The sequence below is a fragment of the Beta vulgaris genome, chromosome 4 (assembly GCF_026745355.1).
Source record: "Beta vulgaris subsp. vulgaris cultivar EL10 chromosome 4, EL10.2, whole genome shotgun sequence".
In the NCBI taxonomy this organism is placed as follows: Eukaryota; Viridiplantae; Streptophyta; class Magnoliopsida; order Caryophyllales; family Amaranthaceae; genus Beta; species Beta vulgaris.
Window position 1 is genome coordinate 1,663,049 of NC_079205.1, and position 241,021 is coordinate 1,904,069.

Below are 241,021 nucleotides of genomic sequence, written 5' to 3' on the forward strand. Positions count from 1 at the left end.
GCATTTATATTACATTCTCTTTTTGAATTTAAAATATAAAACATAAATACACTAATTAAAATAAAAATAACTATTGAATTTATTGAAAAACTATAAATCAGTCGCTGCTATAAATGATCAATTAATGCATATTTTTTCCATTTTGAGCTTTTTATATGCAGGCATGCAGCGCTAAAGGTTGTATATAGCTTTTTTCTAAATATAATGTTTTATATGAGTAGAAATTAGGTATTCAGTTTTTTTTTGTTGAAACAATTATGAGAAGCTTTTCTTACCTGCCACTGCCAAGCTTTTAATGAGTCCTCGTCTAAACCAAATTGAGATCCCAGAGGTCCAGGATTGTTCAAGTTGTTGCATCGGGTTTCACTCATCGTAGCAACAGCATCCGCTACTTTTTGCACAATATTGTCAGCGTGTGAATTTAAGATATTACCACACACGAGTTTGATAAAATGGCCAAACCGACCATTGTATTTTGCCGAATACGAGAAGAGATTAGTTAAATAATCTTTTAGTTCTTGGACCGACAACAATGGTCTGCAATGTTCAAAAATATATAATGTTATTTGATGTTTTTAAGGATATAATAAATAATGATAAAATTATATTTCATTCATTCTAAAATAAATAAAATGCTTCTCTCTTTTATGTGAGAGTTTTTTAGAGAAGCGTTTCATATATTTCAAAATAAAGGAAGTATTATATATTAATGTCTTATGAAAACATACACGCATGTATTAAATATGCGGCTAAGGTTCCTTAAACCGTGCAATTGCGAACCAATATCATCGTAAATCGGCCATGATTGATCAATAATGTCAAAGCATTTTTGGTCATAATCCTAAATCAAATAAAATCATGAATAATTAGAATTTATATATATATGATTGATTGATCAAATATTAACTTCTTTAGATTTGGTAAGTTTAATAATTTTACCTTGAAATCTTGGCTTACTACCGAGCAATACTGATCCTTAGGAGGGACATCGCCGAAATCCAGCATTGGGGCTGAAGATGCCAACGCTCCTATTGCTATGTGCGGATACCGAATACGAAACCAAACTGCCAACACTAGAAGATTCCAACCCAAACAAAAATTTAAAAATAGCCATCAATTAAATTTCTAGTAATGAACAAGCAAAACCTTCTAATACTGATTTTTTCTTTCTTTCTTTTGGTGAAATGGTTCAATTGAAGTCTTTTACTACTTATTACATAGAATGGAATTATGGAGCATGTATATTCATGAGTAATTGAAAATCATGATTGGAAATCTTCCATTTGGAAATTTTGATTGCTCGGATTATATTCTTTTTTCATTTGATCTTTCTGCTTGTGAGATTTCAGGGTTCGGACCTTGATGATCGATATGGGATAAAATCAAGGAGCAAAAAAAAATATTTTTGAGTGCACCATTTTCATAATACACCTGGATATATGATAAAATATGTAGCAATTATACCATCTAAATTGATACTCAATTAATATTTGTACATAAAATAAAAGGTAAAATATCATAAACTTTGCAGATTGCATAAGCTAAAGTTCTAGCAGGTCAGTAAGTTGACTATTCATTTTTTCTATCTCCTAAAAAGGAGTTGGTCTAACCTAATATTTACCGAAAATTAAAAAAGTTATACGTACTCATCATGTTCATAAAAGTAAATAAATTTACATATTTATTCATAAAATTAACTTACTTCCTCCATATGAGCCACCCATTACGATAACCGGAGAGTCATGTGATGAGAGATTTTCTTTAACACTTAAGATAATCTCAGCAAAATCAGCTAAACTTTGTTCGATAGTGAAACTCCCTCTCACTTCTTTGTCAGCCATGGCCAAGTCAATAGACCCATAAGGCACCGACTTACCATAGCCACGATGCTATAAACAAACGAAAAACAAATAATTATTGCTCCATATCATCATCATTGGTTAGTACATACTATTATATTAGATAATGACCAAATGAATTTATCACAACGTAGTATAGATTCTAATTAAGAGGTTATTTCTTACTATGTTGTATACTATACCACGAAATAAAAATGATAAAAAGCTTTTAAATGGTGATGATTAAATGGTGATGATTTCAATTTTATTTTTCATGATCAAAATTATCGTTACATATACTTTTATAGGCTATTATCTAGAAACCAAAAAAGATATAAAATATTTTAACACATCATTGTAAACATAGATCCTTTTTGTTTGATAATATGACTATAAAGCCTATTGTACTTATTCTATTTGTATGATATTTACCTTTAGAGCCCTTAAAATTTTGTAACTGTTCCTTTGACATCTACAACTATACAGCATACTATTATAATCTAACATTTGATCTAAATCTTTGTAAAGGATAGAAGTATATACTTCATCTTACCTTAGGGCTTAGGCCTACTTAGTGAATTTTTTGGAAAACTGTTATTAGTATAAATTAAGAACCATAAATTCAAAAAGAATACTTAGATATGTATATAAATTCACTAATACTCCAATAATGTGTGTACGATACCTCGATATATACAATCGCAGCTCCAAGCTCTTTAGCAGCAATATTGACAATCCCCGATATGTTTACCCATAGTGTAACAGATGATTCTCCTCCTAAGAAGACCAAAATTGGGCCCTTAGCTTGTGCCCCAGACCAGTGCGTGGTATCCACATAATATCTTTGAGAAAATCGCATTTGATGCAATGACCCAAAGGTAAAGTGGTCCACCACTTGGGAGTACACATACGCACGAGCCGGACCAAGATCAGAAGCTGCAATATAATTACTAGGTAGTTACTATATCATGCAATTTATAATTGTAACAGTATAATAATTTTTACGTTTTTAGTAACTAAAAATGTTATTCTAAACCTAACCCTCATAGATGAAGATTGGTGTCACGACTAAATTAAAAGTTCACAATATAATGAATAACTAGTGAGTGTCCCGGACGATGCTCTGGATTGTTTCTTTTCGTAATTTTTTGTCTTGTGAGGAAAAAATTGACGTCATAATTTGAAGAATACAAGAAATTGGAGTAAAACTTTATGTCTACAATGTCTACTATCATTACCATTAATGTGTTAGGTATCCAACTAGTTGTGTAGTCTTTTAATGAGATATAATTACAAGATATTATTATTATATTTTATTTTGAAATATTAAACAATGCTATTATGTTGGATCAATGGTTAAACTTTCACTTTCTATTTCAAAGGTCACGTGTTTGATACCTTCTAACCACACGACATATTTTTTTAAGTTGAGGGGTTTGACATGAAAACAGAGTATTTGCATTAGAACCTTAGAGGAGAGTGTCACATGACATATAAACATTCTTATGAATGCCTTTTAATATATTAGTATAGATAGATTAATAAATACAAATGAAAGAGCAACCCTTCTCATTAATGAAATTAGTTCGTTCTAGTAATGATAAATTGGCTAGTGCTAGTTGTAATTTTTGCAAGGTTACATCGTATGAATGGAGTTTTATTACACGAGTTAAATTGTAGAGTTGCCTTTTCTAGTAACCATGTCGATCACTTGGAGGAAAAAAAAGTAGGGTTGATGATATTTTTTAGGGAATAGATAAGGCTATTTTGAATTATCAAGTACTGCTTAATTTTTATAATATTGCTCATCAATTGTAATCAAGTCAAAAATTAAACGTAATTGTTTTATTACATGTATATTCATGCTTCTACAAACATTAAACCTAATTGTAATCAAGTCAAGCAATTTGTGTCAAGTTGAGGTGTAAGTATTACTAATATGGTGCTTATTGAAAAACAAATCACACTTGAGTTTATTAAGCAGTTTACAGCAAATCAAAATTGTTTTTTCGATTCGGATATTAATTTTGATCTCATTTCACCAATTATTTCAGACTAGGATAATGAAGTACTTATTCAAAATGTTTCGGGTGAGGAAATTAAATATGCAGTTTTTTATCTAGCCCCGGATAAAACCCATGGGCCAGATGGTTATCCTCCATTATATTCTTTTTTCAGAAATATTGGGCTTTAGTTGGTGGGTCTGTTGGTAGAGTTGTTAAAGCCCTTCTCCATTCTAGTCGAATGTTAAATGAGATTTAATCATATTTTTAGCACTTTAATTCCAAAAATTGATCATCCCGAATCAATTAATCATTCTCGTCCTATAAGCTTATGTTCAACTATTTATAAAATTATCTCCAAACTTATGACTATTTGTCTTTATTCCTTTCTTAGAAAATTTATCCACTTCCTCTAAGGTGCTTTTATTCCAGATACATTGATTCAGTATAATATTCTTAGCTTACTCATGAAGTTTTTCACTCTTTTAAGAATAAAGGTCGCAATGAAGATTGGATTGCTATTAAATTATATATGGAAAAGGCTTACGATCGTATTGATTGATAGTATGTTAATACAACCCTAGAGAAACTTGTTTTCCATCATAAGTGGATTAATTGGATTAGGGCTTGTATTACTTTTATTTCCTTCTCTGTTCTAGTTAATAGAGTTATATATCAGCAGTTTTGGGGATTCCCAACTATTTGTTGCCATCGAAGGAGTCCTTCGTATCTTGGGGGAGGGGCATGTTCTAAATTAACCAATGTAGTTAGGGCATTTTGTTGTACAACTTGGTGACTTCATACTATAGTTCATAGAGTCATAGTTAGGAGATTACTTGATCCCGTGAAGAAGAAGTGCAATGGAAGAGGAAAAGCAGCACAGATGCAGCTATAGCAAGTCTGGTGTCCATATTGAAGCTCACTACAACATAAATGACTATCAGTAACACATTTAGGTAACACTTTTTAAATTGTAGATTTTCTAAATAAATAACACTTTTGTAACACTTTAAACATTGTAATAATTAAGATAACACTTTTATAAAATGCAACATTTTATAGTAACACTTCTAAAATACTAACACGATAAAGTTTATAATAGGTAACACTAGAAACTTTGAAATAGGTAACACTTCTAAAATAATAACACTAAGAACTTGGAAATCGATAACACATCTAAAATAATAACAACAGGAACTATAATTAATTAGTTTTAGAACATTTGTTGTAGGTCATCAAAATTTCAAAAAAAAATACTAATCCCAAATATCAGCAATGTTCGCTGCAATTCTTCACCTCCATGAAAAATTAAAAAGAACTGGCCCCATTCCCTTCCCTCTCCAATTTCAATTTCTTTGATTTCCATTAATGTCGTAGAAGCTAGAAGACATCGACCACCCTATGTTTCCAATTTCATCCACCCTAACTCAACTATGTTATAATTTAATGTTTTTTGCGGTTGTATATCTATTTCTTGGGCTTCACTTTAGAAGAAATAAGAGAAAGCTAGAAGAAATTAATTAGTAACAATGACAGCTTATTAAGTTGTTATTTCTATCTAAAACAAGATAACGGGTTTAATTTTGGTTTACTAGTCTTGTATGCACGATATGCGTGCGAAAATAAACAAAAGGTCAATTGCGTAATAATATATACGAAAAATTGTTCACAAAATTCATTGTATATTTTTTCTGTTTTTTAAAAATCAATAAATCAAGGATGATGTAAATATTTTGTTAATTAAGGGTATAATGGTAAAAAATGGTGAATTTGTATTTTATTACTTACGATTAATTGATAAGAATAATCCCACCTTTACCCGATCTTGTTAAAATGGTCCCAACTTTTCATAATCTGAAAATAAGTCCAACTTTGGAGTATATCGGCTCAAGATAGGTCATTACCATGGCTGTGAGAAGCAGAGGAGAATCGAAGGGAAGCAGAATCAATGGAATGGGGGAGTAGAATCAATGGAATGGTGCAAAGTGGGGGTGGTCCACAGTGAAGAAGAGCAACAGTGCTCAAGGAAGTTCCAGAAAATGGTGATTAAGGAATTTTGCTTCTTTTTTAGTTGGTATTGCGAATGTTGTTAGCATATATATATATATATATATATATATATATATATATATATATATATATATATATATATATTTTTCCTCTTCTTTTTTGTAAAGCTGAATTTTGATATTAGATGCAACAGTGCAATGTTATGTAATGGTGTAAAGTTTTGGAGACCTCCTTTTCTTTGGGTGTGATTATTCACTATGAAAGTTTCTTCCTACTGAGGAGGAATACCCAGTTTTAAGTTGAGGTTTTCATTTCTGGTTTTGCTATGAGATTAATAAAAATTATGATTGATCAAAAAAAAAAAATTACAAATGCAAGTTTAATATTCTAATCATATAATGAAAAACTAATTTGTTTATTTAATACCCCAATTATGTAATTGAACTAGGCCTGTTCATTGGGCCGGATCAGGGCCAGGCCAGATCAATGTGTTAACGGGTCGGATCGGGCCAAGGGTGTTGATCTGCCGGGCCGGGTCAGACCCATTACAACCCGGCCCGTATAACTACTTGATCAAAGAAGAACATTTAAGTATAATAATGATAATATTGTAACTCTACCTCTCAAGAATTATGATGACAAACGTTATGATACAAGGTACATGAAAAAGCTACAGAAGACACCAACAAAGTCGGTATAGTGGAAATCAATTGTCATGCTCTTTAATCTCAAGGTGAGAAAAGAGCAGCCAAAGGCCGTTAAAATGCAATAACAAGAACAAAATAATGCATGAATGACTTAACATTCTCTCTGATGTACTGCCACCTTGGGATTCCTAGAAAATTGCTACAAGGTAAACAAAGGACCACAAACAAAAGTAGTATTAAAGATCCTCGGATATAGAAATTGGAGATTGATAGAATATAGCAGCTTTGAGCTTTGAAAATTGTAATATAGCAAGCTTAGTTTTTTTTTTTAAAAAAAAACTTTTAAAAACTCTTTAAGAGTCCGTCCCAACTCATTTCAACCCTCTTATTTCTTGACCCTTTAAGGACCCGTCCCATTTATACTAAGGGTCGGGTCATGTGTGTTTTAAAAGGGCTCATTAAGGCTTTTTATTGGCCCCTGCCCCAATGAACATGCCTAAATTGAACACAGGGGTGGATCCAGGATTTCGAGCCAGGGGTAGCGTAATTTTATGATACTATCGTATACCAAAATAAATAATTATAACAATTAAATTTAAAATGTTACAAAATCTAAATACAATCTCAAAGCATTTTAATAAAAGAAAATTACAATCGTTCACCACCTATTCTCAAATTTTTAGAACCAATTTACAATAGCATTATTTTTTATATCGAAAAACAAATAGTTCTCAAGATAGTAACTAAACTATAATTCAACCATTCTTCTCATAATTTTCAATTTGTTTAAGTTGGAGGAAGGGTTGGATTTGGATAAAATTATTTTCTTTACGTGTTCCTTTTGAAAAGAAAGCTTGAGATATTTATTTCTTTCTTTTCTTGTGTAATTCTAAAATACATTATGCATATATTAAAAGAATTTATTAATCAATTCAACTAGTATCTTTCTTACTCCTATGGGGATTATAAAATTTCTTATTCAACACTCTAACACTAAAATAAGAACCTCAACGAGTTACTTTCACAATTCACTAACAATTCACACCTTATAATATACTTGTTCAAAGTTCACAAAATAATTCAGTGATATATATGAAAGTAATAGCAATTTAGGTGGGCAAACAATTTAGGCCATAATCACCTAAAACTAAAAATAAATACAACAAATTTAGACATTAGGTAAATAGAAAACAACAATAAATAAAGTCTGCTAAACCAGAAAATACTCCTAATTTGAGATTGTTTGCATAAAGCAATTCTCATATAATAAGTTTTACTTCCATAAAACAGTTATCAATTTTTATGGCACAATTGCTTACTTAATTAATAACATTCAACCTAAGGAAATTTTGACAACCAATAAACCCCACAAATCTTGGTCTACACTCATCCCCTACACACACCCGATTCAACCCCACAAAATTTGCTAAAGCACCAAGAAAACTCATCAAAGAACTCAATATTTCACCATAAAAAATGAGATAAAAGAAAGTCTAACCAAAATGTAGATAAAAAAGATCCTTCACCACAAAAAATTGGGGGTTTCACTGTAAAATCTGCAAAATCCAACAAAGTGATGATCTCTGTAGTCAAATTGAGTGAAAATGCTTGTTATTTTGAGATCAAAATGGTTAGTTTACTGTTTAGGAATTGAAACAATGGGAAGACTTGCAAGCTAAGCTTTGGTGCGTCTATTTTTATAGCTAGGTCGAGTAGAAATTTTTAGTGGTGGTGTGGAATTTTAATTAGGTTGAGTGATTATCAAAAATTGCTACTGTTTTGAGTAGATTGGCTAAAAGTCGGATTATTAAAATCAATTTCCTTCTTAATTCGCTTAATTGCCCTATTGTTGCTCTAATATTATTGTGAAACAATAATATGTGAAGTTGTTGAACTTTAGAGATTTGTAGATATTATGATCTTACAGCTTACAATGAGCTAAACTTCAGCTTTTATACTAGTAAACATAAGAACCTTCTAAAGTTCTAACTACATGTAAGAACTTTAACCACGTAGCTATTACAGTAGTAAAATATAATTTAACTTTAACTTGTAAAATAAATAATAGTATAAGCAGCTATAGGTATATCCTTAACGTACACTTTGATGCAGCCATATAACCATGCATGTGGAAATCCTAACATAAAAAGGTCAATGTTTTCTATTATTAGATTTACAGTCTTTTGAAAAGTTTCTTCAATATCTTTGGATATTCTTGACAAACGTACGTAGGGAACACAAAAAAAAGGATTGCATGAACATTAGGTTAAGAGGTAAAAGCAAAAGCAGACCGTTTCTAACAAAGTGGAACCCCAAATTAAGGAAAATTTGTCAGAAACCACCTTTTATAATCACTTTTTTGTGAGAAACCACCTTTTAAATTTTTTTGGTTAATTAGCCACCTTTTTGGTTCTTTTTTTTGTTGGAAGCCACCACTTGCCGGAATCCGGCATCGACCTCGATTTTCCGGCGTTGACCATCAGATTTTCGCCATTCTCCCCCCTTTATCTTTCTCCCCCCCCTCCCCCCTCGCATCTCCGGCAATCCACCCTCCCCCCTCGCATCCCCGGCAACCCCCCTTCCTTCTCGCATCCCCCGGCAACCCCCTCCTCCCTCGCAACCCGCCGGCAAACACCCCCCACGACCATCCCCGGCCCACCCTCCCAACCCTAGGCCCATCTCCTCCCTCGCATCCTCTAACATCTCAGGTGGAAGAAATGGCGAAAATCTGGAAAAAAAATGGCGAAAATCTGATGGTCAACACCGGAAAATCAAGGTCAACGCCGGATTCTGGCAAGTGGTGACTTCCAACAAAAAAAAGAACAAAAAAGGTGGCTATTTAACCAAATTTTTTTAAAAGGTGGTTTCTCACAAAAAAGTGATTATAAAAGGTGGTTTCCGACAAATTTTCCCCAAATTAATAATATTTTTATCTTCCTTTTTACATTAAAAAAAGAAAATTTTAAAACTTTGTTGATGGTAAATTTTGGAACCCCAAATTACAACACTTTCAAAAAGTGACAAGTGACACGTTAAAATTTCACATCTTATTATCTATGTTATGCACTCTCTAGAAAAAAATATTGTATTATTCATTAGTAAAAAAATTATAACAGGACGGTATTTTAAATATATATATTAAAACAAATCTAGCAAAAGAAAAGGCTAAAAGAGTACTACTATCATTGAACAATAATGTACAACTTCAGCTCATGAAATGTTTCCCATCTCTATTATATAAGTCAAAAGGGGAATTGTGGTGTCCCCCTCTAAAAATACTTTTTAACCCTTCATTTAATAAAAAAAGATTACCTATTAATATTTTGATATTTTTCTCAATCATAGTCTTCCTAATTTAAAATATGTATATTAAAAGAAGTTCAAAGTAACTAAAATAACCTTTCATAAATATATGTGTATAGAAAGAAAAAAATTAATGATTGAAGAACAAATTAACATAACTACAAAATCAAAGACATAAAATTTTAATTTTACCTAAACTTTGAAATGCAATAATAATATACCAACATCCATTAAGTAATAAAAATACCAAGAAAACAACTTCATCAAGTACTCCCTCTGTTTTTTTTTTTATCTTTCTCACTTTCCATTTACACATCTTCAAATGCACATCTTTGAACTTAAATATCTTTCATCATATATTAGTAAAAGATATAACGATTGAATATTAATAATGTACTAATTGAGACGAATCAAACAAGATCCCACATGACTATATTTTTTCTTATAAATTGAAAAAAATTGAGAAGATTCTCTCTAAGTATGAATAGTGTCAAGATTCTAAGTGAGAACGATAAAAAAAACAGAGGGAGTATTTTTTTATATTTTGTATTTACACCACGTGATATTTAACTATAGAACTAATGATGATTGTAAATTACATCCTCCAAAATTACATTTAGATGAAATTTAATAATAATCGCTAAAATAATTCATGCACGCACCGCATGCAAAAAAAGGTTTGTTAGTTTACTAGTAAAAGATACCATAAAAAGACAACACGGGCAGATCTATTTAGGGTCCTGGGTGGCCCAGTCCCCACCAAAAAAAATTAGTTTTCTGCTTGTTTTGACGTCAGGTAGATTTATAGTTAAATAAATAAGTTCCCGCTCTTTGAATTTATAGAATCTAACTTGCTTTGGTGATAAAAGCTCTACAAACGTAACTGTTTTATGATGCATGTATATTTTCCTCCAAGTATATTTTTTTATAGCTAAAACTGTTTTGGTCAGAAAGTAAAAGGATGTAGATTGCTTATGATGCATGTATACAATCATGCGTGTCTTAGTACTCCGTAACATGAACTTTAAAAACTACTATAAATACATTACAAGCTTTTGTAAAGTATCTCCTATATCTTTGGATAACTTTGCTTTTGATGCATGTATACAATAATGCATGCACTTCATTTATTTCTTAAAAAATATTGGCATATGAGATTCTTTTAGAATGAATCACTCTACAAAAAGAGTCTTAAATCGATCTATTTTTCTATTAATTCTTCATAAAGCAAATCTCTTACCCAACTCATGTCATTTTCATTGTTAATATTTAGTCTTGGATATGAAACAAAATATATAAAAAATACTCATATCCACATAAATATTTCACCATTGTCATAACCATTCTTAAACAGAAATTTCAAATGAAAATAAATTTAATAAAGATTGCATCGATCAGTATGTACTTCATATCCTAACATTATGTAGATCATTCAACAACAAATGGATGCTAGTTAATTAGTTATCAACAATTTATGAAGAAAATGAGAATGCCATATAAAAACGTTACCTGGAAGTTTTCAAGGAGCAAAGATCAAGCTGGAAGAAGAAAAAGCAAGAAAGGAAAGAGATTAGTAAAACTAGCAGTGGAGTTTTCTTGCCAATTGGGCAATCAATTTCAAAATTTATACACTGCTAATTTGTGAAAACATATACCATCAAAATTCTTTCATATAGATCATGCTTTGTTTTTCAAGACAAGCAAGTAAACAACCCATAAAATACAATATTTTACTTGACTATGTTTGTACGTGTTCTTTTATAATCAATATGTGGTTCATTGTTGTATTATATCATGTTCTTTTATAATCAGTATGTTGTTCTTTATTTTAGAACTTTATGTTCTTTTTATATTTTTATTCCTTGTTATGATTATTTTCAATAATCTCCAACTATAAAAGAACATGAAACCTAAAAAAGAAAACAAAATTAAGACTTGTATAATTTTCATTCACAAAAAAGTAGGTAATCATATTTTTTTTAAAGAACATACTTTCTAGGTAAAAAGAATATACTTTCTTGGTAAAAAGAACATATAGTATAACAGTAAAGAACATACATTCTAGGTAAAAAAAAAAAAAAAACAGGTGTTTCAAAAATTAGTGGACATATCTTTTTCTCTATTCATAAAAGAACATTTGTGAGTAGTTGTGACATTAGAAAGATTTATAGTAAAAATATTTACCCATTTAAATAAAAAAACACATATTTTCTAGATAATAAAATTAATAAATATTTAATAATTGGAGTATTCTGGACATGATGATGTGATTTAGCTTAGGAATTTCTTTTATTAAATTAATAATTGAACATCCCTCCACCTAATGTGCGTGGCAGATTATAAGAAGATACCTTTCAAAAAATTTAAACCAATGTATCTACTGCTAGCGCAAATTAAGAAAAAGTTGTTTAGTTTTGCAGCAGTACCATCGTTTTATTCTTCATTAGCTGCGTTTGGAGTAAGTATTATTAATTGGTAAAGGAAACGAATTAATCTACAATTATATTAAATGATATAGATATAAATTTGCACCAAAAAGATATTGGATAATGTAAGAGATTGGCTCACAACTATATATGTTCACAACTCTCCTTCAACAGGAGAGTGTCTTAGGACAATTTTACGGTGGTGCGTGGCTCACAATTGTGATTGATGATGATGATTCTTGATGATATTTGAGGATGATGATGATGATATATTACTTGGTGATGATAATGATGATGAATCTTGATGATGATGATGATGATTCTTGATGATGATGATGAGATGGTGTTTGGACAGTGTGAATTAATATGAGTATTTAGAGAGAGGAGAGAGAAAAGTAAGAGAGGGAAAGATTAATTATTAACAGAATGAGAAATCAGTTTGTGTTCTATCAATGAGAAAGAAACTCACAAGTGAAGTGAGTACTTATAGTAGCCCAGTTACTAGAGTTTGTTACAGAGGTTTTTATTCTTGCTACATAGAAAAAGTGGGGGGTTTTTAAGAAAGGTAGAGAGAGAAAGTAGGGACCACCACTTTTTGAATCAAAAAACATTTGTTAAGGAAAAAGTATGAGTATTTTAAAAGAGAAGGTGGGGGACCACCAACTTTTTAATAGTATTTTAAGATTTTTATGGTGAAAAGGAATCCATTTATGGTATGTAGCATCTATTATGACATTTCCATTTAAGGGAAATGTAGCATTTATAAAAAAAAGAGGAAGTATATTCTTAACGTACACTTTATTTGATGCATGCAGCCATGACATGCATGTGGAAATCCTAACATAAAAAGGTCAATGTTTTCTATTATTAGATTTACAGTCTTTTGAAAAGTTTCTCCAATATCTTTGGATATTCTTGACAAACGTACGTAGGGAACACAAAAAAAAAAAAAGGATTGCATGAACATTAGGTTAAGAGGTAAAAGCAAAAGCAGACCGTTTCCAACAAACGGAAGGCGCTAAAGCAAGTACTAAAGGAAGCAGGCTAATAAAAGAATAACTTAGCAGGAACCCCTCTAATCTTTTAGAGCTCTTTCGGAACAGTATAACAGGACGATAAGTAGCGGACGATTGCCAATTCAAGTAGCGCCCTTCCTTACTCTCTTGAGTAAGCAACTGAGTGGTGGATCCAAGAATTGAGCCACGTGGGTTCGGAGTTATTCGAATATACTTTCTAAATTACATATTACTATTTAGAGTTACATTTTTAACAATTATACTTAGTGGAGCTCTCATTCTTGATTACATTACAAAAAAATAACTATATAGATATGATATGAATATGAAAAAAGAATTGGCAACTAGCACAAATGTGAAATATAAAATGACTAATTCAGAACGAAACAACACAACAACAATAAGATCTTTGCATTTTCGGTGATATTTTTGAGTTTTGCCAAGAATCTTGTTTAGAAGTGATGTATCAAAATTCGTCCATGTGAAAAATTAATATTTACATCTTTAGTTTATAAAATGCACATATTTTCTAAATTACATATTACTATTTAGAGTTACATTTTTAACATTTATACTTAGCGGAGCTTTTATTCTTTATTGCATTACAAAAAAAATAACAATATAGATGTGATATGAAACATGAAAAAAAAAATTAGCAACTAGCACAAATGTGAAATATAAAATGACTAATTCACAACGAAACAACACAATAACAATAATAAGATCTTTTCATTTTGGGTGATATTATTGAGTTTTGCCAAGACTCTTGTTTAGAAGTGATGTATCAAAATTCTTCCATGTAAAAAATTAATATTTACATCTTTAGTTTATAAAATACACATATAAAATTTGTAAAAATATATAACATTAATTAGTCCTTTATATTTTACCACACTTCCAATTGCATATCATATAAATATAACATAAGATAAAGGGAGGAAAAAAATAACATTGGATGCAAGTAATATTCTTCATCAGGTGTGGAGTAATATGAACTATAATCACTACTCCCTCCGTTTCACAATATAAGGCACGCACGATATTTGAGGTCGAACTTTGACCGTTAATTACTCCTAATTTACGTTGATAAAAAAATTTTAAAAACAACATTATTATAGTATTTTTCAAGACGAATTTAACGGTATAATTTTTATAATTTTTATTTAACGTATTTGAGAGATATTTACGGTCAAAGCAAATTTTCGTAAAATGCAAATGACTTATATTTTGAAACAGAGGGAGTATAAGTGCTCATCACTTCAGTTTAGAATTATTTGAATTTCACCTGATCTCTCTCAGTGGCCAATTGATATTGATGAGATTATGATGTAGCTGCTGCTGCTCTCAATGACACCTTGCATGTTTTGTCTCCTAAGAACTTTTGAGGCTTTAATGTTATTACTTTGCAATGTTTCCCTTCCTTAAGATTTATAGTAGTTGCTTTTATCTTCAAAAATTTTAGGTATCATTTTAACGCTTTACTATGTGCCTAAGTTGTTACATGTGTGGGTTCTTTTTAATCTTTTGTTTCCTATTTTTAATTAATACCTGTATAAGGAAGGGTGCAGAATTATTATATCAATTAAATTTATCTGCATGCCTTTAATTTTGATTTACGTCTATTATTTTCAATTTCATTCATGTTTATGCAATTTTTTGTTGTACGTATTTTTTAAACAGGAAAGTATTACAAAGACTTACACTTACACGTCATATTTGGCCCTGCTATCAACAAAGGTGTGTCCTCAAAAATTACAATACAATCTATTTTTGGTTCTCGTTCGAAATGTTAATATTGTTATAGTTCATCTTACTTTGTATGTTCACTTATTCTTCTATTTAGATTATAGCTAATCTTACTTCGCATGCTTATATATTATTGTGTTTAATAGTATATGTAAGTTATCGTACACAATATAAAGCATTACAATTAACTTAACACATGGAAGAGAAAGCTCCTAAAAAAAATATAAGCCACGTCCATATGCCTTATGGCCTGAGGAAAATAAAGAAAAACTTAGAAAAAAATGGAGAGATGCGTATCACATGAAAAAAAATTAATAAACAAGTCGACACTTCTATGCACTCAATTTCACATAAAGAAAACATAAGTTCCACACATGAATCATCACAATTGTCTGAATCACAAAATAATCCTTCACGAAAGAGAAGTTGGTATGCAATGTTACTAGAAAAAAAAAAGGAGCAAATTCGGAAAAAAAAAAACGACAATTGTATGCAACCCATAAAAAAAAACACAAAGAGCTCTAACTATCAACGATGGAGAATTAAAAAATTCCAATATTATTTACATGACAAAAAATCAAGCTCCATCACTTCCTTTGCATAAAGGAAAAGCTACAACAACCCATTATACATCTTTTGAAAAAGGTACTAGTACTACAATATATTGTGAAGTATTAAGTTGTTATATATGTTAATGTACATGAATTATTTGATAGGTATATATATATATATATATATATATATATATATTCAAACTTCTGTATGTTCGTCTACACATAACTCTACTTCCAAACATTTTCTATTTTCAGATACTTACAACATTATATTCACAAATAACACCACCCATAACAACCCCGTGCAGTATGCACTGGCATAACCCACTAGTGATGTTATGAAAAGGGCAAGCTCAAGCCGGGAAGCTTCTTACATACTTATTTAGCTAGGCTTCCTCTTATACTGCTAATAGGCTGACTACTTCGAGTGACTATACTATCAAAAAGTGACAAGTGATACGTTAAAATTTCATATTTTATTATCTATGTTATGCACTCTCTAGAAGAAAATTATTGTATTACGGAGTATACATTAGTAAAAAAAATTATAACAAGCTGATATCTCAAAAATATATGTTAAAACAAATCTAGCAAAATCTTATTTAATTATGATTATTTTTACGTATCAATAAAATTTACTATCAATGTTTAGAAACTTTAACCCTAATAGAGCAATGAATTAAGAAAAGGCTAAAAAAGTACTATTATCATTGAACAATAATGTACAACTTCAGCTCATGAAATGTTTCCTATTCATGTATTAAAATAAAAAAGTAAACTTAACTAGTAAAAGACACCATAGAAGACAATATGTAAATCAAATTGCGAGAATAAATGCAATTTTTTATTTAATCTATACAAATATATTAAAAGGCGTGCGAAAACAAGAAACTGTGTCACGTGGCGCTCTTCCTAGGGAGTTTTAGTTCATGTAATCCATGTATACTAAAAAAAATTAAGAAATTGCATAGTATAGGGTTTGATCCCGAGACCTCAAGTACATATACTAAAGTTCTAACCACTAGGCTAAGTTATATTTAGTGTTATTATTGTAAAGTATTATATTAATAAATAAATTTTTTTCTTACCCGGAACATAGTCCCGGCCTAATGACTAGTTCGATAATTAAACATTGAAATGTGTAAATTTATATTTGTGGTTTTCTTTTCTGCAATTTCTTGCTAATTTACCACTAAATGAGTTGTATAAAGACTAGTAACTCAGAAATGTATTAAACCCTAGCACCCTCTGATGTGGTAATTAGTTTTTGTTAATGGTGGTAAGTAGAAATCATTATCGTCTGTGAATTTGGTTGTCTATACAGGCATCAGCCTATCATATAATGCTTTATCTTTTGAACAACATTACATACACTAAGATGTTTCCATAGTTATGCTTTATTTTCATGATGCACAAACTTATATATATAACTGGGTTTCTCACAATACTAGAAAAAGGGGGTTTTGAATTATTATATGTAAAATATATATAAGGATATTTTTTCCTTTTGGCTTACTTAGCACTTAAGTATAATTTATTTTGATTAAACTTTTTGCCATTTTAATTTTTTTAAAGAAAAAAAAAAAAAGCAATCATTGTATAACATACATCTTCTTTAATTTTATGGGTCTTGGTGAACCTTACAAGTTATTACATGCATCATATAACATTTTAGACACAAAAGCTATGAAACATTTTATGAGCTTAATCAAGGGTAACATATTAATTATGTGTTGCATATTAGCTTAACACTGAATCATATAACTACACCTCTTTTATTTAATTCAATAATTAAACATTGAAAAATGCAAATTATATTCGTGGTTTTCTTTCCTGCAATTTCTTGCTAGCTAATTTGCCACAAAGAATGACCTGAATGAGTTGTACTCCCTCCGTCCCAAAATGTAGTTCTCATTTTCCTTTTTTCACGGTAATTTATGCAAGTAGAATCTAAGAGGGATATTAAAGATTTTTTATTTATTTAAATAAATGTTGTATGGGAAAAGATGATTTTAAGAGAGAGAATGGAGAATAATTGGTGAAAGAGTATTATTAATTGTAACATTTTGGTTGAATAAACAAAGGAAAAAACAAAATTCAAGAAGCAAATAAATGATGGGACACGATTTTTCTAGACAAATTACGGAAAAATGTAGAACTAAAAATGGAAACGGGAACTATATTTTTGGGACACCCAAAATGAAAATGGGAACTATATTTTGGAACGGAGGAAGTATAAGACTAGTACTCCCTCTGTTTTTTTTTATCTTTCTCACTTAGAATCTTGACACTATTCATGCATAGAGAGAATCTTCTCAAATGTTCTCAATTTATAAGAAAAAACATAGTCATGTGGGGTCTTGTTTGATTCGTCTCAATTAGTACTTTATTAAAATTCAATCGTTATAATTTTTACTAATATATAATGAAAGATATTTAAGTTTTAAAACGTGCATTGGCAAACGTGCAAAGTCAAAGTAGGAATGATAAAAAAAAACAGAGGGAGTATCTCATAAATGTAATAACCCTAGCACCCTCTAATGTATTTAAGGTAATATACATAGAGTGACTTTCATTTTTATAGAAGTACCTTATTTATTTAGGGTAATGCTAAATGCAGCCCTTAGGGCTGCATATAAGCATTAAATACCTTTTCTAAACTAGTATAAAGTTGGTTATTTATGACAAAAAGCATGCATTTATCAAGGTCATTAATGCTTATTTTACAAAATAATTTCCATTTATAGGTTCTTATATGCAGCCCTAAAGGCTGCATTTAGCTTTTCCCATTTATTTAAGGTAAAAGTTACCATTTATTTAATTTAAAATTAGCCCTTTTATTTTAACTAAAAATTAATCTATTTTCACCTCAAAAAAAAAAAGTGATCCATTTTCTGTTAAAAGTAAAATGGTCTCATAATAAAATTATTGTGTACTTTCATGCACTCAGTGCACACAACTACACAACATAATTGTAACCTAAAAAATATCATTTTTTTTTAATAAAAAAAAAGCCTCCCCGACATTTTTGGATAACTGACTTTAGTCTACATATGCTTGCCACTAGAATTGAAATCTTATCGAGTATTCGATATGCATAAAGTTAATTAATAGTACTCGTTACCCAATTCAATAAGATCATATTTTCATTAGATCCAATGATAAAATTAAGTAAATTTTAGTTATAACATTATCAATAATAGTTACCAATAACAAAGACTTACTATTTCTTCTTTACTTAAGTTCAGATCAGATCAAATATGTTCAGATTAGAAAATTTCAAGTGAACTAAACATAGCCATAATATATGGTCATATATTCACGTTTAGGTCACTATCAATAAAAGGATTTGCATGTTGCTAATTAGTCCACAATTCCTGTAAACTTTATAAGATTTCCTAACGACTGTACTCTTCCCCTTTGTGGCTTTGTGGTTACATGGAAATTGGGATATGAAAAGATTGTCTGCCAAACAGTGGAAAATGATTAGTTAAAGGTGGACATCATAAATTGTTACAAAGTAGGTCAAGATTTTTTTTTTTTTTTTTTTTTTATGGAACCTTGGAGTATATACTATTATACATTGCACTTCTTAATTATTGGAACGATGTCATATTTGTCCTATCAATGTTTCAAATATAATTTCGATTCAGGATCATTTCTGAAATTCATTAATTCAAGGACATAATTTACTTCTTTAATAAAAAATTTACGTATATAATAAAGGAAAGTCATCTATTCAACCATGATTCACAAATCACAAAGCAATGGACGATCTAAGCAAACTTTTAAAGCATAATCATTATCAATATGTATCGATGACTTTGGAATATAGGGGATAGGCTAATCTAAGGTGCAAATTTAACACTATCAAAAGCTTCAAACATCAATTAGAGTCTACTAATCGAGCGATAGAATTTTCTTCAGCAATTTATGCGCATTATACTCGTACTTTATGGAGGTTTGGTCGGACTTTTTTTTGCCTCCACTCTAGAATACATGAATCGATCGACTTGACGTTTACGTTTTACTTTTTTTTTGGAAATTAAGAAAGAATGTTGACATTTTACTTAAATGTGTTTATTTAAAGGCACAATCCGACTTGCGTGGACCCGGTTCACACTAAAAATAGTGTGGACCAGGTCCAGACACGTGACCCGTTATATCACTTCAACATACACTATATCATTTTAACATAAACTATATCATTATAACATACACTATATCACTTTAACACACCCTATATTACTTTAACATACACTATATCACTTTTAACATACACTATATCATTTTAACACACACTATATCACTTTAACACACCCTATATCACTTTAACACACACTATATCATTGTAACATACACTATATCATTGTAACATACACTATATCACTTTAACATACACTATATCATTTTAACATAGACTATTATTATAACATACTAGTCACTTTAACATACACTATATCACTGTAACATACACTATATCATTTTAATATACACTATATCATTTTAACATACACTATATCACTGTAATATACACTACATCATTTTAATATACACTATATCATTTTAATATACACTATCATAAACTCACGTGATATGGATCGGGTGCACACTAATTAGTGTGCACCGGGTTCATATTAGTTTTTTTATTAAAGGCATTGCTTAATTATATTTTAAGAATAATGTTATTGAATCATTGTCATATGAGCTCATATTGAGAGTTAAAGATCTCTGCATTCTCTTTTTACACCCTTTTTTCCCCCTTTTTGTTTCTCCTTTGGGGCTAAGAATAAATGGGGTTGTCTAATTTGAGAAGCTGAGTGCATGAATTTCATTGCTTTAGCAACTTTTGTTTGCAATGGTTCTTTATTCAGGTTGTGATGAAGATTGGAGTAACAACTTCACACAGAGAGAGGCATGCACTCTCAAGAAAAGCAAGACAAGTTCAGTATCAATCACATTATTATATTGCTTTTGAACCACTCTGCCCTTTTGAAATCATACATGTTGGTAAAGAAATATGTAAGAATTGAAGCTACATAAACAAATTAAACTGAGCAAGCACTCTACATTGATCTTAAGCAAAAGTATTAAAGCACAAAGTGGACATATGCGACTATGCCTGTATATAGGCTAAATACCACTAAAAGAATCCCTAAGACTAGGACTAAGCAAACACCCAAAAACAACAAATTGGTTAAGATTATGGAAACATAATCCCACGACTCAAAGCACTACTCCAAGTCTCCAACTGTCCTATGAATTCACATACTACATAGCACTAGTTTATTAACTTTGGAGACTTTGTGCTTTTGAGTCGTGGGATTATGTTTCCATAATCTTAACCAATTTACCAAGGATGTTTTGGCCTAGTGATTAAGATTGAGATACTGTGAATAATAGGTCACAGGTTCGAATCCCCCTCCCCTTCTTTGTAATTTGTACCGCCTTCATGGCTCATATGGATAAAAAAATAATAATAATCTTAACCAATTTGTTGTTTTTGGGTGTTTGCTTAGTCCTAGTCTTAGGGATTCTTTTAGTGGTATTTAGCCTATATACAGGCATAGTCGCACATGTCCACTTTGTGCTTTAATACTTTTGCTTAAGATCAATGTAGAGTGCTTGCTTAGTTTAATTTGTTTATGCAGCTTCAATTCTTACATATTTCTTTACCAACATGTATGATTTCTTTCTTGCTACTGTCACATAAATTACTAAGATGCAAAATTAACACTATCAAATGCTTCAAACATCAATTAGAGTCTATTAATCGAGCAATAGAATTTTCGTCAGCAGTTTATGTCGGTAATACACGTACTTTACGGAGGCTTAGTCGAACTTTTTTTTTTTTGCCTCCATTCTTGAATATGTGAATAGATCGACTTGACGTTTACGTTACTTCTTTTTTTGAAAGAAAGAACGTTGACGTTTTACTTAATTGTGTTTATTTAAAGGCATTGCTTAATTATATTTTAAGAATAATGTTATACTTAATTATATCGAAAGGAGTACTAATCAACGTAGGAATGCCAATTTTTTTTTTTTTTGAAAGAAAAGGGATTTCATTAATATTTCGCCAAACGGCACTTACAAGTCATTTCTGAAAAACATAAAATTCTAATAGAAATACATATCACCCTAGAAATGTAAACATCGCAGATTTGACTTAATTTTGCCTTAATAAAAATCTTCATCTGAAGCAATGCAATCTGTGAGTTCGCCTTGGTTCGGCATACGATCTGCAGATGCGGAAATTTTGGGATGAACGTACTCCAATAGTCTTCCATAATTTTACAGAAATTGTGAAACCCTAATTCTTCATTTTGAATCTCGAACTTCAACCAATGAGAATAATTTCTCATACCTAAAAACCAAAGAACCAAACTCACAACTCCCATAGGAGAGAAGGAGATTTCCAAAACAGAAACTAAAAACCCCATAAAAGGGTTTGAGAAAATCTCATAAAGAGATACTAATTTATTGAACAAAACAAAAAAATGAACTAAAAACTGAAAATAAAAGGGAAAAAGGGGGTTACCATGGATGAAAACATCCATGGCAGCCCCCTAATTGATGAAGAAGAGGTAAGGGAGGCTATGGTTTTAGAGAGAGAAAAGAAGAGGGGAGGCTAATGATATTTTCTTCTTAATTACGCAATTTCTAATGCCAATTAATGTTAAGCATACACAGGAGTATATGGAATTCAAGACACTTGTCTTCATATAAAAATTCTTTATTTTGTCAATTAAAATAGTATGATATGTATGAAAACTATACAAAATCTATTTTTTTTCCGCTTTGGACACAAATTCAGTGGAATTTTGACTTGATTACATTAGACATCATAAACTTCTTGTACAATTAGTTTAGAAATACAATCCCGAATAATGATCTCTTCTTTGAATCTCAATAATTGCGTTATATAACTAATTGAAGTTGTATAAAAGACAAATCTGTTTCTTTTTCATTGTTATATTTCTATTTTAGAAAATCAAACTATCAATTTTAACCAACTATTTTGAATTTTGTATGAGAAAAAATATAGTCATATGTGATATCTGATACATCTCGATGTGTAGATTCATAATATCAATTTAAAAAAAATCCTCACAAAAAAGATATTAAAAATTAGAGAACGTCTTTGAAAATCGAATCCAAATAATATTACTATTACAAAGAAATACAACGATTATATGATTAGATGAAAAAAAAAGCAATATTGTGACCTACGTTTTCTTAATCCTTAAACTTTCTAACAATTTATGATGTCAACTTTCTTCTTTTTTCCCTAATACTTTTCCACTCTTTTGCAGACATCCCAAATTTCATGTAAGCACAAAGGGGAAAGAGTAGTCATTAGGGAATGATTTGTTTGGACCCCCACAAATCTTATAAGTTTACAGTAGTTATGGACTAATTAACAACTTACAAATCCTTTCTACTGATAGTGACCAAAACGTGAATGTATGACCATGTATTATTATATAATTAGGCCCCATGCCAACTCCCCAAGTAATGGCAAAAGTAACCACACAAAATGGATCTTCTAACTTCATTCCACAGTATATATTATATTTATTTTCTTTTTGAGGGAACATCTTTTTACAATTTTAGAGTTCTATTCTATATGTTGAGCTAATTCCCACCGACCTAACCGACCAAGACATTTCCCTTTACCAAATTATTTATTTATTTCCTCTTTCGAGAACTCGTGGTAAGAGTAAGAATATCAGTAGTCTGGAGCATCGAGTTTCAGCAGACTTTGGTGAGTCTGCCTCCAGACTGCCGATATTCTTACGAAATGTAAAGCTGAGTCTGGGAATGAGTTTTGGTTTCCCAAACTCAATCTCAGACTTGATTATGGGCCCCCACAAGTTATTTTTCTTTTTTTTTGTTTTCCTTGAATGCAAACATAAAATAAATGTTATATAAAATAATATATTCAACTTTTGGTAGAGAGTCTGGAGTGAGTATGAGGGATAAAGTGTAAAATTGGAATGAGTCTGAAGAATAAAAAGTAGGTAAAAATTAGTGGGAAGCTGATGTGGCACAGTCTGAAGGTTGGGTTTGGGTCTGAAGAATAAGCTCGCCTTAAGATGAACTTTCTCCAAACTACCCTTGCACAGGACCATTTACCCAAAGACCAAAATAATAGATAAGAGTTAACGGTGCAAGATAAGGTCCAGTATTTGGGTTAAAGTGAGGAATAATACAATACATAAAAGGAAAGATTACAACAAAAAATAACCAAAATAAATTTCTTAATTTCAAAAGAAGGAACAAATAAGGACGAAGGGATTTTAGAAAATGTAATGTTAATATATCTCTTATGATCCTATTCAAACAATCATATATATTGGAGTGTATAGTACATATATATTATACACATAAGAATATAAATTACTCATTTATTTATTTGAAGCTTTATTATTTTGCTAATTATTTGTACATATAGAGTTTTACCATTCTGCATATATGTTAAAATAAGTCATTTAAATCAATTAGATAAACAAACGAAACAAATAGGCAAAACAATATATATTATATCATAAACAAGAAACACCTTAATCAAATATATATTGTGTTGAACAAGACACTTTAGTTTTCCCATAAAGAAAGTTTTAATATTTTTTCTTATCAATTGTAACATTATGAAATCTACCCCTCTATCAACTACAATCTTTATCATATACTCAAGTACGACGTGAGCATGGTACAAATGAAGACAATTTTCTTGCTCATTCTCATTTAGAATAAATACAAATAATGAATAATAATTAAATAATGTTGAAAGCTTCAAATGAGCAAATGAGAAAAAAAAAAAAAGTAGTGTTGGGGTGTATCATTCACATAGTACATGTGGATGTGCCAAATGAAGATCCCTTGCAAGTGGGAGGGGATTTGGAAATTACACTTTGTAATCGACAATAGTCTAATCATGTTAAAGGTTTAGGTTGATCTGTTTGTATAAACATGTCGGCACCCCAAATTTGAATCTGACTCGTTTACCTAAATATGTCAGAAACAAATTCCAACACAAACTTAACCCATTTTATAAAGTGTTGACCTTAATCTGACCTGTTTATTTTTTCAAAGCTTATTTATGGTTCCAAAAACGGGTTAACCCATACTCGACCCGAATTAATATCAGTAGAACATAAATTTTAGAATTTTACTATCCAAACATTGTATTCTTATATAACATAACATTTAATACAAAAATTCATAATCAAATGAAACTTCAGCATTATAATTTCATTACACATTAATACTCTATTGTACACCATTTCATTTGGGCTTGGTCCAAAATTATAAACAAAGCTAACCTAACCCCATTTAGTTTTCACATCGGGTTCAAGTTGACTCATTTACTTAAACAAGTCATCGTAACATAAACCCGCTCAATTCAGATCAAGTTATGGTCGGATTATTCAGTTGGGTCACTTTTTTGCCATCCTTGGAAAGAGGGTATCCAACCAAATATGTCAACCTTGATTCTTGGATGTACTATTACTACTATATATATATACACGTAATGTACCATATCCATAATAAACTCGAGTATATGATGACTTCATTGTGTCTTGACTTGACTCAATTAGTTAGGATTCCACTTTATGACCTCAAGGTTTGGGGTGCGAATTCCACCAAGTGAGAGGTACACTTGGAGTAAGATTTCTCCTACTTTTTCCCTCTTTCTTTTTAAGTGTGTAGGCCTCTAAGTCTTGTATTAAGACAATTTAAAGATTATTCTTCTACTGTCGTGCATAGAACAATATAACAATTAAATAAAAACGGAGGGATGAATGTATTAACTAAAAATGCCAAAAATGGCATAAAAAACCAAGAAAGGCGATGACTACAAGAGAAATTTTGGAAATTTGGTAAAACAGTATTCAATTCAGTACTGGCAAATTCTGGCATCACCAAAGTAATAAAAGACAAATCAACTTTGATGACTTGGATCGGTGTCCATCCTTATGTGTCCTCAAAATATGGAGAGAGAAAACTTGCTGTAAATTTATTTGCAGAAAGAAAAAGCCAGATTTCCAAAAAGCGAAATCCAAATCAAACTTCTTTTTTTAATAATCATTTTGTATACCCAGAAAAAAAGTACCTCAAAAATCAAAAACCCATTAAAATTCTCAGCCGACCAACAAAAACCACAAAAACAATTTTTTATTCCATTATTTCTTTCTTTTTCTGGGTTTTTTTAGATTACATTTCTTTATTTTTTTGTGTATACCTTTGCTCTTTGCCTACGCAATCTTCTTACAATTATTTCTTAAAGAAGAAAACCCAGTTTCATAATCTAGAGAAAAAGAGTCAAACTTTAAAACCCAACAAGATTTTTGCTGGGAATCAAATCTGCAAGAATACAGATTGTGTTTATATTGGTATGTTCATTCTAATTCTAATTTTTTTAGTTAAAAATGGGTTCTTTTCTTTTTGGGTTTTTGTGATTTAGTATTGAATCAATGAAACAGTGCAAATTTTCTTATTTTGGGGACCATTTTACTGAAATACTATTTCTGTAAGATTAATTTATTGTAACAATTTTCCCATTTCTCAATTTTTTCCAATAATTAATCCCTTGTTATAATTTTTCTATGTAGGAAATAATTACTGTTATTGAGATTGTTGTTGCTGTTTTGGTGAGATTTCAATCTGTTTCCCCATCAATTTGACTGATTGGGGAAGAAAGAAAGGATTGTAAAAATGTCTGGTTATGCTGGTGTTGTTGTTTCTGACCCTTTACTTCATGGTCAGTTTACTCAGGTTGAACTTCGAAGCCTGAAATCCAAAGTAAATTCCTTTAAACCCTATTTTTTTTTTAGGATTTTGTTGGAGTTATTGGGATCTTTATGATTTTTGGTTATGTTCTTGATTTGAGTGTTCTTTGTTTGATTTTAATCTGTGTTTGTTAGTATACTTCGGTGAAGAATCATAGTGGTAAAGTCACCATTGGAGATTTGCCTTCAGTGATGGCAAAGTTGAAAGCTTTTAGTCAGTCATTTAAAGAGGATGATATTAAGGGGATTTTGACTGAGTCTGCTTCTGATATGGATCAAGAGATCGATTTCGAGGACTTTTTGAAGGTAAACCGCGTAATTTGTGATTTTCGATTTCTTAATTTATCCACATTGTATGATTGTGTATTAATCTTGACTCATGTAGCCGAATTTAACTGATAGGGATTTAGGCGTTGGCATCGCTGTTGTTGGTGCTGTTGTATGATTATGAGTTAATGCATTAAGAATTTTGTAGTTGGAAATGATAAAGTTTAATTATTAGAAATCGTGAGAGTTACAGTCGTGGAGAGGTTACATTTTGATTATTTATGAAGTTGGAGGTTGAAATGTAGTAGAATATATAAGCATGAGTAACATGTAGATTAATTTATTGGCATTGGCAGGTTCATCTAAGCTTTCAAGCTAGAGCGTCAGCTCAGCTCGGTGGTTCAAAGGATTCGTCGGCCTTTCTCAAGGCTTCAACTACTACCCTTCTTCATACAATTAGTCAATCTGAGAAGGGATGTTATGTTCATCACATTAATACATATCTTGGAGATGACCCTTTCCTGATGCAGTTTCTTCCTATTGATCCTAATAGTGATGATCTTTTCAATCTTGCAAAAGATGGAGTTCTTCTCTGGTAATTCCTTCAATGAGGTTAATTCAAAAGATCGTTTTTCTTTTCATTGCAGCTGTCTCGTGTTTGTATGAGATGATGATGTATCTTGTATGGTTAATGCAGTAAGCTTATAAATGTTGCTGTTCCTGGCACAATAGATGAAAGAGCAATAAACACCAAAAGGGTACTTAATCCATGGGAGAGAAATGAGAATCATACTCTGTGTCTTAACTCTGCAAAAGCCATTGGATGCACTGTGGTTAACATCGGACCCCATGACTTGGTTGAAGGCAGGGTAAGTAGAACTTAACCAGGTAGAAATTATTTTTAAAGTAACGAAAGCGTATCTCTAATGATGAAGATTTTTCTTCCCTTTGCAGCCACATTTGGTGCTTGGCTTAATATCTCAAATCATCAAGGTACATGTTTTTCCATCATACCTAGGATTGAAGGTGATATTTGTACTTGGTACTAACATAATTTACCTCCATACTGGTTCAGATTCAACTCTTAGCAGATCTCAACCTTAGGAAGACACCGCAACTAGTGGAATTGGCTGATGATGCTGATGTAAAGTACCCCTTTATCCATGTTATCTACTCAATACTACTGTTTGAGACCAGGAGAGGATAACACTAGTGATATGTTTTTATGCTGGCAGGACATTGAAGAACTCATGGGTTTATCCCCTGAAAAAGTCTTGTTGAAATGGATGAATTTCCATCTCCAGAGAGCCGGTTACGAGAAAACTATTACAAACTTTTCATCAGATTTAAAGGTATTTGTGGAATTAATGAACTTCTTTCCAAAGAATATCGATAAAATTTATTAATTCCCTCCCCTAGGGCCCCAATACAAAGTACTACAAGTAGCCCCACCGGCCAACCCCCCTCTGATACGGCTTGATGTATGGCGTAAGCCATGGGAAATGAGATAACTTCCAATTGAGATACCTCTCAACCTTATAGAAGTATTCAGTGATAGAAGAGTTGGTTGTTACGTTAGCCACATATTTCTGTTGAGCAGCTACTACTTGTCATGACCATAATAAATGTTGCAATTGTAGATGCCAATAATAGTAGGAAAATTTTATGGGTTAAAAGCATAGCATTGCTATTCTGGGAAATAGTAAAATAGGTTTTGTCCTTGTTTTATATCTACTCAATGTCAGTTGCAGGCTTGCAGCATTGTTAAAAACGTCAAAGTTGAGCTATATCTGCCTTAAGCTTTGCTTTTGCAGTTTTTTTTTTATCTTGATTCAATTCACAGTCTAGTAGCTAATCTTCTCTTCATGTCTGTGATCATGATAGCAATTAAAGAGGTTCTCATATTTTTCAGTGTTATGCAATTAAAGAGGTTTGTCAAATTTTTCAGTGTAATGCTAATCCACCAAGTGTCTGCGGACGGATCCCTAATCTTCGTTCATTCAACTCTTCCCTTCACAATATATTAGTTGGATTGTATGATTTATATCTGTAGTATTTTATTTCAGTGATTGAATAGTTTGTGTTCTTTTTGTCTTTGTAGGATGCGAAGGCATATACTTACCTGCTCAATGTTCTTGCACCAGAACATTGTGATCCAGCCACCTTAGATACAAAGGATCCTACTGAGAGGGCGAATTTGGTACTTGACCATGCAGAAAGAATGGGCTGCAAGAGATACTTAGATTCTAAGGACGTTGTTGAAGGCTCGTCAAATCTAAATCTCGCATTTATAGCTCAAGTGTTCAAGATGAGGTGAGAGAGATGCATTAGAAATATGTATAAATCATATAAATTGTTGGAAAACCAACTTGTGAAAAGTTATTCATCTCTCGTTCTTTCCGTTCTAGTTTCTGGAGAGGATATATATTTCTATCTTTCTCCTTCTCATTTGTGTAAATGATGCTGATTATGGATTGATCTTCTTCTCGTTATGCTTTAGTTTGACTCATTGAAGAATTTGAATTCTCTTTGCAGGAATGGCTTGTCCCTAGATGGCAAGAAGGTCTCGTTTGCAGAGATGATGACAGATGATATACAGACATCTAGGGAAGGAAGGTGCTTCAGATTTTGGATGAATAGTCTTGGTATTGCCACCTATGTTAACAATGTGTTCGAGGATGTTAGAAATGGGTGAGCACATTCTGCCTTTAATTTCTTCTTTTCCCTTAACGGAGTGTGGATCTTGGGAGATATGACAGTTGTAAATCAGTAAACTTGTCAATACGCATATGCGAAGTGGTGCACTGATTTTTATTGATATCTTTTGTCAAAGAGGGAATACCTGATTGATTGTTTCTTGGTGTAGAATCTGTAGATTTTAATTGATCTTTCCAAACAATGTTTAGGATTTCTGTTAAATTATTAATCACTTCTCCATTGATAAATAGGTGCAATCCTTTCATTTTTGGTGGCCAAACTTTTTTAATTTTTTTGACCATCTATAAATTAAAACAGTACTATGTGTGGATGTTATCGGATTTGTTTCAACGTGAATTTTCAAAGTATCAGCTTTTCATAATATTTACTAGAATGAAAAATGGTCAAAGTTGGGTATTGAAGACCATGAAAACTCAAGTTTCGCACTTATTTGTTAAGATAGGAAGTAGAACTAGATCTTTAATAATCCTCCATTTTGCACTTAATCTTTCTGCAAGGAACATTGTTTCTTGCATGGGTTTTACCGGTTGTGAGAGTACATTTTGTTACAATCTTATTTTGTGTCTTGCAGATGGGTACTCCTCGAAGTTTTGGACAAGATATCTCCAGGATCAGTCAACTGGAAGCAGGCAACAAAGCCTCCTATTAAAATGCCTTTCAGAAAAGTGGAGAATTGCAATCAAGTGGTTAAAGTTGGGAAGCAATTGAAGTTTTCCCTTGTGAATGTGGCTGGAAATGATATTGTTCAAGGAAACAAAAAGCTTATACTCGGTATACATACACTGAAAACTTTGTTATGAGGTTCAGACTTTAAAAAACTGCACATCGATTATTCAGACATCTGATAACTTCTTTTTCTGTTCAGCGCTCCTATGGCAGCTAATGAGGTGCAACATGCTTCAATTATTGAAGAACCTGAGATCTTTCTCCCATGGGAAGGAAATCTCTGATGCAGACATCCTTAGTTGGGCAAATTATAAGGTGAAAAGTTCCGGCAGAAAGTCTCGAATTCAAAGTTTCAAGGTCAGTGGGTTATTGAAGTATTCCTTCATTTTTCTTTTTTATGTTTGTTTTTGCCGGAGATTTGGAATTTTTGATTGGACTATATGAATATATACACTCAGGACAAGAGCCTGTGCAATGGTTTATTCTTTCTTGAACTTCTAAGCGCGGTGGAGCCTAGGGTTGTCAATTGGAATCTCGTCACCAAGGGTGAAAATGGTAGGGACCTTTAAGTATTACTTTTAATCGAAGATCTAATTATACATGACTGCCTTCTGAAATCATTTTTCCTTTTGCGAGCGTTGTAGATGACGAGAAAAGGTTGAATGCTATCTACATTATCAGTGTTGCAAGAAAGCTTGGATGCTCGGTCTTTTTATTGCCCGAGGACATTATGGAGGTATTTCTTGAAATTTTATAATATTTATCTTCTCGCTTGCCACGCACAATACCTCATGTATTGACATCCGTACCCTTGCTAAATCCAAGTTGGATTAAATACACGGGAAATATTGCCAATACACAGGGTACGTGAGGGGAAGTGTCAGCCATCTATCCTTTTTCATATAGCATTTCATAATTCATATATCTTCAGTCAGAAAGATGAAGAAGGTTCTTCTGTTGGATTATTAACAATTTCGTCGAGATTACATGGGGCAGAACTCCATGAACATAACGTCTAAACTCTATAAGTTTCTCTTCTCAGAAGTTGATGTTTGCTTCGCTTTTGTTCATACAGGTAAACCACAAGATGATCCTAACCCTGATGGCTAGCATCATGTACTGGTGCTTACAGCAGGAAGATCTAGAATCTTCCCCATCCCACTCAGAATCCGCCACCGTCACAGACATATCCTCAGCTGCTCCTTCAGTTCAAAGCGAGGACGAGAGCTCCATCTGCGGAGAAATCTCCTCATTAAACATCGATGATGCAGCATCGGACTCAACTGTTTCTTCAGTGATCGACAACATTGAAGACGATGATCAATGAAGGTAGGGTTGTTTTTTTGAAGGGTACTCTAGAGCTGCACTTCTTGTGCAGGAGTGAAAAGAGAAAAATTTCTACGAATATAAGAGTTATTGTACAGAGAGCAAATGTTTATATAGAAAGTTATGGAAAGTGTTATTTTGTATTTCCATGGCACTCTTTTTGGTTTATGTCTTGACTAATGGAAAGATGTTTATTTGTACAACAACTTTTTTTTTTTTGGTGATGATGTGCTAAAGTTTTCTGCTTTGTAATGCTGGGTTTGCTGGGTCTATAACTTTTTATCTCCCAGAATCCAAACGTGGTGAAAGAGACTGATCAACAATATAGAATTCATGCACTGAGAGACTGAGCCCTTCAAAATTATACGTGCACTGAGGTTCTAAATTTAAAACTAATTAAATGTAGCAATGAGGAAAAAAAAGGTGAACTTATTTGCAGAATAATTTAAGATATGTTTTCTTTTACCACTTTTCTTTTAGTTTTGTATTACTAATAAAAATTGTTGAAAAGTTATGAGATGTATTTAACAGGATAATTTGGTGTAATTATATATTTATATTAGTTTGATGCTTGTGCTACACACGGATTTATTCTTAAAATAATAAATAACTATTTTTTTTTGGTAAATAGAGAGATTTTGTTACCAAAAAGGCAAGAAGAGCAAACTTCGTACAACCTAAGCTAGAATCAATGAGGTTCAAGCAACACCAAAATTATCCAAACAGAGTCCAAACAGGCCTCTCAAAAAAGAACTTAGGGGGCGTTTGGTTTGCGCAGGGGTAAGGGAAAGGAATCCAGAAAGGGTTACAAGGAGAAAGGAAAGGAATGACCCTGATTTTGTCTGTCTGTTTGGTTCCAACCCTGAAAGGGAATGGTATACTCCCTGATTCCCTTTGTGACTGTTTGGTTTTTTTAAGAAAGAGAATCAACAGTTTATTAGATTATAATTGTTTTGACCTATGATTGTACTCATTCAACCTGTTTTAAGAAAGAGAATCAATGACGGTTTGTTATCGTTAACAGACTAAGGGAGGGGGATTCAGACTTGTAACCTATCGTTCACAGCATTCGAGTCTTAATCACTAGGCCAAGACATTATTGGTATCATTTATAATCTATGATATATCATATATGATAATTTGGTTACATTAAATCGGGCTTGGTTGGTCCATTATTGTATTGGCCACATCGAATATGTAAGTGCAACTCAACTCAATCTGACCCATTTCAAAAAAAAAAAAAAAAAAGAAAAAGCAAGGGACTTGAATATTTGAGTAGCATAAAATATACTTCTATTTGTTCTTTTGCTCGTAATGTTTTTCATTTTTAGCAATTTTCTTTTCTTGTAGCTTTTTTATTTTGATAATATATTCTCTTTTTCTCTTCTACTAATAAATGGAAGTATATCTTTTTATTTCTTTTCTTTCCTTAATCCTCGTATATAGCAAAATTCTACGAGTAATAAAAAATAGAGAAAGTATAAAGACATAGGGGACTTAATTATTTGCCATGGTAAATATCTAACCGGACGAGATTTTTCATGCATCTAACAACCAAGTGTCAGCACACAAGTGGCTCCAATGGAACTCTTCACTTTCCACATGTCATGATATTATTTGTCCAAAAACATTTTACTTTTGTAATTTTTAAACTTGTATATCTCAAAAACTATGTTTTAAGAAAAAAAAATAAAAAATACCAATATTCACATATTTTTATTCTCTACAAATAGACATTTTGATATAATTTCATCATATTTTATTTTACCCTTCTTTAACTATTATAATACAAACACCACATGTTATTTGTGCACACAAGCAATATATGTTATTTGTGTATCGACATATGTTGTTTTTGTATAAACAATTAGTGTTTTTTTTTTATTAGGAAATTAAATCAGTCCAAGGGCTAACCCCTACAAGGCTACTAGCATAGTGTTTGTATTATTTTTTCTACAAATCTAAATAATAGTGAAAGAGTAGAGTAAAACAAAAATATGATGAAATTATATCAAAATGGATGTCTATTTATAGAGAATAAAAATATATGAATATTGATATATATATATTAAAAAAAAATATTTTTTGAGTAAATTTTTTTTGGACAAACAATATTATAACATGTAGGTTGATTATATAGTGCCAACTGCCACATGGCTGTTAGAGGAATGTTAAATGTCTTACCAGTTAGACATTTATAACACCCTGACTTTTTTGTGTTGCTCTGCTCTAGCCTCTACACTCCTACACTGTTCTCTCTTTGCGGACGATCACTCCAGGATTTCTCAAGGTTAACTTCTTTACTTTTCTTCATTAATTCTCCAACTTTTTCTTTTTCATCTTATGTTCTAATTTCTTAGATATTTTATGTTCCAATTTTCCTTTAAACAGTTCTCAAATTATATAAGATTATCAGAAAGATTTTTATTTTATTTTTGCATGAAGAAAAGCTCTTTATGATGATTTGATGATATTATTTGATTGGAGAATTGTTCAAAGGAAAATTGGCAGGAATATTTATAAGATTAAGCTATAGAAAATAAAGTTAGAAATCATACCAAATTTTGCTGTATTAGAGTTGAAGTTTTTGTTGGACATGCATGATGCATTGCACAAAACCCTAGAAGAAACTCTAAGATTATTTTAAGTGATGGATTAGTGACGAAAAATTTACCCATGTCTATCAAAAATGGGAATTTTTTGTTATATTGTTCAAACTTGGGATCATTTTTGTCAAATTTTTCTTTGATAGTGTAAAGTTTGAATCTTTAATATACTTGTTCCGTGTTAGCTCCTATGTAGCATGGGTATGGATGCAGGTGGGGCGGGTCAAACAGAGACCTGCCCCATCCAGTTTGGTGGGTGGTGGGGCGGGGGTGGGGATAAATACCATACCCGCCTTGGGGATGGGGATAAAAACCATACCGGCCTTGGGTGATGGGGATGGATTTTAAGTTATATCCACCCCATCCCCACACCGCCAATACCCGCCCCACCTGCCCCATCTTTTTAAAATAAGTTTGAGTCAAACATATCAAAAAGCCAATGGCCCTTTACATTATGGCAAAAGAGTAAAGGATTTTGGGCTATTTCATCATTTATGTATTTTTGGGTCGTTTCATTATTTATGTATTTTTAGGCCTTTTATATTTATCAATGTAAAAAATATTATACATGTTTCTTTCCTTTCAAGGTGGGTCTAAGGTGGGGTTTGGTTGGTGGTGGGGGGGAGGAAATGGGATTAGGCGGGTATGGATACCCAAGCAGGTGGTGGGGCGGGGATGGTTTTATGTTCATACACGCCGGGGCGGGGATGGGGATAGCCTTTGTACCTGCCAGGCCGCCATGGGGATAGCCTTTGTACCCGTCATGGGGATGGGGATTATATTAATAGGTGGTGATGGGGATGGGGATGGGAAGAACAATATTCGCCCTGCCCTGCCCATCCCGCCCCGCCCTAGTTGCATCCCTAAGCATGGGTACTCGAGTACTTCTTCTAGGTTGCGTACCCGATACGATATCTATTCTTGTATGGATACGCGTACTCATCCCTAAAATTTTGAAATCTTACGTTTTCGGTCCCCGTACCCATTCCGTCTCTATGCAACCTAGGTTAGCTCTACCCTTTCTACTTTGCATGCTTGTCAAGTTAGTGTTAATATATTTAATTGTGTACAAGTAAAAATTATAAATAGTTGAGAATTTGAAAAAACATATATATCCAGACGTATCTAATAAGATTCCGTGTGTTTATGTGTCAAAAAGTGGAGTATGTGAATGGTGTAAAAAGTAAGATGGTAGAACCTAAAAAATTGGAGGAAGTATCATTAAAAGTTACCTATTTGTTGTGTATTATGTCTAATTCCCTGACAGTACTTTCATCTATTGTAATGAATTAAGTTGTTTTCTTATATGTTGACACAATTATGTATCGTATCTTCTTTATGTAGTCTAACAAAAAAATTATGAGTTTATGGACAGAATTCAATGGCATTGCTTGTGAGAAACCAGGACGATTATGTGATTCATAATCTTGAGGAGGATGGTTCGAGTGACGAGGAATTAGGTCATGGTGATGAGGTTGAGGAAACATTTGATCCGGTGTGTTCCCTTTGCGATAATGGTGGAGTGCTTTTATGGTACGTAACTACGCTTATGCTTTTCTATCAAGGTATTCTCAATTTGTAATAGGTATGAACAACATTGCAATCTTGTTTGTAGATGCTTTTCGAAAATCAATCTCTCACAAGCAGACATTGTGTCAAATGTGCATTTTATCCCAATCTTAAATGGAACTGCTTCTTATCATGATGATTGTCCCATTCTTTTTTAGTGTTGTACTTGAGGGTAATAATGATCCTAGATGGCTTTTAAGCTTGGGGGTGCTCAGGTTGATCAGAATGTGAGCTTGGCTCTAGATTTTGGTTAGCCGAGGTGAGCAGAGCTAAGACAGGTCATCAGGCGCGAATACATAAATTATACTTCATAAAATGAGTTATGGAGTAACTTATGTGTATTAATATAGCTTTTACAAAAGGCTAATGACAAATTCAAGGTATTAGTGAAAAGTTCTAATATGAACGTAATAATTTGAAAGAGTATTTGCTTAGTCGGACCTTGTTACTCAGGCTCGCATTACCTCAGCTCGAGTCGAGTTACAAACCGAGCCCAAAATCTATCAGCTTTAGTGCTTCACAAGCTGAATCTCTGAGCTATATATGCTCCACTTAAGTTCTGTTTATGAGAAGTATTTTTATTCTGGCAACTGTTACCCTTGTATAAGCTTGCAGTTCATTCCAATTTATAACTTTCCAATATCGGTTTTCTGTAATTTATTTGCTTTAATGCAGTTGTGAAGGACGTTGCATGAGATCCTTTCATAGTGGTGAAGAAGGAGAGGCGGACTCTGATTGTGTCACTCTTGGCTTGACAAGAGATGAGATTCAGGTATTGCTCATTTGGTTTTTTTCATATTTCTGGTAAATTCCCTTTGATCTGAACATATGGTTCAAAATTTCCCCTGTTTCGTATATAAAATCTGATGTGTTTGTTATCCTGCAGGCTATGCGTTCCTTTAAATGTCCAAATTGTGAGTATAAGATACATCAATGTTTCTCCTGTGGCGAGTTAGGATCTTCTGATGAGCAGTTAGGAGCTCAGGTACAAGCTTAGCTTGCTAAATTTTTATTTTTGAAGAATCAAGAGTCATTATTATATCTTCTGTTAATAGCTTTTTAGTCCTTGTCACTTATAACATCATCTCCTGAGCAATTAGCAAACTGCCTGCTTTTTTGTTACTAGAAAGTAGGATAGGATTTTATGGCATAAGCATAAGCTGTTTAATCCAATTCTTTGATATGGTTGTTTCAATACATGCTTAAAATCTCATTGACTTTTCCAATGGGTGATTATCTAACTATGTAAACTATCAATTAACTTGGTATAGTTTCAACGTCAATACTCAAGACTCTATCTCAAAAGCAATTGCATATGAGTTGTAACCTTTACATTATGTAAAAAACAATCATTTTTTTTTAATAGGAAGACTCCGTTTTCTTCCATTTCAGCCATCACCCCCGGCCTTCTTTTGTTCAACAAGTTATAAGTTATTAGTCTATTGGAACTGTTTGGGAAGACATTCGCAAGTTGAGACTGTACGTAGTTAATCAACAGCTGGACTATTCAAAGAAAAAGGGCATTGTTGGGATGAAATCTTCCTTTTATGACATCCTTGTAGCTTTTATTTCCTTGATTTCTCTGAAATGTGTCCTTTAAAATGTTTTTTTCCCTTTACATCTAGGTTTTTCAATGTGATAAAGCAACGTGCGGGTACTTTTATCATCCTAATTGTGTTGCACGACGACTTCATCGCCATAATGAAGATGCTGCTACAGAGCTTAAGGAGAGGATTCGAGCAGGAGAATCATTTGACTGCCCTCTTCATGTCTGCTATGTTTGTAGACAACCTGAAGATGTGGCTGATCCTAATTTGCAAATGGCTGTCTGTAGACGCTGTCCAAAAGCTTACCACAGAAGATGTTTACCTAGGTTGTTTATTTTAACAATTATTTAAGTTCTTTTTCCATATATATATAAAGGTCCGTCTTGTCTTAAGCGTTTCACCTTGTTAATAGGAGGATTGCTTTTGGAGACAATGGAGTTGAAGGCCGCGTCCAAAGAGCTTGGGAAGGTCTCTATGTGAATCGGATTTTGATTTATTGCATGTAAGTGGAATTCCAAATTTTCTGTCGCTAATAACTTTTTGTTAAAGATGTAGAATAGTTACTACATTTGTTTTTTCATGGCACAACATTTGTTAGAGTAGTTCTAAATAATAAAATTTACAAAAGAAATTGGTATTTCAAGAATATATGATTTCAAAGAGAATATGGTTGAATTTTGTGAACTTTGGTCTTTGATGCAAATGTTGTAACTAATTAAAATAGAGGAAGTAGATACTCGGATTGTACCCTTGATACATTTTCATAGATAACCAAGTCTGACGACTGATACTTGAACATGTACCGAGTCTGAATACACTTCTTATTATAAATGTCGATAAATAATAATGTTTCAATCTTGTTGACCAGGCGGCATGAGATTGACGAATTCTTAGGCACTCCTCTTAGAGACCACATAAAATTTCCTGGGGATGGTTATGGGTCCGATAGTGCCATTGTCGTAGACATATCCTCAGGTGCACCCGAATGCAGCATGGATGAAAGTTCCATTAGCCGAGATATGTCATCCTTGAACATGGAAGTTGCACCTCCTAAAACTATGCTTGCTGAGAAGCTGGAGGATGATAAGTGAAATTTGAAAGAAAGGAGGAGCAAAATCAGTTGTAGGAGACAACAAATCGCATGGAAGTAATTATCTAAGATTTTTTTGCATGTTTTGCAAGAGTAACATACAAGTGGTGGAAGAGTTTATCTAAGCTTAAAATTGCATATTGTTGCTCTTTCCATACTAGGGAAAATATGTATTTCTGTACAATGACTTTCTTCTGAAACGTGCTAGGTTTTAAATGTGCTGAAGTTTCATGGTTTTGTATTATATGCATGCCTCTTTCTTAAGATCTTGTGGGAAGTCTTGGCATGAGATTTTAATTGGTTTAACGCTAAAAATGAGTATTTTTCCACAATTCTTGAAAGAGGTACATAGGGTTATATACATCTAAGATAGCTTGCCTCCAAAATAATGATGAGTATGATAAGGTAGAGAGGATCAATTGAGAAAGACATTGATATAAATACTAACTATATCATCTCTATACAAATATATTAAAAGGTGTTCATGTCAAAGGAACGGTGTCATGTGATACTCTGCTCAAGCTTCTAATACATATGTTTATAATTTTATTTAAAAATATTAACAATATGTAGTTACTATGATTTGAGCACATAACTTTGAAATAAATGTGAGAGTTTAATCACTAATCCACTACAATTTCAATGTTGTATGTTTCAGAGTAAAACACAATAAAGTCTTATAATTATATATAACTTTAAAGATATAAGTAGGTTTTTTGATCTCTAACACTTTTATTAAGTAATGACATTTTTCTACCTTAATGCTACTGAAATTGCTAATTTCTATCTCCAATTGAAGTTTTTTTTTTTAAAAAAAATAATTTATCATGTGGCCGGTAACGTCCATTTTTTTTATTTTACACCAGATAAAATATTAACAAAACTAATCAAATCAAGTATGAAATTTATGAATAATAATATATTCGATAATTTTAACTGACCAAGGGACAAGGGTATCACTCGGGTCAAAATACTAGTTTTTAAGTTAAATCTCATTATATGAAAAACTAGTTGGTTTTGCAAGTCTTATATTTTTCATAGTAAAGTCTAGTTTTTGGTTATATCTCTATTCTGGCTGCGCGCCACGCAGGCTTCGTGCGCTCGACGCCCAACCTACGTGGCACGCTTTTTCCCCTTCTTTCTTGCGTTTGTGTATGTTCCGTAATAAATCGCTACTCTGAGTAGCGGTTTATATGATACCTTATTTTAGGGACACAATATAATCGTTATTTGAAGTAGCGGTCAACTTCACATTAGTGGTATTAATCGTTATTTGGATTAGCAGTTTTGTTAAAAAACCAAAATTCTGGCATACTATACTACATGGACGATATTCATGAAATTGATTTGAAGTTCAGCACATAGGAGGAATTAATACTCCATTGAAAAAAGTTCCTAAAGCTAGTATACTACATTGAAACTAAGTTTAAAAAATCGTAAAAAAAGATTAAAAAAGGAACCGTGGGGTATTTTATTTTGAACTTATATTCATCACCCTAAAATTACTTAAAATCGCCCCAACTACTATGTAAATGTACCATTATATCCTTGGATGTTTTTACAACTCTCTCCCACCACCGCCTAAAATCACTAACTACCAATCGCTACCTCCAATCCACTGACGATGCCGATGACAACAATGTCTTCCAACGACGTAATTTTCCCCGGCAAGGTATTTTTTTTTAACGAATTTCATGGGTTAACGTATGGCCTGGACATTGTGTCCATAGACACAACGTTTGTCCATGGATGCAACGTCCAGGGCAGAGGTTGTGTACATGGACACAACGTTCAGGCCACATGTTAACCCATGAAATTCGTTAAAACTTTTTTTACCTTATCAGAATTTTGTGCTGGTCGGAATCTTGTGTTCGTCGGTGATGCTCGTTGGTGTTGATCGTCAGTGGTGATAGCGAAAATGAGAGAGAATATGGATTAGAGGAGGAGTTAAGTTAGAGTAAAAAATGAAAAAAAATATCGTAAAGATATAACGGTACTTTTAGAAAGGAGTTACAGCGATTTTAAGTAATTTGGGCGCGATGTTTAACTGCTTTTATAAAATCTTAACGAAAAGTCGGTGATTAAAGCTTTACATTCACACTCCATCACGTTAACATCATCATTAGTCATTAGTACAGTAAAATCACCCGCCCTCGCCCTCTCTTTCTTCATCCTCAAACTTTCGTGGTGACGTCACACTGTTATTCTCTCTCTTCTTCTTCTTCCCGACGACGTTATTCTCTGCGCGCCACAAATTTCTAGGTTTTTTCTTCTTTCTTTTTCTTAAATTAATTTTAACATCTATCTTTTCTTTTTTTTTTTTGTTTTGTTGGGAAGATCTATCGTGATTTTTTTTTTTTTATCATAATTCGATGATTATGTGACTAAATTTGTTGAATTTGGAATATATTAGGTTAATTTCTGATTTTATTCGGGGAATTTGGGGGTTAGGGTTTTCCATTTCGCGTTTCTTGGTGCAGTGAATTTAATTTTTTTGTTATTTCTTTTGAGCTAGAAGTTTCTCAGAGATTGAATTGGATTGAATTTTCTGTCATGGTTTTGTCAGAAATTTGATTACATAAAAAAAGGTTGAATATTTGGTTCACTGTAACATATTTTCCTAATCTCTCCACGAATTGTGATATGAAAAAAGCGAATTATGGTCGGTTTTCGCCTATTTTTGGCCCATTGTGGCGAACCGCGAACTGAAAAGCGAATTGAATAGTGAATTATTCATGGATTATGGGAAGTTATGATGCGTGATTCTTCTTTTCCGTTTTTCGTGCAATTGTGAATTTGCTGAAATTTTTGGAGACATTTGATACTATTTGGTAACAGTTTTGCAATCAGTGTTACTTAACCTACTCTGGTTTTGGTGAGTCACAAGAAGTTAATTCTTAGGTATAGAAGTTGTGGTAGTTAAGTAGTTATATCGTCGTCTTAGTTTGGATTTTATTTATTTATCGAGCTCGTCAATGGTTATATGGAAACCTCAATCTTTTAGCTGGGGAATGTGAAGTTCTGTCTTTATCTCTATATAGGTAAGGATGACTTCGATCAATTGTTTTTGTTAATACATTACACTGGCTTACAATATGACAGCAACTTGCATTTTCTCTACAATATTATGTTTATGATAGATCAGTAAGTTCAGGAATAATGCAATGGTTCAGACATCAGATGACTTATTATTGTGTCTGTGTGCTACTTGAACTTTTGTTGTTGGTTGGAGTTTTCTGCTAAACTCACATATTCCTTCCGCTTTGATGTTTAATGGGAAATATTTTTTTTAGTGTCATCAAAGACACAAATATGGCAAGTTCTGATGACGAGATGGAGGAGTTGCCGGAGTCTGTTACAAACTATTACTTTGTTGATGATGCTGAGGAACCCATTTCATTCTCTGTTCTGCCTATAAGCTGGAATACAAGTGAGACAATCCAGGGCTCAGAAAAGCAGATATACGTGCGTGGCAATGCTGATGGCGGGCTGGACAAAATTTATAAGCCTGTGAGAGCTTGGAAGTTTGATATTTCCGGGGTAAAATCAGAGATATCAGTTCTTTCCAAGGACAACTGGATCAAACTTCAAAAGCCAAGGCAAGCCTATGAGGAATTTATTAGGACAGTGTTAATAACTGTGAATTTCCTTCACGTGGTGCAAAAAAAGCCAGAGCTGTCTGGGAAGCGTATTTGGGAGAAGCTGTCAAAAATTTTCGGGTAATTATTGATATATCTGATACTCCTTTTCTGTATGTTTGTAGACATATAGTTCTCACCCTTTCCTTGGATTTGTAGCTTGTATGATGTCATCCCTTCTCCAAAAGACCTTGTGAGTCACAGGTCATTGATTGAGCAAGCTGCAAAGCAGAATGAGTCATTAAAGAAATCAAAGGTATATCAGTCTTACTCTTTGATTATTTTCTGCTGTAGCAATCTAATTAGTCCAGTAACAGACTTTATTATGTGTATTCTTGATGAAGGTATGTATCATTTGATTTTAAGCTTAAATAAATTTCATTTCTGTTATTGGAAAGTATTGAGGTATCAGAATCTTTACTTAGTTTTTCTTTTTTTTTAACATTCTTTGCTATTAGTTTGTGATCATTGTCTCTTAACCAGGTGATGTTGCACTTTCAAGTTGTTTTTCTTTTATTATGTCTATTGGTTATATATATACTTTATCTAATTTTTTTTTTTTCAGTTTAAAGTATGCAATTCAGAGGAGATGTATTGATTATGAAATTTGTCTATTTGATTGATGCAAAATCATCACTAATGTTGCCAAAAAAAAAAAAATCATCACTAATGATATTAAAAGTGTTAGTCTTTAATCTTAGTTGCTAGTCATTGCATAGTGATTTACCATGCACTGGAAGCACACTACCTTTGTTTTGGTATTTATTTAAGTCTTTGTGAAATCAATAATATAATTTGCTTGTAAATTGCTCCTCAGAGCTGATTTTAAATTGTTTCTAATTAATCTGTGCCATTAAAGTGTTAAGAGGTCCACGACTCCACGTGGTAGAATATCAAGCTTTTTAGGACACCCTAAATATGGGACAACAACAAATTAATAATTCAACATATGTATTGATGGAGCCTGCAAGGAAATCATAAAAATTTTAGGGGTCATTCGTTTCAAGTGAACAAGAGGAAGATATTTAGAAAGGGAAAGAAAAGAAAATACGTCAAAACCTGAATTTTTGTTTTTGTTTGGTTCAGTAGGGGAAAGTGTGTGTATTTCGTTTTACTATGTTTGGTTGGCTCCTTATAAAATTGAAAACACCTTAGCTTTTCACTTTACTTAGCCATCTCACTGCTCCTCCCACAAACAAGAGCACCGTAGTACAACCTTCCTTTTCTCATGCTCTCTACAGCCAAGGAGCACCCAAGTGAGCCATGCGAAATACTTTTACTCTTAGACTTCCAACACTCCTTCCTCAGGCTTTCCGTAAAGCATATCAATGGAATTTGTAAACTCGACCTTCAAGAAAAAGGCCTAGGACTCAGTTTCTGGTGCTCGGGCTGGATGCCTGAAAAAAAATCAAGACCATCAAAATCCTAGATCTAGGTCAGTCGAATTGTAGCAGAAATTTATATCGAATGGGCCAACTTGTGTTTATATATTTTTGTTAAGATCTTTTACCAGTTTCTGGGCTCGTTAGGAGCTTGGTGGTGGCAGTGAGGCTGTTATTGTGGCAGATTCGAGTAACCATAGTTTGTCCATCTTCTACTGCTTGCCAAGATTCTTGATTAAGTATTGATTTTTTATTTATTTTTGCTACTCTTCCAGTTCTATGTTCATATCACCATCGGTTTCACGGTCTTCTTATTGTTTCCTATTTATCATCTACAAATGCTTTTCTCTTAATTCCTCCCTCTATATTTAACTAACTAGTCATATTTCCAACTAATGTAATTAGCTACTTGGGCCTTCTATAATATGACTTGTGAAAATTTTACTTTAATTTTTCGTTGTTACCCTGTTTGTTTGGAGTTTGTGTGATCTGTTGCCTATACTTTTATCACTCAAGTCTCGATATATGTCATAATTTTCTTCGTCCTAGTTTATGTCTTATGGTACACATTGTAGATCATATTTTTGCTGTAGCCTAACAACCCAAATTGGCTCTTGACAGTACTTAATAACAGTTCTTGAGAGAAAGTCACAAAAGAAGCATGAAGCTGATGAGGTCTGTCAAACCTTCCTGTAGTATTTTTCCTGCATTTCTCTTATCTTGTGCAGTAGCATGTCATGTTGATATGGGCCATTGTTGGTTACACAGGATGGTTTAGCTCAAGAAAAAAGTGAGTTTGTGGTTAGTGACAGTGGTTATTCATCAGATGATATTGAGAATGATTCCGGCGATGAGCAAGATGGTTCTGATGGTGAGCAAGAGGGCTCTGCTGATGAGGAAGATGGCGAAGATGAGCCTTTTGATTCAGTTTGTTCCATTTGTGATGAAGGAGGTCCCCTTTTGTGGTATGTATATGCTTTTCTTATTCATAGGTCTGGGACATATCTACAATTGGTGAAAGGCTTTTGCAGACTTATTCTGTCTGAATAACTAATATAGCTAATACATTTAATGAATGCTAGACCGAAGCTGTGTATAATAGGCTGCAGTCAATAACAATAGTGTCACCTTTCAGGACGACTTCGTCATTAACTCATTATTGCTGTCATCCTTGATTGATATTGCACTTTGCAATATTCTATTATGCTCATATTCTGTTATTACCCCAGTCTATGATCTCAACATGAAGTTATGAACTGGTTGGTGGGTGGCTATTCTTGAATAAACAAATTAATTGAAAAACCCTTCTTGATACCTCCTTGCACAATTTGGAGAATCATAAATTTTGTAGATAATTTGGAAATAAGGACCCTTAATATTGGACGGAACTAGGGATTACGTCTGGAAACCTAGATTTAATAATGAGGCAATAGTTCTTGAGAAAATTTTGACTAAACTGAAAGTTAGGGCTTAGTTGCTGGAGAGGAGCAACCCTTGTTTTTTCAATTGTTGGCTTATAACATGCGGGGACAGGGAGAGACATGTGTGGTATCTACATGCTTCCTGCTGCAGGATGCAATGATGTAAAAGAAAGGTTTGCTGGTTGGAGTGTGAGGGAGTGACTGGTTAAAAGGGGTAACTTTTTACGTTTTACTCAATTTTTTTTTTTCTTTCACTTCTTTACAAATTACACTTACCGCCTTTCTCTGAATAAGAAGTAATCAAGGTTTTTTTTTTGGAAAAAATGAAATCAATTACTCCCTCCGATTTTTAATGTTATGTGCAATTTCCTCATATGGACGATTTTAATGTTCTATGCATTGTGCTTTATTCTATTTTGGGACACTCTCTCTTCAATCTATTTTTGCATTTTGACCCCACTTTCCCTTACTTTTCCCATCTTTCCTTACTTTTTCCCTTTTTACACACTCTCTCTCCAATCTATTTTTGCTTTTTGACCCCACTTACATTATGATAAATTATTCCTAGTTTTTCCCCTAGATAGTAAATGCACAAAACATTAAAAATCGGAGGGAGTACTAGGAAAGCGAATAGAATTATTTTTCACATGGAAATTAGAATAAATGAATTTTCAGTGTCTGCATATCCAGATCCTAAATTTGGATGCTTTTAGTCCCATCTCTAAATTAGAGATGATGTGACATTTTTGGTTCCATGGAATTGTCTGATCCATATTTGGACTCAATGCAAGCATCATAGTAAAAGTTTTATGACTAAGTAATTGTTATTGTGAATTCGTGATAGATAAACAAATTGCTGCGAGGTCGCATGTCCTTCCTGCTTATTCACTTGTTAATTATCTTGAGGCGCTTTCAGCTAAAATAAAGCCACAAATTTTTATCAGGCACTTAATTTATGGATTGTAATGTCTGCCTATTTATCCTTTTTTACTGTCATGTTACACCAACAATTGTTTTTTGAGTATTTAGCTTGAGGTGTAGTGATTTTTTTTGTTGGATAAACTTTTGGATTCTTGTAGGTCAATGAGAAGTTTATTCAGCTCGGGATTTTGGGTTGACATGGAATTGTGTTAGTTGGACCCCTTGTTCTGCAATAGTGCTTTTTTTTCTGATGCCTAAATTTAATTTGATTTTAGTGCAAATGAGCATTTTTGTATTTGCCTGTGTTCATGTGTGGAGTCTAACAACTATTAGCAGAATTTAATGTCTCCAGAATGAATAGCTTCCTGGATGTTTAAATTTGTCTATTTGTGCTTAGTTAGCAATTGACCATCCTGTCCAAGTGACTGACGTGATACTACAAGAAGCAAGCAACAAATGCTGTGTGCTCATTGTTTATTTTATCACGTCAATGGATAGGTAAAATTCAAAAGTCCACTATGGATATAGTGCACTGGAAGGTCTTGCACCCGGCCTTCACTTTATTATCTTCATATACTTTTTCCTTTTTTTGTTTATGTTCTTTGCGGAAAGGATTATATACAAGAGTAACTGTAGGATTTGCATTAGACTGATTTTAGTTTATATGTCCTCGCAAGATTGTCCTTTTCGTAGTCGTCTTGAGTCACTGCTTACAAGTTGGAAAAGATCTTTGTGAAACAGTCTAAGACTACTTTTGATGTGTCTTTAATGATTTTGTTTGCTCAATGCAGTTGTGAAGGAAGTTGCATGAGATCCTTTCATGCTACACCTAGATCCGGTAAACCATCTAAATGCTCTTCTCTTGGTTTTACTGAGAAGGAAGTGCAGGTGTGCTGCTTTTTACTGTTCTCTTGCTTTATAATGTACTAGAAGTTCTTTTCCATGCTTCTTTTTATTCCTGGTTCGTGATTGCAGTATTACTTTTGCAGGCTATGCCTTACTTCAAATGCCAAAATTGTAAGTATAAGCTACATCAGTGTTTCTCGTGTGGGCAGTTAGGCTCTTCAGATAAAGAGAAAGGTGTTGAGGTATAAACTCAGTATATATACATTTTTTTTTTTTTGAATAGTAACAGTATATATACATTTGCTTATTTGTCAGTAAGTACAAAGATAAAGTTATACATACCCGTGCTTCTCTTGTAGGCAGCTCGGCTTTCTTGAGAAACACTGGTGTGTATGTAGTTGTGTGTATATTCCATCTATCTTTGTGTGTCTCTCTGCGTGTGTGTGTGCACATGCGTGTATTTATACATGTTTACAGTTATGTAGTATATATATAAGTATATATTCTGTCACTTCTTGCTGACCTGCGTGACTGTGTTTACATGTCGTAATATTTCCCCAATCTCTTGATGTGCATGGATTGTCATAGCTGTGTTAATTTTAGACTTTTGCTGACATATCTAGTGATCAACTGAGTCGCAACAAGTACAACACTTAAAGCCTTAAAGGATGTGGTTAACTGTATGAAAAAGAGTATATCTCCGGTGATTGTCCACAAATATCCTCTTCATCATTTGTTTATAATCTAGTGCTATATGCTCTTGGAAACCTATCTTGTTCATATCTTTTTCAACTACCTCCATTAAAAGTCATCTTTGGTCTCTTCAACTTCTTTTAGAATCCCCATGATCCCAAGTTCCCTACTCTACACTTTTCTTACCAATTCATGAGGTGGTCTGTGATGCTTGGCTCGTCACTTTGCGCTGCCATACCTGTATCGACACGACCCAACCTGGGTGCGGACCCGGAATATGGATGAAAATGGACACGGCCGACGTATGATCAATAGCAGTGCTAGAAGATACTTGAAAAAATAAGCATATCTAGGACCAGATGTGCACCGGTTACCTTCACCAGCGAGCTGCATGTTTCTTTCTTCTCTCTCTTTTTTTCTTAAATGTCGCGTCTTTCTCTTTACCTCTCTTTCTGTATTTCTCTATCCTACTAACTAAATGTGGGTGGTAAAATAAAGTCACGTGGAGGGTTTCGAGAAAGATAAAGTCACGGAGTATTATGTTCTTGACTTCTCATTTTTCGATTCTTATCTTTCTTACAAGTACCTCTGCAACTTTTGTTCACTTTTTTCTAGGGAAAACTTTTTCTTATAGTCACAAAAATAGCTTTAACATATTTTTTAAATATGTAAAAGAAGTTATTTTTTCTCTAAGTTACTGGGTTGTTCAGTGCAAATGCAAAATTTGGATCCTTCTCAAACGTTTGCCCGAGTCCTTGATTATGAGAATTCCCGGGTCCAAGATCTGACACTTGGATCCGTACCTTGTCGGACATTCGTACACCAGTCCGAGCATCATAAAATGTGGTTGATGTCGCACATGCCTACAAAATGACAAAATGTAGTTGCTTTTCAATTTCGATGAGAAGCTATTCTAATCATAATTGGTAGAAAAAGCAAGAAAGGTTTTGAGCAGTCTGACCCCATAACCGATCTGCTTTTCATGCATGTTTCTTATGCCAATGTGGCCAAACAGATGTGAAATTAGATTCTCCTGGCTCGAAAAGCTTTTCTTTCTAGGGTGTGTTTACTCGGTCTGCTTTTATTTCCTTAATTTTTTGTCTATGAAAGTCTGGTCTGAATGCAATGAGCACCCTGGAATAAAGATGAAAGTTGATTCTCTGTATACCATTTAACTCTGATACTCTTATCTTACATATCTCAAAAATCCCGTTGAAAAGTCGTTGCTTTGTAAGAGATTAAGCCATATGGAAGAACTAATTCCAACACATTGATAAATTTATCTACTATATCTGGAATTGAGATAGACGGTGCTGCATCTTCTCACTTCTCATGTTCCCAACTTGAATTTATATTGGTTTTAATATAAACTATGTGTGTGCAAAGTGTCTTTACCTTGGAACTTTAAATTGTGTCCTATAACGTTTTTTCTTTGTAAAGGTATTTCAATGTGTTAATGCAACCTGTGGGTACTTTTATCATCCCCATTGTGTTGCTAAACGATTGCATGGGAGTAATGAAGATGCTGCAAAAGAACTCATGGAGAAAATTCGTGCTGGAGAGTCGTTTACTTGCCCCCTTCATATCTGCATTGCTTGTAAACACACAGAGGATAAGACTGACCCTAAACTGCAGATGGCAGTTTGTAGACGTTGTCCTAGAGCATATCACAGAAAATGTTTACCCAGGTAACTTCTTTTTTTAAAAATTAAGGTTTTGCTTTTTAGAGATTGGTTTTCTAGGTTGTCACTTGTTTCTTGTGCTACCAGGAAGATTGCTTTAGAAGAAGATGCAGATGAAGACTCAGGCATTCTACAAAGGGCATGGGAAGGTTTATTGGTAGACCGCATTTTGATGTATTGCTTGTGAGTGAGCCAAGCCTGTATATTTTGGATTTCTATTTTTTGTCGCATTGTCAAGTAATCCTTCATATGGCTGCTAAGGTTTTTTGTTTTTCCCCCCCTTTTACAATGAAATTATTGCACAGGAAGCATGAGATCAATGATGATTTAGGGACTCCTGCAAGAGACCATATCAAGTTTCGTCCTGATGTTAAGAAGGTGAAGGAATCTTCAGCTGGAGATTTAAAGGAAGACAAAGTTGCACCAAAGAAGAAAGTGCTGTCTTCGAGGGCTTCTCAGCCACCACCTTCTTTGGAGTCTAGGAAAAGGACTTTTGAAGACAGCATTACGAAGACTGACAGAAAGGTTCCTAAACTTGAAAAAAGTAACTCATCCAGGAATTTGCCATCTGATAAGAAGTCTGTTTTGACAAAAATTGATGGAGCTTCTGGAGTAGAAGAGCACAAGTACTCTCAGCAGTTTGATGTGGTCAGGCCTTTTAAGGCTGAGAAACTTGAAATTGAATCAACCAAAACAAGTAAAAGTGCAGTGGAACAGATTATGCAACAATTAGATTCTGATTCAGAAAGGAGGTAAAGATCATTTCTGGTGTGGAATCTCGGTATCTCGCTATATAAACTAAAATCAGGTTGTGAAATTTGGTGTTCTATTGCAGGATTCTTGATTTAATGAATGAAGCTTCATCTGTAATCACTATGGATGATATCATCGCGAAACATGAAAAATTAATTACTTGCCGTTCATATAAGCAGAGAATGGATCCCTGTAGGAGTATTACGCTAGGGAAAGTGGATAAATACTGTGAGGTATTTTTGTTGACCTATTTTGAAGAGCTCAATTTGCAGTAGAATGTTTTGTTTTTCTCCACTAGCTATTACTAATAGTTGATCTTAACATAATATTATTGCATCGTACATCCATAGAAATTTGTTTTATGGTCCTTGGATCTGAGTCTTTGACTACGCATGCCTAATGTTGGTCATGACACTGGGGAAGTATTAGCGGAAACTGATCATGCATCCATGTCTAGGGATGATGGGTATGGCAGTATGGGTACTATTTGATGGGTAATGACTAATGAGGCATGTATGGGGAGAAGTCGTAGTGTCATAGTGTCATGAATAGTGGAGCTAGTTTGTGTTGGTTGATGAAATATGTCATCTGTTTCAACATTGTAATTTTTTTTTGTGTGACATGTAGGCTGTTCTTGCAGCTCTTAAGAAAATTGATGGAGGATATAAAGAAGATGCAAAGAATATCTGCGAGCCGTCGGTTTTGAATCAGTTGGTTAAGTGGAAGGTAGTTTCATATGTTGCTGTATTTAGCACTATTCTTTAACTCTGCCCATTGATTTTCTAGTTGGTGAGGTTCTTAAGACCATTAGGAAGTAGGAACTTTGCAATGTCATCCAACCAAGTCACAGGTTGGTGCTTTCACTTAGGTTATTTGAAGTGAAAGTAGTTTGGTTGGTGAAATGTTTGATGTATGTAACCCACTAGTTGGTCTGGACCAGTCCTGAGAGTTCTGGTAAGGACAACAGAAAATATATTGCTTGCACACTTGGTCCTTGCAGCCTATAATAATTGGGAAAGTAACCTCTATTATATAAGGCAACAACACATGGGGGACACCAAAAAATAGAAAAAGGAAGAAAAAGAAAAAGGAGGTTACCTACCTGCTTTAATTAAACAAATAAAAACAAAAAAATCATATGTCTATCTCTATTATATATGAAGAGTTTTATATGCTTGCGCACGCATCGTTTGCATATAAGACTAGTATACAAAAATAAATTAGGACATTAACATGTTTTCAACCCTATAGAAAAAGGTGGGAATAAAAATACATATATTGTCAAGCCCTCGAAATTTTACAATCCTCCCGGACCAATTATGTGACGAAATGACAAGTGCTCAGTCTATCTCTATTCTAAAAGGGAACACCTCACGACTTTGCATCCCCCAAAATGCCTGACATACCCCAATGTAAATAATATTTAAATTATTTTATATAAATGTCATGGTTGTGGTGATGATATAAACATTCAAAGCTATGTTTTCTACCAATTATGTATTTTGTACATCAATGCATGTATTGCATGCATATAGGACTAGTAGAACCATGATAGAACTAATCTGCAAATTCAAGGACAGTTAAATGATTATGCTGAAGCGCTTAAGTCCTAACTCTAGCTGTACAAGATTCTGCAAAATCATTAAAATGCTTGGGGTGGCAAGGTTTTTCCCTCAAAATTGTTTTGTTTCTTCTCCGTTCTTGCAATCCAAATAGTCAATGAAGCTAGCTTTTACTTATCTGGTATCCTTCAAGCTCCATTTCCAAGCTATATGTATACCTCTCACTTTACCAGGCTGGACCAAACTAGTTGTTGATAAAGAAAAACTCCAGTGCCACAAATAAAGGCACTGAAGGACAAAGTAGAAGTAGGTGGTTGATTGACATCTGAGCTACATGAATTATGACGTGGCATAAGTTTCTATTGAGGGCTATATCCTCGGATAACATGTAAGCCTAAGTAGTTGATATCTATTCTATTATCTTACTATTTTTTTGTTCATTTTACTCCCTTCATTCCACTAAATATGTCCACCTAGCAATTTGTGACTCACAACATCTTGAGCCATGAATTCCTAGGTGGCTATTTTCTGTGGGATGGAGGGGGCGTTACAATTCTTTTGAACATCTACCTCTTTCAATGCTTTGCTTGTCATTGTTATTGAGCTGTATTCTATTAGGTATGTGGAAGAAGATTTGAAACTGGTTTTCTTTGGCATAAGAAGGTAAGGTGGAGGAAAAGTTGCCTCTACTTCAACCATTTTCACCTTAGCCATTTATGAACTCCCGCTTCTCTTCGTTTAGTTTGTTTCTCCTTTTTTTTGTTCTCTAGTCGGGTGTCATCTATATCCTTTTAATAGGTAATGAAACTTGGTTAGGGCATCAGCTATGTAGGGTTTCTGATAACCCTTTTGACTTTTGGAGAGGATCTCACAGTAGGTAAACAAATTTTCATTTTGGGTAGTAACAGCTGTAATTTTGAAGTGCTAGTTTAATTAGTCTAGAAATTTAGGATTACATACTACTGTAACTATACCGAAGACGATATTTTAGTTGACTCTCATTTGATATTCATATACCTCGATTTCAGGTTGTGATATAAGTATGCACTTCTTGTGTCTTATGTTCATGTGAGGTAATTCTTGTTTTAATATTCGAACTCCAGCTGTCTTCGACATCTGTCTTTTGTAAGATGTGACAACTTTCAAATCAAAATTTTTTTTGGTCCAATAGAAGTTGTTATAGGAACATTGGGTCGGCGACCTTTTGAAGTTTGAGACCTAACACAAAGCCGCCATTTCTGACATGGTCTTCCTAGTCAAGTTTCAGTCACAAAGGCTTTACACAAGGGCGGTAGTAGGGCCGATGAATAAACCAGCATGGGCCAGTGGGCATCCTAGTAAGATGTATCATGCTTCATGGTGTGGAGGTTATATATACCATGTATTAGAGCAAGGGTCCATTTTGTATGCTCATTAGGTTTATCTGCAATTGTGGGTGTCTCTTGTGTGGATCAATAAGAGTTGTGCGCTATTATATTTTCGTCGACACTCATTAACCTCATTGCCCCTTCCTTCCAGAGTCACGACTCGGTACATTAATACCACCTACCTTGCCATGTACTCTCTTCGTGAGATAAGTCAAATAATTTGTTCATTAGTTGATATATTGAGACTATTTTCAGCTAACCATCGTGGTCTATCTTGTAAACTACTTGTTGCGAGATGTTTCATAGTTAAGTTGATTTTATCAATCAATTGAATACAGTAACTAATAATCTAAGGTGTGGTACTTAGATAATTGTAGGGATTATATAATCCACTACTGAGGTTGTTGTTCGCGATTTCATTCTTCGGACACGTATCAAGTGTTCGACTGCTATACTATGAAACTTGATTTGATTTTGGCCGAATTGAAGTATCAGAGTCTCCATACCCATAGTCGCAGTATCAAGGATGTGACACGGTCAGATGATATGATGAGTTAATATAGGCTGTTGAAATGGTCTTTAGTTAACGATCTAAATGACCAACATAACATTGTTGAGCTGTGAACATTGTGAGAGTTTTTTAGGACCTGAGCTTCTGACCCAAAATACTGGTTGCCAAATAATCAGGTTTATTCTTTGGCAATGCTGCTAACCCCTTTGGAAAAGTTATTATTAGCTATAAAAAATTGTAACCTGAACCTCAGTGTACAGATGAGGTTGTCTCTTCTCCTTGGTGTATCAGCTGTGTCCTATATTTGCTATATGTATGTAGCTTTAGCCCTGTAAAATTGGGTGGCTTATTCCAAGATACATTTTGGGGATTACAATGATCTTCCTAATGAAATATCAAAAAGATGATTATGCTTTCTTTGAAAGCTACATATAGTGGACATAATCACATAGTAATATATTTGAATGTGGATCTATTCTTCTAATTTTCAATGAATAGTGTATATTGAACCTATTATGATTTTATGAAGGTGAAATTTGATCACATGTTAAATGTCTGGGTATTAGATGTATCCAGAAAAGCAAATTTCTTCCTAAAGATGAGTGTACCTTAATGAAGTTTGATATGTTCGGTGATTAGGACAGCATAATGATTATTCTCAATTTACTGGTAGATATGTTGGCTAAATTTTTCTAGTTGCTCTGCTTAATTTTGACATTGGCTCTATGTTGCAACTTCTTTGCAGAGTAAGCTCAGAGTTTACCTTGCTCCTTTCATATATGGTATGCGCTATACATCGTTTGGTCGTCATTTCACCACAGTTGAGAAGCTTAAAGAGGTAACTTGTTTTGATTGGAGTTAGACATTTATTGCTTGATTAGGTATAGTATTATTTTCATAATTCAATGTTATTTTTGATCATAATGGTGGAGAAATTAGCTTTTGCTAATGCACTACCAAAAAAGTTGGCTCAACCATAACATACTATATTGACCATATGGATAAATTAGCTTTGCTCACACTAAATTGCAGATGTGTATCGTCATTCATGTCAATATGTTTCAGGGTATTATTAGTTCACTCTTCTTCGCTCAATATACTTTTTTCTTTTAGGAATTTCGCTCAATGTACTTTTGTTCAAGTGGGCAGGAAGTTAGTTTGATAAAGTTTTTGGGCCTAAAACTAGGGTTCACTATTTTTACTCTTCAAATCTTAATCCTTGGCTGCACTGTTTTATAGAAACGTTGGCCTTCGTATTGCTCAGGCTTTTAAGTCTCTTGCTCTTGCTCTTGCTGGCAAGGTATCCATGTGTCATTGAGATATTGTCCTTGCTGATAATGTTGTGTCCGTTGGTCTTGCTAGGAAGGTACCGATTTGTCTTGTTTAAAAGGCAAAATGAGGTCATGAGAAGGATGTGTAATGTGAAAGTTTTTTCTCGGATAGCTTATGTAACGTTTGGTAATTGGATACTGTTGGTGCAGTTTTACTTTCAGTTATCTTTAGCGAACTCTTAAATTATTCTCTGAAGGCATCTGTTATCTTTGCAGATTGTCGATATAATGCATTGGTACGTCAACGATGATGACACGGTATGAGTTTATGATGTCCTCAGTTCCTTCACTATGGTTGATGTATGCTTAGATTTCAATATTTCATTCAGTAGTAGCTATGCTTTTGGGCGCAGCTACTAATTGGTAAATAAGTTTAGCATTTGCTGTGCTAGATTGTTGAATTTAATTGTCCCTTTGGAAGGTATGCATAATATCAAGGTGATGGAGGGATGTTCTTTCTATATGATGACAGTCCAAGCAGTAGTCGCATTTGTGTTTTCTCATTATCTAGCAAAAAAAATTCTACTCTTATTAATGCAACTCTTCGGCTTGGGTATATCTTTCTCACGTTTCAGTAGAATCTGCGACACTGGTTTATTCAATTCCAATATTTTCTTGTTCATAATGGGATCTCATGTAAAAGGTGGTGCTGTTTGCAATGGATGATCTCATCTAGTCAATACATCTAGCTAATCAAAGAAATAGCCATATGGATAACAAGATGCTTTTTGCAGCCTACTAAAATTGATGTATTTTATTAAATATAGTTGTGATCAAGGAAAGTTTATGTATTTGCAATGAACAAAAACTAATAAATGTGTCTTGGGCTGGACCGGAGGGAATTTTTAGATATAAAAAACACGTCCATGTGCTAGGTGACATTAGGCGCAAGCAAAACTGCTCTTGGAAACCTGTGTGTAGTGACCTAAAATGGTTGTGTGTAGGCGTGCGCCTCAGGCCACTTATAGTGAGGCGCTAGGCGAGCCTCTTGAGCCGCTCTTAGGTTAGATGTATGAGAGAGAAAGTAGATCTGAGCTAAATCAAAAAAGACCATATTTAGAGCTTACCAATATTTAAGACTTAAATTCAAGCTAAAGCTTTCAATTATTTCCATGAAGGTGCTTCATGTTCTTTCCCAAATTGAAACCCTAATCTAAAAGAAAACCTTAAGTAGCGGGATCTCATTAACAAATGTGGATATTTCTGGCCTTCGACTTGTCAGTTGTGGTGATCAGTGTTTAAGTGATTCCGTATGTTTACTTTTCCCTCTCTCTTACGAGTTGTCTCTTACCCCCGCCTCTTCGATTTGATCTTACTTTCTGCTTCGTCTCCTTTTCCGCTCTTTTCCTCTTTTTTCGCTTCATCTGCTCTATGGAAGTTTTAGGCCCTGCTCTTTCCTTTCCCACCTTTTTTTGACTTGTACAAGTTGTTTTACAACTACTGATCTTCAAGTTCTTCTTCTCCCTTTTGTTTATATTGTGAGCGAGGCTCAATCCCTCTTGAGTCCTTGAGACCCTAACTAGTGACTGATGTAGTCACACGTCCCCGGTCCCCTTCTTGGTTTCTGTTAAAGGCTTACCACCTTTTCTTTAGTAGTATAAATTATTCTCACTTCAGTCTTTTGGAAATCTATCATAAACTTGTGGCTCGCCTACATAAATGCGCGTTCCTCCGCCTTCTAGGCTCCATATACCCTTTGGGTCTCAATGCGCTCCACGCCCTTTAACACAAAGGAGTAAGGAGGGAATGGTGTGTATTAAATGTTCCTTGACTTTTGACTTAGTTTTGTATATGAGCTTAACTGAAAATATTTCTATGGATTATGGTCTATAAATAGTTTCTTGGATCATATGAATCTACAATGGTGTCAAAAACTATAAAGTATGTAGTCGTTTTTATCTTCATTACATCTTGATTCTTGGGTTGATCCCTATATGGTTGATGGAGTCCCTTGGATGTTACTTGCATGATCTTTTTCTGGACAGTTACATTTTCTGGATTGCTGCATTGGAGGAAGGAGGACTTCTTCCAAAATGCACTCCTTATGCTATATTTCTTTCTCTACTTTGGTGCTTTTTTAAAGGAATTTGAGGGGTGACATGTTGAACGAGTTATTGTGGGACCATTCTTCAGGAAGAAAAAGCTGTCCTGGGATGTCGGGACTGCTATTGATTGAGATCCACCATAATTGTGTGTGTGGCGTACTAAAGCTAACTTGTAAGATTTGTTTGTTTATATGGAGGCTGAAAAGACATTAATTCTTTTAGGACTTCTTTCTATATTGTATCATTGTATGTGTTATTAAAGCTTGGAGACTGCAGTTACAAAAAGAATTATGAAAGTAGGGAAAAGGTGGTATTGGAGCTTGGCCGCATCAGAGAATCAAACATATTGTAAAGATTTTTGAGCTTAGTGCGGCCTGATACTAAGCTGCTATACTCCCAAACCATCTGCATCACATGCAAAAGTGGTTCACGACCGTCACTGCAATCGCGAATCCACCCCAGGTTTGAGATGATGTAGATCCTTGCGATGAGTTAGTGATTTTCATGTAGTGGATAAGTTGGTGTAGATGGTTCTCCCTTATTAAGGTTTTATTTAGTTGAGAAACCATTGGTCTTGGTGCCCTAAGATAGTAAATAAGCTGATCTGAGCTTCAAATTGGGATGTCCATTTTAGGAGACAATGAGATCGCTTATCTTGTTGGTACTTACAGAAGATAGGTGGTAATAGGATTTTAAGATGTGTAGTCATCTCCTCAAATCTAAAGCAGTTTCTGGTGAAGTGTCAGGTGTCTTAACAGGCAGACAGTCAGATGACAGATCTATACAATATATTTAAATGCTGTTGTCTATCACGAAATACAGCCACGTGAATTCTTTAATGTGGGCAATGACATTTTGCCGATATGGCATCACATCGTGACTTGACAATTTCCTTAACATGTTTGTAGCTTTCAGGCCGGAGACCTCTCTGAATTTCTGTGAAGTGTTTTAACCACTAGTCAATTGGTGAAAATGATTATATCATATGTAAATGAATATCAATAAATACACTACAAACTAAGAAGGAAAAAGAATAGTGAATCTTCGCATCATTGCCCCTATAATTAACCCGCCACCTATTTTTAAACCTTTTGCTCTTTCAATATTTTATTTATTATAAGTTTTAATTATGTATAAAAAGCCTGTGATGTCTTTTCTTATTTCTTTCACTTCTTGACATGACTAACATTTTTTGCATTGAACGAACTCAATATCTATTTATTTTCTGATTTCCTGCGCCATATTTGTCATTTGTAGTCTACTATCAGGTTTATTATGGCTTTTGGATACTATTCAAATTTCATTGTATAGTTTATCCCCTAGTCACTGATTATTTGATTAATCATAAATTCTGTGAACAGATAGTTGATTTTTGCTGTGGAGCTAATGATTTCAGCTGGATTATGAAACAAAAGCTTGAAAGCAGAGGCAAAAAATGCAATTACAAGAACTATGATCTTTTCCGACCAAAGGTATAACATATTTCAAGTGTGTTCTTACTTCCCTTGTATCTAGAAATGTACCATTCAGATGTCAGTGGGGTCTGCTATCGGTTATTTATGTGTCTTATCTATCAGTACTATAGACATTGTTTGAGGTCATCTTTAAGCTAAAGTAAATGATGTCAACCGGAATCACTGCCATTTGGTCATCTAGTTGTATGTAAACAGGCTGGCGTTTGGGGTTATGTACGCAAACCGATTATGCTGTTGGGTTGGTTCTCTTGTAAATTTCAGCCTGCAACCAGCCTTCTCCTGTCAATCCTCCTTGATGTGCATCCATTGCCTTCAGAGAAACTTTTTTTTTTATGTATTTCCATTCACTTGTTCTTTATCTGATGGTCAGCTTAATGAATAGAGTAACATTTTTCAAAATTTCCATCAGAATTGTCTTTAAGTTTGTCCTGTTTTCTGCATCCTTTATGTTAACAGTCGATTGTGGATATATGTGCAGAACGATTTCTGCTTCGAGAAAAGGGATTGGATGGGTGTTCAACCTAGTGAATTGCCGACTGGGACGAAGTTGGTAAGTATTGTCATACATATATACATTGGTTTTTATTTTGGGCATTATATTAATATCGGACACTCCTCTCTGCATTATGTCAATGCAGATCATGGGGCTAAATCCTCCTTTTGGGGTTAAAGCATGCCTCGCGAACCAGTTTATTAACAAGGCCCTTTCTTTTAAGCCAAAGCTCCTTATTCTTATTGCCCCCCCTGAAACAGAAAGGTATGTTTAGATTTTTTTTCTTTTTCTCGGGGGAGGAGGGGGGGGGGGATTGGGGATGTTATTGCTCTTAAAGAATTTTTCTCTTTTTAAAAAAAATATGGAATCATATGAGCAAGGTAGAAACTCTAGGAAAGGAAGACCAGTGATTCATATAGATCACTTATTGTTACATCTACACTCTCCTGCTTGACATCATCACCTTGTGCGCTGAGCTATCTATATTTTTTTTAGGCTGGATAAAAAACATACTGCGTATGACTTGGTGTGGGAGAATAAACATCAACTAGCGGGGAAGGTAAACTGAAACTGCTATGTAATGTTCAATTTATTTACTTGCTGCTGATTGCACATCTTCTTGATATCCTTTCTCCTTCGCAGGCATTTTATCTTCCTGGATCTATTGATATAAATGACAAACAAATGGAAGATTGGAATATTGTGGCACCATTTCTTTATCTTTGGAGCCGCCCTGACTGGACTAATAAACATAAGGAAATAGCAAAGAAGTATGATCACCTGCTCGGAGAATACAAACAGTGAGTTGCACAAGTTCCTTCTAAGATTAATTTCCTTATATACTATTTGCTACTTGGATTTGTATGATATGGTCTTGAGATAATTTGGGATGATTGATAATTAGACTAATTTTTGTCCGAGCTGGAGATCAAATATTTTGAAGGAGCTTTTGGATTTGTTCTTATGCCATTCTATGTGCATAGCTCTGTTTCAGTAGGTTCGTTCTCTGTGTCAGCTACTCAAATTGTATAGAAGTACAATTAAGATGTTAAGGCTACTTAATTTCTCATTCTATCAACAAAATTCCATTCCACTTCTGTGCTGTTCTCCCGTTGCAGAAAAGCAACTAAAGTTGCTTCTTAATAATTTAAATTAGAAACATTAAATATCATAAGTTGGTCAACGGACTAATACTTCAATAGAACGCAAGAAAGAAAGATCTTTAAGACTGTTTTGTAGACACCATATATTTGGTGTTGTGCAGGATGGGTAGGTATATAACGAGATGGAGAGAATGCTAGAGAGAAACTAACACCATGGCTTGGTCAAGTCATTTTACCAATTTGGTGTTGAGGAGAGAGAGTGAGAGAGAAGGGGATACTGGGACTTTTTCAAGAAAAAAAATCTAAATGATAAAGTAGAACAATGATAGTTTTTGTAGAATAATTTGGAAATAACAATAATAGTAAATTACACTAATTACTGTATATCTTTTGTGCTATAAGCTCTGTTACCCGGACTCGGCAAATTTTGCCAAATACCGGTGTCGGTACGACACGAAATCCGTGTCGGATCCGGTATGTATCACTCAGACAAGGCTAACCCTAGATGCTCAAACCCTAGAGAACGCGTAGACGAGAAGAGAACTCTTGAAAAACATCATGTTTAGGGTTTCTCAGATCTAGGGTTTGTAACTTTGCATCTGAAAATTGAAGCACTAAATGTAGATGGAAGAGGATGAATACTTAGGGCTTTAAGTCGACATTGACAGACGAGTGGATTCATGGTGTTGCGAGAAGCTTCCGGTGGCTTCATGGTGGCTGCATGGTGGCTACCCGTCTTCTTTGTCTTTTCTTTTGTTGTGGGCTTTTGGAAATTCTTATTCTTATTCTTACATTTCATATTGTTGGCTTGGTAATTCTGTTTCAAATTTGTAGCTATGCTTCTATGGCTTCCATACGATCTTTCTAGGGGATCAAAGCTTTTCCTTTGGAAAGCTTGCATCCGTCAGTTTCTTTCTCAACCTGCAAATAAATTTTTTTTATGGGGGCAGCCATTCAAACACGCAGCCTGTTTATTTAAGAATTGTCATCAGAAATAGGGGGATTTGTAAGTAGTGCATTGTAATTCATAAATAAACAATCGTATGGAATTGTAGCAACATTTTTTTGTCTGTGTTAAATACTTCCTCCGTGTTTTTATTGTTGCTACATAGAGAAAGTGGGGGGTTTTTAAGAAAGGTAGAGAGAGAAAGTAGGGGACCACCACTTTTTGAATAAAAAACAATTTGTTAAGGAAAAAGTATGAGTATTTTAAAAGAGAAGGTGGGGGACCACCAACTTTTTAATAGTATTTTAAGAATTTTATGATGAAAAGGAATCCATTTATGGTATGTAGCATCTATTATGACATTTCCATTTAAGGGAAATGTAGCATCTATAAAAAAACGGAGGAAGTATGTGTCTAGGACTCTAGGCTCAATTTTTATTTTGCTGAAGAGGTCTCGACAAAAAGCTTTGGTGTGTAATTTGTGAAATTTGATGTCATGGGTGCTTATGTCGAAGCCTTTTAATACTTTCAGCAGAGCTATCAAACTTGGAATTCCAAGGAATTAAAATTTTGATTTATTTATAAAATTTATGAAATACTTCCTACCAATAGAATGTAAACTATCTGAATTTTGAATGGACAATCGAAGTAGATGTTTATGGCAAGCCTTGTTGGACGGAGAATGTTTTGTCCGGTTCATTCATACTCAGTCATACTTGTTTTTGTTATCTGATAGGAACAACTCTGCAAGCAGGCTGGGTCGTGATTTGTCATTCAAGAATCATGGTCAGAGCTCTACACCGATGAATATTGACCATGCTTCTCCCCAAACTAATCCACCTGAAAGCCTTAAGGAGAAAACAGTGGGTGGGAATGAAGATCCTAAGGAGCGATTTGCGAGCAAGGACCATCCTGTAGGCAGGCAAGTAAATGCTACCCCGGGGAATAATAGAAGTAGGAAGAATGCAAAGAAAAAGAGGCGTAATGCGACAATGCATGTAGCAGGAGGGAGTTCTGTATATTCTCAGGACCAGAAACGACGGCGCTCTTCTCAAGATATACCTTATGAAGTCCATCATCACTCCCCTCATGGTACTAGAGATGGAAGGGAACCCCATAATTTCAGGCATCATCTGGGATCTCCACCTAACTTTGAGCCTGCCCATCGTGGTGAGAGCCGATTCTCTGTGGAGAACAAACACTCTTCCAGGTATCTCAACGCCCCCTCAAATGTGCAGATTGGAGATCCGGTTCCTAATCACGATCACCCCGCCACCCCAAATTACGGAACAAGGACTTATGAGGATCCTTATCATGGTGACACGACATCAAACCACCTTCCTCAAGATGATCAGTATCCAAGTAGGAGAGAGAGATGGTCAGAGGATGCAAGTCCTCTTCCTGTTTATCCTCATCCTCATCCAGTAGGCTCGACCTTAGCATACATGAGACCAGATCACAGCTATGGGATCAACCAGTCTTACAGTGAAGGTGTTGAACAACGCTTTACAGCACCGTCATATTTGACAGAATCATCTGCTCACAACGATAGAGTGAATCCTATGTCAGCCATGGATAAATATAACATTAGACTGGATGAACCGAGCCATCCGAGGATGGGTCATGGTGGTTATGGTCATGGTCCTCCAGACCTGGGCCCTAGGTCCGTTGGTGCTAGTTTCTACCATCATCCTCAACCCCTTAGACAGGGTTATCCTGGCATTCCCATGGACTTTGCCCCAGGTCCCGCCAATCCTTTCCTTCCTCATGGTTCGTCAGGTGGTTGGATATATGATTAGATTATGGCAGCATTACTTGCTCTTTCCAAGCGAAGATTATTTCACTGCTGGTTTGTGGCCCTCGTTTCTTGTAAGTTATGGTCAGGAGATATTTGTAGCAAACTCTGGTATCTTTCTAGTATGCCATATAGAGGGGCTACTGGCGGCAATACTCGTCTTGTCCCTAATCATACATTTGACAGGTCTGTCTTTTAACGGTTGTTATTCTGACATAACTTTGGATGTTAATATCTGATTTTGTTAATGTTAGTGTTTCTTTATCTTGTAGTACTTCATATAGGTGATAGTTTGTTATATAAATCTCTTCTCATCGTTGGTTTCGGCATTTGTATTACCGACTTACTATGACAGTATAATGGAAAATTTCATCTTCAACGAACAAAGAGGATGATGAATTAGTGTGGGTTTACCAAATGAATTGACCATAACCTTATCACTTGTTTGTTGGATGTGTTCTTCAAATAGCTACTCTATGAGATGTCTTGGATTCCAAATGTTCAGTTCGCTTGTGCTCTTAAGTTTTAGAATACTTCCTCCGTTTCAAAATAGATGGTACATTGTTGACTAAAACGCTTGTCGAGGCACTACTTTGACTACTAATATCTTTAATTATGTATTAGAGTAAAGTATAAAATTTTGATTTTCTGAAAATATACATTAAGACAAATCCAACAACATATTACATTATAACATTTGATTTTACCTAATAGTAAATAATGCATGGTCAAACCTCATTCATGAATAGTGAAAAAGTCAACAATGTAGCATCTATTTTGAAACGGAGGAAGTATAAGGTTTCCACTAAGATTTGTGTAAAGTTGATTTTTACACAAATTTAAGAATATTGCATATATGCTTCTATGTATTCTGAGTTGAGAAATTACTCCATTGAAAAAAAAAAGAGTATCGTGTATTCATGTGAAGTAGAGCTGAGCATGGGCCGGACCAGAGTCCCCATTGTGCCGGGCCTAGCCCGGATAAAAAGTTGCATGTGTTGGGCTAATATTTTAATTGATAGATGGGGTTGTTCACTGCTTGGCCCATGAGCCATACTGCTCAATTCTTGTAATATACAAGATATATATCTGAGTTTCTGTAATTCGTTATTCATGATCTTTGTCCACCTTTTATCTACTTGTGATATCCGCATTCCAGCCATAATAAAAACAGTTATAGATAAAGGGAAAAATAGGAGTGCAGATACAAAAGCAAGGTTTGCGGATATCAATTGCCATCTATATCCAATCACTACAATATTGATTAACAGTTTACGATTTTGATAAAAGATTGTTGCTATGAAAATGGAAATTTTAAGTGTGTTTAGAAAAGACATTATAATGGAGTTTTCTTGCTATGAAAAGAGTAAATTAATAAAACTGAACTCCGGTTTTTGTATGACTAACTCCATTAAAATAAAATAGATAAAAGTGTTTTTTTACCTTATATTCGGTAGGTATATTACAAGAGGGAGTCTTATAAATATAATCAGGGGACAGATGAGGGTGTATAAGGAGCCTAACAATACAGGTTTCCAAATTTATAAGGGCCCATAAGATGTATTGTTCTAAGAAGATGTACTTCATATTTGAGGAAATCACCCTTGTTTTTCACCTTTAATAAATTTCTTACTGATCAATCTTTGAACAATCAATTTTTCATCTTTAATATTACAACCTTCCATCTTTATTTTCTTATAAGTTAGGGGGTTTAATTTTCATGTTAGAAGTTAGAACAGGACCCTAAAATCTTCAAGACGGTCCAAAATATAATCTCCTGACATTAGATTGTCACAAACTTCACCGAGCCATATATTCCAACATCCACCCTAAAACTCAAATCTTTACACCATATTTCAATTTTCATACTTCCTCCGTTTCAAAATAGATGCTACATTGTTGACTTTTCCACTATTCATGAATGAGGTTTGACCATGCATTATTTATTATTAGGTAAAATCAAATGTTATAATGTAATATGTTGTTGAATTTGTCTTAATGTATATTTTTAGAAAATCAAAATTTTATACTTTACTCTAATACATAATTAAAGATATTAGTAGTCAAAGTAGTGCCTCGACAAGCGTTTTAGTCAACAATGTACCATCTATTTTGAAACGGAGGAAGTAAAAGATTGTTGCTATGAAAATGGGAATGTTAGAAGACATTTTAATGAAGTTTTGTTGCTAAGAAAGCAGTAAATTAATGGTACTACAAGTTTTAACAAATCAGAATGTTACTTTAAGGTACACTAAATTAAAAGCTTTCTTTCAAAACTTAATTTTTTTGGTGCAATCAATCTTGTTTTTAAATGATTAGTCTGCAAGACTGCAACAGATCCATGAGTAGCTGATATTGAACAAGCCAAGTGTGTCAACTGCCACTTGAGCTAGGTTGGCAACAATTCACAAAGTTTTCTCCATTATCTTTGTACATCTTGCAACCTGATAAGTATGCAGTAATTCTGATACCATTGGGAAAGAGAGCTACTTCCTCCGTTCTAAATAAATGAAACACTTTTCTCTTTTATGTGAGCAAAGCGTTTCACTTAAAACGAAGAAAGTATATTCTTAGAAAAAATTCACACAAGCAATACCGTACCTTTAGAGGTTAGGAGCTGACAATCCAGTATCAGATACATTCATCCCTGTTATACATTAAACAAAATGCATTACTTTAACCCACAAATAGAAAAACACAATCATAATTCAGTACAAAACTACCAACTAGCTTGAACCCTAAATTCATATGAACCCTAAGAAAATATGAATGCCAAAAAAAGTGTTCATGTGTGCGTAATACTTCCTTACACTTTGAAAATCGAACTATTCACCAGCTACATTTATGTTACTATGATATCGTTGGATTCATTTCAATGTATACTTTCATAATATTAACTTCTTATACTTTTTACTAATAAACAATTAGAGTAACTTAAATGGTCGAAGTACTGTATGTACAAGCGTAAAAGTCAAAATTTAGCATCTATTTTGTTACGGAGGAAGTATATAACTGACTGCTGAAATCGAAGGCGATCATTGCTTCGTCGACAACAACGTGGTCTTGTTTCATCAACACAAGATCAACATCATGACTAGGAGCTGCCAATCCAGTATCAGATACCTTCATCTCTGTTATATATTAAACAAAATCCCATTACTCTAAACCCTAACTACATTCATATGTCGAACCCTAAGAAAAGAAAATATATATCAAGTAATAATACTGACTGCTGAAATCCAATGCAAGCATTGGTTCGCTGACTACGTGATCTTGTTCCAACATGTTGATGTCACTTTGTATTTCTCGTAATTGTTTGGTATAATAAAGGTAAGCCAAGTAATCCTTTAAAACCTTCATCTTGTATTCATTGTCCCTTGCTTTGACTCTCCCAAGATACATGGGACTCTTAGTCGGCTTCCTAAAATTTCGTTTTGGATTCCTGCGGAAAAACTTCAACGGATTATTCCTAAGGTTCATCTCATATGCGCCATTGATTTTTTATTTTATCTTTTAGGGTTTTTCTTCTTTCTTTTCTCTTGAAGCCAACTTCGTTTCTATAACTAGTACTAATCCATATCTAATATTTCTATTATATAAGGGACGGGAGAGTTATGGTATCTCGAAAGACAAAACTATTTTACTTTATTTCTTTTCTAAATTATAAATTCACTCACAGATTAAAGGGGTTTTAAACAAAATATTGGAAATAAAATTATAACAATTACTCACAAGTCAACTAAAATCATAGAATTGCATGATTGACATTATAGAAATCACTCAAATGAGGAAACTTTATAAAAACCAAAAAGTTAACTTACAAACTATAACCAATACACTACCATGTCAATACATACTCACAAGATTTGACTTGAAATCAGAGTGTCACTTTATCTCTATTATATAAGCCAAGGGAGGAGGTGTGGTGTCCTCTTTTGAAGTGACTAAAATACCCTTAATGATCTAATTAATGGAATGAAAAAAATTACAAAAGCAAATCATTTAAAAATCTCATTCCAACTTGCCATTTAAAACAAGTTTAAAATGGTATATGCATCAAATACTTCAATCAAAAATTAAATGGACAAAATATTTATACCTTATAAAAAAGATGGCATACATAACATGCACATGAAAAGTCTGAACATCCACTACCTTTAATACTCTTTAATCCAGTTAAACCAACTCATTATTTTTGTTCTTTCTGTTCAATATTCATTCACAAAAAACTAATGTTAACAATCACTCACAACCTTTTTATTTTTTTACATTAGCAAATTAATATATCTAAATTCATCTAACTGTTGAATTTTTCACATTTAAGTTTAATCATAAATAAAGTATGAATGGAGTATCTAATAGGATAACAAAATTTGAAATTAACGCACGCATCGCGTGCATATGAAGGCTAGTTCACAATATATGAAGTAGTGTACTTAATTCAAAAATCAACTAAAAAATTATAATATTAGAAATCATAATAAATTCGATAAAATTTCTATTTTGTTCATAGAATTTAACATTGAAAAGTAAAAAAAAAAAGACCGGTGAGATACTTAAGTGACAGAGACTAAACCAATTAAATTTTGTAACTAAAAACAATTATACTTCATATATGTCTAATGTTCAAATTTTGACTTTTACTTACGTAAAAAAAAAAAATCAAGTTTCTGTCTTGAAAAAAAATCCAAGCACGCATCGCGTGCAAAAAACGATAGTATAACAATATGGAAAGACCAAATTGTTAGAATAGGCCGTTAAATTTCAACACAAATTGAGTGTGAGAGAAAGCTCTTTTGGTTAGAGCTCCTCTCCCGGTTTCATGAGATTATGGGATCGATTCTATCCCCACCCTTGTGGCTCTCTAAAAAAAAATTTGCTTCTTCTTTTCAGTGTTCTTGATTTATTTTAGTTTTCTTGGTTAATTAGGATGCCTAAATTATAACCCTAGTATAAATATCTTTGTAGTCGCTATTGTTCATGTTATGTCAAAATATAAGAGAGATAAATATTCTTCATTCTAGAGAGACTAGAGAACTTAGAGAGAGGTCAGAGAGTCTAAAGAGATTAAAGATTTATCCTTGTATCATAATCTAATATTTAAAGTCTTAGTGCAGTGATCGTGGTTTTCTCCCTATTCAAAGGGTTTCCACGCTACATCTTCGTGTGTTGTGTAATGCTTTATTTCTTATTTTCTTCGGATATTATACTTTATTGTTCGATTTGTCATTGCATACAATACATATTCCTAACAATTTGGTGAAAAAACCGATGATTTTATGTATTTTAAGTTGAGAAGTTTCTCTATTGAAAAGAAAGGAGTATTAATTTTTTTTTAAAAAAAAAGGAGTATTAATTTTTATTTTTAAAGGAGTATTATTTTATTATTTATTCATGTGAAGTAGAGTTAAGCTGGTAAGACCAGTGTGCCACAGTCCAAATCGCGTTGGGCCTAGCCCAGCTGGCAAAATTTTAAATATGTTGGACTAATATTAATTGATAGATGGGCTTGTTCAGTCCTTGGCCCCTGAGCAGCATGTTCAATTCTTGTAAAATACAAGATCATATTTCTCATGATCTTCTTCCACTTACAACTGTGTATTCAGCAAGTAAACATGATCTTTATTATTTCAAGTTTTGCGCTTCACTATCTCATTGATCATCATTCACTCACAACTAGTACTTCAAACTATCGTGTTCATATATGTTTCTTCTGTTTCGTTTTAAATGCAACAAATAAATATTTAATATTTCACAAAAAAGACCCCTTTGTTGCATTTAAAATATAACGGAGGAAGTAATTAAACATTAAATGGTAAACCTATCAATAGTCCTAGGAAAATAGTCATAATTTTCGAAATCGATACACTATACACTAAGGACATGTATAAATATTGCCATGCTTAGCCCTTAGGGCTATATGTGTAGGGAAAACCTTCTATTTTAACAAAATTCAAGTAAATAAAACGCGCTGAATTCCTAAACAAACTCTTATTATCTCTAAACGAACAAGAATGAAATTAAACTTATGATTACACTTTGATGAAACATATATATCTTTGTAAATTAAACACAATTCAAGAGTTTATTTACTCTCATCACAACATCTTTCAAATACTTGCCAAAACTCATAATATCTTCAGTTGCTTTAATATCCACTTGATTTCTCCATATTTGAGGAAAGAACAACCAAAAGCCCGTAACCATCACAAACCCAACTGTTAATGGGCCTGAAACAGCCCAATGTAGCTTCCATTTCTGGCCCAAACATCTCTTCACAATCATCTCCAAAACCACACATACACCATGTAATACAAAAAACCATGTAACCTCCCACGTGGGAGTAGCACGTGTCACGTAAAAAAAGATGAGCTCATGCATTAATCCAGACACAACAAAAGCAGACATCACACCCATCACTGGGGCCCATGAGGCCCATTTAAGGCCCAAGACATTTTCAAATGTTGACTTTATGGGTTTATATACTGTGTGACGCAGTATATCTGATATCATGCGGTTCCATCTTCTCCCCCAAAAATCTTGCAATGATGTTGATAAGTAAGGTTCATCAGACGGTGATGATTCAAGCTCTAACCCTAGAGTGGACCCCACAAGAAGATCACATACACCAAAAATAATGTCAATGAATAAATACATCAAACAACAAAGCAAAATCATATGTTTTTTGTAAGTGTATATTACATCTAAAATCACAAAAACAACACATTTTGACCAAAAATTTAAGGGTACTAAAACCTTCTTATGTGAAATTCCAAAACTACCCTTTTGCTTCTTTTCTTTGATTTTGATAGGAAAAGCTGCAAAAAATATGAATCTAATTAGGGATTTTTGTGTGTGATTAGTTGATAAAGGACCAAGATTAAAGGAGTAAAGTAAGAGTTTAAAGTTGGCTAACCAAGTAATAAAACCTCCTAATATTGCACTTGGAATTGGTCTAGAGAGAGAAAGTGGGAGTAAAATGAAGAGAGAGAAAATTGGTAGGAGAGAGAAAAATCTAAAAATACCCTTTGGGATTTTTGAGGCTAAGAAATAGGAGTAACATAAAGATGCAAGAACTATCAACCATGCTTTGAAGAAATTCTTTGCTTCTTCTTCCATTTTTCTTTTTTTTTTGGTTGGTGAGATTTTAGAGATTCTTTTGTATTTGTTAGCTTTTCTTTTTGTTGTTCAATCTTTATATATATATATAGAATATGTGGAGAACATAATTATTGTGGTAGTAAAATATTGATGATGAAATGGTTGAAGATGTATTGATTGGCTGGTACAAGCTGTAAAATAAAGGGATGATATATCTGTGAAAGTTCCTTGTGGTCGGAATTTGGAATTACTATATGTTTCTTTTTGAAGCATTTTATGTGTTTTATATGCATGGATCTAGGTTATAGGATTAAACTTTGAGCATACTTGATTATTGGTTAAGATTTTTTTTTTGTAATGTGGTTATTTTTGGTGCAACTTAATTTAGTTTAATAAAGTTTTTGAACTGTAGGTTTAATTTAAACTTCGTTACGACTAGTTTGGTAGGTAATACTGAATGATGATAACAAAAATAAAAACGGACATATATAGTTTGCAAGGCAAATCTCAAACTCACTAGTCACTATCATGGTAATGAAATTTCATTTCAAATATGTGTTTCTTCTACAACTTTTCATTTTCACTCAATACCCCGTCCACGTTTAAAGTGGTGGACCAAATACCGAATGTAAAGTAACGAAAGAAACACATGTTGGTAATGAATTCTCATTAGTGTAGATATCGACATAAATGTTAATAGCTAATAAACATAACATGAGAATCGAATAAAAGGGTGATAGACAGACTCTCACAAAAGAAAAGAGTATTATCGAAACATAATTATAAGACTAAAACGCCAATGAAATAAAAACATACATACATTAATACAAAGAAAAACTAGGTTTTCATGAGCTTTGCAAACTAATAATTCATGATAACCCTAATTATATTAACTTTCATCAACACTTCTTTCAAATACTTGGCAACACCCATAATATCCTCAGCTGCTCTAACATCTACTTGATTCCTCAACAATTGAGGGAAGAACAACCAATGACTTGTAACCATCACAAACCCAATTGTTAATGGGCCTGAAATAGCCCAATGTAACCTCCATTTCTGGCCCAAACCTTTCTTCACAACCATCTCTAAAATCACACACACTCCATGTAACACAAAGAACAACGTCACCTCCCACGTAGGACTGACACGTGTCACGTAATAATAAACGAGTTCATGCATCAAACCAGATACAACAAAAGCAGCCAACACACCTGGCATGGGGGCCCATGTATGGCCCACAAAATATACTACCATTGACTTAACGGGTTTATATACTGTGTGACGCAGTATATCTGATATCATACGATTCCATCTATTTCCCCAAAAATTTTGTAGTGATGATGATAAATAAGGTTCATCAGACGGTGATTCTAGCTCTAAACCAAGTGTGGCCCCCACCAAACGATCACATACACCAAAAGCAATGTCATTAAACAAGTACATTAAGCAACATAGAACCATCATGTTCTTTGTGTTACGATATGTGACATCCATAATAACGAAAAGAACACATTTTGACCAAAAATTTAAGGGTAATACCTTCTTGTGTGAATTTACAAAACTACCCTTTTGGTTATTATTGTGCAAGTTTTGATCTTTTGATGTTTTTACTTGCTTTTTTTCTTTGATTTTGATTGGAAAAGAAGCAAGAAAAAGAAACCTAAGGAGGGATTTTTGTGGGTGATTGTTATTATTATTATTAGTTGATAAAGGGCCAAGATTGAAGGAGTATAGTAAGAGTTTGAAGTTTGTGAGCCATGTGATGAAACTACCTAAGAGGATATTTGGGATTGGTCTAGAGAGAGAAAGTGGGAGAAGTGTTAAGAGAGAGAAAATGGGTAAGAGAGAGATAAACCTAAGCATGCCTTTAGGGATCTTAGAGGCTAAGAAATAAGAGTAACATAAAGATGTAAGGATTGCAATGCATGCCTTGAAGAAATTCTTGGTTTCTCCTTCCATTTTTTTTTTTTTGTCTTTGATATGTGTTTAGTGTTAAGATTTGAAGTTGCTAATTGGTAGTTATCTCTATTTAAGACATTCTTGTGGTTTGATTTGATATGGTGACATATAATTTTAAAAATGTAGGAGTTTGTTTGCTTTACATCACCAACCATAAGGTCTTATGTGACATATTGTGATGTGTGAGATAACTTTATATAAATTTGAATGAGTATTATTCCCTCCGTTTCATAATATAGTGTTTATTTTATTTTTAGTGGGTCAAACTTTAAAATCTTTGATCGAATATTTTCATTTGTGTATATAAAAAAACATATTGATGCGGGATCTTGTTAGATTCGTTTCAATGTGTAGTTTCATAATATCAAGTTTTTATATTTTTATTAATACGAAATTGAAGATATTAAAGGTCAAAGTTACGTCTTGGAGACCGTGTAAAAAAGAAAAACGAACACTATATTATGGGACGGAGGGAGTGAGTAATGAACATATGCTCCCTCTGTTTTTTTTTTTTTGTTCCAATTTGAAATCGAGAGTGAAACTAATGTGACTTTAATAATAGACAAGTTTTCACTAATTTAAATAAATAATATTAATAAAAATAAAGATTCCAACTAGTTTTTTGAGTTAATTTTTGTTTTGTAAACAATGAGAAAAAAAAATGAGTGGCTAAAAGAGTAAAACATGTAACTAATAAGTAGTGTTAACACATTTATTGCAGTTTAAAAACCAATGGAGAATTTAAGCCACAAACTTACACTATGTCTGAAAATATTCCAAAAAGAAGCAACCTATTGAAATTTCCAAATAGGAAATACAGAAATTACAAAAGAAAACGAAGGGAATAATTATACATATAATAATTGAGAAAGTGACACAAATATCGTTGATATCGAACTACATATAAGGAGTTCGATTTACAAAGTAGAGATAATCTAGTTTTTTTATTGCTTATTATTTCTCTAACAGCTAGGTGTTCTAGATTTTGTTTATGTTTCATGATTTGTCTAAGATGTGATAATTTTTTTTTTTTATTTTGACATTGTAGGCTTAACTTAGCTTCATGGTTAAGCTTTTCTATTTCATTGGTCTAAGTAATCTAAGGACGTGCAAATGAACGAATCAAAAAAAAATTGAGTAAAGAAGTCTAGTTACATGATCATGTTCATGGTCTTAAGGTCGATTAATTAGAATATGAATTAAGCTTAATTATGGCCTAAACTTCTTGTTTTGAATGGTTTAGGTTACAAATTAAAGTAGTATTAAAAAGTCAAAACAAATCAAATAAAAAAATTAATTAAATTTATTCATTTTCTTTGGTTGTAAAGGGCATAATTAATTAACAAAATAAGAGGTTATATTTGTTGGTTAACACATATTCAACTTTATAAAATAAGTTTTAGATTCAATACGCTATCAGATTTGATCAGTTGTAACACAACACTTAACAACATGTTCAAATAAAAATCATTCAAATATAGTTCGATTTAGATAAGTTCATATTTTCCAGATGAATTAAATACACTCTTATAATTTTAACTCAAGTCTAATAAATTCACTTCAGATAATACCAAATGTCTGAATTCAACTCTTCCATGCATGGAATAAGCTGTGTATAGCTACAATTCGTTTTCTATGGCCCACCGGAGAAGTAACAAAATTCCTGCAAATTTTCTTCATCGTACTTATTCATCTTGAGATTTGTTTGTTACTTTGATAGCTCTGTCATCCTTTAGATAACATTTAAAAATCGATGGGAAACGTAATCATTTTGGTAAACTAGTTTTTTTTATCCATCTTCAGGAATTAAGAAAATGATTCAATTTGAAGAAATATTTTATATGCTAAAATGATTTTCTTTTGATTTGATATTGTACTTATAATTAATTGAAATATTCTCCTCAAATTTATTTTTTCCCATTATTGTTTAATTTGCTACAAAAGAAAATGAGAGATTTTTTTTGTTCCTTAGCTTATAGGTAAGGGACTATTGTTACATTAGTAGCTTTTTTGGCTTTTTCATTAATGATAGAGCCTTCAATTTTCTACCTTATACTGATACAATTAAATTTACAAGTTAATGTACTGCAGTAGTCAATAGTTATTTTGAGTTAATGAAGAGGTGCCATTTGCCAACTATATACATATGTACGTACAGCCTAAGTTATCGTTCGAATTATTGTAGGATTTCTAACGTAATCATAATGCGGTATCATTCAAAGCAATGATGTCTTGATCTAGTGGTTAAGATTGATGTGCTATGAACGATAGGTCATAGGTTTGAATCTCTTCCCTCCTTTGTACTTTGTACTGTCTTCTTGACTCAAATGGATAAAAAAAATAATGTGGAATCATTCGCGTTAAATTAAACAAAACCAAAATCTGTGTTAAAGTAAGATAATTACATTTTGATGTAGGTAAAATCGATCTCAACACCCTAAATTGTAGCACGGGTGTACCAAACAGCCCCAACTACGATTTATAGTCAGAAAACCCCAAAGTACGGAATTGAGTGTAGTTCGTACTATAAATGACGTAGGTGTCCATAATTTTCTCCCCTTTCTTATTTTTTTTCTTTTTTAACCCTAATTTTTTACTTTAACAAAAAAAAGGTGTGTGCCTTCGTTTTCTCCTTACTCAATTGAACAAAAAGACTTTGTTCCCCATATTCCCTCCTACTTCTCAAATGAACCCTAAATTTTGAAAGACTGAACTTCGCATAACAACAATGAGCTCAACTTCATCTTCAAGTTTCAAGAAGAATTCCAATACCAGTTTATGTAATGTTAGGGTTTACTATCGACATCGATTGCCTGCAGTAGTCCAAACAAGTTGGAAGCTCAACCACGATCAAGGGAAACGCTTCTATGACTGCCCAATATCTAGAGCTCGACTTATAGCCAATGAGAATTACGATCACTGGCCTCATTTATGGTACGCCCTGCATCCAGGTCCGCGTTCCGGCTTTAAGTCGTAGTTGGTTCTGTTTGATGCACCCGCTCTATAGTTGGGGGTGTTGAGGCCAACTTTGCCTTTGATGCATAAATTCATAAACCTAAAAATGCTGCTAAATCAAGAATTCAGACAATTTAGGCTTTCTCTCAACTTTCATAATTGAAATCATATTCAATATCAAACGTGTAAGCAAATATTGTAGTTCACCACGTGTTGTCTCTTTTTTTATTCCTGATATAGTACATGCCATCATATCACGTATATATGTCCACCACAAGTCACTTATTTTTCATGCAAAAACTCATAACTTACACTTAATAAATCAAATTTTATTATAAAAGGATTTAAACCCACGAGTCCACGACCTTACATAGAATATATGCATATTGTAATTCCTACCACTAACCTAACATATCAAAAATACTCATTGACTCCTAGAAGAAACCTATTAATTCATCAATACAAGTTTTTTGCATTACAAAAAAGAAAGAGAATAGCTTAACTTTTATAATTTATAAGTTACTAGTTTATAAACAAATTGTATTTATAAACCAGAAATCTGAATTGTTACAAGTTACTACTACACCTACATCTTTACACAGTACGTACTCCAGGGAAAATAAAAAGGTATAATAAGAAACTTTATTTTTGATTGTTACACCAGAAAGAATTTCGGTAGAATTAATGGTGTACGTATACATCATGTTTTGATATAAGAAAAATGAATGATTTATCAGACAAGGGCACTAATGCACAACTGCAAAAGGCAATCAAACAAAAATTATTTTACTCTTTCTAATGTTTGTTTTTGTTTTGGAAACAAATCAACATAAAAACGGTTGTAGTACATTATATAGCAGGGCTTCCTGAGTAGTCTTTGTCATATTAATTCCTCTTTTATCTTCTCACAACAACCAATTCAGTACCATGTGAATTATCACGAGAAAACTTCAAAACCTCTGCATAAATTTGTTACAAGCTCTAGGGGTGATTCTTGGTCCATGCAATCACGGCAATAGAATAGGACTCCATAATATATTTACTTTAATTGTTTTAAGATTAGACAAAAGAAAACATTTGGATCAATAATAAAAGTGTAAGAGAAAAGGAACAATGATAACATGAAATTCATCAAAGTTTTGTTGTTTAAACTTTTGAAGATATAGTCGCTATTACCCAGCTGTAAATACTAATTTTATACTTCTATCTTTTTTGAACTACAAATGAAAGGCCTTATTAAGAAAATTGTATAGGGTTCCCATTATTTTTGCCCATATTAGCCCCGCCTTGGGCTACGGGCGTAATGTTAGAAGCTATGCTTCTGTTAATTTTTCCGTCCATCGAGGTTAAAACGATAAACTAGCCTAAAAAATATAAATATTAATCTAATTGTATATGTTTTAGCAATTGTTTCAAGCAAGCATATGGGATTTTTTCCTAAGGAAAAAATTGATTTTTTGTAAATAATATCAAGATCACAACAACTTTTTTCATTTTAACAAGAAAAAAAAACCAAAAATAACTTCTCAAAGTCAATACGCCAACCATGCATACTTTAGATTCTTGTACGCATTCTACGTTTGGTAGTATAGAATTCCACCATCTCTCTGTTAGTAATTTTTGACAATATCACACATAAGTTCAAGATTATTATATTTGAACTCCATACCATTACAAAAAGATAGAATTATTATTTAAAAAAACTTAGAGCATATTAGCTAAGAAATTCATGAGAAATTCACCCATCAATTTGACATCATAAACATTCAGTTATTACATAATAATTTCATTTTTCACTATCAACAAAGATCGCAGTCTGTAAATACCATTTTCCTTAATAAATGTAATAGCGAAATATGTATCGAAAACGATAAAGAGGCAAATTTAAATTGTAGACTATGAATACATTCATATAGTACTACAGTCTACAGAGGAGTAGGTAAAACATTTCAATGCATGATGATCAACTTAAGTGCAAGAGACAAGAGTCAAGACTAGAGGTCCCCTACTATTATAACTTAACCACTTTGCCACACTATAAAACTCAAAGACACCACAATACCAAAACATGTTATTGTTACACATATATCACTATATATGCATGCGTGCTAAGTTTTTGCACACCAAAAAAAAACATGATAGAAGAAGAAACACAAAAGTTTTCCAAGGCATGTTTAGTAGTTTTAGCATGTCTTTGTTACTCTTTCTTTATACCTTCTAAACTTCCCAAAGGCAAAATTAGGTTATTTTCTCTCCTCCCGATTTTCTCTCTCTTCACAATACTCCCACTTTCTCTCTCTAGACCAATTCCTATTACTATAATAAGTTGGTTTATAACATGGTTAGCAAACTCTAAACTTCTTCTTTACTCCTTTAATCTTGGACCATTATCAACCCAAAAATCCTTAATTAATTTCATATTAATTGCTGCATTACCTATTAAAATAAAGAGAAAAGATCCTCTACATTGCACCCCACAAAACACTAGAATACTACCCCCAAATAATTGGGTAAGATCTTTCTTTTTTATTCTTTTTGTAGTAATTTATGACTTTACAAAAAGTTGGATTATGTTTGGTTTTGCATTATTTCTTTTTATTGATTTATGTTTTGCAATTTGTGCATTTCTTGTGGGACCCTTTGGTTTGGAGCTAGAAGAGCCGTCTGATGAACCTTATGCTTCATCATCACTACAAGATTTTTGGGGTAAGAGGTGGAATCGTATGGTATCTGATACACTGCGTCACACAGTATACAAACCCATTAGGTTAACTTTTGTTAAATTTGTGGGCTTAAAATGGGCCCAAGTGATGGCTACTATGGCAACTTTTTTTGTATCTGGGCTTGTACATGAGCTTATGTACTATAATGTGTCACGTGTTAGGCCCACATGGGAAGTCACGTGCTATTTTTTACTGCATGGGGTATGTGTGGTAATTGAGATGGCATTGAAGAGGGAATTGGGCTTGAAGTTGAATTTACATTGGGCTATTTCAGGCCCATTAACTGTTGGGTTTGTGATGACTACAGGTTATTGGTTGTTTTTCCCACCACTTTGGAGGAATCATATTGATGCTGAGTCAATTGAGGATATTAAAACATTTGGCAAGAATTTGAAGATGGTATTTTAGATGATTTTAGAGATAATTATGGTTGATGCAACTTTGTGGTTGTATTAGATCTATATTTCCTCTTTTAATGAAGGGAAGAATATGCATAAATATATATAGGCATTTATGGAATACTAGAATAGTTCTTTAGTTTGTTTTTTTAGTTCTCATTTTAAATTGTTATATTTCTTTTTGGGTTTGTTTCCCTTTCTCATTATAAAGAGAAAAAATAGTCTTAATAGATGCATTAATATATTGAATGATATTGACACGTCATAATTTTGTGACGATGAAATAGTTTTGCCATATTCTTTTCAGATTCAGAAAAATATATAGTCTAGTGTGATTTTGTTAGATTATTCTTGTTGTGTACTCTTATAATATACTTTCTCTATTTTTTTTTATCATTTTCACTTTGCTGTGCACGTCTCTCAATATCCATTTTCGAACTTAAATATCTTGTGTTATATATTAATAAAAATTATAACGATTGCATATCAATAAAGTATTAATTGAGACAAATCAGACAATCTCCCTCATGATTATATTTTTTTCTTATAAATTAAAAAAAAAAATTGAAAAAATTCTCGCTAACTATAAATAATGTCAAAAATACGAGTGAGAATGATAAAAAACACACATATTGATCTAATTCAACTCTTCACTATACCCACAAGCTACATGCAATAATCTCACCAAATAAACAACATGATACACTTGCTTTTAATTCTCCATGTATACCAACGTGAGGCATTGATTGGATCAACATTTACAACTGGACACACTAATATTCACAACATTAATTTGACCAAGTAATAAATAAATTATTTCTACTAATATAACAAATAATAAAAGTACAAATCTATAGGTTTAAATTCTCATAGTTTCCATCAACATTAGAAATCTTTCCCACACCATCCAAAAAAAAAAACTCAAATCTAACCCTAAAATGGAAGAACAAGAAGAAGGGATAATTAAGGCTTTGATTAAGGTATGGTTAAAAGTCTTAATCTCTTTAATTTATACTTATTTCATTGTATCCAAATTTCCCAAAGGAAAATTAAGAATTTTCTCTCTCTTACCAATTTTCTCTCTCTTCACATTTCTCCCAAATTCTCTCTCTACCCCAACAACAGCAGGACTTACTGGTTTTTTCTTCACTTGGCTTGCTAATTTCAAGCTTCTTCTTTTTTGTTTTAATCTTGGTCCTTTATCAAATGATAATTTACCCAAAAATTCATTCCTTAATTTCATACTAATTGCTTCATTTCCCATCAAAATTAAGCAAAATGAAAATTACCCATTTACCCAAAATCAAAAATTACCACTAAATTTGTGGTCAAAATGTTTGATTTACTCCATTATTGTTATTTGTGGATTTTTAAGTAATTACAACAAAAATGTGCACCCAAATATTTTAATGGGTATATATTGTTGTGTAGTTTATTTGAATTTAGAGGTTATTATGGGAATTTGTAACAAAATTGTGGGGTCCATTCTTAGGATGGAGTTATCTCCACCGTTTGATGAACCTTATTTATCAACATCATTGCAAGATTTTTGGGGGAGAAGGTGGAATCTCATGGTATCAGATGTACTGCGTCACACAGTATATTTTCCCATAAGGGCATTTTGGGAAATTCGTATTGGAAAGAGGTGGGCCCAACTTGTAGCTACAATGGTTGCTTTTGTGGTGTCTGGTTTGATGCATGAGTTGTTGTTTTTCTACATCACACGTGTGAGTCCCACGTGGGAAGTCACGTGCTTTTTCTTGTTGCATGGAGTGTGTTTGGTTGTTGAAATTGGGCTGAAAAGGGTATTGGGCTTGGGAGAGTTACATTGGGCTTTAGCTGGCCCATTAACTGTTGGGTTTGTGATGGGTACTGGGGTTTGGTTGTTTCTTCCACAACTTGTTAGGAACCAAGTTGATGTTAGATCTCTTGAGGAAGTCAAAGCTGTGAGTAGGTTTGTTAAGGGAATATTAGCAAAAAATTAGCATTGGTTTTTTAGGTTTGTTCCTGAGGGGAAATTGGGGATCCCTCCTTGCAAGGAGTAAGACTCGATCTCAAGATATATGGGATTGGAGGTGATATCAACTCTATTAGGATATCACTGCTGCTCGATTTAAGATTTGTATATCTCCATACTATTTGTTCAATTATATTCTATGATACTTCTGATTAATTTTAATGAGAATCTTTTTACTCTTTGAGTATGACTAAAGGAAGAGGTATCCTTGTTCTTGCTGAAGTTTGTCTTGTAAGAGACCGCCTACTTTTAAAATTAAATTAGGCAACGGTAAGCCTAATATTAAAAAGAAAATAAGTCCAATAATAACTAGGTTAATTTCTTTCGATAACTAGTTTAATCCATTTAGTGAATATGTCTACTTTTATATTAAAATTAGACTATTTCTTTTAATAATTTTTGTTCTTGCTGTCATTCTTTCATTTTTTTTGTAGAGTGTAAAATACTATCAATATCATCCATATACAATTCATGTTACAAGTTAAACTAACCCAATTACTAATAACTAGTGGCAGGTTGTTGTTCTTTTTTATTGTTAGTACACTCAATATCATGCAACAAACTTTATATAATTATACATGTGATATATATATGCATTAAAATAGTACTTTTCCTTGCCAATAAGATTATCTTATCCAAACATCTAGTTTACATGACCGAATAAAAAGAATAACCACCCTTTTTGAACTTCATTTGTTACTAACACAAAGTTTCACTGATTTAACTCTTTACTACATTAGATATTCCAATATAGAGTTTAGTATTTGAATTTGTAAAGAAGAATTTTTGTATTAAATGGAAGGTGAAGCCAAGACCCTCCTTAGGGTATGCACAATATTATTGACATCTCTATACTATTGTTACTTCATAGCTTCAAAAATCCCCAAAGGAAAAATAAGGCTATTGTTTTTCCTCCCAACTTTCATTATATTCACCTTCCTCCCCATATTTGTCACCTCAGGTATTTCTGCCGGTCTCATCTCATTCTTCGTTACATACCTAGGGAATTTCAAGCTACTCCTTTTCTCTTACAATCTCGGCCCTCTATCAAATATACATAATCTTAACCCTAATCACAAAAAATACAAACATAAACAACATGTAAATATTCCTTTTCTAAGATTTATAATTCTTGCTATTTTTCCAATCAAAATCAAAGACCCGTCTGCTAAATATCAAAAGTCCGTGAAAAACTGGCGGCCCTTTAACTTATGGTCTAAGTCCTTATGTTTCTCAATACTTGAAACAATATGTTATACCTACAAAAAACATCTACACTCAAGTGTTATGTGGGTTATATATTGTTGTATGTTGTATCTATTCCTTGATGTCATCATAGGCATATGTAACAAATTAGCAGGGACCATCATGGGTGTGGAGCTACTTCCGCCGTCTGATGAACCATACTTATCAACCTCCCTACAAGATTTTTGGGGTAGAAGGTGGAACCTCATGGTAGCAGATGTACTGCGTCACACAATATATTTACCCATGAAGGTATTTTTGTCCAAATATTTAGGTCAACAAAGGGTTGTAGTTCCTTCTGTAATGATAGTGTTTCTAGTTTCTGGTCTTATGCATGAGCTAATTTTTTACTACTTAACATGTGTTAATCCCACGTGGGATGTCACGTGCTTTTTTGTGGTAAATGGGCTTTGTGTGGTTTTTGAGGGCTATTTTAAAAAATATTTGGGCCCAAGGATAAGGATACATTGGGCTTTAGCTAGTCCATTGACAATTGGTTTTGTTATGGGTACAGGATATTTGTGGTTCTTTCAACCAATTTTGAGAAATCAAGTTGATATAGGGGTTGCTGAAGAGGTCAAGACATGGTATGAGTCTATTAGGGATTTTTTTTAAATAACATCCATTATGTTATTTTAATTTGAAACATTATTAGCTTAGTGTTTTTTTTTTTAATTTGTTCAGTTTATTGTGATACTTTAGGTGATGTTTATACAAGGTCCCATACATAAACTTTTCTCTAATGACATGTAAGTATACTTTTAAAAAAATTACATGTAAATATACAAGAATTTGATTAGTATTAATAGTTGAATCTTGATATTAGAAAAACTTTTTGCAAGTAAATTCCATGTCAATTCGACTTTTAAGAAAGACGATTCCAATATATGCTTGCGTTATGTCAATTCTTGTATTCTGAATTTATTTTTCGGCTCGTGCAATGCAAAAACATTGTTTTTAATAATTTTAGAAATTGGTTCATCGAAAAATATGTAATTTTGTGACTTCTTTTTACATTTTTTTATTATATTAAGAGAAAATTTCGGAAATTGAACTCGGATCTAGTCATAACCAGTCCCTGAAATTTGAAACCAAAATTGGGATTGGTTGGACTTGGACCATATCCTCATTTTCTGGAATTGGCCTTGGAACCAGTTGGGACCAGTTCCAACACCAGATACCCGCTTTTCTGAAGTGTGATATAATATCGATTTTGATTGGAGGTGATTTTCTAGAATTGGTCTTGGAATCGTTAGCAACCGATTTTAGTATTGGGTTCTGGAATCCAATGGCATTCAAAAGCTAAATTGTTTCATTGTTCAACTTAATAAAGACTAAATTAAAATAAGAACCATAGCATATATGTAGTAGTATCCATTGAAATAATTTCGGCCAAAATTATATATTGACGAGCTAATAAATTTTGGGACTAAATTATTCATCATACATAAAACATTCCACTAGTTACTTAGTCCAAGACCTGATTTCGTCAAATATCTATATTTACCGGGGCACCTAGTGGGTATCGGGTCCAAAATTTTACCGCCCTGAATTGGAAACACTTGCAACTGGGTCCTCAGATTTGGACCCATACCCGATCCAAGCAGGATTGGTTCCAGTTCTTGACCCACCGGGTTCAACCAACTTTTTGTTTGGAATCGAATACCCGGTATTTCTACTCACCCTTAGTCAAAACATACCCCTTAGAAAATCCTTTTTTTTTATAAGGAGAAACTTTAATAAGTTGGGGAGAGTAAAAAAGATCCCAACTTACTAAGGAATTCCCTATCAAAAGGAAAACTATGTTTCCTTAGACTGTGGGAGCTTAAATTTGTACATTGCCAAAAAAAAAAATCAATCAAGTAATCAAATAATAATTACAAGCAAGATTAGTGTAGATGATTTCAAGATGTGTAATTTTAAAAAATTAGGGGTGTTATTTGCTGACTTTTTAGTAGAATATCTTGACTCGATTTTAGTTGCTCAATAACCTATGGCATAAGAACCATTTCTTTCAAATCAAACATACCTCAAAAGTGGAGGAAACGGTAAGAAATTGGATTAGATTTTTACATACTCTATATCCAGCTCAATTTTATTCGAATCGAAGTCAAATTTATTTATCAGATCAAATCGGATTATATTATATTGGGATCAGATCAGATTAATTTGGATTTAAACTATTTTATCACTTAAAAATCACAAAAATGAATCTTAGAAACAAAATATAATATATATATACTATATGTACGGGGGCTGACTAAGTTTCATACCGGTCCTGATGGATCGATAAGAATCGTCATGATCAGTGTATTCGCCTAAGAACCGTTGACGGCGTCATACCGATTTTATCAGGACACCTTTCGTCTTTACGGTACTCCTGCCCTGGGGTATTCTCGTGTAGGCCTGGGCCAGTTGTTATTTAATGCGCCTATGGGCCTAAAGATAAGAGTTTTTTTCTGCAACGTAATTGAAGAATAGAGTTTTTTTTTTTACAATTTAAAAAACATAAATAGAGTAAAGAACGAAAATGAAAAAAAAAAAAGGAACAAGCAAATTACAATACAAGAGAGAAATGAGAATATGATTGAAAAAATTAACAAAGCCTAGATCTAAACAAAAATCAACCAAAAATTAAAATTGAACGAAAAATCAAGAAAAAAAATCGGTAAGTAGTAAGAAAAAAAAAAAACTCAATTAAATCGAGATCTTGAATTATCATAGTTTCCTTCTTCGTATCTTCATCTTCGTTGCTTCACCTTCTTCGTCTCTTCATATTCATAGTCCGGACCGTTTCACCTCTGGCCTCTGGGCATGTCGGAACCGCATGAGTTCACCGGGGTGGAGCACAGTCCCCGAAAATCGCCTCTGACCTTCTTTTTCGAACGAAAAATCGTTTGTGATGAGGATGACTCAAAGACGAAGTTCGAGAGAGAGAAAATTAGTGAAATCGTTTGTGAGAGAGAGAATGAAAATGAGTGAAATCGTTTGTGAGAGAATGAAACTGGGAATGAGAGAGAGAATGAAACTGCAGCATTTGTGAGAGAGAGAAAATGAGTGAAGGAAGAGGGCGTGAGAAATGAGAATGAGGGCGTGAGAATGAAAACCCTAGTAGCCCGCTTATTATTTTACAAGCCCAATGCCACTTCTTTTCAAATTAAAAAAAAAAACCCATGAAGGGCTGCGCTTGTCTAAAAAACGCAGCCCTTCTTTAGAAGGGCTGCGTTTTTTAGACAAGCGCAGCCCTTCATACTGTGAGAAGGGCTGCGCTTTTTTTAAAAGCGCAGCCCTATTACGTGAAGGGCTGCGCTTTTAGAAAAAGCGCAGCCCTTCCTGCGCAGCCCTTCCTTTTTTTTCCCCTAGTGAAAGAATAGAATTGTAGCCAACCAATAGGAGCAGAGTCTCATTCTATCAAGGACTACTCCTGTCGGCTCCTATAAATACCTCGTTGATATGAGTCATAAGGTACGTCCACAATCATTATCATACTCCACTGGAGAGATTTCGATTTACCCATTACTGACTCAGGCATCGGAGGGGCGTTCCTCTGATCAACCGGCTTATACGCATTAAGGATACCGGTTCACACCCTACCACTTATTCCATACCAGAACACTATACTTGATTGTCAATAATACAAACATGATTATCCTATTGTAATTCTAATGTATCATTTTATGACAGTAATAATTGAATTCATATCATATTGGTAGAAAATTACATAAACTCGACCTACAATAAAATTCGAATAAGATATTTATATTTTTGGATTTGGATCATATTAGAGGACATACAAAGTCAAATTATAACTTCATGCCTGGAAAGGTTAGTAATCAACCAATAATTCACCTGAGAACAAGTAGGGTGAAAGTAGAAGAGAGAGACGTATGCTAACCATACAAAGGGGTGGGGGAGGGGGATTGCGGACTGGGGTGGGGGAAGGGGGTTGTTGCGGTGGTGGGGATCGGAAGGGGGTTGTGGGGGTGGGGGAAGGGGTTGGGTCATTGTTGGGGAGGGTGGGGAGGGGTGGTCCCATCACTCCCTTTAATCCCCCACCCTTACTTTGCTTAATCTTCAATTAAAATTTTGCTTAGGTAACCATGTTTTTCAAAAGTGTAACATGTAAAAAAAACGAATTGAAAGAAGTATAATAGTTTTCACCCATGACGATACGGGTAGGAAGAAGTCTAGTACAAATAGTAAACTTGAAGTTCTGGCTATCGAGGTGGGCTTTTGAGCCAAAGTCGAGTGGGGTATGCAAGCCAGAACATCTTTTATTTTCTCTACCTTATATACAAGTTTCGTATGCTACTTTTCAACTTATCAATTATAATACCCTTCAATTGAAAACGCGAAGTTATAATCAATAGTTGTTATTCTTTTGTTTTTTTGGTTATTCATGACAATTCTTTACAATTATAAAAACAAATTATACTCGTATTCCAATATTTTGGAAAAGTAAATCTTTTTCTCAATAAAAAAGAGGGTGCTTCAAATTTAAACGGTGGGATGATCTATTTGTTCTCATGCTTGAAGTATAATTTCTCATGAAATTCCCAAAATCAATGAGCATTATTATAAATTTTTTAGGTTTCTTTATAAAAAAATTGTTTTTTCTTGGTAACTATATTGAAATTAAACTAATAAACCTTTATTAACAAATTAATCAAGTGATTTTTATACATTTAACATATTGTATCATGATTTTTTTACCAAGTCATGAAGACTATAAAAATAGCTAATAAACAATTGAATATAAGACATATTATATCATGGTTCTTTTTCTTCCCTCCCACTAGTTTTGGGTTTTTTTTTTCTTTGTACATTGTACACTTTTCCTCTCACAACTATTGTACTTCTAAATCCCATGTGATTCTAATAATCCGTCATTAACGCTTATTGGAAAGAAGAAAAAAAATATAGAAATAGTAGCATAAAAGGCACTCACATGTGTAATTGTACCCAATAGTTCATCCTTTTTGAATGATCTATAGTTACTCCTACTTTTCAGGAGTTAGTTTCCAATTTCTTAGGGTAGAAATACTTGGAGCAAACCTCAAAATTGAGGCATTCAAGGAAAACCAGATGGAAGGAGAAGCTAAGGCAATTCTCAAAGTATGGTTCATAGTTTTAGCCTCATTTTGTTATTGCTACTTCATAGTTTCCAAAATTCCAAAAGGAAAATTTAGAATTTTCTCTCTCCTCCCAGTTTTCACCCTTTTTACCCTTTTACCCTTCTCTCTCTCCTTAGTTATACCTGCAGGAATCACAGGTTTTTTCATCACATGGCTTGGTAACTTTAAACTTTTATTATATTGCTTTAATCTCGGCCCTTTATCAGATAACCAATTTATCAAATTATCTCTCCCTAAATTTATCCTAATTGGTGCATTTCCTATCAAAATAAAAAACCCATCTACCCAAAATAAAATATACACTAAAGTTTTGCCCTTAAATATATGGTCTGAAACCTTATTTTTCTCCATTTTAGTGGGTATTTGTGACATTTATAAAGAAAGATTACATCAAAATTTAATATTTGTGATATACTATTGTATGTTGTATTTATTCCTTGATGTAATCATGGGAATTAGCAATAAATTTGTGGGGTCCATCATAGACGTGGAGCTATATCCACCGTCTGATGAACCTTACTTGTCCACTTCTTTACAAGATTTTTGGGGTAGGAGATGGAACCTCATGATAACAGATATTTTGCGTCACACAGTATATAAACCCACGAGGACATTTTTGTCCAATTACATGGGCCTAAAATGGGCCACAATTCCTGCTGTAATGGCAGCCTTTTTAGTATCTGGGCTTATGCATGAGCTGATTTTTTACTATCTGACACGTGTTACTCCTTCGTGGGAAGTTATGTTTTTTTTTGTGTTACATGGGCTTTGTGTTATGTTGGAGGTTTATTTGAAGGATTCTTTGGGCCGAAAGGTGGGCTTGTACGGGATCATAACTGGGCCGCTAACCATTGGGTTTGTTATGGGTTCGGGCTATTGGTGGTTCCTTCCACCACTTGTGAGAAACCATGTTGATATTAGGGCTATTGAGGAGTTTAAGATAGTGTATGAGTTTACAAAAGGAATTTTTAAATAATGATGTTATTTTTTTTGTTTTTTCGTGTATTTATGACAATTGTAATTGCATATTGTATGTATTTAAATGATATTAGAGTAACCCTTAACTTTTTATTCTTGATAATCTTTATCTTACATTAATTAGTAGTAAAACAACTTTTGTTGTTAAAGAATATGTTTATATATGGTGTACTCCTTGTGTTTTTTTTATCTTTTTCATTGTGCACATCTCTCAATGCACGTCTTTGAATTTATATATCTTTCATTATATTTTAGTAAAAATTATAACGATTGAATATTAATAATGTACTAATTGAGACGAATCAAACATGATCCCATATGACTATTTTTTCTAATAAATTAAAAAAATTGAGAAGATTCTAAGTATGAATAGTGTCAAAATTCTAAATGAGAACGATAAAAAACAGAGAAAGTACAAATCAGAAGAATTGGAGCTCAGTTTGTAAGTGGGTAAATGCAAATATGCAATAACTTTGGATCATAGTTATTAGAAAGTACGTGAAACTAATTGGGATGTAAGTTTCATAAAGAAAGAAGAATTTGTATTATATTAAAAAATTTAGTTGATACAAGATTTTGCCAATTGACATTTTTCGCAAAGTAACAATTGCTGGTTGTATTTAGATAAAAATCTACATGTAAGTTGTATTATGTGGAAGAAAAAGGGTGGATATAAGCTTGATAAATACTTCGTGTGCTTGTATATTGTCATTGATTAAAATTCTCTTTAGATTTTGCATGAATTGATGCATGTTTTTTGTGAATGTACAAGTGATATAGAGATTTTTCCTCCCGTTTTGATAATTAACTACAATAAGAATTATCGATAAATAAAGTTTTTCGTGAATAATTAACTAGGCCTGAATCATAGTGATATAGAGATTCTTCCTCCTATTCTGATAATTAACTACAACAAGAATTATCCATAAACAAAGTTTCTCGTGAATAATTAACTAAAAATTAGACCCTAATCGATAATATAGTTTGAGTACTAAATGGACCAAATATAATATTCCTTGAATTGCGCTTGTGAACTTAAGATAAGTATTCCTTCACACTTTTCATTCTTTAATGAGATTTTGCCATATATATCCTTTATCCTAAGCATGCTTCTCACAAAGCAAAAGGTAATTTTTAGTACATAATTGCCCAAGTCCAAATACTAATATAAAGCCTATGTTTGAACATTTTTTATCTCGACAAGTTGGAGCCCGGATTTGGTAGAATTAAGGTAGATAAACTAAGGCTATAATGAAGCTCGGTCAACTCGACTGGCCATGTGGCCAGTCCTAACTCCAACGACAAATTGCGGTTTGTTTGATAGTTGGTTATAAATGATGGTAATGAGAATGAATTTGTGTGTAAATTTGTAAAAGATATCATTGTCCATTCTCATAGTAATGCTAATTTATCCTAAAGTGTCCACTTTTCTTCTTGAATTTTCATTCACACCCAATACCACAGGTATTGAGTGATAATGAAATTGCTTTCCCTTGAAGACAAAAACACAAGTTTAGAGGTGAGTTTGATTGCCCACGAAAAAAATACTTTCCTAGAAAGATTTTAAGGATATTTACCTAATAAAATTACACTTAAAACCATTCCCATTAACGCAATTTATTAACGACTATTGAACGATCCGTAAACTTCAACCCATCCCCACCTCCTTCCCCATGAAATGAAAGTCGAAAGTCCTTTCTTGGAGACTTTGCCTTAGTTGACTAAATTAGAAAGCTTATGCTTTTTCTTAAATTGTGTACCTTTGTTCTTATTGTTTTTATTTGTTCGTTTTGTTTTCAGTTCTTGCATTTTCACATTTTAATAAAAAACAATCTATTTCGATTGCCTGGACTCTCAATGACATTCGCTCCATTGGACATCAACTTAAATGGTGTCGAATTCTAAAAGTTCATCGTCAACAAGTCCAGAGGACGCATGACCTGGCCAATCATGTTCGACTAGGACATATTCCCATGGATACTATGTAGTTGATTAGGTTGTTTTATTTTCTTGTAAATTTTACCGATATCCAGAAAAAAAAAAAAAAAAACAAAAGACTTGTACAATTAATTGATAATATCAATTTCTAATCACTATTCTTTCTCTCTTGCTGTAATTTTGTTATACCACCCTTCCCACAGAACACCACAAACACTGCTAACCCCATTGATTAATCATTCAGTAATGTACAATCATCATATCCATCCTACCTCCTCCAGCACATGTACATTCTAGTATAATATATATCCTTCCAAATTTGCGAAAATTGGCGACAGAAAAAGAGAATTATTAAAGCTATTTTTGGGTTTAAGCCATGGCACATGATTTTAACTCTTGTGCTAATTTAATGTTCCATTTTTTTTAAAGTGCAACTATTTTATCTATTTTACTACGAGGAGTTTCTCGCCGCTTTTGACGAGTGGACTAATACTTTGTAGGAGCTTGTATGGGTACCTCAAAGGTATAGATGACCAATAATGTGGGCCAATCCAACCCATTCAGCTCGGCCAACCTCGTGAAATTGGTGGGTGGACCGTGGGCCATATAGTCCAAGTAAATAGTGAACCAAATTGGATATATTTTAATCAAATTGCATATAGTATGATTCAATTAAATTTAAAAATAATGAAATTATTCATTAATATTAATAATTGTATATATTTTAAAGATTTTATGTAACAATAATAAATGATTTTAATGATTAAATAATTTTGAGAAAAAAATTCTCATGTCGGCCCGCCAGCCCACTAGACCCATGAACCGTTTCACAAACCGTGAAAACAATATCAGATCGGTGTGGGCTAAGATTATTCAGTCCGCAAACCAGTCTGCCCAACCCATGATTTTCACGATCCGGTCATGGACCGTGAAATCTCAACTCAGCCCGCTACGTACCATGGCCCGACCCGTCCAGCACGCATCAGTAGCCATCACTACTCAAAGGGCAGCATCCCTACTGGGATTTTTTCCATACTACATAAGGACTGAACCCGAAACTTTGGTTAAGAAGCGAGATGCCCTTAACCACTCATACCAACCCCAATTGATATCTACTTTATCTATTAAAGCATAGGTGTTGGATGCTTCACATCGAAGTCATGCTTCTAAAATTGTTTGCATATCACTAGCCCGCCAATCATCATAATTATCTCCATGTAAACGGGTTGGGGTAGTAAATTTGTCCAAAAGATCGAGAACCAAGAAAAAAGGTAGAGTTCGATTCGATTTTTAAAGGCGGGGTACGTGGCGTGGACGATGAGGCGTCACTGATCATGTTTTCCGTGTAGGTTTAGAGTTTAATTTAATTTTTTTATTATGTAGCTGTGATACCATGTAAAATTCAATCGAATAAAAATGCATAAAACCGTGGTAAATAAAAAAACACTCCTTAATACAATATAATACAGTACAATACAATACTCTCTTAAATATAATTATCCTAAATATTATCTCCACAAAGTCATACAACTTTCACCTTTATGATCTTCAATGTGTCAAATCCAATTTTTTTTATAGAAAAAAAAACATGCTTTATAAATGAATACTTGTTTATTTTCAATAAAAATAATAAGATTAGCACTTCTATTTTCTCCTTCAAACAAACAAAATATTATTTCAAGTAGGTTAAAGAGGGTTGATAAAGATAGTATTGTCATCCCCATGACATGATATTTCATACAAAGGCAAGGAGACAAATTGTAGAAAGATTGGACTGACCATTTATCCAATTTATCCACAAAAATATAATTTTCTCAACCCTATTTTTGTATTTAAATACAAGTGTATTTTAAAACTACTACAAAAAGTTCCTGAATTAATTTTTCATTAACACACCTTGTTGTAAAATAAAAATACAAGAAAAATCAAAGGATCTCCCTTTTCTCTCTCCTACCTCTTCCTTCTCTTTCTGTACTTTGTCTCTATAAGCAACCTAACCTAAAACTGTGAAGACGCCATAATTTTTTTTGTTTGTTAATTTACTACTAAAAAGAAAGATTCTTTTTTGTTTAATTTTTCTTTTTCAATTTTCCCCACCAAAAAAATTCCTAAAATCATCTTTTATAACATTCAGATTTACAATTAAACCAAGCAAGATTTTTCTCCAACCAGTCAATCTACCAATTTATTCTTCTCGAAACTAAGGTACCCATCTTTTCTTTCTCTCTCTATGTCTGGATTTTTGTACCTAGGGTTCCTATTTGGTGTATAAATGAAATGAAATTATGCAAATTTTTGGTGTTAGGGATACAATTGGGGTAATGGGTATGTGACAAAATTCAATTTTAATTTGTGGGTGTTCATTAATTTGTTGATTTTTCTTAGATATTGAGTTATTTTGAATTGGGTTTGTTTTGTATGAGTGTTTTTTTAGCTGTTTTTGTTGGAAATTTGTGAGCTTTAGGGTTTGTGGGGAAGATGAGAAGTTAGTGGATAATTTGGATTTTGTGGTGTAATACCTTTTTTTTGTTGCATTTTCTTTGGGATTTGTTTGCTGTTGTTATGTGTTAAGGACGTTTATTCAATGCCCAAATTGATGTGACTGTACATGTTGGTTTCTCCACATAGCTGAAAATGGCAGTTCAGGCTTGTATGAACCCAAAACACATTGCAGAGGATACTGATGATGATGAGCCCTTAGTTTTTACTAGAAGAAAACCTAATCAAATAAATTCAGAATTAAAGAATTCTTCATCATCAGTGAAACCTGATAGACAGCCAGGGAAGTCGGGTTCTGATGTTCGAACCCTGAATGATCGTAGTTCTAGTGTCTTGAAGGGGAAAACGATTTCATCTCCGAAGCCATCATCTTCAAAGCCTGCTCTTGGAACAATAAAATCTCCACCTCCACCCTCCAGGCCTCAAAAGTCTCCACCTCCGCTCTCCGGGACCCAAAAATCTCCACCGGCACCCTCCAGGCCCCAAAAATCACCACCTTCATCAAATAGACCTTCTCCATCTCCACCACAATCCAGAGCACCGCCTGTTAAGTCGCCTTCCTTAAATGGGGCCTCTTCGGCAAATCACCAGCCAAAGAGGGATATTCCAGTTAAAGAAGAGAAGCGTGCTCCCATTGCAGTTAAAGAGGAAAAGCCTGTTAAAGTTGAAAATGACGAGTCTGATGATTCTGATGATAATAAGCCACTTAGTGCTAGATGTTCAGTTGGGTCACAGAAGGGGAATTGCAATGTGGCTGATGTGGAAGTCAAGCCTTCCAATAGGGATCTCGTGGATTCTGATGATGAGAAGCCGCTGAGTGCTAGGATGGATAAGGGGAGGGATACTGCTGGAGCATCTCAGACTCAAAAATTAAAGGGCGTGAATGTGAAATCAGCCAAAGATTCAGATGATGAAAAGCCTTTGTCATCTAAATATCAGATGAAAAGTACCAGTGGGACATCTTCTAGCAAATATGATGATTTTGATGAAGATAAGCCCTTGGCTCGTAAGATAGTACAACAAAATGGATCTATTAAGAGGGACACTCAAATCGGGAAGCTGCCTCTCAGCTCAGGAAAAAGGCCTTCAGCAGAGGCCTCTGCTGGTCAATCTTCTACTAAAAAGGCAAAGCTTTCGGATGTATCCACCTCAGATAAAGCTAAGCAAATGCCTGTTAAAGCAAGGGCCAAAGATGATGATGATCACGTTCCTATAGGCCAACGGATCAACAAAGCTGCGTCAGCAAGTAAATCCACGCCAATGAAGAAGGTCATTAGAGTTGACTCTTCCAAATTGAAGAAAGTCAATAAGAAATCAAAGAAAATAATGAAGAAATCGAAATTCTCAAAGTCTTCTAAAGAGCTGCCTAATTCAGGTGATGGGCAGAAATGGACCACTCTAGTTCATAGTGGTGTTATTTTTCCTCCTCCATACCAGCCTCATAGGGTTAAGATGCTGTATAATGGCAAACCAGTTGACCTCACACCTGAGCAGGAGGAGGTGCGTTTTATCTTTCCCATTTGCTTCTGGTTTTCTGATTTTGGGATGTGTTTCTGTGAATCATCTATTAGCTTGTCACCATCTTTTTACTTTACACCGAGTTATGTACGTGCTCAATGCTTCAGCTAACCTATTTCTGCTCACAGGTTGCAACTATGTATGCTGTTATGCTTGAGACAGATTATGCAAAGAAGGAAAAATTCAATGAGAACTTTTTTAGTGATTGGAAGAAACTTCTCGGGAAGAACCATGTGATACAGGATCTTAACAAGTGTGATTTTAGGCCAATACATGAATGGCATTTAAGTGAGAAAGAGAAAAAGAAACAGATGAGCTCCGAAGTAAGTATCTGACATTCTAACTGCAGTATAGGGGCTTCATCTTGATTCTAGAATATTATTGAATTTTGAAGTCATTCAAATATGCTGGTTTCAGATAGCATCACTTTTCGTATGAACTTGCTTGTTTTCTATCTTTAGTTATGCGTTTATGACAAGTTCTGCATAAGTTGTTGGTGCAATTGTGCCTGCTGAGATGTTAGCTATTAGCTATGTTAATGAACAGCACATAATTATATAATGAAAATTGTTACTGCTGCTCAAGCTGGAGTTGGTTGTCATATAATCTTACATGTTAAGTTTGTTTAGGAGTCAAACCTGGCTGCTGTTGGCCTTGGCTTGATGGGCGTGTTTGTGTGGATTGTCATAGTTGGTAGCTAATTATTCTTGTTGTCCCAACATAATCTTTCTGTTAACCTTTTTGGGGACGTTCCAAAAGGATCTTCCTATCCTTAACATGGAAATAGATAAACTCCCCTTCTAATGTGCACTCGGGGCTCACTTTCTTTTATACTAGTTCTTTCTCCATTTTGTCAACTCTTTTTTTCCCCTGAATTCGAATGTTTTCTTGCCCTTTCTTCTGTTTCAAATTTTTCTCTTCACATTTAGCTACTTTTCTTAATCCTGTGCCATTGGCTAACATGATGATTATTTTGGGATGGAGGGAGTATAAAACTTTGGGTCAAGGATTCAGACAACTGATTAATTATATAGAGTTTCTTTGGTGTCATTGATTTGTTTATCTGCAGTGTTTCTTCCATGAGTAGTTTATCATTTTGGATATGGTCATTGATTATTTTTCTGTAAGTTCATACATCAGGTGGACTGGTCTCATTGTCTGTTGGTCTGCGTAGTTAGCTAGGTTTTCATGACTTCAGAGCATGCGTTGTTTATGAAGGTTAACAAGAGTCACCATTCTTGCAGGAAAAGAATGCAATAAAAGAAGAGAAATTGAAACTAGAAGAGAAATATATGTGGGCTATTGTGGATGGTGTCAAAGAAAAGGTTTGGCTTCCCTATTTTAACCAACAGTTATTGTGATTTTGTGCATTGTAGTTCTATTTGGATCTCCATGTACTTCAAAAGCCGCAGCTTTACTTTTTCTGTTGTTGTGGGGCTTTTTTATTCTGTAAATAGATTCATGTAGTGACTAGTGAGAGTATTCGATACTTAAAGTTGAAGCAACTCGACGTCAGTTTTATAGTGCAGGAACGCGGTCATATTTGTTGAAAGGGGTTTTTGCATCTGAAGCTGATCCATTCATGCTTGTAGCTTTAGGAAGGATTTTCTTCTGAGGCAGCATAATATCATTATGTTTGTTTCACTTTACATTTGCAATCTTTGCACTTCACGTTTACGTTTGCAAGTTGGTGATGGAGGTGCATTTGTCGAGCTTTAGTTAGTGGGTGTCTTTTGTTGTTGGTCCCATAGGACATTGACATGCGGCCGGTTTTCGATGACTTGGTTATGGATGTTACTCATGCTGTGTGTTCCCGTAGTACGTCATGTGAAGATAGTCACATGGTCTTTGTGGAATGAATTTTGGAAAGGAGTTCCACTCCTCACCACTTGTATATTTCCATTGTCTTTTCTCCTAGTATTGATTACGTCTTAAAATTGGGCTTCTCACTAGTTTGGCTAGGTAATGAGCATTTTTTGGGCAGAAAGAAGGCTAGGCCCAGTGAGTGTACATAGATTGCCATATATCTTATCTTAGGCCAGCGAATAGGATAAAGGAAGAAGACTCCGCTGTTTTTATCACCATTTCTAGCTGACGTATTTGATTTAGTTTTTCGCATGCTTCTTTTGTGTAATTCACACAATTGCTTCACTGGCACGTCGTTTCTCTCTCTCGACGAAGGATGCACTATGTGTCAAATATAAACATAGGCAACCTTCTGAGAGTGTCTTACATTCAGTTCAGTTCCCTGTCCCTTTCCAACAATGTTACATACTTACATGTCATGTTGGTGTGTTGTAGTCTATTGCGCTGAATCTGAAAAATCTGTGCAACTTTTACAGGTGGGCAACTTTAGAGTTGAGCCTCCTGGGCTGTTTAGGGGCCGTGGCGAGCATCCCAAGGTTGTCATGTTTTTCATTTTGTATCTTGACTTAATGGTCTAAGTTAATTAATGTCTTAAGACATATTTTAATTGTCATGGTGCAGATGGGGAAACTTAAAAAGCGTATCTATCCAAGTGACATTGTTATAAATATAGGAAAAGATGCTCCGATTCCAGAATGTCCTTCCCCTGGTCAGAGGTGCTGGTTTAAACATTTTAACTATGTGTCTGAATATAATATAATGCTTCCCGTTTATTCCCATTTTCATTAATTTATAGAATATGCATTCAAGAATTTTCATCTTTGTTGCCAGCTGGAAAGAAGTAAGGCATGACAACACAGTTACATGGTTAGCTTATTGGAATGATCCCATAAACCCGAAAGAGTTCAAGTATGTATTCTTGGCAGCTAGCAGTACCATGAAGGGGCAGAGTGACAAGGAGAAATATGAGAAAGCAAGGAAGTTGAAGGTAGCAGCTGTGTAGGGATTTCACCTCCATGTTTGTAGTTGTGTTGAGCTGTGTATGGTTTTCAAATTGCTTGCTTTTTGTTCAACGCAGGACTACATTGAAGGTATTAGATCGGCATATACAAAGTCTTTTACAAGCAAAGATATGGCCAGGCGACAGATAGCTGTTGCTACCTATCTCATTGATAGACTTGCTCTAAGGGCGGGTAATGAGAAGGTTGGTTTCACATCACTTAAATTTAAGATTAATTTGTACTTTTAGTGCTTTGTTAATAAAGCTTAGCTTCAGTGGAGTGTTCTTCATGGTTTAAATCTTTTCATAGGTTCACTTGAAGTTCTGCTTCTGCAATGGGTTTGTACCTTTGTACATAAAGGCTATTTTGGGGGGTGGATTTGAAGGGCCCATACTTCGTAGGAAGGATATCTTCTGTTTATCTTAAGTTTATCATATTGTGAATATGCTGTGAGTGAAACACTTGTAGTAATAAACAAATATGGTATAAAACCTAGAACTGTTTGAAGTAGGTCGATAAAGCTGCGAATTGAGTTATTTTTTACTTTCCTGATACTGTACTGCAGACAGTGGTCTGATTTATAAATTACAGTTCACTATATATTCTTATACAGTTTCTTGCCTGTAAACATTCTAGTGATACTTCCTTTGCTTCGTTTCAGGACGACGATGAAGCAGATACTGTTGGTTGTTGTACATTGAAAGTGGAAAATGTAACACCAAAACCACCAAATATATTGGAGGTAGGATGGTTTTCCTTCTTTCTGGCTAGATTCAACAGTTAATTGCTGTCGTCTGATGGCAATTGACATGTATAAATGCAGTTGAATTATTGGAATATTCAAATAAACTGGCGTACGTTCTTTTTGTTGCTGTTGTGTTTTTTATTGGGGTTCCTCATTCCAAAGGCTAGGGGGTAGGGGTTGGTTGAGGGTATTTGGAGAACCTAGTATCGTAACTTTTTCAGCGTTCTCAATCAATGATGTATTGACTTTTTTTTTTCTGTCCAGTTTGATTTCCTTGGTAAAGATTCAATCAAGTACTACAAGCAATTTGAAGCGGACCCTCTTGTCTACAAAGCTATTGAGCAGTTCAGAGAAGGTATGAATAAACAAATGTTCATGTGCTGAGTTGTGTAATTTTGTTTTTTGATTGACAATATTGATTCCTTTAATTAGGGAAGCGGGATGGTGATGATCTCTTTGACAAGTTGGACACCAGCAAGCTGAATGCTCATCTAAAAGAACTAATGCCCGGTCTCACTGCAAAAGTATTCCGTACATTTAATGCATCTGTCACTTTGGATAAAATGGTAAGAAATCAATGACTATCTCTCCTGTCTCTTGCTTAGCATGAAGTGAAAGGTTATTGCTTTTCTCTCACGTGATTACATAATCCGTGCTCCTTAGGACAAAACAGGGAAATGTTGTATATGTAAACTACCAAATGTTTTTCAAGTTAATCATCCTCAAGCAATAGAAGTTTCTGCTATCTGATGTTACATGAATGACAAGAAAATTAGGGTCAGGATTAGAATTGCAATACCATGTTTATCATGTAAGAGAACCAGTGTTTCAGTGCTGATTTAAGGCATTTCCATGGCCGTTCGATACTGTGAAACTTAAATTGGAGATATACAAGAGCAGAATCCTCTATTGCTTTCCCCCAATAGAAGACAACCCTTGTCCGATCCAACAACCAGACCTGAATCTAACTAAAAAATAGTGGGTTAAGGTTGAGATTTTTAACCCATTTATTTACATGGCTGATCCGAATAGCCTGTTCAATTAAATGGATTAGGACTCCTGCAATAAGTTCAGTTATATGCTGTATCACCTGATGATTCTTTCATGTTATTCTGCTAAAAGTATGCTTCAAATCTTCTACTCTTATATTCTAAAATTTCTTTCATATGATAGCTTGCTGAAGGGGCTGGAAGTGGAGAGGTGCCGGAAAAAATTGCCATTTATCAGCATGCTAACAAAGAGGTATGTGGAGTCTTCTGCAATTCTTAAAAGCTTTGTAGGAGTCGATCACTCTGGGTTTTGTGTTTTAGGCTTTATGCAATGTTATTGCTTCTGTTCTTACAGGTTGCGATCATTTGTAACCATCAACGTACCGTATCAAAGTCTCATTCTACACAGATGGAAAGACTTGAAACAAGAATAAATGAAGCCAAGGTATGTTTTTCTGTTTCACTAGGAGTGTGAAGCTTTTGCTACGGTTGTATTTCAGTAATATATACCATGACATCTAGTAAGGGAAGGGATGCAGTCCTTTTCATGTAGGGTGACTATTATGCTTTGGAGCATAAATATTCTCTCTTTCATCTATATGTCCACGAGTATGTATTATAGGGCGAACGCTATAGCCTATATCGACCTAGTCGGTAATTTTAGCCATTAGAGATGATTTTATAATATATTCTGCTGGTGAGTTTGGATATTGGATTCGACTAAGTATTTTTATCTCTAGTGGGTAATTGATTTACTGGGTAGATCAACTTTTTCTCATATTAATCTGCTTCATGGTCTTGAATTAAAATATGAACATGTACAGGCTGAATTGAAAGAGCTAGAGACAGATTTGGCTCGGGCGAAAAAAGGAAAACCACCATTGAAGGACAGTAGTGGAAAGCAAAAGAGAAACTTGAACCCAGAGGCGTAATTATTCTGTGCCTTTGATTAGCTTATGTGAAATTTTCTAGTGCACTGTTGTCTTTTAGATTCTCTTAGCTGATGGATGATAATTGTTGTGTAGGATTGAGAAGAAGATACTGTCCACAAAGACAAAAATAGAAAAGCATGAGCGTGATATGCAAATTAAAGAGGAACTCAAAGAAGTAGCTCTGGGGACGTCAAAGATTAACTATCTTGATCCACGGATTACAGTTGCATGGTGCAAAAGAAATGAAGTACCCATTGAGAAAGTAAATATGTTGTTCTTATACAACTTTCTCATTTTATTTGTTTGACTTAATTATAAATGCTATACAATATCTATAATATCTAATCACTTGTGGTCCTAAATAAATTTTAATCTTGTAAACCTAAGTTGTAATGCTTCTTCATCTATGTCCATTTCACTGATTGCTCGCAGATCTTTAACAAGTCTTTGCTGGCTAAGTTCTCGTGGGCTATGGACTGCGATCCAAGTTTCAGATTTTGACAGCCTTTCAACTTTCTCGCTTCTTCGCCATTGCCCATCATCAATATTGGCTGGTAACGATTTCCTTTTGGACAAATTTCATTTCACTTATACCTAGCTCCTCTGGATTCTCGTGCTGGCTGTTTTGTCCATGAAAACTGGGTTTGCAGCTTTACCTCTCCGAGCGGCCTTTTCTTTCATTTCTCTCTGTTGTTCTAAGACGACGAGAAACTGAGACAATCTTCTGCTGAGTAGAGATTTTTAGTGTTGTAAGTTACATTAATCATAGAATGTTTCAATCCATAATTCAATATTTCAAGCAAATGTGGCTCTATTTGCACTAGTGAAGCTGATAAAGCAAGTTTAGCAGATATGAAGCACTGCTCCCCTTTTCCCTTTTCCCTTTCCTGAGGTCTGATCTACAATATTGTGTTCTTTGTGCTTTAGATAACTAATGTATAGACCCTTTCAGAACTTAATGTACAAGTGTAGGTAAGTTGATTGCAATTAAATTCAAGGTATTAATAGAGGGGTTAAAGCTTTGTATATTTGGCCCTTCTCCGTTCCTAAGAAGTTTCGGTTAACTATAGTAAGTGATCGTTTGGTTGAACATAGGAAGCGACACTTCTTTGAAATTGCAATTTCAAGGAAATTGAATTCCTTGAGAGATGTTTGAGTTCACTGTAAGATGCAACACTTTCCACATAAAGTTTTATTTACCTCAGTAAATATTTAAGATACTTCATTTGTGGGTAGTAGATCCACTATCAACCAAGAGAAAACATATCACCCCTTTCTCACAATGTTGGTTAAAATTATGAAAAACAAAAAAGAAGAAAATGTGAACATATAGCAGCGGAAGAAACTAAAACAAACTGATGCATTCTTATTCTTTTGGGTAGTAGTTAGCTTGCCTATTATATAGGCTACCAAAAGTTCAACTCAACGGAACACTTCCTAGAAACTATACAATTCGCAAACATTTGTATATACCAATCACCATCATATTCAAATCTCAAGTGAAGATCCATTCCAGATTTTAAGGCACTATCAATTATTATAAGTCCCTCGTAGACACCTCAACATACATCTCTTGTTAACACCTAGAACTCTAGTTGTTAACAAATAAGGGTGCACCACACGTTCCTGTTTTCAAACTAGTTTTTAGTATCGCGCAATGCCTCGAGCTATTAACATGTTCATGTTAAAAAATAATACTTAATATTGCATGACTTATTGGTTAGAAAATTTAGTATATTAATTTGAGGTTACGTGGTCAAATCTTATATAGAGTATGTTTGTGTTTTTTAAATGTGCATAATGATGACATGAAATGAAACAACTAAAGAGAGAGTATCCGTAAAGCGTAAACTTACTCAAGAACACTTTTTAATACATTAGTATAAGCAGATTTTGACATGCCTAAATCACTGTCTTTTATAACCCCTAACAAAAAGAAAATATACAATATTCTTGAAATAAATTTGAAATCAATACACACAATTTCAAAATAAATTTTGGCAAAAATTAATCTACTTAATAATGTGACACCCCAACAAAAATCAGTAATGTGATGTGACATTCATGCATGTAATGAAATCTTTTCAAAAATAATGTTACATATAGAATAATACTCCTATTTAAATTCAAAGATGTGCAGTGGGAGATGCGCACAGAGAAGTGACAACGATAAAAAAAAACAGGGGAGTACTACCCTAAATTACAAAACATTCCTTGGATTAGTGCCCCAAAAAAGTAGAAGAAGCAAGGTTGTAGTTCCTCAAAGATATTCAGCTGGTCTCCAAATACCATTTTGATCACATGGAAAGAAGGAGAGACAGGGGCAATGAATCATCTCCAAGTAATTAACATTAGGAAATGAGTTCTTAAATTGCCTCCAATTCATATGTAACTTAGTCAAGTACTTAAGTTGCATTGTCTCAACCACTTTCCACTGAATTCTTCCTTGATCAGTCAGATCAAATAACTCTCCCCCTATAATGTACAATTTCTTCAAGCTTTCTAATCTTTCATTATTGCGCAAAATCAAATTATTTACTGCCTTCTGAGGAATACCTTGGACTTCCAATTTCTCCAGTTGCTTGGGTAATCCTCTGGGAATTTCTTCTTGGTGTTCCCCACGAAATGTCATGGCTAAGTTCCTTACCAATGCTCGCGAATGCAAGCGATCTTTAGTCTTCAATGTGGCTTCCTTTTCATCAGAATCACATACTTTAATCCATACAACTTTTAGTTTCAAAAGCTTCACAAATTTAGCCAAGGCCTTTAAATCATCCTCAACAGGAAATGTTACCTTCCGTGTTCTGATACTAAGCTTTCGCAAGGTTGTCCCCAAATGATTCGCTAAGTCCTTAAACTTGCACGAAGAAGTAGTATCGACATCACTTATCACGAACCCCTCAAGCACTTGGAGCTTAGTTAACGAGATGATTCCGAGGGGAAAACGATCAAGCAAGTAACATTCGGAGACATCCAAGTGTGTCAAATTCTTAAGCTTCCCTATTCCCTTAGGAAGTACTTCTAAATTTGGACATGATTTGAGATCCAAAACTCGAAGATTATGTCCAAGACTACATATTTCATTACCAAGATCCATAATCCTTGACATCCCTTTAAAACATATGAATCTTACTTGCTTGAGATACTTTAAGCCTTGAAGAAATTCAACGTTTTCAACCTCGAAATATTGCTCAAGATCATTCGACCACCTACCCAAATGAAGTACCTTAAGGTTCCTCATTTTCCGCAACCAATCACTTGGGATGTTTAGGATTGATACATCATAGTTAAACAATGTTTCGATCATTGCTTGTGATTGCTCGTCAAACGTTTCTTGTTTCTTTAACACACCCACATTTTGTTGGTGCTGATTAGAGAAACTCTTCCTCATCAACTTATACTGACTGCACCTCTTTTTCCATCCTCTGCTAATCACTTGCTCGATTGCATTCGCTTCGATGAGCTGATTGAGCATCACATTGGCGGCCTTTTCGACATCATTGTCATCATGGATGTCGATTAATCCTTGTCCAACCCACCAGTAAATTAGTTGTCTTTTCTTGATCGTCGCAGTTTCTTCCCCCAACAGGAAGAAACACAGCAGAGCTTGCAGCAGCTCAGAGTTAAGCTCTTTTACGGGTGTTGAGCTTGACTCACGAGGGTGTGAGATCGAGCAGCTTTCGAAGATATTTATCATTTCGGTTACCATTTTCAACCACGACTCATTCCTATTTTTAATCTCAAAATTATTGCAATTATGCGGATCCTCTGAATGCAAGCGTTTTAATTCCTTGAATTTGTCGACCATCTTAATGCGATTACGTGCTTCGATATTGCAATTGGGATCAGCCAGACACTGCTGCAGGGTGTTCATGGCATCCAACAAATCTTGGTTGGCGGATCTAAAAGTAGGGACAAACATTATATTGGTATGATCAACAAAATGGGTGATAGAAGTTAGGAAATTGGGGATGTGCAGGTAGAGATTGGACAGTAGCTTGCAAAAATGTTTGAGGACTATTATATGTTGTTTCAAGAAGGGATATGTTATCTAAATTTGACATGAACTAAATGTAAAATATATATGAGATTGCTTGATCACAGACTAATACTTCATCCGCTTCATATTATTCACTACATTTCTTAATTCACGAACTCCTACACAATTTTTGGAGAAGAGATAGAGAGTAAAAAAAAAAGGAATCAATGTGAAAGGAGAGAGATAGAGAGAGTTTATTGCCAAAAAAAAAAGTATAACAATTAATGTGAAACTTCTCACAATGAAAAATATAGTGAGTATATGAAACGGAGGAAGTAAGTAAAGTTACAAAACTGACCCACATACTCGTGTTCGGTGTTTCTAATTAACAATAAAATATGTATGAATTATGATCATTGTTTAGATGCGCAAGATATCACTCGTCGATTCAATCGACGCCATATTATATTATTATTGGTACAAAAACTACTCCCTCCGTCTCATATTATAGTGCCTGATTCTGTTTTTTCACGTTTATTAAGGTAAATAGAATCTAAGAGAAATGTAAAGAGTTTTTGTGTATTGAAAATAAATGTTATGGGGAAAAGCTGATTTTAGGAGAGAGAATGACCATAAGTGGTGAAAGAGAATTAAATGCATGACTCATTCAACCTTTGAGTTGATAAACCAAAGCAAAAAACTATTTCCAAGAAGAAAATAAATAATGGTGGCACAATTTTTCTAGAAAAATCATGGAAATGTGTGGAATAAAAAATGGAAACAAGAATTATATTTTGGGACGCCTTATAAGGAAAGAAGCACTATAATATGAGACGGAGGGAGTAGTACACAACAGGTGTATCATAGTAAACAAGAATTAGTCAAACGGATATTAAAAAAAAGCATCCTTTCTAGTTTCTACAAAGTTAAGACTTTTATGTGATATAGAGGCAATTACCAATCGAACTTTTTGTATACTCTATACCCGATTTATTATTATCCATGGTTAATTTATCACCACAGTTTATTCTGTACTTTTTTTTTTGTGAGTCCAATCAAGGAAGTTGAACAATTTCATTATTTACTGTCTTTGGTGTGCGCAAGACATTGCACGCGATAGAATCTGAAATCTAATGTATGAATTCAAAGAAAAGAAGTAGAAAGAACGAGAGAGGAAAGAGGGAGCAATCCAATTGATTGTAATTCTCATTAATAATCTAATGAATAACTTTACACTTTATGAGAGAGGAAAGAGGGAGCAATCCAATTGATTGTAATTCTCATTAATAATCTAATGAATAACTTTACACTTTATATACAAGATGACAAGAGGTAGATAGAGGAAACTAACCATTACATCTGTAGAACTTTTAGAAGAGAAAAAAAGAAATTTGAAGAGAACTAAAAAGACTACATTTTATGTTTTTCATACATAAATAACTAAACAAAATAATCTTTAAATAGGCATACAAAACACTACTAATAACATGCCCACTACGTAACCCACTACTTGCTACCCCACTAATAGACCATTATGTAGACCACTACTTGTTAGTCCACTAACTCATTATTAACAACTAGTCCTAACTATTAGAAAAACTATTTAACTAGTTTTGGAGCATAATTCAACAAGTTGAAAGCTAACTAACTGTTGCAAAAAATAAAAAAGAAAAAAAAGAAAGCTAACTAACTAAATACTGAATACAAAATATCTATATTGATGATATGCAATATTAAGAGGCTCCAATAGCATGCACTAATGATGAAGTGATATTATAAGTAACCTTAACCTTAGTAGTAAACGTTACCAACGGTCGCATATATCAATAATGTTGATCCATTTGCTAATGAGTAGTCTACGTGCACCATATCAAAATTAAGGGTGGGGACTGTTAGTAATTCCTGCCTAATGTTGTCACCATGGAGATGGTAACATATATGTAAGACTCTGTAAATTTATAAAATATACTATGAAATAATCTAATGCTATAATTATCATATTAGACTGTAATGTATGCCTTGATGTTTCGTGGCCAAGGAGAAAGGAGAGGAAGAACTTTGAAGCTTCGCACAACACAACCCGGATCACCAAAGTACGAGCCTGGCCTCGGGGTACAACCCGGGTGGGCGGTACGGTGCATCAGCCCGGGCAAGCCAGTCATGCCTCGAAAAGCCTGCACCGGGCGGGCGGCTATGGAGCCCGAGCGCCCGGACGAGCAGCTTGTCCAGTTTCGCGTTTTTCGAGATTTAATCCGGATTTTTCGGATTTCTTTGTTTTGGGTTTTAGGCGATTTTGTAAACTTTAGGAGGTCATATATAGGGCATCCTAAAGTCATTTAGAAACCTAAGATTCAAATTAGCCACAAAATATAACACACTCTCTCTCCTCTCTCTCTCTCTCTTTCTCCATTGCAATTACTCCATTAGAGAGGCTAAAGAAAACTCCAAGGTTCTTGCTTGTGGATGTAGGTCAAGATTGACTGAACCACGTTAAATCTTTGTCTCTCTTTATTGCTTATTTTTTTCATTTAAAGTTTACAACTTTGCATTTATTGTTGAACTTAAACTTAGGCTATGTTCAGTTCACCTTATTTTTGCTTATTTTAGATCTAATCAGATCAGATCAGATCAGATCAAAAAAATAAGTTCAGATCTGATCAGTTCAGATCATATTAGATCATGCTTATATTTAAAAATCATTATTATTATTATTATTAAATATCTTTCATTATATATTAGTAAAAATTATAATAATTGAATATTAATAAAGTACTCATTGAGACGAATCAAACAAGACCCCACGTGACTATATTTTTTCTTATATATTGAGAAAAATCTAAAAGATAAGATCTTGTAAATCAGATCAGATCAGAAAAAATAAGTTTAGATCAGATCAGGTCAGATCAGATAAGTTCAGATCAGAAAATTTCAGGTGAAATAAACATAGTCTTAACTAGCAAATCCTAAGGCTATGTTTAGTTCACCTGAAATTTTCTGATCTGAACTTATCTGATCTGATTTGATCTGATCTGAACTTATTTTTTTTGATCTGATCTGATCTGAACTTATTTTTTCTGATCTGATCTGATCTGATCTGATCTGATTTACAAGATCTTATCTTTTATAAAATATATTATTACTATTATATTATTACTTTGTAAATTATCATTATTATGCAATACATTATAAGATCTTCTTTATAGTATTACTATTATTATCATTTTATTTCTACTACAACTTTTACACAACTTTTATTATTAATAATAATAATTATTGTTATCATTATTATAAGAGCAACAATAATAATTATAATCATAATTATTATTATTAATACTAAAATAATTATATAACTCAAGTCATCAATTTATAAGAGCACTTATACAATGTTTTACACTTTCCCTTAAAAAAAAATGTTTCACACTTGAGAAGTCGGCAAACTCAACTCTTTTTTTCCATATAAAATAAAATAAGATATGCAAACAATTATGACTTGAGCAAAAAAGAAATAAAAATCGTGCAACTTCAAATAGCTAGAGAGATTTGGAATTCGGTAGGAAGAGGTATACCGAATCTAAATTTATAATTTGTATCTCACACTTAGCTTATTTTGAAATGTAATCCGAACTTAGTAGTTTCGTTGTCATGAATTTGAGATATCATATTTTATATTTTCTTATTCTTGCGCCAATCTTATGTTCTTAACACGTGGCTTTTAATTTTCTATTATTTAATAACAACAAAATAACTTAATATAATGATAACAATGACATTTATAATGGTAACACCAGGATTAACAATAATTACCAATATTAACAATTAATAAATACAACAACAACAACAATAATAATAATACTTTTGAACAAATGTACTAGTAAATAATAATACTCCCTTTGTATTTTTTTTATCTTTCTCACTTAGAATCTTGACACTAGTCACAATTAGAGAGATCTTTTAGATTTTTCTCAATATATAGAAAAAATATAGTCATGTGGGGTCTTGTTTGATTCGTCTCAATAAGTACTTTATTAATATTCAATTATTATAATTTTTACTAATATGTAATGAAAGATATTTAATAATAATGAGTTTTTAAATATAAGCATGATCTGATCTGAACTTATTTTTCTGATCTGAACTTATTTTTTCTGATCTGATCTGATTAGATCTGAAATAAGCAAAAATAAGGTGAACTGAACATAGCCTAAGTTCTAAAGATTGCATTTATTGCTAACATAGACTTTAGAGCATATTCGTGATCAGAAAAGATCTCGATATCGTGTTTAGCTTATAATAAAATAAGGGAGGTGGGTTGGAGTATTATCTTTAATGCCCAATTCGTTGTGCACATGGCCAGCACTTAAGGCATGTCTTTCCCCATCTTTCTTAATGTTTTATAGTACAGCTAATCTTTTTCTTTTAATAAAAAACATACTAATTATTGAAGAAATACCTTTTAGAACATTGAATATGGGGTGGGATTCCATGTAGCTGCAACGTGAAGTCAAAACAAAATGTTTCAATTAGATAGATAGATAGCTCCAATCAATTTTCCGGTAATTGAGAGAACTTGTTAAAAAAATGAAGAAAGGTACGTCAAAGTTGCACAAAATCTACTCTTTGTGCAACTTTTGAATATTTTTATTGTGAGATTTATATGTTATCGTATTGTAAAATTCTTCATAATGACTAATAATTTTGTTATTAATGTATAGGATTATTCCAAAGTAAGAAGAAAGAAAGTGAGCAAAAAAGAGTATACAGTTTTGGTAGTTGTCTAGGAAGGCTGAAGCAAAAGGATCTACATCTACTGGAAGATGAGTCAAAAAAGACGCATAAACATGAGCAGCAGATCATTGATCAAGCTCAAGTTCGAGTCGAGCAATCAAAGTTCGCCATTGATACACCACCGGTACTGATTCAAGCCTCGTCTTTGGCGACTGCTGAACAAGAAAACCCAGGTACACTTATCCTTGTTATGAGCTTGTACTATTTGTGTGAGATCATTTTTACAAGAGATAATTTGCATTTTCTAATCAATAGTTGTTGGAAATTAGTAAAGATCTAGAAAATCTTGTAATAATCTATGTTAATTCATGTGACGATTATCTTAGTTCAAAACTTAGAAGAATCTGGTAGAGAATATATATGTAAATATTCTCTAGTTTTCGTAAAGATTGTATTATTGCGTAATTATGTTAAGCTAAATTATGTAAATACTTATATAGTGTTGAAATAAGAAGGATAAAAACTCTAGCAGCAGAAGGAAGCTTAAAACAATAGAAAACTACTTATTGGGTACTTTTTCATTGAATAAAAATGACAACAAACTTGCCTATTATATAGGCTACATACTAAGCAATGCAACACTAATTAATTCTTAAAAATAAGCAACTATGTAACTAAGATATTAGTGATAGTAGTTCACTACTTGCTTAACACCACCCACTACTAATCAACAAACTAGAAGAAAATTATCAACTAATCCTAACTTCTAGGAATCCATAAACAATACTAACAGAAAATTAACTTTGAAAGAATAGCTCAACACACGCCCTTCTTTCAATGTTTGGAAGTTCAACACTTGGCCTTTTCATCTTGCCAAAAACTCTAATACTGCCAACAATACTTAAGAAGCACAACAATGTTAACACTTAGACGTTAACCATGGAAGAGTTTGCTTACTTCCACAAAGACATTTGCCAATATTTGGCACAAATGCTACACACACACTGCCACGCCCACTATATTAACATGAACATAGTTTAGAAGAGCTTGCTCTCTTCTTCTTCAACCTTTTGAGCAAAGTTTCTTTTTGTTCACCTTGCTCATCTCTTTGTTTATCCCAGCACTTAGCTTCAACATGTCCATACCTATTGCAATAGTAGCATTCAATGCTACTCTTTGACTGACGTTGATCTACACCTCGACCACCTTGTCCTCTTGCATAACCACGACCACGGAAACCGCCTATACCATGACTACGATCTCCACCATTTTCATCAGATTTCACTTCAAGAACTTTTCTTGCACATGAAAAGCCTTTTCTACTCTTTATTCATAAGATCTTGAAATTCTATCTTCATGCGCTAAAAGGGATCTATCCCATTAACTCATCAAACCCATAAGAGGACATATCTTTGGACTCCTCTATTGCAGCAACCACATGAGTAAATTTATTAGTTAGACTCCTTAACACTTTAAGCACAAAGGTGGAGTCACTAATAACTTCACCAAACGACCTCATTTAATTCACTATGCTAGACACCCTTGACAAATACTCTTGCACCGATTCTTTCTTTTCCATAGAAAGAGAGTCAAAATTATCACGTAAAGTTTGCAACTTAACAGAAATTACCTTATTGTCACTCTTATACTCCTTCTTCAATATGTCCTATGCTTGTTTGGATGACAACACAGCCGAAATTCGAGGAAAAATGTCATCATCCAATGCGGATTGGATGAGGAACAAAGCTTTTGCATCCAGTTTTCGATTCTCACGTAACTTTTTATCGAGTGCCTCTGGTGGCTCCTGTGGTTTGTCATACCTGCCCTCAACAATATCCCATAACTCTTGGGATCTAAACAAATTTTGACTTTTGATGCTCCAAATATGGTATTTTTCCCCTTTGAAAATTGGAACAGTAGGTCGTTGAGATGAATAATTCACACTAGTATTCGCCATAATGTCCCTTACTGTGTTTACACCCAAGGTTCTTTCTCATACATACGCTACTAAAAAAAACACTTAAGAGCTTTTTTTTCTAGAACAAGAATGGATCAAAACCCGAAACTCTTGATATCATGTTAAAATAAGGAGGATAAAAACTATAGCAGCAGAAGGAAGCTTAAAACAATAGAAAACTACTCATTGGATACTTTTTCATTGAATAAAAATGACAGCAAACTTGCCTATTATATAGGCTACATCCTAAGCAATGTAACATTAATTAATTCCTAAAAATAAGCAACTAAGTAACTAGGATAGTGGTGATAGTGGTCCACTACTTACTTAAAACCACCCACCACTAATCAACAAACTAGATTATAATTATCAACTAATCCTAACTTCTAGGAAACCCATAAACAATACTAACGGAAATTTAACTTTGAAAGAATATCTCAACATATAGATTGATTTAAGGAAAAAATGCATCAAATAAGTTAATCTTTGGATGGTATTTCTAAAATAAGTCAAACGTTTGATTATTTGAGCAAGCTAAGTTATCTTTTTAATTAGCATGATCAACTGTTAGGAAAATTTATCAGATTCCACCTTTTATAACCACTTTTTTGTGATAAACCACCTTTTAAAAATATTTGGGCACACTGCCACCTTTATGGTTCTTTTTTTGGTTGGAAGCCACCACTTGCCGAAATTGAAGCATTAACCCCATTATCAACATCATTCCTTTCTCCATCTCTTCTTCCTCATTTCTTTGTCACTTCATTTTGGCGTCCCAACACCTACAATGCCCACCCCTTACCGTCATTGCACACCACCACCGACCACCCATCCACAATTCATCAACCATATGCATCACATAACAAGTGCCAGCGCCCACTTCCACTCAGTCTTCACTATTGCATTCCCCCCTCTCTCCTCATTTCTCCATTAATGGTGCGTGCACATTCGATCATTTAACCTTCACCATCGTTACTCCACCGAATTGCAAAAATCCCTCCACCTACTGCGTTCTCATCTCTCTCCTCTCCTCTTCTTCTTTTTCCAGGAAACTCCTCTACTCTTTTGTCACTACATTTTTGTTGTTAATAGCGAAAAATTTCGTTCAACATCTGAAGTGTAAGAAAAACGAAGGACCAAGAGAAGGAGAGAAAAAGGACGATAATGGCAGGTAGCCAAAGAGAGGATGGAGGAGCAGGGGCATGTTACGGTGGCAGTGGTGGTGTGGAGGGGTAAGAATTAATGGATGAAGAAGAGAGGAAGAAGTGAGAAGAACTGAAGAAGGAAGAAATGGGGGTTTGCTGACCTCACGTGCAACATACGTGTTGGTCAATGCCGAAAATTTGAGGTCAACCAACAGATTCTGGCAAGTGGTGGCTTCAAACAAAAAAAGGAAGAAAAAAGGTGGTTGCATGCTCACTTTTTTTAAAAGGTGGTTTCTCACAAAAAAGTGGTTATAAAAGGTGGTTTGTGAAAAAATTTCCTAACTTTTATTAAGTTAGATGACTGTTTACTGGTTTGACCGGTAATTGAATCTTTTAGCTGCATGTATGACCTTACCCAAGCCGACTTTTAACCCCACTCTCTCTCCCTCCCTCCTGCCATTAACTCAAACATTAAAATCTTGCTCCCTCATCCTTTGCTTTCGATCCACTTTCTCTCCCTCTTCCACTACCATTACATTATCTCGTTCCCCCGGTCCAAACTCCAAAGCATAAGGAGTAGTGACGGAATCCACGGTTTCATCAAAGTAAATCCCATCACAAATCCTTTGCAAATGCTGAAAATCAAGCTCAACAACCAACACACGAAACCTCATTAGAACCGCATTACAACTAGCCATAACCATATTAACCCTAGAAACCCTAATACTTAAAGGGTCCGATGACTCGAAAAAGGGTGTCTCCCTAAAATGAGTTGGATCTCAATAGTGAAAGGAATAGCAGGAGAAGATGGGTCGAATAAAAAGCGTTTGAGATAAATAAATTGACCCAATTGAATTCAGTTGGAGATGATGAGATTGATGTCACGATCAGAGAGAAACGTAGGTGGAAAAATGTTAGAGAGAGAAAATACGGAGGGAAAGAGAGAGTAACTCCTCAAATAATAAATGTGCCACCACAAATCACCCTCACGACCCCCAAAGCTCTAGCCATTGCGACCCCACCCCACCAACATCCACCCATGTTCAACCCCTACCGCTAGCCCCTCCCCCCCATTACCCCTGTTCATCCTATGCCCTTACTTTGACAAAGTGCTAGTTCTACCACTCAAAAAGACCTAGCAGCCATCTCTGGCTACATCCCCTCGTCCGACCACCCTTTATCCTTAGCAGTATCCCCCCACCTATCCTTGGGTCCCACTACCTTCGTGCCTATACCCAAAGACTTATATGAGCACTTAAGTGAACCATGGTAGCTCGCTGTAATTTGTAAAACTATAAGGAAGTCCTTCTCAAAGAAATTCCTAAAAAGTCAGATAAGCAAGTTGTGGGCTATAAATCCAACGGAAGATCTCATAGCGATAGGGAAAGGCTTTTATGCTCTAAAGTGCTCCTCACAAGAAAGATAAAAAATTCTTGCGGATGGGCCATGGTTTATCCAAGGTACTCATCTTTGGGTGCAACGGTGTGTGCCAGGCTTCAAGCCGTCCCAGGCGAAATTCAACACCGAAGTTGTATGGGTCAGCCTACCTCAACTTCCATTATAATTCTATAGGAAAGAAATCTTAACAAGTATTGTTAATGATATCGGTGAAACTATTACGATTGGCATCCATACCTTACAGGGAGATAAAAGACGTTTTACAAAGCTTGGGATTCTGGTAAAGGAAAACACAAGCCCTCCCTTTGGAGTGTGGTTAGGAAAATGTTTCCAAAACTTGGAATATCTAGAGGGTTTGTTGTGTTGCGGAAAATGTAAAAAATTTGGCCACTCAGGGTAAAAGTGCTCGAAAAGGGTGACCAATGGACCAGATAAAGATTCGTCCAAACCGAAAGGAAACGACTCAGAAGCATGGAGTCATGTACGTTATTGCCGGAAAGTAACTGAGGAAGAGAATTATGAAGGGGAACTGTCCTTGAAAAAAAGTCAAAAAAGGGTTAACATTTCACAAAAAAGACCTAAAAGTAGATGGATCCTAGAGAAGATGTTGGTAAAAGAAAGTGGCGAAGTTAGCGGCGAAGTTACTGTGCAATCAAAAAATCCTCCAAACCTGTCCAATCCTAGGTTACCCCCTCCAATCTCACCTCAGAATAAATACCGTTTAATGTGTCAAATGATGGCCAAATTGCTTCCAAAGAAGATTGTGCAAAAGTTTTTCCCTCTCCCAAGCCGTAGTGTGGCACAATGGAGCTCTCCATCCAAAGAACTCAAAAACTCCTCCCCAAAACACCAACAAGAACCCTAGTTCAGATAAACATTCTTGCTCGCCTCATTAAAAAAACATTCCCCCCCCCCCAAAACTCAAACACAACCCAAGAAAACCTGGTTCGCTCCCCCGAAATGGAGGAAGCCTCAAAAGTGATCCCACCCTAACCTCCACTACTATCGCCCTAATCATCCCCGTCCCCATCTCCTCCGAGGATAATTTTGATGACACCTCTAGACCCATTATCACTTCTTCGACCTACCCTCCTGCTAAAACCCGAGACGTCACCTTTGATTGTTGATTATCTAATAAGAGAGAGCAAAGAGATCAACACGATTTCCTTAACCAAGGTGAACCAATTGATCCTATATCTAGAAAAGAAGGAAGGATATTATAAAGAAGTTGGAAATGTATGTCTCGGGGGAAGCGAATTTTATCCTGCTCACCTCCCCCAATTCAATAACGTGGTACTGCTCTCCACTAGTACCCAAACTACTGCTAGAGGGGATCCTCCACCGAGGGGAAGAAGCATACTCAAACGATAGACAACTCTTACACCTATTCGGGCCGTGGCTGGATCCCACCCCACTGCTATCTCATTGGAGACCTCAACTAAAAGTCCGATTCAATCGGGTCACGACCAAGACTCTAAGTTCCTCCAATGCTCTGGCTGTAGCAACCATTCTACCAATGATGAAATAACTGACCATCTCGGCAGAATGGGAAGAGGACAAATGATGAAATGGACCAAGGGGGCGTAATCGAACTCAATCCAATAAGAGATCTGTGGATTTGACCGGAAACTCGAGAACGAGTGTTACCCTGGAAATCCAAAGATTCGGAGGTGTTTCGCAACCTAAAGCGCAAGCGCCACTTTCCCTTTGATATGTCAGTCATTCTCTGGAATACTAGAGGCATTGGAAGGGTGAGTTTTAAACCAAACCTTCGCCTCTTGGTCATTAATTATCACCCGGACATTGTTATTTTCATTGAAACTTGGGTTAGTTAGAGAAACACTAAGATTGTTCAGAAAGACCTCCCATTTGACTCGTCCTATTTTGTGGAACCGGTGGGTTTCGCTAGAGGAATATTGCTCCTCTGGAATGCTCAACGAGTGAACATGAACATCTAGGGGAACATAGGCAGGGGCTGCATGCGCTAGTGAAGGTAATATCCTGTAAAACCCCCTTTGTTCTTTCTTCAATATATGCAAGCCCAAAATTCCAAATTAGGAAAAACTATGGGAGGATTTGAAAATTTTTCGAAAAATTTGAACCTCCCATGGCTCGTCCTAGGAGACTTTAATGAGGTGACAACCGAAATCGAAAAGTTTGGGGGTCGCTGTATTAATCAAAGAAGAGTGAACTTGTTTATAAACACTATGAATAATTTTTCGAGCCCATGTGGATGAAGGACCCGAGTTTTAATAATATATGGTAAATAATGCTTGGAATATGCATGGTATGTGCGGTGGAGATCAGATTGCGAAATGCTGAAAACCACCTTAGCGAGTGAAACTCTCATACCTTGATTGTTGTTGGTGGAATTTGAGAGGAGAGAGAATTTGATAAAGTGGGAAGCAAGACTTCTAATGACCGGAAGAAGAGTAGGGCGATGTTCCCCAGTGGGTTTGATGTTTGTGTTCATAAATTGGAGGAGTTTTATTAGGAGGATTTATGGGTTTAAGGACGCCATTGTTGAGTGTTTGAAGGTAAAAGAGTTTTTCGAGGAGGAAGAAGAAAATAGAGGCTTTTCGAGATCCGGGGTTAATTGTTTTTTTTGGAGGTAACCATAGTGAAAGTGAAATAGTCAATGTGATATCAATAATTAACCTGTTTTTTTTATGGAAAAATCAACAATTAACTTGTTATTACCTATTGTTGTAGGTAAGATATGCATATAGCTTAATAAAAGTTAATATAGATACAATGATGATTTATTCAGAAATAATCCAAAAGATGACTTAATTTAAAAATACCATGCAAACGTTAACTTATTTGAGATAATTTTTCCTCGATGTAATGAAAACATCCCAGTAAGGGACAATTATGTTGTGGGTCCAGCCTAGAGCTGTCAAAAAATGACCTGATCTGATAACCCGACCTGAACCTGTAATGACCTGTAACTGACTTGCACCTGAAATTTTGGCAAAACAGGTCACCTGAAACCTGACCTGTACCCGACCTGATAATAACTGATACCTGCTCTTGACCCGATACTCTTTTACCTGAACCTGAACCGATACCTGCCCAAAAAAGACCGATAACTGAAATGACCCGACCTGACAATGATATGAACCCGATTCGACACCTGACCCGATTAGAACCTGAAACTGATTATAACTCGACATAACTTGTCATTAACCCGACCTGTTGCGACCCGTTACCTGATTTGACTAGACCTGTTGTGAACCGGTACATTATTTTACGTGACTTGGTTCTAATGTTACCCGATTTTACCCGACTTGTTGATTGTTGATAACTCGACTTGTCTTTGATTTCACGACATAGTAACATAAATCATAAACTAACACTACTATAAAAAGGCATATAACTAGATGAACTATTCAAGCATTGATTTTCAATGAAATCTTAAATAATGATACAAATTAAGCAACGCCAGACAAAAGTCATGACCTGATCCATACTCGAAGCGACCCGAAAGTGACTGAAACCAAGTATGGTATACCCGATAACTACCAACCTGAACCCGACTCGAACTGACCCAAACCGCTATTGTCCTCACCTGATAAGTATCCGACCCATGCATGACTGAACCTGAAAGCACCTGCTACAAACCTGCTATAAACCCGACCCGACACCACATAATCACGAAAGATGACCTGTCCCGAAATTGACCGCGCCGAACCTGACCGAACCCGAAAGAAGAAATGAACCGAGACAGACCTGACCGAATTATGACCGTTCTCGACCTGCACCCGACCTGTTTGATTTAATGACCTGACACGGCGACCTGACCGAACATGACCTGAAACCTGAGATGACCCGACCTGAACCCGATTCGAGTAACTGAATTGACAGCTCTAGTCCAGCCCACTTGTTGCACAAATAAGTCCTTCATCTTGTGTTTTAAGTGAATATCCAAATTTTCACTTATTGGATTTGGCCCAAATGTTATGGATTATGTTTGTAGTTTTTCATGATTTATCTCTCATATTTCACTTAAAAATATTGATGGTAAAAGATGTACATTAAAGATCCGGAAACATTTTTGGTAGAATGAGCTTACTGTTACTCTGTTCGATATATTAGAAAAAACACAAACGAGTTGACTCTTAGCTATTGAATGACAAATAGCGCCATGTTTTGGGTAAAAGAGCTAAAAGCTAATGAGAAAAGTTAATGGGAATTAGGATTGATCTTTTCATAATTTCATTATGACTGAGAAGTAGTAATATTCGAAAATAACAACCATCATTGGTACAATTAATAATTTCTATGTTGATCCATACTTACTTTTTTTTTTTTGAGGGGTGATCCATGCTCACATTGATTTAATCATACAGTGCTCTCCTTAATTGCTAGTTTATTTGAATCTGTTTTTTTTTTTTGTTTAAAAGAGATTATTTTTCGCTCACAGATGAAGCAAAGTCTAGGAGAGAATTGATAGAAGAAATTGTTGCACACTTGGAGATGGAGGACGTTTACAAAGTTGTTCTTCACGGGAAACATGGTGTCGGGAAAACATGGATAGCAAAAGAAGTGATGAAACATGCCGTCTTTAAGAACATTGTTGATGTCACAATCTTGATTAATCTCAATAGAGAACACCCAGATTATCATAATACTAATGCATTGTATAAAAATATAGTAATTCAACTATCAACACAGCAGGATCTTGCTAGTACTGAATACCATCTCCATGGTGACAACATGGAGAAAAATATCCTTGATATCTTGAAGCAAAAGCTAAAAGGAAGAAGATATCTACTAGTATTGAGCTTAGATGATCCAAAGATAAGTGAAAGATTAGTTATGTTTATGCTGAAAGAAATGCTTAAGTTTGGAGAGCGGAATATATCCAAGATTTTAGTGACGAAGCTTGCAGTTGATGATATGATGACAATTAACAATGACTTAATTGGAGATAACAGCTACGGTAGACGCAGTGTTGCTGTAGAGATAAATTCTTTGACATTGTGGGAATCAAAGGATTTGTTTCAGAGGAGTTGGAACAATAATCACATTGTAAGCAATAATGATCTTGAAGAGATTGTTAAAAGATGCAACTATTTGCCTGCTGCAGTCGTGTTCACACGTAATGTGCTATCGTATGCTCTAGAGAATGCGGCAGATGATCTTATAAAGAAACTAGCCATCATAGAGGCAAAGAAACAGGTTGATGATTATTGGATGCTTGGCTGTTGGAGTGGTTTTAATAAGTTCACCAATAACATTTCACTCCGTAGATGCTTTTGGCTTAGTTGGGTGTATTTGAAGAAGGCTGCAAGTATCAATTATAATCTTCTGATAATGTATTGGATATTAGAAGGGTACTTGGATGATAGTACAACTACCCTCGAAAAAGCTTATATAGAGGGTCATGTTATCTTGACGGACCTTCTTGATGCCGGTTTGCTAGGGGAGCGAGAGGTTGGTGATGTTGTTTTGGAAAGAGCAGGATTTAACTTTGCAAATTACATTTTTCCTGATTTATGTGAAGAACCTCGGTTTAGATATCCCTGTATCTTCGAGAAGTTAGATGGCGGGGGCAATGTGAAGCGTATGAATGGTGGCATAGCAACAATAAGTAAAAAAGATTGGGGAGATAAGGACTCTATCATCATGAAAACACTTATCCTCCAAGGAAATGAGATCTTTAAAGAAGATAAAAGAAAAGAAAATGATACAATTTTTAAGAGTATTATAACAGGCTATGATTACAAACCACATATCGTGTCTCTTTCACATATGGAGCTCGAAGATTTAATGTGGATGGATCATCTACTCAAAGTTCTGATTCTAAAGGATTGTTGCTTGAAGAACTTACACAGTATTGGATCTCTTTGGGCATTAACTCATCTTGAGATATCTGGAACTAGCTTAAACGAGCATATTCCTAAGGATCTTTTTGCCAAATTCAACAGTCTTCAAATCCTTAATATGTCCGGTACTCCAATTAAATCTTTTCCAAGGCCATCATCTCGCACCGAACTAAGAAAACTAGAGTATCTATTTATGAGAAAGTGCACTCAGTTGGAGACTTTCCCAGACGTTAATGGTCTAGAGAAACTTAAGGTGCTTGATCTTTATGGTTCCAAGTTCAAGTCATTGGATAAGAACATTGGTTATTTTGAAGATGTTCCGAAATTGGAGATGTTAGATCTTTCGGAGACAAACATTGAGGAATTATCTGGCCTCATGAAACTCCAGAATCTAACTCATCTCTTGGTAAAAAACTGCCTACAGTTAAAAAAAATTGGGTCACTTACCACATTAACAAAACTTGAAGTCATCGATGCCTCAGGTTGTAATGCGCTAGATGATGTTGGGGAGGTAAACTACCTCCCAACCGGTGATTCATTAAGAAAACTCGATCTTTCGAGCACTATGATTCGTACAATTCCTCCTTTGAGAAATACTAGCAAGCTCATATATCTTTGTTTGAAGGGTTGTCAGCTTACAGAGTTACCACCCATAGAAGGCGCGAAAAACCTTCGCGTGTTGGATGTTTCAGATGTCGTTCAGTTGGAGAAAATCAATGCTTCTTTTCAAGACATGGAATCCCTGCAAGAGATATTCCTTTCTAACACCAAAATTAAAATACTGCCACCACTTTCTGGTTTGGAGAGCTTACGAAAGCTTATCTTGAAAGGGTGTGAATTACTGCAGTCATTGCCTGAAATGGATAGACTGATCAATCTTCTACTTATTGATCTGCGGGGCTGTAATGCTCTGGAAACGTTGTTGGATAATGGAAAGTTTGATGATGTTACAATCTTGAGAAGTTAAGCCAATTTCAGTATAATAATATTACTTCAATGTATTTTGTTTCTGATCAATTACATTTCCTGATTAAATACTTCTATAATAGGGTTTTTAACCAATTTGGTTTCACTTAATGCATTCATTCCTGTAAAATATATAGTACATTTATTCCCGTGATATACTCATATAGAGTAATGTGCATTCTTGTAAAACATAATAATTTTAGCATCATCTTGTGCTATTTTTTAAGAGATACTTCATCCTTGCTTTAACAGGATGCAACATTTACATTTTACATAGTAACCACTATTCATCCACTAACTTTATTCCATATTTTGTCACAAATGTACGATGTGTCGTATATTTATATAGGTTTTAGTTGCATTTAGGTTGGATTCTAGGAGCATTTAGGTACATTGTAGTTTATAATTGCATGCTATTACTTAATCTGCAATATATTTCTCCTCTTGTGCGTTTTTCGTATTCTTTGATGAATTTCAGGTATCGAGAACATAATTGGAGTATTATTGGACAAGCTTGAGTACTTAGGAGCAATTGGAAGTAAGCTACATTGATCGATAAGGATCATTTTTGGATGTATTTGAGTGCAAATTGGAGCTACATTGGAGTTGGAATTCATTGATAGAATTGCGAAAATCGAGTCATTTTCACTCTCTTATCCATAACTTCTGACTCAATGTTGATATTGGGTTGATTCCAGCAGCATTGGAAGTAGGCTTGAAGATCTTTTTAACGATAGGTCGTACGACCCAAGGTGAGTTGTATTACGAGAGATATGGGCTTTAAAAGTTGGCCCAGTCTGCCACAAACTTCTTACTCGCTATTTATTCATATGAATTAGTCATAACACCACAATCCACCAGACCTGAAGGAAGCAAACAAAGCCGGCTTACCCTAAACTCCTCTCCTGCGCCTATTGCGATTGAGAGCACGCACACGGTTTTGATAATTTTGGCCATTTAATGATTTATTTTGCTGGCTTATCTTGTAATTTGGTTCCTTACTAGTATTAGGAGTTAGAAGTATATATTAGAGGTTTTCTAATTAGAGTAGTAGGACAACATTTACTCACTTTTCAATATCACGCTATATTTTTCCTTTCTAGTTTTCTCTCTAGTTTATGCCCTAGTTTGTTTTCTATTGCTACTTTGGAGATTCAAGCTTTCATATTTATCTTCAATTCAATCAAGTTTTATTCTCTCATCTTCTCTTTATTATTATTTTAATTATGTTTTCTCTTATGTTTATTGCTCTTTTTGCTCTGATTAGTGAGTAGTCTTTTTTTATCTAGGATTGAGTTGATCCATAGTATGGATTGATCATATAAGATCTTCTCTAATTCTCATGTTATTGAATTATATGTTTAAGGTTCGATAAGATTGATGTTATTGTCAATTGTGCATCTTGATTTAGCCTTATTTTTATATTACCAACAAGAGTTGGAGTTGAAATTAGGAATATTTGTTCGATGGTAAATTGTTATTTTATTTATTGAGCTCATCAACGAAAGTTGAGTGTTAATTTAGATAATCTTGTTATTGATTTGAATTCTCCCATGAAAATAGGTGAGAACTAGAATTGATAATTATTTGATATTGGTTCTTAATGCTTCTAATCATGTGTGTAAACCATGAAAATAGGAGACATGCATGCTAGTTAGGCCTTTTGCTATCATGAAAGTGAGTTCTAGGTATTGAGGAATGACCGAGTATCTAGTTTCGGTTCGCAACTGTGCTTTATTACTGAGTCATAAGGGAATGTCAATCTCGCCTTAGCTATAATTGAATAACTAGGATGTGAGTTATATTTTGATCAATTCATATTAGTGATGATCGATACTTAATCTCAGTGCTTCAATTATCATATTCATATAGTCTGCCATATTTTGTCATTAGTTAAGCCTTTAGTTTATAGATTATTCTTCATTTTTGGATCATGTAACTATTTTGTGATCTAAAATCAAGTAGTGATTAATCTTGCACCTCCCTGAGTATGACCCGTATGTGCTACAACACCGTACACTTGCGGTATTAAAATAAAATCCTAACAATGTATAAGAGAAAATATAGCGAAGTGAGATATTATTTGATCCGTATTAATATACACTTTTGTAATATCAACTTTTTATAATTATCTATACAAAATTGAAGATATTAAGGATTAAAATAATGTATTAGATAGCGTGTAATATGCAAATGTTGCAAATTTTAAAGAACGGAGGAAGTAATAAAATTAACAAAAATGATATCTTCAATTCAATGAATGGTACGTTTTTACCACCAAAACTCCAAAAGATAGTTTTCCAGAACTCTTTATCAGAAGGTAATGTTTTGGACAAAAAATTATGTTATTTAAAAGTTGTTTCTCACAAATTTGCTGTTTTAGAACACAAAGAAGTCTACTGAGACGCGAATTTTCTATTAGCTACCCACCTTTTATAAATTGGTAACACAAAATCATGTTTAATCTAAAATAGTACATATTACATGAGATCAGATCAGATCAGAAAAAAATAAGTTCAGATCATATCAGTTCAGGTCATGCTTATATTTAAAAATCATTATATCTTTCATTACATATTAGTAAAAATTATAATAATTGAATATTAATAAAGTACTCATTGAGACGAATCAAACAAGACCCCACATGACTATATTTTTCTTATATATTGAGAAAAATCTAAAAGATAAGATCTTGTAATCAGAAAAAATAAGTTCAGATCAGATCAGATCAGAAAAAATAAGTTCAGATCAGATCAGATAAGTTCAGATTAGAAAATTTCAGGTGAACTAAACATAGCCTACATATATATTAATTCATGGGACAAAATTTAGAATAACCTGATCATTTTCTAACAATAAGTTTTGCCCACCCAGTTCCCTTATTAATACGAAATTGCTCCCCTAACCCAAGATGAGCCATCAATAACCAAACCAATGTTATAACTTCTCCACCCTCCCGCAGTTGTGCAAGATGAGCAGTAGGTTTGCTGCGGCTAGCAGCATAGCACAACAGCTCTACCCATACCTTAAATGTCACCTCCCATTGTTTCTCCTCGCCGCGCTTCTTTCCTATCTCAATCAATTCCTTTGCCAACCTACACGCATCAAACAGAACTGATTTGCTCCTGTCACCTTTCACTTCTACCGGTTTCCATTCCGTGTTCACGTCAAGTATTTTCCTACAAAGTTGTGGAAGCCTACTATCGACGAGCTTTGAATCCTTCTTCTTTTTAGCCTCAGGAGTTCTCTCCCTACAACTATTGCAATTGTTCATCAAATCTTTTATCATACCATAAGGCCAAAATAAACACTTGATGAAAAATCGCTCCACTTTAGCCCACTTCCCAATTTCTTCCTGTGGTAATTTCCTATGTATAAATTTTTTGGCTTCCTCACATGTGTCCTGAAGTCGAACTTGTGCAATTCCTGCTACCGAAGAAGTCATAGAAGGCTTCATGATTAAGAGATACATCATATAATTTCCAAGCATCCTGCTGTACTTCTGGAACTTGCAGCATAACTCTGACTGTTTTCTTTCACAATCATCTTTTCTAGGATTATTCAAAATGCACAAATTTGTTGCAATATGCCATATGAGAAGACTCTCATCATAGTCAATATCTAACGTCCAAGGGCGTAAGATGTTTGAGTAATCAGCAAATTCGTCAGGCGAAAAAACAAGATCTCCTCTAGCTTCACAAGCTTTCTTTGCATCCTCTGTTGTTTCAGCTGCTGTAGCTTTGATCTTTAGCTCCATATAAAGAAGGTTTCCTATATCATTGTCGAAATTAATTCTCGAAATGTATAAGAAGTCTTCTGCCACATCTTTGACGCGCTTTAGAAGCAGGATATTCACAATTGTAGAATGGTCATTTAGGCAATGGTAGAGCAAATCATACTGTGATATCTCCTCAGACCATCTTCGAGGACGGTGCCTTAACCAAAACTCTAGTAAAGTAACAGAGAGAGGGGCCTTGCACCATCTCTTAGCACTTTCTATTGCAGCAACAACAGCCCAATCACAGAAAGAGAGCATAATAACAGCTATTACTTCCATGAAAAGAGCACCTCCTAACAACACATAAGTGATGTATACATCTAGCTTACGGTAGTTGTGTGTACTCATGAAGTAGAACAGCAAGCATGAAGCAGTGACAGAAACAGAGGAAAAGACACGAGTGATTCCACGCGCTCTTTGTAATGTATTTACCTTAGTATAAAACACGTCAAACAAGAAATTGAGCTCGATTTGGATGATTTTAAATGCTTGATTGCCATTTTTAATTTTGCCTAGGAAGAACTCACGGCTTTCAATACGTTCTTTAAAGGTGAACATTGTATCTGCTATAAGGCCTCTAAATTTTAGATACAGTTCATGTGCTTGTTGAACCAACTCCATCTCCTTAGTCCGAGCACAATGATCTACAGATCCCGTCTCACAATCACCCACCACATTAGCATTAGTACTGCTAATGTGAGCAACCGTTTCTAAGTTAGATTTGATGTCTACTGGGATATTAGCAGCTTTCCTAGAAGCATATTCTTCCATAAGGGCTGCGTAATTTGGACCAGCATCAGGTTTCCCTAGCAGGGATTCCCGGTATGTGTCCATGCTAGCCAAGTACAGAGAGGTAGTTCTTTCAAGGTACTTGACACATCCATTGACATACATAATAATTGCAGCAATCAACAGATGATCATCCCCAGAGTTTGTCCGAAATGCTTTGTAGAAAAGGTAAATGGTGCCTGCTGATTGAGTTGCAAGCTGGAGGAGATGTCGGAGCCAAAGCTCGTTATCTTCGAGAGCAAGAGCGGTGATTGTATCGGGTCCTCCAAGATGGACTAGTAAGAAAGGTGACCAAAAAATAAAGATATCATCTGTGCTTGAGGTGGCAGAGCTATTAGAGATCGAACCAATGGTGTAAAGTGCAACTGTATCCGCTAACAAGTATAGTATCCAAATGGGAAAGCTCATCTTTCTGTGGCGTTTCCTCAAAGGTGCAAGAAAAGTTAAGCAAATTTGAATGAAGAAGCTTAAAAGTATGCAAACACGGATGTTCCAAATTTCCCATAGTTTCTCTGCCTCTTCAACAATGGCAGGCGCCATTTCTAAATTACTCCCTCCGGTCTTTATTAGTTTACCCGTATTCCTTTTTGGGATATCCTTTATTAGTTTACCCCTTTCTTTTGTTTCTATTTTTGGAATGTGGCTACTAACTTTTCATCACACATATATTCGACTTTAATATAAAATAATAGTTTTTCTTTCTTTCTATGACCCACAATATTATTTCTCCTAAAACCCTGTGTAAAAGAAAGGGGTAAACTAATAATAACCGGAGGGAGTATATTCTGATGAGCTAGATCTCTTTAAGGATGCAGCTTCAATTTTTCATCTGCTATATGAACATAAGCAGTTAGTAATTAGCTAAGTGACATTCACTCAAATGACAAGAATTTAATATCCAACAAATTAATCAGACTTGTATACATGAAGATTTTTCGGGTGTAAATGAGCTCATAAGCGTAATGATTTATACAAGATCCGATTTCTATTATGAACTTAACTCATAAAATCAATTCTCTTATGAATAAAATCCTAAATTAATGTTGGATGTGAAATATTGACATTGAAGTATCAAGGCAAAAGTTATTGATTTTCTGCATATTAGTAATCTACATTTTACAACACTACAACAGTATCCTGCTCTAAATTAAAGTCAACCGCAAATTTTAGTAAAAACTTAGTACCTGAATGCTCTGCTTCATATACGGAAGGATTCCTCTTCGTTTAGCAAAAGTTCAGATCTACTTATTTCCTCCACTTGTTGGCTTGACTTCTTCATAACTTTTACCACACACCAAGTAAAAAATATTTAAGAGAACACAAAACTATTAGTCAATTCACGGTGAAACAAATATGAATGGAGTTCTGAGAAGGAACATGCATGAGCATCAATAATTATTAGTTGCTAATAAGGCTTTCCTCCAGAACTCCAGCTGTATCAATTGATTATATAATGAATATGATTATTATATTAATAGATAAGGTAGAAAGTAGCCTTGATATGTTCTGACTTCTGAGCATTAATTATAGAAAAAAAATGGCATAGACCCTCAAATAAAGGAAGGGAAAGTCCTAACATAAAAAGCTTATTGGAGAGTCATATATCATTGTACATGTTTTAATAAAAATTAGTATTTGGGCTCGGGCGTTGTTCCGGATTGATATTGTGTTTTCGAACTTAATATGCATTTTTTTCCATTCCCATTAAAATATATTAAGGAAAACTCAACATTTGAAAAGTACAAATATAATAATGTGGACACTTAAAGCATGATTAAAAGTTGGTTGAGATGGTAATTGTGTCATGTATAATAGCAAGAGATCATGGATTCAAATCTTGTTGCAAGCTTATTTTACTTTTGTTAATTGACATGACTTATGTACACATTGGACAGTTCTAGTGGAGTAAGAGAGGTGCTACGTGAAATGATCGTAAATGCATCCACATATTCGTTCCAAGCCACATGACTCTTTTCCAATGATTTCCGCATGTCCCTAGGAGGCATCTCCTAGCGTTCGAAGCTCGGGCCCCAGGAAAGTCTGAAAGCGTGTATTCTAACCTTCAATTTTGGTTGTTTTTGCAACATTTTTGGACTTCTTTGGGTCTGCTCTTATTTTCTCCCAAAACATTCCTATAAATACCGACGTGACTTGTAACGTTGGACGGGTGCTTGGCACCATTTGCATTGCCTCAAAAAGCTTCTGAACATCCCGTTTATTCATTTCTCGTAAAATTCAAAATTGCCTCGAAATGAACGTAAAGACATCCGCACATATTCGTTCCAAGCCACATTTCACTTTTCCAATGACTTCCCATGTCCTTAGGAGGCATCCCGTGGCGTTCAGAGATCGGGCTCCGGGAAAGTCCGAAAGCGTGTGTTATAACCTTCAATTTTGGCTGTTTTTGGGACATTTTTGGAATTTTTCGGGCATGTTCATATTTTCTCCCGAAACGTTCCTAGGAAAGGCGGCGTGACTTGTAACATTGCACAGGTACTTGGCACCATTTGCCTTGTCTCGAAAAGCCTCTGAACACCGCATTTGTTCATTTCTCGTGAAATCCAAAATTGCCTCAAAATGAATGTAAACGTTCATAGGAAAGGAGGTATCCCGTGGCGTTCGGAGCTCGGATCCCGGGAAAGTCCGAAAGCGTATATTACAACCTTCAATTTTGGTTGTTTTTTGGGACATTTTCGGACCTCTCCGGACCTGGCCATATTTTTGCCCGAAACGTTCCTAGGAAAGCGAAGTGACTTGTAACATCGCGCGGGTGGTTGACACCATTAGTGTTGACTCGAAAAGCCTTTAAACACCCATTTGTTCATTTCTCGTGAAACCTAAAACTGCTTCGAAATGAACGTGAAGGCATGACTCCTTTCCAATGACCTCCCAATCCCCTAGGATTCATCACGTGGCGTTTGAAACTCGGGACCTGGAAAAGTACGAAACCGTATATTCCAAATCTATACTTATATGTAGAAATTTTTATAATTAAATTGCACTAATCTTTTTTGTTTTTGCTTTTAAAGGATAAAGATACTTTTCAATAATTAAAGCGCAATACTAACCTAGCTAAAACAATGGCAAATAAATCGGAAAGCTTATATTACGCATATTTTGTAATGATTTTATCTTATGCTATACTTTGCATATTATTTATTCAAATTGGTAATATATTGCAAACTGCTAAATCTTTGCACAATATATACTCATGATAGATAATCAATCTTCATATATATTTTATTTAATTTAGTTCCCCCCCCCCCAACCCCCAACACGACTCTTTCATATCTACTAGCAAAAATTATAATATGATGATATTTTGAACATATATACATTGGAATGAAATCTTTAATGATTTTTTAACAAGAATAATACAAATTTTTGGCCATTCTCTATCAATAGTATAAACTTTTGATTATTTTTAAAAAATATAAACTTTATATCAAAACTCCTCCAGTAGGTCAAGTTGACCGTTAATCTGTAAAACACGTAATTTTTTTTTTAAAAAACTCCAAATTTTTTTCCTCTTCCCCTCTACCCAACCAACTGAAAATCTGAAACCCCACCCCCTCCCTCCACCCCACCCCCACGGATGAAACCACCCTCACCACCCCCTCCCCCACCAACTGAAAGCACCCATGCTTTGTCCCACCTCCAATCCCACCCCTTCCCCACTAGGAAGCCACCCTCCCAGCCTTGAACCTCCCCTCCGAACCGAACCAAAGTCGCTGCCACCACCCAACCAGCATTCTTCCACCATCCCACCATCAAAAAATCTCCACATAACCCCACCCCACAACCACAAACTGCTCTAACCCAACTCGCAGCCACCGCAAACCCATACCATAACTACCCTCTCACCACCACCAGCCAAGATCCAAAACCCCACCATAACCAACCAAAATCCATTCCACCCAACTTACAGCCACTGCAAACCCACCCCGTAAGGACCGCAAACCAGTAAAGTCATACCCCTCTCTCTCTCCTCGATTGTAAAAGTGTAAACCCCTCTTTCTCCCTTTCTTTCCTGTAAACCAGTGAAGTCACATCCCATTTCCAATTTCCACGCCAATTTCAACAACCACCTCTACAACAACATAAGTCTGATTTTCGCATTGGAACAATAACGCAAACGTCAAGAAATTCGAGTGAAATTGCCGAACTCAACAACAAATTGAAGACGACCTCCATCGTGTTCTTCGCTTCGAATCTGCCTTAAATTGAGTAATTCCACTCACCCGCCATTTCGGAGGATTGCGAAACGCGCGAAATTACCCGGGAAAAATAAAATGGGTGTTGGGTGGAGAAACGGATATTAGGGTTGGAGAAAACGGGGTGACGTATGTGGTGTCAAAGGCTCCATTTCGAGATGGGGGAGGTGGTGGGGGGAGGGGATTATGTGGTGGTGCTAAGGGGACGAAGAGAGAAGGCTAGCCAGGGTTAGGGGTGGGCTGGGGTGGGTGAAAGAGAAAGAAAAAAAAGTTTTTCTCTTGTTTTTCAAATCTAAAAAATCAACCATTAAGCAAGCAGCACATGTCCTAGGGATTGTCACGTATGCATTTTACCTCCACCAATAAGTTAGGAACCGGTCATGATCTACTGGAGGAATTTTGGCCTTAAGTTTGTATTTTTAAAAAATAATCAAAAATTTGTATTATTGCGAGAGAACGGGCCAAAGTTTGTATTATTCCGGTTAAAAAATGCAATCTTTAATGACTCGTCACATGATTTTTTATCTTATATAATAATTAATATGTACGGTTAAATTAAAGTCAACAAAATTTAATCAAAATATTCACTCTCTCTAAATAATGAGGGATGTGATATGCTCTAGCATCTCCTAGATCAGGCTCAACTAGATTTAAGAAATATACTGCTTATGATACCAACTTGAGGAGAATAAGAATCTCTTTTACCTTCATGAAAATGCATCTCACAAGTTAAAACAATTTTTATGAAAACTTATAAATCCAATTTAATTGCGATAAAAACAATCTTTTTGTCACATGTAAAACCTAACCTTTAAGAGATTAGTAAAACCATGTAACTTGACTAATAATAACTACTACTTTCCTAAATATAAACCTTACGTCCCTTGTAATTTGGGCTCATACATTCTTTAACATATTAAACTCTCTAGACACTCTTGAGTCTTGATATTTATGTCGTGATGGAAGGAAGATATAAAATCAACATGCAATATATTTAGTCTCAAACTAAATACTAAAGAACAAATCACATGAAACCATATAGTACTTAGTTTTAACAGCGTTTTGGTGCATGTACGCAGATGTGACCAGTGGAATGCCAAGTTTCGCCCCCATCGTCATGTAGATGATTGTTAAGCTTGTGCTTGTGACGGGTAAAGAATTCGTTCCACACTTGACTAAAGCCGTGACTTGAGAAATCAGACCAAACAGCAGTTGAATTCTCATACCTAGTATGTGTTATGCGCCTATAATCCTCCACATCCTCATTCGCATATATGTCATCTTCGTCTATATCAAGAATGAAAAGGTCTCCATATGGCCTTACAGAATGAATGAAGAGAGGCATTGAGATGGGATCACAGGAAACAGCAGCAAGATCGGCAACCACGGAAAGGCTCCTTCCATCAGGGCTAAAGAATGGATGGTTGACATGCCCTGCAAATTATAGTTCACATGATATAGGGTTATTTGCTTAAATTAAAATATTATAATATATATAAAATACTCCCTCTGGTCCATAATATAGTGCCTAGCTACTTCATTTTTGGTGGGTCAAACTTTAAAATCTTGGACCAAATAACTCATGTGTAAGGATGACAATCTAGTCCGAATTCGACCCTAGTCCGCTCCGATCCGAAGGAAAAAAAATCTGAGCCAACATCGAAAAAAAATAATCCGAATCCAACTCCGAGTTGGAGGAGGGTCATAATCAGACTCCGACTTTAAGTCAATTAATTTTTTTTTCTTATTTATGATAATGTATTATTTATGTATGATCTGATTTCGACTTTTAGCCAATTGTGTTATATAAGATTTTCCCATTGAAGAAATGATTGTTAAATATAATAGTAATATCTAGATTATTTTTTCAATATAAGATTCCCATATGATAATTAGAAAAAAATTATAATGATTAGATTATTGTATTATAGAAGACTTTTCTATTATAAAAATGGGCGTAAAATAAGTCGGATCAGGTTTGGAGTCCAATGTTCGAATTTTAAGTCGGATGTTCGGATTTTAAGTCGAATTTTCGGAGTCGGAGTCGGAGTCGGACACGAATTTAAAATCCGACTACAATGTACGGTCAGAGTCGGATTATGCATAATCCGGTCCAAGTCTGACTCGTTGCCATCCCTGTGATTAGGGGTGTTCAATGTCGGAAATCGAATCCGATCTGATCCGAAAATTTCGGATCGGAGGAATTGCGATCTGAATCCGATCCGAAATTTTCGGATATCCGAACTTTTCGGATCGGATCACCGGGTTTTCGGATCGGATCACCGGATTTTTGACGAATACCTTCAATATCTACTGGAAGAGCAACAACTAAGGCTATAAATTCAAATAAATAAAAATTGGGGTATCTAGATAATCGGTCATCCATAGGATATTTTTATCCCTACCTGCAAGATCACCACTTCTACTTCCTATGACTTTCACCCACACATCTGGATCGTCCGCCTTCACTAGATAGACTGCAAAGTAGCCTGTGTCAAGACCATGGTCCGAATCGTCTGTAGTCCTATGGCGGTTGGATGCGAATACTATCCACTCTCCATTTGGAGACCATTCACAGTGTGTGTCAACCCAAGGACCATTCGTTAGCCTTGTTATTTCACCTTCTCCGTCTTCCATTGAGTCTAAATCTTCAATTATGTATAGATTTTTGTAATGATTCTCCCCTCCATCTCTCGTTGATCGAAAGACTAGTTTTGTTCCTGTTATAGTTTACAACCCCTTTGTCAATATGGTAAATCAAAATGAAATTTCAGCTTACAGAAAAGGAATGAAAATACAATTCAATAAAGAGATGAACCTTGGTATACACCAAAGTATTATACTGATAAGGATGAAAGTCTAACTGTAACAACTAAAATAGTAAAGTAGATGAAATATTGTTTTTTTTTTTTGAAATACTCTAGAAATCAAAAAAGTAATTTTTGTAATAACAATGAACCATATATGTATCGTACTTTATCAGTTAAAAATATACAAATTGGTAAGAATAGGTTATATTTCTTAGGATCCATTTGGTATTATTGGCTGTTTATTATTCTTAGCTTCAAGATTTTAAAGTCATATTATATTATATAGATAACATAAGAAAAAAAAATTGAAAATTACTGCTCACGGTTTTCATATATTTTTGTTTTTAATTTTATTTAGAAAAAAACTTAAAAAAGAACCTCTATATTAAATCTATCTACACAAATATATTAAAAGGTGTTATTCAACAAGGAATTGTGCCACGTAACGCTATCTCTTAATGTGTTGACTTCGGGTACTCTACATATAATAAAAAAATAGAAGATGCATGATTATATAAGATTTGATTTCTTGACTTCAAGCTTGCATACTAAAGTTTTAACCACTAAACCAAGTAATACTTAGTCTTATAATATTAATGAAAAATATTAATAAATAAAAACTATAATTATATTGGATATAGTCCGAGATAAAAAACTAGCTAACTCTCAAAAGTTGATGAAGTTTCATCTTACAAAATAAATGGAGGAGTTTTCTATACATTAAATTAGGTAAACCTACCAACATTTGAATATCTATGCTCATTTTAAACAAATTAATTTGGATAAAACAAATATATAGTGGGGTCGGCAATCAAGAATAATAGTGGGATGATAGTGACGATACCGTCTGGATTGGTACATGGGAACGCATTATTAGAACCGTTTGTTAGACGCTTAACTTGATGTTCACCACCACTGCATGCATCAAGGATGGCACATATCTCAACTGTTGCGTCGGGCTTGAAAGCAGGTCCTTCGCATACATAAAGCGTATCCTTGTCTGATTCCTGGCTCCAAACTGGAGAGAACACGCTGTTCTGCTTTTCTGCCTACAGAATATATAAATATCCATATTACATATACTGATATACATGTTGCACAAATATAAAGTTGACTTCAATTATAGCGCTTCATAACCTTTTTTTTTTTTTGGATGAAATTCAAAACTTTATATTGTATTATTACATCTCGTGCGCATAGGAGACTGCGCAAAAGAGAGTATACCTGATAAACAATGTGCGACCCTTGGCTATCAATGACATACACTGTCTTGAACTCATTATCAACAAATGCCAGTTTGCTGTGATCTTTCGAAAAGGATGGAAAAGCTCCTGACATCCTAAATAAATCTACTCCAGGTTCTGGAGATTGGACTTCTTCGAGCTTATCAAGGAGATCGGTACCATCCTATTACAAAGTAAGATGTTAATTTAGATCTACAAACAAAAATGATTATGATTGAAAGTAATAATTCTTTTTTTCTTTCCATTTTATGATGAACAAGGAGATACTAAGCTTGAATAGATCCGTCATTAAGTCCTACACAATTCGAAAATTAATTAATTAGTCGTTGGTCCAGGTGATGCCCCAGTCATTGCATATAATTTGATGTTATTAAGGCCCGTGGACTTTGTTTTATTTTGGGCCTCTCTTTGGGTCCTTTGCTAGGGTCCTGTCCTACAAATTTCAGAAACTAAAAGTTGTTTTAATTTAATTTTATTTTTTTAGCTGTCTCTTTTCCCTAGGAAGATTTTGGTGTGCTGTCTTTTGTTGATCAGTAGCTTTACTATGTGAGCTGTGATTTGTGCAAGCCGCCACTACTTAAGTCTATTTTCTGTAATTGCTGATTCAAGACGATGGAATGATAGGAGAAATCTGGTAGGTGAATATTTTGAGTTTGCTGTTGTGAGCACCTAAGACAGACATTCATTCATAAAAGCTTCATGGTATCAGAGTCAGATTCGGTAAAATCAAACCTTAGCTCATCTTTAAATTTGTAAATTTTTTGTTCATTATCCTGGAAAATATTTCCTGTGTTTAGTATATTATTTTTTTAAGACAGAATCTTAGTGAAAGTTTCTTCCTTTACCATTATATCCTAAAAAAATAGGGAAATCTAACTCTAAGAAAATGACTACCACCACTATAGATTCAAGTAGCCCACTGTATCTGCATTCTTCGGATGAAAATCAGTTCATGAATGTAGAAAAGTTACAGGGGTCAAATAACTATATATCATGGAGAAGATCTATGAAAATAATTTAGCATCAAAAAGAAAGTTGGGGTTTGTTACTGGGTTTCTAACTCGAGATCAGAAGGATGAGGTGAAAGAGGAACACTAGGAAACTTGCAATAGTATGGTGATTTCTTGGATTTTGTCAACTGTGAGTGAACCAATTAAGAGATCCATAATGTTTTTGAACAACTCATCACAAATCTAAAAGCAGTTAGAGCAAATATTTATCTCTTACAAATTGGTCTAGAAAGTATAAACTGAACAAAGACTTGTTTGAATGTAAACAACAAGTGAAGTCTGTGAGTTAATACTATACTCTGATGAGAGGGCTATGGGAAGAGTTGGAGTCTCTCAGTGGTTTTCCTTCTATAACAGCAATGACACCAGAAGTAAATGAGTTCATAAAAGCTTTGAATCAACAGAAAGAATAGCTCAAATTTTTCCAGTTTCTCAATGGTCTGAATGAAGACTATAGACCTTTGAGAAGTCAGCTCTTGATGATGACACTCTTGCCAACAGTAGAGAGGGTTTGTAGCTCATTGCAACAAGAAGAATCTCATAGAGAAGTCCAGGTTGAAGTGAAATATGAGAAGGAGAGTCTAGTAATGTTCAACAGGGGAAATGAAAATGGATGTATTGCTTGTGGCAAGGTTGGACACACCAGCGAGAAGTGTTTGGAGTATAATAGGTCCACCTTGGAAGAACAAAGGAAAGGAGGAATCTTCCTATGAAGGGAAAGGAAAGGTGTATACTGGAAACTCTCAGAAATGGGACAAAAGAAGAGGAACTGGAGGATACACAAAAGCTGCAATGTACAGGGAAGTAGTGAAGCTGAGTCAAATGAAGGAGTTGCAACTTTTATAGCACCTCAACAAATAGAACAATTGTTGAGGTTGTCGCCTATGCCATCCAAAGGTGGAGGGTCAGACACAGCAGAAGAAGTAGATATGGGATATACTGGAATGGTATCCTGTAACCTTGTTGAATGTGTGTCAAAAGAATGGATTATTGACTCGGGGGCTTCAGACCACATTACAGAAACTTACAATGTGCTTGTGAATCTAGTTGAGAGCGAAAACAACCCTCAAATCAACCTTCCTGCTAGGCAGACATCCACTATAACAAACTGTGGTGATGTAAACCTGGAAAACAAGTTAAAACTTGAAAAAGTTCTCTATGTGCCAACGTTCAGGCACAACTCAAGACACAAACTCGAGAGTGAAGTTTTGACTCGATACTGCATAAGCCAAGACAACAACACATAGGAAGTTAAAGGAGGTGGGAAGGTCCACAATAATGGTCTTTATTACCTAATAAATGAGCCATTGGGAAAAGTTATAAAGCATCTCAAGGAGAAAGGTTACATTTCAGCAATGGTAGTGAAGAAAAATGGTGAGAAGGGTGTGATGAGAGCATGTAGTGAAGTAATTACTACTTTGAAGGATGTACCAGTGCTTAGCAATGCAAAACTGTGGCATCATAGGCTAGGACATGCACCCATGGTCAAGATTAGATGAATTGAAGGGTTGAAGGGAGTGAATGCAGAACAAAGTGAGGTTTGTATAACTTGCCCCCTTGCAAAATTTACCAAACTTCCCTACAACAAGAGTGTGTCAAATGCTTTACAACCTTTTGAGCTAATTCACATGATGTGTGAGGGCCCTGCTACAAGGTGAGCTACAAGGGAAAGTATAGATATTTCCTGACTATGGTAGATGGTAACACAAGAGTGACTTGGATTCATTTGTTGAAAGAGAAATCTGCTTCTTTTTAGACCATTGAGGCTTTTCTGAAAATGGCTGAAACTCAATATGAGAAGAAGGAGAAAGTTTTGAGGTTAGATAATGCACTAGAGTTTCAAGATAAGCAGTGTAAGCCTTTTTTAAAAAAAAAAATTAGGCATCATTCATTAGACTTCGTATGCAGGAAGACCTCATCAGAATGGAAGGGTGGAGAGGAAGCATAGAAACATACTTGAAATGGCTCGAGCATTAAGGTTTCAAGCAGATTTCCCTCTCCAATTCTGGGGAGATTGTGTGCAAGCAACAATTCTCATCACAAATAGACTACCCATACCTATCCTAAACCACAAAACACCCTTTGAAGCCTTACACCACAAAAAGCCAGCCTACAATCACCTAAAAGCCTTTGGTTGTCTTGTGGCGAGAAACCCAGCCATCACAAAGGATAAATTCACTATCAGGGGTGTCCCTTGTATTTTCATAGGGTATCCACGAACCCAAAAAGGCTATAAGCTATACAACCTTCTAACACACTCCCACTTTGTATCCATGGATGTAAAATCCTATGTGAATATTTACCCCTACCATGAGTTTCACTCAGTATCCTCACAAAAAATCAAAAGCATCCAGCCACATAACTAGTGGGTAGATGATGTTCCAACTGAGGCATCATCACCTATAGCCAACCCTGATGAAGTACAAACTGATGGCAACAGTACTAATGTTGCAGGGGAACCTAGACAAACCCAATTGGCACTCATATTATCATGTGTCAAACTTGACCTAAGTTCAACAACATGCTATAGCTATACAACAAGTCACTCAAACTATTGTGTCCCCTTAATACACATGTTTCCTTGCACAAGTGTTGAAAGCACCTGGTCGTGTGCATTTTAAAGAAGCAGCTAAGCATTCTCATTGGAGGAAGGCTATGAATGAGGAGTTGAAGGCTTTAGAGTCTAATGGGACTTGGGAACTCATAAGCTTGCCTCATGGAAAACAAGTCATAGGGTGTAAGTGGGTATACAAAACTAAGTACACACCTGATGGAGAAGTTGAAAGGTACAAATCAAGGTTGGTGGTGCTTGGGAACAAACATAAGCATATGATAGAATATGAGGAAACTTTTGCAACAGTTGCAAAGTTAGCTACCATAAGGTCTCTATTGGCTGTAGGAGCTACGAAGAGTTGGTACATGCATCAAATGGTTTGCCAAGTTGAGCTCTGCCTTGAAAGAAAATGAGTTCATTCAATACAAAAATGATTAGTCTTTGTTTCTCAAAGAGCAAAAGAAAAACTTTGTGGCCATTCTTATATATGTTGATGATTTTATCAAAGCTTGAGATGATCTAGATGAAATTCAATCCACTATAGCCTTCTTTTCTTCTTACTTTCAAATGAAAGACATGGGTGAAATCAGGTACTTCTTGGGAATAGAGGTGGATAGATCTGTACATGGTCTTTCTCACTCAAAGAAAATATATCTCAGACCTGTTGAGTGAGTATGGTATGAATTCTTGCAAACCACTCAAGCTCCCTATGGATAGTACTGTGAAACTAACTTCAACAAGTGGAGATCCACTTCATAATCATAAAGCCTATCAAAAGTTAGTTTGGAAACTTACTGAACTTTGTCTTATTGTTGGGCCTCTCTTTATTTGGGTCCTTTGCTAGGGTCCTGTCCTACAAAGTTCAGTAACTAAAAGTTGTTTTAGTTTTAATTTCTTTTATAGCTATCTCTTTTTTCTAGTAAGATTTTGGTGTGTTGTCTTTTGTCCTTTAGTAGCTTTGCTAGGGTAAGAAAATCAAGGTGAGTCGTGATCTGTGCAAGCCACCACTATTTATGTCTATTTTTTGTAATTGCTGATTCAAGATGGAATGAAAGGAGAAATCTGGTATGTGAATATTTTGAGTTTGCTGTTGTGAGCATCTAAGACAGACATTCATTCATAAAATCTTCAGATGCAGATGTCTTCATAAACGAATTAAAACATAAAATTAAGACGAGTACATACCTCATCTAAAGATTCTGTATTACAACGATGATAGCCAATGCGCATCTCACCATTAAAGTCTGTTAGCACAAAAGGGTTATAGTGATCCGCCATAGGTTTGGTGTTCTTAGTGATTTTTATGACGTTTTCCTCTCCACTACTATCATAAATTTCAATGTGTCGATATTGATCAACATCACGTTTGGCATGGCTGAAATCTGATGACTTACGAATAGTTGCAACTACAACCTTGGTGTCGTCGATGGCTGCTGGTGTTATAGCATCAATGTCATCAGGGGTGACACGAGTGATGTCCGATGTCAAACCGCCTTCACTGATATCAGCTCGAAACACACCCCAATGAGCTCCGTCTTTCTTGTGGAAAAATAGGACATCTTCACTCCCCCATGTCGGCCAACTACCATCTTCGACAACCATCTCACGATTATATGGCTCCTCTACATTCATCACAAATATGTTAGTGTTTAGGTATTCAATCTCACCATCCCAACCACCCGGCTTTCCTTCAAAGGATGCCATTGCTATCTTTGTTCCGCAAGGTGACACTGCAGGGCTTAAATCAGCTTCTCCTGTTCATTACAAAAAGTTCAATGTGAATAATCATGGCATTTTATATATGTATATACCAGTTTTTGGCCTCGACTTAGCTTGGTATAAAGAATACATAAGAATTGTTTTTTAAAAAAAAACAAATTATTTTGAATATTTTGATTTAGATCTTCATAATTATTTCAATATTTTAGCAAAATCAGTTTATCAACTACTAGTATAAGAATAATATTATCTAAAGTTTTCCAAGAAAAAATGATAATTTTAATTCCCAAAAAATCTTACAAATCATTTCGCGGATTTTTTTAAGGAGATAAAGATCATTTATACATGTCATATAGATAAAATATTTCTCTAGATGGATTAGATCTTGTTAATTCCTTTTTGACATATGTGAACATATTTAGCGGGTGGTCTTATTAGAGCTGTTTTAAGATAATTTAATACCTAATGTATGTTCATAGGTGTGAATCGCGGACAGTGACAAAATAAAGTGAAACAAAATGATAAACAACAGAGAAAGTATACACTTTTTTTGGTGGGAAGGAGTGAACAAGGATCACAAAACAAACTCCGGAGAAACTATACATGTTCTTTAGTGTTTAGGAATTATGTCATTTTACTTTCTAGGTTGATGTGATCACTTGGTGAGAATTTTAAATTTAATAATAAATTACTTCATTTGTTTAGAAATAGTTAGTTTCACCATTTGTAAAGTGTTTACTAGCTTCTATGCACGCGATGTGTGCGTGAATTATTTTAGCGATTATTCTTAAATTCATCTAAATGTAATAATGATCGTAGCAGTAATTAATATTATGTTGTATAAATAACAAAATATAAAATTATTTGATGAAGAATTTTTCTTGGTTTTTTTTTATTTAGTTTTGTTATTGCATTTAAAAGTTTAGGTAGAATTAAAATTTTATATCTTTGGTTCTGTAATTGATATGAAAACTGTTTTAGTTATGTTAATTTATTCTTCAATTATATAAATTTTTTCTTTCACTACACATAATTTTATGACAAATTATTTTAGCTAGTAGAAACTTACTTTAATATGTAGATTTTTAAATTAGGAAGGGATATAATTGAGTAAAATATTAATAGGTAATAATTTTTTTTCGAATTAAGGTTTATAAAGTCTTTTCATAGGAGGACACCATAACTCCCCCTTGACTTATATAATAGAGATTATTGACATCTTACACTTTGATTGTCTTTTGAGATTTATATTTTAGGAAAAAACATATACTTTCTCTGTTTCCTTTTACTTGCAACAGTTTGACTTTCACGATTGCCAATGCATAATTTCAACCATCAATAAGTTTAATTATCGATAAATAAAAATTATAAAAATTATATATTCAAAAAATATACATTCAGACGAATCTAACAAGATCCCACATGAATATGTTTTACCTTAACTATAAATCACCAAACATAAACTAAGTAGAGTTGGTGAGTAGTGTAAAAGTCAAACCGTTGCAAGTATAAAGAAACGGAGGAAGTATGTGATTTTGTTAGTTTTGTCTGAATGTATATTTTTTAGTATAAACTTTTTAAATTTTCTTACTTATGAATATTTACAGATATTAATTTTGTAATCATACATCGACAAGCGTGAAAACCTGAAATGTTGCAACTATTTGTAAACGGGGAAAATATAATAGTAAGTTTCAAAATTATTAATTAAAAAAAATTTACATGTACGTTGAAAACAAAGGGTACGGTAGAAGATAAATTGGAGAGAACAAAACCTTCTGGTGTAAGACGGGTAGTTTCTCCGGTAATAAGATGGGTCTTATAGACGGCAGTCCAAGGTTGGCGACGCTCCAAGGCGGGGTCCTTCGTGGTGACATAGATAAGATAATCGCCGGCAATGCACCCACTATCTTCCATGCGCACGCCATCGAAAGTGTCGTAAACATGAGAAATAGGGAAGACTTCGAAAACCGGTGGCTCATCATCAAGTCGAAGCGACAAGTGAAGTGTTTCGAGGCCGTTCTCTCTTTCGGATACAAAAATCAGGCCGGTGAGATGGCCTGAATCGACATCTTCTTCGTCAACTGATTCAGAAGCTATTTTGGGATGTTGGAGAATTATTTTTAGAGCTTCAGGCTCAATGAAGTGCCCATTGCTATTGTAGGACAATTCATCAGTCATGCATATCTCATCATCTATAGACGTTGGTGAGATTGGACATGAGTAGATGTCTAATTTCACAGTTGGACGGTAGGTTGTGAAGAAGGAAAGGCTTCCTCTATTTTCTTCCATTTTTCTTGCTCTCGGCTAAATTTCTTTTGAAAGATTGAAGATAATGTTAGTCCACTCCCATTTTTGACGTGTATAAATAGGGGTGGGCGTGAGTACTAAAAAGAGAAAAAAGAGAAAAAAGAGAAATATGGAGAAATTAAAAAGAACATTTACATGTATTTTTCACACATAAATGAATAAATAAATAAACGAAGCAACTTTTAATAAATAGGCATATAAAACATTATTAATAACATAACTACTACGTCACCCCCTGGCCCCTACTTATTATTCCACTAGTAATAGACCATTATGTAGATCACTACTTGTTAGCCCACTAACTAATTATTAGCAACTAGTCCTAATTATTAGGAAAACTATTTGACTAGTTTTGAAGCATAATCTAACAAATAGTAAATAGTGAATACCAAGCTAAGTCAAATTTTTCGAAATTGATTTTGGACCCGCTAAGAAACAATTCCATTAAATTTGAACCAAATTTAGTTCCAGTCCAACCATGTCAATAAACGGGTCGCAAACCCGGAGGGAACCTTTTTATGGTACCTATTAGTCAAATAGCCCATTGTGGGTTAATTTTCTTTTCTAATTCTCATTTATATAGCTTTATATTTATACAAATGTATTAAAAGGCGTGTCTAGAGAAACTTATGTGCCACGTGGCTCTCTACTCAATTTTCTAATGCAAATTCTTTATGTTCATGTGTACTCCTCATATTAAAAAAAATATTGTGTAACTGCAAGATATCCAACATGTGACCTTTGAAATAAAAAGTAAGAGTTCACCCATCTGTTACGTAGTATGAAACTAGTAAACTAATACAACAACTCCCAACTTCGGATTCTTAATTTGGAGACTTGTGCAACAATGATTGGCTCGGATACCGGTACAAACTTCTGACCAGCAACCTGCAAAAAGGGACCCACCCTGGAGGTTTGGGTGGTATTTCCCCCTCCGATGCTTAAGTCAGATATCAGGGGTATGAAGGAACTTTTAGAGAGAGAAAGTAGAGAGAGAGAATTTATGGCAGAATAACAGTACTATGCTCTGAAAAACGTACCTTTCCCCTGATTTCAAGGACTATTCATACTGTTTGAAATGACTGCTGTACCTTGTTGTCACCCTAATTTGGGAGCATCTAATTGGCTAAGCAATAATATCAGGACACGTGGCAAGTGTTGATTGGTCAATACATTTTACCCTTTAGCTGAATCAGGCTTTACTTCATTGGGCCTAAGTACATTTCTAGGGTCATAAGGGAGCTTTTCAGTACACCTTTTCCTCAGAAAAGTGTACTTTAGCCCAAAGAACCTGCAGGCCTTTGTACTTTTCTTGGCCTAAACAAATGCCACATGTAGGGCTGAAGTAGTGCCATGTGTCATAAGGATAGCCGCTGATTTTTAGGCTACAACACCATTAATACATTATAGCTTTATTATCTAATGTTTCAAATATAATATGATAAAGTCTTGTAATAATTATACTTGACTAAAAACACTTAAACAAGTATATACATCTCTAACACTCTTATTACACAATTAGTAGATGGTGGTATGAGGTGTAGGATGAGCATCCTACACCAGCTCCAAAACGCAAGGCAAGAAGAATGAAACGCACCATTCAACATGCAAAAAGTAATTGATTTGACAGCCAATGTACATTCCCATTACATCCAATGTACATGTCGAAAATTCAAAAAGTAACTGATTTGACAGTTACTGTTCACCATTTAATAATTGATTTGATGTCAACCGCCATCATTTCTCCCATATACTGTTCACCACTTCTCTCTTTTCCACACTCAACCTCCTTGTACATTATTCTTGCCTTCGTGGTTGTTCATTGACAAAATCAAAATATACAATGACAACCCCCCAGCTAAAAGTAACCCAATTCATGAAGTTGATGTCAAGTGAGTAATTTGCAATCTTTGTACACTGGTATGTTGATGTTTGTTTATTAATGAAATTCAATATGTACCATTACAGTCCCATACCTCAGAGTGCTCCAGGTGCCATAATTCAAAGTGATGAAATTCAATATGTTCACTGGATACGAGTTAATGTACAATATTGTTTTATTGAATATTCACTAATTATGACTCAATGTACAATGTTATAGCAAGATTAAATTAGGATAAATCACAATGTACACTAATGGTCATTACTTTGATCACTGAAAATCCCCAAATGTACACTCGTATATTATTGTACACCAAACCATATGCATTTGTACATTAAAAAATTGTTTAAGCAAATAAATGAGAGAGAAAGAGAGTGAATGAGTGAGTGATGAGAGAGAAAAAGCTGGCCCACTTTCATAAATACTGCCAAACGCCAGCCAAATTTTGACTCCCCTAAAACCATCAAACGACATCGTTTTAGGCAGGGTGTAGGATGCTCATCTTACACCTCGGTGCAGGATCTAATTTGCGCTTATTACGTAACTAACAAGAGACTACTATTGATGTCATATTCTCTTACCACAATTCCTTTTAAGGTATTATTCTCAAACTAAACCTTTTAAAGTTTTTTATTTATCACTTCGTGACGTGAATTTTTCAATTTCTTAATAGACAAAAAATACGAAAAAAGTAGCAAAATAAATTATGAAATTTAAGAATAATAACATATTTATTTGTTGTAACTGACCCGAGGCATTGCCCTGGTAAAAAAAACTAGTTTATATATAAAAAAAATGTTAATTTAGGTTAATTCATATGAAAATTAATCTTAGTGTGGGAATTAGACTTTTTGCTCATTTTACGAAATTTTGTTCATCTTATGGTTTCTCTATTTAAGATGTTTTTTCTCATTTTATGAAATTTTTACTATTTTTTGTTTTTGTTCATTTTTTTGTTTGTTTATTTCAGTCATTTTAAATACTTTTTGCCTATTTGTTAATTTAATAGACTGGAGTTGTTGACTAGCTAGATTTAGAATTGATGGATAAGATTTTATGATGTTAATTTATGCATGACCCGTAGACTTTTCACTTCTTTATTGTTTTTATTTATTAGCATACCCGAATATTTTAAACAAACTTACGTCTGAAAGTGATGGCACGATTCATTAGCATTTCCAGCAACTATAGACTTGTTCTCAGCCTCTTGTAACTTGCACAAAGTACATGTATTGCCAGCTTTGTTCTCCAATTCTTCTTATATGGGAACTAACCCAAGACACACTTGTTAGCTATTATGATTCTGGATATATTGTCCCCTATATATGTACTATGCTTGCGCCGCAAGATAAAAGAAAGTGCGTTTAGTTTGTAAGCAGAGTTATTTTCAGGATCTTTTATTGTGAGTGAGAGTATGATAATTCTTTTTTGATCTTTGTTAGTGGATTCATTCTCTTCTCATCCACCATATTTTTGTCTTTGTTCACCTATATTCTTGTTTCTGGCTATCCTCGGAATTTAGCATATTAGTTTCCTAAAGAGGGGTAACATTCCTAATATAATGAATTAAGGGTCTATTGTTTTCATCCTTTTTATTCTAAATTTATATTAAGTATACTGAACTTTTCTTAACATTTCTGAACATTTCTGAAGTTTTCGGAACTTTTTATGAGTTTCTAATCTTGTATACTTTTCTTAATTTTTTGTAAACATTTCTTAACAAATTCGACTTTCTTAAACTCGATTTTTATATAATACATTAGATCAAGGTAACGTATACTCATTACTCCTTCCCTTTGTTCTAATTACTACACCACTAAAGTTCACGCAACGAATTGTTATATCCACTTAGGGTTGGTACTCTTCAACTTATTTTTAGAAAAATAAAGAAAAATTCGGATAAGTTCAAAGAATTTAAGGAAAGTTCAGTAAAATTAACAAATGTTAAAAAGTTCTAAAAAAAATTAAGTAAAAGTACTGAAATAGACTAATATGATGAATATAAAGACGGAAAGGAATAAACAATCAAGTTAGGTAATGCTGCAATAATTATTTTGAATTTCATGAAAAAAAATGTATTATTATGATTTTGAAACGATGAAGTATTGATGGTATGTTTCTTACCTCTAAAACAAAAGGAATTCCGTCAACAATTCCAAGTTGCATCCATTTTGTACATGAATATTAAATTAATGGGGGTCCTACTAAGCTAGTAGATTTCGGATTTTTTTTTATGCAATGATTGGGAAAAGAATCACAAAAGAAAAGGAAAAAAAATCCTTGTCTATTTTGAAAATGACATGAAATTCATGTTATTTTTTGGATAGTTAATATGGACATTGTTATATCTACTCACTGGGTTGATAACCCGCTACTAATAGAGTATGAAAAAAATAAAATTAAGTAGAGTTGGATTCCGTTACAATAACTTTCAACAAGTCATTATTAATAGTGGATAGTCTAACCGGTGGGTAGATAAAGTTTTTTCCAATTAATTTCATTCTTGTTGAAATTTATGTCATTACGTACTCATTATACATGTTACACAATAAATTATGGTATAACATTTTTACACCCAAAAGGCATTCTTATATCATATACCCCTCTTTTTTATAATGACATGTACTCTTTTGATTCTTTATGGCCTTCAACAATCTTATTTCAAAAGTTGTACCCTTAAATGCATAAAAATGATGTAATAGTTTTAAAATACGTATTAAAATAGATTTCACAAAATCTTAGGGGAAATTTTCTTTTCTTGTATGTTAGTGTTCAAAAAATATACCATAGTTACCAACAATTAAATTTGAAACGGCTTTTCTAACTTATACACCTAATGTATAAATTTAGCTATTTATTATTAGCTTTATTAACAACGTCGATAGCAATGACATAGTTATTTAAAAATATTATTCTCATAATTGATATTCAATTCCTATCCTAAAAATAATATTTTTAATTAGCTTACCATATTTATCAATTTCGTTAAATAAATCTAAAAACAAATAACTAAATCTATGCACTGGTTGTATAGGTAAGAAAAACCCTTATGTGATTAATCGCCTCTCAAAAAATGCAATCTTCCTGTCTGATCTAAATTTCGTTCTTCATGATGTTATTTCCTCATGTGTTTTTTTTTTCATTCGATTGTGTGGTCTCATGTTAAACGTGATGGCAATGTTGTAGCGCATCACCGAGCAAATCTCTTTCCTTTTGGTGTAGAACAAGTTTAGGAGAACCATGTTCCCTCGGATGTGGCTCCCTATGTTACTATGGACTTTCTGTCTTTGGATTAATGTTAATTTGCTTGTTTCCCAAAAAAAAAAAAAAAAAAAAAATTCCAGAAACCGCGTGATCTACATTTTATTAGTGTACTAGTCAATTATATCTAATCCATGAGTCTTTCTTTAAATAAGTAAGATCTGTCCGAGCAAATTTAGAAAACTCAAACAACGACTGTCATGGTGGTTAGGGGTTACACTATCTTTATTGATCAACATACCAATTACTTTTTTTTTTGTTTCTGCTGTATAAATTAGGCATAAGGGCCTGTTCTCTTCGGCATAAAACAGCTGAATTGAACTGAACTGAATTGAACTGAACTGAATAGAACTGAACTGATCTGAACTGAACTGAATTGAACTGAACTGAACTGAAATGAATAGTGATATGTGAGAGTAAAAGTATTGTCAAGAGCTGAACTGAACTGAATTGAACTGAACTGGTCTGAACTGATCTGATCTGAACTGAATTGAACTGAACTGAACTGAACTGAATTGAACTGAACTGAACTGAACTGAAAATAAGCTGGGGAGAACAGGCCCTAAATCGAATAGGACTCTTAGTTAACAACATCCAACCACGTTATTTACAGCTAATTAGTGTATTAGTCAATTAATCAATCTAATCCATAAGTCATTGTTTAATGCGAATCTAATATGATCTTAGCTTACAGAATACTTTCCCCCCTCAATTCTTTTTTACACTGACTTTTGGCCTTTTTCATATTGATCAGATTTTTTTAACTTATGCAAAATTTCTTTTTCCTAAAATCCTATACGGAAGTTTAAATGGTATGATGTTGTTATATTTATTTTATTGTATTTTTATAAAATATTGATCGATAATCAAGGTTTGTGTTTTGACAAATATGTAAGTTAAACTATTGTCACAATTAAAATCGTGTATGTATATTACAACACATTCTAAATATCTCATAGCCTAATACGAAAGAACATGATATAGTTAAATTAAGATAATTTGTCAAAACATACCTTTTACCTTTTTTTTTTTTGAAAAATAATCTTTTATATTTTTCACGCAACTTAAGACCTCAAAATTTTATTTTCTTTTGCCAAATACAACGTACCTTGCACTCTTTTCATGCATTGACCTACCGATTTTCGGGTTTTTAATTATATGGACACCATTTTAAATGCATGACGCATGTGTGGAGCAAATTGGAGATTTAAGTGGGTCAATGCGGAAAACTAGTGGGTAAACGCTAGAAGAGTAAGGTTGTTTCTAGTAAGAAAAAAGTACTCCCTCCGTTCTAGAATACTATTTACAATTTTCTTTTTCATCTGTTCCAGAATGTTTTTTACACTTTCATCTTCGGATATGACCCACTATTATTTTAATTTTTCTACCTTTTAACCAGCATTGACCCACACTCCCTCTCCACCAAAGAAAATAATATTACTCCTACTACCTACTAACTCCTATCATATCTACCTTTACAATAAAATAATAATTAATAACCAAACCACAACTTATCATCTAAAACTACGTTCCCTAATAATTGTCAAAAGTATTTTTGGAGCAGAGAAAGTAAAATCTTAATGTGTTAAGTAGCTAGTAAAATTATATAAATATTGTTTCTCACTAAATTTGGTAAAAAAAAGATTTGTTATGACAAACTTTCTTATAATTAAAGGAAAATTGAATTGAAATTCAGCGCAAGTAAAGGAGTGTTAATTGACATCCCCATTGAACCACGGGTGTTGCGTTATACTTAAGATATTCTTTAAATCAATTATTCTTTTTTTTTTATATATGAGCAAAGTTAGAACAACTATCTCTCGAGGGAGAATCCTAATGAATCAAGGAGAACAAATTTATGTAACGAAGGATCAGTTGAAACATCCATGTTAACCAATGCAGCCAAAAGCCCAAAACAATTGTGACCTTTTTTTTATATAGAAGATCTGCTACCCGATTGGCTTCTCAAAAAATATGATAAATGCAATTGGCTAATGTCATCAATGAGGGTTTGGATGGTCCAACAGCAAGCTTAAAGCCCTTGCATAACTCTTATAACCACTTGGTCATCTCATTCAATATATAGATCTTGAATATGCTGATGAATGGCAAGAAAAAGTCCATTTCTTAACCCCTAGGCTTTAGCAACGGGAGATGAGGTTTGACCAAAGCCAAGAAATTATGCGGCCACAAAAAGGAAAACGGAGTTACACAAATAGCAACACCGACAACAGCTGAAGAGCCAATAACTGAACCATCGAAATTTGACTTGAAGCAACCAGAGGGTGATAAGTACATATTCTAACATTATTTATTTGCATATTAGGGTGCATTTTCATGTAGCATCAAAGCATTTACATTACATTTATGCATATTTAGGTCCCTTTTTATAAGCTACAGTGCTTTCACGGGTTGTTTGGTATTTTCTTGTAATTTCACGTACTTTGAACTCCATTTTGAGAACATGATGATTAAGACACTTTTATTACCTTCAAAATAATATATCATGTGCTCAAAATGGATTGGAATTGAAGAAGATACAAAAGATTTTGTGTACTTGTGCGAAATATGACACCTTTACACTATTATACCCATAGTTTTTGACACAAAAATGATAATGAGGTGATTCCAATTGGGTTGGAAATTAGACTTGAAGATATTTGCAAAGATATATTACATGCACCAAATAGAGCTATGTATCAAAAGGTATAGTTGTTCGAAGTTGAGTTGGGGAATCTGACGAATATAGGGTAACATGTCCGTGTTACTTTGATTTCTTCAAGGCAGTAGCTTATTTTCGTATATTACTTTTTATGGTTACAGTTCAACACGTCCGTGTCATTATTAACACGTCTGTGTTAGTCTGCTCCATAACGTGTTTTGCGAAGTCGTTTTTATTATTTTAGGAAGTTATAGATACTCTTTTATTTGTTTAATGACGAGGTAGTCTATTGTCCACACTTTTTTAGGGTTTCTAGAGAGAAGTTAGAGAGAGAAACTTGTAGATCTTCATTGTTCTCCATGTTAGTTGTTCATAGATTCCTCTATTTTGTCTTATTAAGCGACTGCTAAAAACGTTGTCGGACCATTTGAGCGCACTGACTTTTGAGTTAAGTATGTTGTTTATATGTTCGCGTCCCATATGGTGTTCGCGAACTTCCCATGGGCGTCCATTAACATACTTTGGTTATACCCATATATACAATATTCTTCCATAAGGGCTACGTAGTTTGATTGGACCGGCATGATTGGAAATATGGATTGAAAAATTATGTTGAAGTGATAATTAGAGGCTTCAATTAAGAGTAATCAATATAAGGTGAATGTGTTTCCCAAAAAAAAGAGAAGGTGAATGGTTTTGAGAATTAAGTCTTGCAGAAGATTAGAAATATGCATATTGTGGGAACTGAAAAATCAATAGACCTTTTCTCTTTACTACTTGGACTTTCTCTATTTTGGTGCCCTCATAATTAAGGGGCCTGTTCCATGGAACATGTTGAACATGGTAAAAGCCAACCTGCGTGCATGCATGAGCATCAATAGTTATTAGTTGCTGACAAAGGCTTTCCTCTAGAACTCCAACCGTATCAATTGATTATTTAATGAATATGATTATATTAATTGACAATGTAGAAATTAGCCTTGATATATCTTGAGATTAATTATAGCAAAAAATGGCATAGACCCTCAAAGGAAGGGAAACTTCTAACATAGAAAGCTTATTGGAGAGCCATATATCGTTGTACATGTTTTAATAAAAACTAGGATTTGGGCCCGGGTGTTGTCCCGGGTTGGTATTGTGTTTCCGAACTTGATATGCATTTTTTTCCATTCCCATTAAAATATATTAAGGAAAACTCAACACTTAAAAAGTACAAATATAATAATGTGGACACTTAAAGCATGATTACAAGTTGATTGAGATGCTAATTGTGTCATGTATAATAGCAAGAGGTCACGGGTTCAAATCTTGTTGCAAGCTAATTTTACTTTTGTTGATTGACATGACTTATGTACACATTGGACAATTATAGTGGAGTAATAGAGGTGCCAAGTGAAATGATCGTAAAGGCAACCACATATTCGTTCCAATGACCTCCTATATCTCTAGGAGGCATCACGTGGCGTTCAGAGTTCGAGCCCTACGAAAGTCCGAAAGCATGTATTATAGCCTTCAATTTTGACTGTTTTTGCGACAATTTTGGACTTCTTTGGGCCTGGTCTTATTTTCTCCCGAAATATTCCTATAAGTACCGACGTGACTTGTAACGTTGCACAAGAGCTTGACACCATTTGCATTGCCTCGAAAAGCTTCTGAACACCCCATTTTTTATTTCTCGTGAAACCCAAAATTGTCTCGAAATGAATGTAAAAGGCATCCACATATTCGTTCCAAGCCACAATACTCATTTCCAATGATCTACCATGTCTCTAGAAGGCATCCCGTGGCGTTCAGAGATCGGGCTCCGGGAAAATCTGAAAGTGTGTATTATAACCTTGAATTTTAATTGGCTGTTTTTGGGACAATTTTAGACTTTTTCAGGCCTTTTCATATTTTCACCCGAAATGTTCCTAGGAAAGACGACGTGACTTGGTTGCGTGGTTTCTTGGCACTTTTTGCCTTGCCTCGAAAAGCCTCTGAACACGCATTTGTTCATTTCTCGTGAAACCCAAAATTGCCTCAAAATGAACGTAAATGCATCCACATCTTCGTTCCATGCCACATGACTCCTTTCCAATGACCTCCCATGTCCCTAGGAGTTGTCCCGTGGCGTTCGGAGTTCGAACCCCAGGAATGTCCGAACACATATATTATAACCTTCAATTTTGGTTGTTTTTGGGACATTTTTGGACTTTTTCAAGCCTATTCATATTTCTCCCGAAACGTTCCTATGAAAGTCAAAGTGACTTGTAACGTTGCGCGGGTGCTTGGCACCATTAGTGTTAACTCGAAAAGCCTTAAAACACCCATTTGTTCATTTATCGTGAAACCTAAAACTGTCTCGAAATGAACGTAAAGACATCCACATATTCGTTCTAAACCACATGACTCCTTTCCAATGACCTCCCAATTCCCTAGGATTCATCCCGTGGCGTTGGGAGCTCAAGCTTCGGGAAAGTTCGAAACCTTGTATTCCAATTCTAGAAATATAGGTCTATATATATGTAGAAAGTTGTATAATTAAATTGCACTAATCTTTTATCTTTTTGCTTTTAAAGGAGAAATATACTTTTCATTAATTAAAACGCAGTACTAACGTAGCTAAAACAATGGCAAATCAGAAAGCTTATATTACGCATATTTTGTAGTGATTTTATCTTATGATATACTTTGCAGATTATTTATTCAAATTTATAATATATTGCAAACTAAATCTTTGCACAATATATAGGGGTGGACCTATTAAGGGTCCTGGGTGGCACGTACCCCACAAAAAAAAAACGGATTCTTTTTACTTTTAACGTCAAGCAGATTTTTACAATAGGTTGAAATTAAAATGCGCGCTGAAAAATAACATATAATGCAAGTTGGTCCAGTGGTTCTCTTAAGAGCATGTAATATTGTAATTGTTGTTGCTGCCCACCACGGGTTCGACTTCCCCTACAGGCATTTTCTTTTTTTTCTTATTTGCGTTTGTTTTGTTTTGTTTTTTCTTTTTCTTTTTTACTTACTCTTTCTTTTCTCTATTTTAGCATTTTTTTCTTTTCCATTTTGGATCTTCATTTCATATTTTAAATAGTATCCATCTCCCTGAATTTTAGCTCTAATTTTAACCATTTTTTTTGTTTGTGATATAACGATTACTTTTTCTTTCATTTACAAATAAATGCAACAATTTTACTTTCGACATTATTCAAATATATTAATTATGACCAAGATTTATTTACAAATACTTACAAATAAATTTTACTATTTAAAATTTTGTTTTGATTTCTATTTACATTAAATAGATTTATATTAGCTTCTTATAAACTTTAGTAACAAATTAAAATAAAAGTTGCATATGTTGATGAATGTGAAAGTCAATATGTTAAATATACTAAAAATGGAGATAGTATTGAATAGTTAATATTATTAAGGTTGTGAAAATTTTAAAATATGATATTATGATTTTTCTTTTGTAATTTGATGCCCCACCAAAGTCCAAATCCTGGATCCGCCCCTTTATATACTCATAGATAATCAATCATCATATATATATTTCATTTAATTTTAGTTCCCCCCTCCCTACACACACGTCTTATCTCATTATCTACTAGCAATAATTATAATATGATGATATTTTGAACATATATACATTGAAATGAAATCTTTAATGACTCCTCACATATGATTTTTGATCTTATATAATAATTAATATATATGTTTATCTCATTATCTACTAGCAAAAATTATAATATAATGATGTTTTGAACATATATACATTGAAATGAAATCTTTAATGACTCCTCACATATGATTTTTGATCTTATATAATAATTAATATATACGGTTAAAGTCAACAAAATTTGATCAAAATATTCAAAATCTCTAAATAATGAGGGATGTGATATGCTCTAGCATCTCCTAGATCAGGCTCAACTAGATTTAAGAAATAAACTGCTTATGATATCAATTTGAGGAGAATAAGAATCTACTTTACCTCCATGAACATGCATCTCACAAGTTAAAACAATTTTTATGAAAACTATCAATCCAATTTAATTGCGATAAATACCATCTTTTTGTCACATGTAAAACCTAACCTTTAAGAGATTAGTAAAACCATGTAACTTGACTAATAATAACTACTACTTTCCTAAGTAAAAATCTTATGTCCCTTGTAATTTGGGCTCACATTCTTTAACATAATAAACTCTCTAGACACTCTTGAGTTGATATTTATATCGTGGTGCTGGAAGGGAGATATAAAATCAACATCCAATATATTTATTCTCAAACTAAATACTAAAGAACAAATCACATGAAGCCATACAGTACTTCATAAACAATCAAAATTCAGGAAGCAGCAAACTAGCTAAAAACCGAGGACAACCGAAGCTTTTAACAGCGTCTTGGTGCATGTACGCAGATGTGACCAGTGGAATGCCAAGTTTCACCCCCATCGTCGTGTGCATGATTGTTAAGCTTGTGCTTATGACGGGTAAAGAATTCTTTCCACACTTGAGTAAAGCCGTGACGTGAGAAGCTAGACCAAACAGCAGTTGAATTTTCATACCTAGTATGTGTTATGCGCCTATAATCCTCTACATCCTCATTCGCATATATGTCATCGTGGTCGATATCAAGAATAAAAAGTTCTCCATATGGCCTTGCAGAATGGATAAACTGAGGTAATGAGATGGGATCACAGGAAACAGCAGCAAGATCCGAAACCACAGAAAGGCTCCTTCCATCAGGACTAAAGAATGGATGGTTCACATGCCCTGTAAAATAAGTGCGTTGACAAACGTGTAAAGTCTAAATAGGAAAGATAAAGAAATACAGAAGGAGTATAATATAGGGTTAAGTTAAACTATTGTAAAGTATATATAAGAAATAATATAGTACATCAAAATGGATGATAGATCGGGTGTAAGTAGGTGAGGTCATCACCCTCTCTTCATCCCATATAATATGGGTATTTTCATTTACATTGAATCAAAGGGTAGCCCAATAGCTGCAGAATTAGGAATAATAGCACTAGAAATACTAGTGTTTCTGTAAAGTAGAGATTTGAAAAAAGGTTCACGAATATCATTAATTTCTATTGGAGGAGCAGCAATAAAGGCTATAAATTTTAATAATATAAAATTGATAAAAATTGTCAAAAAAAAAACCTTTTAAAAGTTTAATTTTGTGAAAAAAACTTTTAAAACATTCTTTGCAACACTGAAACCTTTTAACGAATGTTTTAAAAGGTTTTTTTTCGCAAAATTGAATTTTTAAAAGTTTTTTTTTTTTGGCAAATTTCCTAAAATTGGGTATCTAGATGATGTGGTCATCCATTGGATAATTTTATCACTACCTGCAAGATCACCACTTCTACTTCCAATGACTTTCACCCACACATCTGGATCGTCAGCCTTCACTAGATAGACTGCAAAGTAACCTGTGTCAAGACCATGGTCCATACCCTCTGTAGTCCTATTGCGGTTGGACGCGAATACTATCCACTCTCCACTTGGAGACCAATCACAATGTGTGTCAACCCAAGGACCATTCGTTAGCCTTGTTATTTCACCTTCCCCATTTTCCATTGACTGTAAATCTTCTATTATGTATAGATTTTTGTATTTCTTCTCCCCTCCATCTCTCGTTGATCGAAATACTAGTTTTGTTCCTGTTACAATTTACAACCCTTTTGTCAATATGGTGAGATAAAATGAAATCCCAGCTTACAGAAAAATGACAATATAATTCAATAAAGACGAACCTTGGTAATATATTAGTATGGCTAAAATATTATATCGACAAGGATTAAAGTCAAATGGAAATAACAAATGTATTACATAAGTAATATTTTTAAAATACTGTCCAAAAATGAAAACTTTCTCTTTACAATTCCTTTGTCACCAATTAATTGATCCCTTCGCCTTAACTCAAAATCCAAGACGCATTTTGAATAAGTTTGTAATATCGATGTTATGTATTGTACTCATGGTACCAATTTGAGGAAAATAAAAATCTCTGTAGTATATATATATATATATATATATATATATATATATATATATATATATGTTTAAGTTAGCTTAACATTAAAAAGATATCTTCGCTAGTTTTGAACTTCTTAAATTGGAAAAAAAAAACAAATAGATAGTGGGGGTGATACCGTCTGGATTGGTACATGGGAAGGCATTATTAAAACCGTTTGTTAGGCGTTTAAGTTGATGTTGACCACCACTACATGCATCAAGGATTGCACATATCTCAACTGTTGCGTCGGCCTTGAAAGCAGGTCCTTCACATATATAAAGCGTATCCTTGTTTGATTCTTGGCTCCAAACTGGTGCGAACACCCTGTTCGGCTCTTCTGCCTACGCAATATATACATACAACATAAAAGTTGGTCAAATATAAAGTTGAATTTCCAGAGCACCTCATAACTTTTTATATAAGTGCATCATGATTCGAGTATGGGTACTATATGCTAACGGACGCATAAGTATGTCCGCGCGCGAGCATCATATTCATACCAGGATGCGATTAAGAGGCATCCCTAACAACGCTTGAGGTTAATGTTGAAGTAAATATTAAGAAAGCAAAGCAATGGTGGGAAAAAATAAAAACAACAGACTACTTCATTAATTTTCACTCTAATAAAATCCGATACAAAGAAGATATAAATAGTAACATCATGCTAAGTAACTAACTCCTATTCTTAAGCCTAATAAACCCACTAACAACAAAACACTTAGTACACTTGTAACTCCTAGTAAACCCACGTAGAATCTAATACTTGCCACTAACCCACTAACTTAGCAAACTAACCCACTAACCCACGTTTGAATCATTTCCAACAGTTAATTGGGTGAATTTGTTCGAAAATATTGTTGGCGGCCATCTAATAAGATAAATAGAGAAATCTTTCCTCATGTCAGATCCATCATAACCATATACGTTTACAAGGATTATGCACCCTGTCAGAGGAACGGTACATCTATAAATAGCCATTTGGTACTATTGTACAGGTGCATTCTGAACACTATTTTCTCTCTCTACTTTCTCTCTCTACTTTCTCTCTCTATCTCTCTACATTCTCTCTATAATTCCTTCACGGACATAATGGTGACTTGAGCATCGGAGGGGGTTTCCTCGGAACCCCCGGATAGTTTTACATTTGCTGTCTTGCAGGGCTTCCATGACGGTCACGAGAGGTTTTCCATCGCAGCCGCAACTTCCAACACAAAGCGAATCACCCGTTTCAGAACCGAAACAATTAGTAAATGAGAAACACATTATTAATCTAGTTCAGAAACACAAGATGTCATGACTGTGAGTGATCTGTGAAAAATCTAATCATATACACTATCTAATTTACTACATGCGATATCTTCTTCCTATATACTATCTAATTTACTGCTTTGTTACTTAATTTTATACTAATATAACTATAAAGTTATAAAAAGTTGATACTATTATTAAAGCATATATTAAATTTGGTGAAAGAATATTAAATAAGGTTGATAAATAAATAATGATTATTATGAAAATGTTGCAGACACTTTATATTTACCTAGCAATAGTGAATTTACTTGCTTTCTTGTATCTCAAATATATGCTGTTAATGATCTTTATTTTGTATAATAGATTTTACAAACCTAAAACCTATTTTCCCTTTTGAAACTGATTCCTAATGATAAAAACTCATTACACTGTGTCAAAATTTTTGCAACACTTAACTTTTGCACTGGTTTTAAATCAACTTTCACACATTTTTGTTCGAATACAAAAAAATATCATAAGATTTGCCAATTGTTGGATTAGTCACTTACAATAATTTTTTCAATTCAAAATATCAACTTTTTGTTACAATTATTACTAATAATTACTCATATAATTTACTTTATTTGGCAAATGTGAAATCTGTCTCTATTATATTAGGAAGAGAGGAGGAAGATGGTGTCCCACTCTAAAAATACTAAATTACTCTCAATGATATAATGGAATGAAAAAAATTACAAATGAAAATAATTAAGAACCCTTTCTCATTTCAACTTGTCATTATAAACAAGTTAAAAATGGTATATACATCAAATATTTATTTCAATAAAAAATTAAATGGACAAAATATTTTGATCTTTTTTAATAAGAGAATATAATATAGATGACATCCACCTAAAAAGTCTGAAACACTCACTACTTTTGCTACTCTTTAATTCAGTTAAATCAACTCATTATGTCTATTCTTTTTGTTCACAACTCATTCATAAAAAATTAATATTAAAAATCATTCACAGCTTTTGTCAGTTTTTTTTACATTAGTGAACTAATATATCTAAATTCATCTAATATTAATCTTTCACATTTTAAGTGTAATCATAATTATAATATGGATAGAGTATATAATAGACTAGCAAGTTTTGAAATTAGTGCATAAGGCTAGTACAAATATAGCAAGCCTATGTGCCATGTGGCACTCTACTCAAACTTTTAATGCAAATGCTTTATGTCCATGTGAACTCTTTAATTTAAAATGTATAAATTGTGCAACTACAAGGTATCAAACATGTAACCTTTGAAAAAAAAAGTGAGAGTTTAACCATCAACACACTATAACGTTATTGTATAATATTTCAATTAAAGTATGATAAAATCTTATAATAATTATATTTAACTAAAAATACTAAAACAAGTATTTAGATATCTAATACAAGAGACTATCAGTGACATATTTTCTTACACCAATTACTCTTAAAACATTTTTTTCAAACTCAAAACCTTTATAGTATTTTAACTTATCACGTCATGACACCAATTTTTCAATTTCTCAATGGACATGCAAAATACGAAAATAAAGAAATGGATTATGAATTTATGAATAGTAACATATATTTTTTTTATCGTAATTGACCCGAGCCATCTTCCAGGCCAAAATACTAATTAATACTCTCTCCGTTTTTTTTTTAGATGTAACATATTGACTTTGGACACTATTCATCCAATACACTTTGACCATTAATTGTTATTTATACATAAGAAAAAATATAGTCATGTGGGATCTTATTTGATTCGTCATGGTATACACTTTCCAAATATATATTTTTCATAATTTTTACTTTTATACAACTAGAGATATTATCGGTCAAAGTTGTGCCTCGACAAATGTGAAAAGTCCAATGTTACATCTAAATAAAAATGGAGGGAGTATATATTAGAAGTAGTGTGAGACGTATGAAATATTTTTACGTTATATATTTCATCATACTCCCATAATGTTTCCTTTTATGTTTTCATCTTGCTCATTTGAAATCAGCAATTCAAAATAATTTTAAAAAACATTGACCAGAACTAGTTATTATTATACATAAAATTAAAATAGTAGCCAGGTGAGATCTTTTTAGATTCATATGTACGTAGTTTGAGAATATCTCAACTTGTCCTAAAGTTAGTTTTCTCGTCCCAAAATGATGTTCTCATTTCTCCTTTTTACGTTTGTCAATGAAATTCTTATATCATTATATCATTACCATCTTTAGTTACATATTAGTAAAAATTAGTGAAGTTTGATTTTCATAATGTGTTCATTGAGACGTATCAAACAAAACTCCACATGAATATAATATTTTCTTATATATTGGAAATAATTAGAAGATTGTGTTTACAAATGAATAGTGTCAAGAGATTGCAAATGGGAACCTCTATATATAGTTTTTGGAACTTGGAATATTAAAGTACCTATCTATACTATTATATCAAAAGGCATTCCTAAACAAGTAACTAACGTCATGTGGCACTATCCCTGATAATGTTTACTTCATGTAAACCATATACAATAAAAATAATCTGAAAATGCATGATTTAAAATTTGATCCCATGACTTCGAACTTATATACTAAAGTTTTAACCACTAAATCAAGTAATGTTTGGTGCATAATTTTAAATTAAGTATTAATAAATGAAAATTATATATACCCGCGATATAGCCCAGACCTAAATACTAGTTTAGAGATATGCAAGGTAAAAAGAATTCTGCATTGGAGATCGACTGTGCAAAAGTGAGTGACCAAGATAAAAAGAATACCTGATAAACAATATGCGACCCTTGGCTATCAATAACATACACAGTCTTGAACTCATTATCAATGAATGCGAGTTTGGTGTGATCTTTCGAAAAGGATGGAAAAGCTCCCGACATCCTAAATAAATCTACACCTGGTTCTGGAGATTCGACTTCTTCGAGCTTATCAAGGAGATCGGGACCATCCTGTCACAAAGTAAGGATGATGTCAATTCAGATCTACAAACGAAATTGACTACGATTGAAAGCAATAACTCTTATAGTTATCTTGTTTTTTCTCATTTTCTGATGAACAAGTTGATAGAAAGGTTCAATTGATCCCTGTTGAAGCTATTATACATACCGCATTACACACGTGAGTATCCCACATTGACAAAAGTTGAGAGATGAATTTAATTAAAGCAAAGGGGTCTACTCCCTTCATTGCTATATGATTTTAAGGGGGAACCTTCTTGAACTTGTGAAGTGGACTCTATCTTTTTATGATGGTTGTGACCTAGACGCATATTTAGAAATCGTATATTAAGTCACAGGGTGAATCCCAATCATTGCATATAATCCTATGTAAATTCTTTTTTTTTCATCAATTAAGTGAAATAGGAATGTCTTATATTGTTTGAGATTAAAATTAGGTGTGCTTGTAGTTTGAGATCACCATTTTATTTTAAAGTGTCTTTCAAAGATTTTTTTTGTCTAATTAGAGTTTAAATAAAAAATTATTAGTTAAACAACAACGAGCAAACTACCTTTAAAACGATCTTCTATGGATAGTCTAAAAGTCTAAAACTATTGTATTCAATATTTGTTCAATATTATGATAATTGAACTTATAATGACTACCTAGAGTTTTTGTACCTTTCAAAAGATTTATTAGTTGGAAATAGAATTTGATAATAAAGACATGTACTTTAGTAGTAAGATCAAGGCATTTGAAGTAAGCGGTCATGTGTTCGAGATGTTATACGCAAAGGTTTTTATCGTTCTCATCAAGGGAATGTATGTTACATAAGCATAGAAATCTCATGTTAGAGTACAAAGTGAAGCCACATCAATATATAAGATGGGATGATATACATGGCGGTTTATAATGCTTGTCCACATGTTTCAATAATAAATAAATGTAGATGTAGATATTGCAAAGTATTGTACCATGAATGCTAGATTGAATGTAAATGGGGATCTTCTCGACCTCTTTATAAAAAGTATCTATACAAATATGTGAAAAGGCATTCCTATTAAAGGAACAGTTTCACATGACACTTTTAGATCTCAAGTTTCTAATACACAATGTTTATAATTTGATTGAAAAATATTAGCAATGTGTAGTTACTAAATTCTAACATATGACTTTTGAAATAAAATGTGAGAGTTTAACCACTAATCCGCTATAATTTCAAGTGCTTAATGTTTCAAAGTAAAACATAATAAAGTCCTTAAATTATATGTCATTTTAAAGACATAGACAAGATTTTTGATCTCTAACACTTTTACTAAGTAATAACATTATCTTACGGTAATTTCATTGAAATTGTTATATTTATCCCCCATTTCTTAATTTTTTTTAACAACTTATCATGCCACAATGTCCATTTTTCAGTTTTGCACTAGATAGAATATTACTAAAAGCTAATAAAATCAATTATATATATATTATTTTGGATTTTTTGTGGGGAAGGAACAATTAAAATAGGCTTTTTGTAGGAAAATACTACTAATTTTTTTGGAGGGAAGGATCAATCAAAATAGTTATGTTTGCAACTATACACTACTTTATGATTCTGAGGCCATTTTGTCAACATTCCGGTGTTTTTGGAGATCGATCTTTTTTATCAAATTCTCGATTCAGATATGAATATCATATGACTTTCAACTAACAAATTAATCTTAGCTTTAAAAATAAAGACGAGTACGTACCTCATCTAAAGATTCTGTATTACACCGATGATAACCAATGCGCTTCTCACCATTGTAGTCAGCTATCACAAAGGGGTTATAGTGATCAGCCATAGGTTTGGTGTTCTCAGTGATTTTTATGGCTTCTTGCTCTCCACTACTATCAAAAATTTCAATATGTCGATACTGATCAACATCACGTTTGGCATGACTAAAATCTGATGACTCACGGATAGTTGCCACTACAACCGTGGTGTCGTCGATGGCTGCTGGTGTTACAGCATCAATGTCATCAGGGGTGACACGAGTGATGTCCGACGTCAAACCGCCGTCGCTGATATCGGCTCGAAACACACCCCAATGAGCTCCCTCTTTCTTGTGGAAAAATAGGACATCTTCACTCCCCCATGTCGGCCAACTACCATCTTCGACAACCATCTCGCGATTATAGGGCTCCTCTACATTCATCACAAATATGTTAGTATTTAGGTAGTCAATCTCGCCATCCCAACCACACGACTTTCCTTCGAAGGATGCCATTGCTATCTTTGTTCCGCAAGGTGATACTGCAGGGCTTAAATCAGCTAGTCCTGTTCATTACAAAAAGTTAAATGTGAATAATCATGGCATTTTGTGTGTGTATATATATATATATATATATATATATATATATATATATATATATATATTATATATATATATATATATATATATATATATATATATTAAAGTTAAGATGAAGTCCCTTGTAAGGAAGGGGGAAAATTGGGGATCCCTCCTTGCAAGGGGTGAGACTCGATACCTTGTTGACCTCTGGGATCGAAGGTGGTGTCAATACTACTAGGTGGTACTCCATGGCATTTTGTATATGTATATACCAGTTTTGGCCTCGACTTAGCTTGGATAAAGAATACATAAGATTTTTTTTAAAATAAAATATTTTGAATATTTTGATTTAGATCTTCATAATTATTTCAATATTTTAGCAAAATCAGTTTATCAACTACTAGTATAAGAATAAGATTGTCTAAAGTTTTTCAAGAAAGGAATTTTTTCAAGGAGATAGAGAGATCAGTTATATATGTCATCATTGGTGTATTTAATTATTTCCCAACAATATCAATAAATAATAGATATAGATAAAATATTTCTAGATGGATTTGATCTTGTTAATTCCTTTTTGACATACGTGAACATATTTAGCAGGTGAGATCTTATTAAATATGTTTTAAGATAATTTAAGACCTAATGTTCATGAGTGTGAATCGCGGACAGTAACAAATCAAGTGAAACAAAATGATAAACAACAGTGAAAGTATACATTTTTTTGGTGCGGAGGAGTGAATAAGGATCACAAAACAAAATCCAGAAAAACAATACATGCTCTTTAGTGTTTAGGAATTATATCATTTTACTTTCTAGTTTGATGCAAACATTTGGTGAGAAGTTTAAATTCAATAATAAATTACTCCATCTGTTTAGAAATAGTTGCACCATTTGCAAACTGTTTACTAATCTTCTATGCACGCGATGTCTGCATAAATTATTTCAGCAATTATTCTTAAATTTCATCCAAATATAATTTTGAAGGATATAATTTTGTAATCATCATTAGTAGTAATTACTATCATGTTGTATACATAGCAAAATATAAAATTACTTAATGAAGAAGTTGTTCTCTCGATATCAATATTTAGAGATCTAAATTTTCTAACCATTCATCGACAAGCGTGAAAATCTGAAATGTTGCAACTATTTCTAAACGGAGAAAATATACCATAACAGTAAGTTTCAAAATTAAATAAAACTTAGTTTCATACAAGAAGAAAAATTTACATGTACGTTGAAAACAAAAGGTACGGTATACGTAGAAGATAAATTGGAGAGAACAAACCTTCTGGTGTGAGACGGGTAGTTTCTCCGGTAATAAGATGGGTCTTATAGACGGTAGTCCAAGGTTGGCGACGCTCCGAGGCGGGGTCCTTGGTGGTGACATAGATAAGATAATCGCCGGCAATACACCCACTATCTTCCATGCGCACGCCATTGAAAGTGTGGTAAAGATGAGAAATAGGGAAGACTTCGTAAACGGGTGGCTCATCATCAAGTCGAAGCGACAAATGAAGTGTTTCGAGGCCGTTACCTCGTTCGGAGACAAAAATCAGGCCGGTTAGACGGCCTGAATCGACATCGTCGTCGTCAACTTCAGAAGCTATTTTGGGATGTTTGAGAATTTTTTTTAGAGCTTCAGGTGCAATGAAGTGCCCATTGCTATTGTAGGACAATTCATCAGTCATGCATATCTCATCTTCTATAGACGTTGGTGAGATTGGACATGAGTAGATATCAAATTTCACAGTTGGACGGTAGGTTGTAAAGAAAGAAAGGCTTCCTCTATTATCTGCCATTTTTCTTGCTCTCGGCTAAATTTCTTTTGACAAATTGAAGTTAATGTTATAAATCCACTCCCATTTTTGACGTGTATAAATAGGAGTGAGCGACACTGAATAGTGAATACCTAGCTAAGTCAAACTTTTCAGAATTGGTTTTGGACTCGGTAAGAAACAATTCCATTAAATCTATAAACCAAATTTAGTTCCAATCCAACCATGTCCGTATGTAGAATGAGAAACGGGTCGCAAAGACCTAGTTAACCTTATTAGGAAAATGCGACTTTTTGCTTATTTTACGAAATTTTTGCTCATTTTATGAAATATTTGCTCATTTTATGTTTCTGGTCATTCTTTTTTTCTCCTTATTTTAAATATTTTTTGCTCATTTGTTCATTTAGTAGATCGGATAAATTGACTAGTTAGATTCTAAAATCTATTATGATATTAATTTCCACAAGAACTATAAACCTTTTTTTGTTATCATTTGCGAAGACTTTTCACTTCTTTAGACTTTTTATATATTAGCAAACCTGAATATTTAAAACAAAACTATGTCTAAAAGTGATGGCACGATGCTCAGCAAACAAGAAGAAAGGGAAGTTTGCTACGATTTTTTAAAACGTCATAATCAAAATCAAGATCAAATCCAACTAAACCATGATGTTTGATTAATTTTGAGGTTCATTTCTAGGCTCATCTACATATTTGTTCTCTGGTCTGCTCAGCCTATTGTATCTTGCACGATATACACGTATTTTCTGTAGGGATAATCTCCCCAAATCCTAAATACTTGCTTTGTTGTTTTAGATGCAATATTTACGTTTTTGGTGAGTTTATTAAAATAAGCAAATGTTGCATCTAGAAAACAGATAGAGTATTATTATGGTGTTTGTTAAAAAAGAGAAAAAAAAGAAAAGTAATTAAATCATGGAAATTTTACTGACGATGAATTTTTTCCATGTGAAGAAGGATAATACTTTGGTTTACTTAAAGTCACCAATTTATGGCAAAGACTCTACTAGTTAAAGAAGAAACTAGTCTAAGATGGCAGAATAGATTTATTAAAAAGCTTGACTTTTGTAGCCAAATTATCATGATGGCTTATTGCAGAAGCTCATGAGTTATGCTCATGGGTTATGCTCATTTATTTGCATTGCCGTGAGTATTTATGAATAACAAGAAGAAGAAAAAAGCACACGTATGTTGAAATTATAGAAGTATGCCAAGTAGTTTTTTTTAACCAATTTAGTTTCATCCAATGCATCAATTCTTGTAAAATATACAGGACATTTATTCTTGTGATATACTCATATCCAGTAATATATATTCTGGTAAAATATAATAATTTCAGCATCATCCTGTGCTATTTTTTAAGAGATAACTAGTTATTAGGCCCGGGCTATGCCCCGGGTAAGAAAATTTTCATTTATTAATATTGTACTTTGATAAGATAGCACTAAATACAATTTGGTCTAGTGGTTAAAACTTTAGTACATGAACTTGAGGTCAGGGGATCAAAACCTATACTATGCAATTTCTAATTTTTTTTATTGGACATGGATTACATGAACTAAATTAAAACTCCTTAGGGAGAGCGCCACGTGACATCGTTCCTGGTTTACGCACGCCTTTTAATATATTAGTATAGATTCATACGATCTATACTTCAAAAGAATTTTACTTTTTTCTTTCAAGTTGGTAAGATGAAGGACTTTATTGAACTGGCAGCTCGCATAGGTATAACCAGCTAGGTTTGCAGGTCAGAATCCTTGGAGGGAAGGGGGATTGTAAGGGAAACCTCACCCCCAAAGAGCCCCTAGTAGAATTTGATCACATGACCTTGAAGTCATGAGGCCAAACCTTTATCGCTAGGCCAAGTCTTGCTTGGTATGCAACATTTACATATAGTAACTAATATTCATCTACTAACTTTATCACATTTTCTGTCACAAATGTACTAACAAAAATATAGTGAAGTAAGATCTTCTTTTTTATTGCTAAGCAAGTAATAGTATGAATCACCAAAAGAAATATACAACCTAAGCTCTCCAAGCCAAGAGCAGTCCAACTAGATTGGCCCCCTCATAGAACAAGGAAAGCATACAACAAACTAAACAAGCATTTTAGCTCAAAAAAACATTTTCAAACCAGATTTTGTCATTTTGAGAAATCTTTTTAAGATGCACCAATTTCACTCTCACTCTCAACTTTTTAATTCGTCTTTATTTATACTTTTATAATATCAATTTTTTATAATTTTTATTTATAACATTTAAAGATATTAAGTATCAAAATACTGCATTGGATATATGTAATTTTTGCATTCTTTATAACTAAAGGAATAATATAGTTTTTTTACGAGCGAGGAATAATTAAGTTAAAGAATGATATACGCAATTCTAAGAATTATATAAGAAGATAAAAATTAAAAATATAAAAAATAACTAAATATTAATAACATTAAATAATGCATGATTTTGTCATTAGTTCTTAAACTAGATTGGATAAATTGACTAGCTAGATTTTAGAATTGATGGATAAGATGTTATGATGTTAATTTATGCATGATCCCGTAGACTTTTCACTTCTTTCGACTTCCTATGTACTAGCAGACCTGAATATTTAAAACAAAGCTACGTCTGAAAGTGATGGCACGATGTATTTGCATTTACAGCATCTACAAACTTGTTTTTTTTTTTTTTTTTTTTTTTGATAATTTCTACAGACTTGTTCTCTGCTGTACTCAGCCTCTTGTAACTTGCACGAAGTACACGCGTATTTCCAGCCTTGTTCTCTAATTTTTATAGGGGAATCGGGGATAAAGCATATTATTCGACATTTGGATTTATTGCCGTTTCCAGCAATTAATTTACAATTAGTTATTAGGTCTGGGCTATGCTCCGGGTTAGAAAAAAATTCATTTATTAATATAATACTTTATGATAATAACACTAAATACAATTTAGCCTAGTGGTTAAAACTTTAGTATATGTACTTGAGGTTTCAAGATCAAATCTTATACTATGCAGTTTCTAGATTTTTTTTACTGTACATAGATTACATGAATTAAAACTCCTTAGGAAAAGCGCTACTTAACACAGTTTATTGTTTATGCACGCCTTTTAATATATTTGTATAGATTGAAAGTCAAAGATACAAAGAATAATGTACCTCCTACAAACAACTTCCTTTATGTGAAAACTAACACAAACAATCATCGTAAGCCGATGTCTTATGTAACTAAAGGTCATATTTTGATTATTGGTCTAGATGATGTATGTGCTGATTATATGTGAGCTAGTATCCTTAGTTTTGAAAGGATCAACTTTGATGGTGCCATGGTGGAGGCTTTTCTTTTAATGATATTACTTCTTCTATTCTTTTTTTCTATTGCAATAATAGTTTGAGTAGAATGTTTTTGGGAAAGTGAAAAGGTGAATAGTTTAGCATAAATGTATCCATTTAATTAACTAGAGTAGAAGAGTACATAGATCCTCAATAAAGAAAAATCAACGAGGAAATTTGTGTTATTATTGATGATTTTAGTAAGATGAAGTAAGAGCAATATTGATAAATTAGATAGAACTGAAAATGGGTCTGAGCAACCCATTAAAGAGAAGGAGAGTCCAGTTCACATAGAAGCCTAAAGGAAGGTTTCATACTAAAATCAATTGACAATAATAGGAGTATCGACTCTAGCTTATATTATGATACTTTCTCACCTCTTTCTCAAATGTGGGACAACTCACATGTGCACAACATATATGAGGTTCAACAAACATTGTCCACTATAGTTGTTTTTTTTTTTTACCAAAAATGAAATTGTTATAATAAATGTGAATCTATCCAAAATGGTAATTGTTGCAATAGAAAAAGAACGCATGTAGTATTATTTTAGTGTTATGGAAAGTCTTTGCCGACTCGGTTATTTTGTGCAGCAGCTTCATCTTTTAGATATTAGAATTTTTTGCAGGCGATGCGTGCTTGAATTTTTTTCTAAACAGAAACTCGATTTTCTTCGGCATAAGAGTCAAAATTTGAACATTAGACATACAAAGTATGATTGTTTTTAGTTGTGAAATTTGATTGGTTTAGTTTCTGTCACTTAAGTCTCTCACCATTCTTTTTTTTTTTTCTTTTCAAAGTTAAATTTTATGAACAAAATAGAAATTTTATTGAATTTATTTATGATTTCTAATATTACAATTTTTTAGTTGATTTTTGAATTAAATACAGGACTTCATAAATTGTAAAGAAAGTGGACACTTTGATTTCAAGTCCATTTTTTCATAGGTTGTAGTTTGTAAGTGAATTTTTAAGTTTTTATAAAGTTTTCTCATTTTAGTGATTTGCATAACATAAATTATGCAATTTTATGATTTTTTAGTTGACTTGTGAGTGATTGTTATAATTATATTTTTGGTATTTTTGTTTGAAACTCCCTTTGATTTGTAAGTGAATTTGTAATTTAGAATGGGAAGAAGGGCAAAATAGGCATTTCAAAAGAGGACACCGTTGCTCTCCCTTCCCTTATATAATAGAGATTAGGATTCTGGACATATTATCCTTATATATATTTTTTTTTTTTTGATACGGAAAAGAAACTTAGACTTGACCCCTAATCTGGAGGCCAGCCTAAAACATCCTTACGGATGATAAGGGAGAAATCAATACAATAGGGAGGAAACCGATACAAAAGGGAAGGATAGTCGTGCGCCTTCCTAGCCATAAAGTCCGCTGCACAATTAGCTTCACGAAAACAATGAATGAACCTGCACTCAAGAAACCGAGACACATCAGCACTAGCATCTGAAACAATGTTAGAAATTTCCCACGGGATTTGCCAAGACTTTTTCATAGAATTAATGACTCCTAGATTATCTCCTTCAATGATGAGATGAGAGATATCCAGGGAGAGAGCAGCCTTAACCCCTTCCCTAAGAGCCCAAGCCTCCGTCTGAATTATAGACACATGAGAGCCTAAAGCTTTGCCACCAGCAAGAAGCACATCGCCCACACTATTTCGAATGACAAAACCAAGGGAAGCATTACCATTGCTAACCTTAGACCCATCAAAATTCAGTTTCAAAAAACTAGGGGGAGGAGGAGACCAAATAAGGTTCCTACCAGACCTAGGAGCTTTAGGGGCAATGTTCTTAGAAACGAGAGAAAGGGAGGGATGCTCAAAGTCTTCGCAATTTGTATCAATCCAGCTACAAAAAAACTTATTAATTTGAAAACTAGCTCGGCGGGGAGTAATGCCTTCATCATTAAAAATAACTCTATTTCTAAAAAACCAAATAAACCACCAGACAAAGGAGAATTTGCTAATATCATCAGATGAAGAAACGGACTTACAGGCGTTAAGCCAAACACGAAAAGAGGCTAAATTAGAAAAATCAAAGTCGGAAGGAAGAAGAGGCCAATCTCCACTAGCATGGAGACAGGCAAAAGTGTCTAACGTAAAAGGACACTCAAAACACAAATTATTCAAAGATTCTGGGGCATTACTACAAAGAACACACTGTTGTGGGAGAAAAATCTTGCACTTTTCAAGTCTATCCTTAGTGGGAAGCCCATCATGACAAGCTTTCCACAAAAAGTTTTTAATCTTAGGAGGGACACTAAGCTTCCAAATCCAATCAAAATCCACTTTGTAAAATTAGGATTTAGCAACCCTTGTGCTAACAAGTAGCCAGATTTCACAGAATATTCTCCATTAGTTGTTAACCCCCAAATTAAGGTATCAGACTGCGGGTTAGACGGAAGGAAAGACAGAGAAATAGCAGAGACAATATGAGGAGGGAGAAGGGAATTTAATTTAGCCTTATCCCAATTGCCATGACTATCAATAACCTCACTAACTTTAAAGTTCTCACAGAAAAGAGGAGGTTGGACGATACTTCTAAGGGGATATTGGAAGATCCAATTATCATCCCAAAAGAATATCCTTTCCATTACCTACTAGCCACCTGAGACCTTTCTTAAAAAGCGGGCGCAAACTCATAAGTTTTCTCCACTGCCAAGATGCCACCGAAGAAACCTTATGAGTCATTATGGATTGATTTTGCTATATTTTTTTTTAACCAAATTAACCCATAGGTTAGAAGAATTATGAATAACCTTCCAAAGAAGCTTCATCTGGAGAGCTATATTATTGATATCTGCTTTACGAATGCCAAGACCACCATATTGTTTTGGAAGACAAATTTTATCCCAACCTATAAGGTTAGCAGACTTATTTGAAACATCTTTGTTCCAAAAAAAATTTCTATAAGTTTTATCCAAAGAGGTCAAAATCTTTTTAGGAAGATAGAAGCTCTGCATTTGAAAATTTGCTTTAGTAGCTAGGTTGGATTGGATTAAAACCGTTCGTCCAGCTTGGGAAAGAGAATTAGCTTTCCACTTCGGAAGCTGATTAATAGTCTTAGAAAGGACTTTCCCAAAAGTTTCTTTAGTAACCCTAGAGTCAATAATCAGACAACCCAAATAGTCACCCAAATCATTTGTTTCCTTCATACCCAAAATAGATGAAAAGTTCGATTTAGCAAGATCTGAGACATTAGGAGAGCATTGGAATGCAGATTTGTGAAAATTAACTAGTTGCCCAGACATAGAGCAATATTTATCTAAAATATCTTTAATAATCATACAACTTTGATCATTAGCTTTGGAAAAAATCATAGTATCATCTGCAAATGTAAGGAAAGAGATTCTGATACCTGATTTACCTACAGATACTCCTATTAGCTTTTCCTTCTGAGAGCTGGCAAAGGCGATTTGTCTGGCTAAGAGTTCAGCACAGAGAATAAATAAGTACGGAGATAGAGGGTCTCCTTGACGAATACCACGAGATGGGAAAAATCTCTCCCCTAGAATGCCATTAACTAACACAAAAAAGGATGAGGAAGAGATACAAGACTTAATCCAGTCCACCCATTGGGAGCAAAAACCTAATTTTTTCAAAGTAACCAAGATATAATTCCATTCCAGTCTATCATAGGCTTTTTCCATATCTAATTTAATGGCAATCCATCCCTCATTACCCGTTTTCTTACTAAAAGAATGAAAAACTTCATGAGCTATCAGAATATTATCCTGAATTAATCTGTCAGGGACAAAAGCTCCTTGAAGGGGGTGAATGATTTTCCCCATGACAATTTTGAGACGATTAGTAATAATTTTTGAAATGATCTTATAGATAGTAGAGCATAGACTAATAGGACGAAAGTGATTTGCACATGTAGGGTTGTCTATTTTAGGGATTAAGGCAAGAAAAGTATGATTAATCTCCTTTAACAAATTTCCAGAGTGAAATGCTTTACCGCAAGATAAAAATAAAGTGCGTTTAACCTTCAGTTTTAGAGAGATTAAGTGATTACATTATTTTAGAGTTGAAAGATTACTTTAATTTATGAGCAGACTTGTTTTCAGGAGCCCATTTTTGTACGTATAATTTTTCCGTTAGTTTCTCCATCTTTATTACTCGATTCATTCTTTTCCTCCACCACAATTTTCAATTTGTTCTCCTATATCCTTATTTCGTGGTATTCTCAGTATTTAGCATATTAGTGTGACTGTCTAATTTGCAACCTCTTCCTAGGAATAAGAAGGAATAATATTCTTAAAAAGGGGTAACATTCCTAATATAATGAATTAAGGGTCTATTCTTTTCATTTTTATATACCCAAAATTATGTTAATTAAACTAAAACTTTCTTAACTTTTCTGAACATTTCTAAATTTTTTGGAACTTTTTATGAGTTCTCTAATCTTGTGTACTTTTCTTAATATTTCTAAACGTGTCTTAGGCTCTTACCATTTCTCGTCTTTTTTTTAGTACTTTTACGTTTTTTTTATACTTCCTCCGTTTCAAAATAGATGGTACATTGTTGACTAAAATGCTTGTCGAGGCACTACTTTGACTACTAATATCTTTAATTATGTATTAGAGTAAAGTATAAAATTTTGATTTTCTGAAAATATACATTAAGACAAATTCAACAACATATTACATTATAACATTTAATTTACCTAAGAGCATTCCCAATGGTGATGGGTTTGATCACCAAATTTTCCTACTTACTCATGTTTTGATCATTTCATGATCAAATGTATCACCTCCACCCCACTCATGAACAAAAAAACCATCAAACTCCACTTTATCTCTCCTACTTTTCACTACCCCACCTCAACTTTCTCTCTCCTATTTCTCTTTCCTACTTCAATAAATAATATAATTTACATATTAAAAATAAAAATAAATCATCTTATGATTACTTAAAATTATAATAATTAATTACCAAAAAAACATGAGTTTTTTTTTTCCCTCTTTTTAGGTGAGGAGGAGAAGGTAAAAAATTATAGAGAAAAATGATGTATAAATATTTTTAGAGAGAAAAAGGTGAGGAGGAGAAGTGTTTTTTTTTTGTTCTGAAATATATCAATATGGGTATCATTTTATAGAGGAGAAAAAAAAAAGAATTTTGGTATTTTTTTTTTTGAAATAGGAATTTTCTGGGAAATTCCGTGGAAATTTCCACGAAATTTCCCAAAAAAAACACAGCAGCATCCATGTGGCAGCTTGCCACTGGCTGGCTGTGTGTGACAATGCAATTTTTGTCTTCAATTTGCACAGTTCAAGCTTGCCACATGGTGATGAGTTTTTTCACATGGTGAGCAATGACATGATATGTCACTTGGTGATAGGTTTTGTATCACCAATGGGATGCTTGCTTTTTTTGTTCAACCCAAAATTTCTGATTTTGGTGATGGATTATATCACCATTGGGAGTGCTCTAATAGTAAATAATGCATGATCAAACCTCATTCATGAATAGTGGAAAAGTCAACAATGTAGCATCTATTTTGAAACGGAGGAAGTAGAATTTTTTTATCAGATCAGAAAATTTCAGGTGAACTAAACATAACCTTAGTAGTCTTAATTCACTTAAAACCTAACTAACTTATTATTTACAATAAATTTACTAACCTATCCACCTAGTTAATTACCCTAATTCAAACCCCCATCCATCTCCCTTAAAAAAAACCCCTCTTATGAATGTTTGGTGCGGTTTCTTTGACATCCTTAATTTGAGTAGATCCATCGAAATTAGTACAGTGTATGATAAGGCTTCCTTAGAAGAAATACTTATAACAGAGGAATTGAAGAAAACTTTTGCAGCCTAACTTCCTAGTAAAATGGCATGTCTTTGCCCCTTCAATGAAATGAAACGCTAATTATTAAAAAAAACGGAGAATTTACTACTGGAACTTGTTGATGTGATTCAAGATTTATCTACGTTGTTTTGGTATATATGGAGTACAAGAACATGCCATATTGCCATTGGCTAGTGTAATGTTCGGGCTGAGTTTTGCAAAATCTGACATATCTAATTAGTAATTACAATATTATTGAGCTTGAGCTATTGAACTTGCCAAAATTTTCATTTGATAGAAACTAAGTATCAGAACTTTTCTTCAATTCCTCTGTTATAATTAGGTAAGGCTACATAAATTCGCTTCTAAGAATGGTGTAAGCTCTAAATCAATTACGTTCAAGTCGCTCGTAATGAAATAATTTATGTTAAAATTATAATTAAGTATAGGGTAGGTTAGTAAATTTATTTTAAATAATGAGTTAGCTTGGTTTTAAGTGAACTAAGACCACTACGTATAACTAGTTATAGTAGGAGGAGGTCACTTAATATAATTATGATTCTGGCCTGCCATCAAGTAGAAAAATCCAAAGTAAGAGGCCACCATGTAGAATTTCTCAAATTTTAAATATTTTTTAATGTTACCGAACTTTTCTAAATTTTTCTAGAAATAAGTATAACAATAAGTTGAAGAGCACCAACCCTAGGTGGGTATAACGATTAGAAAAATCATTGGATACAATGAAGGGTTGTGTTGTATGAACTTTAGTGGTGTAGAACTGTAGTCTGTAGGTATTAGAAGAAAGGAAAGGAGTAATGGGTGAAACGTTACCTTGATCTAACGTATCATACGAAAATTGAGTTTAGGCTACGACTGAAAATCATTGGCATACAGGGAGACCAGTATGATGAAAATAGAGATGGAAAGGAATAAACAATCAAGTAGGTAATGCTGCAATTATTTTGGAATTTCTTAATACATAAATTATTTTAGGTGTAATTATTAATGTGTATGATCAAAATCACCGTTTTTTTTAAAATAAAAATTTCACATGAAATGAAACAAATGACATTAGATGTTAGATCCATGTTTATGTAATCCATGTTATATAGTGCCTACTTTATTTTTGGTAGGTCAAACTTTAAATTTTTTGACTAAATTTTCTCAGTTGTATATATAAAAAAAACATATTTATGTGGGATCTTGTTAGATTCGTCTCCATGTGTAGTTTCATAATATCAACTTTGTATATTTTTTATTAATATGAAATTGAAGATATTAAAGGTCAAAGTTACGTCTTGGAGACCGTGTAAAAAAGAAACAAGCATTATATTATGAGACGGATGGGGTAATTTCGATGGATGTAACTAAGTGTCCCATGATCAAAAATCAAAATCCACGTAACTTTCAGTGTTGTCACGCACATCTTGATTTTAATATTGATGACGACGTTGTCATGATGTAATTAAGTTTATGTCATGCAATTGACTTTTAACTTCTGTAGATTTTGTAGTTATATATTTTCGAAGTTTATGTCATGAATTGACATTTCAACTTCTTTAGACTTTTTTCTTTTTCCTTTTTTTGAAGAATAACTTCTTTAGAGCTTGTAGTTATATAAAAGCAGATCCTAAAATGGCGCTACGGCAAATTATTTTTTGAAGAATCACTTCTTTATGTGTGAAAATGATGGCATGATGCGTACATTTCTAGTTAACTAGGGACTCGTCTCTGGTTGGTTACACAGTCTTCTTGACAAAATAGATTAAATGGAAAAAAGTTGGAATTATTATTAACTTAATGGAGTATCTATAGTGTAAGAACATAAACTGGTAATAACTATAAGTAACTTATCTGATAATCGTGGCGTGATAAAATCACTATCCTAAAGTTGAATTTTTCCCGTAATAACACACAGACTCTTAGCAATCAACCTCCAGGGCTACACAATTTATGCGTTTTCGGTATTGGCAAAAAAGCAGATTGAGAACGTTCTTGAATAATGCCCAGAATATTAGCGGAGAAAGAGAACAGAGAAGAAGAAGAGATTGTATGTTTTTGTCTTTCAATCCAACCAAAATGCCAGTATTTATAGAGAGAGGAAACCAGATTGAGGTCAGAATAAGGTTGCAAACGTGGGAAAAACGGTCACTTAGTGGGAAGAATCATGACATCAATTATGGAGAGAAATTAGGGAAAACCGTAACCATTAAGGGAAAAAAACGGAAACTTAAGACTGATAAAAATGTTCATTAAATGCTGACAAACATTAACACAAAAAGATAGTTAAGTTAAGTTTATTGCCCAAAATCCAAAGCCCAAAGCCCAAAGCCCGGTCCAGGCAGCGTGCATATGGTAACTTATAGCCACTAAAAGCCTCATTACTACACAATTCAAAAGGTAGAGGAAAAGTAATAGTTATAAACCTTACACTTCCCTTTTATTTTTTTGATGTGGGACAAATGACTCTTCATATTCTTTTGAAACAAACTTTGAGTTTCTAAGAAATATTGTTATAAACTCCAACATATAGTACATTATATAAATCTTAACTTACGTAAAACTAGAAAACCTATCCTAAACTAAATATAATACCAAGAAATATTATCTCTAAATATATACTTTTAGATATATTTAGATAAACAATTCGATCTAAATAAATAGATTTAGGAAATATTCATAAATCTATCCTAACATCCTCCCATAATCGCAATGGCAATCATACAAACGTTATGACTGGAAAAACAAAAAAAACCCTAGCCAATCCTTGTGGAATAATAGCAGCAACTTCAGTATTTAACCAAAAAGTTAAAGCCCAAGACCTGAAACAAGCAAACGGTAGCACTCCTAAACTAATATGAAATTGGATCCTCAAATTTTATACCCAACGGATCTGGATTGGATCAGGATCCTCGATCCTAGGTTTTAAAAACGAAATTTGACTGGGTCCAAAATTATTACCCGAACCCAGATCTATTTAATCCTTTTTTAAAGTTATTTTCAAATATATAATTAAAGAGTAAAACTTAATGTTAAACTTTTAATACTATTTATGCTTGGATTTCTTATATTAAGGTTGAATTAATTGCTCCTAATCAAGGTGCATTTATCAGTGGAAGAAGCATCATCAATAACATACTCCTATGTCAAGATTTGGTCAAGAGATTTGATAGAAGGACCAATCAAGTGCCTAGTGTGATGATGAAGATTGCCTTGAAGAAGGCATATGATTCAATAGAATGGCAATTTGTGAATGATCTCTTGAAAGCCCTCAGGTTCCCTTCTCACTTTATTACATGTGTAATGGCTTGTATTACATCACCAAAGTTCACTTTGCTGATAAATGGAGGAAATGAAGGCTATTTTCCAGCTAAGAGAGGGTTAAGGCAGGGGGACCCTATGTCCCCTTTATTATTTGTGTTGTGTATGGACTATTTGTCCAGGATTTTTAGCTATATCAGTGATACTCAGGGCTTTAAACACTTTATTGGGTGTGCTGGGATGAAGTTGAATCATCTTTGCTTTGCAGACGATCTGCTAGTGTTTTGTAAGGGAGATCCAAAATCAGTTTATATGTTATTGCAAGGTCTCAAGCAGTTCTCAGATTCTTCAGGTCTCAAAGCCAATAATAGTAAATCTGCTATGTACTGCAAAGGAGTTTCTGGAATGGAAGTAGAAAGAATGCAGCACTTCTCAGGTTTTGAACAAGGGAATTTACCTTTTAAATACTTAGGTGTTCCCATCACTGCAAGGAAAATTACAACAGCTGATTGTGAGGCCTTAGTAGAGAAGATGGTGGCTAAAATTAGACAATGGAGTACTAGGAGTTTGTCTTTTGCAGGAAGGGCTCAGTTAATCAATGCAGTCTTGATGAGTATTCATAGTTATTGGGCCCAGATCTTTATTTTGCCTAATCAAGTGATTCAAAACATCAATATGGTGTGTAGGTGCTTTTTGTGGCATGGGAAAGCAACTGAGTACAAGGGAGGGTATGTGAAGTGGGATAGAGTTTGTATTGATAAGAAGTATGGGGGTCTGGGTTTAGAAATATCAGCAAATGGAATCAGGCTGCAGTGGGAAAGATTGTTTGGCATATAGGAATCAATAAGTCAGATATGTGGATAAAATGGGTTCATACTGTGTACATAAAGAACCAAATATGGTGGGATTATGAAATTCCACAAGGAGCTAGCTGGGTGATGAAGCATCTTGGAAAGGTTAGAGATGGGTTAAAAGAGCTGCAGGTTCACACATGGCCTATTAATACTCCATACAAGATTAATAAGGTCTACCAACAGCTAATGGGAGAACAACAGAGGTTAAGATGGGCTCCAGGGGTTTGGAGTCGTTTGTCTATTCCAAAACACAAATTCATCATATGGCTCAACGTTCAAGGTAGATTACAGACTCGAGAAAAACTCCATAGGATAGGGGTTAGTCAGGAAGATGAATGTTGCATCTGTGGTCTGTACAAGGAAACCCATGAACACTTGATCTTCAGCTGTGTGTATAGTCAGAGATTAATGACTAAGGTCATGTTATGATTGGGCTTCAAGTACAAACTCAGGACATTACCTCAGTGGATCATGTGGATTCAAAGATCATACAGAGGATCAAGAACAAGAAGGCAGGTGATGCTTACTGTAATTGCTGCTGTTGGTTACCAGGTCTGGAGAATCAGGAATTGATCTTATTGGGAGGCTATGATAGATAGTGTAGATAAAAGCTTCAAAAGTGTACAGTTTATAGTTAAACATAGATTACAAAGTTGGATACCGAAGAAATGTAGTTCAGTTGATAGAAGGTGGATTGAGGATTTGTAAAGTTTTCTGCTAAGGCTTGTCTTAGCTGCTGGGTTTTGCTTTCACTTGTCTGAAAGCTGAGGTTGTAATGTGGTGTTGTTTTGGTTGCAATATATTACTCACTTACCAAAAAAAAAAGGTTGAATGCTTGTTTACTTCAACATCGACAAATGAAATGCCAAATAGTATTGTTTTGTTCTTTAAAATCGTTTATTATTGTGAAAATTAGGGTTGTTTGAAGAAAATAGGTTAGGATCTATTTTGAACCCGAATCCGTAGAATTCATTGGATCTGGATCCTAAATTTATTACCCAGTGGATCCGGGTCGAATATGTATCCATGAATAATAAACGAATTTGAATCCTAGAAGATCTCGTCCAGATCCTTCCCATTAATATCCTTTATCCTAACATTTTTTATAACTTGCACGAAATTTCAAGTAACGGTTTATTATAGTACTATATGGTCTATTTGAAAAAGAAAAGGTTGATATTTATAACTTTGTTATCAGAATTTTTTATTGTTCATACTTTCTTCATTTTTTTAATTGTACCATTTCATTTTCACATTTGTCGATGAGCTCTTTCGAACGTCAATATTTCTAATTGCGTATAAGTAAATATTATAAAATTTTGATATTTGGAATTCTTTGTATTGAGAAGAACCTAACAATACCCCACTAAATTATATTTTTTCTTATATAATTATGTGAGATAACTTAACAAAGTTGGTTGATGAATAGTGCAAAAAATGATTGGTACAATAAAAACAGAGGAAGTATTTGGAATGTTGGCATAAAGATTTTTTAAATTCTAAAATATAGTTATGTGTGATCTTATATAATTTGTTTTAATGGGTACATTAAAATATCAAATTTTTATACTGTTTAATACTCCCTCCGTCCCAAAATATAGTTCTCATTTCCTTTTTCACGGTAATTTATGCAAGTAGAATCTAAGAGGGATAGTAAAAAAAAATTGTTTATTTAAATAAATCTTGTATGGAAAAAGATGATTTTAAGAGAGATATAGGAGAATAATTGGTAAAAGCGCATTAATTGTAACATTTTGGTTGAATAAACAAAGGAAAAAACAAAATTCAAGAAGCAAATAAATGATAGGACACATTTTTTCTAGACAAATTACGGAAAAATGTGGAACTAAATATGAAAATGGGAACTATATTTTGGGATACCCATAATAGAAATTGAACTATATTTTGAGAGGGAGGGAATGATATATAATTAAAGATATTAATAATATAAAATGTGCACTACTGAACATGAAAAAACAATCAAGAAAGATCTCTATCATATAAGCCAAGGGAGGAGGTGTAGTGTCCTTTTTTGAAGTGACTAGAATACCCTCTAATAATTTAAAACGATATTTTCTCTTTATATACCATTAATAACTTGACAAACTAGATTGACACAATCAATTCACGAAATCAATTAGAATCTTCAACCAAAAAAAGTTAGCAATATATCGTGACAAAATAATATTTCATATTTACAAAGTTCAAACAATATAGTTTATTAACATTTATAATTGTTAAAGAACTATACTAAAGTCGCTGAAAAGAAATTATTAAATCATCGACCAAATTTTTCAGTGACGGTGTTGAACAGTTAAAAATCATTCACCTTTAATTTAAAAAGATAATAACATCTACAAAAGAAAAACAATAATTTACATCATTACCAAAGTAATTTAAGATGAAAAAATCTACATCAGATTGTCGACGCACGTATCGCGTGCATATGCAACTAGTAAAAATTAACTGAGGCAATATACTCATTTGACCGGGCAGTCTTCGTCTGGGCCACGAGTTGTTGGGCCTGCTTGGGTTCCTACATCTGTCGCACAGGCATTCTCTGCCCATCAGTGGACATCTCTTGTGGGCATTATTGTGGCCTTGTGGGCTGTGGGCTGTGGGCTGTGGGCTGTGGGGAATAGTAGTTGATAATGTTGTGCAGTCTTCTTCTCTTGCCGCGCTAATTGGTAATTTTGCAATCCCATGTAATCGACTTCAGGGTACGTTTACTGACGATGCATGATCGTACTTACGCATGGGCCAGCAACACAATAAATAATTTAAACGTGGAGTGTTGACGAAGAGTAGATTTAAAATATCAGAGTTGGTACGCACGGGCCACCAAGGCACCAACACAACAAATAATTTAAACGTGCGTGGAGCGTTGGACATCCTAGCAAACGGGACCAGATGTTCCGAAAGATAAGTAATTAGAGGTTTGTGGTAAACGTGGAGCGTGAACCACGAATACATGCATTTGTATTCTTCCTTTGAGAGTGTGGCCCATGAACTTCTCAGATTATCTACATTTTTATTTACTAACTAAATCTGGCTTCCTTTTTGAATTTACCTCAGTTTGTTTCTCTTCTTAAAGTCCATCCAAAATGCATCAAATTAAACTCTAGTGAATTATTGTATTGAGAATATAAGTAGGGATCTTTTTACTTATAAGACATCAATTACAGACCAAATTTTAAATTAATTTAATCATAAGTTAGATTTCTTAATTAATAAATTAAGAAAATGAGGAATACTAGGGTACTACTTATTAATATTTACATGTAAATGTAATATGTAACGACTCAAAAAAGAACTTGGACGTCGTCCACCCACGAGTATTTTAAAATATGAATCAAGTTTCTTATCGTTTTCATTCAGTTTGAAAAATATACAAAAAATAATCTAATGGCGCTATGTGCCTGATTGAGGGGTGTATGGGTAGCACCCAAGTCTGTTTTCGGACACACCCTGGAGTTCGACAAGAAACTTTTCAAGACGCAAAGTCATCAGAACGGAGCAAGTCTTCCTTGGCAATGGACTGAGACGGTCCTCATGGCCACAGAAAAGGACAAAGTAAGGGAATCTTCCCTCCAGTCAGACTCATCTTAGTCGTACACGTGTCAAAGGATTATCCATCCTGTTAGATAAACTTTACTACTATAAATAGCCCAATAGTACTATTCTGCAAGTACATTCTCTCACATACTAAAAATAACTTCTCTCTCTATCTAGCTTTCTCTCTCTAAATCCTTAGCGGACACTAATAGACTTGAGCGTCGGAGGGGGTTTCATCGCATCCCCCAAGAGTAGCTCACATTTGTTCTCTTGCAGCTCACCAGTCCCGGACAACCCTCGATTACAACCGGACTTATTCTCATTGATCCAACATCGTTTCACAACCGGAATAGTAGGAATAAAGTGCGTATAACGAAGAACATACGTAAAATAAGTGAGTTCATAAGTTTGAGAAATTATTACTCGTATTTATTTTTGCAAGTAATATAAACTTTCTTCTACTAATGACTGCTACATGTGGATTCAACTAGCTGAGTTGGTTAAAATATTAAGAAGTGGTACTTAAGATTCAAAATTAAATCTATCTCATCTACATCATTCATCCTTATCCTTATGGCTCTCACTACATTTCAAAAAAAAAAAAAATCTGCCACCTAGACTAGCTAATATCTCCCCTTTTCCTTTTCTACAAGATATGAAAGTATTACTCTGTGCAGTGAGCTAACTATTTTTCTAGTGTCATTTTGTGTCATTTAGTTCATTTTCTTTATTCTTGCTACCTCTGATTTTTAAAATTGAAACACAATTTTTTAAAAACATAAATCAAGGAGAAGAGAGAAAGTGAGACATGTCTCATCTACTTAAACAATAAAATTAGGCTTTATTAGTAATTGAAAACCGAATGTTGCAACCATTATGAATTTTTTCTAAAAAGAATACTTTGCAACCTTTAAGAAAACCTTAACCCAAAAAAAACTTTTAAGAAAAGGAGAACCATTTTAAATTCATTATAATTACGATACCAATTAACCATTTTATAGTGTCTACCAAACGGACTTGGGGACATTATAAACCGCTTGGAATTACTGGCAGGGATGCTGAATCTCAGGGCCTGTTTGATTCAGTGAACTGGAATGGAATGGTATGGATATCCATATCAGGGTGGTATGGATCCAGAACCCCATACCAGTTTCAAACTATTTGGTTCAATCCTGTAATGGATCCAATGTCCATTTCTGCTGTTTGGTTCACTTTTGGAATGGATTCTGCATCCAGTTTTTATTTTAATATAATTGTACCAGCCATATGTATATATGTATATATATATATATATATATATATATATATATATATATATATATATTATATATATATATATATATATATATATATACATATACTTTACAACTTGCATCCAAGTAGCCATATCAATATAGTGTCCAAAATCCCTAAATCATGCTCAAATTCAATACATCAAAGCTCTACAAGAGCATTTAAAACATCAATATAAAGTGTCCAAACCAAGATAAAAACACCACAAAACATAATAGTGCAACATAGTTGTAAAAATCCAACATGAAATCTAAACAAGGGTTAAACCAAGCATCTTTGTGTCTTCATGTTCCCAAGTTAGGATGAATGAGGTTGACAATAAAATCTTTTCTCCATTGATCATCTGGGCATTGGTAGAAGAGGGATAGTTCACTTGAATTAGAGGCCAATCTTTTGGAAGCTTCCATTACTTCAAATCTTGTCAATCCTGGAATGCTAAGCAATTCATTTATCAAATTACTCTTTTGATTTTCTTCAACTTGTTCACGAGCCATTATGGCTTGCTCATGTTGTTGTGTAGTGGAGAAGGCACTTGCAATAGTCAACATGTGCATGTTCATTTCATTCATATAACCTGAAAAGCTAGAAGACATATTGTTAAAAGAAGAAGTCAAGTCCACAACCTCAGGAGTCTTTCTCTTCCTTCCTTGTCCTTTTGGAGTCTTTTCTTTCTTTCGTTTTTTTGAAGAAGGTTCACTTGGAGTTGATTGCTTTGATTGATTTACAGACTCATTATCATCAGCTTCATCATCTTCATCACTACCATCTTTATCTAGTTCAATAGTCTCTTTTTCCTGGCCTTATTGTCAATAGCGTCGACAAAAGTCTCAGATTGTAGTCCAGTAGCTCGATCAACACCGAAAACAATCGCCAACTGTTCAAAGAATGGAAAAGGAACATTCCACAATCCTTGAGCATTTTTGTGTTGCTGAAACAAGAACAAAAAATTATTAATATTTGATGAAATTAAAACTACACATATTGAAGTAACTAGGATATAATAGTACCCTGCAGAAATCTTCATATGATTGTCTCTCACATAAAATCATATTCTTCTCATTATCCCAAGAAAAACCAGAAGTACGAAACATTTCAGTGAGCACATTGTACTTATTCTTGAACCATTTGATTTTCGATTCAATATGAGGAACGACTTTCAACCCACATCCAGGGAATTTTTCATTCATTTTCTCTTCCAACTTATTTTGGAAACCACTGAAACTCCCATCTGCTTTCCATGATGGGTCGGCACATTCTACCAATTCATTGATTAAACATTCTTCCTCGGGTTTAGTCCATGATCGCTTATTTTTTCCCCTTCCACTTTGAATAATTTGACCAACATCCATCCTATTCAATAATGTCATATATGAACAAACAAGATAAATATAACAATAAGCTTAAGAAAAATAGAAAAAGTATTTGCATACTAATGACAGGAACAAATATTGTCATACAAAAAAAGATACTGAAATAATTCTTTTACAACACAAGGAAAAAATTACACCATAACAATACAACCAAATCGATGCTAAACAAAAGTTGGAAATAAACAAACAACTTATGCTTGATTACTACGCCTAGCTCTCCAATTATTAAACAAATTTTGTGCTAAGTTGTTCCTAGAATTAGTCCAAGCATCTGAAGTCGCTATATGAGTAATATACTCAACTTCATCATCAAGATCATCCTCATCGTCATCACTTTCTTCATCACTATCAGAATCAAAATACATAGTGTAATCTGTTGGCATATGCTTTCGAATAAGATTGTGTAGCAAGGCACATGCTTGAACTATACGCCCATGAGTACGTATTGGAAAAAAGGAAGGGGCCCTTAGAATACCCCATCTTCCTTTCAAAAGTCCAAAACATCTCTCAATAACATTTCTGGCCTTAGAATGTTTCATGTTGAAGTATTCCTCTGCACTAATTGGTTGTCGGTCCCCCCACTCTTTAAGGTGATATCGATGACCTCTATATGGTGCTAAAAACCCTTCACAATTTGTGTATCCCGCATCTACCAAATAGTAGGCACCTTGACATACGACAAACAAATTAGTCATGAATGACATTGGTTATTCGGATACTACAACATAAAATCTTTGGTCTAGATATGAATACCTTGTGACACTTTCAAACCATTATGCCTACTAATAGCATCTCGAAGGACACGTCCATCATGAGCAGATCCTTCCCAACCAGGTTGCACATATATGAATTCCAAATTAGGATTACATACACCTAAAACATTCATAGCAATAGAACCTTTCCTCGTTCGATACTTTGGTCTATCCTCACTTGGCACTTGAACACTAATGTGAGTTCCATCTAAAGCTCCTAAACAATTCTACATAAAAATAAATTAAGAGGAATAAGTTCACAATCAACAACACGATTTATTTTTTAAAGAATGATAAAAAAAAGTAATTTTATTACCTCAAAACATTTCCATCTATTCTCTTCGCATTCTTGTGTTATAGGTGTCGGTTTTTTAAGCAAGTGTGTATGTAGCTTTAGAATAGCCAGAAGACATCGATGAAAATTTCTACTCACACTTTCTCCACTTCGAAAAAAATGACTTCCAATTGTCCTATTTTTTAAATGATGAGCCAATGTGTACAAAAACATGGCCACAATTTCCTCTAAAGACATATTTCGAGTACCGTTTAAACCTCCAATATCTCTAACCATTTCAGAAAGGACATAAAAGGTTTTTCTATTGACGCGAAGTTCACTTTTACAAGCTATATCACTATGCTTGATTAATGTATTCAAGTGCTCTTGTCTTAGAAATTTCTTCTCACTCTTACTAAATCTTTAATGCTCAATTTGATGGGTAACTACACCCATCATACACATCACCAAATACATTATTGTGTTAATATTGTTAACTACCATGAAAAGTAATAATAATTCTATTTGTTTTTTCTTCGATCTCCTTACTATGGTCAATTGAGATGGAGCCATTTTTGTAGACAATAACATACAATTTATATTAATACAACTATACTTGAACTCATACTAGTTATTATAGAAATATATAAAGATATAACAATTCAGAAGAGCACAGTATATTATTAGTAAAGAAAGCAGGAAGATCATCTTTATCTAGTTCAACATGTCCAAGAAAGCAGGAATTATTAGTAAAGAAAGCAGGAAGATCATCTTTATCTAGTTCAACATGTCCAAGAAAGCAGGAATTATTAGTAAAGAAAGTTCAGATTAGTGTTCGGCCAAAGAATAAGAGAGAACTCCAGAAGAGCACGGTATATTATTAGTAAAGAAAGTTCCTAAGATCACTTATCAGTGTTATTAATACAATTTCATGCACTAATTTTTAAGGGATAAAAACTTGTATTTGATGGTTGGTTACCATGCATTTCTTCTTGCACTAGTGAAATTTCTTCTTTTTCAATATAATTTCAGTTCACATATACTATCACAAATTATCTTTTCGAGTTATCGACTCCCAACCAAAGAACCAGTGAGCTTGTGAGCCCTATATTGGACAAGAAGCAGGAGATTTAGTTTGTGATAGTTTATCAGCATATTGCTGGGAAAAGAAAGATGCACAACTAAAGGAGAACTTCTATGTCACCTTATACAGTAAAGAAATTTGGTGGCACAACTTCTATCAAGCGAAAAAGAAACTGATGTAATCAAAGTCCAAACAAAATCATTGTATATTACACCAAACTTATTGAAACACCTGGACAAATTAAACAGATGCAAAAAGATGAAAGATGCAAACCATTGTATATTACACCAAACTTATGCGCAAATATTCTACCATAGGCAAAAAGATGAAAAAAATGAAAATTCATAGAATACCTTCTGCAAATAAGATGTTCGCCGGTCGATCGGTGGTCGGAAAAGGGTGGTTGGCGACGGTGGTGGTCGGAAATGGGTGGTCGGTGACTGATGGCTTCTCTTGTCTAGGGTTTAACCCCTCTCTCTCCCCCTTCCACAAAAATTAGGGTTTGAAACTTGAGTGGAATGGAGTTAGAAACTTAGGGGGGAGGGGAGATTGGGATTATAGGGGGATGGGGTGGAGATAGATACCCATGGGTCTGAGACTCTACCCTAAATATTCCCAACCAAACAATGGAATGGATGTCATTCCATTCCATTCCATTAAAAATACCCCAACCAAACACCCCCTCAGTGTTTGCTCCAGGATTTGCTCCAGGTTTTCGAACCAGTTCCTACGGTTGGTTGCACGAACAAGATTGTTCTAGGGCGCCATATGCAAACTTCGTGCCTTGATGAGATTACGGAATCCGAGGCTAATGATGAGTCAACCAGAGAAAACGACGCGTATATGATTGATCTCGGTGATGTTATTGCTGCGGTTTCTAGTCATAACCGCACTAATATGTTGTACTTTTTTAATAAAAAATAACTTTATTACTGCGGTTTTGCCCAAAAACCGCAGCAATATGTTCAGATATTGCTGCAGTTTTAAACCGCATCAATATATTAATTACCTATTGTTGCCCCCTTAATTGGTGCGCGGCCAAAACCGTCGCAATAGGCTATTTAATGACCGCAGCAATAAGCATTTATTCTACTAGTGCAAACTTCTGGTTTGAACTGTAAATGTTATGTTATCTGTCACTTGAAATCGTGTGAAAATGGCATAAGACTGACTTTGAATGTACATATCTCTCAATATATAAATGTTTTTGATGTGATTCAAATTAAAGGTGATATGTTTTTCCAAAGGCTTTCCTACAATAGGTCATATGCTCAATTCCGCTGAGAAACGAGAAAGTTGGTGTTTTAAGAAAAACTGACGAAACTGGAATTTTGTCCCGAGCCCAACTGGGCGATGCATTTTTCACGATTTTTTATATTATTTTGACCCCAAAGTTTTTAAGCCCTTATTAGAGTCATAATATAGACTATTCTATGTTTTATTATGGTTTTCTTATGTTATAAAAGAACCTTTTTGGTGATCATTGTTTGACACACACTTAAGCCTCTAGTATTTTAGAACTCCTGGTATATTCTCTCTGTTTTTTCTCGGTTATAGTGAAGAAGTTCTCGAATCCCTCACTTGTGGATGTAGGTCTAATTTGACCACATCATGTAATTAATCCTTGTGTTCTTCTTGTCTAGTTTCTTTATCGCTTTTTTCATTCTTATTATTTCATTAACTTGTTCCGCATTAATCAAACGCTACACCACCTGTTTTCTAACATGTTCTATCAATGGATGTAGTATATTCTTAGAGTTATTTTAGAAATAGGATTTCTATTTATCAAGGATTCATTAATTGATTTTTTTTCTTTAGATTAATCTACTAAATAAAGCACGTCTGTCTTACTACACGTTTACAAGTTCAGTCAATATGTTAGTGTCAATAAGTGAACCAGTATTTATTTTTACAAGTTCACAAGCATATTTATGGTTTAAAATAAGTGTGTACCGGAAATGATGATTATGTTAGTGATGTTGTACAAAGGATTTCAGAGATTGTGAGGGGAGCTAATGCTGAGATTTTGATGGAGGAACAGTTGGCTGATGTTAGTGATGTCGTATAGAGGATTTCATGAATATTTTCCTTTTTTGCAATTTTGTTTTTTGTTTTGGTTCGTTTTCTTGTAATTTAGTTTATTTATATTTTTTAGTTTCATTTTTTGTAATTTAATTTATTTATAATTTAGGGTATTGTGAAGGAACAATACATCACCTACACAAACATAACAGTTGATAATTATTCGGTGAAATATAACTCTAAACATACTCTGTGTAATTTATTTTCCCCAATTTCCGTTCTTGGATAGTCCTAATAATCTACTTATTCCACCACCACTAGGATGATTTTTTTTCCAGTTTTTGTAAAGTGCATGTAGATTATCATTTTTTCGTATTTTGTAATTTGTAGATTTTCATTTTTGTAAGTTGTAGACTATTAGTTATTTGGTTAGAAAATCACTCGATCAACTCATAAGTTTAATCATGATGTTAAGTTAACTCTTAATTTAGTAAAATACTCGCATCTTTCAAGTTATTATATACCTTACAATAATTAAGTTTGATAAAGGTATAATAATTAACTTATGAATCGGAGTACAATTTAATCTAGATAATAATAAATTAGTTTGGTTACAAAATAATTTTGGTTAAGTTACGTTTGGTTCTTAATTAAAATTTATCAAGTTCAACTCAATTTTTGTTGATGTAGTTTTAGTACAAATAATTTACAATAATTGAATTTTAACTATTTTATGGTGTTTAGTCGTCCAAATTGGTTGGTTTGAAAAATTGGATCAAATAAGGCAAATTTTATTTTATTTAAGTAATATGAATTATAGTTGAAATTCGGATAGATCATAAACAAATCGAGTTGAACTTAATATTTACTGGGTCTAGTCGGGATATGTGTTATCTGGTCGGGTTATAGTCAGGTTTGAGCTTGAATGCAGGTCGTGTGTTCAGGTCCGAATATGATGTTGTTGGGTGTCGATCAGGTCTCGGCAGGTCAGGTTTCGGTCAGGTCTGGAGACTGACCCTTACAGGTCGAACCAGGTTCAAGTCAGGTCAATATCAGGTTGACCCAACGGTCAGATTTATTTCTGATACCACTATCTATATAGTTTAAAACTATTTTAGTCAGTTTAGTTTAAAACGGTTTTATTCAGTTTTATGCAGTTCAGTTAAAAATAGTTTGATTCAGTTCAGTTAAAAACATTTTTATTCAGTTTCAGTTTAGTTAAAAACAGTCAGTTCTGTTAAAAACAGTTTGATTCAGTTCTGTTAAAAACAGTTTGATTCAGTTCCGTTAGAAACAGTTTGCATTTAAATACAGTTCATTTTCAGTTCAGTTCAGTTTAAATCGGTTTTTCGTGCAGTTAATTTCAGTTTGGTATGTTTTCAGTTCAGTTAATTGCAGTTTACTTTAATCTGATTGACTTATCGGTTTTTACCTTTTCAGTTATGGGTTAATTCGGTTCAGCTTATTCAGTTCAGTTGATCAACAGTTTGCAGTTTAACCATCGGTTTTCAACCAAACTGACAGCACTACTTCCTATTATGAACCAAACAAGTCCATAGAATATTATATTATTTTGTTAAAAAATAATGAAAAATAAAATGATAAAATAGATAATTAATAATACTTCCTCCTTCTATTTTAGTTGTCATACTTTGGAAATAAAAAAATAAATAAGGGAACATCATTTGTTCTTATAATTTCAACTTTTTATATTATTTTTGACTAATAGGAAAAAACGAGGTTTTGGAGGGAAAACAATTGGCAATGTCAAAAATTTGACAATTTGGCTTAAAAATCATAATGTGGTGTTTAGTTGCCAACGGATGTATTTTAATTGGTCCTTCCTTCCCAAGAAAAGTTTAAGTGGTGTTTCCCCACAAAAATCCTATTTTAATTATTGGTCATTCCCCACAAAAATCCCAAAAGTTATCAATGCTTATGCTTGAATTCTGAACTTATTATATATTGCTTTCTCTTACCTTTAGTTATACAAGACTTGATCATAAGGTAGGTGGTACGCGTCGAACCATTGACCTCCAAACAAGTGCAGATAGGGCCTGAAAGGAAGAGATTTTCGTGCTATTACTTTCCTTGTTTGCTTTGGCTTTTAGATTTCTATAGACTTAGATGAAAAATGGAAGACGACCTCTCGAAGTTCAGGAGTTTAATTTCCATACAAACTCGTGTGGGTGGCTAAAGGGAAGAGGGATGGGAAGTACACATCCGTCAGGAAACCAACTGTTGTGGATTGGCAAACGTGACAAATAAATTTTATTTCCTTTTGCTTTATGTATTTCCGACCACACGTTCCAAAAATGCCAATATGAAGTTCCATCAAGGAGCTCAGTAACTTGAACAGATAACAAATGTTTTTTGTGGCCGTCATAATTTACAGCCTCCTCATTATAGTCACAAAATGACCGAACTACCAAAGGAACATCATTTGGTGATAGAACTAGTTATTAGGCCCGGGCTATGCCCGGATTAAGAAAAAATTTCATTTATAAATATAATACTTTATGATAATAACAATAAATACAACTTAGCTTAGTGGTTAAGACTTTAGTATATGTACTTGAGATCTCAGGATCAAACCCTATACTATGCAATTTCTAAAATGTTTTATTGTACATAGATTACATGAACTAAAACTCCCTAGGGGTAGTACTGTAGTGGTCAACACTGCTCTTCAAATGGCATCATGCATACATAATTAATTTTAATAAACATGCAAATTTATTTATTTTTAAGGATGCAAGGGATATGTTTAATAATATTAACTAATTACAACACATATTTGTAATTTTGTGGAAACATTGTAATATCCTAAAAATCTTAAACATATTTAAGTGAGTAATTAACGTAATAATGTAGTTAGAATATATTTTATTTTATTCGTTTCACTAATTAAGCAATGTATAATAAAATGTTTATAGAATTTTTTAACATAAAAATTTACTAACTTAAATTATGACGATAATATATAATTTACGATTTTATGAGTTAAACAAGAAGGCTAATAAAGTTGATAATTCACTTAAAGTACAAAATGTTAGCATTTCACCCAAAATGTCATCAAGCCACGTTTGAAGGTGTTAGTGTGGAAAATTTTCTGATTTTGGTTGGGATACAAAAAGGGCAAAAGAAAAGAGAAGCCATGGTCAACTCCCCCATTTAATTTGCCTTCTTCCTCACCTTTTCATGGCCATTTGGCACTCATGCAATCCTCACTCTCTTCTTCTTCTTCAGTCAAAGCTATTACCAATCCTCACAATTGCTTCTTCAAGTTAACAAAATCAGATTACTTACTTCACCACCCTCCTCCCAACTACTGATTTTAACTCCCAAATTTCCACTATAAATAGCCATGGAAGTTCAACATCAAGAACACAACAACAAACTTCCTCATATCTTCTCCCTCTAATCTGAAATTCAGTCAATAAATCGCCGGAAAATTGTAACTAAAAGAAATCGAAAAAAAAAAAAAAAAAAAAAAACAAAAAGAGAGAAAACCCCCAAATTCATTCTCTCGCTCCTCTGCTTCGCCCACTCCCACAACCGACCAACGGTCGCCGCCGGCCGCGCGACGCCGGTCTCGCGCCACGAACCAGTTGCGTCCCCACCACGCGTCGTTCGCCGACCACCGCGCAGCTCGCCGGAGAACCGCGCCAGCATTCTCTCTCTCCCCTTCGCACTCCCTCGCTCCTCTTCTCTTCGCGCGACGCTGCTGCACGCGCAGCACCACCGACGGGCCGCGCTCTCCGAACCGCCGGATACCGCCGCCGGAGATTTCTGCTGCTCGCCGTCGACCACCGAAGCCGGCGTCCACCTCAGGCGCGATTCATCCTCCCTGCTCCTAGTAGCAGAGGTGATGATGTTCTCTTTTTTAAATTTCTTGATTTCCTTAAGTTTATAATGCAAGCCCAAATTCCTCTATAGTTAAGTTAGTTTAGATTGGGCCAAGAATAGTTCAATTAGAACCTAAACTAAGTAACTTAAAACGAATCCTTGTTGTTGGACTTAGATGTAGTTGAACTTGTTCATGGACTTACTAAGTTATACTTATGGACTGATTTATATTAGTTAGACCAACTCAATTTAAGTGTTGCATGTTCACTAAATAAGCTCAAATCTGACTTTTATTGTTTTAGCTAAACTACTTATATTAGATGGGCCAAATGAGTTAAACTAAAACTGATTTAGTATTTCATTAAGCTATGTTAGTTTAATTAATCAAGTTAAGTATAATGTTGGGCTTATAATCTGATTTAACTTAGTTAAATCATTTAAGTTAATCTTGTTGCTTTAATATATTGAGCTTTAGTGGGCTGATTTAGTTAGTTTTACTAAACCCCTAACTTATTTACTAAAATCTATTATTGGGTTATAATTCATGATTTCTAAACTAGTTGAGTTGTTTAAAACTAATTAAAAACTAATTCATTAAGCATGTTGTTTATAATTAAGCTTAAGTAGGAGTACTTCATTAATCCTTAAAGTTCATTTATAAAAAATAGTTACTTGACTTGTTAGTTTTAAATGACTAAATAATATTAAAATAATGTTAATCGATCTATTATAACTTTAAACTTAATTAATTTATTAATGGATAACTAATTAGTTATTAACTATGAACTAGAATAATGTTATGTTTTGAAAGGTTATATATAATATGTGTAATATAACTTAATGTTCGATAATTCTAAATATAGCTAAAGAGTTATTTATTAATTGTTGTTAAAAGTCACCTATTAATTAAAAAGTTATTAACGATTAAGAAATAATGACCTTTAAGGAGACCTTTACGACGTTATAATAACCGTTTGACCTTAATAACGCTAACTAATATTTAGGCTTAAAAGCTAAATAACGAAACATTCATTAATAAAATATTCTTGAATAGATTAAGGAAGATAAAGGATATTACAAGCCTCCCCGGCTATCAAGGTTATTAAGCAGGAATCCAGGTAACGTCTACTGCTAACACCCGCATTCCCCTTCAAAGTATGTTTTATGATCATGATTAATATTATGTTTTATATATGGATTGCGGGAAATGAAATGTTTTATGATGGTTATTATGATATGATGCTATGAGATGATGATGATGACGTTTTGATGAAAGAATATAATTATTCACGATGATGATGTTACTTAAAATCCATGAAACATGATAAATTCAAGTGAAAGACGGTTCTTGGCAGTATGATACGGGCACCGCAAGTGTCACCTATGTTGTGACCGCCTGATGTGTTTTTACGGGCACCGCAAGTGTCACCTATGATGTGACCGCCTGACTTTTATGATACGGGCACCGCAAGTGTCACCTATGTTGTGACCGCCTGATGGTTTAAATGATACGGGCACCGCAAGTGTCACCTATGATGTGACCCCTGATGGTTATGTAGTGGGAGACGTCCCCTATGTTATGATGTACTAGCCAAGTTACCAAAGTAAAATATATGATGATGAACATGATAAAGAAGATAATGTAACCTACTATGATATGTTTATGAAATGTTTTACTTATTCTCTCCTTCCTGTTTTTAACTAAAATGATGTGAAATGAATTTACGATGTTAGAGTAGTATGTTACTGAGCCTCGGCTCACGACGTTTTGTTTTATGTTTTAGGTACCGATGGTGATAACGGGATGGCGTAGCAGTGAGGATTTAATTAATATCTAGATTATCTAGACTCTCATGGTTTTAATTTAAGTTTATGTCAAAACTCTGATTAGTAACTAAGTTTCTATTAATCAAGACTAATGTTGGATCTATATTATGCTTCATGTTATAAATGTTTAAGTTTATGATTTTATGTTGCCTTGTATTTTCCTTATGGAAAGTACGGCGGTAACGCGCCGACTATCTAGGTTCCGCTGCTAATAATCGATTAATTAACTTAACCACGATGATTAGAGGTCGGGGCGTTACAGGTTGGTATCAGAGCAACGGTTCTCGATGCCTCAAGTAAAATCTCAAAGGTTTTACTTAAATTAGTAAATAAATGATAAAGTAATTTAGTAAAACGAGAGTCATCACCAAGAGTATAGGATTTATATAGTATAACAATATGGTGTAGTTAATAAGTGTTTAAAAATGAAAATGAGTGTGAGTGTTAGGATCGGGGAAGGGAATATTTTTATATTATTTTTACGATGATAGTCATGCCTCGCTTAACATGTTATGCACATGGAATATGTGATGTTTTAGAACATGGCAACAAGTGGAAGTGGACCTACTAATGGAGGAAGTGGAACCCATGGGCCTGAAGTCACACTTGAAGAAATGAGGCAAAGGCTAGATACCTTGCGAAGTGACCCTGTTTTCGAAGAAACGACTGAAAATGCTAACGGAAATCAGGTGGATATAATGAAGCTGATGATGGAATTCTTGCAAGGAAACCGACCAAGGGCCAAGACGGAGCAGGAAGAATGCTCCAATATGTTCAAAAGGTTTTCTGCTCACAAGCCGCCTACTTATGATGGAAAACCTGACCCCACCGAGTTCGAGGAATGGTTGAATGGCATGGAGAAACTCTTTGATGCCACCCAGTGTCCAGACAAGTGGAAAGTTAACTTTGCTGTATTCTACTTAAAAGGGCAAGCTGATCTGTGGTGGAAGACTGCTAGAGAGATGCAGAATCAACCTGGATTTGGATGGGAAGGTTTAAAGGAGGCTATGAGAAACCAGTTTTACCCTCAGTCTCTGCAACTCCAGATGGAATCTGAGTTTATCCATCTGAGGCAAAGGGGTATGTCAGTTCTGGAATATGCTGTGAAATTAATGAGTTAGCTCGATTTGCTCCTGATCTGGTGTCTACGGATCGTCAAAGGATGAATCGATTTGAAGGAGGTTTGAATCTGGACCTTCAAGAAAGGCTTGCTGCAAACATAAGTAAGTCCTATCAAGAGCTATATGATCGGGCTATCAATGTTGAAAGGAAAATGAAGCTGCGAAAGGATGTTTATGAGAATGGAAAAAGAAGGTAAAGGTCAAGAAGTTTCAATAAGCAATGCTTTAAGAAGCAGAACACTGGATTCTCAGGAAACAATAATGGTCAGAGGACAAACCATATGCTCCAAATTGGGCCATGTAGCCAGGGAATGTCGAGCAGGAACCGATCAGTGCTATCGGTGTGGTAAGACGGGCCATATGGTCAAGAATTGCCCGGCTTGGAAAGGAAGAACGAGAACATTAACAACCGTGTGCCAGCGCAAAGGAACAACTCTCAGAACTATGGTTATGGTAGGAATGCAAGTAATAATGCCAACAGAAACCCTCCACGTGGACCCTCACAAGCCGGACGAGTGTTCATGATGCAGAAAGAAGAAGCTGAGGCTGATGACACCGTTATTACTGGTACTTTTCCTGTCAACTCTGTACCTGCTTATGTCCTTTTTGATTCTGGAGCTTCCCATTCGTTTATATCTACTGCATTTTCTAGAAGCTTGAATGCAAAACCATGCTCTGAATTTTCTGCCATGTCTGTCACCATCCCTAATGGTGAATCCATCTTATGTGATGTCATGTATAGAAATTGTCCTATTCTCATAGGAGGATGTGAATTTCAAGTAGACCTCATTCAATTTGAATTAACCGACTTTGATGTGATATTGGGAATGAATTGGTTGTCGAAGTACAAAGCGGACATAAATTGCCTTAACCATGAAATAACCCTCATGAAGCCAGATGGGTGTAAGGTTTCTTATCGAAGAAGAAAATCCACCCAAACCTGAGATCATCTCATCCTTGAAAGCCTTCAAGTTACTTTCAAAGGGTCATCATGGATACCTATGTAGTGTGGTAGACCTAACCAAACCTGAACCCTCGTTATCCGATATTCCCATAGTTTGTGAGTACCCTGATGTATTTCCGGAAGAGATACCTGGCATGCCACCAGAAAGAGAGATAGATTTCAGCATTGACCTCGTTCCTGGATCTGCTCCTATCTCCAAGGCACCTTATCGAATGGCACCTGCTGAGTTACAAGAACTGAAAAAGCAACTAGATGAATTACTCGAGAAGGGTATATTCGACCTAGTGTGTCGCCATGGGGTGCACCAGTTCTATTTGTCAAGAAGAAAGATGGAAGCATGAGGTTGTGCATTGATTATCGAGAGCTGAACAAGATCACCATCAAGAATAAATATCCATTGCCTCGTATTGATGATCTTTTTGACCAACTTCGAGGCGCAACTATCTTCTCCAAAATTGATTTAAGATCCGGATATCATCAACTCCGCATAAAGCCAGAAGATATTTCAAAAACCGCTTTCAGGACCCGATATGGTCATTATGAATTCACAGTAATGCCATTTGGGTTAACCAATGCCCCTGCTGTCTTCATGGATCTGATGAACCGAGTATTTAAATCATACCTCGATAAGTTTGTGGTTGTATTCATCGATGATATCTTGGTGTTTTCAAGAAACTTGATTGAGCATGAAGAGCATTTGAGGAAGGTGTTAGAAGTGTTGAGAGAAAGGAAGTTGTATGCGAAGTTGAAGAAATGTGAGTTCTGGTTGAAAGAAGTTGCCTTTCTAGGGCACATCATTTCAGATACTGGAGTCTCGGTTGATCCACAAAAGACAAGAGCTATCATGGAATGGCCTAGACCCACAAATGTTCCTGAAGTTCGGAGTTTTATGGGTTTAGCTGGATATTATAGAAGATTTGTCCAAGATTTCTCCAAGATAGCCATGCCTATAACTCGATTGGTGAAGAAGACGGTTAAGTTTGTATGGAGTGATGAATGTGAAGCGGCTTTCCAAGAGTTGAAGAAGCGTCTCACTACTGCTCCTGTTCTTACTCTCCCTTCTGGAACTGATGGATTTGTTGTGTATAGCGATGCCTCTAAGCATGGATTAGGTTGTGTGTTGATGCAGAATGATAAAGTTATAGCATATGCTTCCCGTCAACTCAAGCCTCATGAACAAAACTACCCAACTCATGACCTTGAACTAGCCGCAGTTGTGTTTGCTCTTAAAATATGGAGACACTATCTCTATGGTGTTCCGTGTAAGATCTTCACCGACCACAAAAGCCTTAAATACATTTTTACCCAAAAGGAATTGAACTTGAGGCAACGCAGATGGTCAAACAGAAAGGACCATTCAGACTCTTGAAGATATGCTGAGAGCATGTATTCTGGATTTTCAAGGAAGTTGGGAGAAATACTTGCCATTGGTTGAGTTTTCTTACAACAACAGCTATCAAGCTAGCATCCAAATGGCACCATATGAAGCACTGTATGGAAGAAGGTGTAGAACACCCCTGTGTTGGAGTGACATCGATGAAGCTCGAATGATTGGACCTGACTTGATACAAGAAACAACGGAAAAAGTACGATTAATTCAAGCCAGGATGAAAGCTGCACAGAACAGACAAAAGAGCTATGCGGACCGTCGAAGGAGGCCATTGGAGTTCGAAGTAGGTGATCATGTCTTCTTGAAAATTTCGCCTACTAAGGGTATTATGAGATTTGGTCAAACTGGTAAGCTAAGTCCGAGGTACATTGGTCCATATGAGATTTTGGATCGAGTCAACGAAGTAGCTTATCGCTTGGCGTTGCCGACAGACTTGGATAAAGTTCATAATGTTTTCCACGTGTCGATGTTGCGAAAGTATATACCAGACCCTAGTCATGTGATCACACACGAGCCCTTGCAGTTAAGGAATGATTTGACTTATGAAGAGAAACCGATTGAAATTCTTGATCGTAGGGAAAAGCGACTTAGAAGCAAAGTAATTCCTATGGTTAAGATTTTATGGGCTAATCACACGTCATCTGAAGCCACTTGGGAAGTAGAAGATCAAATGAGAACAAAATACCCTCACTTGTTTGAATAGATGACTTTGATGTGTTTAATTATGTGCTTCTGAAACCTTATGTATGAATGTTCAAGTTTATGAATGCATGATTTTATCCTTTTGACAATGCTATGTAAGTTTCGAGGACGAAACTTTTTCTAAGGGGGTAAGGATGTAATATCCTAAAAATCTTAAACATATTTAAGTGAGTAATTAACGTAATAATGTAGTTAGAATATATTTATTTTATTCGTTTCACTAATTAAGCAATGTATAATAAAATGTTTATAGAATTTTTTAACATAAAAATTTACTAACTTAAATTATGACGATAATATATAATTTACGATTTTATGAGTTAAACAAGAAGGCTAATAAAGTTGATAATTCACTTAAAGTACAAAATGTTAGCATTTCACCCAAAATGTCATCAAGCCACGTTTGAAGGTGTTAGTGTGGAAAATTTTCTGATTTTGGTTGGGATACAAAAAGGGCAAAAGAAAAGAGAAGCCATGGTCAACTCCCCATTTAATTTGCCTTCTTCCTCACCTTTTCATGGCCATTTGGCACTCATGCAATCCTCACTCTCTTCTTCTTCTTCAGTCAAAGCTATTACCAATCCTCACAATTGCTTCTTCAAGTTAACAAAATCAGATTACTTACTTCACCACCCTCCTCCCAACTACTGATTTTAACTCCCAAATTTCCACTATAAATAGCCATGGAAGTTCAACATCAAGAACACAACAACAAACTTCCTCATCTCTTCTCCCTCTAATCTGAAATTCAGTCAATAAATCGCCGGAAAATTGTAACTAAAAGAAATCGAAAAAAAAAAAAAAAAAAAAAACAAAAAAAAGAGAAAACCCCCAAATTCATTCTCTCGCTCCTCTGCTTCGCCCACTCCCACAACCGACCAACGGTCGCCGCCGGCGGCGACGCCGGTCTCGCGCCACGAACCAGTTGCGTCCCACACGCGTCGTTCGCCGACCACCGCGCAGCTCGCCGAGAACCGCGCCAGCATTCTCTCTCTCCCCTTCGCACTCCCTCGCTCCTCTTCTCTTCGCGCGACGCTGCTGCACGCGCAGCACACCAGACGGGCCGCGCTCTCCCGAACCGCCGGATACCGCCGCCGGAGATTTCTGCTGCTCGCCGTCGACCACCGAAGCCGGCGTCCACCTCAGGCGCGATTCACCTCCCTGCTCCTAGTAGCAGAGGTGATGATGTTCTCTTTTTTTAAATTTCTGATTTCCTTAAGTTTATAATGCAAGCCCAAATTCCTACCTATAGTTAAGTTAGTTTAGATTGGGCCAAGAATAGTTCAATTAGAACCTAAACTAAGTAACTTAAAACAGAATCCTTGTTGTTGGACTTAGATGTAGTTGAACTTGTTCATGGACTTACTAAGTTATACTTATGGACTGATTTATATTAGTTAGACCAACTCAATTTAAGTGTTGCATGTTCACTAAATAGGGCTCAAATCTGACTTTTATTGTTTTAGCTAAACTACTTATATTAGATGGGCCAAATTGAGTTAAACTAAAACTGATTTAGTATTTCATTAAGCTATGTTAGTTTAGTTAATCAAGTTAAGTATAATGTTGGGCTTATAATCTGTTTTTACTTAGTTAAATCATTTAAGTTAATCTTGTTGTTTTAATATATTGAGCTTTAGTGGGCTGATTTAGTTAGTTTTACTAAACCGCCTAACTTATTTACTAAAATCTATTATTGGGTTATAATTCATGATTTCTAAACTAGTTGAGTTGTTTAAAACTAATTAAAAACTAATTCATTAAGCATGTTGTTTATAATTAAGCTTAAGTAGGAGTACCTCATTAATCCTTAAAGTTCATTTATAAAAATTAGTTACTTGACTTGCTAGTTTTAAATGACTAAATAACATTAAAATAATGTTAATCGATCTATTATAACTTCAAACTTAATTAATTTATTAATGGATAACTAATTAGTTATTAACTATGAACTAGAATAATGTTATGCTTTCGAAATGTTATATATAATATGTAGTAATATAACTTCAATGTTCGATAATTCTAAAGGTATAGCTAAAAGAGTTATTTCATTAATTCGTTGTTAAAAAGTCACCTTAATTAATTAAAAAGTTATTAACGATTAAGAAATAATGGCCTTTAAGGAGACCTTTACGACGTTATAATGACCGTTGTGACCTTAATAAACGCTAAACTAATATTTAGACTTAAAAGCTAAATAACGAAACATTCATTAATAAAAATTATTCTTGAATAGATTAAGGAAGATAAAGGATATTACAAGCCTCCCCCGGCTAACAAGGTTATTAAGCAGGAATCCAGGTAACGTCTACTGCTAACACCCGCATTCCCCTTCGAAGTATGTTTTATGATCATGATTAATATTATGTTTTATATATGGATTGCGGGAAATGAAATGTTTTATGATGGTTATTATGATATGATGCTATGAGATGATGATGATGACGTTTTGATGAAAGAATATAAATATTCACGATGATGATGTTACTTAAAATCCATGAAACATGATAAATTCAAGTGAAAGACGGTTCTTGGCAGTATGATACGGGCACCGCAAGTGTCACCTATGTTGTGACCGCCTGATGACTGTTTTCTACGGGCACCGCAAGTGTCACCTATGATGTGACCGCCTGACGATTTTATGATACGGGCACCGCAAGTGTCACCTATGTTGTGACCGCCTGATGGTTTAAATGATACGGGCACCGCAAGTGTCACCTATGATGTGACCACCTGATGGTTATGTAGTGGGAGACGTCCCCTATGTTATGATGTACTAGCCAAGTTACCAAGGTAAAAGATATATGATGATGAACATGATAAAGAAGATAATGTAACCTACTATGATATGAAATGTTTTACTTATTCTCTCCTTCCTGTTTTTAACTAAAATGATGTGAAATGAATTTACGATGTTAGAGTAGTATGTTACTGAGCCTCGGCTCACGACGTTTTGTTTTATGTTTTAGGTACCGATGGTGATAACGGGATGGCGTAGCAGTGAGGACTTAATTAATATCTAGATTATCTAGACTCTCATGGTTTTAATTTAAGTTTATGTCAAAACTCTGATTAGTAACTAAGTTTCTATTAATCAAGACTAATGTTGGATCTATATTATGCTTCATGTTATAAATGTTTAAGTTTATGATTTTATGTTGCCTTGTATTTTCCTTATGGAAAGTACGGCGGTAACGCGCCGACTATCTAGGTTCCGCTGCTAATAATCGATTAATTAACTTAACCACGATGATTAGAGGTCGGGGCGTTACAAACATGGATCACTAAGAGATGTTAGATGAGATGGTGATTCTTTGAAAATCTTACATAAGGTCAGGGGTTCGAGCCCAGCCTTCGGCATATTTATATTTTAAATGATGACCACTTGACTTTGTTGTTAACAGACAGCGTGGCAAAATTCTGGTAGGTTCGTAGGAGGAGGGTGCCACGTGGCGCATCGACGTTGTTACGTACGCCTTTTTAATATATTTGTATAGATATCGGAAACAGTAATATCTATATATAACCGAGGCATGGCTAAACCGAGTCCCAGGACCTTTTTGGCAATCAATAAAGATGAGGCATTCGTGCTTGTCTTCGTCAAGTTGTATGACAAGCTGACCAGCTAATGGGTAGAAATGGACCAAGGTGTGTGAAAGAGATTCTTTAAGACTTTCAAGGAACGTGTGGATTGAAAATTCTTCGTCATTTAGATGTGAAGGTTTCATGAAGAGGAGCTAAATGTATGGATGTTTTGATTCCCCAACCTCATATTTTGGCTTCACAAAGCATTCGGAAATGTGCTTAACAGTGGAAAAATCCATCTCTTGAGAGGTATTTGTGTTTATTTTTGTAAGTTTTTCTAATCTAGGCTGAGGAGGGTAGTTCTTTACACAACTTTTTTTTTGTAATATAAAGTAACCATATAATTAAACGTTCTAACATTCCGCGAGGTATACCATCATACAATGACTAAGGGGAGACGGGAAAATCCTAGTTACATTTGCACTATCCTTACTAATACGACACTTCTTTGCTAGTCCAACTGCGATTCTGTTATGAAGCCGATTGCAGTGCTTAATCTTCAAGTTCGGTAGGTCCTTCCAAAGTTTTATGCAATTTTCCGCAACACTGACATACTTGTCAAACAATCTATCATTATGACATATAGATTAATCACTTGGGTACAGTCCAAAAACAACATAGACGAATGGAAGTTATGATTTTTTGCAATTTGAAGCCCCAGTTCAATGGCCTTCAAATTGGCCATAAAGGAGTCACAAGCATATATCCTATTGGTAAAACCTACCACTCACCCTCCATATCTATTACGCACAACACCGCCCACCCCATGGTCTCCCCAACATTCGTGAAAGACGCGTCTACATTAATGTACATCTCGTAGGTTTCGTTTAACAATGAGTCAATTGGGGTAGGAGGGGGAATCTCCCCTATGTCCGTGTATTTGGTCCAGACTTGGGTCCAAATAGAAACCAAGACCATAGCCCGCTCAATCACGATTGTGGGTTGCGTTGGTTCCCTACCTTTCAATGAACATTCATTCTTATCTTTCCACAGCTCATGACATAGATATGGAAAGATATTCGCCCATCTAAACCCCCTAAAGGATCTTACACTCTCTAAGTTAGATTTTAACCAACCTACCACATGCACATTTGGGTCTATAGGTTGCGCACATGTGTTCCAAATACCTTCGGAAAAGGAGTAATTTCAAATAAGGTGGGCCAAGTCCTCCTCATGGGTTCCACATCTCGGACATATGGAACTTGATATGATATGCCGGAGGTATAAGAGGCGCTTATGTGGAATACGATCTCTCCACAACAACCAAAAGAAAAACTTTAACTAGGGTTCCATAGGGTGTTTCCATAACCAATCCATATTAATGCAAGGGGTACGGATGTGGGCCTCGTAGGCCCTAGCGAGGGATAAACCTTTCGGTGTAGTGAAGGAATTAAGGAATGAGCAGATCATCACGATTTACCTCAGATGGAGGGTATAGACTAAGAATTCTGTCGAGAATGTTTTCAGGTAACTCCATTGAGATATGGCTAAAGTTCCACCTTTCCTCATTTACGATATGAAATACCCTCAGATCCTCCTCCCCATCAATAAGAGGGCCCTGGATCATTGACCTAAGTGAACCTATTCCCAGCCAGTTATCCCCCCATACTTAGGATTTTCTTCCCGTTTTCCAAGCTCCAAAGACAGTTATCTTGAAGGAGAGCCCAACCTTTTCTAATACTCTTCCAAGTGTTAGACCCATTAGAAAATTTCGTCACTTTGTTATTATAGATATACTTAGAATTGATACATTTCTAGGCTAGGTTCAGAGGAGCCTGTGACACTTTCCACCCTAGTTTTGCCATGTAAGCTCTATTCGTTTTTTTTCTGGTCTCTAATCCCGAGGCCCCCTCTATTCCTGGGTTGAAAAGTATAGTCTTTTCCCACCAGATGGATCTTTTTCTTCTCATTCGTGTCTCCCCAAAGGAAATTGTTACACACCGAATCTAACTCCTTAAGCGTGGTTGAGGGTAAGAATGTGGCTTGCATGTAGTAGGCTGGGATGGTTGAGAGTGTGGAATTAATTAGACACAACCTACCTGCTTTTGATAGGAATCTTGTTTTCCACTTAGCCAGTTTGTTCCTCACTTTATCGATCACAAATTGCACTTAGCTTTTGAGGGTCTTTTATGGGATAAGGGTAAACCAAGGTAGGTTCCTAGGTTGTCATTTTCACTCACATGAATGGTTTTCTGAAATAACTCCTTACACTCATTTGAGGTGTTGGGTGAGAAGATTAATTTACTCTTTAGTTCGTTAATTTTTGACCCCGAGACAACGCAAAACTTAAGGAGTGTATCCCGGACTAAGAAGGCTGTATTTTCATCCACTCGGCCAAACAAAAGGAGGTCATCAGCAATAATGAGAAGATGCGAGATAGGGAATTTTTCCGCCCTACCCAGAACGGGGTCCATTCCTTTTTGTCACATGAGGTGTGTATGGATTTGGACAAAGCTTCAAGGCAGATGTTGAACAAGTAGGGTGACATAGGATCTCCTTGGCGAAGACCCCTAGAGTGGTGAAAAGGGAGGGTTTTCCTATCATATGCTTGGGAGACACATTTCATCATGAGATTCATCGAATGCAAATCCAAAGTACAAGAAATCAAGCACTCTCGGACAAACCCCCACTCAACCCTATCATATGCTTTTTCTAAATCATTCTTTAGGGCAAACCATCCCCATTTTCCTTTTTTTTTTGCGCATTGAATGGAGTACTTCTGAAGCCACCACCAGATTGATATCGATCAGCCCCCAACCCTTTATGAAGTTGTTTTTGTTAGGTGAGATCCAATCGGGGATAAGGGGTTTTAGTCTAGAGACAAGGATCTTGGTAACGAGCTTATAAATGGAATTGAAAAGGCTAATAGGCCTTTATTATCTTATGGTCTCCGGGGATGGTTGTTTTGGGATAAGACAGATTAAAGCTTGGCAAAGATTCTCCGGGATTTTCCCCAACTTTGAAATGGCCCTTTCTCTCCTCTTCAGATCTGCTCTTCCCTCCTCCCTCTCAAACCCACGAACACCACTGCAACGCGTCTCGTCGAATTCATCGTCGTTTATCGTCGTTGTTCTCGTGTTGTCGTTCTCGTCGTTGTTCATCATTCTTTGTCATTCTTCGTCGAACCTGTCGTCAAATCGAAGACATCATCTTCACCAGATATTTTCGTTTCCATTTTTTTTGATTATTTATCACGAAGCCATCAATTTATCGATTTTTTATTTTGTTTTTTCCTCTTTGTAATTCGTATATAATATAATGAAATTCGTTTTTAATTTGTATAATCTAATTTAATTTTGTTTGTATAATATTTGTTCTTTAATTTAGTTTGCGGATCTGTTTTTTTCGAATTTTAATTTAGTTTGTTAATGTTTAATTGCTGTAAATTCGTCCTTTTTTTTATTAATTTCGTAATTTTTTTTTGCTGTTGATACCTTTTTTTTTTGTTTTGATACTCGCTATTACTAGTTGGGTTGTTTCTGTTGATATGTCAAGTTTTCGCAGATGCTATTTTTTTTAAAACCTTCCCATACTTCTTGATGCGGTTCTGTTCAAAATCGCATCAGTAGCTAACGAATTTAATGTGGTTTTTTGACTGCATCATATTACACCTGATCTGATACGGCCCAAAATCGCATCCATAAGCCCGATTTTGACCGCATCAGCTTTTTTATTTTACCTTGTGTCAGTTTGTGTCGTTTCATTGCGTTAAGCAGGAAATTTATAATTCTAGACTATTTTTTAATTTTTGGAAAAATATGTGACCACATCAAATTTGTTTTTTTTTTGTATATACGGCCGCGGTTTAGTGTTAAGTACTAATTTTTAAAGACTTAGCGATGACATATTGAACTTGGCTAAGTCCTGTTTGTTTCTCTTTCTCGCATGTTTGTAGGGGAGGGAATGGGGCTGCTCATTCCCTTGCTTGAAGTATGAGGTAATGAGGGTGTCCAATTCTCTTGCTTGAAGTATGAGGTAATGAGGGTGTGGCTGCAGGAAGTTCCTTGTGAAGTCCTACCTTCTGTTATGTCTGATGTTTCAGTTTCAAGATAATAATAGACCCATTTTTCCTGTAAAAAAAAAAAAAGACTTAGTGATGACGACGCGCCAACTATAAAATCTTACAGCTTCCTAGACAATTGTCATATGTTTGGTTTTGTTCGAATTTTTATTACTACTTTTTGTCGCAGCTCCTTGTTTATTTCGTTTCTTTTTAACTTTTGAGGTTAGTCGCTACTCTTTTTTACGTGTTTGGTTTTGTTCAATTTTTTCTGATCATATCTCAGTCCACTACTTTCAGTTGTTAATCTTTTCCCTGACATACCGTTATCAACAATAACAATGATAGTAATAGTAATTGATCTAAATGTATTTTACTTTCTCCATTTTATTTTTATTACTACATTTTTCTTAAATAATTGTTTTTTTGATTGATACATTGTTTTGATAGTTTTTAGAGTAGAGAGAAGATTAAATAAATTATGGAGAAGTTTTGCATTAAACTTGCTCAATTAATCTCAATATAATAATTTATTTTTTTAAAAAAAAATGTTTTCCACTACTTATAGTTGTGCGGCTAACTTTTAGGTTACTTTTTATTGTAAGCCTATAAAAAAGGCACTTATTGTATTGAGATTAATTGAGCAAGTTTTGCATTAAACTTGCTCAATTAATGTCAATACAATCAGTGCCTTTTATAGGCTTACAATAGAAAGTAACCTAAAAGTTAGCTGCACAACTAAATAGTGGAAAAATGTCCTATACCATATCCTCCATAAGTACTATTCACTAATCACATTTTAATTATAAAATAAATTACCCATAACTTACTACTAGCCACTAATTCAAATTGTTAGGAAAATCATTTGACTACTTTTGGAGCATAATCCAACATGTTAAATTTTCCTTATTTGGGGTACTTGACCCACACCACAAAGTAATACTATTATATTTGTTTTTCTCCTTTTTCTCCAAAAAGTACTATTTTTTCCCTTTTATCCCAATTATTTTGCATTGAAAAAGTAACAAATTACCATCGAAAAAGTTTAAAAGTAACATTACCTAAATTATTGTGCATAACACAATATATCAATTAAAAAAAACGGAGAGAATAAGGAAAAAGTTTTCATGTCGCTGCCCAATGGTAATAAAAATTTACCAAAATTTACTAACACGGACATCGAGATGAAGTCTCTTCACAAAACTGCCCATAAATTTATGAACATTACAAAATTTTCATAAAGCCTATCAAACAGACAGTAAAATCCTTTTGGAATTGCTAACATGGGTGCTGAATTTAGGTGAATATCTTAAGCAAAATGGCGGGACGTGCTGAATCTCAGGTTTTGAGCCAACAAGTTCTGACGGTTGCTTGCAGAAAAGAAATTGTTCTAGGCCGGCAAATACAACCATCGTGCCTAGACATCAGGGAATTCGACGCTAACAATGAGGCAAGCGGAGCAACGGACGCGTATATGACGGCTGTTTTGGCGAGATATACACATAAATTCCTTGAGAGGACCAAACATTTTATCGGTGAACACATGTTCTCATTTTTGTTTTGGATATTTGGCCATGCAGGGATGCATTTTTTTTTTTTTTCATATCCATTAGAGTCGTATTATTAAAAGTACGTTATTTTGTCACGTTTTACATTTCATACTTTTAAAAGATGTGCAATAACGTAGGCTCTGCTAGGCGTTTGGTAGAGTCAAGTATACTTTTGAGTACTGAATTTTGGATGTAGTTGCAGTGTAGTCACCCAACCTTCAAAAGTTGCAGTTTGCTCAGTCAAAGTACAACGGTGCGTGTTAACTTTTCTATTAACTTCGAATTTAATATACAAAAAAACTATGCGCCCCAAATTACGAGACTCGCATTTATATTTTACAGGTGAAAAATTTAATTCCCAATAATAACTATATCTGACTATTTATGACTCCAACAAAAATGTGCTTTTTTCTCCGAAAATTTTCAACTAACGCCCACTTCTCCTTCTTTGTAATATTTCGAAAATTTAAACTTGATTAACATTAATAATTAGCTTAAATAAATTGTTTAAAATTTATTTATTTATTTAATTACTTCTCTAATATATATTTGAAACAAAATAAATCAAGTATTTGATGAAATAAGCTTAATTAGCATGATGGTATAATAAAAGAAAGTAGGAAAATACTAATTTTAGTAATAGCAAAAGAATTAGAAATTTTTCAAAAATGGAAAATCACCATGACCACACAATTCATCTTCTTCCTCAAGCTTTCTCTCCTTATTTCCCAAGACATTCTAGAACACTTTAATCCCCAAGTATTCTTCAACATTAAGTATCTATTAGTTCAATGAAGTTTAATTCCTAAAATTCCCAAAAATCAAAAAGTTTCAAACACCAACTACCCACAACTCCGACCACCACAACCACCCGTCTTACCCTTCCCCTCTCTCGCCCAGACCCCGCACGCACCGTCACTAACCAGCCGCCAGCACCACCGCCTTCTCCTCCACCACTGCGCTACTCCGCTACGGCGCTACAATCCTCCTCTTTTTCTCGCTGCTCTCCCTTCCCCCTGACTTCTCTCTCCTCCTCGGCCCCATTTGGGCCGCCACCTTCTCCTGACGCTAGCACGCCGCCCCTCCCTGGCCAACACCCACGACCTCCATCCCCCTGCACAGTCTGTGTAACGGGAAGTGGTAACAGGATTAACTTTTCTATTAAATAATATTGGAACATAATTAACTTTTTTGGGAGCTTATATTAAATAATTTTTAATTATATAATATTGGAACAAAAATTTACAATCAAAAAAAAGTTAAGATGGGAAGATTAATTTTGTTCCCTTTTCAATCTTATAGTGTCTCTCTCTCTCCTCTAGATTCATGTGCATTTTCTTATTTTAATTAAATATCAGAATATTAGTGGGCCATGTTAACATAAAAGTACTTTAGGTGAGCAAACTGCAAATTTTGAAAGTTGGGTGAGTAAACTGCAACTACATCCAAAGTTCAGTACCCAAAAGTATAAAATATTTTTCTGGAAAACTATTTTCCTCATGTTTTTAATTTTACATTGTTTTTTTTGATCCATATGAGCCACGAAGGCGGTACAAAGTACAAAGAAGGGGAGGGGGGATTTGAACCTGTGACCTATCGTTCACAGCACCTCAATCTTAACCATTAGGCCAAGACATCCTTGGTTAATTTTACATTGTTTAATTGGCAAAGGAGTGTAAAATCATTTTTCCGCGGAGTAAAATTGTTCTCCCAATGATGGAAAACCATTTTCTTTTCAAAATGAAGGGAAAACTGTTTTTCTTTCGTTTCCTTATCTCTCTTGTACAGTCCTCTCATTACATCCTTACTTTCCCTTTCATGTTCCTTTTATATCATCATTTTTCATAAATAAAACCAAACAACGAAAAACTAATTTTGAAATTGTGTTTTCCTTTGTAAACTGTTTTCCATGAAAATCATTTGACACTAAAAATATTTTATGCCTAGCCAAACGGGACCGTAATGCAAAAATATTCGCCATTATGAATTGGATTATTAAACTACAAGCTAAGGACTCTCCTAGCATGAATTTTAGAATATCATTCTAATTAGTGCGAATCAGATTTCTTCTATATATAATTTGAAAAAAAATAACTCCATCCGTCCTACAATACTTTTGACACTTATCAAGGCACATAGTTTTAGATGATAAGTTCTTGTTTGGTTATCAATTGATATTTTATCGAAAAGTAAATGTGATAGGAGTTAGTAGTTATTAAAAAGTAGCATTATTTTATTTTAAGGAGAGAGAATATGGGTCATGTATGGTTAGAGTTGGTGTGTTATAAGTCGTCATGTTTAAGAATTGAAAAGGGAGGATTTTGGCTGCAAATTAGCTTAACTGCTATTATTATATCTTCATAACTTCGATAAAATTTTGGGGTGTACGCGGAATCTATATGGACCTAAAAATTGACATTACATTACATTTCACAAATAAAAATAACAATCTACTTCCTCTATTTTTTTTATAGATGCTACGTAGAGAAAACGGGCAGTTTTTAAGAATGGTAGAGACAGAATGTAGGGGACCATTACTTTTTGAAAAAAAAAACATTTGTTAAGGAAAACGTATGGGTATTTTAAAGGAGAAAGTGGGGGACCACCAACTTTTTGTTAGTATTTTAAAATTTTTATGGTGAAAAGTGATCAATTTATGATATGTTGCATCTATTACGATATTTTCATTTAAGAAAAATGTAGTGTCTATAAAAAAACAGAAAAAACATATAAATTGTATAACATTTTTGATGAAATACATGTTCTACACCTGTACAAGGACAACTCTCATATTTTTTGGGTGAGCTCATGTCTCACATTTCTCTCTCACTCTTTTATGTATGAAGCTTATGTCTCACCCTTGGTGGATCACTCTTTGTTTTCCTACAACCCAATCTGATTGCACCATGCACCTATGTATAGTTGTCATATATAATAAATTGGTGCTTTCCTTACATATTTTCTTGGCATATGTTAGAATCTTCTCCTTTTTTCTTTTCCGCATCTTCCTTACCATCCAATAGTTTAATTCTTCTAATATCTAGGTTGTTTTAAATATAATCTCCAACACTAGTGGCGTAAGTGGATTGTACTAGATTTTACTTTGTCAAATCCAGTCTAAAGTCTGTTTGCTTCGAGAAATTGAGTCCAAATTCGATCCAATTTTTTTAAAGTCCACTCCAGTTTGAATATTTTTTTTCTTGAATATGAATCCAGTCTACTCCAGTTCGAATTTTTTTCTTGAGTTCGAATCCAGTCTAGTGCAGTCCAATTTTTTTTTTTCTTGAACGCGGATCCAGTCTAGTCTGATTATCATATAGATTATTTTTTTTCCTATTCAGATTCATAATATTTTCTGAAGATTGAATCATTGAAATATGAAAAATTGAATTCATTACGACCATTCCACAAATTAAGTTACATACATCTTTAAAATCATATAAAATACAAATTGTAAAATATAAAAGGCGTCAAAAAGGTTAAAGTAAAATCGAAAATACATACTTTCTATATTAATTGTAAATGATAAAAATACAACTAGTAGTAACATATATATAGATAGAGTTAAAATAGTATTCCCTTCGTCTCTAAATAGAGTTTTCATTTTTCTATTTAAATTTATTCTAAATAGATTTTTCATTTCGTTATTTAGTATGAGTCGACCAATTAAAATATTGTTTAGCTTTCTTTTTTTAGTATATTACCCAATTCTGCACATTTTCTCTCCTTAGTAAATAATTTATGAATAGTGTACCAATTTTAATTTTCAATTCTAATTTAATACAACTAAGGCTCCACTTATGATTTTTCCTTAATACTTGTTTCTAAAACAAATGAGTATGATACTTAGAAACTGGGGGAATACATTCTCAATCTAAGGTAAATATTATGGGAGGCATTGTTCACTTACGAGATCATTGTATAATAAAACCACCCGCTAACCATTAACTCTTGAAATGATGACTCATTAACATTAAGAGTATGTTTTGGAAGTAACATATTATTGTACCATAACTTATTTTGGAGCACTTTCAACAGGCTATCCGATTAATTTGGACTTTGACTATCGTGCTCTTGATCAATTGCTACAATTTTCAATCAACAATGTGGGTGATCCATTCATCGAAAGCAACTATGGTGTGCACTCGAAGGACTTTGAGGTAGGTACTTTAAATTGGTTTGCACGTCTTTGGGAGATCGAGAAAGAAGAATACTGGGGATATATTACAAACGGTGGGACAGAAGGAAACCTTCATGGCATTCTTGTGGGGTATGTGTGTTGGTTCATTTTGTAACTCTCTCTTTTTATCTTTTTTTCTCGTTTTTTTTTTTTTTGCTTATGCTGGACATCAGCCCTGATGTCTGCAACTTCATTACTGCGTAACATTCAGTTTTAATTACTTGACGTGAACTTAGTAAGTTCATGATGTTGAGCCACTATGGTTTTGATAATGACAAACTAAAGTAATAACTAACAAGGTTTATAAGTTATATGTGTGCAAGATTCAGTGATTAATAATAGTGCTTTCTAAAGATAATAAGTGAAGTTCCTGAGTTGGAACTCCAAGAGAAGAACGAAGTTCCTAAGTTATGATTCATGATTATAGTTCTTGTAACAGTTCCTCAAGGGACAAGTTCCTCAAGGGACAGTTCCTCAAGGGACAAGTTCCTCAAGGGACAAGTTCCTCAAGGGACAGTTCCTCAAGGAACTGTCTGCTGTTCCTCAAGGAACTGTCTGTTGTTCCTCAAGAAACTGTCTGCTGTTCCTCAAGGAACTGTCTTCTGTTCCTCAAGGAACTATCTGCTGTTCCGTTCCAGATGCATTTGGTTTCACAGTTCCTCAGGAACTACCTGCTGCTCAGTTCCTCAGGAACTACCTGCTCAATTCCTCTGAACTCATTCGTGTTTTAGAGTTCCTTCAAGGAATGGGACGTATTAATCTTCAGAGTTGAAGATTTAAAAGGATGACATGAAGTCTAAGTTCAAGAGTATGTACTTAGGATTTATGTAAGTAATTTACGTTGCTTTATACTAAGGAACTACATGGAATTTAATTAATGCAACAATGGTTTTAAAAAGTATTTAACAAGAGTTTCCAGGAAATATTGTTAATAAATAAAATAGTTTTTATTTTTAATAAAGATCCTTTCTTTTTACTGAAAATAAAAATGGATTTCCTAAATAAATTCCTTATTTCTCTCAACTTTTAAAACCACGTACTGTTAGTGGATTGTCCATTACTTTGCTTGTTCCTCAAGAAGTGTGAACGTGGGAAAATGATTCTACGTGGGTTACTGCTTCACACTTAGTGGAGGAACAAGTGGAACTGGCATGAGAAGACTTCACTATAAAAAGAGAAGTCTGCTTCATTACAATCCACCAACTGAAAACATATTTCTATTGCTAAATCTTAATGTTTTCTGAAAAGGTCTGTTGCACTATTAAGTGAGTTCCTAAGTTCCTTAAGTATTTGAGTTCAACGTAATTACTAGTGTTTTCACAAAATTTAGTTGTATTTTGGGGAACAAGGGTTGAGTGACTCTTGTAACGACTTAGAGTTAAGTCAGTGAGTAGAGGCTTCGGAGTAGAAGCAAGAGAGAGGAGAGTTCCAGTAATCAGAGGGGATTACTGTGGGAACTTGAGTTCGAGAGGAACTCGAGTTTTAGAGTGTTATTGTAATAGAGTGATTGCAATAATAAAGTTTTTGAGGTTTTCACTACTTCTTGATAGTGTCAAGAAGTTTCCTCAATTTTATATTTCTCTGCCTCTCATATCACTGTTCCTTTATAATTTTATAATTCCGCAAGAAACTTTGCCAAAAGTTACAAAGTACAATTCACCCCCCGTCTTGTACGTGTTCCATTTAAATATCAATTGGTATCAGAGCAGGAGCTCAGGAAATACAGGCAACCCTGTTTAGTAAAGTTCCTGAAAAAGATGGATACGCACGAGAAACTCGTAGAAGGTTACTCCACGCAAAGGCCTCCACTGTTCAACGGAAAATTCTATACTATTGGAAAAATCGTATGGAAATTTTCATCAAGGCAGAGAACTACCAAGTCTGGAGGGTTATCGAAGTTGGTGACTTCGAGGTAACAACGACTAATGCTGAAAACGAGGTAGTTCCTAAACCAATGACTGAATTTTCAAAAGAAGATTTTGAAAAATATGAAATCAATGCCATGGCTGTCAAAATACTGCATTGTGGTCTTGGACCTCATGAACATAATAGGGTCATGGGTGTAAGAGCGCAAAGCAAATTTGGGATCTCCTTCAAGTCACCCATGAAGGAACTAATGAGGTTAAGCGTTCCAAAATCGATCTTTTAATGTCAAAATATGAACGTTTTGAAATGCAACCAAAAGAAACAATTCAAGATATGTTTACACGATTTACTAACATCACTAATGAATTAGTTTCTCTTGGAAGAATTATTCCCACTGATGAACAGGTTAGGAAAATCCTAAGGAGCTTGCCTCAAGATGATCGTTGGAGAACAAAGGTCACTGCTTTGTTCGAAACGAAGGACTTTACCAAGTTCAATATTGAACAACTGGCAGGATCTTTGATTACCCACGAATTGCATCTAGGAACTGTTGTCCCTGAGAGTTCCAGGAACCAAGGATTAGCTCTTAAGGCAGAGGAACTTGACGAGTCGGAACCTGATGAAGAAGAAGCTGTCATGCTTGTTAGAAAGATGAAAAAGTTGTACAGGAACTACAAGTCTGGAAACCGTGAAGGAAGGAACTCGAGTAGAAATCCAGCTAGTTCCAAAACTAAAAATGGTTGTTTTAAATGCGGTGAAACTGATCATTACATAAGAGACTGTCCTCTTTGGGAAAACGAGAAAGGAAAAGGCAAAGGCAAGGAACTATCTAAAGATAGATACAACAAGTCGACTTTTGCCAAACCTAACTTCAAGAAATCCATGATAGACGCGTGGGAAGAAATAGATTCTGAAGACGAAGAGGAACAACTGATGAAGAGACTGTAAACCTCTGTCTCTTTGCAAAATTAAATGAAACTGATACAGTTCCATTTAATGAGGTAAATTCCACTACTCTTCAATCTTTTTCCAAAACCAAATTAATTGAATTATCGTTGAGAACACTAGATGATTATAGAGGACTTGAAATATTAAAAAGCCAAAGTGATAAGGCTGATAAACTTTGGGACAAAGAAATTGCTCAGTTATGTCTAATGTCCAAATTTGACTTCAAGTCTAAAACTGAGTTATTTATTAATAAGTCTAATGTTTGTTCAAGAAAGGAACTCATGAAAATGTGGGTTCCTAATTCTAATAATTAGACGTTATGATCGCCTTAGTGAGGGGGAACAATATATGGCACCTGTTGTTCTTTGCGTTTATCTAGTGAAGTATTTAAATTTCTCTCACTAAAAAGGCATATAAATTGTAGAGATGATTATGTTAAGTGAGTTATGATGTCTTGTTTTTCTCTAAATGGCAAATTCATCTAGCGTGTATAATGTAGAGTTTTTGTGATATGTCTTCCTTATAAATGTGTGTCACCACAATTGTTTCTATGTTTTATGCATAGTCATGAGTTAAATTTAAAAGATGACTCACTGATTTCTTTGTAATATTACCCTTACTGTCCATATTGCTAATTGTTAGTCAAAAGGAAGAGGAAGTAAAAAGTGTAGTTTCTTTCATTCAAGGAACTCATTTGTTATACATTCCACCCACACCAAGTGCATTACATATGAATGTCCAATTATGTGTCTAAACGAGCAATATTATTCTCTAAAATATCAAACCTCCTATACCATCATTTATTTTTAAAGATCTCAAAAATTATTCCAAACCTTTCATATCAAATTTACATACCTGTTTCTTCTATGCAGTGCACCATATATCCAAATTCTTCAATTTGTGTTCCTCCACTATAACTTTAAATATTGTTGATGATGCAACATTTGAGGGGGAATTAAGGAAAGAAAAACAAAATTTGAGGAAGAACAAGTTGATATGGAGATGAAAAAGGAGAGATTGAGGGAGACAAAGAAGAAATAAATATATGAGAGCAAACAGGAGAATAAAAGGAGAGATGTGTGAGAGGGAGATAGAGAAGAGATTCATCGTTCCATAAGTTATTCAAGTTCCTACTTCTACAAAGCTGTCATAAAATCTATGGGTTCTAGTAGTCCCATGTATGTTCCTTTAGTATCAAATCTAAAGTCAAGAAAAGGAATTAATTAATTCCTTGAACCTTAAATCAAGGAACAGACAGCATAATCTATTCAAAATATAAAATAAAAAAAAAGAAGAAGTAAGGAACTGCATGTTATTCGAAAGGAACTGAGGTGTGTTTTCAAAGGCATATCACAAAGTAAACTGAAAGTTTAGGAAAGGTAATGGTGGAGGAACAAGTGACCAATTCATATATTTGTTAGCTTATTCCAACCATTCCTTCATAAACATGAGCCTTTGATCTTCTCTTTAATTTTGTTGGACATTCTTTTTATTTTCTATCCTATGGATTGCACTTTGGTAAAATGATGGTTTATGTTTAGCATGCTTTACCTTCTTTAACTAATCGATTAACATGTGCATGAGGATGGCTAATATTACTAGATTGATGTTTGAGCAAATTGAAAAATTTAAACTCATGGTTGACCAATAATTATATATTTATGGTGGTGTAGTGTCACTATAAGTTTGGAAGATTGATCACTAATTCTTGAAAAATAATACGCTTTTTGATGATGTCAAAAGGGGGAAGATAATGGCAAAGTAACTTATTTATTGTGGTTCATTCTCTACTTAAAATGATCTTGCATTGTTATATTACATTTTATTTGTGTAGTTTTTATATTACTTTACCTTGGTTTGTCATCACCAAAAAGGGGGAAATTGTTGAGCCACTATGGTTTTGATAATGACAAACTAAAGTAATAACTAACAAGGTTTATAAGTTTCATGTGTGCAAGATTCAGTGATTAATAATAGTGCTTTCTAAAGATAATAAGTGAAGTTCCTGAGTTGGAACTTCAAGAGAAGAACGAAGTTCCTAAGTTATGATTCATGATTATAGTTCTTGTAACAGTTCCTCAAGGGACAAGTTCCTCAAGGGACAGTTCCTCAAGGGACAGTTCCTCAAGGGACAAGTTCCTCAAGGGACAAGTTCCTCAAGGGACAGTTCCTCAAGGGACAGTTCCTCAAGGGACAGTTCCTCAAGGAACTGTCTGCTGTTCCTCAAGGAACTGTCTGTTGTTCCTCAAGAAACTGTCTGTTGTTCCTCAAGGAACTGTCTTCTGTTCCTCAAGGAACTATCTGCTGTTCCGTTCCAGATGCATTTGGTTTCACAGTTCCTCAGGAACTACCTGCTGCTCAGTTCCTCAGGAACTACCTGCTCAATTCCTCTAGAACTCATTCGTGTTTTAGAGTTCCTTTAAGGAATGGGACGTATTAATCTTCAGAGTTGAAGATTTAAAGGGATGACATGAAGTCTAAGTTCAAGAGTATGTACTTAGGATTTATGTAAGTAATTTACGTTGCTTTATACTAAGGAACTACATGGAATTTAATTAATGCAACAATGGTTTGAAAAAGTATTTAACAGAGAGTTTCCAGGAAATATTGTTAATAAATAAAATAGTTTTTATTTTTAATAAAGATCTTTTCTTTATTACTGAATAAATAAAAATGGATTTCCTAAATAAATTCCTTATTTCTCTCAACTATTTAAAACCACGTATGGTTAGTGGATTGTCCATTACTTTGCTTGTTCCTCAAGAAGTGTGAACGTGGGAAAATGATTCTACGTGGGTTACTGCTTCACACTTAGTTGAAGAACAAGTGGAACTAGCATGAGAAGACTTCACTATAAAAAGAGAAGTCTGCTTCATTACAATCCACCAACTGAAAACATATCTCTATTGCTAAATCTTAAGTGTTTTCTGAAAAGGTCTGTTGCACTATTAAGTGAGTTCCTAAGTTCCTTAAGTATTTGAGTTCAACGTAATTACTAGTGTTTTCACAGAATTTGAGTTGTATTTTGGGGAACAAGGGTTGAGTGACTCTTGTAACGACTTAGAGTTAAGTCAGTGAGTAGAGGCTTGGAAGTAGAAGCAAGAGAGAGGAGAGTTCCAGTAATCAGAGGGGATTACTGTGGGAACTTAAGTTCGAGAGGAACTCGAGTTTTAGAGTGTTATTGTAATAGAGTGATTGCAATAATAAAGTTTTTGAGGTTTTCACTACTTCTTGATAGTGTCAAGAAGTTTCCTCAATTTTATATTTCTCTGCCTCTCATATCACTGTTCCTTTATAATTTTATAATTCCGCAAGAAACTTTGCCAAAAGTTACAAAGTACAATTCACCCCCCCTCTTGTACGTGTTCCATTTAAATATCACATGAGTTGCAAACAAACATCAGACATTCTCGACATAATATTTTTCTCTAACTCTCATTTCTTTCATTCATTTATACTTTCATACCATCTTACAACGACTATTATTGCTTTTATATATTAGACTTTTCTACTAACCCTAACATAGAATATTGCTTATTATAACATTACATGACCTAAAAAAAGAGGCCCATGATCCTAGGAGGATATTACCAAATATTAAATCAGGTGGCATAATGTAAAAGGACAAGCAGTGTAGCAGTGTACCAAGCACGACATATGACCTGATTTTACATTCACTTCTTTACAGTACTCCCCCTCAAGATGAGATGGCATGGATTGCACTCCCAACTTGCTCAGTAGGTAAATGTGCTGGCTAACTGGCAACTGCTTGGTAAATATAACTGCTAACTGCTTGGATAAAGAAATGTAGGTGGGATGGACAAGCCCATATGTGGTCTTATCTCTGATGAAGTGACAGTTAATGTCAACTTGTTTTGTCTTTTCATGGTTGACTGGATTGGCAAAAGTAGCAATAGCATCTTGGTTTTCACAGTAGATAGGTGTGTTGTTTGTTCTTTTGATCCCTATATCTTTGAACAATTGTTTCAACCACATAACCTCACACACAGCCAAAGCCATAGATTTGTACTCAGCCTCTACTATAGATCTAGTAACCGCAGTTTGTCTTTTACTTTTCCAAGAGATAGGAGATTTTCCAAAGAGCACACAAAAGCCATAAGTGAACAATCTAGTGTTGGGACGCCCTGCCTAATCACTATCACAATAAGCAGTAATTATGACACTAGTTGAAGATGCCAATAGGATGCCTTGATTCAGAGTACCAAAGAGGTACCTTAGAATTCTCTTGGCTGCTTGGAAGTGAGCAGTGGTGGTTTATGTAGAAACTTACTCAAGACATGAATAGGGAAGGAATATGTCAGGTCTTCTAAGTGCGAGGTAAATAAGCTTGCCTATAAGTTGCAAGTATTCACGGGGATTAAGAAGCAAATCTCATGTATCTTCCCTTAGCTTGATGTGTGAGTCCACATGTAGCTTGAGGGGTTTGCAATGCTTCATGTTATACTATTGGAAGATGTCCAGAAGATATTTCCTTTGAGAAAGGAAGTAGCCTTGTTTAGATTGATCCACTTTAAGATCTAAGAAGTATCTGAGACTTCCTAGATCCGTCATTTGAAACTAATTAAGATGATAAAAAAATCTTTAGTAGCTTGAATTTTCTGCATATTATTACCAGCAACCAAAAAGTTATCAACATAGACTAAGACAGCAGTGAATGATCCATTTTCCATCTTAGTAAACAACGAGTGATCACATTTTGATTATGTTAAATTGAAGTGTCTCAACACAGTGCTTAATTTGGCAAACCATTACCTTGGTACCTGCTTAAGATCACAGAGAGATATAAGTAAATTGCATACTCTAGGTGTTGTTTCTTTGAGCAAGGTTTCCTCTTGAGGTTGAACACTCAATCTGCAACCTAGTTCTTTATAACCCGGTGGTAATGATATATGCACAGTTTCTTGGAGGTCAGCCTGTAATAATACATTTTTGACATCCATTTGTTGCACAATCCAGTTTTGTAAGAAGCAATAGCTAGGAAAGACATAATAGTAGCCATCTTGGCTACAGGAGCAAAGGTCTCCTCATAACCAACACCATACCTTTGCTTTTGTTCCCAGAGCAACCAACCTAGCTTTGTTTCTTTTCACACTGCCATCAGGATTGAATTTAGTTTTATAAAGCCATTTAAATTACAACCAATATCTCTTTTTTCCTTATGGAATATTAGTGACTTCCCAGGTGTGGTGAAGCTCAAGAGCACTAAGTTTATCATTCATTGCGTGGACCCGGCCATGTAGCTTGAGTGATAGCTCGTTTACAATTCTTTGGGTCTGGGTGGTATTCTAGTTCAGAGAGGAAGAAATTGGGTTTCAGGTTGTATGTGTAAAGGTTTGGCTTGAGCTGAGTTACTAGTGTAGTAGTTATTCAGCCAGACTGGAGCTTGATGTTGTCTTGTTGATTTTCTCAGAGTTGGTGGGTTTGGTGTTGTTGTGCTTAGGATAGGATCAGTCAGAGGTGGTTCTTTATTTGGGACAACAAGCTAAGGTTGAGTTGTGGGCTGAGCTAGTGGGAGTTTAGGCTGATAATTTGTGGTGTTATCTAGGGTTTCATAGTCATCCAAAGTAAAGTCGGGTACATGGTTGTTAAGCTGGAGTGGTGTTTGTGGTTCATGTTTAGACTTGAATATTTTGTTGGGATAAAAATATTCATTAAATCGCACATCCCTGCTAATGAACATGCTGTTATTTAACAAGTTTAGTAATTTAAACCCTTTCTCACTCTGAGAATACCCTAGGAATACACATGCGACTTCGCTAGGTTTAAGTTTATCTTGTTTTCTAATCGATTCTTTGGGATCGTTCCTTTCTTCAAACGGAAGGAATATCTGGATTAACAGCAATAATAAAGACATCCAAACACTTTCAGGCTATCATAGTTAGGTTTGGAAGAGTAAAGTACCTCATAAGGTGACTGATGTTAAGAGTTCCAGTAGCCAATTTAATTTGTTGGTGATATGAACTACTATGAGAAGGCATTCTCCCCAGTACTGAGCTAGTAATCCACTTTGAAACCTTGAGGCCCTTACCATCTCAAGGAGGTTTTCATGTCTTCTCCCTGCTCTCCCATTGTGCTGAGGCCTATCTACACAGGTTGTTTCATGAATGATGCCCATGCTGTGAAATAAAATTGTCCATATTGAGTCTTTGAACTCTAGAGCATTATCTGACCTCATCACCTTTTTCATCTTCTTGTTATATTGAGTATCAGCCATGTTGATGAATTGAGTAATAACACTATAAGCTTCATGTTTTGTCTCCATGAGGTGGACCCACACCACTCTAGTGTGATCATCTACAAGGATAAGAGAGTATTTGTACCCTTGCCTTGTACCTACCTTGTATGTATGATCCACATGTGTCTATATGTACCAGTTCAAAGGCCTCTCCTACTTTTGAGCCACTAGGCTTGTAAGGTTGCTTAGTGAACCTGGTAAGAGGGCATGTCAAGCAAACTTCTTCCTTGTCTTCTATAAACCTTTTCAATCTTGTTATGTTCTTTATCTTCCACAGGGGCTGACCCAAGCTTTTATGCCATAAGATGGTCATGTTCAGCTTCTTTTGTTTTTCTCCTACCTGAGCTGGCACTTCACATTCACTAGATGCAGCCAACCCGTGACTTCCTCGCTTCACACCTTGCTTCAGACATTAAGATTTTTTTCATAGGCTATCAGATGATATACACCTCTCACAACTTTCCCTACTCTTCTTACTTCTTCACTCTGCTCATCTTGAATGATATAATAGTCAGAGAGAAACATCCCTTTACATTTCTATTCTTGAGCAAGTTTTTGAACAGAAATCAGGTTGTGCGTGAATGTGGGTATAAACATAATATTGCTTAATTAATTTCAGATCATTCCAACGTCTTCCCACTTCACTTCACCTTTGTGAGTCATTTGTGATGTTTCACCATTGGACAAAGTAAATCCGAGCTTGAACCACCCTCTTTGTTGCATTCAAAATCAGGTTTGCACACCTAGTCATGTGGTGTGTGGCACCTAAATCAATGATCCACTCATGCTTGCCTGAATGTGCTAAGTTGCATTCAATCATCTCAGTAAAGTTTACTTCCAGATCTTCCATAGACTCATCATCTCCTTCCTTGGAAAAGGCAGAGGCAACATTCTTAGCAATTGTTCCAATTGGTGCTATTTCTCCACTAGAGTTCACATCAGTGCTGCTGCAGGCGTTCGCAATTATCTTATTTCTTCCTTTGTTCCATTTTGATTGGAACTTGCCTTGCTCGCTCCTTCACAAACGACTTCTTTCCCACTAGATCTTTCCTTTTATTCCTGAACTCTTTTCCTCCTTTCTGATTCTTGGGTGGATAACCAACTATGGTGCAACAAACATCTTGGTTGTGACCTGGCTTGCCACAAGCTTTACAAGCCTAAGACTTGTCAGCAGTATGAACAACTTTCCCACAATTTCAACAATCCACTTCATTTCTTCTACTATACATGGTCATCCCTTCATTCTCACTCTTTATGTGCTTGTGAATTTCTTTTTGAGACTCCTTCTATCGAAATATCCCACAAGCATTGTCCACAGAAGGAAGAGGGGCCATCATTAAAATGTGACTTTTCTCTGAGTCTCATACTCATATCATCAAGGCCATTTTAAAACCGCTAGAACAACCTTTGTCCTTCCTCATCCCTCTTCTTGGCATCTAGGTGAGTTTTTATCTCCACATTTAGAGTGGTTATAGCAGGGTAATCTATCAAATCCTCAAGTTCTTCCCACAAACTTCTTATGTCTGTGTAGTAGCCAGCCACTAATCTTTCACCTTGCTTAGTCTCATAGATATTTTTACTCAACATGTATTTTCTTGCACCTTTAGTCACAGTAAATCTTTGCTCTAATTGCTTCCATATCTCATGAGCACTATGCATAAACATTAATGACTTTTTTTATAGGTTCTGTTAATGAACCTAAAATCCAGGAGATTACCATTCTATTATAGGTATTCCATGCATTATACTTCACTTTATCACTCGAGTCTCTTTTTTCTCCCCTGTGACAAACCCTAACTTCCTTTTTTAAGCTTAACTGATTTGAAAAGACCTCTTCTATGCTCTGTAGTTTGAGGACCCTTCTAGTTTTTCTACTGTAATAGAGTTTGTTCCTTTAGAGGGGTGAAGGTACAATGGGTTTGTAGCATCTACTTTGTAGTCATTTTAACTAATTTAATGAGATGATACTACGTCAACGAGAATGTATTTTTTTCACTTTACTAAGTTTGCAGTGTTCAATACTTCGTAAAGATTCAATCTTTAGTCATTTTAGAACAACAAAGAGAAGAGAAAAACAAATAACAAATAACAAATGTATTAACACACATATGAGAGCACAAGAATTTTTGCAGCAAAGAATTAGAAGTAATCGAACCTTGCTCTGATACCATGTGAACTTTGTAAGTTCATGAGCTGCAAACAAACATCAGACATTCTCGGCATAACATTTTTCTCTAACGCTCATTCCTTTCATTCATACTTTCATACCATCTTACAACAGCTATTCCTGCTTTTATACAGCAGACTTTTCTACCAACTCTAACATAGAATATTTCCTATTACAACATCACATGACCTGGAAAAAGAGGCCCATGATCCTAAAAGTATATTACCCAAATATTAAAATAGGTGGCATAATGTAAAAGGACAAGCCATGTATCACAAACAGACACCAAAATCTGGGCCTTATGTGGCTTAATTTTACATTCACTTCTTTACACTTGAATAATTATTGTTGAAATTCGACGGGTTGCCCATATTTAACTTGTCTCAATACAGAAAGGGGAGAAAAAACACTATCTTAGGAACTAGAAGAGTTACTTCTACCATAGCGAATTGGTTTTAGTACGAAAATCTTATTTGGGCTTGTAAGTGGATTAACAACTATTTACAATGACAAATTGACAATGCAAACAGTTGTGTCCTTGTGCATGTAAAAAAACTATAAAATTTGTTGGATTAGCTAAAAAAAACTAAAACCACATATAATTTAGGATATCAATTCTAACATACATTATATATTATCCAGTTTTGTGAGTAATAATTAAATTTGTTTTTTTTTTATTTTTTTTATAAAAAGGGCTTGAAGACCACCGAGGCTTAATTAACTTATCGGTCATGTTTTGTTTTTCAGGAGAGAACTATTTCCTGATGGAATTTTGTATGCCTCTAAAGAGTCGCACTACTCCGTCTTTAAAGCTGCACATATGTACAGAATGAGCTGTGTTAATATTGAGACCTTAGCTTCTGGTGAGATTGATTGTGGTGAATTAAAGGTAAAGCTTCTCCAGAACAAAGATACACCAGCCATCATGAATATCAATATAGGTAATCCTTTTATTTCTTCTCACCATGAGTTAGTTACTTGGACAAAACAATGTAATTGCTTGGGTTGACAATTGATTTATCACAAGTAGCAAAACATAGTAGTTCGAAAATGCCGTGTACATTGAGAAGTAAATTGTTTCATAGAGACCTCTTACAAACATTTCCTTAGGTTATGAGTAATAGAAGAGTTCTCAAAGAAACGTTATTCATAGAGGAACATGGTATCATGTAATTTAATTAATCAATTAGGAGAAATGAGGCGACACGTTATAATGCATTGTTTTCTTTTTTTTAATTGTGATAGCAAAAAAAAGAATAACTTTTTTACTTATATTATATATGCATACAAAACATTGTAGTTTAGATCTTGAGTTCCATTTAAAACTCATTACATTATAATGCAAAAGCTTATGGCAAAGTCCCATGCTTACCCACGTGTTTTAATTTATATATATATATATATATATATATATATATTAAAATATATATATATATTATATTATATATATATATATATTATATATTTATATATATGAAATCGATATTGATATTGATATTGATATTGATTTTATGCATTTAATACATAATTGTAAGAATATTAATTTAATGTTTATTAAAGCACAACTTTGACTATATTAAAAATAGAAGTATTTAACTTGGACCCGACATGTTATGTATGAATGTATGATATTCTTGCTTGATACAGGAACTACTGTAAGAGGAGCAATTGATGATCTCGATCTTGTCATACAGACTCTTGAAGAGTGTGGCTTCTCACATAATCGTTTTATATCCACTGTGATGCAGCCTTGTTTGGTCTTATGCTGCCATTTCTAGATAAAGTCAGTAACTATCTTAAAGCACATTATTTTGACATATTATGGACAAACTGCATCTCAATGCGTTAAACTGCTAAGAATTTGGTGAACAATATTTTGGTCTTATTGTAATTTGATTTTCATATGTTAAACTAACAGGCGACCCAAGTTACCTTCAAGAAGCCAATTGGTAGCGTCAGTGTTTCTGGTCACAAATTTTTAGGATGCCCCATGCCTTGCGGTGTTCAAATAGTAAGAAAAAAGCACATTAATGCTCTATCAAGGAACATAGAGTATATAGCTTCCAAAGATGCTACAATTACAGGAAGCAGGAATGGCCATACACCTATTTTCCTGTGGTATGCCTTAAACCGCAAAGGATATCATGGGCTCCAGAAAGACGTTCAATGTGCATGCGCAACGCCGACTATCTCAAGGGCCGTCTTAAAGAGTTTGGAGTCAGTGTCATGCTTAATAAGCTGAGCAACACTGTGGTGTTTGAGCGTCCCCAAGACGAGGAGTTTATACGACGTTGGCAGCTGGCTTGTGAAGGAAACATAGCGCATGTGATTGTGATGCCATGTTACAATTGAGAAGCTTGATACTTTCTTAAATGAGCTAGTTGAGAAAGTTTAACTTGGTTTAAGGATGGAGGGAACCAACCTCCATGTGTTGCTTCTGAGCTAGGTAAGGAAAATTGTGCTTGCCCTCTGCACTAGTGAGAATCTGTTGAGTATTGCTTCAAAATAGTGATAAGTCAAAATCAGTTATTAATGTTTAGGAAAGTCAGTAGACTAAAATAAAGTAAGGTGTTAGTGTGGTTGTTACTCTTGTTAGTGATTAAGTATTCTAGCCAACGTGGGTTGTTGGTCCTACTTCTTAGCATTTAGCTATGTTTGTTTTTAATTTAAAGGATTGATGTACTTTGTTTTGATTAGTTCAATATAATTTCTTCCACCACTATTTACTTATTCTTATCTCCAATCTCTATATATTCTACATTATCTACTTGCATATTGTACCATTTAATTATTTTTTTCTCACTCTGACTCGCTAAATATGTTGATGTTCACCTTTTTGAATTTTGATAATGTCAAAAGGGGAAAGATGGATATAATACGGAAAGAAATTATCTTGGCTACCATGTTGCTTGTGAATGTATGTGAATGATGTTATGTTACTTTTCCTAATGTGATTAATGGTGCATATTTTGAGGGGGAAGTATTATTTGTTTGTCATCATCAAACAGAGAAAAATTTGTTGAGACTCTAAGTCAATGTTATTTTGATGATGATAAACACTTTATGTTATAACATGTATGTAATTAACAGTGATCTAAGAAAGCTATCAAGATTTGATGTTCATGAAAGCTCAAGAACTTGTGAATATGGAAGCTTAGGTCTTGTTATATTATTAGTCATGTTTATGTAATGTAATTAACTTATTGGAATTTTGTGCTAAACTAGAAATATGAAATTATATTAGGATGCTTAACTATTTTCTTGAGTTAAGAAAATACGTAATTATATTAACTTCATGTTTCTATATAAAAAGGGAGTTTATATTTCGAAAATTAGTTTTGAAAGGAAAATATTTTTATAAAGATTTTCCGATAGATAGTTTTGTAAAAACTGATCTTAAAGCACGTTTCTTCAAAAATATTTTCAAAAAAAAATAAAAATCTGATTTTAAAGAAAAAATATTTTGATAAAGATTTTCGAAAAGAAAAAGAAGAGTTTTAAGAAAAACTAATTTGAAAAGAAAAAGATTTTGATAAAGATTTTTGGATAAAAATTTATTTAATTTTTGATTAATAGTTGGCATAAGATATGGAGGAACCTTATCTTATAAGAAAAGAAAAAGAAATTAGTATTTATAAAAGATAAAATTTGATTTTAAAAAAGGAAAAGATTTTATCCCTTAATTTTAGGAATAAAAATTGTTCAAGAAGATAACCATATCTTGTGGAATAACTTTTATTCAGTTGGTAAGTTATATAAGGGATAGAAATCTGAAGAACAACTCACGTTTTCAGATTTAGTTTTTGATAAATTTTGAGAGCTGAAAATAAATTCCCATAGCATAGTGTACGATGCAAAGTTCTATTGAGTTATTAAGGTCTCTAAAAAACTATTGTAATGATCTTATATTTGCTTGAATAAGAAGTACACTATTGAGGAATCATTCTTTCTGTAATTCTCACATTATAGAGAGTAGAAACACTTCGGGTTAAGTGTTAGGGAGCACTACTAGTGTTAGTAGTGGGGGAATCATATTGTATCAAGAGTATGTAATTTTAAGATTCAAATAATAAATAAGTAGTTTGTGTGGACGTAGATCTCAGAGGTGAGATTGAACCACGTCAAAATCCTGTGTCTTATTATTTAATTTCATTGTTTTCATGTTTTGATACAATTTAGTTCGAGCAAAAAAAAAGTTTACAAGTGAATAACACAGTGTAAGACACTATGTCATAAGAGTGTTTTTATGAAAATCGATTAGATTTCGTCACTCAATTCAATTCTCCCTTTCTTGAGTATCACCTTCTACTCCAACACTAATAAACCATCATCAACGATCTAATGAACATCTAATGTCCAACCAATACCATATAAGAACCAATATTTATATTTATATAAATATGCATATACATATATATATATATATATATATATATATATATATATATAAGTGAGTTCATATGAGAATGCACTTACATGAGAAATGAGACTGAATTTTATGCGCTATAACTTTTATAAAAAAAGTGATGTAATTCTAATAAAAAAGTAATGTAACTCAAAAAAAAAAATATTAGAAAAAAAAATTCTAAAAAATTTTTTTTTTTGGTGTCAAAATTTTTTAGGGGGTATAACTCTAATGAACAAGTATTGTAATTCTAATCCAATCGTGTGGTTTCCGAAGATTATTGCAACCAGAGTTAGACATAACAAGAGTTTATCTTGTTTCCTTTTACCATGTTGGCTAATTTCACTAATATTATGTGGTGTAGCATATACTAGAAGAGGAAAGCTATTGTCGTTCGCATATATTTCTATTAATTGATAGCATCAAGTTTTTCTCGTTTACTATCTAGGTAGAAGTTTATTCATCATATATCGGGGTGTACCATGTGATGGTACACCCAAAATTAATTTCTGCTCATTTGGAACTCCCATTTTTATTATATTTTTTGCTCATTTGGATGAAATTAGCAATGAGCAAAAAATTTCCTTGGATGTACCATGCTCATGATACACCCGGTTGCATGATAAAATTTGTTATCTTGGTTAAACTAAAAGTACTAAAAGTCGGAGCATTAAGCCATTCCCATGAATACTTTGATGAAGTCCATATTCATAAATTGAACTAAAAATTCATTATCAATATACCATATTTAGTAGTAGTATTTACTACCGCCTACTAATAAATACAACTTGGTAACGGAGCGATAAATCGTTATAGAAATAAACGTATCTTTGAACTAATGATAAAACATAACTATGTTTGTATAGGAATTTTGATGGTGGAAAACGATAATAATCCATTTCCTATCCTGTTTGTTGGTGGATTTAAGTAGATAGACAAAAAATATGATGAGAATTCCATATGTACAGATGTACTATTATAAGAACAAGTACTCACAATAATTACATTTGTTGAGTTAACCTGCACCTTGAGATTATGTAGAAATATCTATGGAGGGAATATGTTGAATTTTTGGCCAGTATTCTCCATTCGGGCTTTGGCATCGTTCTTTTAAGCCTTCTTTGCAATAACTTAGATCGAGTACCTTGAGGGAGGTAAGATCTCGCATTGCTTCTGGTAGTGATTGAAATTGACGACAACACTTAACTCGAAGAGTCTTAAGAGATGATAAGCAACTTATCCATTCTGGTAACGTTTCGAAATTCCAACAATTTTCAATGGTTAAAGATTGTAGGTTGGTCAAGTACTGCATCCCCTTGGGTAGTATCTCCATGCTATCAACTGCCCATAATTCTATCGAACGGAGGCTTCGATGAAGACATCTCCAAGGCTTGTTGTCTTCTTCATCGGCATCCTCTTCGGCGAATCTCAATATCGGACATTCGATTATTGATAGAGACTCTAAAGCAGTGAGGTACTCCAACGATCGAGACACACTCCTTAAATTCTCACAACCTCTGATTGTGAGTGTGCGCAAGGAAGAAGAACAGCTCTTGAATGTGTCTTCAACATGGGATAACCTCTCTACTTTGTTATCCCAATTAATACATAGGCTTGTGACAGAACTCATTGGTAGTGATTTTAGATGGCTGACATTCTCGAAAACATCCACCTTCTTCAACATTGGTGACTCGTACTTATGAGCAGTGGACGAGACTATCTGAAAGTTTTCATCAAGACCGCCTAAATGTAGTTTTTTCACCCATGGACAAGGAGGAAATGAAGCGAGCTTACAGCAGTCCGTCATGGACAATTCATAAAGGCGAAAAAATGATGATTGCAAACAATTTCCATCATTTCCATCTTTCCACCATGATTTCAACTTGCCCATATTGCTTATGCTAAGATATTCAAGGGACGGAAAGAATGTCAATGTTCTACTACTATTGGTGCTTGTAGCTTCCTCTATATACTCCAAATTGCTTAAACTAGACAATGTTAGTGACTTTAAAAATTGTAGCTCGCTAATCAATGAGAGATGTTGTAACCCCTCGCCAGAATCGATCTTTATCTTTACAAGATTAGGGAGTCCGGTAAGCCACCTTGTTAGTGTCGAACCATGATAACGCCAGAGTTCTATCCCCTTAAGATTGGGATGAGGCTGCAGATTTTCCAGCAAAGCTTCATGGGTGACAGAAACTTCATGACAATACTCATCTCGAAAATTCATTGATATGTCATTGAGGAGTTCCATTCCCCCTAAGTAACCTCCTCTACTTCCATCTAGACTATGATCATCATCAACATTTTTATAATTTTCAGGGATTGAAATACTAATTGAGCCTCGTAAGTTTATGAGGGGCTTGAGATCTTTTAGCATGCCAAATAATTGCTTACGCGAACTTGAGCTATCATCCTCACTTGAACTATCTTCCTCAAAGAAGCACTCTCCAGCTACCTCAAATGCAGTTAATTCATGAAGACAAGTCAATTTGTCCATCCCTGATGGCATATATACCATCCCATGGCATTCATGTATATTCAAGCTCCTAAGATTCACCAACTTGCCTAAATCTCGCGGTAACTCTTCAAAGTTAGTGCAACCATCTAAATTGAGAGTTTGCAAGTTATATAATTTTGTAATTGAATTTGGCAGTCTCTTAAGAAGAGTATGAGAAAGATCTAAGTACCGTAAATGCAATAATTTGCCAATTGATTCCGGCAAAATTTTGATATTTAAGTCATGCAAGTCTAGTGCCCTTAGGCACATCAAACTTGATAAAAATTTATCAAGTGGTGGAAATGAGACATCAACAATTTGATGAAGATAAGACCGAATCTTAATCTTATTCGGAAAACAGCTTTCACTACACTCACAACCAACTTGATGTACATGGCGAATGTTATCTCCCAAACTATTGTTCGCAATAGAACCCACCACACAGATTGTCTCTTGTGTTACGAATTCGAAAGCAGCATCATGAATCCGGCTATGAATTTTGCAGGACACAACCTCACCATATTCATTTCTTTCTATACATTGCAACATACATCTTTGTAGCAGAATTGAAAGATAATCTTCACCAGCATCCTCCATAGTTTGCCCATCAAGTGGCACAATATACCCTTGTGCCATCCAAAGTCCCACCAATTTTTTCTTATCTATACTAAAACCCTCAGGAAACAATGCACAATAGCTTAAACAACTCTTTAATGGAGATTCTAGATTATAGTAACTAAGTTTAAGTGCTTCCATAATCATGTCATCTTCTTTATTATCCTCAAATGTGGCCAATTCTTTCTTTGCAAACAAACGCCACTTGCTTATATCTTGACCGAATAGAAGACTACCAACTTCTTTTATTACCAGAGGAACTCCACAACACTCTTCAACAATTTTTTTTCCTAAGGCTACTAATTCAGGTTCACCCTCATGTTCAATCCCTTTCGCAAAAGCGGCCAACTTAAACAAACGCCATGAGTTCTCTTCAGACAAACCTTTTAACTCATATGTATGTTCGCTCCCTACAACCCTTGTTGTTTCTTCTGAATATGTGGTAATAATTATCTTACTCCCCCCAACACCCAACATTAAGAAATTCCTTAAAATAACCCACTTATGGTAATCCTCAACCCAAACATCGTCTAGAACAAGCAAATATTTTTTCCCTCCAAGTTGATGTGGAATCTCTAATTGGAGAAGTTCATCTACATCTGTATAAAATCTTCCACTAGACTCTAAAATCTTCCCTAGAATTGCATTCGCTTCGAATTTCCCTCGATCTCCATTTAAGACATCAACCCACAATCTCAAAGGAAACTCAGTTCTAATCCTTCTATCATTATACACAAGTTGAGCAAGAGTTGTCTTTCCTAATCCTCGGTCTCCCACTATAGTAATGAAAAAAACATCATCTTTCAAATTAGAATCCAACAGAAGATCTATGATAGCATTCATGTCATTCTCTCGCCCAACAACCACATTTCTCATATCAAACTCAGAACAAATCTCATCCCTCCCTTCCTTAGTGAGTTGGTAGTCCGCCTCAAAGCGAAGATCCGTATGATTACTTGCTAGAGAACCCAATTGGAACATGATATTCTTAACCCATTGAGACATAGCGTGAGCCGTAACGCTCAGCGAGTTGTTAACAGAAAAGAAATCACGTACCTTTTCAGTGAGTTTATCATTGCGCAAGCGCCCTTTACGCTGATTAGCCACAGTGAGCAATTCGTCAAATAAATCATCAGCATCATAAACAGCATCCTTGAGCTTTCGAATCGACACTCGTGTTTCTTCATCAAGCTCTTGCCTGGCCTCCGAATCAAGCAGCACTTTACTAGTGTCGGAGACAATAACTTTGAGGTCTTCGAGCTCAGATTCGAAGCCCCACTTGGAGCACATTTCTTTGACCATGGAAGTTTGCAACGTTGCTAAAAGTGTTTCAGCAACACTACGCGCAGCTCCCATGTTAGCCTAGGATTTTGGAGGAAAATTAGCAAGAGTTAATTGGAAGGAAAAAGAAATGAGGTTTGAGATAGATAAGATGATTGTAATCGGTAAGATCTTTCCGTATATAAATACAATGATCTCGAGAAGTAGTTTGTCTTGTAAGAGATCGCCTACTTATAAATTAAAATTAATTAGGTAATGATAAGCCTAATATTAAAAAGAAAATTAGTCCAATAGTGATCAAGTAGTTTAATTCATTTAGTGACTAAGTCTACTTTTATATCAAAATTAGATCGTCACTTTTAATAATTTTAGGAGAAGAAGACGATTTCCGTGACGTTGACGTTACTTTATTATTGACCAAGAAATATAACCTACTACTTTTGTTTATTTATGCTGCTTAGATTATCCATAAATCAAATTAGATTCTTAGTCATCAATGTGAAACCGCGTGAGTTCACAACTAGTAGTATTGTAATATTGTTTATTAAAAGTTAATATCATATACCGCGGCGCTCGTCCCTCTGCTTTACTCCTTTGTCTCTTGTGAAATTAGTGAAAAACTACGAGCAAATTAAAGTTACTAAACACAAATTTTAAAAAGCAAACCATGAAAGTAATTGCAAAACATACAATCAACTACAAATTAGACTTTTGAACCTAAAAAGCTACAAATTAGCTTAACGTACGTTACTTTATTGATTAGCTAACCTAACCTATTACTTTTGGTTCCAGAGTTTAAATTATGCATGAACCATATATAAATATTAGGCATCAACATTTTTTAGATGGGAAATTAGTAGGCATCAACATGAATCCTCGTGATCCCTTGGCTACCAAGTATTTTGTAATAATACTTTAATATAATACTCTCTCCGTCCCATAATATAAGTCCCCTTTCCTTTTAAAGTATCCCAAAATATAAGTCTTGTTTCTATTTTCAATCAATAATTATACCCAAAATATCCTCATGAAAATAATTTAACTCCTAAAAAGTCCTCATAATTTCAGCTTCCAATGCACCATTATTAATGATAAAATAGAATCTCATAACCTATTAAACTCCTCTACACATTAAACTATGCAATATTAATGTTAAGTTTTTATTTTTTGTTAAAAAGAAAAAAACAATGTAAGTGTTTCCCAATAAAAATGAATCTTTTTATTTAAATAAAATAAGATTTTAGTTTACCTTAATTCCCGTGTAAAAATAGAATCAGGGTTTATATTATGGAACAGAGGAAGTAGTAGTTTAATATATTACTCCTTTTAATCGAAAAAATTTTTAAATAAAAAAAAATCCGCGTGATCTAGAATTAGTAGTCAATTATATCCTAATCCATGAGTCATTGTTGAGAATCAATATAATATACCGTACCCCTCCATTATGAGATATTATATTCTCAAGGGATGGAAGCAAGTTGCTCGGTTGATGTTGATAAATTGCAGGTAGGATGGTTGATTTATTGAATTATACCCACGATCAATTCCAAACTCTATATAAATGATTTATTATTATAAGCATTATAATTGATATATAAGTTTGTAAATAGCTAGGATGGTAACGAGAACAATACTACAAATAAACATAAAATGAAAATATTAATAGGTAAAAATACAAATAATAATAGTAATAGTAGCAATAGACCAATAGTAATACAAATAAGAACATGTAACAACCATAAGTTAAGTAAAATAGTTAATTATAACTTATTAAAATAAGTTAATTGTTAACAATAACAACCATAAGTTAAGTAAAATAGTTAACAAGTTACACCATATAGTTTAATACTAGTATAAGATTACCAATAATAACACTCCCTTATTTTTATAAGCTATAAGATTATTTAAGTTAATTGTTTTTATGTTATACTATAGTTTAATACTAGTATAGTATTTGTGGTCTTCTCTTAACTTTGTATATATATGTAAACGAATTGTATTAATAAAAGTATTAAGATCAACATATATATACATATGTTTGTTAATCTCCCTTGGTTGGTTCTCGGGGACTTCAATGAAGTAACATATTCACATGAAAAATTTGGAGGGAATGCTCCAAAAGATTATAAGATGAGAAAATATAAGGAAACTATGGATGAATGTGGGCTTTATGATTTGGGTTACATTGGAAGTAAGTATACTTGGTTTAATAAAAGAAAGAGTTATTCCATTCTTGAAAGATTGGATAGGTGTTGGGCGTGTGCCAATTGGTCAAAAAATTTCTCTAATGTTGTAGTTCATAACCTTCCAAGATTGTCCTCTGACCATAACCCCATTTTAATTAACTTAAACAAAATTAACAATACTACGCGTAAAACCTACTTTAAATTTGAACCAATGTTGCTTGAAAACCCTCCCTTTGACCCCTGGGTAAGGTCTCAATGGGCCATGCAAAATACTTCTTTAGCTGAAAAACTCCAAAGACTTAGCAATGAAATTCCTTGTTGGGTGCAAACTGAAGAAACATGTTTAAAAGTAAAAAGAAATTACAATCTCGTATCCATGGTACCCAAATGGCTTTTGAACGTGACCCTAAAAATTCCTTTCTCTTTGATCTGGAGGAAAGATTAACAAAAGATTTAAACACTATTTTGGACCAAGAAGAGGCCTATTGGCACATCCGTTCTAGATCAAACTGGCTAAATAACGGCGACCGTAACACACGTTTTTTCCATTTAACCGCCATTTTTAGAAGGAAAGCAAATAAAATTTTAATGTTAAAAGATGATGTGGGTAATTCCTTTACGAACCAAACTGAGATCAACGATATGATTGTTAATCATTATAAAGATCTTTTTTCTTCTGCGTCACTTCCCCCTCCTCCCAATATTCTTTCGAATGAAACCATTGACTGTAGCTCAATCCCCTCTATGCTAGAAGTTAAAGATGTTGCGTTCTCAATAGGTAAAACTAAAGCTCCGGGTGAGGCTGGTTACCATGCCTTCTTCTACCATCATTTTTGGGAGTCAATAAAATTGGATTGCTTCAACTGTGTAAATGACATTTTCACATCCCTTCAAATGCCAAAATCTATGAACTCCACCTTGATCTCCCTTATCCCAAAAATTAATAATCCACTAAGGCTTAACAACTTCAGACCTATCAGCCTAGCTTGTCAACACTTCTTATAAATTAACCACAAAGATCCTTGTTCAGAGGATCCGACCTTTTCTAAAAGACATCATCTCTCCAAATCAAAATAGTTTTATACCTGGAAGGGGTTCGGAGGAAAATTTTATAATAGCTTCTGAAATCTTACATTCAATGAAGAAAAAGAAAGGGAAAAGGGGCCTTTTTGCATTAAAACTTGACCTCGAGAAAGCCTATGAGAGGCTTGAATGGCCTTTCATTGAGCATTGCCTAAGACGGTTAAATTTCTCTTACAATTCCATAAAGCTAATCATGAGTTGTGTCTCTGCTGGACAAACTTCAATTCAAGTTAATGGAAACCGCACAAAAGCTTTCAATACAACTAGGGGAATTAGGCAAGGAGACCCTTTATCCCCCTACCTGTTTATCATTTGCCTTGAATACCTTTCTAGGACTATCCATGAAGCTTGTAACTCAAAGGATTGGACACCTTTCAAAGTCAAGGGGGGTAACACGGAGATTTCACATTTGTTTTTTGCTGATGATATCCTTCTATTTGGTGAAGCTAATTCATCTACCCTAACTTCCATGAGACACATTCTAAACTCCTTTTTCAATCTCTCGGGTCAGAAATCAAATGATTCTAAAAGTATGTTATATTTTTCCCCAAATACGAACTTAAATATGAGAGATGATTTGAGCAGGAAATGAATATATTAAGCACAAATGACCTTGGTATCTACCTAGGTTTTCCCCTCTCCCATAGAAAGCCTTCAAAAAATAAACTAAACTTCATTATTGATAAAGTTGCTTCTAAACTTTCTTCTTGGAAAGAAAAAGCCTTAACAAAGCGGGAAGCAGAGCTATTCTTATCAATGAAGCCCTACAAGCGATCCCCCGTTACTACATGCACCTAATTGATTTCCCTTTGGTAATTAAAGCAAAATTGGACTCAATTTGTAATAACTTCTTCTGGAATAGCAAATCTGATAAAAAGAAAATAACTTGGATCGCATGGGGAAAAATCTGTAACCATAAGAGTAAAGAAGGATTGGGGTTCTGTAATCATAAAGCTATGAATAACATTAGCCTTGCCCGTCTTTGCTGGAAACTTGACAATGACACGTTGTGGGCCTCTAACATAATCAAAGAAAAGTATATCAATAAAAGAAATGAACCCCTGAGCTTCAAAAAAGGTTCACACATATGGAAGTACATAGGGGCTAGGTGGGAGACTTATAAACATAGTATCGCCTGGGTCGTTGGGGAAGGAACTTGTATAAATCTATGGAATGATAAATGGCTAAATGGTGAAAGTTTAAGATCGCTAATACAAGGCCCTCTCCAAAGAAATGAAAATGAGCTTCAGTTAAAATCTCTTAAGGACAAAACCATAGAGCAAATAAGCTCGATTAGGCTACCCCCGGAGATAACCAACAGAATCAGAGGCATCGATTTTTCTCATAAGAAAGACCTAACATACTCTCTTTGGTCTCACCTTGGGAAATTTAATTCAAAAAAAGCCACTGCTTTTATCTATCCAAGTGTGGATCATGATCATTGGGATTGGATTTGGAAGGCCTCGGGCCTCCCAAAACACCACTTCTTTCTATGGCAAACGTGGTGGAATAGAATGCGTACTAATGATAACATTAACTATCGTATAAATTCCTACCCAAAGAACTTCCCTTTTTGTCCAAATGAGGTGGAAAACATGAAACATATCTTAAGAGACTGTCAAAGGGCTATGGAAATCTGGAATGAGAAAAAAATCAATTTTGACCCTTCAATTCCTTTTAATGATTGGCTTAAACTAAATGTCACAAAAGACCATAACCAATCTATTTCCTTAATTCCTTCTAATGTTGATTTCATCTTCACAATTTGGGGTTTATGGTTACGACGTAACGCTTGGGTTTTCAACAAGAAGAATATATCTTCCTCCTCCTCCATTAAAAATTCTAGTTGGGCCGCCACTGAATGGTTCTATTCTCAGAACCAACCTAAGGTGGGAAAAGCTCCTGACACCCCTAATCCTAGACCACCGAACCCAAACCAAATCAGCCCTTATAACTCTCTTAATCATGATGATCATATTGGTTGGACCCCTCCACTTACACCCACCTTCAAGATTAATGTTGATAGCTCTTTCTTTGTTAAAACAAAAAAAAAACTTGCTTGGCAGCTGTTTGCAGGGACTCGTGTGGTGCTTGGCAAGGAGGTGTAACTATGTCCACTTACTGTTACAATGCATTAGAGGCCGAAACTAGAGGCATACAAATGGCCATGAAATGGGCGAAAACCCATCAGTGGGACAAGTGTATAATTGCTTCTGATTGTATTAATGCGATTAATGAAATAAAGACTAACAGGGAGATTAGAATTAATCTATATCATATTATTCATGACTGTAGGGAGTTGCTCCAAAGAGAAACAGGGATCGAGCTAGAGCATGAAAGGAGAGACGCTAACAAGCTTGCGGATGCAATGGCAAAGCTTGGCCAAGGGAGGAACGCAAGTTTAAATTTTTGGCAGGAATTATCTACCCCTCCCCCAGATTGTATTAAGTATTTTGAACAAGATTTAGACGCTTGTAAAAGGGTGGCTAGTAATCGCCAACACTCGGACCATGGATAGTTTTCATGTACTAAAACTTTCTTAATTTATTTCAGTTCTACTATTACCAAAAAAAAAAATATACATATGTGTGTGTGTGCGATTAATATATGGGTAATAACGGAAAACCAATAAAAACCAACTCTTATTTCGACTAATCAACTGCGTAAAACCACTCTAATGAGTAAAGGAGTAGAGCGACTCTGCATATGTTTTAATATTATATATTATAACCAACGACAATAATAACGAGTAGAAGATCAATTCCAAACTTATAACTTAGCATTTAGTTAGTTACTCACTTAAACTTATAACAACTCAATAACTCACTATTTTGTTCCTAGATAGTTGAAAGAAGTTGTTACTAGATAAGATTAATGAATATATCAATATATATTATAAGCTAATTCAAGAATAATACTCCATCTTAGCTAATAGTCTTCATGTGAAATGTATTTCGAAACTAAAAACATGTATTTGGATTGAAACAAGTTATTATCGGATGAGATCAATAAATGCATCACTTAAATAAAATATAGGTATACTATTACTTAATTGAGTAATAGTGTGATAATTGTATAAGTAACTCTATAAGGAGTCTAATAAAATTTACAAACTCAATTCACAATTTTAATCTAATAACAACAATAATAATCTAATAATAATAGTTATATTATGCTAATTAATAAAGGATAATTATACTTAAATAATACTAATAATAACTTCAATAAAGATAATTAAAATTTTAAATAATAATTAATAACTAATTATTAAATATTGTAAGTTACTAAATCAAGACAACAACTATTAAGATTATAAGAATATAAGATTATCAATCCATGTGCTAAGTCATCAATCCATGTGCTAGGCTATTTTATTTTTCTATTGGCTAAAGAATGATATCATGGATTATGAATTAGAACCATTGATATAAAAATGATTAAAATCTAACCATTAATTGTGTATTGAAACATAAAAGAGGATAAAAAAGATGGGATCTAATCTCATCCGTTGATGATTTCAATCCAACGGATGAGATTAAATTTAAAAACCCCAATATTATTAGGTATAAAAGAAGTGTGTTTGTTCGCCCACATACTTCATTTGCCTCCATTAACCTTATTGACTCTCCTCTGCTCCCTCTATCTCTCCTCCCTCATGACTGACGACTCTCACCCACTCTTCTCACCACCGCCACCATTATTCTTCCTCCGCGGCCGTCTACTTCACTGTCCCTCACGCTAGCTGTTGATGTTGGTGCTGCTGCTACTGTACGTTGTTGTTGTCACTGTGATGTTGTGCTGATGCTACTGTTGTTGTTGTTGTTGTTGTCGTTGATGCTGCTGCTACTGTTGTTGTTGTCGTTGAGAGAACGCCGTCAATCCCGCCGTTGTGCTACTGTTTTTGTTTTTTTTGTTTTTTTTGTTTTTTTAATAGAGAATAATGATAATTTAATCACAGAAATATTGTAGAAATATTCAACAAATCTGATTTTTTTCCAGTTTTTTGATTTAGGTTGTCAATGTATATTATTTTCGTAATTAGTTTATTAATTTAGTTTGTTTAGATATTATTTTTTCGATTTTAAATTTGTATATTATGATTTCTTGCGTACATTTTGCTGTATAATTTGGAATTTTGCTGAATAATTTTTCTTTTTTTATTAATTTATTTGTTCGTTTACTATCTTTTTCTTTTCTATTTTTATTAATCTAATTGTAGTATGCTAATATGGTATGTAGAATATCTCTTGCTTTTTCAGAAATGATAAATATTGTTGGTGGTGCTTGCTTATGGAACAAGATTTGCAGAAAACAAAATTTAGCAAGTTCTTGATGAAGGTTAATTTTTAGGTAGCTTACTATATGGTTTTATTCTTTTGTAATACGAAGGTTATTGACATAAGATGAAGTTTAAGTTTAAGGTAGCAATCTATTATAGCCACTAATATCGTTTTATCAAAATCCTTGGTAATTAACTAGTCAATAGTAGATTGCATACAAATTGCATTGCCTTAATAGAATAAAACCATAGTAAGCTACCTTGCACTTAACCTTCATTTTATACGGATTTACCATGTTAAGTTTGCGAATGTAATTACCAAGGATTTTGATCTTAGATCTACTCGTGTTCAATTGAAAATTTTGAATTTGAGATTTTATGTTTGCATTATATTAAAATGGGATAATAAATTTTGGTTATAGGATTTAATCAGATATTTTTTATTATTATTTGAAAATGGGGAGATTGAGTAATTAAATGATAATATAAACAAGTACATGATATTCAAAATTTAACCCTTAAATTAAATGTAATTTAATTTTTTATTTAATTAATTATTAATTTAAGCAATTTTATTAATTAACATATTTAAATAATTTTGTAGATATAAAAAAATTGAATTTTAATAATATCTTGTTGATTACGGTCGGGTTCGGGTTTGAGAGCAGGTCTGCCAGAACAGGTCAGGATATAATCTTGCCGGGTGCCGGTCAGGTCTGGGTAATCCCAGATCAGGTTTCCGTCAGATCTGTTTCTGACACCACTACTTAGCGATGACATATTGAACTTGGCTAAGTCCTCTTTTTTTTTTTTTGTCTTTCTCGCATGTTTCTAGGGGAGGGAATGGGGTTGCTCATTCTCTTGCTAAGCTTAGCTTGAAGCAGTGGCGGATCCAGCGTGGGTTCAGTGGGTTCAACTGAACCCTCGCGGATCCGGGTGAAAATCGGGAAAACAAAGTATTAAGGATGAAAGTTATATCTAAAACGCGCACTATATCTTGCATAGTTGTTGTTGTGGTTTGGTGGTTAACATGCTTTACTTGTATCACGATGCGGGTTCGAATCTGGCAAAATGCATTTTGTCTTCTTTTGCTCTTTTAACATTCAATCCTCCGTAGCAGTAGAGTTAATGTTTTAGTTTTCTATTTCCTTTATTTCTAATTTTTATTCTCCCCTTTCATTATATTATGGATTTTTTGTTCATAAATATCTTACTTGCACATGGATTTTGTACAAAATAGAAGGGAGGAAAAATATGGAAGGGGGAATAAAAAAAGAAAAATAACAAGTCATAGGACTTGTACATGGATTTTACTCACTGAAAAACTACAGTCAAACGTCTGAAAATATTTTTAATGTACAAAGGTAATTTTGTACAAAATTTTATAAATAAGGTAGTTTCTCGAAAAAAAAACAGTATAAGTGTGGTAGTTATGGACAAAAAATCCTAATTAAAAACTTGATATCTATCAGTTACATAAATTTTATTAATGAGCCACAAGGGTCGTATATATTACAAATGAGAGAGGGGGGACTCAAAACTGTGACCAGTTGTACACATGTTTCCAATCTTAATTACTAGATTAGACGTGACTGGTTCTCTCTGTTCTGTTTTATTATTCATGTTTCTTGATATGGAATTACTGAAAGTTATCCTTATTTTGAATTTTTCTACTACTAACAAAAAAGGGTTTGAAATGCTCTTAATTAAGAGTCTTTTGTTGGTACAAGTATTTAAGTAGTTTTTTTTTTCTAAAATTGTTTTAAAAAAAAATAGCGTGTAAAATATAACTTGAAACAACAATAAACTTGAGTTTCAAGTTCGAAGAATTTCGAACCCACGTAACTTAATTTCTGGATCCGCCACTGGCTTGAAGTATGAACTAATGAGGATGTGGTTGCAGGAAGTTCCTTGGAAGTCCTACCTTCTGTTATGTCTGATGTTTCAGTTTCAACATAATAATAGACCCATTTTTCCTGTCAAAAAAAAACAAGACTTAGTGACGACGCGCTAACTATAAAATCTCACAGCTTCCTAGACAATCGTCATATGTTCATTCTTGAGCAAAATCTACTTACTACTATTTGTCGCAGCTCCTTGTTTATTTTCGTTTCTTTTTAACTTTTGAGGTTAGTCGCTACTCTTTTTTACGTGTTTGGTTTTGTTCAATTTTTTCTGATCATATCTCAGTCCACTATTTTCAGTTGTTAATCTTTTCCCTGACATACCGTTATCAACAATAAAAATGATAGTAATAGTAAATTGATCTAAATGTATTTTAATTTCTCCATTTTATTTTTTTAATTGATACATTGTTTAAATTTCCTTATTTTGGATACTTGATTCACACCATAAAATAATACTATTATATTTATTTTTCTCCTTTTTCTCCAAAAGTACTATTTTTCCCCTTTTATCCCAATTATTTTACATTGAAAGGGTAAAAAAGTACCATCGAAAAAGCTTGAAAGCAGGGGCGAAGGGAGGGGGTTTTGACAGGGCCCATGGCCCCCCTCCCCTTGTCAAATTTCTATAGAAAAGTGGTAAAAATCTCAGCCCTCCGAATTTGCGATTAGTTATATTGGCCCCCGTAGCTTATATCGGCCCCCCTAGCTTATGTGTTCTGGCTTTGCCCCTGCTTGAAAGTGACATTACTTAAATTATTGTGCATAACACAACATATCAATTAAAAAAAACGGAGAGAATAAGGAAAAAGTTTTCATGTCGCTGCCTAGAGGTAATAAAAATTTACCAAAATTTATTAACACGGACATCGAGATGAAGTCTCTTCACAAAACTGCCCATAAATTTATGAACATTACAAAATTTTCATAAAGCCTATCAAACAGACAGTAAAATCCTTTTGGAATTGCTAACATGGGTGCTGAATTTAGGTGAATATCTTAAGCAAAATGGCGGGACGTGCTGAATCTCAGGTTTTCAGCCAACAAGTTCTGACGGTTGTTTGCAGAAAAGAAATTGTTCTAGGCCGGCAAATACAACCATCGTGCCTAGACATCAGGGAATTAGACGCTAACAATGAGTCAAGCGAAGCAACGGACGCGTATATGACGGCTGTTTTGGCGAGATATACACATAAATTCCTTGAGAGGACCAAACATGTTATCGGTGATCACATTTTCTCGTTTTTGTTTTGGATATTTGGCCATGCAGGGATGCATGTTTTTTTCTTTTTCATATCCATTAGAGTCGTATTATTAAAAGTACGTTATTTTGTCACGTTTTACATTTCATACTTTTAAAAGATGTGCAATAATGTAGGCTCTGCTAGGCGTTTGGTAGAGTCACGTATACTTTTGAGTACTGAATTTTGGATGTAGTTGCAGTGTAGTCACCCAACCTTCATAAGTTGCAGTTTGCTCAGTCAAAGTACAACGGTGTTAACTTTTCTATTAACTTCAATATACAAAAAAACTATGCGCCCCAAAAAACGAGACTCGCATTTATATTTTACAGGTGAAAAATTTAATTCCCAACAGTAACTTAATCTAACTATTTATGACTCCAACAAAAATGTGCTTTTTTCTCCGAAAATTTTCAACTAACGCCCACTTCTCCTTCTTTGTAATATTCCGAAAATTTAAGCTTGATTAACATTAATAATTAGCTTAAATAAATTGTTTAAAATTTATTTATTTATTTAATTACTTCTCTAATATATTTGAAACAAAATAAATCAAGTATTTGATGAAATAAGCTAAATTAGCATGGTGGTATAATAAAAGAAAGTAGGAAAATACTAATTTTAGTAATAGCAAAAGAATTAGAAATTTTTCAAAAATGGAAAATCACCATGACCACACAATTCATCTTCTTCCTCAAGCTTTCTGTCCTTATTTCCCAAGACATTCTAGAACACTTTAATCCCCAAGCATTCTTCAACATTAAGTATCTATTAGTTCAATGAAGTTTAATTCCTAAAATTCCCAAAATTCAGAAAGTTTCAAACACCAACTACCCACAACTCCGACCACCACAACCACCCGTATTATCCTTCCCCTCTCTCGCCCAGACCCCGCGCGCACGTCACCAAGCAGCCGCCAACACCACCGCCTTCTCCTCCACCCCTGCACTACTCCGCTACGGCGCTACAATCCTCCTCTTTTTCTCACTGCTCTCCCTTCCCCCTGACTTCTCTCTCCTCCTTGGCCCCATCTGGGCCGCCACCTTCTCCTGACGCTAGCACGCCGCCCCTCCCTGGCCAGCACCCACGACCTCCCTCCCCTTGCACTATCCGTGTAACGAGAAGTGGTAACAGGATTAACTTTTCTATTAAATAATATTGGAACATAATTAACTTTTTTTGGAGCTTATATTACATAATTTTTTATTATATAATATTGGAACAAAAATTTACTATAAAAAAAAAGTTAAGATGGGAAGATTAATTTTGTTCCCTTTTCAATCTTATAGTTTCTCTCTCCTCTAGATTCATGTGCATTTTCTTATTTTAATTAAATATCAGAATATTAGTGGGCCATGTTAACAGAAAAGTACTTTAGGTGAGCAAACTGCAAATTTTGAAAGTTGGGTGAGTAAACTGCAACTACATCCAAAGTTCAGTACCCAAAAGTATAAAATATATTTCTGGAAAACTATTTTCCTCATGTTTTTAATTTTACATTGTTTAATTGGCAAAGAAGTGTAAAATCATTTTCCCTCGGAGTAAAATTGTTCTCCCAATGATGGAAAACCATTTTCTTTTCAAAATGAAGGGAAAACTGTTTTTCTTCCGTTTCCTTATCTCTCTTGTACAATCCTCTCATTACATCCTTACTTTCCCTTTCATGTTCCTTTTATATCATCATTTTTCATAAATAAAACCAAACAACGAAAAACTAATTTTGAACTTACGTTTTTCTTTGTAAACTGTTTTCCATGAAAATCATTTGACATTGAAAATATTTTATGCCTAGCCAAACGGGACCGTAATGTGAAATATTCGCCATTATGAATTGGATTATTAAACTACAAGCTAAGGACTCTCCTAGCATGAATTTTAGAATATCATTCTAATTAGTTCGAATCAAAAGCTATATTTCGTCTATATATAATTTGAAAATAAAATAACTCCATCCGTCCTACAATACTTTTGACACTTATCAAGGCACATAGTTTTAGATGATAAGTTCTTGTTTGGTTATCAATTGATATTTTATCGAAAAGTAGATGTGATATTAGGAGTTAGTAGTTACTAAAAAGTAGCATTATTTTATTTTAAGGAGAGAGAATATGGGTCATGTATGGTTAGAGTTGGTAGGTAATAAGAGTAGTATTATTTTATTTGCGGGAGAAAGAGTGTGTGCCAATAATTAAAAGATAAAATGATTAAAATAATAGTGTGTCATCTCCCAAAATAGAAGTGTAAAAAGTATTTTGAAAAGTGTAAAGAGTATTTCGAGACAGATGGGGTAAATGATTTTTTTTAATAAATTCAAAAGAGAAATCAAATAGTAAGATTCAGTTATCAATGGGAATGGAAAGAGAGGGCTTTGAACCCTCGGTACGAATGACTCACACAACGGATTAGCAATCTGGCGCTCTCATCCACACAATCATCTCTCCCCGTTGATAATCATATGACGTAACCCATATAAATTAATATATGGTGTTATAAGTCGTCATGTTTAAGAATTGACAAGGGAGGATTTTGGCTGCAAATTAGCTTAACTGCTATTATTATATCTTCATATATAACTTCGATAAAATTTTGGGGTGTACGCGGAATCTATATGGACCTAAAAATTGACATTACATTACATTTCACAAATAAAAATAACAACCTACTTCCTCTATTTTTTTTTATAGATGCTACTTAGAGAAAACGGACAGTTTTTAAGAATGGTAGAGACATAATGTAGGGGACCATTACTTTTTGAAAAAAAAAAACATTTGTTAAGGAAAACGTATGGGTATTTTAAAGGAGAAAGTGGGGGACCACCAACT

At 34.2% G+C, this 241,021-nt stretch overlaps 18 protein-coding genes, 1 long non-coding RNA gene and 2 pseudogenes across 22 annotated transcripts; 11 read left to right on the top strand and 10 right to left on the bottom strand.

Moving 5' to 3' along the window:
• Positions 1-25,544: 25,544 nt before the first annotated feature.
• Positions 25,545-31,522, top strand: LOC104891790 (fimbrin-1). Its single transcript, XM_010677546.4, has 15 exons — positions 25,545-25,943; positions 26,163-26,352; positions 26,475-26,645; positions 26,963-27,201; positions 27,304-27,475; positions 27,561-27,599; positions 27,682-27,750; positions 27,842-27,958; positions 28,708-28,919; positions 29,142-29,297; positions 29,896-30,095; positions 30,190-30,347; positions 30,449-30,545; positions 30,635-30,726; positions 31,066-31,522. Exons 2-15 carry the CDS (start codon positions 26,266-26,268, stop codon positions 31,315-31,317), a joined length of 2,061 nt encoding a protein of 686 aa, XP_010675848.2. The 5' UTR covers positions 25,545-25,943; positions 26,163-26,265; the 3' UTR covers positions 31,318-31,522.
• A 1,970-nt stretch (positions 31,523-33,492) lies between these two features.
• LOC104891789 (hypothetical protein) lies at positions 33,493-38,392 on the top strand. Its single transcript, XM_010677545.3, has 7 exons — positions 33,493-33,606; positions 35,298-35,455; positions 36,167-36,263; positions 36,378-36,476; positions 37,117-37,364; positions 37,451-37,540; positions 37,907-38,392. Exons 2-7 carry the CDS (start codon positions 35,304-35,306, stop codon positions 38,127-38,129), a joined length of 909 nt encoding a protein of 302 aa, XP_010675847.1. The 5' UTR covers positions 33,493-33,606; positions 35,298-35,303; the 3' UTR covers positions 38,130-38,392.
• Positions 38,393-40,230: 1,838 nt separating this feature from the next.
• Positions 40,231-62,416, top strand: LOC104891788 (hypothetical protein). 2 transcript variants are annotated; one of them, XM_010677544.4, is made up of 20 exons: positions 40,231-40,390; positions 41,422-41,847; positions 41,926-42,022; positions 43,770-43,823; positions 43,917-44,113; positions 46,282-46,378; positions 46,480-46,578; positions 48,470-48,717; positions 48,799-48,894; positions 49,017-49,463; positions 49,547-49,697; positions 50,092-50,190; positions 53,650-53,742; positions 54,452-54,493; positions 57,642-57,752; positions 58,234-58,305; positions 58,394-58,512; positions 58,744-58,807; positions 58,891-59,048; positions 61,034-62,416. In XM_010677544.4, the coding sequence occupies exons 2-20, from the start codon at positions 41,441-41,443 to the stop codon at positions 62,094-62,096; spliced, it is 3,714 nt and encodes a 1,237-aa protein (XP_010675846.2). In that variant the 5' UTR covers positions 40,231-40,390; positions 41,422-41,440; the 3' UTR covers positions 62,097-62,416. The 2 variants fall into 2 exon arrangements, with proteins under 2 accessions (XP_010675846.2, XP_048498464.1); XM_048642507.2 differs by lacking the exon at positions 40,231-40,390 and adding an exon at positions 40,472-41,169.
• Positions 62,417-64,695: 2,279 nt separating this feature from the next.
• Positions 64,696-65,572, bottom strand: LOC125496257 (uncharacterized). The gene is made up of 3 exons (XM_048641679.1): positions 65,323-65,572; positions 65,110-65,223; positions 64,696-64,739 (listed from the first exon to the last, which is right to left on the bottom strand). Exons 1-3 carry the CDS (start codon positions 65,570-65,572, stop codon positions 64,696-64,698), a joined length of 408 nt encoding a protein of 135 aa, XP_048497636.1.
• A 2,382-nt stretch (positions 65,573-67,954) lies between these two features.
• LOC104891787 (probable long-chain-alcohol O-fatty-acyltransferase 5) lies at positions 67,955-69,520 on the bottom strand. The gene has a single exon (XM_019249168.3). It carries the CDS (start codon positions 69,209-69,211, stop codon positions 68,159-68,161), a length of 1,053 nt encoding a protein of 350 aa, XP_019104713.1. The 5' UTR covers positions 69,212-69,520; the 3' UTR covers positions 67,955-68,158.
• A 138-nt stretch (positions 69,521-69,658) lies between these two features.
• On the bottom strand, positions 69,659-71,582 carry LOC104891953 (long-chain-alcohol O-fatty-acyltransferase-like). Its single transcript, XM_057393827.1, has one exon. It carries the CDS (start codon positions 71,153-71,155, stop codon positions 70,055-70,057), a length of 1,101 nt encoding a protein of 366 aa, XP_057249810.1. The 5' UTR covers positions 71,156-71,582; the 3' UTR covers positions 69,659-70,054.
• Positions 71,583-76,157: 4,575 nt separating this feature from the next.
• LOC104891786 (long-chain-alcohol O-fatty-acyltransferase) lies at positions 76,158-77,515 on the top strand. The gene has a single exon (XM_057393828.1). The coding sequence runs from the start codon at positions 76,246-76,248 to the stop codon at positions 77,239-77,241; it is 996 nt and encodes a 331-aa protein (XP_057249811.1). The 5' UTR covers positions 76,158-76,245; the 3' UTR covers positions 77,242-77,515.
• Positions 77,516-77,609: 94 nt separating this feature from the next.
• On the top strand, positions 77,610-79,540 carry LOC104891785 (probable long-chain-alcohol O-fatty-acyltransferase 5). The gene has a single exon (XM_010677541.4). It carries the CDS (start codon positions 78,170-78,172, stop codon positions 79,214-79,216), a length of 1,047 nt encoding a protein of 348 aa, XP_010675843.2. The 5' UTR covers positions 77,610-78,169; the 3' UTR covers positions 79,217-79,540.
• A 136-nt stretch (positions 79,541-79,676) lies between these two features.
• Positions 79,677-81,642, top strand: LOC130590930 (long-chain-alcohol O-fatty-acyltransferase-like). Its single transcript, XM_057393729.1, has one exon. The coding sequence runs from the start codon at positions 80,044-80,046 to the stop codon at positions 81,106-81,108; it is 1,065 nt and encodes a 354-aa protein (XP_057249712.1). The 5' UTR covers positions 79,677-80,043; the 3' UTR covers positions 81,109-81,642.
• A 3,684-nt stretch (positions 81,643-85,326) lies between these two features.
• On the top strand, positions 85,327-86,982 carry LOC109134748 (long-chain-alcohol O-fatty-acyltransferase). Its single transcript, XM_019248814.3, has one exon. The coding sequence runs from the start codon at positions 85,477-85,479 to the stop codon at positions 86,602-86,604; it is 1,128 nt and encodes a 375-aa protein (XP_019104359.2). The 5' UTR covers positions 85,327-85,476; the 3' UTR covers positions 86,605-86,982.
• A 3,431-nt stretch (positions 86,983-90,413) lies between these two features.
• LOC104891783 (DNA topoisomerase 1 alpha) lies at positions 90,414-99,122 on the top strand. Of its 2 annotated transcripts, none has more exons than XM_048642508.2 (16): positions 90,414-90,749; positions 91,117-92,543; positions 92,690-92,884; positions 93,806-93,886; positions 94,904-94,963; positions 95,049-95,143; positions 95,259-95,415; positions 95,506-95,631; positions 96,090-96,170; positions 96,438-96,528; positions 96,606-96,739; positions 97,347-97,415; positions 97,518-97,607; positions 97,987-98,090; positions 98,188-98,356; positions 98,527-99,122. In XM_048642508.2, exons 2-16 carry the CDS (start codon positions 91,179-91,181, stop codon positions 98,593-98,595), a joined length of 2,886 nt encoding a protein of 961 aa, XP_048498465.1. In that variant the 5' UTR covers positions 90,414-90,749; positions 91,117-91,178; the 3' UTR covers positions 98,596-99,122. The 2 variants fall into 2 exon arrangements, with proteins under 2 accessions (XP_048498465.1, XP_010675840.1); XM_010677538.4 differs by having other exon boundaries at positions 91,173-92,543.
• A 1,232-nt stretch (positions 99,123-100,354) lies between these two features.
• On the bottom strand, positions 100,355-102,016 carry LOC104891952 (disease resistance RPP13-like protein 4). Its single transcript, XM_010677740.1, has one exon. The coding sequence runs from the start codon at positions 102,014-102,016 to the stop codon at positions 100,355-100,357; it is 1,662 nt and encodes a 553-aa protein (XP_010676042.1).
• A 4,459-nt stretch (positions 102,017-106,475) lies between these two features.
• Positions 106,476-118,570, top strand: LOC104891782 (putative disease resistance protein At4g19050). 2 transcript variants are annotated; one of them, XM_010677537.4, is made up of 3 exons: positions 106,476-106,661; positions 106,786-107,031; positions 115,725-118,531. In XM_010677537.4, the coding sequence occupies exons 1-3, from the start codon at positions 106,652-106,654 to the stop codon at positions 118,094-118,096; spliced, it is 2,628 nt and encodes an 875-aa protein (XP_010675839.1). In that variant the 5' UTR covers positions 106,476-106,651; the 3' UTR covers positions 118,097-118,531. The 2 variants fall into 2 exon arrangements, with proteins under 2 accessions (XP_010675839.1, XP_019104712.1); XM_019249167.3 differs by lacking the exon at positions 106,476-106,661 and having other exon boundaries at positions 106,918-107,031; positions 115,705-118,570.
• Positions 118,571-120,754: 2,184 nt separating this feature from the next.
• LOC104891781 (uncharacterized) lies at positions 120,755-123,342 on the bottom strand. Its single transcript, XM_010677536.4, has one exon. It carries the CDS (start codon positions 123,200-123,202, stop codon positions 120,938-120,940), a length of 2,265 nt encoding a protein of 754 aa, XP_010675838.1. The 5' UTR covers positions 123,203-123,342; the 3' UTR covers positions 120,755-120,937.
• A 4,261-nt stretch (positions 123,343-127,603) lies between these two features.
• Positions 127,604-138,758, bottom strand: LOC104891779 (uncharacterized). The gene is made up of 6 exons (XM_010677534.3): positions 137,989-138,758; positions 135,680-136,248; positions 130,911-131,093; positions 130,531-130,735; positions 129,282-129,596; positions 127,604-128,310 (listed from the first exon to the last, which is right to left on the bottom strand). The coding sequence occupies exons 1-6, from the start codon at positions 138,503-138,505 to the stop codon at positions 127,928-127,930; spliced, it is 2,172 nt and encodes a 723-aa protein (XP_010675836.1). The 5' UTR covers positions 138,506-138,758; the 3' UTR covers positions 127,604-127,927.
• An 11,547-nt stretch (positions 138,759-150,305) lies between these two features.
• LOC104891780 (hypothetical protein) lies at positions 150,306-160,717 on the bottom strand. Its single transcript, XM_010677535.3, has 6 exons — positions 160,179-160,717; positions 158,306-158,874; positions 156,395-156,577; positions 152,483-152,687; positions 151,676-151,990; positions 150,306-151,094 (listed from the first exon to the last, which is right to left on the bottom strand). Exons 1-6 carry the CDS (start codon positions 160,690-160,692, stop codon positions 150,712-150,714), a joined length of 2,169 nt encoding a protein of 722 aa, XP_010675837.1. The 5' UTR covers positions 160,693-160,717; the 3' UTR covers positions 150,306-150,711.
• Positions 160,718-180,359: 19,642 nt separating this feature from the next.
• On the bottom strand, positions 180,360-181,491 carry LOC125496258 (protein ALP1-like). The gene is made up of 3 exons (XM_048641681.1): positions 181,237-181,491; positions 180,922-181,147; positions 180,360-180,835 (listed from the first exon to the last, which is right to left on the bottom strand). The coding sequence occupies exons 1-3, from the start codon at positions 181,489-181,491 to the stop codon at positions 180,360-180,362; spliced, it is 957 nt and encodes a 318-aa protein (XP_048497638.1).
• A 4,790-nt stretch (positions 181,492-186,281) lies between these two features.
• On the bottom strand, positions 186,282-187,669 carry LOC130590948 (protein ENHANCED PSEUDOMONAS SUSCEPTIBILITY 1-like; annotated as a pseudogene).
• An 8,401-nt stretch (positions 187,670-196,070) lies between these two features.
• On the top strand, positions 196,071-197,309 carry LOC130591024 (uncharacterized). Its single transcript, XR_008968898.1, has 2 exons — positions 196,071-196,454; positions 197,123-197,309. It is a non-coding gene; the product is annotated as an uncharacterized LOC130591024 (long non-coding RNA).
• A 3,051-nt stretch (positions 197,310-200,360) lies between these two features.
• On the top strand, positions 200,361-221,412 carry LOC104891778 (serine decarboxylase-like; annotated as a pseudogene).
• Positions 221,413-224,143: 2,731 nt separating this feature from the next.
• LOC104891948 (disease resistance protein RGA2-like) lies at positions 224,144-227,581 on the bottom strand. Its single transcript, XM_010677736.1, has one exon. It carries the CDS (start codon positions 227,579-227,581, stop codon positions 224,144-224,146), a length of 3,438 nt encoding a protein of 1,145 aa, XP_010676038.1.
• Between the last annotated feature and the right edge of the window lie 13,440 nt (positions 227,582-241,021).

Bases quoted from the DNA above. Each gene is read 5' to 3' on its own strand.
- LOC104891948 (XM_010677736.1), bottom strand. From the start codon at position 227,581: ATGGGAGCTGCGCGTAGTGTTGCTGAAACACTTTTAGCAACGTTGCAA.
- LOC104891790 (XM_010677546.4), top strand. From the start codon at position 26,266: ATGTCTGGTTATGCTGGTGTTGTTGTTTCTGACCCTTTACTTCATGGT. The intron at 30,348-30,448 runs GTCAGTGGGTTA...ATATACACTCAG, and splicing joins CTCGAATTCAAAGTTTCAAG to GACAAGAGCCTGTGCAATGG. The intron at 30,727-31,065 runs GTATTTCTTGAA...TTGTTCATACAG, and splicing joins TGCCCGAGGACATTATGGAG to GTAAACCACAAGATGATCCT.
- LOC104891785 (XM_010677541.4), top strand. From the start codon at position 78,170: ATGGAAGAACAAGAAGAAGGGATAATTAAGGCTTTGATTAAGGTATGG.
- LOC104891789 (XM_010677545.3), top strand. From the start codon at position 35,304: ATGGCATTGCTTGTGAGAAACCAGGACGATTATGTGATTCATAATCTT. The intron at 35,456-36,166 runs GTACGTAACTAC...GCTTTAATGCAG, and splicing joins AATGGTGGAGTGCTTTTATG to TTGTGAAGGACGTTGCATGA. The intron at 37,541-37,906 runs GTAAGTGGAATT...CTTGTTGACCAG, and splicing joins CGGATTTTGATTTATTGCAT to GCGGCATGAGATTGACGAAT.
- LOC104891788 (XM_010677544.4), top strand. From the start codon at position 41,441: ATGGCAAGTTCTGATGACGAGATGGAGGAGTTGCCGGAGTCTGTTACA. The intron at 46,379-46,479 runs GTGTGCTGCTTT...TTACTTTTGCAG, and splicing joins TTACTGAGAAGGAAGTGCAG to GCTATGCCTTACTTCAAATG. The intron at 48,895-49,016 runs GTGAGTGAGCCA...ATTATTGCACAG, and splicing joins CGCATTTTGATGTATTGCTT to GAAGCATGAGATCAATGATG.
- LOC104891952 (XM_010677740.1), bottom strand. From the start codon at position 102,016: ATGTTTGTCCCTACTTTTAGATCCGCCAACCAAGATTTGTTGGATGCC.
- LOC104891780 (XM_010677535.3), bottom strand. From the start codon at position 160,692: ATGGCAGATAATAGAGGAAGCCTTTCTTTCTTTACAACCTACCGTCCA. The intron at 152,688-156,394 runs GTATTCTTTTTA...TATATTGCGTAG, and splicing joins GGTCGCATATTGTTTATCAG to GCAGAAGAGCCGAACAGGGT. The intron at 151,095-151,675 runs GTAGTGATAAAA...CTTATTTTACAG, and splicing joins TAGAAGTGGTGATCTTGCAG to GGCATGTGAACCATCCATTC.
- LOC130590930 (XM_057393729.1), top strand. From the start codon at position 80,044: ATGGAAGGTGAAGCCAAGACCCTCCTTAGGGTATGCACAATATTATTG.
- LOC125496257 (XM_048641679.1), bottom strand. From the start codon at position 65,572: ATGAACCTTAGGAATAATCCGTTGAAGTTTTTCCGCAGGAATCCAAAA. The intron at 65,224-65,322 runs GTCAGTATTATT...AATATATAACAG, and splicing joins GCTTGCATTGGATTTCAGCA to AGATGAAGGTATCTGATACT. The intron at 64,740-65,109 runs GTCAGTTATATA...AATGTATAACAG, and splicing joins GATCGCCTTCGATTTCAGCA to GGATGAATGTATCTGATACT.
- LOC109134748 (XM_019248814.3), top strand. From the start codon at position 85,477: ATGATCTATAGTTACTCCTACTTTTCAGGAGTTAGTTTCCAATTTCTT.
- LOC125496258 (XM_048641681.1), bottom strand. From the start codon at position 181,491: ATGGTTAGAGATATTGGAGGTTTAAACGGTACTCGAAATATGTCTTTA. The intron at 181,148-181,236 runs GTAATAAAATTA...ATTTTTATGTAG, and splicing joins ATAGATGGAAATGTTTTGAG to AATTGTTTAGGAGCTTTAGA. The intron at 180,836-180,921 runs GTATTCATATCT...TCGTATGTCAAG, and splicing joins TGGTTTGAAAGTGTCACAAG to GTGCCTACTATTTGGTAGAT.
- LOC104891782 (XM_010677537.4), top strand. The intron at 107,032-115,724 runs GTACACTTATCC...TTTCGCTCACAG, and splicing joins TGCTGAACAAGAAAACCCAG to ATGAAGCAAAGTCTAGGAGA.
- LOC104891783 (XM_048642508.2), top strand. From the start codon at position 91,179: ATGGCAGTTCAGGCTTGTATGAACCCAAAACACATTGCAGAGGATACT. The intron at 92,544-92,689 runs GTGCGTTTTATC...TTCTGCTCACAG, and splicing joins TCACACCTGAGCAGGAGGAG to GTTGCAACTATGTATGCTGT. The intron at 96,529-96,605 runs GTATGAATAAAC...TCCTTTAATTAG, and splicing joins TATTGAGCAGTTCAGAGAAG to GGAAGCGGGATGGTGATGAT.
- LOC104891787 (XM_019249168.3), bottom strand. From the start codon at position 69,211: ATGGAAGAAGAAGCAAAGAATTTCTTCAAAGCATGGTTGATAGTTCTT.
- LOC104891779 (XM_010677534.3), bottom strand. From the start codon at position 138,505: ATGGAAGAAAATAGAGGAAGCCTTTCCTTCTTCACAACCTACCGTCCA. The intron at 131,094-135,679 runs GTATGTACTCGT...ACTTTGTAATAG, and splicing joins ATACAGAATCTTTAGATGAG to GATGGTACCGATCTCCTTGA. The intron at 128,311-129,281 runs GTAGGGATAAAA...TATAATTTGCAG, and splicing joins TAGAAGTGGTGATCTTGCAG to GGCATGTCAACCATCCATTC.
- LOC104891953 (XM_057393827.1), bottom strand. From the start codon at position 71,155: ATGGAAGGAGAAACCAAGAATTTCTTCAAGGCATGCATTGCAATCCTT.
- LOC104891786 (XM_057393828.1), top strand. From the start codon at position 76,246: ATGATAGAAGAAGAAACACAAAAGTTTTCCAAGGCATGTTTAGTAGTT.
- LOC104891781 (XM_010677536.4), bottom strand. From the start codon at position 123,202: ATGGCGCCTGCCATTGTTGAAGAGGCAGAGAAACTATGGGAAATTTGG.